At 38.4% G+C, this 288,358-nt stretch overlaps 3 protein-coding genes, 1 long non-coding RNA gene, 1 other non-coding gene and 2 pseudogenes across 8 annotated transcripts; 3 read left to right on the forward strand and 4 right to left on the reverse strand.

The window, feature by feature from the left end:
• Window positions 1-2,633: 2,633 nt before the first annotated feature.
• Window positions 2,634-79,644, reverse strand: POLK (DNA polymerase kappa). The gene is made up of 15 exons (XM_043920021.1): window positions 79,527-79,644; window positions 41,104-41,267; window positions 34,435-34,554; window positions 27,621-27,773; window positions 23,638-23,769; window positions 20,756-20,909; window positions 16,777-17,016; window positions 15,477-15,601; window positions 14,734-14,900; window positions 12,543-12,575; window positions 8,989-9,085; window positions 7,735-7,906; window positions 5,063-6,022; window positions 4,471-4,513; window positions 2,634-4,240 (listed from the first exon to the last, which is right to left on the reverse strand). The coding sequence occupies exons 2-15, from the start codon at window positions 41,257-41,259 to the stop codon at window positions 4,156-4,158; spliced, it is 2,637 nt and encodes an 878-aa protein (XP_043775956.1). The 5' UTR covers window positions 41,260-41,267; window positions 79,527-79,644; the 3' UTR covers window positions 2,634-4,155.
• Window positions 70,038-70,135, forward strand: LOC122706049 (annotated as a pseudogene).
• CERT1 (ceramide transporter 1) lies at window positions 79,582-202,651 on the forward strand. Of its 3 annotated transcripts, XM_043920025.1 has the most exons (19): window positions 79,582-79,682; window positions 79,928-80,330; window positions 85,348-85,482; window positions 121,516-121,632; window positions 142,332-142,439; window positions 143,106-143,244; window positions 149,983-150,066; window positions 155,696-155,853; window positions 160,418-160,510; window positions 176,793-176,879; window positions 181,881-181,973; window positions 182,488-182,565; window positions 188,837-188,932; window positions 191,192-191,324; window positions 191,820-191,890; window positions 194,709-194,837; window positions 195,820-195,949; window positions 197,143-197,279; window positions 199,556-202,651. In XM_043920025.1, the coding sequence occupies exons 1-18, from the start codon at window positions 79,597-79,599 to the stop codon at window positions 197,268-197,270; spliced, it is 2,268 nt and encodes a 755-aa protein (XP_043775960.1). In that variant the 5' UTR covers window positions 79,582-79,596; the 3' UTR covers window positions 197,271-197,279; window positions 199,556-202,651. The 3 variants fall into 3 exon arrangements, with proteins under 3 accessions (XP_043775960.1, XP_043775957.1, XP_043775959.1); XM_043920022.1 differs by lacking the exons at window positions 79,582-79,682; window positions 182,488-182,565 and having other exon boundaries at window positions 79,802-80,330; XM_043920024.1 differs by lacking the exons at window positions 79,582-79,682; window positions 182,488-182,565; window positions 199,556-202,651 and having other exon boundaries at window positions 79,802-80,330; window positions 197,143-197,281.
• Window positions 154,294-154,400, reverse strand: LOC122705936. Its single transcript, XR_006344207.1, has one exon. It is a non-coding gene; the product is annotated as a U6 spliceosomal RNA (small nuclear RNA).
• A 9,548-nt stretch (window positions 202,652-212,199) lies between the features above and the next one.
• LOC122704920 lies at window positions 212,200-212,811 on the forward strand. Its single transcript, XR_006343982.1, has 3 exons — window positions 212,200-212,348; window positions 212,407-212,571; window positions 212,714-212,811. It is a non-coding gene; the product is annotated as an uncharacterized LOC122704920 (long non-coding RNA).
• Window positions 212,812-213,149: 338 nt separating this feature from the next.
• On the reverse strand, window positions 213,150-233,898 carry HMGCR (3-hydroxy-3-methylglutaryl-CoA reductase). Of its 2 annotated transcripts, none has more exons than XM_043920027.1 (20): window positions 233,777-233,898; window positions 228,946-229,133; window positions 228,426-228,537; window positions 228,058-228,145; window positions 226,483-226,567; window positions 225,466-225,571; window positions 222,711-222,817; window positions 222,504-222,620; window positions 221,909-222,069; window positions 221,549-221,796; window positions 221,257-221,435; window positions 220,076-220,270; window positions 219,566-219,724; window positions 219,267-219,424; window positions 218,408-218,513; window positions 216,444-216,614; window positions 216,014-216,154; window positions 215,767-215,925; window positions 215,135-215,289; window positions 213,150-214,997 (listed from the first exon to the last, which is right to left on the reverse strand). In XM_043920027.1, the coding sequence occupies exons 2-20, from the start codon at window positions 229,108-229,110 to the stop codon at window positions 214,943-214,945; spliced, it is 2,667 nt and encodes an 888-aa protein (XP_043775962.1). In that variant the 5' UTR covers window positions 229,111-229,133; window positions 233,777-233,898; the 3' UTR covers window positions 213,150-214,942. The 2 variants fall into 2 exon arrangements, with proteins under 2 accessions (XP_043775962.1, XP_043775961.1); XM_043920026.1 differs by lacking the exon at window positions 233,777-233,898 and adding an exon at window positions 231,514-231,708.
• Window positions 233,899-259,809: 25,911 nt separating this feature from the next.
• LOC122705864 lies at window positions 259,810-262,844 on the reverse strand (annotated as a pseudogene).
• Window positions 262,845-288,358: the final 25,514 nt, after the last annotated feature.

Below are 288,358 nucleotides of genomic sequence, written 5' to 3' on the forward strand. Positions count from 1 at the left end.
GGAATATGGACACAAATCATAGGCTGGAAAGATGGTGACTTGTTTGGAGATGATAAAATACTTGGTCAACTTTGACAGTTTGATACTGGAGAGTAGACCAAATGCTGCTATAGCTATAGCATTAGGGGAAATGTTAGGAGAAAAACTGAAAATGTTGACAAGGGATGGCTCTTTCTTGCTGTGTTCAGCAAAGTCCTAGCAGAGAGAAATGTACTTTTTATCTATTGAGGCAAATACCTGCGGAGACGGAGGAAAATATCACCTCAATAAAGAAAGAAGTTTCTGACATTTAAAAAAAAAATTGTCAAAAAAAAAAATAAATAAAAAATAAAAAAAAATTGTGATATATGTCATTTATGAACAAGAGTGTATAAAATATATATGTACAATGTAAACAATATTTTAAAAGTAAACATCCACAGAGTCACCACCCAAGACAATAGAACACTGACAGCATTTCGGCAGCTCCATGTGCATTCCTCAGTCACATTCCCTTTTCTCCCCACAGAAGGTCATTATTCTATCTTGGGGGCAATAATGTACATACTTCTCTGTATAATTTGATTTATATGACATTCTTAAAGCGATATACACTGTTTTGAACTACATGCATGGACTCTTGCTGATGGCATCCTTCTATGATTTGCTTCTGTTGCTCCACATTACGTTTGTGATCTTCATCCACCTTCTGATTACCTATTCCTTCATTTTCACTAATGTGTAGAATTATACTGTTTGAAGATACATGAAAATACAATGGTAAGATTTAGCCTTTCTGCCAATGTTGACTATTTGGCTTATTTCCATGTTTTTTGGTTATTACAGTGCTGCTATATGTAACCTTGCAAATGCTTCCTAAAAACATGTTCAATAGTTATCCCAAGCCATTATATCAGTTATGGTCCTGGCAGGAAAAAAAAAAACCCTTGTATTTTGAGATGAGTTTTAAGAAAAGTGTGGGCCGGCTGTGTGTGCTGTGTAAGTCGCCTCAGTCGTGTCTGACTCTTTGTGACCCTAGGGACTAGAGGCATCCAGGCTCCTCTGTCCACGGGATTCTCCAGGCAAGAGTACTGCAGTGGATTGCCATGCCCTCCTCCAGGGGGTCTTCCCAACCCAGGGATCCAACTGCATCTCTTATTTCTCTGCCTTGGCAGGCGTGTTCCTTACCACTAGCACCCCCTGGGCAGGGTGTGGGGAAAGCACAAAAGATAGGGCAGCACCTGAGGGCTAACAAGACTCTGTTGCCACCTTTCACCTGTAGGGTGAAAGGCTAAGGGTAAAGAAAGCATTGTCAGAGCCTGGAGAGAGAGCGAGCAGAGAATGACATATGAAGAAGTTGTGACCTTTGTTCAAGAGACTTAACCAGCTTCAGAAAGGTATATGAGAGAATAAACACCCAACTTCGTCTTCTATCCTTGAAACCTTCTGCAGTGGCTTCTTGCTGCCATGATGCCTCATTGGACATAACACAGAAAGAAGGGCACAGAATAAATCAGGAGGGCAAATGGAAGATAACCAGCACATATACAGGAGTGCAGTTACACATCGAGTATACACATCTTCAGAATTACTAAAGGGACTGTTTTCCAAAGAGGTTGTTTTCAAAGTAAGAGTTCATAGGGACTTCCCTGGTGGTCCAGTGGCAAAGACTCTGAGCTCCTAACACAGTGGGCCTGGGTTCCCTCTCTGGTCAGGATCCTACACACCGCTTGCAGCAGCTAAAGATTCCACATGCTGCAATGAAGACTGAGATCCTGAGTGCTGCAACTAAGACCCGACACAGCCATATAAAGAATTGTGAATGTGAAGCTGCTCAGTCGTGTCCGACTCTTCACGACCCCATGGACTGCAGCCTCCCAGGCTCCTCTGTCCATGGGATTTTCCAGGCAATAGTACTGGGGTGGGTTGCCATTGCCTTCTCCAGGGGACCTTCCCCACGCAGGGATTGAACCTGGGTCTCCCACATTGCAGGTAGACACTTTACCCTCTAAGCCACCAGGGAAGCCTGTAATGAATTAATTAATAATTATAAATAAAATAAAATAGTTAATTAATTAATATAAAGAGTTAAATAATTTTTTTAAGGAGTTCATATTGCTCCACATCATCACCAAAACCTTTCATTCTTATGAATCTGGGAGAGATGTTATAATCTCTTTGAGGTTTTTTTTCCCATTTCCCTATTACTAAAATGGCTGAGGATGTTTTCATGTTTCTTGGACATCTGGATTCCCATGTAAAGTGCCATTTAGGGACTTTTGACCAAATTTGTATTGGTTGCCTTTTTCTTACTGATTCATAGGACTCATTTGTGTATTCTGGATTATATACGTTCTGGATACTAGTATTCTGTAAATTATATGTGTTACAAATGTGTCCTCCCAAGTGGCTCCCTATATTGTCACCCTCTACATAGGTAAGATTATAGGTGCTTAATCTTTGTGGTTTTGCTGTGTTTTTTTAATGTCCCCCAAACAAAAGTATAATAAAATGAGTTGGATTATTAGATAAAACAGAAAAGGATGTGGAGAAAATTCTGGGCAAAGAAAATAAGACTGAAAATAACATAGGTAGGAAAAGAGTGGAAAAGTAAGGAAACCACTTCTATTGGCTAAAAAATTAAACATTTAAACTTTCATTTTAAATGTTTATTAAATATTACTAAATGATAACATTTCATTAAATGAATAATCTAAATGAAAATAATTTAGTATTTACTCTAATGTTGAAAAATCAATAAAAATAAACCTAAAACAAAATAGAAAAGAATATGGTATTATTTATTTTTCAATACATTAAATCAGTGCTTCATTGAACTTAATTTTCAGAGAATTAATGTAAGTAAATCATATGATCAAGAATCGCAGTTCTATAACAAGATACTTATCATAGCATATAATAATATTAGGCATGAAATTGGTATTCTCATAAACACTAAGCCTAATTTTAAACTAGCTAGTTATTTAAAGTCAAATTACCACTTTGGTGAAAGGTTGTGTGAGGTCCTAATTTACACTATTCTCAAAACATTATGTCTTTATACAATTAGGTAATGAGCTATAAAATATGAAAAGAAGAAACAAAAATATGAGAATAAAAGATTCGGTTCCTTAAAGCAGTAACAGACAATGGGTCCCATTTTCATGTTTCAATTAAATAATTGTTTTGTTTTGTTTTTCATAAAAACTCTTGATACCATGAAAGCATCTGGAACAACTACTTAAGCTAACAATTGTTAAGCTGTCTTCTTTCATGAATATTAATAAAAACATGATAGAAATAGAACTAAGATAAATGAGGTGTTTTAAAACACATTAATCTTTTGAACTGCACATTTTTCTCTAGAAGATCATGATAAAAATAGAGTGTACAATTTATTCTTTATTTAAAAGATCTGTGTAAAGTACAAATACAACTGACAAGAAATGAAATATTGCCATCTAAAAGTCCTAGATAAGAAAATAATGACCTTGAATCTCAAATATTTTTTAAAGTGAATAAGTGCTTATTCATTAGATAAAGAAATTTTAAATAAAAAAAATAAAATGAATAATCATATTTTAAACAAAAGTTCTTTTAACACAGAAAATAATACTGTGATATTATTTTCCTGAAGGTAACAAAAGCACGCAGGCTAATTCTGCTAAGCTAATACTCTTCATAGAACTTATGATAAATATTAGTAATGAATTCTCATGAGGTATCTGAAGATACTAGGACCTAAAATATAATTATTCAAAGTTGTAGAAGATACTAAGATCAAGCAGAGCATCCAGTGCCAACAAAGTGGCTAAGTGCTAAAAAATTCTTATGCTATGATAGTTTTATCTGAACCTATGAAAGCCCTTATAAATATATATTTTTATATTCACTATAAAACATAATAAAGAAATCACTTCCTGATCTCATTCCCAACTTTTCATTTTAAAATTATCTCTAACAGCATTATCTAACTGAAGTATAACTGAAAGTGAAATTCTCATTGTTATCAAAAGACGTATACAGAAGTAAATTAGTATATATCCCAAATTTATACAAAGGCATTATTGTACTGGCCTTTCACTAGATGAACCTGTAAGCTTGAAACAGGGAAGAATACATTCAGTTATTATAAAATAACAAGTTTCAATAAAAAATTGATAAAATGTTCAACATTCATTTAAAAAATACATCAAGAGTGTGTCTGGGATTGTTTGGTCTTGTTTTCTTTGATGCTGAGTACTTTGTCATCAATCCTGGCCTGGAATGAAACAGAACATCGTAATTAAAATGCACGAAGAAGAATAATAACAACAGAAAAGCACAAAATTAAATGCATGAAGAGATTTTAAATACTGTTTATGCAACTAATTGATTTTAAAATTTTTACTTAATGATTTATAAAAGCACATTTTTAACATTTCCTAAAAATCAGACCTCAAAATATAACAGTTTCATAGCCGGCTTTATTAAAACTCAAATTAGCCATACCTTTTTGCTTTGTTCCCAGTCTTCTGCACTTTGCCTGAGTTATCTTTAGAGGGAAGATAATGCACAATGAATAACACGAAATAGTAAAAACAGTTTCTAAAGATTTAAAAAGTTAAAGTTAACAGATTAAAGATAAAAATCTCTTTAGGACTACATATTTCAAATTTATAAATAATTTCTTTGTAATTTACTTATTTCATTAGTATTGCAGCTAACTTGGAAGCTGGGTTAGAGTCAGAACTACCAAAAAACAAGTTAAAGAGGCTTTCTGGCTATATAATTATAGCTAATTTACCACTGTGCCTTGGCAAATGTTCTCTGAAGGAATATCTTTTTTGGATTAGATCACTCAGTTCCCTAAACCTTTGAGTTCACTCTGTGCTAAGTCAAGCCTAAACCAAAGACTTCCCAATATTTCAAATCTAATGGCTTCAGCTAATTCTAACCCATGGTAAGGTAACTAACATTTTCCTAAGTGGCAGCATATACAAACCATCCCTTTAAAGGTATATGTTTTAGATTTAATAGCAATCTGAATTTTAATAAAACATTCCTAGAAAATCAAACTCTTTAAAAAAACCCATAAACTCACCAGTACTTTTGGTGCTTTCTTTGGGTTGGTTACATGGATTAATCTTATCCTTTCTCAGTTCCTGGATAATGCCTTTATTTAAGCAAACATCTACATGCACATTGAATAGGGTAAGATCTGAAGTCTTTTGTTCTAGGTTACAAACAGGACAAACTAGAACTTGGTCACTGATTACTTCATATAAGTTAGGTTGGGGGGATTCTTGCCTTCTTAATGACCCAACATCTTCATTTTCCAGTGAAACAGTACAAGAATTCTGAGGACAGTGTTCCATATTAAATGATTTGCTTGAAGGACCAGAACATTCCTCTTCGCTCGGCTTATTACTTAAAGCCCCTACATCGTCTGTATTTGATGGTTTACCAGTAGTCTCTACCAGCTCTACAGGATCTACTGACGTGATCTCTGTATTCTCCTGGTGGGTTTCATAACCCCGCTTCTCACAGAGAGAAACAGAACCATATACATTTTCTTTCTCGTTCACTTCTGCAGAGGAAGCATGTGAACATGAGGACATTTTGGGGTTTCCACTGATGGAAGGTCCATCAAGACATGCATCTACATGTTTATTAAAGGCTTCTAGACTGATGCTTCCTTGCTCCCTAAAGCAAACTGGACAGGTAAATGTCTGACAGTTATGTGATTTCTCCACCATTTCTAAATTCTCACTCATCTTCTTGTTTAAAACTTGGGATGATTGTGATGTTTGCAAACTTTGTTTATTTACGGTTTCACATGTAAATGTGTCTTGGGGGCTCGCTTTCCTTTCAGATCGTTTTTTATCAAAGAAACTCTTCTTATGAGACATTTGTGCAGGTTTTAGAAACTGATCTTTATCAGTTTTCTCTAGTATACAACTGGTGGTTGAAAGGGCTTGGTTTCCAGGCTGTAAGAAGCCAATAATGCTCCTTTGCTGGTGTTTCTTCTCCTCTTCATTGGGAAAACCAGAGAGCCGCACCCCTAAATTAAACCAACCATAATTAATCCATTTCCAATTCAACAAAACCAACTCAACTGTAAAGCATAAAGTCATTTTGTGTAACAGTATTGTGACACTGATAAAAAAGCCTGTTTAGCCAAAAATAATAAGCAACACCGCATATTCTCTGAATTAAAGGATACTTTTCTAAAGGTGGTATTATGAATAGAAATTTACTCTCTTTATAATGCTGGGTATACTAAATAATAAGTATCTATTGCAGTTAGCATGATTATATAGGTCTTTCAATTAATATCTGACTCATGATACCATTAGATACCGAGTAACTAATTTGAGTCAATTGCACTGATTCTTTAGCTCCTTTTTTGCAATAGGCTCTATTTTTTAGAATAATTTTAGGTTCTCAGCAAAGTTGAGTAGAAAGTACAGAGAGTTCTCATATATACCCTGCGTCCACACATGCACAAACTCCTCCATGATCAACATCCTCCACCAGAGTGGAATAGCTGTTACAACCAATGAACCTACACTGACATGACTATTATTCATAGTCCATAGTTTATATCACAGTTCACTCTTGGTGTTGTACAGTCTATGGATTTTAACAAAGGTATAATGACATGTATCCACCATTATAGCATCATACAGAATAGTTTCTCTGCCCTAGAAATCTTTTGTGCTCTGCCTATTCCTCCAACCACTGATCTTTTCAGATCTCTACCATTTTGCTTTATCCAGAATGTCCTATATTGGAATCATATAGTATTGTAACCTTTTCACATTGGTTCTTTAAGTTAAAAATATACATTTAAGTTTCCTCCATGTCTTTTCATCATTTGACAGCTCATTACCTTTCTTTTCTTCTCCCCCATCCTCTATCCCAATAGATCATTTCTTTTATGTGCTGAATAATATTTTGTTGTCTGGATGTACCACAATTTCCATTCACCTACTATTGGAAGACATCTTGGTTGCTTCCAAGTTTTGGTAATTATAAATAAAGTTGCTATTAACATCTACTCTTTAGCTCTTTTAGCTAATATACTATATTCAAATTGACTTCCATGTGTGCTATCTTTCATATGTGAAAGTACGGCTGATGACACCTATTCTTAGCAGTAAAGTTGGCATCTGGAGTGCTTATCCCTAAACATTCTCTCACTTGTTCACTTTGGAAACAGGGTTTGTTTGTCTTTTTCACCCCATGATGGCTAGAAATGTGGTTTTATACTGCCACAATCCTTTATCTGTCATTCTGAAATCTAAAAGCTCTGAAAATTGTAAGCAACAAATGGTAACTGATGACAAGATTGATGTGAAGCTATTTTGAGTCTTTATAACTCAGTGTGAATATTTTTTGTTTTGCTACAGAAATAATAAAATGTTTGATTATAAAGTGCTGCCTCAGATCCCAAAAGAGTATTACACAATATACTCAACATGTACTGAATTTGTTTTCTAAAATTTGAAGTTTAAAATTTTGAAAAATACCTAACCCCAAGGATTTCAGTAAGTATTGAAGGAAAAGAATGACTTTAACTGATTCTTACTAGAATTAAACTAGTGATCATGGCTTCACATGCATCAGGTTCTAAGTATCAAGAAAAATGAAAGTAGAAGAAATACAACTCCCTGAATGGGTCTAAGAAATAAAATGGAGGTGAGACTATTTTTCAAATTGACTCTTTGTAAATGTCTTGCAGATTTTAAGGAAAAACAGTAAAAGTTATACCCATAAGTCTTAATCTCAAAGGATGGGGAAAATCAGCATCAATTTCTGTTCTTAGCAGTTCTTTAGCAATAACAAATATTTCTTCTGCAGTTGAAACAACAGTTGAAACTGTAGAGGCACGAGTTTTTACTTCAAAGTTCACATTCTTTAGCTTAATGGTAACAGTTCTACCCTGCAACAAACAGAATACATTATTTTATATAGCTCTTTAACGTCTAGAAAAAAATCTTTTACATGTTAGAAAAATCCAGGAAAGTCTCTTATGTACAGAAAGTATGGAAGTATAATCAATTATTTACAAAACATGGTAATGAATAGTGTCATAAAGAATAAGTAAAATCTGTAAGCAATCTAAAAATTCGATTTTAGTCAGTAATTATTACTTTCCCCTCCAGCTGGTTTTTTACAAAAGACTTTTATATAAAGGGCAAAGTTAACTGGTCATTTCTGTTAACTTTATTCTGTACTGTAGAAATGTACACTATGATAATAAAAGATGTTAATAATGAGGGAAACGGTATACTGGAAGTCTCTATATTTTCTTTGTAACTATTTTATAAATCCAAAATAATTCTAAAATTAAAAGTTTATTTAAAGTTTTTTTTAAAAAGAACTCTCTTTATATTTAAGGTATAATAGAGAAGGATTATAAGAAAATATACATCAGATGGCCTTTTCTTTGTAACAACTTTTTAATGCTTTTGTATTACACTTTGTAATAACTCCACGTCTGTTTTGAGAGTGTTGGAAAAATACTAAACATAGGTTGTTGTGAGTGAAGATTATAAAACACAAAGTTCAAAGACTTCCAGGTTTTGTTCTCAATGTATTAAGCAACCTGGATTAAGGCCTTGAAACAAAATGCCTATTCCACAAGCTGTCTACCTGACCATGACATTAAAGGATAACTGGAAAGGCATTTAAAAGAGTACAGTTCTAGAGAAATCCTTTTCTTTGCCTTATTGTTTATTGCCAATATAACCCTGATTTTGAACTTATTCAAATGTACTCCCAATGTAATATAAACTCTGGAAATATATTGGAGTCACTCCAGCCTCGTAAGTTGCTCCTCATAAAATGACCTCATCACAGGCTTCAGATAAGGGTCAGAATTCAATCTGTCTCTACTGAAGATATGAACTCTTTTGATACATCCCAATTTGTTTTTAAATGCAAAATCTAACTCTCAGTTTAAGGTTGCTTTTTATTATTAAAAATTTAGAAAACTAAGAATACTACATAAAAATAAAGTACCTTAAGTCCTTCTTTCTGCAGATCTTGAGCAAGTTCACTGCAAAGTTCTTGGCACAAGCTGTACTGTTCTTCTGCTTTACTTATCTCACTGAATGTCCTACGAAGACAAGAACGACTTGGGTGCACAAAGTCAACTATACTTCAGGATAATTTAGAAATGATACAGTCCATGCAAATGGCCTAGCGTTAAGGTATATTTCCTATAGTACTGAATAAAGTTTCCAGATGTACTAAGATATAATTAAGTAACAACATTCAAGATCTTCCTAAATAATGGGAGGTTATTTACAGCTAAACTGATTAGCAAAGGTACATTTGTTCTCTATAATATTTTTTAAAAGATGATTAAACTCACCAACATATAAGGATAATGCCCCAAGAACTCACAAAACATTAGGATATATAGGTATACAGACTCTGTTACAGAGCACTGTCTTAAGAAAGTACAGATGAGAACATCATTCCAATTATTGCATGAATATTGTCTGGAAGAGAATTATCTTCAAGTAGGTTTACGGGGTTGGTTCACGGCCCCTATATAAAGTTGTTTAATAGACAACTGGAAATGGGCTGGTAAGATTAAATGCAGAACTTGTGAGTTCATTTGCACAAGGGTGTTGAAGGTCATATTAACAAAAAAGAGGAAGACACTAAAGAGAGAGCAGGGTAACCAGTAAAAAAACCTTGAGCAAACCCTGAAGAGTCATTCAGTGAAAAGCGCCCCTTCTAACCCAGTTGTCCACAGCAACCCAGTTCTCCTCCCTAGCGGCAACCAACACGGCCAGCTTCCTATTTATTATTTATTCCTCTAGAATACTGTATGCATATAAAAAGTATGTTATACTTTTATAAATGAGCAAACACTTCCCCTATATAAACAGTAAAATATCAGACATCGTTTACCACTTTACTTTTCTCATTCATCCTGGTGAGTTCCCTGTAAGTAAATGATTTCCTCATTTTTATATGGCAGCTGTGCTGTGCTGGGCTTAGTCGCACAGTCGTGTCCGACTCTTTGTGACTCCATGGACTGCAGCCAACCAGGCTCCTCTGTCCTGGAGTGGGTTGCCATGCCCTCCTCCAGGGGATCTTCCTGACCCTGGGATCGAGCCCAGGTTTCATGCATTGCAGGCGATTCTTTACCAGCTGAACCACCAGGGAAGCCCAAGAATACTGAAGAGGGTATCCTATCCCTTTTCCAGGGGATCTTCCCGACCCAGGAATTGAACTGGGGTCTCCTGCATTGCAGGTGGATTCTTTACCAGCTGAGCTACCAGGGAAGCCCTTTATATGGCAGCATGATATCCTAATTTAAATACGTAAGATCATTTAACCAATCCTCTATTTGTAGATACTTAGGTTATTTCCAACCTTTTGCTATTATAAAAAAATGCAATTCACAACTTTGTATACATGTAAAATGACATGTGATGACACCTGTGGAATAAAGAGAATAGTGGGATAAAAAGAATAGTGGGATCAAAGTACATGTGTATCTGTATCTTTGTGTGTGTGTGTGTGTGTGTGTGTGTGTGTGTGTGTGTATCTGTATCTTGATAGACAAAATCGCTTGCTCCCTGTGGTAGGCCAAATAATGGTCCCCAAAGATGTCTAAATCCTAATCTCTTAGAATCTAGTACATTACATGGTGAAAGGAATTTTACACATGTGGCTAAATTAAAATGGGGGTGATGATCCTGGACTATCTAGGTAGGTTCAGTGTAATCCCTAGGTTCCTTATGAGGCAGGAGGGTAAGAGTCAAAGAAAGACAAAATGTGGGATCTGAAGATGGAGAACGGTGTGTGAGCCAAAGAATGCAAGTGATCTCTAGGAGTTTTTAGTAAGGAAATGGACTCTGCTCTGGAGCCTCTAGAGGGAATGTAACCCTGCTGACACTTTAACTTGAGGACTTCTGACCTTCAGAACCACTAATTAGAAACTAGCACACTCTCCTTTAGAGTTTAATACCTTTTTCACTCACATAGTTTTGCCAATGGTGTGTGTATCTTTGCCAACTTGATTAATGAAAAATGCTATCTCAGAGAATTTTTAATCTGTATTTCTTAAATAAGAGACTGGGATTATTTTCACATGTTTGTAGAGCCATTTGTACCTTCTCTTCCGTTAACTAATTGGATCTCTGTTCATTTTTTCCTATTGGTTTGCTGGCCCTTTCTTAAGAAATAGTAATATTAGTTAATATTCTTGTACAGCAAGCAATGTTCTCAATAACAAAAGAGAAGACAAAATAGGAGGGAAAAAACCATTAAATAGGAAACAGGACAATGCTATCTCACATTTGAATGCTTTTTCCCCTCTTTTCCTTTGGTTGCATGTGTGCGTGTGTACGTGCGTGCTAAGTAGCTTCAGGCATGTCTGTCCCTTAGTGACCCAATGGACTGGAGCCTGCCAGCTCCTTTGTCCGTAGGATTCTCCAGGCAAGAATACCGGAGTGGGTTGCCATGCCTTCTTTCAGGGCATCCTCCCGATTCAGGGACTGAACTTGTATCTCTTACGTCCTGCATTGCAGGGTGATTCTTTACTGCTGAGCCACCAGGGAAGCCCTTTCCTTTGATTGCTCTCATGTAAATCACAGCCTAAAACAGCAATTTTTATTAAGTCATTTACTGAGTGTGTTGTTTTAGAAAAGCTATTCAGTTTTTCTGATCACCAATGACATATGTGCAAAATGAACACAACCTCACAGTAGGTCCAAGGTTCTTCTTTTGTTGTTGTGCCGTTGCTGTGTGCAGGCTTTCTCTAGTTGCAGCGAGTGGGGCTGCTCCCTAGCTGTGGTGTGGGCTTCTCCCTGCGGGGGCTTCTCTGGCTGCGGAGCGCAGGCTTCAGCAGCCGCAGCGCACGTTCCGCAGTTGCAGTGCGTGGGCTTAGGTGCATGTGGGGGATACTAGCTCCCCCGACGAGGGACTGAAGCCATGTCCCTGCTCTGGAGGCAGACCCTTAACCACTGGACCACCAGACAAGTCTCGGCCCGAGTCTTAAATGTCTCAGTGGAACTGCGGTTCCTTGCGGAGACAAGTGAGAGGCTTCTCAGACAATGATATATATCTGAAGACAATAAGGCTCCGGCGAGATTTCAGCCAACTTCCAACCAGGATTGGAAGCCACTGAATGAGATCGCCTCTAAGGTCTCGTTCATCGGGATCTTACTATTTGGTCCCTTCAGTCATTTACCAGTATTTGAAGAACTTCAGGGAAAACTTCCATTATCGTATCTTAAATTAACTACTCAGTATTATTCTTCTTATAAACAAACCTAGAAATTAAGATTTGGAATCCTAAAATTCTTGGTTTTCATTGAATAGGAACAAAACTAACATTAAAAAAAAATAACTGCAGTTAATTTTTTTTTTTCCCATTGAGAGCATAGCAAGCAAAGATAATAAAGCTTTGCACTAGAATATTTACTTTAGGGGTGTCAACTGCTGAAAATTGTTATCTGGTCTACAAATAGATTTTTTAAGTTTCAGTGAAATTTTATTAAAAATTAGTTAAAAATTGTACAAATTATGAATAATTAGTAATAAAACATTACCTCTCAACACTCCTGCTTTTCCTCTCTCCATCCCTTGAAATGAAAAAAATAAAAATTAAAAAAAAAAAAGATTTTTATTTGCTTTCCAAACAACACTGAGTTCCTTTTAGTCAACCAAAATGATTTAACATCAGCTACCCTTTAGAGATCTCAATACTACTTTGGATTAAAAGTTATACATCATTAATTACAGTGAGTTTTTTTAATCTAAAAACTACCACCAAAGAATGTAGATAGATAGCTAAGTCTATATCTATCAAAGAACACATCTGAAAATAGGATATTATAAATCGTTTCTATTAAAAACCTGAATATCAAAACTCACAATTGATAAAATCAACAGAATGTGGTAGCATAATGGCTTTCAGTTATAAGATATAATTGAATTTTGAACAGTTTGATTATCTAGTTTTTGGCCTTGGACATATCAGTACTAGCCTATTTATTACCTATACCACTCTACAGAAGCTCAGTCAAAATGTGGTCTATGGCAACAGGATGATGACTGCGGATCTGAACCATCTAGTTAGGCTGGATTTTAGCTGCTCTGACAGGAGTAGTTAAAACCAAAAATCTGAAATGACACATAGATTATTCATTTTCCAAATATTTCATGAACCAATTATGAATCAAGCATTGTTCTAGGCCTTGGAGATACAACAGTGAACAAAACAGACCAAGTGCCTGCCTTTAAGAAACTTCTATCCTGGTGGAGGCAGACAAACACAGAAATAGAGAACAGATTAGAAAGTAAAAAGCACAAGAGATTAAAAAAATAAAGCTAATTAGGGAAATAGAGAATATAGAAAGGAAAGTAGGTTTGCTATTTTATAATTTTAAAAATTACCTATGAGTTTCACTTAAAAGCATTACCTGCATCTCTACCACTGGTTAATATCTGCTATGTTATACTAAAAACTATATTGACTATATTGTTTTCAAGCACTATGGAAATAAAAAGAGGGTAATTTTTGGAATAAAGAAGAAAGTTTTATTTTCCATCATCTTCAAATACTGGATTATTTATAGTACTGTGATGTCCTTCTCTTATCTTTCAATACATCCACTCAGGATCAAAGTCAGCTACCTGGATTCGAAAGAATGAGGAGCACAGAAAGATGAGAAAAGCAACAGCATAGGCCTTGCAATCTCTGTAAGATTTAACAGATTTAACTGATTAAGCAAACATTTTATACGCCTCCTCAGTAATCTTTTAGTTTCAGTTCAGTTAGTCGTGTCTGACTCTTTGTGACCCCATGGACTGCAGCACGCCAGGCCTCCCTGTCCATCACCAACTCCCAGAGACTAGTCAAGCTCATGTCCATTGAGTCGGTGATGCCATCCAACAGTCTCATCCTCTGTCGTCCCCTTCTCCTCCCGCCTTCAGGGTCTTTTAGTTTAGTTTAGTGTTAATTCTCATTCTTGTGTAGTGCCTTCTTTTCACCCACCCTAAACAGCGTACCCTTCTAGCTCTGGATTCTTTTTAAGACCAGGATGAAAGAGCAGCCGGGAGAGAACACAGGGCTTCTCTAGTTGTTTCCTCTTCTCCTAGGTCTTTGCCTGGCTGGCCCCTTCAGGTCTCCACCACTGGAGGACTATAGCCGACACCACCTCTTAGCCTCTCAGGTCAATCTCTAGGCCCCTACTCTGCCTTACTTTCTTCACTTGGTGACTTTCTTTTCCCCACACTACTCTGCAAACTTTATGAAGGCAGCATTTCATCTTGTTTATTGCTATTATCCCCAGTGCCTAGAATGGTGCCTAACACAATGTACTCAGTAGAAGAGGAGAAATGCAGGTAGTCCATGAAGGATTTCAAAGAATCACTACATCTGTTTGCTTAACGAGTGAGTTCTGGAGCATAAGCCATCTTTCTTTCCTCGACAATCCGACCACCAGTATTCTTATGTTCTGAACAAAGAACAAGGCAGGTTCAGAAAAGAAAGCACCCATCGTTCCTCTTACCCATCTATCCAGTTGCAGGAGCCAACAACCTAGGAGGGATTCTTTATTTATCACTTCCTTTTCTCTCATATCCAATCTTTTGACTCTAACTCAAAAATTATATTCTGAGCTGAGCTAGCCTAAAAGAATTTAAAACATGTTATCCTTCTAGCCTCCATCTCAATGGTGAAAACTGTTATTTCAGCAGATGATAAAGAAAAAGCAGAATGATTATAGATACAGATACCTTGCCAGGTGTGTTGAACCTAGACCCAGGGAAATATGAAGGAAATGATGCCAAGATGTTTCAGAGAAAAGGAGAGAAAGTAATGCCCTCTGTTGGTACAGTTCTGTACAAGTAATAATTCCAAGGGCCTTTAACATTTTCTCTGTAACTTTTCCTATTCCAGAAACCTAGAAGAGAATCAACATTTATCATTAATACATTTTAAAATTAAGGTAAGAACTGATATTATAATCTCATCATACCTTTTATAACTCATAAAAGGTATAAATAATGTCCTAGTTTTAAAAGCCATGCAAGAAAATAACTTTAAATAATTTTTGACTGTATTTCCTAAACTAGTGTTGCATGGGAATTTAAAACTTTAAATTCCATGGAGTTTTTAAAAAGCATTTATAAAAGAGTTCTGTGGTCATATAAACTCAGGGAATGGTAGAATAAATGACTTCTTATTCTCTTTTCATTTTTTAAAATCAAAGTTATAGTTGACATACACCATTAGTTTCAGGTGTACAACACAGTGATTTGACATTTATATGCATTACAAATCAATCACCACAGTAAGTCTAGTAACCATCTGTCTCCATAGAAAGTTATAATATTATTGACTATAGACTCTAGGGTATTCATTACATGGCTTTTTTTTTTTTTTAATAACTCCAAGTTTGTACTTCTTAATCCCCTTTAACTATTTCTTCAGAAATCAGAGGGTATATATAGAGGATAAATTTCATATAAAATCTCACCTTTCGAATGGGTAAGTCCTTGATGAAGTCCATTACAGCTTGCCTGTTAGGTAGAATTTGGTATTGTCCATTTGGTTTATTCTTATCACTGCATACTTTTGCTAACATCGTATTGGGTGCAATGCCTTTAAAGAAGAACACTCTGATGACTCAAAGAACATGATGTATATAATTTTAAAACATGTGATAACAATACATAAAAAAATTAAATACAAAATCTGAAATTATGTGGAAAGCCACTTTAAAAATAATATTTGATATTTGATTACTCTCTATCTCCCCAAGGCTTGCTATGGTTTCAGGAAAAGAAACTGTGTTAGTTACTGTGGCAGCAGAAATGAGGAATATTTAAATCTCCATGGTATTTTAAAGTTTAATTTTTGAGTTTAAGTGATAATATTAGTTTCCTACTATATTTAGTAGGAATACAGTCTGTCTTATAGAAAAGATTGAGAATATAATTTAGGATGAAAGCTTTCTCTTTGAAAAGATCTTTTGTATAGATTACCCACATAAAGGAAAAAAAAAAATCAAAGATTCTGGTTTCTAGTATATTTAAAACAATGATAATGAAATGTGCGCATACTTTATATGCACACAAAGCAAGTTACCACCACTTTTCAGAGAGGTGTTTTATAATTTCTAGGTGTCTTAATGATTGAGATAATTGGAAATAGGTATATTCAAATATAATTAATAGTTTATTTCAATTTTTATACATATCATTCTAAAATTTATTACTTATTCTCACGCTTTGCCAAAGGAAGAAAAGACTAACCCAATTATAATATGGCTTTGTCAAAATAACCTAGGGTCCTCATGAATATCAGTTTCCGCACTAAGGCACAGAGATATCCTCCTGAGTGAGTGACATATGGAGCTCTCTTCCCCTTTACCAGATGATCCTAGATTGCTATGCAGCTTGCTGGTGTTTTTTCTGTCTTGTCCATACCTTGTACAGTCACCTGGGCCCTTTTTTTGTACTGTAAGTCTTCAAAGGGAAAACTGATTAAGTATTATGTCCAAAACCAAATTAAAATATATTTTGTGTTTTGAAAAAGATAGCTACATGAGCTTTATGGTAAGTTTTTGCTTTGGACACATAGACGTTTCTGCTTAATTCCCATTTATCTATAGGTTCACAGCATTCTAAATAGGTACACTGTCAGAAATTAATAAAAAAACGGCCACGTAAAATTTGTTAACCGTACACTTTATAATGAGAAACTACTAATATTACATTTGAATTAGCTAGTCTGAAAGTTGTAACTATCAGAACCACCAACATCCTTTTAAGTACCGGCACTGGCTGTGAGGGTTGTTTTCTGCTCGATCCTGAAACGAATTTCCTTCACCACTTCCTCAGCTGACGTTCCAAAAACAACTGAGTTTTGGTGTATTTGAGGATTATTCGGTTCTTCAGAGTTCACTTGGAAAGGATTTCCTGGGGACTGCAAATCAGGAGGACTATCTTCAAAAAGGAGCGGAGAGATGGATCTTCCCAGCTCACTCAGTTTGTTAACTTCCTTTCCTGGATTATCTAAATTGTAAACAGGAACAGTAATTCATCTTCATTCTAAGAAGTACATACTTCATAAATTATGTTTCCGTCAATCTCTTTAAAGACAAAACAAATCTCATTTAGTTTTGTTTCTAAGAACCAAGGTCAGAAACATTATCATTTATATTTTTAACTGTTTAACAAAGAAAACACTGATTCTAAGCTTTTCTTAAAAAGAATATCACCCATTTCCACTGTATACAGTTTAAAAAGAAATACCTTAGGTAAAATTCACTAATACTTGAACAAAATTAGTTGAAAACAAGAGTTAGAATTAGATTCACAGTACTTTTTTCTTAAAAAAATAAAAGAAAGTTTTTTCCCATTTACTCATCTCTAGGAGAAAAAAGAACCTTAAGTTAGAATTTAAGAATAAGGAAAAGGCATTAAGCAATCTAGAGTAATTATGAGTGAAAGATAGATTTTATTTTTAGAGGGGGAAAAAAACCTTAATGTTTTCTTCATTCATGGTAGAACTTTCCAAGTGTTAAAAGAATAAGAATTTTATTCTTTCAAATGCTGATTTTAATTTTGACTTCTTTTTTCTTTTTATAAAGTATCACTCTTACTAACAGCACATTTGAAATAAACAGAAATTATTTTTGGAAGTTATACTTCATTAAATATATAAATTCTTAAGGTCTAATCAGATTAACAATGATCCAAGTTTAAGGGTGAGAAGCCTTTATTATCAAAGGGCTGTTAACTGATATTATTAAAAAGTAAAGCAAAAATACTAATCTGGTTATTACCTTTTTTTTTTTTTTTTTTGCGGTTTTCATGAATTTAAGCTGTGAAATACATTTAAATCTATACCAATACTAAAAATGTCCTCATGAACAAATCCATGAACTTTACTTTCTGCTTAATGGAGAAGAAATCGGTTTAAGTGTAAAATTTATAAAAATAAGATGAACAACAGAGCTTTCTGATCCATTCCACAATTCTTTTTTATTTTTGACAGCCCCACGTGGCTGGTGGGACCTCAGTTCCCAGATCAGGGATTGAACCTGGGGCACAGCGGCCAACGCACTGAATCCTAACCATGAGACCACCCAGGAACTCCCTCCAGCTCATAATCTCACTACACATGAACGTTTTCCAAATTAAGGTACATACAGAAGCAAAGATTAAATTCTTAGTTTCAAGACACATACAAATGCATTATACTTAAAAAATGAAGTTGGCGTTTTAGAAAGAGTTTACAGATAACACAAATAATATGACAGACACCTGATTAGTATCAAATTTTTAAATATGTAATATCAAGTAAGTCACAGATATTTTCCAAATCTGAATTCCCAGGCCACTACAAAATAAGCCTTATTTTCAAATTATATATTAGCTGTTATTTATGTACTTCAGTTCATTTTCCATTATTTGGTTTTAAAATACAGAGCAATTCAGAGGGGATTAGGACTGTGGCACAGTTGAAATGGCATCTACCTGGACCCTTTTCCCCACCTAGATGTGTGGAAGTCAACGTAAAGAGCTATGGAAAACCTGCAGGTCTAGAGAGAAACCTTCACAGCCCCCTTCTGCGGTTCCTGGGCCATGTTTTACACCACAAGCTTTTGTCACCACATCCTCAGGTGAGGCACTGACTATGGAACACTATGACAGAGAGCAAAGCCTGCCCTTCTCAGCTTCACTGTTCAGAGTCACTGCTGAATGGTGTAGTGACCTGGTCAATCTGTCTACTTCTCTGCGAGGCCTGGCTCTGCAACCAACCACTCAAATGGTTTCTTATTTGCTTTCTGAAAGGAATATCTTTATAAGCCCCATAACTGAGGTGATCAAAGTGCAAAATTAAGGTTTCTGATAATCTGAAATACTAAAGATCCCATCTGGATGGCAAGTGCTAAAAAGTATACGGTACAGTATTTTAGTTTTTTATATTGGCTAGCACCATCCAGATTTATAAGAAAGAATAAACATAAAATTATTATTATTATTTTATTTCTATATAGACACGGTAGTTAACAATACTTTTCCAAAACTGCACCTTTTAGAAAAGGGGCAAACAACAGAAAAATGCCTTGGACTTTAGAGGAAGATATGTCAGCCACCTGCCGTGACTCCAAAGGCAGGATCGGAGAATTCACTGTTGAAAGCTTCTCTTGGCATAATGTGAAATCAGACATGCGTGAAAGGCCAGTCCACAGGGACTTAGATACGAAAAAAAAAAAAAGCTAAGCTATTTAAATTGCTTAAGAATATTAAATACATGAAGAGGAAAGTACATAGATAAATGTTAAGAACGACAGGTACTAAAAATTCACAGCCTCATGATGAGTTTGGATGTACAGTAAATGAAAAGAACATTAGTAGGGAATGAAAACATTTATCTCAGCCCCAATATAATTTTTTATAACTTATTGTGAAAGTAATTGTTATAAGGGCTTCTCAGGTGGCGCAGTGGTAAAGAATCAGCCTGCCAATGCCCGAGAGGCAAGAGACGCAGGTTTGATCCTTGGGTCGGGAAGGTCCCCTGGAGTAGGAAATAGCAACTCAGCCCAGTATTCCTGCCTGGAAAACGCCATGGACAGAGCCTGGCCGGCTACAGCCCATGGGGTTGCAGAGTCGGACATGACTGAGCACACCAGCCAAGAATATAGGAGACCCTCAGGGAGTGATTCAATGTAACTATTGACATTTAACGGTTCCCCTCCTTTCTCTTGTGAAAGTTAAGGAATAGAGTAAGATTTTAAGCAATCTCAGGCGTTGTGTGTCACTTCCCCAAACAAGTTCTACTAAGAGCAAAACACCTTTTGCTTCAAGACTCTACGTCCAGAACTGTTTACTGCTTATATTGTTTAATGATTCCCTTAGAGAGAGAGACCTTAGCGCTGTAAGCAAGGTAATAAAATTATGATTTGATGTCCATATTAAATTTGTTCCTAAGATGTGAGCCCTGAACCATGGTAGCCTGTCCCCTCTGAAGCAGTCAATGAGTTGTGCACATGAAACGTGGCTGTCGGTTTAAGCAAACCCTCTATTTCTACCTTTTCATCCAGGTGAACTTTGCTCAGGGGTCCAGGGCAGAGCTGGCATTTGAAGTAATCACACCTCGGACAGAGAGCTGACAGAGTACACGCACTATCTGCATGTTTTTTGGCATTGTTTTGGGTAGATGATAAGGGTCCCATTTGAAAAAACCCTTAGGGTCATAAAGGGTTTCATTACATAGAAAAAGAGTCAAAATAAGGTCTAAGGCAAAGAAGGGAATTGGAGAATCATTAATTTTGGCAAGGTTAAAAACAGTAATCACAGTAACTAGATTATGGAAAATCTATGAAATAAAGGGGGAAAAAAAATCCCATCCAATGTTTTAGTATGTTTGAGACTAATTTTTTTTTTAAGTCTATTTTCTATTATTAACAGCTACAACCAAAGGCTACCTTAAACAGAGAACCTCCTCAGATTCAATGCAATCCAACCCTCAGTTAGGTTAGATTTTAAGAAAAAAACTTCTATGAAATTACTTTGGGCAGGGACTCTGCACACTCAAACTCTAAAGATTTAAGAATTTCATTTGGGTTAAAAGTGACATTCCACACATTTATCTCAGAAATCCTACTGGTATATTTAAGTTTCTGATTTTCATTTTTAATACTTTTTCATAATAAAGCTATACCTAGTCCTACATCTATGCCTGCTAACTGGTTAATCCAAAGGGGTGTTTTTTGAAGTCTGATCATTCTAATAAATTGCTTACCGTTTTCTAGAGAGGTCCCTGCTGTGATGAAATACTTCCTTTTGTCCTCAGGCCAATTTTTTCTTTCCTCTAAATGCTTTGTTATATTCAGGTAGGCTTCATCAAGACTCAAGGCCATAAAATTGGGATCATAGTCAGTAAGGATTTCCTTAACCTTCAAAAGGAACATATTTAACATCATTCTGATAGGCAGAGAAAAAGTTAAGCAACATAATTTTAGGTAGTAGGTCAAAAGCAGAAGTGGGAACAACAGGATCTTGATCTCCTTTTAGGACCTTTTTTTGTTCATTTTAAAAAGGAATAATCTTACATGAAGGTACTATGTTGCTTTAGAAAGTAGTTCTACTTCAATTAATTATGTCTATAAAACTCCACTCAATAATGCATGTATCCATTCAGAAAACAAAACAGCTACCAGGATTTAGAATGGAAAAGATGACAAAAACTGTAGTGTTAAGCCTGTGACTATATTAAATGATGGGGAAAAGTCTGGAGTTGCATCTTGGAATAAAATAAATATGTAAAGACATCAGAATCTCTGTATGATTCCAGAAATGCCTTTTACAGAAGATAATTTTATTATATGAAGCTAAGAAGTTTTTTTTTTTTTTGCTATGAAGTTTTTTTTTTTTTTTTTTAGTTCTACCGCTTTATTGCTACCAACCCATTTCCCTCCACCCTTGTGCACACATGCTCAGTCATGTAATCCCATGGACTTCAGCCCGCCAGACTCCTCTGTCCATGGACTTTTCCAGGCAAGAATACTGGAGTGGGTTGCCATTTCCTTCTCCATGCTATGAAGTTTTTAACCACTGAAGTATTAGCTGAAATTAAAGGAAATGGTTGCCAAAATAATATGTATATTAGAAAAACATATTTGCTGAAATATGTAATGTTTCATCTAGTGTTATAAAGCTGTCTGCGGTATCATGAGAAAAATCTTTCTAGACGTTTTATAAAAAGAAAGCTTTTTCGTTTAACATAACTATGAACAGCTGAATCAAAGGTAATTTTAGGAAATGTCACAAAAAACTTGGCCAAGCTTTACTCAGAAAGTACCTTAATTAGCTTTGTTCTTATAGAAGAAATCATTTTCACAATGTGCTTAAATGGAATCTTTTTCGTGAAGATGAAACTGGAAAGTCAGTAGTTGGCAGCCAGCTAAGATGATTCTGAATGAGAAGTGCTCTCTGGAGACAAGGAGTGCTCACTAACTTCCTTTACATGAGATACTTCTTCAAGAACAAAAATAGACAGGCTCCAGTGAAAACAAAGTACTGAGGCTTGGAGAACAGTTAAAGCAACTCCACTCTTTTGGATAAAACAAAAATGGCTTTTTCTTAAACTTTTAAACAAGCCATAAATATTGATGCATTTGTTGTCAGTACATCTGCACTACAGTTCATTTACAGATAAGAACCCACTTGTCATCTGCAAATAAACTAGTTAGATCCTGATCAAATTTGAAGACAGATTTCTCTAACTTATGTAAATGACTAAAGGGAACTAAAACAATTTGGTTCTCATTGTTATGCTGTCAGAAGTTTTACTGACTTAAAGCAGAACTTAAAAAAATTCTTACAAAGTCTTTGAAGGATTTTCAAACTTATGAGTATTAAAAGCCTAGGTGGCTCAGTGGTAAAGAATCCTCCTGCTAATGCAGGAGACATAGGTTCGAGCCCTGGGTCAGGAAGATTTCCTGGAGAAAGAAATGGTAACCCACTCCAGTATTCTTGCCTGGGACATCCTATGGGCAGATAAGCCTGGTGGGCTACAGTCTATGGGGTTGCAAAAGTGTCAGACAGGACTCAACAACAACAGATAACGGGGTGACCCGTGTGAATGGGCCTCCCCTTCCCTACCACCTTTGCAGATGCAGGCACCAAAGCACCTGCTTCCACAGACTGCTTTTTGAAAGAACTGTTAAAAACTTTAAAAAAATTTGGGGTGGAATATCATTTTAATTTGGGGGAGCTCTCATTTCCAGGGGAAATGAGGTGGAACACAAATAAGAAGCGTGAATCTAAAGATAGTTTACATGACTAAATGGTAATAAGTGTGAGACCGGAGTTTTTAAGTGTTTCGATTCAGACAGCAGTCTTTAACAGTGCGTTTTGCTGCAGTAGTCTAAACACATTTTGACACTGTACACTAAAATTTCAATTTCTGACTTCAGTTTTAGCACTGGCATGATGGTCCAGTTATTACTGAAACTAGAGGAAAGGACAGTTTTTCATACATCACACTTTAGGCAATTTTTGTGAATAATCAAATCTCTATTTTCCAGAAATCCTCTTCAAAGCAGTATATTATTCCCCTTTTTCTTTGATTATGGTTTTTGGGATAGTAAATGCTCATAAGCACCTTCACTAGATTCTGGGGCCAGGAGAGCAGCTAATCAAAATAAGTTAATGTTGTTACTGTTAAAAAACATTGATAAAAAATTTACTCAGAAAAGAGCTTGGAATTAATGATATGGAATTAAGTCTGCAGATTATAAATATAAGGTGATTCTAGAAGAAAATGTAAAAAAAAAAAAAAAAAGAAAATGTACATTGCACATTAACAGAAAAAGAGCTAAAGTTAATTTAGGTTATAATTAAGGTAATGCAGGGTTTTCTGGGGAGATAAGAATTTTCTATGCAGATGAGAAAACACATGGAAAAGCAAAAAAAACCCCCAAAAAACTGGGAAATAGAAGGGCATAGTCTGGACATAGCTGCAGCTCAATGCTCGATCCATAAGCTGAGGAAGTGGTAGAAGGGACACTTTCAGGGATAAGCTAAGGATAGATTCTGATGTGCTATGGTATTTGGACCTGTCTCTCTATATGACGCGAAATCAACAGGAGGCTATAAGCAGGAGTGAGAGAGCAGACTTACCTCTCTACTCACAGCTTGGTATTTGTCAAAGTTTGGGGGCACTATAATGAGCTGTGGGCAGAGTCTTTTAGCAATAAATCCTGGCATGGCTGCACGAACACCAAATCTCCTTGCGTGGTAATTTGAAGTAGACTGAAAGAAAGTGGGCCACACGGGGAAAAACATTCAAACCAAAACTGACATATTGATCAATGCTTTCAAGAGAACCACATGACTGATGTGCATTTTCAATTCAAAGACATTTCTTTTACAGGCCACTGTCTCAAACCAAGCTTTTGACTTCGTCGTATCATGGTATAGTACCATGACCCTCTCCCACCGCTGTCTCATATTTATAATGTGACATGAGGTAAAAAGCAAGACTGTGCTATTAAAAAGGTTCTCTTACATTTCAAGGAACTAAACTTCACTGGCTTTAATGAATATCTGTAATACAGTACATATAAAAGTTTAGATGATAGAAGGAGATTTACCTGAAAGTTATAGTAGTATAAAGCTATACAGTACAAACAATATAGAAGTTACAGAAAGTAAAAGTATATAAAGTAATAGTATAGTATAATACTATGCATTTGGAATTTGCACTATTTGGGATTTGGGAAATTTTTCATCTAGAAAAAAAAGAAATATATGGTCTAATATATGGTCAGTTAAATTAAGTCTCAAACATGAAATGATTAAAGCACAAAAGAACTTTTAAAATTAAGCTTTATTTCTTAAGGCTGAAATTTTTTTGGTGAAAACATTTTAACTAGGAGATGGAACTTAATAATTATGAGAGTAAACAGGAAAACATTACTTATTAAACCCTGTTGATGAAAATACCTGGCAATAATCTAGGCTAATGTGGTAGGCCACAGTACCATTTAGAAAAAATTAATCACAAATGGAATCCTTGGAATCTCAAGCGAAAATTCAAAGAATGTAAAACAAAATCTACCAAATGAAAGGGTATTTCAGAAATGATAATATAAATTTTCCATTTATAGTTTTCAAGTGGCATTTAAAAATCTTGATAGTAATCAAAACTATGCTAATCCTTGGTCAACATTCTGGAATAGAAAATGCAGACAGCACTTGGAAGACAAACCAATGCTTTAAATATTAATATGAAGAAATCTATTGGGATTGATATTAAAAAAGCTAGATCTGCAGTAGAGTAGAAAAACAATTTTATATATGACGTCCTTTAACCTTTAGATTTGTGGGGGACTGTAGATCATAGTCACAATCTTTCACAGTTCCTCCTGTCAAAAGGTGGGCTCTAGTTCCTCTTACCAAGAGACTGGTGTTGACTTGCTTTGACCAAAGGAATGTGAGGGAGTGAATTATATGAGTCCTGAAACCTAGGCATGAAGAAGTCTGCAGCTTCTGCCTTTGCTTTTGTGGGGTCCAGCAACTATGTGAAGATCTCGTGTTAGATTACAGAGATCTTATAACAGGATTTAATAAGACCATGTGGAGGAGCAAGCGCCACGTGGAGGGGAAAGCTCATAGCTGGAGGGATGTGAGTGAAGCCATTTGGGACCCCTCAGCTCCAGGCAAAGTCCTAGCCAACCCCAAGTGTGATGAACAAACCCTCCCCATTGTACTCGGCTCAAATTACAGAATCATGGGCCCAAACGAACGTTCACTAAGTACTAAGGGGCTCATGTGCATAATTTCACATAAATACATGGTGATACATATTCTTAATAACACTGAATACTTTTTTTAAGTATTAGTTGATGATTTGTAGGAAAGGGGAGTGTACTTTCCTATAAAGTTATTTTAGAACCAGGACTGTCAGTTGCCTACATACTTGTGGGAGCAGAGAGAATGAACAAACAGACTGTAGTTTCATAATAAAATAACAACTCAGGAATCATGTTAATAGCTATCGAAGGCATTGAAAAGAGTTAGAACAAAGAAGAACCTTCCTTATTTCTCGTCTATTTTTTTTTTTTAAACCAAACTCATCTATTTCAGTTGCTGTTTCTAACTCCCAACCCATTTTTGGCTACACACAGCTGTCGTGGTCACTTACCTGCTATGGTGAGGGTGGTAATAAGGAAAAGCCACACAGTAACAGAAATGCAAAGGTTTCAAGTCATGGAAAGAACTACTTAGTTACAGGACTCATATTAATAAAACACCTTACTCCAAAATTTGTGTTGGTAAACTTTTGCTGTAAGTGCTCAAATACCTTAGGCTTTGCAGATCATGTGGTCTCTGCGGCAATTCCTAACTCTGCTCTTTTAATGAAACAACAATAAGTGAGTGGGTGTGACACTGCTCCAACAAGATTTTTTAAATTTTTATTGGAGTAGGTGCCACGGTGGTAAAGAATCCGCCTGCCAATGCAGGAGGCAGAAGAGATGTGGGGTCAGTCCCTGATTGGGGAGATCCCCTGGAGTAGGAAATGGCAACCCACTACAGTTCTCTAACTTGGAAAATTCCATTGACAGAGGAGCCTGGCTGGCTGCACAGTCCACGGGGTCATGGAATCCGACACGACTGGGCCACTAGGCACACACACATAGTTGACTGACAATGCTGAATTCAATAAAACTTTATTTACAAAATAAGGCAGCAGGCGGGATTTGGCCTGTAGGCCACTGTTTGCAAATTTCTGCTTTAGAATCACATTTCCTTTTCTTTCTTTTTCAATTCTCTTTAACTAGAACAATTACTTAAGAAAAATTAATTTGCAACAGAAAGATAAAATGCCACTCTATCATTTACCAGGTTTATTACATTTTCTTGAGAAATCTGTATGCAGGTCAGGAAACAACAGTTAGAACTGGACATGGAACAACAGACTGGTTCCAAATAGGAAAAGGAGTACGTCAAGGCTGTATATTGTCACCCTGCTTATTTAACTTATATGCAGAGTACATCATGAGAAACGCTGGGCTGGATGAAGCACAAGCTGAAATCAAGATTGCCAGGAGAAACATCAATAACCTCAGATATGCAGATGACACCACCCTTACGGCAGAAAGTGAAGAACTAAAGAGCCTCTTGATGAAAGTGAAAGAGGAGAGTGAAAAAGTTGGCTTAAAACTCAACATTCAGAAAACGAAGATCATGGCATCCGGTCCCATCACTTCACAGGAAATAGATGGGGAAACAGTGGAAACAGTGACAGACTTTATTTGGGGGGGCTCCAAAATCACTGCAGACGGTGACTGCAGCCATGAAATTACATATGGTTACTCCTTGGAAGAAAAGTTATGACCAACTTAAGACAGCATATTAAAAAGCAGAGACATTACTTTGCCAACAAAGGTCTGTCTAGTCAAGGCTGTGGTTTTTCCAGTAGTCATGTATGGATGTGAGAGTTGGACCATAAAGAAAGCTGAGCACCAAAAAATTGATGCTTTTGACCTGTGGTGTTGGAGAAGACTCTTGAGAGTCCTTTGGACTGCAAGGAGATCCAACCAGTCTATCCTAAAGGAGATCAGTCCTGAATATTCATTGGAAGGACTGATGCTGAAGCTGAAACTCCAATACTTCAGCCACATGATGGGAAGAACTGACTCACTGGAAAAGCCCCTGATGCTGGGAAAGATTGAGAGCAGGAGGAAAAGGGGATGACAGAGCATGAGGTGTTTGGATGGCATCACCAACTTGATGGACATAAGTTTGAGTAAACTCCAGGAGTTGGTGATGGGCAGGAAGGCCTGGCATGCTGCAGTCCATCGGGTTGCAAAGAGTTGGACACGACTGAGCAACTGACCTGAACTGAACTGATAACACTGGGGACATTATAAAACACTTCTTTGAATTTGTCTTCTTATCTGTCAAATGGAAATAAAAATTTGTACCTCAAGTGATGTTGAAAGGATTCAGTAAGTGAATACCTGTAAAACACCTAGAAAAATATTCTGATAGAACTGGTAGAGCTTAATAAGGTCTTTTCCCTTCATGAACCAGTAAGGATTACTTGAATATGAATATGTCACGAAACTTCTTTTTTGTCTCCAATCTTACCTACTTACCAGCATATTCATTGATCCTACAGCAATGGGTTTATCCTTCAATTCTGGATTGTCCCTCATTTCTACAGCTGCATAGAAAGCATCCATGTCAATGTGCACTATGGTACTGTTCAGATCCCGGCTCTGTTCCAACTCCATTGCAAATCTGTCAACCTTAATTTTTGAAAAGTTAACACATTTTAGGACTATAATATTGAAATAACAGTAATCATAACACTACTCTTTTTTTCCCCCACTCCACTTGTGGGATCTTAGTTCCCTGCCCAGGGATTGAACCCAGGCCCATGGCAGTGAAAGCACCAAATGCTAACTGCTGGACTGCCAGGGAAGTCCCAAACACCAATCTTATTTTCAGTAGGTGTCTGTTTGTCTCTGTCCATCCATCTGGCCATCACTCATCCACCCATTCCCATACTATCTATATATATTTGATTATTGTTTATTAAGGCTGGTAATGGCTTTTATTTCCAAGAACATGGGCAGTCTGTTCTCAAATATCATTCCCTACCAACTCTTTCATTTTTCAGTACCCACAAGTACATAATAGGTACTTAATAAATATTTACTGAATGAATAAAGCATTCCAACTGCTTATATATCAAATGATTCTACTGCTTTATAAATTTGGAAAACTTACTGTAACTAAAAGCTTCTGTTTAGGTAAAATAAACAACTTCCATCTGACTCATAATATTAATGTCTTAAAATACTAAGAAAGGAAATGTACAATAAATGATTATACTTTGGCATATGATGTTTATATTGAATAGTACTGTACAACTGATTGTCTTAAGGCATGATGTAAACATTTCCTCTGTAGAATTGCTATTTTAAGGCTAAAATTTGATAATTGGTAGTCTATTTGAATCATAATTGAAAATTTAATCTATAATTTATTACTTCATGAAATTTCAACAATAATAGTGAGAAATCTTGATTTTTAAGGAATTTTGTTTCTTTAGAGAAAAACAGTTGGACTGATAAGAAAGAAGACAGAGAAATGAAAGAAATAACCAAAGTAGGGCAGTGAGAAACAGCTTACATAGCAAACACACCCATTCCCAAGTGTTCCGTTCTTGTGGCCTCTACCGTGCAGGCTGCAAAAGCTAAATATACGGTATTCTAGCTTCCTCTGCAGCTGACGGTGGCTATGTGACCATTTTAATCTAGCAACGTATAAGGAAGTCAGTAAGACCCTCAAGTAAAATCATGAAGAGAAGAGAGAAGCAAGCTACTGAATGAAACAGAATACATGAAGAGCGTGGAAGTGTGTCTGGCACATGGTCCAAGTTTAACAAATGCAACTTTAACTCATAAAAGGATCCCTGGAAAACTTCACAACAAAGCAATAAAAAATTAAGAGAAAAACAGCCAGAAATAAGCAAGTGGGGTGAGCTCTGAATGAAATGTGACAATCCCTAGAGAAGGTTTTCTAAAAGGTGGGAGACTTTCATGGGGGTATAATGGAGCCTTTCCCCCTTGTTTGACTTCAACCTTGTTTTCATTCTGCAGAAATTTTCTTTTCAAGGTCTTCTTTCTTAATGTTATAGTGACACTAGTTAACTCCTAGGTACAAGTCAAAACTGTAACTCATTTAATCCTCCAATTAAAAATCATTTTAGAAAAAGTAAAACCAAAAACAAATAAGCAAACAAACAAACAAAAAAAACCCTGAGAAAACAAACAGAGAACTGCAATCCCTCTTTTATAAACAATCACTCTGATTCACATTTGTCTCCAATAGCCACAGTGAGGCTTCCGAGAGGATCCAACCTTGTTTAGCCGGAAACTCGCTGAGTGACCTAGCTGCTCTGTGCCTTCAGGCTGCTGCTCTGCGTACAATGCCCTTCCCAGTTCTGACACCAGCCCTCAAGGAGCTCAGAGGCCCCTCAGTCACACCAGGCCTCTGTCCCCTGTGCCGCAGAATTCAGTGTTCCCTTACTTGCTCTTAGGATGGCACTTACCGTACTAGCTTCTAAATTGTGAGTTCCATCAGAAGAAAGACTATCTGCTTTGAAATTTTTTCCTCATTGGAAGATTAAAAGGTACAAACTTAAAAAAAAAAACTTAAACAAATAAAAGGTACCAACTTCCAGTTACAGAATAAATGAGTCATGAGAATGAAATGTACAACATGAGGAATAATATTATAGTGACTTTGTATGATGACAGATGGTAACTATAGACCTACCATGGTGATCATTTTGTAACATAGAGAAATATCAAAACACTATGTTGTACACCTGAAACTAACACAGTGTTACAGGTCAACTGATCTAATTCAGTTAAAAAAAAAAAGATGAATAAGATTTGGGGTCTAAGGTACAGTATGATGACTATAGCTAACAATACTCTACTGATATGTGAAAGTTACTTAGAATGTAAATCTTAAAGTTTAGCAACATGAAAATAAATAACGGCAACTATACAAATAAATTCCTCATAAAAGAGAAAGGGAAGAGAGACTTATACACCCACTTATATTTATCAGTATAAATTTTATTCTTTTATATATGGACATGATTTAGCATTGAACAACATATATATACTTATTACATACGTATAGTATATATATCTCATTTAAAAAGAGAAAATAGTATTTGTAGAAAAAGTTTGGAGAAGGCTGATTTCACAGTGAGACACTACATCTAATAAATAGAATTTTTTTAACATTATTCCAATTTATCATCCAGATTTAAAATAACTATTTCTTCCAGTACTTCAATTTTATTTTATTTTTTTTAAACATTTATTTTTATTTATTTGGCTGCATAGAGTCTTGGTTGTGGCATGTGAGATCTAGTTCCCTAACCAGGGATCGAACCCAGCCCCCCTGCATCAGGAGCACAGAGTCTTAGCCACTGGACCACAGGGGAATTCCCAGTACTTCAATTTTAAAATAGAGAATGACATCCTGACATTAAAAAGATGTAAACAAATCATGGGGACTAATAAAAACAAGGGTAGATTAACCCAGAAAATGTGCCTAAGAATTGAGTCGACTGAGCATAAGGGAGAAGCATCTGAAGTATCTTAACCCAGAAACACTGAAAAGGAAGAAGACAATAAATAGAAAGCAAGCCAAATGGGGGAATAATAAAAAACCTCTCCTTAGACTCATAAGTTAATGCTCTGACAGTTTCTTCAACCATCTGTTGTCTTTCTGTGCTCACAGCAAGTGTACCGTTGCCAAAAGGAAACCTCGCCACCGAATGAGTCACACATTCCACTTTCCTTTACTATCTCTTATTAGTCACCCTTGTCTGAACTCTTCTTCTACATCTACCAAATGCACACCACCACTGCTTTTTTCCAGTTTCATCTGCTGAAATCTTCATTCATGGTTTCCTTCCCTCCATTTTTCCTTCCAAGTGACTTCCAAGTCATATATATATATCTTGTATATACCCAAGTATATAACATGTACCTAGTCCCTCTCGCTACAGTTCAGAGCCAGGGTCTGTCACAGTGTGTAAGGGCTTTGTTTGGGTCTCAGGCCTGCCACTTACTAGTTAAATGATAGTGGACAACTCAACCCCTCTCATTTTTACTTTATTTGTAAAGAGGGACTGCCATGCTGCAGTCCATGGGGTCACAAAGAGTCAGACACGACTGAGTGACTGAACTGAACTGAAGGAGAGACTAAACCAATTTGAAAAGGTGGAAAGAATTAAAAGAGATACCCATGTAACACACTTATCTAGGGATGTGGTAAGGGCTTAGTGATATTACCTATAGTTTTTAAAGTAGAAATGACATTTGTTGATTATATTATATGTAATATGCAAAATGCTTATGTTAACTAACCCGCTGGTCAAATTAATTCAGAGATACTTATTATCCCCATTTTATATATGAAGCTAAAGCTGAGGAAGATTATGTAATTTGCTCTTAAGTCATAGAACTGGTCAAAATGTTAGAACTAAACCTGGAAATCAGGTTTCTCTAAAGCCTGTACTCTTTCCATTATATCATGATACTTCCCTAAAACAAAAATTTTTTAAAGTATTTAACACTGAAATAAGCTCAAATAGAGATCTAGAGGCATATTTTATATCCATATTATGTCTTATTTACATTTTAAAAATTATTTTTAAAAGATTATACTTAGGAGATTACTTCAGAAATACTGTTTTTCATTTTCTTAACTTAGTATTAACCTAAAAATTGTGGAATAAATCTGAGTTCTCCAAGTCAACTGTTAAAGTGGTCAAAGCGCACTGATTTACTGACTAGTTGCCATTTAATATGACATGGATGCTTATCTATTCATGAGCCCAAGCTACACTAAGATGCTCTGACAGCTACAAAAATGATTATGCTTTTAAGTTTAATGAGGATGGGATCGGGTAGGGATACTTAGGGAGGTTCTGAAGAAACATCGGGGGAATTCATGCCTTCAGAGCTTACTTATTACATATAATAAAATCTGTTTGGAAATTTCATTACTCTAAAACAGAAACACATTTCCCATGAAAACCTCTCTGTTCTTTCAGACCTTCTAGCCTCCTTAGGATTTCCTCAATCCCCTCCCACTTATATAACTTCTTTTAAAGGAAGCTCAAAAACTGAAACAATTTTATAATCAACAAAAAACACACTTCCTGCCATTTCCCTTGCAAAAGATGCCACAGAGCCTCCCATGGAAGAGTCAGCTAAAACCGTAACAAAACGTGAAGTTCTGCTACACAATGTAAGGGATTCTCTATTTCTTCAGATTATTAGCATATTTAAGGATATGAGTTTTTAAAGTAGTATAAACAGCAAGACGTTGCTATGCCACTCCTATGTATTACATCTTTAAAACTTTATTAAAGATATTTGTAGGCTATAAAGCAAAAAGAGTTCCAGAAACTAAACTGCCTAAGGAGTAATATCAATTTAAAAACAATGTTACTTTGGACTGAATGGAATTTCTTTTTAACTTGATGAAATAATGCTTAATCTTGTATGAAAAAAACAATGGATGAAGAGAAAATGTTTTTCTAAAGAAGAGTGGTGAGGAGGAATATTAAACTATATTATTATCATTTAATAAATAAAATTGTGTGGTACATATTAGAAAAATCTTTACGAGTGACAGACAAAAAATATTTATTATACGATAAGATCTATAAATGAGGAGAAATAAACTCTAGAAATGTGAGCAAAGAATATTGCCTTGGACTGCTAGTTGAACCCTGAAGTCTACTCTCTTCCTTCCATAGTAATAGATTTTTAGTTGAGCATATGGCCACCCACTTAGAAAATATATTTTATAGCTTCTCTTGCACTTAGGTGTGGCCATGAAACTCAAATGTGAGCTAAGGTAACATGCGTAACTTCTCTTTCACTAGCTTAATAGCAAATTACTTTCCTTCAATGAAGTTCTCTCCTTTTTCTTTCTTTCAATGTATAACAGAACCTGAGTCTCTAAATTACTACGGTGATCAGAACCACCAGAGCAGCTGGGACTACTTAACCTATAATATGGGAAAGAAATAAACTTATCTGAACCATTATATTTTAGGGTCTCTTGTGCCAGTTACTTAGCCTATATCCTAACAGAATAAAGGAGGCTACTCACATAAGAGGGAAATACTGATGGCTAACTTACATATGAAAAGACATTCTTTCTCTGTTGTAATCAAACGAGGGCAAAGTAAAACAACAATATTTTGGACATTGTATCAGCAAAAACTAAAAGACTGATAAAGTTGATAAAATGGAGTTTTACACAAGTATGTGAGGAAACCATCATTTTTATGTTGAAAATGTAAAATGGTACAATCTTTGGTGAAAATAACAGGACAAGAGTGCAAAGATACATGAATACAAATGATCATCACAATATTATGTACCTCCACGGACTGACCTGCCATGAAACATTAAAAACGATGATTTGACAAATTATCTTTAGTCATGATAGCAGACTACTCAACATAGAAGATAAAAAACTAGCTTGTGCTCTAGGAAAGCATATGTCCAAAAAAGACGACATACTAGTTTGGTAAAGAAAACTAAATTTATAATATCTGAACTCCCATCATGAGAAGAATTTTATAGCACACTCGATTAATGTTATAAATTTATTGCTATGTTATAGCTTAAAGTACTTTGTAAAACTGAATCAGATTTTGATAGAGGGTAAAACTCTCTAAATGTAAACTTTAGTTTTACTGCCTTGAGTTCTCATTCTACCACCTAATGCCTTATAGACTGGCTCTTCTCAAACTTTTCTATTGAAATAACTTGTAATACCACAGGAAATTGAGCATTTATTCCCCAAAGATGCCAAAGAAGCCAAATGACCCCAAACTTTTAGAAGTCTCGTGTTTTATCTTAAAAATTCATGTACATTTGGCATTTTACTATTTACATGACTTTTTGTTTTACTATAACACAATTACGTTTCAAAGTACTTCTAAATTTAATTAGTTAACATGTTCCCCCAAATATTTTTTGAAAAATTAGTTTTTCAAAAAACATGTCACATTTATCTTGGGGCCTTTTCCAACTGCAACATATGATTTGGATTAAATCCTAGCTCTGACAACTACCCGTCATATGAAGCTGGGCAAGTCACTTAACCTAACTAAGGCTCCATCTACTCTCCTGTATAATGGAGGTGACAATGTTTAGGTGTGCGTCTTTATGTAAAAACATAGAGCAATTTTTTACAAAGGTGTATGCACATTTGTTAAATTTTTATGCTTTACAATGTAACAAACATTTACATTTCACCTTGTTTTCAGTTATAATTTGGCCATGATGCATTTTAACTACCAATTATTATTCTATCAGGGCCTACTATATTTAGCAATTGAATTAATACCTGTAATTGTGCCTTCCTCAGCTGCTGGCTGGTAATTTGAGCTTTTTGTTGCAACATATTTTCAATTCGTTGGTTGACTTGCTTTTCTTTCTTGAGCTCATTTCCATAAAATCTGGACCCCTAATGTAGGAAAACAATGCAAAGCATAAGAGAAAGGGCTGAAGGAAAGCATCACTATGAACCTGATGGCTAAGAGTACAGGCTCTAGAAAGAGAATGGCTTGAATTCAAAACTTACCTCCATTACTTACTAGCTCGGTGATCCTAAAGTTCATCTTACTATGCCTCAGGCTCCCTAATCTGTAAAATGAACTTATAGCTACCTAAATCACAAGATTGTTGTGAGGCAGTAAGCACAGTACAAACTCTTCAAGATGAGTACAGATCTGCATTTGGGAAATAAAAGCATATCCTAGGTGGGATCCTCCGGGCACATCCAAGGATTTAGTCAGCTGGGTCATCAATTATCTCCTTTACTTTCATTGTAAATTTATGGTAAAAAATTAACTAACAGAAACCTCAATTAAATACTCAGAGATCAGAAGAGGGAGCTCTGGCCCCCTTTGATGATAGCAGAAAGCATCAAAAAAACCTTTCCTGGCAACGACTCAGGCAATGAAAAGTCATGGCCTCTGTTTACTATATACCCTTGCCAACTTCCTTTTCTCCTCTTGGAAAGAGTTCTTCCCTTCATTTTTGCTAAGCACTTGCACGTGGCTTACCATGGCTGCAGTCCTTGAACTGCAATTCTCTGCTAATCTCAAACAAAGCCATCATTTTTTTTAATGGAGAAATAATTAGCAGTCTGTTTTAGGTAAACAGTACTTTTGAATATTTAATATTAGCCATTAAATAAAATGTAGAAAGTAACTTTTAGAAAATAATCTATCATTCCATCAGTGAACATACTATCTACCCATTTATAAGACTGATGGACATTGAGATCATTTTTACATTTTGGCTATCATGAAAACGGCTGCAATGAACAATTGTGTACATTTTATGTGGTCACATGTTTTCACCTTCCTTGGATATGTACCTGGGAGTAGAATCTCTGTGTTACATGGCAACTCCCCACTTAACCTTTTGAGGAACTGCAAAAACCATTTTCCAAAATGGCAGAAGCATTTCACAAGACTACCGGCAATGTATAAGGATACCAATTTCTCCATATCCTTGCAAAATCTGTTACTGTTTGTCTTTATTACAGCCATTCTAGGCTATAATACTCTGTATCTCATTGTGGTTTTGGGTTTTTTGGGTTTTTTTTAGCTACACTGGGTCTTCATTGTGGCATGTGGGGGGCATCGTTAGTTGTGGTCCATGGGCTTCTATAGTTGGGCTTAGTTCCCCAACCAGGGATTGAACTCACATCCCCTGCATTAGAAGGTGGATTCTTTTTTTTTTTAATTTATTTATTTTAATTGGAGGCTAATTACTTTACAATATTGTGGTGGGTTTTGCCATACATTGACATGAATCAGCCACAGGAGTACACGTGTCCCCGACCCCAAACCCCCTCCCACTTCCCTCCCCACCCCATCCCTCTGGGTTGTCCCAGTGGACCAGCTTTGAGTGCCCTGTTTCATGTATCAAACTTGGACTGGTCATCTATTTCACATATGGTAATATACATGTTTCAATGCCATTCTCCCAAATCATCCCACCCTCACCTTCTCCCAGAGTCCAAAAGTCTGTTCTATACATCTGTGTCTCTTTTGCTGTCTTGCATATAGGGTTGTCATTACCATCTTTCTAAATTCCATATATATGTGCTAATTGGTGTTTTTCTTTCTGACTTACTTTACTCTGTATAATAGGCTCCAATTTCATCCACCTCCTTAGAACTGACTCAAATGTGTTCTTTTTAATAGCCATTATGTATATGTACTACAACCTTCTTATCCATTCATCTGCTGATGGACATCTAGGTTGCTTCCATGTCCTAGCTATTGCAGGCAGTGCTGTGATGAACATTAGGGTACATGTGTCTCTTTCAATTCTGGTTTCCTCGGTGTGTATGCCCAGCAGTGGGATTGCTGGGTCGTATGGCAGTTTTATTTCCAGTTTTTTAAGGAATCTCCACACCGTTCTCCATAGTGGCTGTACTAGTTTACATTCCCACCAACAGTGTAAGAGTTCTGTTTTCTCCACACCCTCTTCAGCATTTATTGTTTGTAGACTTTTTGATGGCAGCCATTCTGACCAGTGTGAGATGGTACCTCATTGTGGTTTTGATTTGCATTTCTCTGAAAATGAGTGATGTTGAGCATCTTCTCATGTGTTTGTTAGCCATCTGTATGTCTTCTTTAGCCATCTGTATGTCTAGTTCTTTGGCCCATTTTTTGATTGAGTCGTTTATTTTTCTGGTATTGAGCTGCATGAGCTGCTTGTATATTTTTGAGATTAATTCTTTGTCAGTTGCTTCATTTGCTATTATTTTCTCCCATTCTGAAGGTTGTCTTTTCACCTTGCTTATAGTTTTCTTCACTGTGCAAAAGCTTTTAAGTTTAGTTAGGTCCCATTTGTTTATTTTTGCTTTTATTTCCATTAATCTAGGAGGTGGGTCATAGAGGATCTTGCTGTGATTTATGTCAGAGAGTGCTTTGCCTATGTTTTCCTCTAGGAGTTTTATAGTTTCTGGTCTTACATTTAGCTCTTTAATCCATTTTGAGTTTATTTTTGTGTAAGGTGTTAGAAAGTGTTCTAGTTTCATTTTTTTACAGGTGGTTAACCAGTTTTCCCAGCACCACTTGTTAAAGAGATTGTCTTTTCTCCATTGTATATTTTCCACTCATTTATCAAAGTAAGGTGTCCATAGGTACGTGGATTTGTCTCTGGGCTTTCTATTTTGTTCCATTGATCTATATTTCTGTCTTTGTGCCAGTACCATACTGTCTTGATGACTGTGGCTTTGTGGTAGAGCGTGAAGTCAGGCAGGTTGATTCCTCCAGTTCCATTCTTCTTTCTCAAGATTGCTTTGTCTACTCGAGGTTTTTCTGTATTTCCATACAAATTGTGAAATTATTTGTTCTAGTTCTATGAAAAATACCGTTGGTAGCGTGATAGGGATTGCATTGAATCTATAGATTGCTTTAGGTAGTATACTCATTTTCACTATATTGATCCTTCCAAGCCATGAACATGGTATATTTCTCCATCTATTTGTGTCCTTTTTGATTTCTTTCATCAGTGTTTTATAGTTTTCTATATATAGGTCTTTTGTTTCTTTAGGTAGATCTACTCCTAAGTATTGTATTCTTTTCACTGCAATGGTGAGTGGGATTGTTTCCTTAATTTCTCTTTCTGTTTTCTCATTGTTAGTGTATAGGAATGCAAGGGATTTGGTGTATTAATTTTATATCCTGAAACTTTACTATATTCACTGATTAGCTCTAGTAATTTTCTGGTGGTGTCTTCAGGGTTTTCTATGTAGAGGATTATGTCATCTGCAAACAAGAGTTTTACTTCTTTTCTAATCTGGATTCCTTTTATTTCTTTTTCTTCTCTGATTGCTGTGGCTAAAACTTCCAAAACAATGTTGAATGGTAGTGGTGAGAGTGGGCACCCTTGTCTTATTCCTGACTTTAGGGGAAATGCTTTCAATTTTTCGCCTTTGAGGATAATGCTTGCTGTGGGTTTATCATACATGGCTTTTACTATGTTGAAGTATTCGTCGCTCAGTGGATAAAGAGTCTGCCTGCAATGCAGGAGACATGGGTTCGATTCCTGGGTCAGGAAGATCCCCAGGAGAAGGAAATGGCAACCCACTCCAGTATTCTTGCCCGGAGAATCCCATGGAGCCTGGCAGGCTAAAGCCTATGGGGTTGCAAGAGTCAGACATGACTGAGCAACTACGCACACAGCACTCGTGTTCCTTCTATTCCTGCTTTCTGGAGAGTTTTTATCATAAATGGATGTTGAATTTTTTCAAAGGCTTTCTCTGTATCTATTGAGATAATCATATGGTTTTCATCTTTCAATATGTTAATGTGGTGTATCACAATGATTGATTTGTGAATACTGAAGAATCCTTGAATCCCTGGGATAAAGCCCACTTGGTCATGATGGATGATATTTTTTAATATGTTGTTGGATTCTGTTTGCTAGAATTTTTTTAAAGGATTTTTGCATCTATGTTCATCAGGGATATTGACCTGTAGTTTTCTTTTTTTGTGGCATCTTTGTCTGGTTTTGGTATTAGGGTGATGGTGGCCTCACAGAATGAGTCTGGCAGTTTACCTTCCTCTGCAATTTTCTGGAAGAGTTTGAGTAGGATAGGTGTTAGCTCTTCTCTAAATTTTTGGTAGAATTTACCTGTGAAGCCATCTGGTCCTGGGCTTTTGTTTGCTGGAAGATTTCTGATTACAGTTTCAACTGTGCTTGTGATGGGTCTCTTAAGATTTTCTATTTCTTCCTGATTCAGTTTTGGAAGGTTACACTTTTCTAAGAATTTGTCCATTTCTTCCAGGTTGTCCATTTTATTGGCATATAGTTGCTGATAATAGTGTCTTATGATCCTTTGTATTTCTGTGTTGTCTGTTGTGATTTCTCCATTTTCATTTCTAATTTTGTTGATTTGATTCTTCTTTTTTTCTTGAGTCTGGCTAATGGTTTGTCTATTTTATTTATCTTCTCAAAGAACCAGCTTTTAGTTTTGTTGATTTTTGCTATAGTCTCCTTTGTTTCTTTTTCATTTATTTCCGCTCTAATTTTTATGATTTCTTTCCTTCTACTAAGGAACCTGGGGTTCTTCATTTCTTCTTTTTCTAGTTGCTTTAGATGTAAAGTTAGATTACTTATTTGATTTTTCTTGTTTCTTGAGGTATGCTTGTATTGCTATGAATCTTCCACTTAGCACTGCTTTTACTGAATTGCATAGGTTTTGGGTTGTAGTGTTCTCATTTTCATTTGTTTCTATGCATATTTTGATTTCTTATTTTTTCAGTGATTTGTTGGTTATTCAGAAGCATGTTGTTTAGCCTCCATATGTTTGTATTTTTAATAGTTTTTTTTCCTGTAATTAACATCTAATCCTACTGCACTGTGATCAGAAAGGATGCCTGAAATGATTTCAATTTTTTTGAATTTTCCAAGGCTAGATTTATGGCCCTGGATATGATCTAATCTGCAGAATTTTCCGTGTGCACTTGAGAAAAAGGTGAAATTCATTATTTTGGGGTAAATATCCTACAGATATCAATTAGGTCTAACCAGTTCATTGTATCATTTAAAGTTTGTGTTTCCTTGCTAATTTTCTGCTTGGTTGATCTATCCATAGGTGTGAGTGGGGTATTAAAGTCTCCCGCTATTACTGTGCTACTGTTAATTTCCCCTTTCATACTTGTTAGCAAATGTGGAAGGAGGATTCTTAACCAGTGAACGACAAGGGAAGTCCCTCACTGTGGTTTTAATTTGCTTTTTCCTAATGACTGATGAACATCTCATGAGCCATTCTTATATCTTCCTTAGTAAAGTGTCTATTTATATGTTTTGCACATTTTTTGATTGGGTTGTCTTCTCATTAATGAGCTGTAAGAATAATCCATATTTTCTGGATGTAAGTCCTTTAAGAGATGTGTGTTTTGAAAATAGGTATTTTACTCTAGTATGTTGCTTATCTTTGTATTTTTAATGGTATCTTACAAACTTTTTGAAATTTTATGAGAAATATAAATTAATGCTACACTGCATTACCGAAGACTGGCAAATCCAAAAGTATGGTAACATACTGTGTTGGTATGGTTTCAATATACTCTTATATACTGGCAGTGGAAATGTAAATTGATACACATACTATGGAGGGCAATTGAGCAATTCATTGAAAACTATACATGTATATATCCTTTCAAGCTATCTGTATTTGGTTCAGGAAATCTCTCCTATAGTTATATTTGCCCATATGTAAAGTTATGAAATTGGAAAAGGAAATGGCAGCCCATTCCAGTATTCTTGCCTGGAGAATCCCATGGACGGAGGAGCCTGGTGGGCTGCTGTCCATGGGGTCGCACAGAGTCGGACATGACTGAAGCAACTTAGCATGCATGAATGCACTGGAGAAGGAAATGGTAACCCACTCCAGTATTCTTGCCTGGAGAATCCCAGGGATGGAGGAGCCTCGTTGGCTGCCATCTGTGGGGTCGCACAGAGTCGGACACGACTGAAACGACTTAGCAACAGCAGCAGCAGCAAAGTTATGAAATACAAGGTTATTCACCATAGTATTATGTGTAAAGATGAAAGACCAGAAATGACTTACATGTTCATTAACAAAGATTCTGGCTAGTTCAATAAATAATAGTATATCCACCTATGTAGGCATAAAAAAGAGGGAAGATCTTTACTTTCTATACAGAAAGACTTCCAAGATATAACTGAAACAAAAACAAAAACATCCATAATTGTAGTATTCTCCTCTTGGGGTGGGAAAAAAGGGCTGAAAAAGAAGGTATATGTTACTTTGCTTTAACAAGCATACTATATGCATGTTAAGTACCAAGCAGAATGCAAAAGCATTAGCAGAGAAGGGAGATTATTCTACATGCATTGGAGCTTAACAATTTTATATATTAAAATACTTAAAATGTTATCTAAAACTCACTAATTTTCTATTTAAAAAAAGTAAAAAGGTTACTAAGTTAAAGATATTGAAAGAAAAAAAGAAACATACCTTTGTGGCTTCCATTATAATTTTGTTAATTTTCTCTTTATCTAATCCTTCCATTCCAGCTTTATTATCATTAAGTCCCATCCTGAGCAGAAGATCATCTCTGTAATTGTCACTCTTCTCCTTTGCGCTGTCACTGTTCTCCTTTGTGCTATCCATGGTGTAAACTTGAAGAAAAGAAAAAAAGTTAATGGTAAAATGGCTCTTTTCAGTATCTGAAAAAGCATACCAAACAAACATGTTTTTCAAAGCATTCATGGAGGACAAGGGTTTGGGAGAGGGGTGTCATTTTAATAACTGACATAGAAATCAGCAAAACAAAAATGCCAGTTAAGATTTTTTTGGTTAGTGAGAAATAATTAGTACTCAGATTTAAAAATTATTATCCCAAGATTCATACTCTTGGAGGGAAGAAAGGGATTAACATTTCCTGCCAACTCTGTGCCAGTCACTACACATGGCACTTTACACTTGAATTTCACACATCAGCCCTGGAAGGTAGATATTATTATCCCCAATATATAAGAGAAAAGAAACCTGAGTTATGGAACATGCCTACTGACAGAGATTTGATAAGTGACAACACTTGTGTTTTTTCCCCTATTTAATGCAATGTATGGGCTTCCCTGGGGGCTCAGACAGTAAAGAATCCACCTGCAATGTGAGAGAACTGGGTTCGATCCCTGGGTTGGGAAGACCCCCTGGAGGAGAGCATGGCAACCCACTCCAGTATTTCTGCCTGGAGAATCCCCATGGACAGAGAAGCCTGGTGGGCTACAGTCCATGGGGTCGAAAAGAGTCAGACACAACTGAGCAAATATAATCACTGCACAGCACAATGCACTGTTTAAGAAATAAATACAAAGTAACACTTTCCCTGCCAAATGTAAGTTCAATAGCATTTATTACCTACTGATTGCAGAGTTCCATTCTTAAATCAGTGAAAAAATACAGGAAAAAAAAATTATCCCCTTGCAGAAAATCATTACACTTTGCAATGTCACGTCACTTCTGAGGTTAATTTCAAATAATAATTCTTTCGGATTTTAATATAACTCTTTATAATTTACCTTCACATACATTAGCTTTTAAAAACAATTAAAACAACCAGAGAAAATAGCTTTGCACATTCTCATGGGAGAAAGAAGGGAGAAAGGAAGAAAGAAATTTGAATTTCAGGAAGGTTAAATGAATTGCCCACCACGGCTCTGATAACAAGCACAAGATCTAGGATCTCACTCCAAGTCTTCTCACTCCAGATCTAAAGCAGCTACCAGGACATCACAGCTGTCTCCAGTTTGGGGCTCTTCCACGCTGGTGGCTCAGACTGTAAAGAATCTGCCTGCAATGCAGGAGACTCGGGTTTGATCCCTGGGTTGGGACTCCAGTCCCTGGGGTCGCAAAGAGTTGGACACGACTGAGCAGCTAACACTTTCACTTTTTCACATACTACAAATAAATGGCCAGGTGAATAGCTGCCAAGAATCTACAACAAATTATGACCATAATTTCTCATTTGGATGATTTACAGCAGGCTCATTTATTCTACTCTGCCTTGAGGCCCTTCTCTCCCCATTGACCCCCTCCTCTCCCCTTCCCTTTTTTCTATTTTAACATCACCATACATAGTTACAAATGTTTTTCTTCTGATGAGAACTTTTAAGATCCATTCTCTTAGCAATTTTCAACAATACAGTATCGTATGAACTATATTCACCATGGTGTGCATTACATTTGCATGATTTATTTTATAATTGAAAGCTTATACCTTTTGAATCCTTTTACCTATTTCCCCCACTCCCTACCTCTCACCCCTTCACTCCTCTCCCCGTCACTGCCACTGGCAGCCACCAATCTGTTCTCTGTGAGTTTTCTGTTTGCAGTTTTAGATTCCACATGTAAGTGAGATTATACAGTATTTTTCTTTGACTTATTACCCTTAGCATAATGCCCTTAAGAGGACCTCTTCTTGAGAGCTGCTTTCATTTTTAGTACCAGCAAAGAAAAAAGTAAATTATAAAATGAAATTTGAATACTGTGATTATTAGTGATGGTTCCATTAGGAAGAAAACAAAATAAACCTGTATATCACAATAATTATCAAACTTTGGTACACATTACATCCACTGTAGAGATCTTAAAACCCTTGATGCCCAGCTTGTATGCCATACCAAGTAGGTCAGAAAGTCTAGGAGTAGAAGTCAGATATAAATATTTTTAAGAGATGCCCAGATAATTCCAGGGTGCCATGAAGTATAGGAACCACTGGTAACTAAGGGAATACAGGTTGATTTTCTATTATCCTTTGCATATTCTTCTCTTCAGCTTTCACATTAAGCCTAATATTACCCTGTATTTTGCCTTATGCTTTAGTAATCCAATAGTCTCATTTTCTAGTAAAACAGGTGAATGTAATTCATTCACAATTTTCCCAAACCAACACTACTGAAGAATGAAGAGGCTAAATGCAGACAGCCTACTTTTAAGCTGCCTTTTCCTTTAAATGGTGAAATGTATGAAAGGAACAGAAACAATTATTGAATGCCTACTACTTTACATATAGTATATTACTTAGTCCCCAAACTCTTGAGAATTGATTTTAGTCCTTAATTGGTGAGAAGAACTGGGCTATAAGCAATACTGGCCCCAGGCACAGTTGTGAGATGTGTAGTTTTCAGTTACCTTGCTGCCTTGTTGATGCCCCATTGCCAGGCAACATATATCCAGTTTCATGGGCACAGATTTACTTTCATCTACATGCTAATGACTTCCAAGCTTACAGCTCTAGTCCAAATGCCTGCCTGACATCTCAAATTTAACAAGTCCGAAATGGACCTTCTCTTCTGCCTCCATCCCCCAAACCAGCTCAATTTTCAGCCTTCCTCATCTCAGCTGAGGGCAACTCTAATCCCTTCCAATCGATCACGCAAAACACGTTGCAGTCATTCTTGACTCTCCTCTTTCTCATACACCCCGCATCCAAACTGTCAGGAAATCTTGAGGGCTCTACTTTCAAAGTGTACAAGGAAAGTAACCTTCTCTCACTATTTTCATACTAGTCTGAACCACCATTATTTTTTTCTGGATTATTGCAATAGCCTCTTAAATTGTCTCTGTTGCTGCCCTTGCCCTCCTATAGTCAATTATCAACACAGTAGCCAAACTGATTCTCCTAACCATGAGTTAGGTCACATCACTCCTCTGCTAAAAACTGTATAAGGGCACCTCGTCTCACTCTAGAATAACCCCCAAATCTTTACAGAATCTGTATCACTCTTACCTGTTACCTGTCTACCTCCATACCTAGTGTTCTCCCCTGCTTGCTCACTGCTGTCCAACTCTGCTGTCCTCAAATCTGCGAGGCACTCTGACCTTGAGGCCTTTTGCACCACCTGTTCCTTTCTCCTGGAGGGCTCTTTGGCCAGTTCTTTGACTAGATTCCCTTATCTCCTTTAAGTCTTGGCTTAAATGTCACCTTCTTAATGAGGGCATACCCCGACTCCCTATTTAAAATTGTAGCCTGGTTATCCCTCCCACACCCTCTTTCCACTGCCCTACTGCTTTGCATAGTTTACTTACTATGTTTATCATTCCCTAACATACTTACTATGTTTGCTGTCTGCCTCCCCTATGAAAACGTTAAGTTCCATGAGGGCAGTGAACATTGTCCTCCCACTGATGCATACCAAATGCCTCACACAGTGCTTGGCACAGAGTAGGTGGTCAATAAATATTTATTAAATGGTTGAACTCGGTTTATATAATTTTCTTATTCTTTTATTCACATAGCAAGGTCACTTAATCACATTAAAAGATTGGGAGAAAAACTGCTTTTCTGAAGTTAATCATTTAAAAATATTATTAATTTTCCCTTACTTTAATATTATATACATAAGGACAATTCTATGAGCTTAACAACTTTTGATTTTATAAGCCTTATTTTCCTATGATATTTAATGGTTAGATTGGTTTATTAAAGCTTTTGAGACTTATAATGTAAGAATATTTCCAATTTATATATTAGAATGCTTGCCAGGCTCCATTAATATTAAAAAATTGTAGCTTGTATTTCTACCTTGGGAAATTAAGTTACTTTGTTAAATCTAATTTCTTTGATTAAATATTCTTCAATTCTATCTAAATCTAAGAAAAATCATTGAAGAAATATAAACAACATACTAAGTTTCAGTATACTTGGATCTCTATGTGTTACTTTTGGTACTATCATTTATGTTATTATGGTGAGTCTTCTTTTGTTTTTAGTATTTCTCTTATTTTCAAATTTCTAAAATTTCTCATTAGTATTGGTTATCTGCATTTTCCCCATTAGTTCTCACTGAGTTTCTTTACCTAAAAATCCAAAATTGAAAGGGGGAGCTCCAAACAGATGTGATCACATACTATAACAAAGTATGATAATTTTCCATATTTTTCTGGGAAGTGAGATTTAGTATTATTTCAAACAGCATTGTGAGGGCAGCATATAATGGGAAGTGCCTAGTATGGTGTGTGGTACATGATAAAAACTCAATCAATACTTATTATTACTAAAATTAAGACAAATATCCAAAGCTGTGAAAATCACCTGTCTTACTTTACTCTCTTTAAGATAAAGAGGCCCTAAAAGGGAAGAGGGTACACTGTGAGCATCCTTGAAAAAAGCTGATGTTTACAGATCATACAGAATTTTGTTTGTTCTGCTTCCAAAGAAGTATTTGTCCTATGGATACTATGTATTCACATATAGTCACATATATAGTCCCAAGGCCTATGAATGGATATAACTGTGCCTTATAAACAAAAAGTTTCTTTGAGAAAGAAAACAGTCAAACATTTTTATTGTTTGATATTATAGAATACAGTCTGTTTCACTTCAGCTCAGAAGCACAAACAGTAAATGCACAGCTCAAAGGAAAGAACTCCGGGTCCTTGTGGTTTAGCATATTGCTTTAAAAGTACATTTTCTCTAAAAATACTAAAATTTTTCCAGTCTAATTCTACCACTGACTATTCAGGTTACCACTTAAAAAATGCAAGGCCAACCTCTATTTTTGGTGATAGTAAGACTGGAAAATTAGAAGTTTTCAGAAGGAATTCTAAGGAAGTTTTATGTGGTAAAGTTCCTACTCCTTATAAGAAAGCACACAAAACTATATAAACAATATCACCAATGCTTGGCATATTGACTAAAGTCACCTGGGACTAATCTATCAGGAAACAGGCAAAATATACAAAGGGTAATAAGAGAGAGAAAGAGAGGACTAAACAGGAGAAGAAGGAAGAGGGGAAAGAAGAGAAAGAGGGAAAACTAAACTATAGTAGGTTTCAAGGTGGAACTTGCTTCTTATTTCTAACATGTGATAACCACACTCAATAACCCCCTCACCTCCCCCAAAAAACATTATGTATCTTAAGAACAAATATTTTTAAATTCCTCAACTATTCAAATATTTAATATGTTTGTTTGAACAGATTAAGTACCCAATAAAAACTCTGGACTGTGATTAAATGTTCTTTTTACCATCTACAAGAGTGAATTAAATGTAATAAATTAAGAACACTACTCAAATTTTAACATAGTAATTTTCAAATTAATGTCTGACTTACTTTTCCTTTTTCATTTTTATTTATTATAAAAAAAGTACCTTTTAAAATTTCAGGAAAATGAAAAAGTCAGATCCCAAGACCTTAACAGACTGTGTTAATTTGTTAACATGTTCCTCTCCAATTATTTTACAAATGCATATGTGAACACTTACACGCAAACCACATGACTACAATTCTTATATGCTGGGAATGAAAGCACAGAGGAACCTCTGTATTTTCAACTTTAGCTTTTTTTATGTCCTGACAAAATAAGATGGACAAAAATTTCAAAATTATTTGAGATAGGATTATTTGCAATATCTAAAAATTTATATGCATCACTAAGAGAAATACAGAACTAATGTAACCTCACAGATCATAAATCAAGGGGATGTATGCTAAAAGAAAACTCAAGTTCAAAGTTCCCTGGTGGTCCAGTGGTTAGAACTCAGGCACTTTCAACTGCTGTGGTCAGGGATCAATTCCTGTTCTGGGAACTAAGACACTGCAAGCCACACAGTGTGGCTTAAAAAAAAAAAAAACAAAACACCAAACTCAAGTTCTCACTAAGGACTTAAGGTCTACTCTTTTTTTTTTTTTTCCTTTATTTATTTATTTTTTTTTCAGTGGGTTTTGTCATACATTGATATGAATCAGCCATAGAGTTACACGTATTCCCCATCCCGATCCCCCCTCCCACCTCCCTCTCCACCCGATTCCTCTGGGTCTTCCCAGTGCACCAGGCCCGAGCACTTGTCTCACGCATCCCACCTGGGCTGGTGATCTGTTTTAAGAGAGAAACATGCATGTATTTTCTTCCATTGCCTTTTTACTTCCTGAGTTGCTTATTTAATTTATTCCAAATAGAGTTGGATATAACTATGAGCCATGCTGGGTAGGGCCACCCAAGACAGACAGGTCACAGTGGAGAGTTCTGACAAAAAGTGGTCCACTGGAGAAGGGAATGGTAAACAACTTCAGTATTCTTGCCTTGAGAACTCCATGAACAGTATGAAACGGCAAAAAGATAGGACACTGAAAGAGGAACTCCCCAGGTTGGTAGGTACCCAATATACTACTGGAGATCAGTGGAGAAATAACTCCAGAAAGAATGAAGGGATGGAGCCAAAGCAAAAACAACACCCAGTTGTGGATGTGACTGGTGATAGAAGCAAAATCCGATGCTGTAAAGAGCAATATTGCATAGGAACCTGGAATGTTAGGTCCATGAATCAATGCAAATTGCAAGTGGTCAAACAGGAGATGGCAAAAAGTGAACACCGACATTTTAGGAATCAGTGAATTAAAATGCACTAGAATGGGTGAATTTAACTCAGATGACCATTATATCTACTATTGTGGGCAAGAATCCCTTAGAAGAAATGGAACAGCCATCATAGTCAACAAAACAGTCCAAATGCAGTACTTGGATGCAATCTCAAAAACGACAGAATGATCTCTGTTCGTTTCCAAGGCAAACCATTCAATATCAAGGGTAATCCAAGCCCCAACCAGTAAAGCTGAAGAAGCTGAAGTTGAATGGTTCTATGAAGACCTACAAGACCTTCTAGAACTAACACCCAAAAAAGATGTCCTCTTCATTAAAGGGGACTGAAATGCAAAAGTAGGAAGTCAAGAGATACCTGGAGTAACACGCAAATTTGGCCCTGGAGTACAGAATGAAGCAGGGCAAAGGCTAATAGAGTTCTGCCAAGAAAACACACTGGTCATAGCAAACAACCTCTTCCAACAACACAGAGGACAACTGTACAGATGGACCTCACCAGATGGTCAATACAGAAATAAGACTGATTATATTCTTTGCAGCCAAAGATGGAGAAGCTCTCTACAGTCAGCAAAAACAAGACCAGGAGCTGATTGTGGCTCACTCAGATCATGAAATTCAGATTTATATTGAAGAAAGTAGGGAAAACCACTAGGCCATTCAGGTATGATCTAAATCAAATCCCTTATGATTATACAGTAGAAGTGACAAATAGATTCAAGGGATTATATCTGAAAGAGTGCCTGAAGAACTATGGATGGAGGTTCCTGACACTGTACAGGAGGCAGTGATCAAGACCATCCCCAAGATAAAGAAATGCAAAAAGGCAAAATGGCTGTCTGAGGAGGCCTTACAAATAGCTGTGAAAGGAAGAGAAGTGAAAGGCAAAGGAGATAAGGAAAGATATACCTATTTTAATGCAGAGTTTCAAAGAATAGCAAGGAGAGACAGAAAGCCTTCCTCAGTGATCAATGCAAAGAAATAGAGGAAAACAATGGAATGGGAAAGACTAGAGATCTCTTCAAGAAAATTAGAAATACCAAGGGAACATTTCATGTAAAGATGGGCACAATAAAGGACAGAAATCATATGGACCTAACAGAAGCAAAAGATATTAAGAAGACGTGGCAAGAATACACAGAAGAACTACACAAAAAAGAGCTTCATGACCCAGATAACCAAGATGGTGTGATCAGATATCCTGGAATGCGAAGCCAAGTGGGTCTTAGGAAGCATCACTGCGAACAAAGCTAGTGGAGGTGATGGAATTCCAGTTGAGCTATTTCAAATTCTAAAAGATGATGCTGTGAAAGTGCTACACTCAATGTGCCAGCAAATTTGCAAAATTCAGCAGCGGCCACAGGACTAGAAAAGGTCAGTGTTCATTCCAATCCCAAAGAAAGGCAATGCCAGAGAATGCTCAAACTACTGCACAACTGCACGCTCCTCACATGCTAGCAAAGTAATGTTCAAAATTCTGCAAGCCAGGCTTCAACAGTATGTAAACCGTGAACTTCCAGATGGTTAAGCTGGATTTAGAAAAAGCAGAGGAACCAGAGATCAAATTGCCAACATCCAGTGGATCATTGAAAAAGCAAGACAGTTCCAGAAGAACATTTACCTCTGCTTTATTGCAGAGAAGGTAACGGCAACCCACTCCAGTACTCTTGCCTGGGAAATCCCATGGACGGAGGAGCCTGGTAGGCTACAGTCCATGGGGTTACGAAGAGTAGGAGACAACTGAGCAACTTCACTTCCACTTTTCACTTTCATGTACTGGAGAAGGAAATGGCAACCCACTCCAGTATTCTTGTCTGGAGAATCCCAGAGACAGAAGCCTGGTGGGCTGCCATCTATGGTGTCGCACAGAGTCGGACATGACTATCGTGACTTAGCAGCAGCAGCTGCTTTATTGACTATGCCAAAGCCTTTGACTGTGTGGATCACAACAAACTGTGGAAAATTCTGAAAGAGATGGGAATACCAGACCTCCTGACCTGCCTCTTGAGAAATCTATATGCAGGTCAGAAAGCAACAGTTAGAACTGGGCATGCAACAACAGACTGGTTCCAAATAAGGAAAGGAGTACATCAAGGCTGTATTTTTGTCACCCTGCTTATTTAACTTATATGCAGAGTACATCATGAGAAATGCTGGGCTGGAAGAAGCACAAGCTGGAATCAAGATAGCCGGGAGAAATATCAATAACCTCAGATATGCAGATGACACCACAGTATGGCAGAAAGTGAACAATAATAAAAGACCGTCTTGATGAAAGTGAAAGAGGAGAGTGAAAAAGTTGGTTTAAAACTCAACATTCAGAAAAGTACCATCATGGCATCTGGTCCCAATAGTTCAAGGCAAATGGATGGGGAAACAATGGAAACAGTGACAGACTTTAGTTTTGGGGGCTCTAAAATCACAGCAGGTGGTGACTGCAGCCATGAAATTAAAAGAGCCTTGCTCCTTGGAAGAAAAGCTATGACCAACCTAGACAGCATATTAAAAAGCAGAGACATTACGTTGCCAACAAAGGTCTGTCTAGTAAAAGTAATGGTTTTTCCAGTAGTCACGTATGGATGTGAGAGTTGGACTATAAAGAAAGATGAGCACCCAAAAACTGATGCTTTTGAACTGTGGTGTTGGAGAAGACTCTTGAAAGTCCCTTGGACTGCAAGGAGATCCAACCATTCCATCTTAAAGAAAATCAGCCCTGAATATTCAGTGGAAGGACTGATACTGAAGCTCCGATACTTTGGTCACCTGATGCAAAGAGCTGACTCATTTGAAAAGACCCTGATGGTGGGAAAGAATGAGAGTGGGAGGACAAGGGGACGACAGAGGATGAGATGGTTGGATGGCATTACCAACTCAATGGACGTGAGTTTGAGTAAGCTCCGAGAGTTCATTATGGACAAGGAACCTGGCATTCTGCAGTCCAGGGGGTCGGAGACGACTAAGTGACTGAACTGAACTGAACTGAAAGTTGAATGAGACAGAAGGCATTCAAAAACCTATACTCCACATAATCCTACAGGCATATAAAAATCACAGATAGAGAATAATTTACTGAAACTATCTGCTTCTCAGTACAGAATGAACTATATCCTGATACAAAAAACATTTACTAGTCAATTCAAAGGTAAAGTCCCAAAGTTCAGCTTATACACTCCTATTTTGATGATAAGTTGCATATTTTGTAAAAGTCTTCTAGGTTACAATGAAATTTTGCTTACAATCACATGAAGGTGTAGGCTAAGAGATTCTTTCTTTGGATATTATAGGCCAAGTCAGCAAAAATATTTACTTTACCTAGTTCAGTTCAGTTGCTCAGTCGTGTTTGACTCTGTGACCCCATGAACTGCAGCACGCCAGGCCTCCCTGTCCATTACCAACTCCCGGAGTCTACCCAAACTCATGTCCATTGAGTCAGTGATGCCATCCAACCATCTCATCCTCTGTCATCCCCTTCTCCTCATGCCTTCAATCTTTCCCAGCATCAGTCTTTTCAAATGAGTTAGCTCTCTGAATTAGGTGGCCAAAGTATTGGCGTTTCAACTTCAGCATCAGTCCTTCCAATGAACACCCAGGACTGATGCCTTTAGGATGGACTGGTTGGATCTCCTTGCAGTCCAAGGGGCTCTCAAGTCTTTTCTAACACCACCGTTCAAAAGCATCAATTCTTCGGTGCTCAGCTTTCTTCAAAGTCCAACTCTCACATCCATACATGACCACTGGAAAAACCATAGCCTTGACCAGACGGACCTTTGTTGGCAAAGTAATGTCTCTGCTTTTTAATATGCTGTCTAGGTTGGTCATAACTTTCCTTCCAAGGAGCAAGCGTGTTTTCATTTCCTTTACCTAGACGTGATACCAAACAGACTAACTTTGTTTTTAGCTGAGGTATACCGTAAAGCACATGAATCTTAAGGAATATTTGAATATACATGTTCTTAGAAGAGAGGAAAAGGCACTGTTTCTGGTATTGTAATCATTTTTTAAGTTCTACAATCTCAAATGGTACCATTTTAATATAGAATTGCATAAGAAGCCAGAATAATAAGGGAGTATTACACTACTAGTAGGAAATCTCAACTATTATATTATCATTATACTATGCCCTATATTACTGGAAGGAAAATATTTAATAATGTCAGAAAGAGTTATATAGGATATTATTTTATTTTCCTATCCTGGAAAAAACAACCCTTTCAATTACCTCCTCTGCCAAATTGCTCCCATTTTTTCTGAGCCCTAACCTTGATACTATTTCTTGATCCACTGTTGCTGATTACTAGGTTTCTTATAGCTCTGACAGTCTATGGCAAGAGTTTGAAATACTTTTCGCAATGTAACCCTTTCACATGAAATCTTAAGTAAAATCTCAAACTTTTTCTCAAATCTTTGTTCTACAAATGCTGCACAGCTGTCGTAATTTCTTCATATATATTCCATCACTAAAGTAGACGAATAAATAGGTAGTCTACAAAAAAGGGAAAGTTAATAATAACCTTCGTTTCTTTGGTTCTCCTGATTCCTTAGAAATACCAAAATGAACACTGATATATACTGAAATGTTACCAACTCCAAGACTGTATACTAACAGTTTTCAGAAAACAATGGTTTACCTCGATGAACTTTAAAAGATGGTTTCCATAAGAAGTTAGGCTCTAAAAATCATTATTACTATGTCTTTGTCCTGGCTTTATACATGCCTGGAAACCAGAAATAAAAAATTAAACATCCAGAAAATTTGCCAATCACAGGAAAAAAGAAAATGAGCAAGAATTATGATTTTTGGAGTTGTTAACCCAAAATGATTTAAAATATATCCACACATCTCCCTTGTGCCCTAATAAACGAAAACTATCTGACTTTTGTTCATATCATACCATGTTAAAAAAGAACTTAGGACTTAAAAATTAATACTCTGTTTCTAAATTATTACTAACACAGTTATAAAAATACATTTAGATAGATACAACATAGAGGACTTCCCCGTAGCTCAGCTGCTGAAGAATCTGCCTGCAATGCAGGAGACCCTGGTTTGATTCCTGGGTCAGGAAGATCCCCTGGAGAAAGGATAGGCTACCCACTCCAGTATTCTTGGGCTGCCCTGGTGGCTTCAGCTGGTAAAGAAATCACCTACAATGCGAGAAACCTGGGTTTGATCCTTGGGTTGGGAAGAGCCCCTGGAGAAGTGAAAGGCTACCCACTCCAGTATCCTGGCCTGGATAATTCCATGAACTGTATAGTCCATGGGGTCGCAAAGAGTATATTTAGATAAATATGACATAGAAGAGCAGTTGATAACATAGAATCTGGAATTGATATTAAATTAGCAAAAATAATTATTCTTGATGAGATGATCTCTTTCCAGGGTTATATCTTATCAATGGTGGGAGGGGGATAATGACTTGGTTTTAGTGATACTGAATTTGTTTTGAAGTTTCAAATAACTTTAAAGGAAGGTTTGTGAAAGGGAGCATGAATTAAAAATAAAAATATGTGCAAAAGTACTTAGCTAGAATAATTTATTAAACTATCATCTGTTACACAAGTGATTTATGCTAACTAATGAGAGTTATTGGCTTCCCAGATGGCTCAGTGGTAAAGAATCTGTCTCTCAATGCAGGAGACACAGAAGATGCAGATTCAATCCCTGGGTTAGGAAGATCCCTTGGAGGAGGAAATGGCAGCCCATTCCAGTATCCTTATCTGGAGAATCCCATGGACAGAGGAACCTGGCAGGCTACACGTCCATGGGTCACAAAAGACTCAGACATGACTGAGCACAAGACAGGGCAAGGCAATGAGAGTTATTAACAAATGAAAGCAAAAGCAGTCCAGACTTACTAAAACCTATTTTTTCATAACCAGATTTAAATATGCTAACTGCTTATTTTAACATACAGAAGACTTAAGAAAGAATTCAATTCTAAAAGGAATTTTGACATGGTGCAAATAGTATGTGCTTTGAAGCCTGAAAGACATGGACTGAAGTTTAAATTCTGAAATATAACCAAGTTGTGTCATCAAGGGCAATTTAAGGTCTATAAATTTTGGTATTTTGCTCTGTAAAACTTATTTTTCAGGGTTTCTGAAGATTAAATGTGTGATACGTAAGAGCCCATAGCACAGTAAACACACACCAAGTACGCCACAAATGTGGAATCTCTTCTTTCACTTTCATTATTGCTTATTTCTCTAAAATGTGATGAAGCCTACAGGCCTGGCTGCAAATACAAGCCTGGAATTGATTGAGAAATCATACAAAACTAATAAAAATCTTCATTACTAAATACATGGCAAGTAAAAAAAAAATCACACACAAACTCTCCCCTGTCTCCATACACACAATACGCCACCTAACTTTAGGAAATTTGGAAAGAACCAACAGTACCCACCCCTTGGCATACCATGGAACATAGCAGACCAAAAGGAAGTATTCTTCATGGCTTTTAAGGCTACACCACTGATATGGTCCTAAAATTCAAATCAAGATACCAAGGAGTTATATTTTAGTTTACCTTACGTGTATGAATATAATATTAAGGTAATCACGTCTAGACATGTATGAAATTTCAGTATTAATACCTAATGTGGAATTTGATCTCATAATAATAAATTGTATAAATGCAGTCATGTTCAGCATGACTGATTTAAAAATAACATATATTAATGTGTAGAATATGTACAGAAATACTTTGTATAAATGAAGTTTGACACATAAATGCATCTTAAATATTAAAAAAAAATCACATTAAATATACTTCTAAGAGTAAATCAAGTTTTTTCAGAGTAAGGTTTTGAATCAAATCCCAGAATATCCTCAAGTCAATCTCTGGAACTTTAGTTCAGAACATGTATATTTAAAAAATGTATATATCTGCTATTTACAATGCTCACATTAGCAGATAATTTTAATCCCTTAATCTAAAAATGTACATGTATTATATAACTTTCACAAGTAAGCAAGATGTATCTCTCCCTCTGTAGGACACCATGATTTTCTTAAAAAAAGGAAAATGAATCCTATGCTCTGGTTTCCTTATGGAATTTTTCTTTTTGATTGCCAATCTAGTAATCATTGGAAATGTTTCTATCTTCCTTACCAGCCAACTCTGAAAACTGCATCCATTTATTTTAACAGACATTAGAACCATATAGCTTGTTACCGCCTTTACTCTAAGCTAAGACTAATAGCAACTCTGTCTTGGGACTTAAAATCTGACTTCTTGCTATGTAAATATAATTATAAAAGGTTAAAATAAAGTATAGGTCTTTATTAAGGGGACAGCTAAAATTTATCAAGATTCAAGAATTTTAAACCATAATGGCATTAGCATATTTGCAAAACCTACGAAGATAATATTTTTGCCAAAAACCTTGCCCAATGACAGTAAGCTATTATGGTTAACTCAGTTCAGTTCAGTTCAGTTCAGTCATTCAGTCGTGTCCGACTCTTTGCGACCCCATGAATTGCAGCACGCCAGGCCTCCCTGTATATCACCAACTCCCAGAGTTTACCCAAACTCATGTCCAATGAGTTGGTGATGCCATCCAATCATGTCATCCTCTGTTGTCCCCTTCTCCTCCTGCCCCCAATCCCTCCCAGCATCAGGGTCTTTTCCAATGAGTCAACTCTTTGCATGAGGTGGCCAAAGTATTGGAGTTTCAGCTTCAGCATCAGTCCTTCCAGTGAACACCGAGGACTGATCTCCTTTAGGATGGACTGGTTGGATCTCTTTGCAGTCCAAGGGACTCTCAAGAGTCTTCTCCAACACCACAGTCCAACTCTCACATCCATACATGATTACTAGAACTAACCCTGTTATTAATCTGTACATGGTACTGAATTATGAAAACTGATCAAATTTGGCAGTAGTTTCCAGCATGTGAAGCACTCATTTTTATACTGCCAAGTACAATAAGAAACAAAATTTCATTTACAAATGAAATATGCATTTCCTAATACTACTAAAATAAACTTTAATAATACATCCTAGATATTGGGAAAACTAAGAAAAAGGAAAAACAAACAAATACCATAATGTATAATAAAGTGACTCTCTTCTTACAAAAAATATATAGCAGAAGCAGAAGTGAGAAAATGTTATATCCAAAAATGGGTTATAAAAGAATGTGACTTCCATCTCTAATACTCTCATTATCACTTGGATTACTCTCTCTCTGGGGAAGCCAGCTGCCATGTGAGGCAGTCCTGAGAGGACTCCACGTGCGTGAATGTAGAGCTAGATCCTCCTCCATCAAGTCTTTAGACTGCAGCCCTGGACAATAGTTTGACTGCCACCTCACAAGCCAAAGGTGCTCAGTTAAGCCCAGCCAAGATTCTTGATGCACAGAAACTTTGAGATATTTAATATATATAGCTTTTAAATATGTAGATCTTCCCTGATAACTCAGTTTTGGTAAGGGATCCGCCTGCAATGCAGAAGACCCCGGTCTGATTCCTGGGTCGGTAAGATCCACTGGAGGAGAGATAGGCTACCCACTCCGGTATTCTTGGGCTTTCTTTGTGGTTCAGCTGGTAAAGAACCTGCCCACAATGCAGGAGATGTAGGTTCGATCCCTGGGTTGGGAAGATCCCCTAGAAAAGGGAATGGCAACCCACTCCAGTATTCAGGCCTGGAGAATTCCACGGACTGTATAATCCATGGGGTCGCAAAGAGTCGGACACAACTGAGTGACCTTCACTGCACTTTAATACATACATATATATATATGACTGGTGATGTGTATACATATAAATATATGTGTGTGTGTGTGTGTATATATATATATACATAGAGAGAGAGAGAGAGAGAGAAAGAGAGGAAAGAGCTTACTCTCAAATTCAGTAATTATCTTGTTACTGATTAGTATTGGTCCACAGGCCACATTTTGAGCAGTAGAGCTTTAAAACAGCTGTATAATAAAGATTATTACTGTTTTGGGTTTTTTTTTGACCACCCTATGCACCTTATGGAGCCAAAGGAAAAACAATGTCCAGTTGTGGATGTGACTGGTGATGGAAGTTAGGAACACTGATGCATAGGAAACTGAATGTTAGGTCTGTGAATCAGGGTAAAGTAGAAGTGGTCTCACAGGAGATGGGAAGAGAAACATCAACATTTTAGGAATCAGTGAACTAAAATGGACTGGAAAGGATGATTTTAACTCAGATGCCCATTATATTTACTACTGTGGGCAACAGTCCCATAGAAGAAATGGAGTAGCCATCACAGTCAACAGAGAGTCTGAAGTGCAGTACTTGGATGCAATTTCAAAAACAACAGAATGACCTCTGCTCATTTCCAAGGCAAACCATTCAATATCACGGTAATCCAAGTCTATGCCCCAACCAGTAATGCTGAAGAAGCTGAAGTTGAACACATCTATGAAGACGTACAAGACCTTCTAGAACTAACACCCAAAAAAGATGTCTTCTCCATTATAGAGGACTGAAACGCAGAAGTAGGAAATCAAGAAATACCTGGAGGAACAGGCAAATTTGGCCTTGGAGTACAGAATGATGCAGGGCAAAGGCTAATAGAGTTCTGCCAAGAGAATGCACTGGTCATAGAAAACACCCTCTTCCAACAACACAAGAGATGACTCTACACAAGGATATCACCAGATGGTCAATGCAGAAATAAGACTGATTATATTCTTTGCAGCCAAAGATGGAGAAGCTCTATACAGTCAGCAAAAACAAGACCAGGAGCTGACTGTGGCTCACTCGGATCATGAAATCCTTATTGCCAAATTCAGACTTACATTGAAGAGAGTAGGGAAAACCACTAGGCCATTCAGGTATGATCTAAATCAAATCCCTTATGATTATACAGTGGAAGCCACAAATAGATTCGAAGGTTTAGATTACTTAGAGTGCTTAAAGAACTATGGATGGATGTTCGTGACACTGTACAGGAGGCAGTGACCAAGACCATCCCCAAGAAAAAGAAACGTAAAATGACAAAATGGTTGTCTGAGGAGGCCTTACAAATAGCTGTGAAAAGAAGAGAAGTCAAAGGCAAAGGTGATAAAGAAACATATACTTATTTGAATGCAGAGTTCCAAAGAACTCTTTTTGGATCACAATAAGCTGTGGAAAATTCTGAAAGAGATGGGAATACCAGACCACCTGACCTGCCTCTTGAGAAATCTGTATGCAGGTCAGGAAACAACAGTTAGAACTGGACATGGAAAAACAGACTGGTTCCAAATAGGAGAAGGAGTAGGTCAAGGCTGTATATTGTCACCCTGCTTATTTAACTTATATGCTGAGTACATGATGAGAAACGCTGGGCTGGAAGAAGCACAAGCTGGAATCCAGATTTCTGGGAGAAATATCAATAACCTCAGATATGCAGACGACACCACTCTTATGGCAGAAAGTGAAGAACTAAAGAGCCTCTTAATGAAAGTGAAAGAGGAGAGTGAAAACGTTGGCTTAAAGGTCAACATTCAGAAAACTAAGATCATGGCTTCTGACCCAATAACTTCATGGCAAATAGATGGGGAAACAATGGCAGACTTTATTTTGGGGGGCTCCAAAATCACTGCAGATGGTGAATGCAGCCATGAAATTAAAAGACGCTTACTCCTTGGCAGAAAAGTTATGACCAACCTAGACAGTATATTAAAAAGCAGAGACAATACTTTGCCAACAAAGGTCTGTCTAGTCAAGGCTATGGTTTTCCCAGTGGTCATGTATGGATGTGAGAGTTGGACTATAAAGAAAGCTGAGCACTGAAGACTTGATGCTTTTGAACTGGGATGTTGGAGAAGTCTCTTGAGAGTCCCTTGGACTACAAGGAGATCCAACTAGTTCATCCTAAAGGTGATCAGTCCTGAGTGTTCACTGGAAGGACTGATGTTGAAGCTGAAACTCCAATACTTTGGCTACCTGATGAGAAGAGCTGACTCATTTGAAAAGACACTGATGGTGGGAAAGATTGAAGGCAGGAGTAGAAGGGGACGAGAGAAGATGAGATGGTTGGACAGCATCACCAACTCAATGGACATGAGTTTGAATAACCTCTGGGATGGACAGGGAGGCCTGAAGTGCTGCAGTCCATGGGGTCGCAAAGAGTTGGACAGGACTGAGCAAGTGAACTGAACTGAACTCAACTGAAAGAATAGCAGGGAGAGATAGGAAAGCTTTCATCAGTGACTAATGCAAAGAAATAGAGGAAAACAATAGAGTGGGAAAGACTAGAGATCTCTTCAAGAAAATTAGAGATACTAAGGGAACATTTCATGCAAAGATGGGCACAAAAAAAGACAGAAATGGTATAGACCTAAAAGAAGCAAAAGATATTAAGAAGAGGTGGCAAGAATACAGAAGAACTATACAAAAAAGATCCTCATGACCCAGATAATCACAATGGTGTGATCACTCACCTAGAACCAGATGACCTGGAATGCGAAGTTAAGTGGGCCTTAGGAAGCATCACTACAAACAAAGCTAGTGGAGGTGATGGAATTTCAGTTGAGCTGTTTCCAATCCTAAAAGATGATGCTGTGAAACTGCTGCATGGACTATGCCAGCAAATTTGGAAAACTCAGCAGTGGCCACAGGACTGGAAAAGGTCAGTTTTCATTCCAACTCCAAAGAAAGGCAATGCCAAAGAATGCTCAAGCTACCACACAATTGCACTCGTCTCACACGTTGGTAAAGTAATGGTCAAAATTCTCCAAGCCAGGCTTTAACAGTATGTGAACCTTGAACTTGCAGATGTTCAAGCTGGATTTAGAAAAGGCAGAGGAACCAGAGATCAAATTGCCAACATCCTCTGCATCATCAAAAAAGCAAGAGAGTTCCAGAAAAACATCTACTTCTGCTTTATTGACTATGCCAATGCCTTTGACTGTATGTATCACAAAAAACTGTGGAAAATTCTTAAAGAGATGGGAATACCAGACCACCTGATCTGCCTCCTGAGAAGTCTGTATGCAAGTCAGGAAGCAACAGTTAGAACCAGACATGGAACAACAGACTGGTTCCAAATAGGGAAAAGAGTAAGTGAAGATTGTATATTGTCACCCTGCTTATTTAACTTATATGCAGAGTACATCATGTGAAATGTGGGGATGGATGAAGCACAAGCTGGAATCAAGATTGCCAGGAGAAATATCAATAACCTCAGATATGCAGATTACACCACCCTTATGGCAGAAAGTGAAGAAGAACTAAAGAGTCTCTTGATGAAAGAGGAGAGTCAAAAAGCTGGCTTAAAACAACATTCAAAAAACGAAGTTCAAAGCAATGAGTATCATCACTTCATGGCAAATAGATGGGGAAACAATGGAAACAGTGACAGACTTTATTTGTTGAGCTCCAAAATCACTGTAGATGGTGACTGCAGCCATGAAATTAAAAGACGCTTGCTCCTTGGAAGAAAAGCTATAACCAACCTAGATAGCATATTAAAAAGCAGAGACATTACTTTGCCAGCAAAGGTCCATCTAGTCACAGCTATGGTTTTTCCAGCAGTCATGTACGGATGTGAGAGTTGGACTATAAAGAAAGCTGAGCGCTGAAGAATCAATGCTTTTGAACTGTGGTGTTGGGGAAGACTCCTGAGGAGTCCCTTGGACTGCAAAGAGATGCAACCAGCCCATCCTAAAGGAAATCAGTCCTGAATATTTATTGGAAGGACTGATGCTGAAGATGAAACTCCAATACTTTGGCCACCTGATGCGAAGAACTGACTCATTGGAGAAGACCCTGATGCTGGGAAAGACTGAAGGTGGAGGAGAAAGGAACGACAGAGGATGAGATGGTTGCACGGCATCACTGATTTGATGGACATGAGTTTGAGCAAGCTCAGGGAGTTGGTGATGGATGGGAAAACCTGGCGTGCTGCGGTCCACAGAGCTGCGAATAGTTGGACACAACTGAGCAACTGAACTAAATGATGCAGCTCATGGGATATTAGGTCTCCAAGTCCTAAAAGCCTGGGAATTCCCCAACTGTTTTCATCTGAATAAAGGTGAAAATTGTAAACATACTAATAACCTGATCAACTAAATAACCAATATAAAATTCAAGAGGGCAAAATCTGGGTACAGTGATAGGTCATTGAGCCTGTTATTTAATAAGTGCATGTTGAATGAATGAATGATGGGCAGATTAATAAACAGGAATAAAATTAATGGTAACAGCTTGCTAAATCTTTTTAAATGCAATAACTGTAAAAGTGTTTTGATCTTACAGTGTTTAACATGCATTACCCTATTTAATTTTCAAAAGAGATGAGGAAACCAAGGCACAGATTTAGTAAGTACCTTAAAGTTATAGAGATTGATACTATTCAGATTTGGCTTCAAAGGTGTCACACTTAACACTATAAACACAAAAAAGGTGAAATAGAAAATTGAAATATTTAAAAAAGAAGAGTAGTTGTTTTGTAGACTAATATGGAAGTAACATCAAAATGGTATGATTGATAATGTTAATAGTTATAATACATAAAATATGATACATTTGCTGTAATATTTTAAATGATATTGCAGTCTTGAAAATGCTTTTAAAAGCCTAGGAAGTCTTCAAATGAAGAATATGAAATAATGACAAAGAAACTAAAGTAAAACTATGAAAATATGATGTTCATTCAGACTTTTCTAAAAACTAGGAAATTTTAAAGAGTATCTTAGAATGTTAGAAACACTATACAAATAAAACTACATTTGGGGGATTAACTGTAGATCTTCCTAGTGATCTGAAGGGCAGTTTCTTCAATAATCATAGTAAAATCAATTATCAAAATAAAAGCCCTATATTTCTCCCTAAAGCAATGCAGAAAATAAAGGGAAAGCATTATTCATAAAAAGATTTTTTTTTAATGACAATGAGAGTTCCTAATTATGGTCTTTGTACAGGTCAAAGTAGCAGCAAAAATGACTTCTCTTTCACAACACTGTCAGTGGTTTCTTCCGTTTTCAAGGATAGCCAAATTCAGTAAAGTTGAGGGAAAAAATAGAACAGATGAAAATAGAAAATATTAAATTCCATAAGGTTAGCTACATTTTCTAAAAACACGTATGAATAAATGATAACTAACATGTTCTAACAACTTACCATATACTAGGCACCTGCATAAGAAGCATTCTCTAATTTATTCTTCATGTTTATTCACTAACTTATATATTATCCCAACAGAGTATATGGCAGTAAGATATATAAAGAGAAGGTGTCCAAGCCTGAATTCAATTCCAGATTCTGTCTCCAGCCCCCACATTTTAAATTTGTATGCTAAATATGTAAATACTGCCTAAGATGCCAGTAGGTTTGTTTCACTTCTATGCTTGAAAGATATTTTCATCAGATATAGAACTGAGTTCATTTTCTTTCAGGGAATTACAGATGTTGCTTCACTGTTTTCTAGTCTCCATTGTATCTGTTAAGACCATAATCACTCAAGTTGTTGTTCCTCATATGATATGTTATTTCTTTCTGACTTTCCCGTTACTGCTCCTAATCTTGGTTTCACCAGTTTGGTCATGCTGTGCCTAGACACATACCTTCCTTTAAAGGACAGATCTAGACCCAGTTCCTATATTCTCCATGAACACTTCCCTCTCTACTCCCGCTTCCTCTTTCATCTGCTCTTTTAAAGAACTAACTGAAGGTTTCCTCTGTTTCTGATATGCAGCACAGCTATCCTCCTTATCCCCTCCCACCCTTCCACTGCATTTACTTTTTTCTCTTTTTCCAAAATATCCCCTTTTGAGAAAGAGAAAAAATGCTTCCAAGGCTTCAAAAATTCCCAACTTTCCCCCCCAAGAATATGACTTACAAATGGATTTGAATTATGTACCTGTTTTGCTGGGTTTCCCAGGTGGTGCAGTGGTAAAGAATCTGCCTGTCAATGCAGGAGACATGAGATGCGGGTTCGATCCCTAGGTCAGGAAGATGCCCTGGAGAAGAAAATGGCAACCCACTCCAGTATTCTTGCCTGGAAAATTTCATGGACAGTGGAGGCTGGCAGGCCACAGTCCATGGGGTCACAGAGTTGGATACGACTGGGTGACTGAGCACACACATACATCTGTTTACTACCTGAAATATCAAGTATTACACTCATCTTACTCACAAAATAGTCTGGGTTCTTATTCCATAAAAAAGCACCACCAACAACAAAACAAAACAAACTATCGATAATCCACAGAAAGAAGCAAAGAGAAGGGCTTTGCCTCTGAAATTCACCAGTATTTACTTCATACATCTTTTAACATGTCTGATTGAGGCAAAAGTAAGTATTATCACATGTTGTTTATTGATTCCCTTGAATTCTTGCTGGTTTTTGATCATTTTCTCAGATCATGATACATGAAGTACGGTTCTACTGTGAAATGCTTGCTACAATGGTATATACATGACAGCCATGCTTCTCGTATGTGAAAAACTGAAACATTTTTAGTATTTTAGTTATTTCTAACAAAGATGAACTATTGTGATGTCCCTAAGGTCAAATCTTTATCATATACTTTATATTTGATTCCAGAAAATTACTATAACTTCATTTTTTACTTCTTTAGTTAATGCTGCGTGGCTTATAGGCTCCTAGTTCAAACCTGCACCCACTGCAGTGGAATTGCAGAGTCTTAACTACTGGACTGCTAGGGAAGCCCCTACATGATTTTTTAAAAATACATCTATTCTTACATTTTCTCCATCTAGTTTTTAAAAGTGCAAAAATTTCGCTGGATTGGGCAAAGAGAAATGAACCTGTAATATATTAAGATGCACTTTGATATTTAAGGTGTGTCTGCCATTTGGCCATTATCTTGGAATGAATTATAATGGCTAACCTTCTGCCTGAAATTGGAGAAGAAAATACAAACATGTTTTAAACTTTTCACCTGAGACAGGAAAGGAAATAGAAACTAGTTCAGGTTTGGTTATGAAATAAAATTAAGGAATGTGGTTATATTAACCCTCGGTATACCACAAAGGGCTATTGGATTCAATTTTAGTTTTTGAGTTTTTTTCTTTGAGCAACTTTATTATAGGAATTGACATTTAAAATCTTATTCCTTCTTAGGAATCTTCCAAGGAACAAAACAGATTTACATTTTAAAAAATAATTTCTTTGTCTGCACAGGGTCTTAGTAGCAGCATGCAGGCTCTAGTTCCCTGACTGGGGATCAAACCCAGGCCCCCTGCATTGGGAGCGCAGTCTTAGCCACTGGACCACCAGGGAAGTCTCAAACTTACTTTTTAAAATCAGAATTAATTATTGTGATTCTTATTTAGAATCAGATAATATAATATTCTGATTCTTATTTTACAATTTCTATATGGATCTATCTGAATCTTTCACAACTTGAAGATACATTATGGTGATCTCTATAAATTGAAGACATTTTATGGTATTTTATTTTTCCTATATTTTGTTATTTTATCATTCTATGAATTATTTAATCATTGCTAATCAATTATTTTAAAAATTGGGATGGAATCATCTAGAAAGGTGCTCTAGTAGTGAAATAAATTACCACTATTACATCATTCCTCAGTTTTCTTACTGTGTTGCCCATAGTATTAAGTCTTCTCATATACTTACTTTCAAAGACTTAATACTAAAATATAGATCCCAGATTTCATATGCATCTTTAATAGTAGCTTCTAGCATATCATTACTTCTGGCTTTTATCTTGCACTTGTATCATCCAAATGCAATGACATTACATATATTAACATACATAATCTAGTTTTAAAAAAAGCAACCATTCTCTTTCCTTCATAATTGTCAAATATCTTCATTTTTATGTTTATAAATACCAGTTAGAATGAAGGCCAATAAATTTTTAATTTCTTCATCATCATTTCCTGTTTCCTTTGTATATATATCTGCATTAAGCATTTGTACACTTACAAAGTATATTAAGTAACTTTTAGTGCACAAACATCATAAAGGATGAAAGAACACTGTCATACATCCTGTTAGCAAAATGGGATGTTCCAAATTCTTGCAAAATACCCTATGATGAAGTCCTCCATGTTGAACAACAAACTGGGTGGGAATGCCACATTTGTTTTTTATTCTTAAAAGTGCATTGTTCACTCTTCCATTTTGTTTTGAAAATGGATAGTTCCAGGACCACACATAAAAGTCAATGAGCAAATAGCTACTTTCAAAGGACATGACCTATTTCAGGAAAATATGAAATAAAAACTTGAGTTTACTATGTGTTATTATAATTTCTAGTAAGGTTGTTGTTCTCTATTTTTTTTTTCTTTATTAGTTGGAGGCTAATTACTTCACAACATTTCAGTGGGTTTTGTCATACATTGATATGAATCAGCCATAGATTTACACGCATTCCCCATCCCGATCCCCCCTCCCACCTCCCTCTCCACCCGATTCCTCTGGGTCTTCCCAGTGCACCAGGCCTGAGCACTTGTCTCATGCATCCAGCCTGGGCTGCTGATCTGTTTCACCATAGATAGTATACATGCTGTTCTTTTGAAACATCCCACCCTCACCTTCTCCCACAGAGTTCAAAAGTCTGTTCTGTATTTCTGTGTCTCTTTTTCTGTTTTGCATATAGGGTTATCGTTACCATCTTTCTTAATTCCATATATATGTGTTAGTATGCTGTAATGTTCTTTATCTTTCTGGCTTACTTCACTCTGTATAATGGGCTCCAGTTTCATCCATCTCATTAGGACTGGTTCAAATGAATTCTTTTTAACAGCTGAGTAATATTCCATGGTGTATATGTACCACAGCTTCCTTATCCATTCATCTGCTGATGGGTATCTAGGTTGCTTCCATGTCCTGGCTATTATAAACAGTGCTGCTATGAACACTGGGGTACACGTGTCTCTTTCAGATCTGGTTTCCTCAGTGTGTATGCCCAGAAGTGGGATTGCTGGGTCATATGGCAGTTCTATTTCCAGTTTTTTAAGGAATCTCCACACTGTTCTCCATAGCGGCTGTACTAGTTTGCATTCCCACCAACAGTGTAAGAGGGTTCCCTTTTCTCCACACCCTCTCCAGCATTTATTGCTTGTAGACTTTTGGATAGCAGCCATCCTGACTGGCGTGTAATGGTACCTCATTGTGGTTTTGATTTGCATTTCTCTAATAATGAGTGATGTTGAGCATCTTTTCATGTGTTTGTTAGCCATCTGTATGTCTTCTTTGGAGAAATGTCTGTTTAGTTCTTTGGCCCATTTTTTGATTGGGTCATTTATTTTTCTGGAATTGAGCTGCAGGAGCTGCTTGTATATTTTTGAGATTAATCCTTTGTCTGTTTCTTCATTTGCTATTATTTTCTCCCAATCTGAGGGCTGTCTTTTCACCTTGCTTATACTCTATCTCTCTATTGTCACTTCTCAAGATTACTCCTAAATTACTTCAAATATATATATATATATAAAATAACATGATGATAAATGCCAATGACTACTTTTCATGTCATAAAAGTTAGATCAATATATAACTCCTTTATCAACATTAGACAAAAGGATGATTGCAACAGGCTCTAGAGATCACTTAAATTATTTATGGGTAAGTAGAACACAGCCTGGCTAGCAAATACACTCCCTTAGTTATCAGTCAGAAAAAAAATTGTAAACTGGCTTTATTATATGTTGTTGCACCCTAAAAACATATGTGGATGAATTTTCTTTTAAGAAAATTGTCAAACTAAAGAAAAACCATGCAACATACCTAGAAAGTAATCTGGCTCTAACAGATGCTTAAATGTTTAATAATATTATTAATAATACTGATCACAGCTATTGTTTGTCTAAATAAAGTTGGCCCTCCGTATCTGAAGTTTCCACATCTGGGGATTCAACCAACCAATAGACCCAGGTTGGCTGACTACGCAGATGTGGAATGCAGACAGGGCAGGCCAACTCTGTTATTGTTCAGTTGCTCAGTCAGGTCTGACTCTTTGCAACCCCATGGACTGCAGCACGCCAGGCTTCCCTGTCCTTCACCATCTTCTGGAGCTTGCTCAAACTCATGTCCATCAAGTTCGTGATGCCATCCAATCATCTCATCCTCTGTCATCCCCTTCTCCTCCTGCCTTCAATCTTTCCCAGCATCAGGGTTTTTTCCAATGAGTCAGCTCTTCACATCAGGTGGCCAAAGTATTGGAGCTTCAGCTTCAACAGCAGTCCTTCCAATGAATATCCAGGAGTGATTTCCTTTAGGACTGAGTGGTTTGATCTCCTTGCAGTTCAGGGGACTCTCAAGAGTCTTCCCCAACACCACAGTTCAAAAGCATCAATTCTCCGGTGCTCAGCCTTCCTTATGGTCCAACTCTCACATCCATACATGACTACTGGAAAAACCATAGCTTTGACTAGATGGACCTTTGTTGGGAAAGTAATGTCTCTGCTTTTTAACATGCTATCTAAGCTGGTCATAGCTTTTCTTCCAAGGAGCAAGCGTCTTTTAATTTCATGGCTGCAGTCACCATCTGCAGTGATTTTGGAGCCCAAGAAACAAAATCTGTCACTGTTTCCATTGTTTCCCCATCTATTTGCCATGAAGTGATGAGGCTGGATGCCATGAACTTCATTTTTTTTTTCCATTTATTTTTATTAGTTGGAGGCTAACTACTTTACAATATTGTAGTGGTTTTTGTCATACATTGACATGAATCAGCCATGGATTTACATGTATTCCCCATCCTGATCCCCTCTCCCACCTCCCTCTCTACCTGATCCCTCTGGGTCTTCCCAGTGCACCAGGCCCGAGCACTTGTCTCATGCATCCAGCCTGGGCTGCTGATCTGTTTCACCCTAGGTAATATACATGTTTCGATGCTATTCTCTCAAAACATCCCACCCTCGCCTTCTCCCACAGAGTCCAAAAGTCTGTTCTGTACATCTGTGTCTCTTTTTCCATTTTGCATATAGGGTTATCGTTACCAACTTTCTAAATTTCATATATATGTGTTAGTATACTGTAATGGTCTTTATCTTTCTGGCTTACTTCACTCTGTATAATGGGCTTCAGTTTCATCCATCTCATTAGAACTGATTCAAATGAATTCTTTTTGAACTTCGTTTTTTAAATGTTGTTTTAAGCCAGCTTTTTGACTCTCCTCTTTCACTTTCATCAAGAGGCTCTTAGTTCCTCTTTGCTTTCTGTCATAAGGGTGGTGTCATCTGCATATCTCAGATTATTGATATTTCTCCTGACAATCTTAATTCCAGCTGTGTTTCATCCAGCCTGGCATTTCACGTGATGTACTCTGCCAACTATACCATGTCATTATTATACAAGGGACTTTAGCATACATAGATTTTGGCATCTTCGGGATCCTGGAAACAAATCCAACACCCAAAGGATATAGAGAGACAACTGTATATGTATAAAAAGTACATAGTATAAGCCTATGAGGTTCAAAAATCTGGGTTAGACTACTCACTAGCTAGGATCTTGGGCAACTTATTTATTTGAACTTTAATTTCTTCATATGTAAAATAAGGATAATGTGTATGTTGCAGGGTTTTTGTGAAAAATGAATACTAAATATGATAAACCTAAAACAATGTCTACACTGAGTAGGTCCTTAACAAATGATACTTCTTCCTTACAAAAAACTATGATGGAATTTGGTTCTTTAGTCCCTCATTAATTTTTACTGTGCTTAGTGATTTTTCTCCTGGGCTTTGTTAATTGCAATCCCTACAATTTCCCCTCAATCATCAACCAACTAAACTTATTCCATTTATCCATATATACTGACCACTTACTATGTGACAGGCAATTTTAAAGCTCTACTTGCTCTTTAATAATAATGTAACTGTTAAAACCATAACAACAGTTTTATTACTTATTTTTGTCTGCATTTCTAAATAGTCTTAGCATTAGTGTCTGTATTCTTAGACACACATTTCTGTATGCTAGATAACGGGCCTATGAAAGATGTGGTATGGATCTCATTTTTACAGCACCCTAATTAGGGTCATCATAGAGCAGATTCTTAATAAATACTTTAAATGAAGATGAAGGTAAACTGTATCATCATAACAACATGTGTATTTCATAATGATAATTTTCAGTTTATGTGACTAAGGAGAAAAGGATCTGAAATTACAGTAAAAGTGAAATAATGAAAAGGCTGGGAAGAAAAACAGCAAACACACTGACAAAATAGCTATCATGCAGATTCTACCAATCCTGAAGAATATCACAAAGCTTTACGTAGTATGGCTTTAATATATTACCAAAAGAATTTCTCAATGTAATGAAAAGAGGCTAAAAGTTAAAGACTCAAAAGCTTGGGGAGAAAAACAGAAGGCAAATGTATATATGCAGAGACTAGACAGTAATATTCCTGTTCATCTATTATAGATGTATACTACATACTTTTTTTTCACTTTCAAAAATTTTTTTTTAATTGAAGGATAATTGCTTTACAATGTTGTGCTGGTTTCCACCATACATCAGTATGAATCAGCCATAGGTATACATGTGTTCCTCTGCTATTAACCCTCCAACCCCACCCCACTCCACTAGGTTATCACAGAGCACCAGGTTAAGCTCCCTGCACTAAAGAGCAAATTCCAACTGGCTACCTATTTTACATAAGGTAATATCTATGTTTCAATGCTGCTCTCTCAGTTCATCTCACCCTGTCCTTCCCCCGCTGCGTCCACAAGTCTCTTCTCTATATCTGTGTCTCCACCGCTGCCCTGCAAGCAGGTTCTTTGGTACCATTTTTCTAAATTCCACATATATGTCTTAATATAGGATATTTGTTTTTCTCTTTCGAACTTATTCACTCTGTATAAGAGACTCTAGGATAATCTACTTCACTAGAACTGACTCAAATTCATTCTCTCATTCCTTTTTATGGCTAAGTAATTTTCACTGTATATATGTAACACAACTTCTTTATCCATTTATCTGTCGATGGGCATCTAGGTTGCTTCCATCTCCCAGCTAGTATAAATAGAGCTGCAGTGAATACTGGAGTATATGTGTATTTTAGAATTGTGGCTTTCTCAGGGCATATGCTACAAACACTATTTTTAAGACTAAAGGATTTTTTAGTGTTATAGTGAGACCTATTAAATACCAATTACCAGTGCCTTAAGAGGCTAACACAGAAGTCTCCATAAAACCCAGAGAAGAGATTTTTAAAACTCCTCTCTGGATCCTGTCTGGAGTCACAACTGAACCGGAAGATTTTAAGTCTTAGCACTTACTAGTATGTGTATAGTTAATACCAAAGTCATTAAATTTAAACTTGACCTTCAAAAAATAAATAAATAAATAAATACCAACTACCTCTGATACATTTTCAGTCCTACAAAACCAAACATATAAGCAAAAGACAATGACATACAATTTTAATTTTATTCAACAGTAAGAAAGAGTATTTCTGCTTGGAACATGCCTGGCATGGCTCTCCTCTACACAATAGGAAGCAGGATAAAAGGGTGGCCTACATGTTCTTTGAAATTCTGTTTCTGAAATCAATCTTATTGATGAATGTTAGAACTTTCCATGGGATATGACATATTCCTAAGTAGCTGTATGCAATATATTACCAACAGGTACCTTTCCCTTACTCAAATAAAGTTGTCCTTGGAGAGTTAAATGATAAAATATCAACACATAAGTGAGTCTAAGATATATATGCAAGCCACCTTAAGAATCAAGAGTAACAGGTGAGTCCTAGCAGTATGAGCATAATAATAATATTTGATGTCAATAAAACAAAAGTCTTTCAATCCAAATGGAGTATGGGTAGTTAGAAAGAGAACAGAGAAAAAGTAAGTAAGGTAAATATTGACAATGCCTAGTTAAATATCCATCATATCATCATAACAGGGAAAACCCAAGTAAGTGCTCCTAATCATTTAGAATCATAAATGAGGAAAATAAAAATATGCAACTGGGATATAGTAAAAGGACATCAAGCCTATATTTGAAACCAAGAAATGAAGACCAGTTGCAGGGCCTGGAAAAATGGTGAGATTATTAGGGACTCTTGAGAAAAAGAATCAAAGTAAGTGGGAAAAAGAATCAAACTAAGTAAGTAATTAAGAATAGGTAGGGCATAATCCCTATGCCCATGATCAATTAAAATAGGATGGAAGGCATGTTATGAAGGTTCTATTATAGCTTATTTTTCTCCTAGCTTCTCACTATTTCTCACTTACTCCCTCCTCTGCTTTTCCCATAACTTCTGCCAATGACTGTTACAGTAGAGGAGGAACAGAAGAGGAAAAATAATAGCAGACAATAGCAATGCGCAACACACATAAACAACAGTGATAGAAAGGAAGGGGAGGAATGAAGAGAAAGAAAACAGTACCAGCACAGGCAGGAAGGAGAGAAATTCTGCAGCTGTCTGGCTGTGAGGACCATTCACATACAAAGAATGCACATAAATTCATCAGATTAATTACAAGGCTCCTTTTTTTCTCCAGGTTGTTTTCAACTTACTATTTTTAAATTACTTTCTATTGGAGTGTGGTTGCTCTACGGTGCCGTGTTAGTCTCTGCGGTACAGCAGAGTGAAGCAGCCGTCCTCACACATACATCCTTCACAAGGCCTTAAATAGAGTTCCCCGGGCTACACCGGAGGTTCTCACTGGTTACCCATTTTACACATAGGATCAGTACTGCGTATGTGTCAATTCCAATTTCCCACTTGCTCTGACCCCCCTACAAGGCTCCATTTATTCAACTAGATTTTATGATCAGCTTTTGGTATTTTTCTCAGTAACTGGAAAATTTGTTTTACCATTTACGCTAATTCGTAGACTAGTACACTTGGGTTACTTACACTGGATGTGACTATATCTGTAAAGATCTAAGACTAACAGAAAATTACTAATATGGAAGATATGCATGCCAGATGCTGACTACAGACAGGTAAAACACAACCATTTTTTGGTACCAACTCAAAAGCTTAAGATACGCAGGGGAGCAACGCCATGAATAGTCTTACATTCACTTTACACACGTTTGTACACTACTCCCTTTTTTGAATACAGTCACAAAGATATTACAAAAGAATTCTGTACAAGGTCACAAAAGATGAACACATGCAAGTTTCTTGCAGCCCCTAATATTTCTGAAACTAGTGTTTACATTGTCAGGAATGGATATAGATGCATTCACCACATTTCACATAAATGAGTATCTACTTTGATATACTTAGGAAAATAGCATTTCACAAGTGCATATAACACCACAACAACTGGGATATACATAGCAATAAAAAGAGATTGGTTATACTGATGCCATTTATTAAGTTAGCATTTATTTAATACACACCAAAGTCAAAATGGTTATTAAGGATGAAGTCCTAGGACTCACACTCAGGGACTGTCTGCTTGCTCACTCTGAACTCAGGGAGAACCACCATAATGGCAGAAACTATATGATTCTTTAACAGGCCTGACAGGAACACTAAGCCTAACAGGCTAATATAATTTATTAGTAGTCAAAACAGGAAAAGGGGGAAACAAAAGTATCCAAAAGGGCAAGTAATACAGGTTAAACTGGAAAAGGTTTGCAGAAGAGCTGTTAAATCTTTTAAATTTCTGAACTTCATTTAGGGCACATGCTGAATGTCACACACACCGTTATAAGTTAAAAGGAGATCTATCAGTTTATAATATTTCTAATGTGACAAGACTCATTAAACAATTAACACGATAACTTGATGGAAAGAGATCAGCAAACAAAGACAGTCCTTTTTTTTTTTAATTCCAAACAACCATTGTTTTAACTAAAAAGACCTGGGGCAAGTGGCCTAAGGATTAGAAAATACTTTAGAGAACAGGATTTATCACTGTCAGGTCCTAGAAGTAAAAGGTACCTTCTTTCAACTTACAAAATACTAGGTCAACTCACACGTATATCTTTCTTACCTTGGTTTCTGTTATAAACTCCTTGAATGGAGACCTACACAATCCCCTTCCTTTTTAAAAAAATCTATAACTATTTTAAAATTATTCATAGTAGTCAGCATAATATCTTACATAGCGGATGCTTGCTGAATTAAACTATTAATTGAAAAGATAAGGTAAAATACATCAATTAATTATATTGACTGCCTTCTAAGCACTATTTTGGGGACTAAAATTTGAAAAAAGTGGATAAAAAAATTTTACACTCATGTTTTTAGTAGAAGAAAAAATAACATATACAGTCTAATACAGTCATTTAATCATTGATCATGTTATTCCTTTTAAAAGAATATTTGTGATTTGGCAATTAGATTTTCATATACGTTACATAATTCTTTCCCCTCAGAATGCCCCCTTTCCCACCCCTACAGTTATAAACAGATTATAATGCAAATTATATATACTAGACAGGCCTATTGTTTCTAGGTGGCCTCCAACTCCCAACAAACCTCAGAAGGGGCAGACATATTCCATACTTTTGGGAAGAGCTAATTACAGCGCTGGCTGGCTAACTACCTGTCTAAGAATTTAAACTTACAGACATTGAGTGAAAGTGAAAGCCGCTCAGTCTTGTCCAACTCTTTGGGACCCCATGCACTATACAGTCCATGGAATTCTCCAGGCCAGAATACTGGAATGGGTAGCCTTTCCCTTCTCCAGGGGATCTTCCCAACCCAGGGATCAAACTCAGATCTCCCACATTGTGGGCAGATTCTTTACCAGCTGAGTCACAAGGGAAGCCCAAGAATACTGGAGTGGGTAGCCTATCCCTTTTCCAGGGGATCTTCCCGACCCAGGAATCAAACCGGGGTCTCCTGCATTGCAGGTGGATTCTTTATTGACATTGAGAGGGCGCGGAAACTGACAGGTAATTAAAACAAGTTGGACAACATGCAAGATGAGATATGAAGAGACAAATAAACTGAGATTGAGAAGACAAGAACACAGAGATGAAAGATACCATGAGGCCCCACAGATGAACAGAAAAACACCAAGACCTCGTTTTCCAAGGATTGAAATATGTACACAAGGCCCAGCTGAGGATTCAGAGATCTCTACAATAACATCTCTTATTTGAGCTACCCAAAATACATTTCTGATCCCTTCAGTTGAAGAGCCTTGGTAAAATCATGTAATTTACTCAGTATAGTACTGAAAGTGAAGAGCAGAACAGGTTTATGGTGACAGAATTGTGTGGTTTACCCTCATGATCACATGGCTGACTAGGACCTGTGACTCACTGACACTGCCCAGCAGCACAAGAGAGTGTCATGTTGCATGCTGCTAGCCTGGGAAAAGATAAAAAACAAAGGCGAAAAATCCTAAGTTCAGTCATTCTAAGTAGGGGACTGTATGTATGTTTTTAGATTCTAAAAATGACAAACAGTGCTCCTAGAGAGGAAAAAAGAAGGGGAAATGCTTAAAAAAGCAAGTACAGACCTCCCTCAGTATCCGCAAGGGATTGGTACAGGACTCCTTGCAGACACCAAAATCCATGAGTATTCAGGCCCTTTATGTTAAATTGTAGAGTATCTGCATATAACCTATGCACAGCCTCCCATATACTTTAAATAATCTCTAGGCTACTTATAACACCCAATATGATATACAAATAGTTCATGTAAATGATATATAAATATCATGTAAATGATATATAAATAGCTGCTGGTGGGCAGCAAATTCAACCTTTGCTTTTTGGAACTTTCTGGCATTTTTTTCCTAAATATTTGTGATCTAAGGTTGGTTGACTCCAAGAATGTGGAATTGATAGACAGGGAAGGCCGATTGCACCATATCTCACTGCTTCAAGAACTCACCTTTTTTTTAATATTTTAACTTTTCAAAACTTGGGATGTTTCATATAATCCTTGTCAGTGAGACAGCAGTTATGACATAACTGTCATTACCTGTGCATCAAAATGTGAATAGGGGTCAGCAGCGTGGGGAAAATAACTCTGAAGACATGATGGGGCATTCTTAAGAAATGCTGTAATCAATTCTCTTTATGTTAAAGAGGGAAATGTATGGAAAAACAAGGACATTAACAACTCTAAGTTGAAAATTAACTTAGAACACTGTATGTAGAGATTAATCTTTAATTTATATTGTTTATAATTAAACGATTTCTTCTATTACAAAAGTGATACATATGGACACACGTACTCACGTGACACACTTTTTTTATACCAAAGGGTACAAACAGGAAATTCAAGTGGTCCATAATTTCATTACCCAGATTATCATTCAACACATTAAAAAGCGGAAAAAAATATCAGTTGCATTGCTTACATGCTGTATTTTGTTCATTTGTACTTCAGTTTTTAGACTGTTGCTACTCATATATCACTACCTCTACTTCATGGATTAGTAACTCTTAAGCTTTAAAAATCAGGTTTTATATGTAAATCCCCAGTTTTTAACTGATTATGTTTCACTTGGCAACAGTATTATAAAGATTACAATGAACAGTTAAATTCCCAGGTTAGCTAAAAAGGACTATTTAACTCAAAATGTATCTTTACCATAATAAACGCTGTGGGAATACAGAACCTATAAGCCCTGTCATGGACTAAACTGTGTTCCCCTCAGATTCATATTCTGAGGACCTAACTCTCAATGTGACTGTATTTGGAGTCAGGGCCTATTAGAAGATAATTTTGTTTGTTGTTGTTTAGTCACACAAACAATTAGGTTTGTTGTTGTTTAGTCACTAAGTTATGCCTGACTTTTCTGCAACCCCATGGACTGTAGCCCACCAGGGTCCTCTGTCCATGGGATCTTCCAGGCAAGAATACTGGAGTGGGTTGCCATTTCCTTCTCCAGGGGATCCTCCTGGATCAGGGATGGAACCTGAGTCTCCTGCATTGGCAGGCAGACTCTTTAGTGCTAAGCCATGAGGGAAGCCCTATAATTAAGGTTACATGTGGCCATAAGGATGGGGCCCTAATCCAATACGACTGGTATTCTTAATTAGAAGAGATAACGAGACCAGAGCCAGCTAGCATGTTGTGTTTCGTTATGGCAGGCTAAGTGGACTTATGAAGGCTCTTTATAACACCATGTTTAAATATTAGACAATGACCTCAGTTTCAACTTGGGACATTCTCTCCTACTATAATTCCAGCGTCAAGAAGAAACATTCCCTTCCAAACCCCTACCTGGTGATTAGTAAAACTGCAAAATTCTCATTTCCAAAATTGCTGGGTTTTTGGTTTCTGTGTCATTGCAATGGGAGAGGGAGGCAGGGATGAAGGCTTTGGGATTGGGATTTTGTTTAGAGAAAAAGGTGGGAGAATGAAGCAAGGTGAAGATAGGGAGAAAGAAGAGGAATTGAAGAATTCTAGTGGGATGAGAGGGCTTCTCAAGTGGGTCAGTGCTAAAGAATCACCTACCAATGCAGGAGAAGCCAGAGATGCTGGTTTGAACAACTATTCTCTTTAATGCTGTATGACCTTTGGACAGTTATTTACCATCTCTGGGTTTACTGTCTTCATGTGAAGACATACTAGAAATAGAAAATAATTATATTAGAAATAGAAATAATAATTATTTCTACATTAGAAATAGAAATAATTATATTAGAAAGAGAAATAATACATTATTTCTATATTAGAAAGAGAAATAATATAGTGTTTCTATATTAGAAACAATAATGGAAATAGAACAGCATTAATAAATTCTACATTAGGGTTAAGTAAGACAGCATAGATGTACGGGCTGTGTAAGTGAAAAGATATTCAAAACCATTAACTGAATTAAGAGCACAGTTGCTCCGATATACTCATCTACAGAATATATTATTTACACAATTCTTCCCACTTTTAGGGGTCTCCTGAATCAAAGAAAATGGTATGACCTTTAAAATCAGATCTGTTTTCAAATCCTAACTCCAATACTTAGTAGCTATTTGGCACTGGTTAAGTTACTTGGCAGCACTGAGCTTCAGTTTCATTATCCTTAAGATGAAGCCAACAATGCTCACATTATGTGGTTTGTAAGGAGTAAGTTAGATCAGGTATGTAAAGTATCTGACCAAGGCTAAGAACTAATATTGTAAAGATGTCATTTGCTTCACAAATTTAGTGCATTCTTAATCCAAATTCCAATAGAGTGTTTCATGTAATTTGACAAAATGTTCTAAAATTCACCTGGAAGAGAAGATATACAAAAACATCCAAATGAGAAAGAACATTAGGCATTTTGTTATTATATATATGAAAATAGGATAAAGTTAAATAATTAAAACAGTATGGTATTAGCACAGCTATAGACAACTAGATCAATAAGAATGAATGAAGTCCAGAAATAGACCTAGATACAATATATGGAGATTTTGCATATCATGTAAATATAAGGGTAATAAAAACTATTAAATAAAACAGTGGACCAACAGGTAAATTCAAGTTTAAAAGTAAAAAAAAAAACCTACTCTAAGAGACAATATAGAATATTGATAAGGTTGAGGACGGTTCTAAGTAAGAGAGAAAACTCAGAAGCTATTATTCCCACAACAGAATAAAGAGAAGGCTTGTGTATTTTAGTCTTGTATTGCAGTTTCTCACCATTAACAGAAGAGAATCCCAACCTCTAAAGTGGTATTCTGCTCAGCGTACAAAAATCCTTCTGTACTTAGAAGCATTTAAAAAATAGTCTTGTAAGTACAGAGACACACACAACAAAGTTTTTTAAAAAGGCAATTTCTCTCATTAATTCTAAATACAATTAAACAATTCCCTACTGATTAAGTGTGCAACTTAGTGATGTAAGCGTTGGTGCTTACAACCACACAACTTAGAAATTCATAAAATACAACAGAAAGTTCAATTTAAAAATAAATATATATGGTGCTCTCATGATTCTATTGATAAATTGCATTATGAAGTGGATTTTTCCACATTTCATAATCATTTCCTTGAGGCTTATGACATTTTAAAACCTAGAGTTAAAACAATCAGTGATAGGAAGTCAACTATATTAGGTAATTGAAAAACAAAGCAAAATTTGCTACAACATTTGACACTAAAGGTGAAGTGAAAGTCGCTCAGTGGTGTACAACTCTGTAACCCAGGAATTCTCCAGGCCAGAATACTGGAGTGGGTAGCCTTTCCCTTCTCCAATGGATCTTCCCAACCCAGGGATAGAAGCCAGGTCTCCCACACTGCAGGCAGATTCTTCAACAGCTGAGCCGCCAGGGAAGCCCAAGAACCCTGGAGTGGGTAGCCTATCCATTCTGCAGGGGATCTTCCCTACCCAGGAATCGAACTGGGGTCTCCTGCATTGCAGGTGGATTCTTTACCAGCTGAGCTACCGGCGATATAATTTAGTAATTCAGTAAAGAGGAAAAATGTGCTAAGTGAATTTTTTCTATTTTTCTGTTTTGAATGACAAAACTGGGATTACCTCTTAATTAACATGTTGAAAAAGTATTTTCTAAAGCTTATCTCAAGGTTTTATTCATCTGAATGGCTTTCAATTATGCATTTTCACTTGATTTCACAACAGAAAAATAATTTGTAACTGATTTACAAGATTCAGCATTTCGCGTCAATCTAGGAAAACAAATCTTTCTATCATTCCGTTTTTTCCTGAAGATTCCAGTTAAGTTGACCTCTATGGCGACTAGAGAGCCTTCTGGCCACTGTGCCTTTTCCCAGATTCAAAATTTGACTTCTATCCTCCTGTCACCTGAAATGAGCAGGTATTCTTTCTAAGGTCTAATAAGGAATTGTACTGTTGGCAATTACTAGGAAGTTGACAAGATGGAAAAGAAGCAAAGATGAAAGAATTGATGCTACAAAGTTAACGATCTCCCCATAAAAATTATCTTAATAACATATGCTAAAAAGCAAAACGAAATCTGTTAGATCTTCTGTCGGTCTTTCCACCAATTCAATTCTAGTCTTCAGGCAAAGCCAGCCTCCTACTGTCTAACCCGTTATTACTCAATAAGATTATTGCACTTTGATCTCTGTCATGCAAGGAAGTGGCCACGAAGCATGTGGAATCCTAGCTCCCCGACCAAGAATCGAAACTGCACCCCAGCGTTGGAAGGCGAAGTCCCAACCACTGGACAATTAGGGAAGTCTCATCTCATCTCTCTCACCTCACATTCTTATTTTCCTTTAAAAACTCTTCAATGTCACTTATTCTCCGACATCTCCAAAATTACTTTCCACAATTAAAAACTCTGTAAATCTAACAAAGAAAAGTTCTTGCTCTGGTGAGAAGGGCCTAAAAATTCTCCCTTCTAGACTGGGAAACCTCATGTGAAGTCTAACTTCTAAAGAGCGAGACGGAAGATCTTCGAAATTTGCAGAGGTGGTGGAAAGAAATGCCCTTGTCATTAGAGAGGTCGCAATCCCCCGGCCCGTGGTAAAGACAGAAAAGCCGGGTATACTTCCGCCCAGGCAAGCGGCAAGATGCTATCCGGCTTTTGGGAAAACGGCCATGGAGGGCAGGCCCGGGCATCTTCCGCAGTTATCTCACGTCCCGGTCCACCGGTCCGGGGGGTTCGTCATAAACACGCCAGGCACAGATAGGAGCGTGGCACAGGGGACGGGTCACGCAACTCTCAAACGAAGCCCACCCTCCCTTTGACGGTCCCCAAGGCGACCAGCCTTCCCGGCGCGCATCACTCACCAGTTGCCTCGGGACCACGACTACAACTCCCAGGAGGCTGCGCGGCGCACGGAGCAGCGTCCTTCCCAGAATGCAGCACAGCGGTGTCCCCCTCCCGCCTTCTCCTTTCTCCGCTCCTCCTACTTTCCTACCCGGCGTCACCCGGGAGGGCCGGAGGTAGGTTGCGGGAGGGAACTCCGAGCCTCGGCGTGACGCGTCAGACGTTGGGAGGGGGACGGGGCGGGGAGCAGGGGGAGAATGGGAGGACGAAAGGGAGGGAAGAGGGGAGGGGAGGGTAAATAGTGGGCTAGGCAGGAAGATGGCGGCTTAGCGGAGGTGTGAGTGGACCTGGGTCTCTGCAGCTGGGTTTTCCCTCTTCCCGTCTTCCTCCTCTTTTCCTCTCCCCCGAGGTTGGCATTGAGGGGGCCGAATTCGGGCGGCGGCGCCGGGCGCAGCGCAGGGGTCACGGCGACGGCGACGGCTGACGGCTGGAAGGGCAGGCTTCCTTCGCCCCTCGACCTCCTTCCCCGGCCCGCTCGGTGTCAGGCGCGGCGGCGGCGGCGGCGGCGGCGCGGCGGGCGGACTCCAGCCCTCCTCCCGCTCCCTCCTGCACCGGAGCGGGCACTCCTTCCTTCGCCATCCCCCGACCCTTCACCCCGGGGACTGGGCGCCTCCACCGGCGCAGCTCAGGGAGCGGGGGCAGGTCTCCTGCTCGGCTGTCGCGCCTCCATGTCGGATAACCAGAGCTGGAACTCGTCGGGCTCGGAGGAGGATCCGGAGACGGAGTCCGGGCCGCCGGTGGAGCGCTGCGGAGTCCTCAGCAAGGTGAGCAGCCCGCGAGGCTGAGGGGCCCCCGGCCCGGACTCACCTGCCGCGAGGCGAGCGGCTGAGGGCACGGGGTGGGGCTGGCAGCGAGAACACGGACTGTCTCGGGGCGGGGGCTGCGGAATGGGCCCGGGGTGTGGGGCCGAGTCCTGTCGCAGAAGTGCCCGGGCCGGGGCCGCTGTGGGGGTGGGGCAGAGGGGGACGGTCTTCGCCTGCCCTGGGGCTCGGCGGCCTAGGACCGGGGGAAGCGCGTCCCAACCCGGGGATCCATCCAGTTTGGGAATGGGATGCGCACCGCGACTCGGGACCTCGGGGGGCAGCCGTCCTGGGTATAGGAATTCGGGATGAGCAACAGCAGTATCCGAAGGAACGAGTACGGTAAAGCTGCAGATCAGACCTCTCCGAAGAGGTTCGTCCAGAGATGCCGAGCAGAGCAGGGGTGGGGGATTTTTGTAGACGCAGCTTTTGAGAAAGAAGCCGGAGCAACTCTGGTGCTGAAATCTGAGGTGGGAAACTATGCCAGGCTAGATGTAGTGAGAGGTCATTTGAGGAGCACTTTTTGTACTTGCTTTTCACCCTTTCCCCCAGTTCAGAGAAGAGCTATTGAATCGGCAGGTGATAGGTACAAGAAATATTCGTAGTAACTTGAAACATGTCAGAATGGAAACCGACATTTATTTAGTCCAAGAAGAGTGTTATTTAGTGAAGTATTCTTGCAGACAGGGGGCAGAGTTAGGAAAAGACATTTTACTTTTCCTGTATTTTTTTAAAAACATTTTTCCAAAATTTTTACGAAGCAGATAGTCACGTGTAGAATTTGAAAGCTACTTAACCAAAATGGATGAGAGGCCCCTTTTAAGAGGGAAGGTGGGTAATCTTTACCGTTGGTAGTACGTGGTTTGGGGTTTGCTGTTAAGGTTTTGTTTTCTTTCCTTCTTTTCTTTCTTTTTCTTTTAGGTTTTTGCTGTGATAAGATCCACATTGCCTTTTTTACTTCGTTTTCTCTGCCTGTTAAAGTTTTAGAAATGGCTGGAGCTGGCAGTTAACTTGGAGAAGGGGAGCAGGGTCCAGTCTTTCAACAGGCTGGTCATAAGATACTAGATCATGTGCAACCACTGCCTATTAAGAAATCACCATGCTTCCAGTATGCCTACTTTGGCTTAACTTTTGGACGTCCTTTGTGTAATCGTTTCATATTAGGCTTTTATATTGTCTTAAGAAGGCTGAGAAAGGACCTAGGAGAGGCATGAGTATGTCAAAACTAAGGCTTGCACGTGTTAACTGTTGTGTATGGAAAAATTACAGTGTGTGTGGATACTGTGATCATTATTGGAATTTCAGTGAAAAGTTTTCAGTAAGGTGAAACTCCCCAGGGTTTCTTTAGATTAAATGTATGTTGTAATTTAGGTATCTAGATTGTAGTGGGTGTACATTTTCCTTTGGAACTGTTATGAATCTTTTTTGCTTCTCAGTGATTCCGATAATTTCATCAAATTAGTGTTGTGGTGTGTTAAGTATTTTACAAAAACAAGCTGTACTTTTGAACTATTGATTATCCCTTTTTGTGGGGTAGGAGGATTGTAGTGAGGGGTGGAGTCACCGGTGCTCTGAGTATGCGCGCTGTGTATGAGTATCTGAGTATCACTTATGCAGAGTGGTGTAGTAAGTATGTACTTTACGACCCAAAAAAAAAAAAGGAAGACTTACCTCCGTGATATTTAAGTGCATAGAGAGGTAGTATTTGTAGTATTTGACCACTTCTTTAGTAGGCATGGAGAAGGAAATGGCAACCCACTCCAGTATTCTTGCCTGGAAAATCCCATGGACTGAGGATCCTGGTAGGTTACAGTCCATGGGGTCGCAAAAAGTCGGACACAACTGAGCGACTTCACTTCACTTCACTTTAGCAGGCAAGTAACCTACATGTTGCTATGTACCAGGAATCAACAGGGATGTAGGTTTTGGTATTCTTGGAAAAAGCTAAGAAGGAAATTTCCCTGAAATTTAGCCATTTATGGATACATATGTTTTCTTGGAAGCTTTTTCATCAAGAATCTTTTATATTGAATGTATGTTTTTAAGTTTCAAGTACATATATATTTTGAATCTTTGTATTCACTTGGTAATTTTAAACAAGGGTTAGAACTCAGTGTCTGTTCTTTTCCTTCTGTTTAGTAATGTAGTTAAATCCTAATGCTAACTCGTTTTGTTCCCCCACAAATGGAGTGAGTTTGGAATGGTGGTGGTAGAGCAAACCTGTATTAGAAACACAGCAGCCCAGAGTTTTTTTTAATATGAACATATTTTCTACAGGCTTGTTTCTTAGACACGTAGTTCCAAAAATACTGGGTTGACAATAATTCTAGGTGGTTATAACAAATGTCAAGATGGGTTATGGATGGGAAAAGATTCAGGCCTTAGATGGACTTGAGAGCAACTAAGCCTGGGTAAATCTCACTCAATTTCTTCTGAATTCTCTCCAACTTTATTACCTTATCTTTACTAATGTTTTCTTCACACACCGAACTATTGGCTGAAATTCTGTCCATCTCTGGAGTCCATCTCAACTCTTCTTTCTATGAAGACTTTTATTTTGCCAGCCATCCCAGCACTCCTTTCCTCAAGGGTATTATCTCCTATGAATATAGTGCTGTATTCATTCCTATAGCATTTTACTTGTGACTTGCTTCTGATCCTTATTATAAATGTGTTTTTTTTTTTCCTCCTGAATTTATGCTTGCTGGACTGTTGGAAGCAGGATTATTTAATTCTCCTGCAGTGCCTACATATCGCTTTGTCTCTGTTGAATGGGGAAGAGTGAGGAAACGTTATGAGGGTAGGAGAAAAGGCAAAAGTCTGCCTTCTAGTTGTGAATAGGAGTTAACACTTTCTGGGTAAAGGGCCTGAAGTTTATGTAATTATTGGGTCTTCTATAAGAAAATAATATAAAAATATGGGCACAAAATTGTTAGTGTCTTGTCTGTCACTTCGAAAGGGATCTGTTCTTGTGAGGTTCCCTGATGGCTCAGCCAGTAGAGAATCTGCCTGTAATGCAGGAGACCTGGGTTCAATTCCTGCGTCAGGAAGATACCCTGGAGAAGGAGATGGCAACCCAGTTCAGTATTCTTGCTTGGGAAATCCCTTGCATAGAGCTTCATTAGCTATGCATAATTCTGCTTCCAACTGAGAAAATACTGTGTGCTTGGCAGTGTTCTCAGTCTGTCCTTGCTTAATCTTAAAAAACTTTAAGAGGTAAAATGTGACAAACAAACAGAAGATAAGTAACATGACCGCAGTCACACAGTTACTAGTTTTCTGAGAGGCAGTAATTGGACAAAAGGTAGGGTTAAGGTATACCAGTCTAAACAGTTTCTATTATAGGCAATCAGTTGTTCATGAAAGTTTTGTAACTGGACACTAAATGAGGTTAATATGTAAGATAAGTAAGCAAAATATGCCTAATAAGACTATGTAAGTTATGAAATTAAAAGCAGAAGATATCAGAAGTAAGGTTATTAAGCTTTCTCAGGAACCTAGAAAGTATTATTTGGTCAGTCGTGTCTGACTCTTTGCGACCCCATGGCCTGTAGCTTGCCAGGCTCCTCCGACCATGGAACTCTCCAGGCAAGAATACTGGGGTGGATAGCCGTTCCCTTCTCCAGGGGATCTTCCTGACCTAGGGATTGAACCCAGACACTTTACCGGCTGAGCCACCAGGGAAGCCCGTGATAATGTGATTGGATTACTTGAAAAAAGGTAAGAGTCAGATTTAGGGGTTTAATAGGAAGGAAAGATGAAGTTAAATAGTTTGTCAGAACTTTTCACACAGCTAGGAGAGTACTTGAGCCTCTCTGATGTTGTATCCACTGCTCTGTCCATGCAGTACCGGAATCCTGAGCTGGCTTTGAGTCTGAATGACTGGAAGTAGCAGTATAGCCAAAGAAATAGGAACATAGTGGGGTAGTGCACTTTATGGTAGAGGTAAATTTATTTTTGTGTATATTTGTCATTATTTTAAGTCGCTGTCTTAAGTGATGGTAAATCTCAGGGAGATTATCCTGCGTGGATAAGTTCTCAGGGAGGGCTTGTAATGGTGACGTTTAGAAGATGTTAAGAGCCAAACAATCTCAAACCTGTTGAATTAGGAAACAGTAAAGAAAAGATTTCTCTGAGCCAATGCAGTATATTTTTAACGATCCATTTAGAGTTAGTTTTTGGCAGATAGTTTTTGAATTGTCTACTTAAAACCCCAGGGCATAAAAATATACAATATCAACAATTCCCATAGAGGTTACATTTCTGCCTTTTCAGGTTTATTGATTTTGATCTTCACTGTGCAGCAGCAAAACTTTACCAGCACAAACCATTTGTAGGTACTGGAAAACAGATAAGCCAAGTATGTTTTTGGAAACCAATTTTATGTTTGTATTTTATCCTTGAGTTTGAAAAATAGATCCTCAAAGAGTGCTATGGAGGTAAAAGTAAAGTTGATATAGACTTACTAAAGAGATGATCTGTATTTTTACTTTAATGTAGTCATCATACATTTTCATATAGGAATAACTTAAACAACAAAAATAGAGGTTTGGTCATGATTGGCTTCTGTTTTAGAATGCTTCATGCAGAAGGAGAGTGACAGACTGTGTAGCCAAACTAAAGTTCTTTGCTATTGAATATGTCAAATATGACAGGGCCAGAAACAATTTAAGTCTTGAAGGTGGTGAGTAGGGGAGGATGAAAGCACACCAAAAAAAAGGAGAATTTTTAACTGAAATGTGCTTCAGTTTTTATTCTTCAAATGTTATGTTTTATTTATTATCTGTTTGATCTATAATTTTGAAGAAATTATGGAAAATCGTATATAATCTGGAAAATCTTAGCTTTTTTTTTTTTTTAACTGCTTATAGTTAAGTTAGAACTTTTCACATTTTGGTCTTAAACTTAGATTGACTGTTGTTTAAGATTGTTTGGATTTCTAAAATACTGACTTAATTTTTTGTTTCTTTTTTTCCTCCAGTGGACAAACTATATTCATGGGTGGCAGGATCGTTGGGTAGTTTTGAAAAATAATACTCTGAGTTACTACAAGTCTGAAGATGAGACAGAGTATGGCTGCCGAGGTTCCATCTGTCTTAGCAAGGCTGTCATCACGGTGAGTTCCTGTCTCCTTCATTCAGCAACTATTGATGGAGCATCAGCTCACACTAGGAGCTGTATTCTTGGACTTATGTCTGTGAAAGAATAGGTTAAGATGCTTGCCCTTGTGAAGCATAGACTAATACTTTTTTCCATAGAATTGTTTTAGAGTATATCACTACATACTATTATTTTATATGTGTGCATGCATGCTCAGTTATGTCCGACTCTTTGTAACCCTGTGGACAGTATCCTGTCAGTTTCCTTTGTCCATGGAATTCTGTGGGTTGCTATTTCCTCCTCCAGTTATTTTATTTAGACATGTAGGATTTATCTAGTTGGTTACAACAAGCCCTTAAACAAGGGCTTCAGAAGAACATGTTAGATGGCTTCATCTCTGATAGGTTGGGATAGTTACTTAGTTATTGAAAAAGTTAAAGGAGGAAAGTAAAAAGATACATATTGTAACATTTTGAAATTTTGACTTAAAATGTAATAGACCATAAATCTAAATTCACTTAATCAACTTTCTGATATAGTGCTAACAGTATCTCTTTGAAGATCACCGTTGAGAGAAGTTTTTGTGTAAAGTAGTACATCCATAATGCATGATTTGCAATTTCTAGTTTTGATTCTCTAAAGTGGAATAAAACCTTAAAGATACTTTTGAAAAACCCTAAACATAGGTTCCTCTTTTTGACTTTTAATGTTTTTCCCTAATATTTTACAGATGTCTCACCTTTATCTAATTTAATACCTTTTAAAAGAATGACTCACCTTTATTGAGTCATTCTACTCAGCTTGCATTCAACTTCATTTACATAGAAATAACTCTTTGCTTTTGTGTCCCATAGACTTACATAATGTTTAAGTTATGTAAGGACTACAGCAAGTAAACTGGTATAAACAGGTTTAGGAACAACCAACTGAATTGTTAGACATGTAACTCAACTAGTAGGTCAGAAGTACCTGAATGTACTAAAAATACCATACTAGTTGAGAGTGGTTACCATTTATGGCATGTTTAATAAAGGTTAAAAACGTGTTATCTAAGGAAGGTTGGGAAAGTTTCCCTAGTAGCTCAGAGTAAAGAATCTACCTGCAGTGCTGGAGATGTGAGTTTAATCGCTGGGTCGGGAAGATCCCCTGGAGAAGGAAAAGGCAACCCACTTCAGTATTCTTGCCTGGGAAATCCCTTGGATAGAGGAGCCTGGTGGCCTACAGTCCACAGGGTCGCAAAAAAGTCAGACACGGACTTAACCAAAACAGTAACAACAAGGCAGAATAGTTAAGTGGAAGTCAGTTAAGGAAGCTGTTGTAGTTAAAATCTAAAAATGAGTATCTTAAAACAGTCTTAGATTTCACTGATACATCCAAAGAGAATTCACTTAATGAGAGAATTTATATTGTTTATAAAAAGCAAATGGTATGCTTTGGATATGTGTTCATATCTAAATGACTTAACATACGTTTATGTTACACATTTAAGGAAAATCATATAGTATTTTTCCATCATTTTTCATACATTCTGCCCTTACGTGTTCACAATTTGAAAACAAATACTTAGTTGAATATTGCGTTGGAAAAATTTATGGAGGAGTTATTTCGAAATGTTCAGAATGAAACTACTACTCTCCATTCTTAAAGACAATTTTACAGAAATAGGTTGAATGTAGAAACTCAGTGTTTGTTTTGACTGGTATGTGGTTCATTACAAGAACTTTTGAAATTGTGTCTAGTTTAGCATTTTAGAGTTTTCTTTTGAGATGGATCACTGCTCATGCTCGAGGAAAGAATGAATCAGGGATAGAGATATACTTTGTAATCTTGAAATGTCTTCCCTTGTTCCTTCTTTTGCATATTGTTAGATGCTTGTTAGTTACAGTGCTTGTTTGACTCTTTGAAAATAGTTTATTGATCGGTGATGTGGAAACAGACAATAGAGATTTTGTCTTCCTAAGAAATACTATTCCTAGAGTACCATGCTAATTTCTGTGGAGTTAAATTTAGTTATGTTGTCTTGAATTATGGATTGTGGTAATAGTGCATGGCTTATTTGGGAAAAAGAAAAAAACATTTTTTTGAGAAAAAATTTTAATAAATATTTATATTGCATCTTCTCAGGAAAAAGCAATGTGTTAGTTCTTTGTAGATTTCTGTTGTTGTTAGATCTGTAGTTGCTTACAGAACTTTGATTGCAGTTCATAATCAAAGAAATGAGTAGAAAACCAAAATGATTTGAAAACTTTGAAAGAACTTAGTGAAAGTATTCCATGGGCTAGGTGATAGTACAGAAGGTTAAAAAAAAAATCAATAAAGCAGCAGAATCTGAGCGGTAGTTAATCTTCACTATAGTTAAGCAGGGCTTCCCAGGTGGCACTAGTGGTAAAGAACCCTCCTGCCAATGCAGGAGACTTAAGAGACACCTCTTAGATCCATGGGTTGGGAAGATCCCCTGGAGGAGGCATGGCAACCCACTCCAATATTCTTGCTTGGAGAATCCCATGGACAGAGGAGCCTGGTGGGCTGCAGTCTTTGGGGTTGCTAAGAGTTGGACACGACTGAAGTGACTGAGCACCCACGCATAGCTAAACGGTGGCAGGGAGAAACAGAAGTATTTATATTCCTGAACTCCTTCGACTTTGTTCCTACTCTGTGGGTTCCCAGGTTCACTGTTACATAATATTTCAAGAAAATTCCAGAATATAACTGAATTCAGTGAGCTTCTCAGAATGAAGTTGACGAATGGAGTATGTATTTGAGTTAAATTTTTAAAATACAATACTAACTTCTGTTAAATAGGTATGTTTGCTTTCCTTAAATGTGGGCTATTACCTGTATCAATTCATCTTTGAAGGCAAATAATGTTTGAATTCACACACATGACATCCTTAGGAAATCATAATGTTCATATATGAGGAAGTCTGTACTTGAAGAGTTGTGACTCTACTGTAATTCCTTAACGTATTTATTATTTGTTAGTGAACATAACATTTGAGCCCACATTTTCCCATAGAACCTAATTCATTGTTTTCTTATTTTAGCTTAACAATGAAGTCATTCTTTATTTGAAGCATGTTCTTTAACTCTATGATAATACATTGAGTGAAATACTTTCAAGGAACTATGTATTTCTTAGGAGAATTTGTTACCTGGAAATAATTCTTAATGTGAGGGACTGGGAGTAAGTTAATAAGAAGAAAAATGGTACTGTGTCACTTTGTGGGAAATGATGTATTGTATCTTGAATAAATGTGTGTGGTAAGTTAAATTTTTCAATTATTGTAGTTTAGTAGTTATTTACTTAAGACTCAGTCCCTGCTACAAAACTTGCCATATAGTAGATGTTCAGTGGATGTTAGTTGTATTATTAATTGTATTTCATCAATCAAAAGCAATGTTTACGGAGTATTTAAACTTACTAATTTTTAAGTTCTGTTTTTAAATATCTATGGTGAAAATAAATATAAACCATAGCATGAAAAGGTTTGCAAAGTAAATGCTTCTCTTTACTCTTAGTCCTGTGCTCAAGAAAGAAGCAAAGTTAAACTTTTGGTCTGTTCTTCCAGATAATATCATTTCTGTATAAGCATCTATTTGCTTCTGTCCTTCATTCTTCATTTACACAGATGACATCACACCAAACCTGCTGTTCTGTACCTTGCTCTCTTGTACTGTGTCTTAGACACTTACTACACTTGGTTGAATTATGTGGATGTAACATATTTATTTGCCACGTCCCTATTCTTGGACATTTAGGTCATGTTTAAGTTTGTTTTACTGTAAGCACTCTTGAAACAAACATATGTAGTATTTTTAAATTTGTTTATAGTTACTGTCAAATGCCCTTTCAAAAGTACCTCTTTTCATTCCTACTGATGGTGTATGAGTGTCTGTATTTCCCCATACCTTCAAGTATTGAGAAAGGCAGGTTTTGGCAAATGTTAAATATTTGTCAAACTGCTCGATAAAAATAGTGTCTCATATTACACTTCTTTATTCAAGAGGGTGAGTAACTTCTTATGTTTAGAACTCTTAGCTTTTCCTCTTATCGCTTGTTCATATCTTTTTCAATTATTGATTTGTAAAAGCTCTTTACATCATATTTGGCAGTTTGTCATATTTATTGTACATGTTTCCCCCTCAGGTTGTCATTTGTTGCTTTCTTCCTGTTTTATAGTCTTTTTTTAAGCCTAACAGAAATTAAACATTCTGTGTCCTTTTTTTGACTTTTTCCTTTATGGCTACTGTATTGTGTTTAGATAGGTGTTTCCCCCTCAAAAACTATTTGTTGTTGTTGTTGTTGAGCTGGTCAGTCATGTCTGACTGTTTGTGACCCGTGGACTGCAGCCTGCCAGGTTCTTCTGTCCATGGGATTTCCCAGGCAAGAATACTGGAGTGGGTTGCTATTTTCTTCTTGAGGGAATCTTTCCTACTCAGGGATCGAACCTGCATCTCCTGCATTGGTAGGTGGATTCTTTGTTACTGAGCCACCTGGGAAGCCCTCAAAGACTATAACTCATGTAGTTATATTTTCAATTATAGTTTCATGTTTGATTTCTGTGGGAGTTACTTTAGTAAAAGGAGTGATATGGGGACTTTTAACTTTTTTTCAAGTGGCTAACATACAGTCAAATACCATTAATTGAAAAATTCACCTTTTCCCCACTGACTTGAAATGTCATCTTTATTATATATTACATTACCATGTGTATTTGAGGTCATTTCTGGTACCATGTGTATTTGAGGTTGTTTCTGGACTCCTTTTTGTTCAATTGGTTTGCCTATTCCTTCTTTTTGTATCATACTTAAAAATTACATTGCTAGCATTTCTTTAATCAGTTCTTTGAACTGCTAATGGTCCTTTTGTGAAAATAAGAGAAATGGTTTGTTTGCAGTTACTGAGATGAGACAATGTTTCAGGAATTACATACTACAGATTTTTGGTATAATGGAAATGTCTTCAGAATTGGTTTGAGGATTTCTTGGTGGTCCAGTCGCTAAGACTCTGCACTCCTAATGCAGGGGGTCAGGTTCCATCCTTGGTTAGGTAACTGGATCCCACATGCCACAACTAAGAGTTTGCACATCACAACTAAAGATCTGGCAGGCCACAACTAAGATCCGGCACAGCCAAATAAATATTAAAAAAAAAAAGAAGAATTGGTTTGTCTAAGCTCTGTCTGTAGCCCCAATCTCATCTTAAGTATCTGACTTTGTATACCTACTATCTAAAACTTCTTTAAGTAAATGGGTTTTCTATTATTATTATAGGTTGGATATAGTGAAATTTGGGGCTTCCCAATTGGGTGGTAAAGGATCCCTCTGCCAGTGTAGGAGATGAAGGAAACACAGGTTCAACCCCTGGGTCAGGAAGATCCCCTGGAGTAGGAAATGGCAACCCACTCCAGTATTCTTGGCTGGAAAACCCCATGGACAGAGGAGCCTGATGGACTGTAGTCCGTCCATGGGGTCACCAAGAGTTGAACATGACTGAGCACACGACAGTGAAATTTATACACTAATTTAGTGTTCTAATATTTTCAGACAGAAAACAAAGGTAATGAAAATGTTTATTGCTATATTGCTACAAAAAAAGTAAGCTAAATAGCTCTTAGGTAAATAAAGGTTTTAAGGGAGGAAATGAAAGATCCTGGCAAAATCAAAGAAGCCAACAGGAAGGGGAGGAAGTATTCAAAACTGAAGATGATCATTAAACAAAAAATTTTAAAAGTGCCAAATAAAGAGTAGTCGGATCTAAACAGTTTTTGAGTTAACTATCTCTCCATAAAACTGGAAGAAAAAAAATTTTTTTTTTTAATTTTTAAAAATTTTATGTGGGGTTTTAAAGTAAAAAATAATAATTTAAGTTGATATTCAGCAAATTGGATATCACCAGCCACGAAGAGGGCCATAACTGATCATCATATGAGGAACTACAGATTAGTAAGAAATCCAAGAAGTTGGTCTTTTATCAAACGTGCAATTTTGCTCTATTGAACTGTGTTAATAAGAACTCAAGAGAAGAAGGGAAGGTGTATCAACCAGAAAAAGCACTAGATAGATAATAGTTGATGATTCTCCTCATTTGAGGAGCATTTGCCGGTGAATATCTAAACAAATTGGAACCTTATACTGCTAAGATTTTTGTCTTTAGACACTAATAGTATCTGTTCAGCTGTTCATTTGGAAATATTATCTTCATCTTAATTTTGAGTATAACTCAAATAATGTAACTCTAATATTTAGATACAGTGAGAAATATTTAAAATAATGGTGAGAGGCTTCAGAAGAAAACAAATATTTAAAAAGATACCATTTGAAATGTAGAGCCCAGAATTTTGAAATAGCATATCCAAAATGATATAATTACAAAATGCATTAGTTTGTTAGGATTGCCATAATAAAGAACCACAAACTGGGTATCTCTTTAAAAAAAAATTTTTTTTTTAAATATATAATTTAGATTCTTTTCCATTATAGGTTATTACAAGATATCTAGTTCCGTGGGTCCTTGTTGTTTATCTCTTATATATATAGTAGTTTGTACCTGCTATTCCCAACTCCTAATTTTTTTTTAAATTTACTTATTTATAGTTGAAGGATAATTGCTTTACAGTACTGTGCTGGTTTCTGCCATAGAGCAATGTGAATCAGCCGTAGGTAGACATACACATGTCTCCTTCCTCTTGCAGCTCCTCATTTACCCTCCCTCACGCCCTTTCCCTTTTGGTAAGTAAGTTTGTTTTCTATAGCTGTGAGTCTGTGTCTGTTTTGTAAATTCATTTGTATCATTTTTTAAGATTCCACATATAAGTGATATATATATATATATATATATATTTGTGTTTCCCTGTCTGATTTACTTCAGTTAATAGATAATCTCTGGTTCCACCCATGTTGCTGTAAATGGAAATATTTCATTCCTCTCTATAATGGCTGAGTAATATTCCATTTGTGTATGTGTGTGTGTATACATCCACATCTTTATCAGTTCATCTGTCGGCAGATGTTTAGGTTGCTTCCATGTCTAGGCTATTGTAAATAGCGTTGTTGTGAACATTGGAGTGCATGTCTTTTTTCAAATTATCATTTTCTCTGGATATATATATATGCAGTAATGGAATTGTTTGATCATATGGCAACTCTTTTTAATTTTTTAAAGAACCTCTGTACTGTTTTCCATAGTGGTTGCACCAGTGTTCCCATCAACAGTGTAGGACGTTTCCCTTTTTTCCACACCATCTCTGCCATTTGTTATTTGTAGACTTTTTAATAATGGCCATTCTGACTGGTATGAGGAGATATCTTATTGTAGTTTTGATTTGCATTTCTCTAGTAATTAGCAATGTTGAACATCTTTTCATATGCCTCTTGCCATCCTGTATGTCTTCTTTGGAAAAATGTCTGTTCAGGTCTTATGCCCGTTTTTTTTAATTGCTTTGGCTTTTGTTTTTTTTACATTGACCTGTATATGCTGTTTGTATATTTTGGAAATTAAACTCTATTGATCACATCATTTGCAGATATTTTTCTCTCATTCCATAGATTATCTTTTTGTTTTGTTTATGATTTCCTTTGCTGAGCAAAAGCTTTTAAGTTTACTTAGGGCCCATTTGTTTATTTTTGCTTTTGTTTCCATTATTCTTGAAGGTAGATCCAAGAAGATGATGCTGTGATTTATGTCAAAGAGTATTCTGCCTACATTTTCCTCTAGGAGTTTTATAGTATTCAGTCTTATATTTAGGCATTTGATCCATTTTCAGTTTATATTTGTACATGCTGTAGAAAATATTCCAATGTTATTGTTTTATATGTAGCTGTCCAGTTTTCCCAGCACCACTTATTGAGGAGATTTTTTTCTCTAGTGTGTAGCCCCGGCTGCTTTGTCGTCGGTTGATTGACCGTAAGTGCATGGGTTTGCTTCTGGCCTCTGTCCCACTCCATCGATCTGTCTGGTTTTGTGTCCATGCCGTGCTGTTTTTATGACTGTAACTTTGTAGTGTAATCTGAAGTCAGGGAGTGCCATTCCTCCACATCTGCTCTTCTTTTTCAAAATTGTTTTGACTATGCAGGGTCTTTCTATCTTCATACAAATTTTAAGAATTTTTTTGTTCCAGTTCTGTGAAAAATGCCATTGGTAATATGATAAGAATTGCATTGAATCTGTAGATTGCCTTGGGTAGTATGGCCACTTCAACAATATTGATTCCTCTAATCTAAGAACTTGGTATAACTTTCCATCAGTTTGTGTCATCTTTGATTTCTTTCATCAGCATCTTATGCTTGTCTGAGTACAGGTCTTTTGCCTCCTTTCAGTTCAGTTCAGTCCAATCGCTCAGTCATTTGCCTCCTCAGGTAGGTTTATTCCTATATGTTATATTCTTTTTCATACAACAGTAGATTGGATTATTTCCTTGATTTCTCTTTCTGATATTTTTTTTAGTATGTAGAAATGCATCTGATTTCTGTATGTTACTTTTGTATCCTCCAACTTTACCGAATTAAATAACATTTATCGTCTCATAGTTCTAGAGGCTAGATGTCCAGATGAAGATGTTGTCAGGGTTGGTTCCTTCTGTTGCTTTTGATGGTATGCTGACAGTCTTTGGCATTTCTTGGCTGATAATGCATCATCCCCATCTCTGCATTCATGTTTACATGGCATTCTCCCTGTGCCTGTAACTGTGTCCAGATTTCCCCCTTTTATGAGGACCCTAGTTATATTACAGGCTTATTTTACTCTAGTGTGACCTCATCCTAACTAATTACATCTCCAGTTACCCTATTTTCAAATAAATTCACGTTCTGGCATGTTTCAGGCTAAGGCTTTAGCATATAAATGTGGGGGTACACAATGTAACCTGTAACACAAAGTATCAAGAGTTAAAATTAGAACTCAAGTCTCCTGATTCCCACCTGGTGTTATTTTATCACTTACTGAGTTTAGGAAAAATGCATATACAATGCACTATATTTTATATAAGATTTATAGGAACATGACTGTTAAATGTTTATAAAAACAACTGTTTAAAGCATCTTATTATGATGAAAAGGTTTTTTTTTTTTTTAAATCCGTTTTAATTCTAAGAAAGTCTGTTTGAGATATAGGCTTATTATATATAAATTTTAGTAATTTTTTTTCTAAATAAAATGAAAAGGACAAAAATGTGTGATTTGCTATTACTGTCTTGTTAAATCTCTAATAAATATAATTTGTATTTTAGCATTCAAGTTTCCTTAAAACAAGGAATACACAAAATTTCCTAGATTGAAATAATTAGCAACAAGCTTCTTTTTTAGTTTCTCTCAAGATCTTCTCTCAAGATCTTATACAAGTTTTTGCTTAGTATGTTTTCTTTTTTTAATTACAAAGCGCAGTTGATTTACAATATAATACTTGCAGGCAAAATGCTACTCATAATTTGATAGAGATTACATTGACTCTATTGATTGCCTTGGGTAGTATAGTCATTTTGACAATACTGATTCTTCCAGTCCCCAAGCATGGTGTATCTTTCCATCGGTTTATGTCATCTTCAGTTTCTTTCATCAGCATCTTACAGTTTTTGGAGTACAGGTGTTTTGTCTCTTTAAGTAGGTTTACTCCTAAGTATTTTTTTCTTTTTGAAGCTCAAAATGGATTAAGACCTAAATGTGAGACCCGACACTACTAAACTCCTAGAAGAAAACATAGGCAAAAACTCTCTGACATAAATCTCAGCAATATCTTTTTCCATCCATTTCCCAGAATAATGGAAATAAAAACAAGAATAAACAAATGGGACCTACTTAAACTCAAAAGCTTTTGCACAGCAAAGGAAGCAGTAAACAAAATGAAAGGACAACACACAGATTGGGAGAAAATATTTGCAAATGATTTGACTGATAAGGGATTAGTCTCCAAAATTTACAAAAGTGATGCTTAACAGAAACTACACACTCAAGAAATGGGCAGAATGCTAATTAGACATTGTTCCAAAGAAGACATATAGATGGCCAGTAGGCACATGAAGAGATGTTCAGCATAACTAATTATTCAGTTCAGTTCAGTTCAGTCGCTCAGTCATGTCCAACTCTTTGCAACCCCATGAATCACAGCACACCAGGCCTCCCTGTCCATCACAAACTCCCGGAGTTTACTCACACTCATGCCCATCGAGTCGGTGATGCCATCCAGCCATCTCATCCTCTGTCGTCCCCGTCTCCTCCTGGCCCCCAACCCCTCCAAGCATCAGGGTCTTTTCCAATGAGTCAACTCTTCACATGAGGTGGCCAAAGTATTGGAGTTTCAGCTTCAGCATCAGTTCTTCCAATGAACACCCAAGACTTATCTCCTTCAGGATGGACTGGTTGGATCTCCTTGCAGTCCAAGGGACTCTCAAGAGTCTTCTCCAACACCACAGTTCAAAAGCATCAATTTTTCGGCGCTCAGCTTTCTTCACAGTCCAACCCTCACATCTATACATGACCACTGGAAAAACCACTATTAGATAAATGCAAATCAAAGCTACAATGAGGTATCACCTCACACCAGCCAGAAAAAATTCCACAGACAGTAAGTGCTGGAGACTGAGTGGAGAAAAGGAAACCCTCCTACATTTTTGGTTAGGAGTGTGAATTGGTATAGCCACTATGGAGAACAGTATGAGTGTTCCTTTAAAAACTAAAAATAGACCTGCCATATGACCCTGTAGTCCCACTCCTGGACATATATCTGGAGAAGACATGATCCAAAAGGATACAGTGTTCATTGCAGCACTATTTACAATACTCAAGACACGAAAGCAACCTAAATCTCCATGAACAGAGGAATAGATAAAGAAGATGTGGTACATATAGATATGGTGGAATATTACTTAGCCATTAAAAAAGAATGAAATAGTTCTGTTTGCAGCAATATGAATGGACCTAGAGAGCATTATACTGAGTGAAGTAAGTCAGAGAATGAGGAATATCATATGACATTCCTTATATGCAGAATCTAAAAAGAAATGATTACAAATGAGCTTACTTACAAAACAGAAGCAAACTCACAGATTTCACAGATTTAGAGAAGGAACTTATGGAGTTTATGATTGCCAAGGGCAGGGTGAGGGGAGGATAGAGGAAAGAGATAGTTAGGGGGTTTAGGATGAACATGTACACACTGCTTTATTTAAAATGGATAACCAACAAGGACCTATTGTAGAGCATAAGGGATTCTCCTCAATGTTATGTGGCAGCCTGGATGGGAAGGGGGTTTGGGGGAGAATGGATACACATATATGTGTGCTGAGTCCCTTTGCTGTTCACCTCAAACTATCACAACATTGTTAATCAGCTATATCCCAATACAAAATAAAAACTTTAAAAAAATATATCATTCATGGGCTTTCAGGTCAAACCCAGATTTAGATCTTGGCTCTGTTTCTTATGCTACAGGGACCTTCAAATGATTACTAACTTTCTCTGAGCTTCATCTTTCTTAAGTGGTTAAAGGATGGAATGATTATGTGTATTAAACAAAATAACATAAAATACTTGTACTTTTGTTCTTGGCAACATAAGAGGCAGTCAGATTTCTTTAAGTTTATTTTGTGATATGCTTGTATTAGAAATAAAACCTGCAGTTTTGAAAGAAAAGAGAAGCTGGCAAAGCCTTTTGTTAAAGGGAGAGAGAGACGAAGATGCAAGTTGACTTATTAAAGCTGAAATATGTGACATGCCATATTTGAACAGTTCTCATGCTTTTCCTGAAAGCAACTTCCTTGCATCAAGTAGTTCTATTTCACAACTTAAAAGAAATTATATGTGTGTGTATAAAATCTGTACTATACTAAACAGCTAGCTCTTTTTATGCTTTCTGCATGTTCTGACTACCTTTTTTCTTCTACTGCTTATTGTGTGTGTGTATGTGTGTTAAGGCATATTTTACCTTTTTAGAAACCATATTTATTTAGGTATAATTTATGCTCAGTAAAAATCACCTTTTTAAGTGTACAGTTACAGTTTTCACAAATGTATGTAGTCATGTGACCATTACGACAGAGTATAGAGAATTTCATCACCCCATAAAGTTCTTACCTGCCCTCCTTGTGATTAGTTATCTCCCCATCCCCAATCTCTGGCCACCGCTGTTCTTACAGTTTTACCTTTTTCAGATTGTTATATAAAATGAAATCATACGATATGCAACTCTGTGTTTGACTTTCCATTTAGTGCAATGCTTTTGGAAAGTCATCCATGTTCTGTGCATCCCTGATTTACTCCTTTTTATTACTGAGTACTATTCCACAGTGTACATATACTATGGTTTATTTATCCATTCCCCACTTGATAGATCTATGCTTCCAATTTGGGGCTACCATAAGTAAACTGCTAATAATTCAAGTACAGGTCTTTGTGTAAATATAATGTTTTATTTCTTTGGGTTTGGAATGGCAATTGCTGGGTCCTAGGAATGAGATTGCTGGGTCCTATGATAAGAGTATGTTTAACTATATAAGAAGCTGCCAAGCTGTGTTCCAAAGTGGCAGTACCATTTTATATTTCTGCCAACAGTGTATTAGAATTCCAGTTGCTCAACATTTTTTTCATTGCTTGTTTTTTTTTGGATTTTTTATTTGGTTGATTTTTTATCATAACTATTCTAGTAGGTGTATAGTGATATCTCATGTGGCTTCAGTTTGCATTTTCCTAATGACTAATCATGTTGTACATCTTTTCATCTGCTTGTTATTTGTATCTCTTTGGTAATACATCTTTTCAAATCTCAATTCTGTTTGCCTTCTTGCTGTTGAGTTATGGAAGTTCTTTATATATTCCATATATCATAATTTCAGGTATGTTTTTGGTAATATTTTCTGCCAAACTAACAGACTGATTTTGTCACTGTCATTAGAAAGTAACTTATGTTTAGAACCTATTTGTATGTATATTTTGCTTACTTTTTGCTGTGAATTCTTGGGAGCATTTGAAGCTTACTTATTTCCCAAAGTACTTTGGAAAGATACCAACACTATTATTAGTTTTTTTTCTAGATTTTCGTTACAGAGGTAACATTTCTCATAGTTTTTTAATTTCAAGATTATTAGTTTGGTCTTCAGTGGCACACAGCCAGTTAATTAAAATTACAAAGCTTTAGATTGAAAATTACAAGGTAACAACTCATCATGTGATTTCACCAGGGAAATTGGTATTACTCTTGAACTTCTTCCTTGGAGTGATTGCTGTGTAGACTTAATCTCTGTCCTTTCTTCATTTAAGGAAGGAAACATAGCTGATAAAAAGAATGAGATATGTTCTTAGTCTCCAAGTTAGAGAATATCTATTACCCAAAAATTACTTGTAAAAATATGCTTTCCTGTATTTTCATCTGTTAAAAAATGAGGATTTGTCACTTAAGAAAGAAAAAGATCAATATAAATTGATTATGAGGGAGTGAGAAACTAAGACATCATGACCAGTTGACGCTCATCCAGAAATTCAGGTGATCTCTACAAGGATGGTGTCTTGAGGGAAGGAGACTGGATTGAGTAATAATTCTTGAAAAGTTATATACAAACCCAATTTCATAAAGTGAGGTTTTTTCCTGTTTTGAAAGAGGTTTCATTTGGCTTTTAAAAAATTAGGAGGTTTTTCCAGGTAAAGATTGATGTACTCTGTCTCTTTGCCCATGAAAAGAATAGTTGTTGTCCAGTCTCTCAGTCGTGTCCGACTTTACAACCCCATGGACTGCAGCACCAGGCTTCCCTGTCCTTCACCATCTCCCAGAGCTTGCTCAAACTATGTCCGTTGAGTCGGTGATGAAATCCAACCATCTCGTCCTCTGTTGTCATCTTCTCCTCCTGCCTTCAATCTTTCCCGGCATCAGAGTCTTTTCTAATGAGGCAGCTCTTCGCATCAATTTGCCAAAGTATTGGAGTTTCAGCTTCAGTATCAGTCCTTCCAATGAACATTCAGGGTTGATTTCCTTTAGGATTGACTGGTTTGATCTCCTTGCTGTCCAAGGGACTCTCAAGAGTCTTCTCTAACACCACAGTTCAAAAGCATCAGTTCTTTGGCACTCAGCTTTCTTTTTGGTCCAACTCTCACATCCAAAAATGACTACTGGAAAAACTATGGCTTTGACTGGACGGACCTTTGTCAGCAAAGTGATGTCTTTGCTTTTTAATATGCTGTCTAGGTTTGTCATAGCTTTTCTTCCAAGGAGCAGATGTCTTTTAATTTCATGGCTGCAGTCACCATCTGCAGTAATTTTGGAGCCCCCCAAAAATAGAGTCTGTCACTGTTTCCATTGTTTCCCCATCTATTTGCCAGGGAGTGATGGGACCTCATGCCATGATCTTAGTTTTCTGAATATTGAGTTTTAAGCCAGCTTTTTCACTCTCCTCTTTGACCTTCATCAAGAGGCTCTTTAGTTTAGTAATAGAGTTAAAAAAAAGATTTTTAATCCCGAAAGGGAGGAAGAAAAGGAGATAATGTATGTGTTAGTCACTCAGTCGTGTCTGACCTTTTGCAGTCCCATGGACTGTCCTCTGTCCATGGAATTCTTCAGGCAAGAACACTGGAGTGGGTCGCCATTCCCTTCTCCAGGGCATCTTTCCAACTCAGGGATCCAACCCAGGTCTCGCTTTGTTAGCGGGTTCTTTACCATCTGAGCCATTAGGGAAGCCCCAAGGAGACAATAGAAGACAGAGTTTTAGAAGTTGGAAAAACATGGACAAGTGCTAAGTGAGTTTGCAGATCTGAGAAATCCAACTCCTAAGCTATGAGTTGGGAATGCTGTGAACTTGATTTATGTCACAATCATGTAATAGTTTAGTAGTACCAGGTACCTCTTGAAATGAGAATTGAGAGTGGAAGTTGTAAATAAGCAAGATGAGTCAAATATGAGCTTAAACAATCACATCCTCAGATTTTTCTCACACAACTTTGGGCAGTTGGATAATTGACCCACCCCTCACCTGACAAAAGATGGTGAATTGTTCTTTTAGAGTGGATAAAATAGTGTTTTCTGAGCTGGAAAGTGGGGGAATGTGCACTAGAAAAAAATGAAAGCAAGTAATCACTGAATAAAGGGAGATTAAAGGAAGTATGCTGATAAAATTTTGAGACCTCCCTCTAACCCATCCCATTCCTATTCCCAACTTGATTCCCAATACATTAGCTAATAAACTTTCATACTCAGAGAAGGAGGTTGCTAGGGTCTTCTCTAGAGAATCTGAGCAACCTTAAGAGGAAATACCTAACAATAGCACTGGAACTTCTCCAACAAAGTCACCCAACTACCTAGATTATCCCACAGTGAATCCCATCTTTGATTACCCGTAGCCTTGCAGCTTCCAGGCAGCTTTTACATCCCTCACTTTTAGAAATGAACAGTCAACACTACCAGGCCGTGAGGAAAGTTTTCAGTATAAATGAAATCAAGAGAGTAAATGTAATACTAGGCAACAGATTACTCAAATATTCCACAAAATAAGACAATGTGTTTCTTTTCTCAAAGAGCTAAGATGAGTATTTGGAATCATTAATCCAAAAAAGTATACTATAAGAAAGGAAGAAGGTAAAAAAGAGCTCTTAGAAATTATTAATATGGTCAGTGATATAAAAAATCAAATGAATTGGAAGGTAGAATTATACACATTTCCCAAAAAGTAGCAAAAAACAAAAAGGACAGGAAATAGGAGAAAAGGTAAACTTAAGAAAGAGATTTGATATGTGAACTGTGGGAGCTTCAGAAAGAGAGAAAAGAAAATAATACTCAGTGCAAGAGTATGAGAAACATTTACAGAAGTTGAGAGCATGAATTCTCACACTGAAAGGGCCAATGAAGATCCAACATAATAGGTGAAAAACAAACAAAAAAATCATGAAAAACATATTTTGAGGTGAGTCAGACCACTTCAGAGAAAAAAATATCCTGAATGGTTCAGAGGGGGAAAAGAAAAGATCACAACAAAGGACAAGGATTCAAAATAACTGTGGGCTTTTCGAGAACAACCCTGGTAGGTAAAATGGAAAAGGTCATGCTTGCCTTCTGAAGAAATATTTTCAACATTGAGTTCTGTATCTAACTGAACCACTAAGGAAGTATAAGGGCAGATAAAAGCATTTTAAAATACAAAGGTCTTAAAAAATTTACTTCTTGTGGTTTTTGAAAAATGTTTTATTTTAGAGATAACGTAATTAAATATCTATGGATGAAATGATATGTTTTGAATTTGCTTCAGAATAATCCATTTATTCAGGCATGATTTGGTGGAGGGTGTTGATGAAATGAAAATGACTATGAGTTAGTTGTTGAAGCTGAATAGTGGCATGGGGGTTCATGATTTTTGCATATGTTTGAGAATTCTCATAATAATAAGGAAAAAAGAAACATTCCACAGACCTTTCTTCTGGAAAATGTGCCACTTCAAAACAAGGAAATATTAAATAAGAGGAACATAAGCAGAGGACATTGACATTATACCTAAAATATGATATCCAGTATCATCTGTGGACTTGTTGGAAATACAGATCCTCAAGCCCTACCTCAGACCTAATGAGTAAGAAGCTCTGGTTTATGAAGTCCAGCATTATGCTTCATTGACAACGCAAAAGCCTTAAGACTGTGTGGATACCACAGTCACTGTGGAATATTCTTCAAATGATAGGAATACCAGACCACCTTACCTGCCTCCTGAGAAATCTATATGCAAGTCAAGAAGCAACAGTTAGAACCAGACATGAAACAGTGGATTGGTTCCAAATTGGTAAAGGAGTATGTCAAGGCTGTATATTATCACCCTGGTTATTTAACTTGTATGTAGAGTATATCATGTGAAATGCTGGGCTGGATGAAGCTCAAGTTGGAATCAAGATTACCAGGAGAAATATTGCTAACCTCAGATAAACAAATGGCAGAAAGTGAAGAGGAACTAAAGAGCCTCTTGATGGAGCTGAAAGAGGAGAGTGAAAAAACTGACTTAAAACTCAACATTCAGAAAACTAAGATCATGGCATCCTGTCCCATCACTTCATGGTAAATAGAGAGGGAAAAAATGGGAAAATGACACATTTTATTTTCTTGTACTCCAAAATCACTGCAGGCAGTCACTACAGCCATCAAATTAAAAAGACTCTTGCTCCTTGGAAGAAAAGCTGTGACAAACCTAGACAGTATATTAAAAAGCAGAGACATTACTTTGCTGACAAAGGTCCGTCTAGTCAAAGTTGTGGTTTTTCCAGTAGTCATGTATGGATGTGAGAGTTGTACTATTAAAGAAGGCTGAGCGCCAAAGTATTGATGCTTTTGAACTGTGGCATTGGGAGAAGACTCTTGAGAGTCCCTTGGACTGCAAGGAGATGAAACCAGTGAATCCTAAAGGAAATCAACCTGAATATTTGTTGAAAAGAATGATGCTGAAGCTCCAATACTTTGGCCACCTGATGTAAAGAGTTGATGCTGTGAAAGATTGAGGGCAAGAGAGGAAGGGGATGGCAGAGGATGAGATGGTTGAATGGCATCACTGACTCGCTGGACATGATTTTGAACAAACTCCAGGAAATAGTGAAGGACAGGGAAGCCTGGTGTGTTGCAGTTCATGGGGTCGCAAAGAGTCAGACATGACTTAGTGACTTAACAACAGCAATTCTGTCTTAGCAAACCCTTTAAATCATTCTGATGTGTGCTAGTTTTAGAACCACTCTCCTAAAGCAAGAGGAGTAGCTGTGCTCAGGTAAGAGAATGGACATGAACTGGTGGTTTATTCCATCTAATTTTCTTAACTGCTTCTTCTCTAGACTTTGATAGTTGATCTGATGTTGAGATCAAGTGGTAATGTATTAATATAAAAGAAGAGAAATTACTGTTAGTTGTGCTGTTATTGCTGGCAATTTAAATGGATAATGTGTGTCAGGGTTGCAGACTTTGGGAAATTATTGAGGCGGTTGTCTCAGAAATGAACTAGTAATAGTTACAAGGAGAAGAAGTGAACATCCTCTACACCAACCTGACTGTTGTCTAACTTATATCTTGGCATTCTCTGCTAAAATTGCCCATTGAATTCTCCATTACCTATAATAGAAGGTCTTTTTCTTCATCCATTATCAGACACCTGTCTTTCCTCTGGGCTCAACCTAAACCACAGGTTTTCAAAGAACCACTCCTTGTCCTTGTATCTGAACTATAAGATTTTTAGAAAAGGAAAATGGACAGACTGACAATTATGTAGTAAGAATTGTGCTAGGTATTCTGCATGCCAGCTCCTTTAGTTGCCATAATAATCTCCTTATGCATAAGCAAATAAAGATTACCTTATATTGTATGTTTACCGTTTTTATATATGTGCTTTTATCTTGTTTTGTGCCTTTGATTCTTGTTATGGGAGAAACAGTAATTGTCCACTCCTATTGCAAGGTGGAAGGATTTCCGTTAGCCCAGTTATTTCCAAACATGTGTTCATCTAGAATCATCTAGAAGACTTGTTAAAAACAGATTCCTGTTTTATTTGCAGGTTCTATGTGAAAGTAAATCTGTTTTGGCAAAGACATGAATATTTTCAAGTTATTAAGTTGTTTTTACTATTTAGAAGACTTGAAAGGAATCAGTTTTTTCTGAGCTAAGGTCATTAAAATGTACTTTGATCTTAAAGCAGTTACAGTCAAATTGTGGTAAAATTTGGGAACATACTAGTAGTGTTTTCGTTACAAATATAGTGTATTTGGGACTCTACAATCAGTTATTTTGAATTAAAGTTGCTTTACTGAATTATGATTTCTAGTGCCTAGCATAATGCCTTTATAAAAGGCTGTCAGTTGAATAATAGCAATTTTTTTTATTTCTGATGTGGATTTGATTTTCGTAAGTTGTTAGATGTTTTTCAGAGTTATCGAAGAAGATGCATGCATGCTAAGTTGCTTCAGTTGTGTCTGACTCTTTGTGACCCCATGGACTGTAGCCCACCAGGCTACTCTGTCCATGCGATTCTCCAGGCAAGAATACTGGAGTGAATTGCCATTTCCTTCTCCAGGGGATCCTCCCAACTCAGGGATTGAACCTGGGTGTCTCATGTCTCCTGCATTGGCAGGAGGGTTCTTTACCGTTAGTGCCACTTGGGAAGCCCCCCGGGAAGATGACTGGAGCTAAATAAAGTTATGTCTGGCCAAGATATGTTTTAGGTAGAGTGCAGCATATCAAAAGATGTTGATTTATATTAATTTACTTACTGTGACATAGTATAACTTTATCGTAATAGGAAATGTGCATGGATTCAAAAGTTTGCTTTTTGTGATTCTTGTGACAGGTAGGTTATCCTCTATTTAGTTGTAGACAGTTACCAATAAAATTCCATTACAAGTCCACAAGGGGTTTGCAAAGATGGTGAGAAAAGATTACAATTTTATGTTCACTAACTTTTAACTGATATTTGTCATTTTCTTTAATTTTAGTGCAGACAGAAATCACAGTAATATTGTATCTGTGACTTTTTCACCAACAGAAATAGATAGCATCACATGGCATGATATATATTGCAGATATCTCAAAATACCAGTACCTGCCTCTTGCTGTTAATTTGTTAGTATAAGCTAATAGGACTTCACTATAGCTCAGATGGTAAAGAATCTGCCTGCAATGCAGGAGATCTGGGTTCAATCCCTGCGTCAGGATGGTCCCTTGGAGAAAGAAATTGCAACCCACTCCAGTAGTCTTGCCTGGAGAATCCCATGGGCAGAGGAGCCTGGCGGGTTACAGTCCGTGTGGTCGCAAAGAGTCAGACACGACTAAGGGACTAATACACATAAGCTAATACATATATTATTATATATTAATTTTAAACTTTCATTATGAGTTTTGTATAATTTATTTCCTTCATAATCTAGGTATTTTGTTTTATACTTTTGAAAATACTGATCTGAGGAGTTTGAAAGTTTCATCGGATTTGCACAGGGGTACATGAACTGCATTACACAGGACTGCACAGAACACTTTTGTAGCATTGGAATTTTGTTTTGAATCTGTTATTAATGTCTCCTCAAGTAATTTAAGATGAGAGAATATATCTAAATTTCTAAGTGAAATGAGGTATTTCAGGCCCAGTGAGGAAAGAAAGTACCTTATACTGTCCTTTCTCTTCCAGCCTTTCCCGGGTGATAAGGTTTTGCATTGTTGCCTCCGTAAACCTCGTCTCTCACCAGATTCCCCCTCGTGGTGTCACCTCCAGCCATGCTGCCTTCTTTCACTGCCTTATCTAGGCTTGTTCTCTCCTGCCACAGATCTTTACATGCTCTTCTCTTGCTCTCTGGAATGTTCTCACTTTATTCCATTTTATCCTTCATCTAAGTAGTACCAATAGAGGTACTACTACTGTGGAAGGCTTCTTTGGTTTCCTTGACTAGGTTACTTCTTTATTATAGGCTTTCTTGACATAGTGTACCTTTCTTATTTGTAGTTGCAGTTGAGGTTTTAAAGTTCTTTCTTTTTTTTTTTTTTTCATTTATTTTTATTAGTTGGAGGCTAATTACTTTACATTATTGTAGTGGTTTTTGTCATACATTGACATGAATCAGCCATGGATTTACATGTATTCCCCATCCCGATCCCCCCTCCCAGTTTTACAGTTCTTATGATTGGGTTAATGTGAGCTCTGCAGTTACGGACTGTGCCTGTTCTTCCTCATCACTGTATCCTGCGTGCCTTGACTAGTACTTGGTAAATCAGAGGTACTTATAACCATTTTATCTGTCAGTTGGTTACATGGATGGATAGATAAGTGAATGCTTTAGATCGTGTTTGTCTAATAGAAATACAATGTGAGTCCCAAGTGCAAGCCACACATGCTATGTGCTAAGTCACTCAGTTGTGTCGGACTCTTTGAGACCCCATGGACTGTAGCCCATCAGGCTCCTCTGTCCATGGGGATTTTCCAGGCGAGAATACTGGAGTGGGTTGCCATGCCCTCCTCCAGGGGGTCTTCCCGACGCGAGGATCGAACCATGTGTCTCATGTCTCCCGCGTTGGCAGGCAGGTCCTTTACCACTACTGCCGCCTGGCAAGTCACATATATGGAACTAAAAGTTTTCTAGGTACAAAGGATTAATTTATTATATTTTATTTAACTTTATATATCCAAAATATTATCCTGATTTATAGGCATGAAATAGTATTACTAAGATGTTTTATGCCAAGTCTTCAGAGTGTATTGATATTTTATACTTGTAGCACATCTCGGTTCAAATCAGTCACACCTGGCTAGTGACTACTGTATTGGACAGCACTCACGTCAAAGCATATTAAAAATGAAAAAATTGAGGCTGCCTGGATCATGATCAGCCCTTTATTTGAGGATAGAAATTGAAACCATTTTGTTTATTCAGAAATTCTCAGAATTCAGGTAAAAATAAGAGACAAACTACCCAGAGGGTATATCAAGTCAATATGTTAAAAGAAAAAAGTTGAATAATGAATACTTATAATTTTCTTTTCCTGTATATTTTTCTGAAGATTTGCAAATTAGGTTTACAAATAAAACAAAAAATTGGGGGGAAGATAATTTGTAGCTAGGGGCCTTGAAGTTAATCAAAGTGACCTTGTCTGGGAATCTGTTCTCACATCTGCTCTCTTAAATTTAAAACACGTATTTGTTAAGAAAGTTTTGTTTTTTAAGCATTGTTTATTATAGGGTGATCTGGGAAGGTTTCCCTGGCAAAGAATTACTGGTATTTTAATGAGTTTGATGCCACTAAATTTACAATAAGCCATTATTTTATATGCCACATTGCCAGTTTTAGTTGATATCAAATTGTAAGATTTGTCCTTATTTTAGAGATAAAGGGGGTAGTTTTTATAATAAGTGAAATGGGGTATTTGAAAAGAAATTTCAAAGAGGGAAAGTAGTAAGGGGAAAGGTGACCAGGAAAGGAGCAGCAGTTGTAAAGACCCTCCTGGACCACTTGAAGCAATTGTAAGGAGGCCTGTATGGCTGGAGTGGGGTAGACAAAGAAGGCAGGAGGTTGTGGGACCTGACCATGTGGAGTCTGACTGTGAGTCGTTCTAAAAGAACTTTGGCTTTCATGCCAAGTGAGCTGGGAAGTTATTGGAGGCTTGGGCAGAGGAGTGATTTGATCCTTGTAACAGGATCACTTTGGCTGCTGTGTTAAGAATAAATTGTCGGAGGCGGTTACAGGAGCAGGAAAATAAAATCAGGCAGCTGTAGGAGGCTTTTTGCAAGTAATGCAGATGGGAAACAATGGTGGCTTGGACCAGAGTTGTGTTGGTGAAGATTATGAGAAATGATTGGATTCCAGATTATTCTGAAGGTAGAGCTGATAAAATTTGCAGATTTGTTGATGGATTCCTTGTGAGGTGTGAGGAACATGAGGAGTCAGATGATTTCAGGTCTAAACAACCCATAGTTACCATTTACAGAAATGTGGAAGGAAGCCTGCAAGAGAAGTTTGGGAGGTAAATCAGCTAATCGGTTCTGGATATGTTGAGATGCCTCTTAAGTGTTCAAGAGAAGATGGAGGAGGCAATTAACTCAAAGTCAACATGTCAAGGAAGAGGCTGTTTGGAGTTACAAGTTGTGCATGTTTGTGTGTGCATGAATCACATTGTGTGTATGTGTATAAACTTATCTTTTGGTCCTCACGTCATTGATTCCTTCAGAATTCTCCCCACTCACCACCCCCCACCCCGCCCCTGGTGTGTTTAGTCTGATATTTTTTTTTTTTTACTTTTATTTGCATTTATTTTCTGCGGCATTTATTCCTGGGCCATAAGTTTTTGTTTCTTCAGTTTCTTCTGGGATATCTTTTTCTCCTGTGCAACCTCCTCCTCTGGTTTAGGAACAGTCTGTTCTTTTTCAGTAAGGATCATCTCAGTGTGGCAGGGAGAGCTCATGTAGGGGTTGATCCGACCGTGAGCTCTGTAAGTCCTGCACTGCATCTTGGGGGCTTTGTTCACTTGGATGTGCTCAGTGACCAGAGAATCTACATCTAAGCCCTTAAGCTCAGCATTACTCTCTGCATTTTTGAGCATGTGTAGTAAAAATTCAGCACTCGTTTTGGACCACCGACCCTGCGTCCAGCCCCACTGTTTGGCCTGTGCACACCTGCCAACTCCACCGCTGTAATGACGGAATGGCCCACTTTGCTTCTTTAAAGTGACATCCTTCAGGTACTTGGTGGCTTTTCAGATATGCATACCCTTTATGGCCTGCGCAGTTTCATGAGTGTTTTTAAAGTGAACACGAAGATTTGAACCTCTTGATTTGCATGATTTTGTGGGGTTTTCTGGGTTGAGTGAATAGCGCACCATTTTTAGGGGTCAGCTCAGGCCTCTTACCGGAAAAGCTGGTCTTTGATTTTAATGTTAGAAGTTTTCTCAAATGTGTGATGACATTGGCTCCCCTTGACAATGAGATACAAGGACAGATTGAGCAACCGACTCTCACAGGGAACTGTTGACAGTAAAGAAAGCATAGAGTTGATTACTGATATCTTTTAATGTATCATTTTTAACTTTTTATTTTAAAATAACTTCATCCAGAAAAGCTGTCAGAGTAATGCAGATAACTCCCAAGAACACCTGGATTCACCAGCATTTTTACTCTTGGTCTTAGCCAAAAGGCCAGTAAGCGATCAGCAGCATTTAACATTATCTCTTCTCACCACTCTTCCCCTCTACACACACACACACTTTTTCCTCGGTCATTTGAGAACACAGCATGCACCATGCACACTTCAGTGTGTGATTTCTAAAGGTACTCTCTTACCAAGTGTGTAACTTGGCTGTCAAAAATACAAGAGGTTTCATGTAATTCCTTTTTCTAATCTACAGTCTGCATTTATCACTTATTCCAGCCGTTTCCTTTATAGTGTATTTTTTCCTTCCAGTCAGAATCCAGTTTTAGAGTATATATTGCATTTAATTTTCATCTCTCTTGGTTTCTTTTAATCTAGAGCAGTTCCTTAGCCATTCTTTGCCTGGCATAACATTCATGTTTTTAAAAAATATAATGGACTAGTTATTTCAGAGGATGTTATTCTTTCAGAGTTTGTTTTACAGTTTTTCATGATTAGATTCAGGTTGTTCATCCTTGGTAAAATAACTACTAAAATGATATGATATCCTTTTCAGGATACCACATCAGAGGCACATGTTTCTATCTGCATCTCATATGATGTTAATTTCAATCATCCAGTCAAGGAATTGTCCAGTTTTCCTGCTTGTAGTGACTGTTCTTTTCCTTGAAATTAAAATGTTAGCTCTCTGGGAAGACATATAAGACCATGTATAAAAATCCCATTCTTCATCAGACTTTTTCCCCTTTTTGATTTAGTAACCTTCTGTGATGCCTGCCTCACCCAGTGATTTCTGTAATGATTGCAAAATGGAGATTTTCCAGTTCTGTAAACCCTTTTCACACTTATGTCAGCATTCTTCTTTTTTGTTCTTTAAAAATCCTCTATTTTTGTTCCATTTGTTAACAGAATGGACTCATATATTCCTGAATTATTCGGTGAACTATAATCTACTACTGTACTTACCTATTTTGATGATCTAATTGCACTTGATTTGATTAACTGAAGTCCTTTAGAGCTGTTTCTTTGGTCCTTTTGACATTCTTCCCTCAGGACCACCTCTCTCCACCTCTAAAAAGTACCCCCTTACTTTTAGGCTTAAGATTTTCCAAGTTCGTTGTGTACCTCACCTCTTCTAGCCCGGGAATTACCCATATCCGTAGCAGCCTTGGTTGCTTTCATTTCAGGTCAGCCGCTCAGTCGTGTCCGACTCTTTGCGACCCCATGGACTGCAGCATGCCAGGCCTGTCCATCACCAACTCCAGGAGTTTACTCAGACTCATGTCCATTGAGTCAGTGATGCCATCCAACCATCTCATCCTCTGTCATCCCCTTCTCCTCCCGCCTTCAATCTTTCCCAGCATCAGGGTTGTTTCAAATGAGTCAATTCTTCACATGAGGTGGCCAAAGTATTGGAGTTTTATCATCAGTCCTTCCAGTGAATATTCAGGACTGAGTTTCTTTAGGATGGACTGATTGGATCTCCTTGCAGTCCAGGAGTCTTCTCCAACACCACAGTTCAAAAGCATCAATTCTTTGGCACTCACCTTTCTTTAATCCAACACTCACATCCATACATGACTACTGGAAAAACCATAGCTTTGACTAGATGAACCTTTATTGGCAAAGTAATGTCTCTGCTTTTTTAATAAGCTGCCTAGATTGATCATAACTTTTCTTCCAAGGAGCAAGCGTCTTTTAATTCCATGGCTGCATTCACCATCTGCAGTGATTTTGGAGACCCCCAAAATAAAGTCTGTCACTGTTTCCACTGTTTCTCCATCTATTTGCCATGAAGTGATGGGACCAGATGCCATGATCTTAGTTTTCTGAATGCTGAGTTTTAAGCCAACTTTTTCACTGTCCTTTTTCACCTTCATCAAGAGGCTCTTTAGTTCTTCGCTTTCTGCCATAAGGATGGTGTCAGCTGCATATCTGAGGGGATTGATATTTCTCTTGGCAATCTTGAAGCTTGTGCTTCTTCCAGCCCAGCGTTTCTCATGATGTACTCTGCATAGAAGTTACAGGGTGACAATATACAGCCTTGACGTACTCCTTACTTGCTTTGGGTAGGTGGAATCTTGTGGTAGGAGTAGAATATTACTACTCACTATAGACTTTGTCTTCCTCTTTTAAATATCTCACCCTTTCTTCAGCCTTGCTTGATAGCCATTAGTTTAGGGGTTCCTTTAGTTCAAGATACCCAAATAGAAAACCTCTAATCTTCTGCTGGAGTGGTAGTTTGGCTATTTTTAGAGATGTTGTCTAGGCAGACTAATTGTTTCTTTTAATCAACGTGTTTGTAGGTTCAAATTACTGATTCTCATTCTTTTATTCTTTCTGTGGTTCTGTGGCACAAATAAGCATGCTGCTTAGCCTGTCCCCCACCCCCCACCCCTTATCAGTCAGTGAGTCTGGCTCGGGGAATTCTGAATGAATATGAAAACTGGAGCTGACCGCCCTTGCCAGGGTTGACAGTCTCTGCTGGACAGATTCTAATGGGAGCAGCAGGCAGGCAAAAGCACGAGGTTCTCTACCTTCTTCCTTGCTATCCAGGGCTGCTGGAGAATGAGGGAATCCCACAAAAGAGAAGCCAAAGAAGGGGAGCTCAAAATTGTGTCTATAAACTCTCCCCAAATCTCTGGCTGACTGACTCCTAAGCCATGCATGCATGAGGCAGATGGGAGGTAGTCTGGGGTGTTACCTGAGTCACTGCTGCTGTGGCAGAAACTTGGGGATGGTAAAACTCCTTTAAGAAAACGGCCATCTTTTTAGCTATAAGAACCTTCTAGAAGGGACCCAGTTAATGAAGAATCCAGGGAGAAAAAGAGCCAGAGAAGAAGAACCCCAAATTCTGAGTTTAACCCTCTGCGCAGATTTGTACCTGATCTTCAGCAGTGTATGTGCAGGCCAGACCAGAACCTTCTGAGCTAAGGTCCTAGATGCTGCCCATTAAACACACAAAAGAATTGGCCTGCAAAAATTTTTGCCCATTGAAACAAGAATAGTATTTTTCAGAATAATACAATAGAATCCAGGGTTCACAACCTAACATTCGCAATGTCCAAGATAAACTCACTCAACATACAAAGAGCCAGGAAATTGAAACACATTCTCAAGGGCAAAGACATGAATAAGTGCGAAGTTAAAGACATCGGAATTATGTGACAGAGGTTTTAAAGTAAAATTATTTTTATAATAATTTGAGGTAAATTATAATTTTTGATTTTTTGAGGTAAAAGAAAATACGATTATAATGAATAAATGGTAGTTTTCAGAAGAGACAAAGAATACATATAAAAGAACCAGTAGGACTGAAAGGAATGACATCTGAAATGAAAACCATTCACTTCATAGGATTTGTAGCAGATGAAGATGACAGAAAATCAAGATTTTGAATTTAGAGCAAAAGAAGTTATTCTTAATAACAGATTTTTTAGGATTTTGTGTTTGTTTTTATTTTATTTATTTATTTTTTTTTGTGTTTGTTTTTAAATGAACAGAATGTCAGGGATCTCTGAGGCAATTTCTAATTAAATGACCTTTAGAAGTCTCAGGAGAGGGAGGAGGATTAAGAAAATGAAGAAATTATAGTAAAATCTTAGCAAATTTGGTGAAAAATATAAATTTACAGAGTCACAAAACTTAACAGACACGTAATAGGATAATCATAGTAATCATAGTCAAACTGTAAAAACCAAAGGTAAAAAAATGCTGCAAGTAGCCATGGAAAAATACCATACATATTGGGGGACAGTGATTCAAGTTACCATACACTTCTCATTAGAAACCATAGAGGGTCAAAGATATACTGTAGTGAAAGAAAAAACTTTCCATTCAGAACTCTGTATTCAATGAAAATTATCCTTCAAAAATGAAATGAAATAAAGATGTTTTCAGACGAAGGAAAATTAAGAGAAATTGTTGTGGGTGGGCCTGCCGTAGCAAGAAATGCTAAAGGAAGTTTTTCTTGCTGAAGGGAAATATACCAGAGGCAAAGTCAGACCTTCAGGAGCTAATGAAGAGCATAGGGGAAATAAATACATGGGTAAATAGTAAGGTTACATTTCCTGGAGGAGGGCGTGGCAGCCCACTCCGGTACTCTTGCCTGGAGCGTCCCCACGGGCAGGGGAGCCTAGTGGGTTGCAGTCCCTGGGGGTGCAGAGTCGGGCACGGCTGAGCGATTAAGCTCAGCACAGGGTTATGTTTTCCCTTCTCTCTGCTTTTAGGATACTAAAAATGTAAATAAACCAATGTCCTAAACACTGAGTCTTTAAATTCCTCCCAAACCAAGAAAGCACACCCGTATGATTTCACCACCATATTCTTGCATACATTCAATGAAATAATCCCAGTCTTACACAGACTCTTTACAACACACATTATGTGGGCAGTATAATCATGACACCTAGGCCTGTCAGACAAATTGCAAGAATATAAAATTACAGGTTGGTATCTCTGGTAGACATAAACACTGTATTCCTTTGCAAAATATTAGCAAATCAAGTCCAATAGTATATAAAAAGGACTAAGTGTTGTTTATCCCAGAAATGCAAGGTTAATATAATTTTACTAAACCAGTCATTTTAATTCACTGTATTTACAAATGAAAGAGAAAAATTTGTAACAATTTCAGTAAAGGCAGACAAGTAAAAAAGAGAGAAGTGTTTGACAAAATTCAATACTCTTTAGTATTGAAAATAAAAATTCTTAGAGAACTAGAAATAACATCAACCTAATGAAAGACATCCACAAAAACACACAGCTGACACCATGCTTAATGGTGAAATACTATGCCTTTCCCCTAAGATTAGGTATAGGGCAAAGATATCTGCCCTTACCACTTCTGTTTAACATTGTTCTGGACATCCTGGTCGTTTCAGTGAGGCAAGAAAAAAATATATAAAAAGATATTAATATCAGAGAGGCTGAAGGAAAGCTGTTTGCAGATGACATTGTCTTCTGAAAGTGAAAGTGAATGTCGCTCAGTCGTGTCTGACTCTTTGCTACCCCATGAACTATATAGTCTTTGGAATTCTCCAGGTCAGAGTACTAAAGTGGGTAGCCTTTCCCTTCTCCAGGGGATCATCTCAACCCGGGGATCAAATCTAGGTTTCCCTCATTGCAGGCAGATTCTTTACCAGCTGAGCCACAAGGGAAGCCCAAGAATACTGGAATGGGTAGCCTATCCCTTCTCCAGGGCATCTTCCTGACCTGGGAGTCGAACCGGAGTCTCCTGCATTGCAGGTGGATTCTTTACCAACTGAGCTATCAAGGAAGTCCGACGTTGTTCTTTAAATTCCTTCAAATTATTAGGAAACAGTTTTGAGAACTACTAAGTGAATTTTGCAAGATTGTAGAATATAAGCGAAACTCACTTAGTCATGTCCGACTCATTGTGACCCTGTGGACTATACAGTCCATGGAATTCTCCAGGCCAGAATACTGGAGTGGGTAGCCTTTCCCTTCTCCAGGAGATCTTCCCAACCCAGGGATCGAACCCAGGTCTCCTGCATTGCAGGCAGGTTCTTTACCAGCTGAGCCACAAGGGAACCCCGTAGATAAGGTTAATATACAATTACAAAATGTATTATCATATTCACTAAGCAAACTGACTTTTTAAAAATATTTATTTGGCTGTGCTGCATCTTGGTTATGGCATGTAGGATCTTTGATTTTCATTGTGGCAGGCAAGATCTTTCATTGGTGGTGTGCAAACTCTTGATAAGCACTAACTGAATTCTTAAAACAATTCCATACACAGTAACATAAAAAAATTACTTCAGGAATCAGTCTAACATTGTATACCGTACTTTGGACACTGTTACCAGCAAACTGTGTGAGATTGTCAAAATAAAGAAGACCTAAATGGAGAGATATTATGTCCATAGATTGGAAGACTCAGCATTGTTAAAGTATCATATCTTACCATATTAATCTATAGAAAATCTAAGCTTTTAATGCCCTTTGTACTATAATTTATCTGGAAGCATAAATTATTTGTAATGCAAACTACCTAGACTAACCAAAGCAGGTTTTTAAAAGAAGAGTTTAGTTTGAGGACGTAACACTACATGATTTCCAGATTTACTGTTAAGCAACAATAATTAAAATACTGTTATTGGAGTAAGAATAGACACTCAGATCAGTGGAACAGAGCAGAGAGCCTATAAGCAAATCAAGCAAGGATGTGGAGTGACTAGATTTGATAGACTGCGGGTAAGAACGTAAAATGACTGCAGCTATTTTTGTCAGTTCTTTAAAGTTAACTGTTGACCTATTTTATGAGTCAGTCAGCCCATTCCTAAGTCAAAAGAAGTAAAAATTTGTATCCTTACAAGACATCAACTTTTGTCCAACCGCAGGTATGAATAAGTAAAATATGTTATATCCATCATTATTAAACTCTTCTCAGCAATAAGAAGAATAAGTTATCAATAAGACACAGCAGTATTTGTAAATCTCAAGATACTTATACTAAGTAAAAACAGTATTTACTATCTGATTACTTTTATATAAATTTAGAAAAAGTGAACACTAATATACAGTGAAAGGAAGAAGATCCTTGGTTTCTGGAAGCTGGTGACAGAGGAATAGATGTTCTGCAGACAGGATAAGTCCTTTGGGGGTTACAGAAATGAAAACATTTCTGTCTTGATATGGTATTGATTTCATGGGTTATATGCAAGTGAAAATGCCATTGAATTGTACACTTTAGGAAGGGGGGATTGGGTGGGGAACACATGTAAATCCATGGCTGATTCATGTCAATGTATGGCAAAAACCACTACAATATTGTAAAGTAATTAACCTCCAACTAATACAAATAAATGGAAAAAAAAAAGAAAAAAAGAAAGTTGGGTCAGTTTGCACCCCTAAAAAAAAAAAGAATTGTACACTTTGAATGGATAAATAGTCTATTATATATTAATTATATGTCAATAAACTTTATTAAAATTTGGTTGGCTTTCTTTGAATTTCTAGGGAAATCTTCCTATACTTTCTCCACTGAGTTTAACTTTTTTAGTTTATCTTTTCATTCTACTTTTCCTTGCACTAGAGAAATTCCTTCTAAATCATCCTGTCATACTGTTCTGATCTAGACTTTTGCATCTTCTGCATAACTGCTGTGGGCATTTTCCTTAATGTCTTGCTGGGAAGGCCCTTTGCTGCTGCTTTTCTTGGATCTCCATTGCTTCTTACTTCTCTTGGTTACTTCTTCATTTTGGTGAAGTGTATCTTCTGGTTCTGAAAGGTAATTTTTCTATATCTTTGTGGTTTAGAACTTTCATACTGATTAAGTGCCCAGTTATGAAACCCTTAAGTATTATTATTATCTGCCTTTTCTCTCGGATTACTTAGTTTTCCTGTAGATGAATCTTCCTTACAGGAAGAAGGAGATAGAAGGAACAAGTATGGGTACAAGCCTTTTGGGAATCAAGTAAGGGAAAGAATCTTTTAATATGAACACTTTCCCTTATCTGTTTTTTTTACCTTTCTTCCTTTATAGGAATGTCCCTTCTTCCTACCCCTGTCTGGTACCAGCTCTCTGAGAGGTGGGGCCTCTAATGTTACTGCACAGTGGGATAGGAAAATGAGGTTCCAGGGGTCTAGTTCCACTTTTTAGTGACTCTTGATTAGTTTTGTTTTCCGCATTTCCCACGCCTTCACCTGTAGTGTCACTTGATGCCTCCAAAACAAATTGGCTCTTTTTGTCCTTTCCCGTGTATGTGTTTGCTTTTCGGCATATTCAGGCCTATTAGTGTCAGTTGTCACATTCCAGCTTTAAATTTTGTTAGCAACTGTTTTCGTTCTTTTTGTTTGTGGATTTATGCCTCTTCCTATAAGGGTATTTTGATAGATAATGGATCTGTGGTGTGTGTTAAAGCCTTAATTCTCACTGTGATGGCAGTTTGGAAGTGGGGCCTTTGGGAGGAATTCGGGTTTCTTTGAGGCCATGTAAGTAGAGGCCCCATGGTGACACAGCCTTAGGAGGGGACGAGGAAACCCGAGGGCTCTCGTCCTCCACATGAGCACATACCTAGACGGCAGCCATCTGCAAACCAGGAGGAGGGCCCTCGCTGAGCGGCCTCCCGCGCTCACACCCTGATCTTGGACTCCCAGCCTCCAGAACTGTGAGAAATTTCTGTTGTTAAAGCTACCTCGGGGGCTCCCAGGGCTCAGAGGTAAAGAATCTGCCTGCCAGTGCAGGAGACATGGGTTCCATCCCTGGGTTGGGAAGATGCCCTGGAGGAGGAAATGGCAACCCTGTCCAGTGTTCTTGCCTGAAGAATCCCATGGACAGAGGAACTTGGCGGGCTGCAGTCCATCAGGTCGCAGAGCCGAACACGACTCGGTGACTGAGCGTGCATCACACCCCACGTAGGTAGATTGTGAAACTTCACTAATAAAACAATCAAAAAGCTACCCAGGGTATGCTGGTTTTTTTGTTACCACAGCCCTAAGGACAATTGACAGACCAAGAGTAGACATAAATGCCGTTTCGCCTTTTGATGTATCTGTTGTTGTTGACAGTGAATGTTGACGTGACAAAGGATGAGGCCCATCTACCTTTTCCTTCAGGCTGTGGGCTTTCTTCCCTAGCACGTGTATTCTCATTCTCAGTGGGCCCCTATACTTGGTCCTTGGGAAAGCGAAATAATCTTAGGTACTTACAGTATGTAACGTGGCCTCCAAGGAAAGTCAACTGGACAGACTCTTAGTTCTTACTATTTGATTTCTCTCACTAAGGAGAATTTTTTTTTTCTTGGAGTAGGGGCGATAATGCAAAAAGCTTGAGAAATATTGTTTCTTTTTTCTTAAATTAATTTCACAGAATAAGCCTTCAGATTGAGTTTATTTCCTGTGACCATTTTTCCCGGGTAAAATATGTCTTTCGGATCTGTAAGTTTTATTTAAATATAGCATCGGGACTTCCCTGGCAGTTCAGGAGTTAAGACTCTGTGCTGCCAATGCAGGGGATGCAGGTTTGGTCCCTGGTCAGAAAACTAAGATCCCTAGGGCCAGAGATCCCACATGCCTGCCTGCTATGGGGCCAAAAGATTAAAAAAAGGAAAAGATAGTATCTTTGAATTTTTTGTTACATTTGTTGCATTTTCCTCTTTCAAAACACCAGTTAAATCATTTGCTTGACCTCCTTTGTTCACTCATTATATTTCTTTCACTTTGTATTTTTCTCAAGTCTGTTTGGGAAAACAGACTTATTGGCTTTTTATTGCTGCTTCTGATGTGGTTTCAACTCATTTCTTTTTTCTCAGCCCTGTTAGCTTACTTTTCATTGCTTGCTGCTTTATCTCTTCTTTAGATTTTTTAGTCATTTTTCTCTAAAGATAGCTCATGTCATCTCTTACATCTACCATCTCTTGTATTTTTTCATGTAATTTTGTTCTTTATCCCTTATTGGTTTTCTTCTAATCACCTGTCAGGGCTACGACCAGGATAAGACCAATGAGGGACTAACTTCAGTCATAAAATTTAAGATAGCATCGAAAAACTCAGTAATTGAGATAAATAGTATTTTGATTTTTTTTTTTTTTAGAATAATCCATGATGAATAAAATATCCACAGTGAAATTCAAAGTAAAGATTAGTTCTCTTTGAATTAAAGTCTAACTATCTACAGTGGTTCCCCCCACCGCATCAGCAGTTTTGATTTCTGCAATTTTAGTTACCTTTAAGATCTGAAAGTATTAAATGGAAAGTTCCAGAAATAAACAGTTGATAAATTTTAAATGGCACATTGTTTTGAGCAGCATAATGAGATCTCATGCAGGCTGCTCTGTCCCTGGTGGGTCACGGCTTCTTCCTTGGTCCATATCCACGCTGTGTATACTGCCTGCTCCTTAATGCCTGTATAGGAGAAAACATAGGGCGGTTGACCCTTGAACAACACAGGCTTGACCCCACACGGCCACTTATACCCAGAATGTTTCAGTAGTGTATAATACCTACAGTACCACCCAGTCCAGGAGTGGTTGAGTTCGAGGATGGTGAGCCCCAGATGCAGAGGAATGACTGAGACACTCAGGCTTTCTACATCCCCAGACCCCTAATCCTGCTGTCATTCACAGGTCAGTTCTCTCTGTAGGATTTGGTACTGTCTACAGTTGCAGGCATCCACTGGGGTCTTGGGATATATTTCTCTTAGATAAAGGGAGACTGTTGTTACTATGTGTTTGGGTGTGTGTGTGTTGAGACATGGTGTGAACTTTTTGTCTAGACTTTGATTTACCCTCCTGAACACACCTCTTAACAAATCTGTCGTTTCTTTAGCCTTGTAGATTTGGCTTCCCGCACATCTTGACTTTTTAGGGATTGAAAACTTGTGTGTCATTTACATCCTACCACCTGGAAATCAGCAGCTCCCCCTTCTGTGCCACCTGTCCCTCAGACTGTTGATGGTAGAAACGGCTACTCTGTGTACACTTTCTGTCAGCTCCATCTCTTTGAACAGATACTGAGATACTGCATCTCATGTAAATGTGACATTCAAGTGAAGTTTTCAAATTCTTTAATTCTAGATTTGCAGACTATCATTTTATTCCATTCCTGTGTATAACGTTTTTATCTATTAAAAGCTTAAAGTTCTCCATATATTGAAACTTTGAAACATAGGGAGAAGAAAGCATAATTGATATATTTAACAGATTTAGTAATTTGGCAAAGTTTACTTACGTTGATTTTAGTCACTCACACCCAGAGAAAGCTTAATGGCAAGTTTCTGTTTCTAGGAATATTTAAAATGTGGCATAGGACTCAGGAAGATTATAAGGAAATTTTGAAGATATGAAAGTGGAAAAAGAATTTGCTGGGGAAACTAGTAAATTTTGAACAATAGGTGACCCTCCATATCCACTAGCTCAGCGTCTTCAGATAAGGAGATCTGGTTGTTCTGAGCAGTTTTATGTGTGGGGCTTAGGCATCTGAAATTTTGGTGTCCAAAGGGAGTCCTTGAAACAATTCCCAGCAAAAAATAAGCAATGACTGTATATATATATATTACCTTTTTATTTTCTAAAGCTTTAATGAAAATATTGAACACAATATAAAATATAAGTCCTTTTTAAGAATAGTCACTAGAAATATAATAATGATTATATCTCAAAGTAAAAGTTTAAAAACCTCTGGGCCATTTAGAACAGTAGACTGACCTGATAAATTATTTACTTAGTTCTTCAGATAGTACATATGTTTTCCTTCCTCCAAGAAGCTTTTCTTAATGACTGGACTTCACTGTTAAGATTTATGAGTACTTAGCTTTCAGTTCAATTCATAGTCATATTTTTGGGTATTAAATGTTGTCTTCTGTGTATTTCTATATTCATAGTTACTGAAGCAAGGCATGCATTGTCTTGTTCCTTCCCGCTGCTTCTCTCCATCATGTGCTGCCTCCCACTGTAGTCCTCACTATGATGCCCAGCACATAGTGATTCAGAGTGTTAACTTTTATCTTTTAGCCAATCAGAACCATGAATTAGTTGTCTTAATATTAAAAGAGAAATTGCTTCATAGGCCAAAGAACATTGTGGAATTGGCTTATATTGTTTTTGTTGAATAAACTGATGAGATAAATATTGATACCATTAAAGCTGGGAGATAATAAACACAATATGTAGATTACATTCAGCTAGTAAGTTTATTACTATATAGACCAGAGAGGATTCTCTTTCCTCTAAGGCTAAGCTAGTTCAAAGAAGAGGACATTGTACTTTATCCAGTAGAAGAAGAGGTTGTATTTGTGATGTGATCCTGTCATATTTGAACTCATTCATTGAGAGAAAACCAAGTAAATAAAATTTTTATTTTATATATTGTTTTGAAGAATGTGAAACACTGAACCAGATATTTTACATTTGCACTACTTGCTTACATTTTGGTGAAGGTGGTTTCCTCTGTCTAACATAAGTCTGATGTAATCATTTTACTTTTGCTTTTCATTAGAGACTCTCCTGGCTATTAAAAGATGTAAAAAAGCCTAGACGTTAATTTGAGATATTTAGAAGGATGTTAATGTTATTTTTTTTATAGAATATAAAAGTATCTTGCTTATCAAATTTAATAATACTATTGATGATGAGAATTTACTTTTGAATAATGAAAGCAGAAAAATATCAGTAAATGTCTTTTGTAAAACTTACTTTTACCCTTATTAAAATTGTGCTTTCAGTGATATTCCCACTAGTTTACACTGACTCAAAGCGTTTGATGGAAAATATTTTATCTCTTTTTTAAAAACATGTCTGTAGTTCTTGTGTCAGTTCATTTGTAGGAATAGTGAATGAGCATAGTTTTTGGTAATTATACCCATGTTGTGCTCTTTATCTGAAATATCTTCAAAAAGTTATTTGAGTACAGAAAGAATTAACAAGTCTCTCACCGGCCAGAATGGGTATGTTCATGTTTTTGCTGTAGGGTATAACACTTCTAAGAATATAATTAGCTTTGCTTTTCCTTTTCTCCCTTTTTCCCCCCGCAGCCTCATGATTTTGATGAATGCCGATTTGACATTAGTGTAAATGATAGCGTTTGGTATCTTCGTGCTCAAGACCCAGATCACAGACAGCAGTGGGTAGATGCCATTGAACAGCACAAGGTGGGTCTCGAGCGTGTGTCTATCTGAAGAGACTCGTGGTGACACCTTTACAAGAATGGTGATCTGTGCGTGTGCAGTGAATAGCTGAACATAACCTTTTGGGTTGTGAAAATCAAAGCAATACGGGTGTAAATTTTTGAAATGATTTTGTTTCTAACATTTGAATTATAGTAAGGGGTTGACATGATAAATATTTTTAATTGATGATTAAAGCAAAATAGGCCCTTTTATATAAATTTGTTTTTATTTAGGGTTTGCTTCATAATGAATGCCTTTTATATGATCTGGGTAAAAGGATTCTTGAAATACCATCAGATTGTAAAATCCTAATGTTTGAAAGCTTCACTGTTATTTTTTGTAGTCATTTGTAACCATTTGGGTAAATCCTTAGTATAAACATTTGTAAATTGTTAAATTTTTTAAATATAAAGTTTTCTAATAAACTTTGAGAAAGTCTCTCTTAAATAAGTGTATAAGCCATAGTCTTGAAATTTAAAGCTAGTTTTTGACTTATGCTATGAATAATTGGTATATAGACTAAAGAAATATATTAATGAAAAAATCTCTATTATTGGCTAATTCAGTATCTCATGGTAAAACAAGGAATAAGGAAAGTTACATATTCACCATGCCATTCCTGATTGTGTCTTAAGAAAACTGAATTTGTTCATATACTTGTCTGTGCTTGTTCATTTGGATTTCACAGAGTTGTAGTTGAAACACCTGTTTTGGTTATTTAACAGACACAAAACAGGTACACACATACACACAACAAGAAAAACTAGTCAGGCCTGGGATACTGCAGGCACTTTCTTCTTGATATTGATCGCGCATTAGGCTTACTTCTTAATTATAAATTTTCCCAGCCTAAGGAAATCTGGCTCTCATGCTTTCCTTTTGTCCTTGCTTTAACTTTAGAATTATATTAGCTTAAAGCATTTTGTGAATCTTAGTTTCCTTGATATTATTACCTCAGGAAACAGTGTAAAAATGGTAAACAGTTTCCTATTATTTAAAGGAAAGATGAGCCAGTAGACATGGAAGCAACCTAAATGTCTATCAATAGATGAATGGATAAAGATGTGGTACATACATACAGTGGAATGTTACACAACCAAAAAGGAATGAAATATTGCCATTTCCAGCAACATGAATGGACCTAGAGATTATCACACTAAGTGAAGAAAATCAGATAGAGGAAGACAAGTATTATGTGATATCACTTATATGTGAAATCTAAAAAGAAGATACAAATGAACTTAATTAGTAATACAAGAACAGAAACTCAGATTCACAGATGCAGGAAACAACTTGTGGCTCCTAAAGGGGAAACAGGAGGGGGAAGGATAAATCAGAGTATGGGATTAACAGATACACACCACTATATATATGATAAGCAACAAGGATTTATTGTATAGTACAGGGAGCTATATTCAGTAATTTCTAATAGCCTGTAATGGAAAAGAATGTGAAGCTGTATGCCTGAACTGACACAGTATTATAAACCAACTGTAGTTAAGTAACAATTAGAGCAAATAAATAACAGTGAGATGAGCTAGAATTCTAAAATCTCAGTGCTTTGGAGCTAGGCTAATCTGAATTCTGACACTGCAGACTGCCGTGTATGACGTATGTGACCTTGCCTTCATCTCTTCTTAATGTGTTTAAGGGACACATGAAATAATATATAAGGTTACTTACCAGAGTGGCTGATGTTTTTTCCCATTTATGACATAAAGAAAGAGTTTTGAAGTCACAAATTCACTGAAATTATACCATGTTTTTTATGGATAAAGAGTTCTACATTCAATGACAGTTGCTAAATGTGCATTTAAAGATAATGGGCAGTTTTGTGTAGTTAATCAGGGCCAGCCCTCTTAATAATGATTAAAGGCATTATTAAAACTAATTTTGGTATAAAGGCAATATTAAAACTAATTTTGGTATTTTTAACTGAGATGACGTTTGTTGGCTTAATTAGTTGATTTAGGTCACAGCACTAGTTTTTTTCTGTTTTAAAAAGCATATTTGATTTTGTTCATTCTTCATAGTGAAGTTGATTGAGGAATCTTTGCAGGTTTTCATTTTGTTTCTTCTCTTTGTATGAGGAATGATGCATAAAGCATATATTTCTTCTGTATCATTGATTTCTTTGCACCTTTGAATAATGGATAGATAGGATCTTTGAGTCTCCATCAGAGCATTGTGACTTACTGGGTAACACAGTTTTGGTAAATTTAAGTTCTTAGAAATAGATTCAGCAGCAAGGTTCTAGATACAGTGTATAAACTTTACTTTCTTATTTCTAAATATAGTTTATTCATAAACAAGGAAGGAAAAATCATTAATTGTTATTCTCATTAATACTTGTTAAATTTTAATGTAAAATATGATATGTACCAATTAAACAGCATATCGGTGAAGATTTAAACTGAATTTGAATTCTAAAAATAAATTGTTATTAAACTGACATGGGAAGGAGAAAATTCAAATGCTATCATCAAACATAATGAGAAAAGTTTTCTCTCTCTCTTTTTCTTCTGATAGACCAGGAGCAGGAAGGTAGTGAGATGTTTTCAATTTCATTCTTTAGAATCACTAAAAAAATATTAATGTGGAACCTAAATTTGGTTATTTTACTATTTGAGCAAGCATTCTTAGATTGATATTCAGAATCAAATCAGATTGTTAAGGTATGATGATGATAGGGGGTATTGTTTATTTTGAGGGTCACCAAGTACTAATCATTGTATTATTATACTTCATGCACTTTACTTTCTGTCTGCTGCCCTGAGAGATGAGGGAAATACTATTTCACAGACATGGTAACTGAGATTTAGGTTAAACTTGAGTGATTTGCTGGAGACTATACTGCGTTTTCGTAAGCAGACTCTCAGGATACAGTTTGATGTTGACTGTGCTTTCTGTCGGGTACCGTTGGCGGAATGTTTGAAAATAGTCCTACAGGGTCACTTCCTGCAGGTGAGAATGTGTTGTCTGAGTTCTGCTACCATATATATACAGGATAAATGTGAACTCATCTTTCTGCCCGTGGATTGCCATAACAGTGTTATATTGTAGTGTTTGAGCACTGGAGACTGGGGTCTGACATATATGGGATTAAATCCTAACACTATTATATAACAACTGTGTGACCTTGGTAAATCACCTAAAGAAGGAAAGATGACATAATACATTGTTTACCTCCCCGACTCCTCTCAAAAGAAAAAAATCCACAAAAGACAAGCAAGCAAAATAACCGAATCATGATAAACCAAGTACTTCAGAGATGACCTGAGTTCTTGTCATTTCAGTTCACTCAGTTCAATTCAGAGTTCCTTCCATGGCACCAGCTGTCCTTACGATGGCTGGACAGTATACTTGGAACAGTGGCCCTGTCCTTTTCTCTTCTGATGTTGTCAGATGGCCCTGCCGCCCCACTGTCTTTTCTTGCTGTGAGGCCTTTTTTAGAGCTTGCCCAATAGGTTTGGCAAGGGAAATGGGAGGTTTCTGTTCTTTTCTTTCCAGAAAGCTATTACGCTCATTATGATAACCTTTATATATCAATTTCACACACACATCCATACATAAATCCTTACATACATATCAGGAGTTCTATTTTACAGAACCCCTTCACCAAGAACAATACGGTAGAGGCAATGGTGATGATAGCAAACATTTCTGAGGACTACGGTGTGCTAGATAGAGTAACAAACACTTCATATGCTTTTTCACATTTTGCTCTCACATCCTTGTGAGATTAACATTATTGTCCTGTTTTTACACATTAGGAAATTGAGGCATAGAGAGGTTAAGTAACTTGTCCAAGGTTAAACTGCTAATTAGTGAAGGGGCCAGCATTCAGACCCAGGTCTGTATGACCTGAGAACCGGAACTTCTGTCCAGCAAACACTTCTGCCATCCTCTAAGTATTCATGGCAGATGTATTTTGTTGACTGAAATCTTGAGTTTCTTGAATCGCAGTGTTCTCATATTTTTTTTGTCCTTCATATCTCTAGTGTGTGTTTTGAACTGTAAACTTCTTAAAGGCTCAGGGATACAACTTTTTTGTAGGAATCAGAAAAGCATTAGACACATATGTTTTCCAGTTGAAATAATTTACAGTATTGTAAAACATTATATGGGGGAAATTTGTAATTTGAGGAGTTGTTTTTTCCCTTTAATCTTTACAGTTAGTGTTAGAATGATTACTGACAAAAATACACTAGGGTTCTGTGTTCTTTGTCTAGCTCTTGTTTTATCCTCCTTGGTATTCATTCCGTAATAACTTAATCAGCACAAGAAAAGTTAATATGATTTCATGATTTAAGTTTTTGCAATACATTAGAAATTGCATAATTCAGTGTAACATTAAACAAATAGTCCCTGTGGAAAGAAGGTATTTCTGAGGTCTTTCTTAAATTCAGGGATTCTACTTTAATATAAAATACAGAAAGGAGCATATGTATACCAAACCAGTAATTTTATTTAAAATAGTGTGCTGGCTTTATATATGTAGAATCCATTCATACTTTGCATTTCTCCTTAGGAATTGAAACAACACTAAATAAATCTTTAAAGACGGGGCTTGCTTGTTTTTTTAATCTCTTAGCCATCTGCCATGCTGTCTTTGAGGTCTAATGAGTTGTTTGTGAAAATTATTTTAAAACTAAAAACTACAAATGTGATGGTAAGTTGGTTATTTTTTATTTGGGTAAGTTAATATTATTTTTAGTAAAGATGTGTCTAGTATTATCTAAAGGCTTCTGTGAGCATTTTCTGTGTAATCAGTTAATAAAGAAATTGTGATAAGCCATCTGTTGATTCTGTGATTTAAAAGAATTATAGTATTACTCCTAGAATCTTCTACAGTTGCAGTGCATGTGATTTTGAATAAACCAGGTTTCTTACCATGAAAGAAGTAGACTCCCCTGCATCACCACCCCATCAAAACAAAAAAACTAGCAGGAATGCTCTCCCTACACTAGCAGATATAAGAATCACGTTCATAAAGTTAAGTTTTTTGGCTCTGGTAAGAGTTTTTAGTCATCATGACATTGCTTTATTTCCATAAGGGAGCAACCTTAGTAGACCCTGAAATTTTGGTGGTCATGGACCACCCGTATTCCCTATATTTTGTGAATTATCTAAGACCTAAGGAGTCATAGGAAAGTATACAATTTAGGGAGGAAGAATCCAGATAATTTTTACAGATACTGATTTTCTGTGGTGAGAATCTACAGGCAGTTGTTTTACAATTTAATGTTTGTGTCTTTGTTTCTTTGTGAAGGCTCACTAATTTATTTGTGAAGCTCCATTTGATTACTTTCAGAAGAAAGGTGTGTTCTTGGCCTGAGAAGTTAAAGGATTTCTGTCTGAGGAAATTAAGTGCAATTGTTTTTTAAGGAATTGATATATTTTACTTGAAATGGGTTATGAAAAAAGTTTCCCACCAGAAGATTCTCATGGTTGAGCAAACCTAAATGATGCCCAAGACTCACTTTAAAGATCTTTTAAAAATGCTTTTGCTCTTTGCCGTAATGAGTTTTCTTTTTCCTGTGGTATGTCAGGGTCAGTTTGATCTTAGTGCTTTTTCTCTACTTCTAAAAGAAGCAGTTTCTGCTTACTTGACATCTTAATTGCTTTTATCTTAAATTTGACATAAATTTATTAGAAAACTATTTCTAACTAGGTGGCAGAATATACCTGTTTTCTTTTTACCAAATTTTAAACATCAAAGTCATATAAAGTCATCCCATTTCTGTTTGCTGCGGGATCTTAGTTCCCCAACCAGGAATCGAACCTATGCCCGTGGCAATGGAAGCTCGGAGTCTTTACCACTGGACTGCCAGGGAAGTCCTCTGCCTTTCTTAACCAACTATAATATTGGAAAAATTTCTTAACAAATACCAGAAGTTCATTCTATACTTGTCTGCTTTATAAATGATTATCATGTAAACTTAGGTGTGCATTTTGAATCTGATTAAATTGATGAAGGTTTAAGAATGCAAATAAAACTTTTACAACAACTGTTTCTTAGTGTATACTTTATATAAGTAATTTATGGGCTCAGTGGGTTAGAACCAGTTTTTCTTTTACCTTATTTGCATCATACCACAGTGATGAAAGGAAGAGGATGGAATCAAATTTTACTTTTCCTTTATATTCAAGAGTTCTAATTGTGCTCAGTTGCTTCAGTCATGTCCAACTCTACAATCACATGGACTACAGCCCACCAGGTTCCTCTGTCCTTGGGATTTTCCAAGCAAAGATACAGGAGTGGGATGCCATTTCCTTCTCCAGGAGATCATCCCGACCCAGGGATTGAACCTGCATCTCTTTTGTCTTCTGCACTGGCAGGCAGGTTCTTTAGCACTAGCACAATCTGGGAAGCCCTTTAATGGTTGAGGGACGTACAGACCTAGTGCCAGCTGCTGGAATAGTCAGGGCTTTGCCATTTTCTCAGATAAATTGTAGAAAAACCCAAGTAGGTGGTAAAACAACTGAACTTTATTAACCAGCATTTATTAAGTCTCTGGATGTTTCTCTCCTTAAAATGAGGAATTTGGTTGATTCTAACAGTGGGAGTTACTTGCTAGATTTCTTGCAATAACCCATAGTTCAGTTCCGTCACTCAGTCATGTCTGACTCATCGCAACCCCATGGACTGCAGCATGCCAGGCCTCTCTGTCCATCACCAATTCCCAAAGCTTGCTCACACTCATGTCTCTTGAGTCGGTGATGCCATCCAACCATCTCATCCTCTGTCATCTCCTCCTCCTGTTATGGACTATTGCCTTTTACCATGGACAGTATGAAAAGGCAATAATGCATAATGGTTAGTAGAATATTTTAATACTTAAATATAGATAATGTCTAATTACCATGATTTTTAAGGTTAGTGAAATCAAGGAAGAAAGCAAGATACAAACTCTCTTTAATATTCTTAGTGTTTTAGAATAAATATACTTGTATCAAAGGCTTTTTTTTTTAATCAAAGGCTTTTAAAGTAACTTTTTTAGTTTCTGTTGCCTACGATTTTGTTGCAGTCAAAAGCTGAATTCACCTGAGCTCATCTGCACTTTGTGCTTCCATATGTTGCCTAAATACTTAATGAAGTTTATAATCTTAAAAAGAGGGAATAAATGTCATTAATTTGTAGTTTTCAGCCAGGTTCTTCTATCTAGGAAGGTGTTATCTTTTACCAGTTATTAAAGGAGGAATCAGGATTTTACAAGAACAGTGAACCAAGAGGATATTTAGGTAGCTAATCTTATTAACCATGTAGCCAGTTGAAGAGAAATAACTTGACAACATTTAATGTCAGAAAGCCAGGAAGGGTCTTACAAATTAATGAGAAAAGTTGACACAGTGCAATTTTTAAAAAAAAAAGGCCAAGAGACTTGATCTGGTACTTCATAAAGAGCATATCCAAATGGGTAATGAGCATATGAAAAGGTAGTCAATAGTCAATGCCATTAGATGTCAGGGAGCACAGTGATACTACCATATGCCTGAGTAACTTAAAAAATAAAAGATTTATTACAAAATGCTGATGAGGATGGCGTGCAACAGATATAAACTGGTAAAACAATTTTGTACTATCTTCTAAAACTGAGCATGGTGGTTTAGTCACTTAAGTCGTGTCTGACTCTTTGTGACCCCATGAACTGTTATAGCTCGGCAGGCTCCTCTGTCCATGGGATTTCCCAGGCAAGAAGACTGGAGTGGGTTGTCATGATCAGGTGAATATTGAAAATTTGAAAAGGTCTTACAAGTATTGATGTCATCAGTTCAGTTCAGTTCAGTTGTTCAGTCGTGTCTGACTCTTTGCGACCCCATGGACTGCAGCATGCCAGGTTTCCCTGTCCATCACCAACTCCTGGAGCTGACTCAAATTCATGTCCATCATGTCTGTGATGCCTTCCAAACATCTCATCCTCTGTCGTCCCCTTCTCCCGCCTTCAATCTTTCCCAGCATCAGGGTCTTCTCCAATGAGTTGGTTCTTTGCATCGGGGGCCAAAGTAATGGAGTTTCAACTTTAGCATTGGTCATTCCAGTGAACATTCAGGATGATTTCCTTTAGGATTGGCTGGATTGATCTCCTTGCAGTCCGAGGGATGCTCAACAATCTTCTCCAACACCACAGTTCAAAAGCATCAGTTCTTCGGCTCTCAGCTTTCTTTATAGACCAGCTCACATCCATACATAGCTACTGGAAAAACCATAGCTTTGACTAGATGGACCTTTGTTGGCAAAGTAATGTCTTTGCTTTTTAGCATGCTGTCTAGGTTGGTCATAGCTTTTCTTCCAAGGACAAATCGTCTTTTAATTTCATGGCTGCAGTCACCATCTGCAGTGATTTTGGAGCCCCCAAAAATAAAATCTGTGACTGTTTCCATTGTTTCCCCATCTATTTGCCATGAAGTGATGGGATTCGATGCCATGATCTTAGTTTTCTGAATATTGAGTTTTAAGCCAGCCTTTTCATTGTCCTCTCTCTCTCTCACTTTCATCAAGAGGCTCTGTAGTTCTTCTTCACTTTCTGTCATAAGGGTGGTGTCATCTGCATATCTGAGATTAGTGATATTTCTCCCAACAATCTTGATTCCAGCTTGTGCTTCATCCAGCCTGGCATTTCACATGATGCACCCTGCATGAAAGTTAAATAAGCCGGATGACAGTATACAGCCTTGACGTACTCCTTTCCCCGTTTGGAACCAGTCTGTTGTTCCATGTCCGGTTCTGTTGCTGCTTGACCTGCATACAAGGTTTCTCAGGAGGTCAGGTATTCCCATCTCTTGAAGAATTTTCCACAGTTTATTATGATCCACACAGTCGAAGGCTTTGGTGTAGTCAATAAAGCAGAAGTAGATGTTTTTCTGGAACTCTCTTGCTTTTTCGGTGATCCAGTGGATGTTGGCAATTTGATCTCTGGTTCCTCTGCCTTTTCTAAATCAACTTCAACGTCTGGAAGTTCACAATTCACGTACTGTTGAAGCCTGGCTTGGAGAATTTTGAGCTTTACTTTGCTAGTGTGTGAGATGAGTGCAATTGTGTGGTAGTTTGAACATTCTTTGGCATTGTATTTCTTTGGGATTGGAATGAAAACTGACCTTTTCCAGTTCTGTGGCCACTGTTGAGTTTTCCAAATTTGCTGGCATGTTGAGTGCAGCACTTTCACAGCATCATCTTTTAGGATTTGACATAGCTGAACTGGAATTTTATCAGCTCTGTTCATAGTGATGCTTCCTAATGCCCACTTGTCTTTGCCTTCCAGGATGTCTGGCTCTAGGTGAGTGATCATACCATCGTGGTTATCTGGGTAATGAAGATCCTTTTTGTATAGTTCTTCTCTGTTTTCTTGCCACCTCTTCTTAATATCTTCTTCTTCTGTTAGGTCCATACCATTTCTGTCCTTTATTGAGCTCATCTTTGCATGAAATGTTCCCTTGGTATCTCTGATTTTCTTGAAGATGTATAGAGTTTACCAAACTTGCACGTTGTTTTAATTCTTGCCACATATTTGCTACTAACAATTTAGGTAAATATTACTAGATTTTTAGCTGATTCTTTGTGTCTTTTTTAGTCTGTAAATTGCTTGCAAAATGTTTCTTTAGATAAGAAAGAGGAGGGGGAAAAAGTTAATCTGGAGTTGAAGAACGATTCCATGTTGCTAGTTTTAGAAAATATTAAAGAGAAACGAAGCTTTGTACTATTAAAGTCCTTGGTTGTTGTTTTTTTTTTAAACAGTGTTCAGTATTGTATTTGAATTTTTATTTAATCAGGAGGGAAGATTTCTGACAGTCATCCGGACAGATGTGATTCTGCTTTTGCTATATCTGATATGGAAACGTAGTGGTGGGTGGCATGACTTATGCATATTCACAGCAGTGGAAACTGTTTTCTCATTTTATTTGCTGAGTATATTGAACACTCCCTGGAAGAAAATGTTTCTTAAAAAATCAAGGTACATAAAACTATTCTTTTTCATCAAACATGCCTTTTTACCAAATACCTTAAAAACAGTTTTGCTTCCGTTGTCTTAATTGCATGATAGATATCCTGGGCTTGTGTGGTGTTGAGGTATGAAAGACAGCTTTGTGTTAAGAATCATAAGAATACGTAGCAAAGTAGATGAATGTTCTTTAAGCTAAAATGTTATCCTCAAAAAAAGAATTCTGTCATTTTTCAGTCATATAGCAAATTCATGTTCTTGACAGATAAGACGTGATCATTGCCAGGAATATGTATATATCAATGCCTATTTCCTAGCCCCTTGTTCTCTTCAGTAGGCACCCCCTTGATCTGTAGGATAGACTGTAACTAGCCAGTGTTATCATTTAATCCTGTTGGAAGTCTTTCACTGTAGGTATTATTCCCATTTTGCATAAAAGTGAGATTGAACGGATTATGAGAACATTGATTAGTGAGTGGTAACATTATTCCAAGAACCATAACCTCAATTTTTTGTAATACACCCCCCTTTGTAGTTAATTCCAGTTATTTTCTCATGGGTGCATAGTTGAATACTAAGAAATAAATCATCAGTCAGTCTCCTTAAAAAATGAATCTTTTCCATACAGTTAGATCCAAAAATTCTTAAGTCTTTTGAAACCATTCCTGTAAATAGTTGTATTGATCAGATTTCATTGGCTTCCCTTGCCCTGGATTTTTAAAAGTAACTTTTATTAATTATAAGGAAAAAGTTACAAAATTACCATCAGTCTTATAACCAAGGCAGCTCTTCATTTTGGTGTACTTCCTTCTTATTCTCTGTACATTTTGTGTCCCTATAACTCTATGGAAATGACAAAGTTTATATCGTGTTGTTGTTTTTTTAACTCAACATCATTTTCTCCCTATAACACAACTTCCTTACTGTTTCATTGTACTTTTGGTACTCATTTGCTTATTCCTAGGCCTTTAGATTGTTTCAGTTATTTTTTGCATTTAGTATTTACTCCCTTCCTACATAAAGTATTTTTCTATAGTTTGTGTCCTCATAATGGATTCTCAGAAGTAGGACTACTCTATTCAAGGATACTAGCACTTTTGTTGTATGTTGTCAGGTTATTTTTCAGAAAGATTGTGCTGATGTTCATTCCATCTATAAAACATGTAGATCTTCCTTTCTCTGCTCTGCGTCTCTGCCAGCTTCATTAATTTTTAACCTTTTCTAAGTCAGATAGATTAAACAAGTGTTCTATGACTTCATTTTTTGTTTTTATTTTTGTAGAAGTGATACATGGTTACTGTAAATAATTCAAACAATATAGCCAATACTGAAAACTATATAAAAGAAATTGAAAATTCAGGCCACATAGAAATGACCACTCTTCATCTTTGGTAAAGATTTCTTGCAGATAATTTCTTTGCATGTACACCTTAGAGTTTTACGTAAATGATTCCATACTACTTTGTAGCTTTTCCTTCACTCAGCAGTAAGTTACAAGGATCTTCTCCTGTTTGAAACAGATTCCGTTCCTCCCTTACTCCTGGAGAAAAGAATGCATGTCTTTTTTAGAAAAGTTTGGTTTGGGGTCAAAGCCCCAGAATAATCAAGAATGTTCATTTGCTGACCATTGTTTTATGTGCATGTATTTCTTTCAGGATCTTTGCAGGAAAGAATTAATAGTTCAGGTTCCCCTGGCCAATACCATCTTAACGTTTCAACAGTTTTGCGAATACTACTTAGACATATTAAACCTGTTTTTTCTCTTTTTGGGACATTTAAAGGAGTCTCAAAAAGTAGCATTAATTATTTTGCCACTCTCATCTGTTTGCAGTTAGATAAAAAGAATGTAATTATGACCTTTTTACTTTATGCCTATGAAACTTCCTTACAAAAGCAAATATACGTTTGCCCCCTTTTCTAGGGCAAATCATAAATTAAGAAAGTTAATGAGCATTGCTTCTAGCTACTTTTTAAATTTATTTTCCTCTGTACAAGTATTTTTGGAGTAGAGATATAAAGAAATTTCCTGACTTTGTGGAAAGGTGAAGAAAGAATGGTAGCTAATACTTATTAAGCACTTACGATGTAATATAAATATTACAAAGTACTGTTAAAGATTTCTTCACTATAAAGCACACTTCTTATATCCTTGTCTACTTCTTCAAGTTCCACTATTTCAAAACAGGTGTCTCCCTACAAAAAACAGAGGCTAGAACAAAAGACTTTATTACGCAATACTGACTAAACACATTTCAAATAGTAGATGAGAAGTGAGCAGGGAGGCTGGCAGTAGGTTAGTTGAATTGCACTTCTACCTCCAACAGGGACTTAGAAGCCGTGTGTGAGCTTGATCCAAGGAGAAACATGAGCAAACGGGATTTAAAACAGGGAGTGAAGTGTCAGATGTCTGTTTTTAAAGTACCCCCCTGGCCACATTAGAAGAGATTTCAAGAGGAACTAGACTAAGAGCAGTTAGAAATCTGGAGGATTTATCCAAATGGGATACTAGGTGACCACAGCTGGAAAACAGCAGTGGGAAATGGCAGTGGGAAAATAGTGAAATGGACAGATGTGGAAGAAGTAGAAGCAAAATCTCTGGATGTTGAGGCAGTTCAGTGTTGATGAACATCATGGGCTCTTGGATCTGGAATTAAATCCTGGCTCCCTTACTTACCAGTTGTACAGCTCATCACATAAAATCACCTACAAAATGGGTTAATATTAGTGCCCATTTTACTTAGGCTTTTAAAAGGATTAAATGAGATAATTCACTTAAAGCTCTAGCATCAGGCCTGGCACAAAGTAAGTATCCTAAGTATTAGCTTTTATTCTTGGTATCGGTGTTATAATTTATCCAGCTTCGCTGTGTGGGATTTATATATAAAATATCCATGTAAAATTGCTCAACTCTTTTCATCAGCCCTCCTCTCAAGACCAAACAAGAAAGAACACTCTTATCCTTTAGTATTTGTTTGCTAAAACTAGAGTGGAAATATTGTTAAACAGCTTGCCTTTGTTAACAGCCTCATTTGATTTATCTTATTTCTTATCTCCAGTTTTAATGTCATTAAGAAAAAACAGCTGGGCTTCTAGACTCCCTACAAGGGGAAGGATTTCAAAAAAAGTTAATGACTGCATTTCAGAGTGTCTCAGTTAGATTGTTTGGAATCATCTTTTGTGACACAGATTGGGTTCTTAAAAAGCTTTTGGTGGACTTCACTGGTGGCGCAGTGGGTTGGAATCGACCTGGCCACTTGCAGGGGACACGGGTTTGATCCCCGGTCCGGGAAGACTCCACATGCCACAAAGCAGCTAAGCCTGTGCGCCGTAACACTGAGCCTTCCTGCTGCAACTCCTGAAGCCCGTGTGCCCCAGAGCCTGTTCTCCACCACAAGAAACGCCCGTGCACTGCAGTGAAGAGTGGCCCCCATGCTCTGTAACTTGACAAGGCCCATGCACAGCAACGAAGACCTAGTGCAACCAAAAATCAATCAATTAATAAATGTTTTAAAATTCCCATTAAAGAAAGCTTTTGGTGCAGAGGATATACTTGGTAGCTTTCTGAGAAGTCTAATTTCCCCTACAGATTAAACAATATATGTATTATGGAATCCAAAGTCTTAAACTAAGTACAAGAGAGGAATGTCTGAAAGCAAGGAGAGTGGGCACTGCTGTTGTTACTCTCTACTTCTGTAGTATCCTATTGTATTTGGGCGCTGTTGTAGTTCTTTGCATTGTGATAGGCAGTGTCTAATTTTCTTTTACCCCTCTAGCCTTCTTTTAATACTTAAGTAGGATGTGCAGTAAGGCCTTAGTTAACCCTTCCAGCCTTATCTCACTACAACACTACTTATTTAGATACTTCTGTAAATGAAGGCCTGTCTCATACTTATTAGAAGAAAATGAAAAATGAATAACCAAGTTCCATAAACAACCTTCAAATGAGGTATTTTATTTGATAATTGGTTTTTTATTTCTTTACTTATTCTTTAACTGAAGGATAATTGCTTTACAGAATTGTGTTGTCTTCTGTCAAACCTCAACATGAATGAGCCATAGGTACACGTATGTCCCCGCCCTTGAACCTCCCTCCCGTCTCCCTCCCATCCCACTGCTCTAGGTGGTTGCAGAGCCCCTGTTTGCATTTCCTGAGCCTCACAGCAAATTCCCGTTGGCTCTCTTTTTACGTATGGTGATGTAAGTTTCCATGGTACTCTCTCCCTGCATCTCCCGCTCTCCCCATGTCCATAAGTCTGTTCTCTATGTCTCTTTCTCAGTTGCTGCCCTGCAAATAAATTCTTCAGTACCATTTTTCTAGATTCTGTATATTTGTGTTAGTATACGATATTTATCTTTCTCTTTCTGACTGACTTCATTCTGTATAATAGGCTCTAGGTTCATTCACCTCATTAGAACTGACTCAAATGCGTTGCTTTTTATGGCTGAGTACTGTTCCATTGTATATATGTATCACAACTTCTTTATCCATTCATCGGTCGAGATAGTGGTTTGTCACTTACGATAGAAGAATGACTAGGAAGCGTCCCAGTGTGGTTTGAGAAAAGTGTCTTGAGAGGAAGCAGATATTCTGTTCATTTAACCATCTTGCTGCTGGGCTCTAGGCAGTCAGAAATGGATGAAATGGTCTTTAATACAAGTTTTTAGAATATATTTTAAATTTTCTTTGATTTATGAGATAATGCAATTTCTGGAAATCATTGTAGGTTCAACCCTTCCTCATCTGATACATCGTTAGTGTCAGTTTTCTGAATAAATTGTGGTATGTTTTATCTTTCCAGCTGGTTCAACACCTTTGATGAACATTCGGGCCTCCACTGGATATATACATTTTTAGCCTAAGTTTTGGTGTTTTAGGCTTGATATAGAGAATTGTAGTTCTGGACTAGCCATATCATTTTAAAGATAAAGAGAAATAAGCTCAAGAAAGTAATGACTGACTGGTCTAGCTGTCTGGTGGTGACTGACAGTCATGCCTGCGTCCTCCCTATTGCTGTCTGTGTTCTTTGTACTTCAGAGGCTAGTGCTTCTCAAGGGGGGTCCATATGTATTTGAAAGGCGAACAGATTCTTAATGTAAGTGTGACACTGTACCAGATTTTATTACAGCAAATAATAGTTTGTTTACCTAGAATCATAAACAAAATTATCACCTTTGCAGCTTAACTGTAAGCCATAATCCTGTTGGTTACATTGTTCTCTTGGCTGTGGTATCTTGCTTCTCTTGTGGTTTGCTTTAAAATGATACTCAAAGTAGATGTGTGGATGCTGGCAACACGGCAGGCGTATTTGGTTTCATGAAGGGTTTTAGAGTTTCAGTTTCTGGAAAGTGCTCCATTGTTCTTATGTTAACTTTTAGTCTGTCTTCTCTTTTCTCTTTTCCCATAATTAAAATGGAAAGGGACAATGTCAGGGGTAGACCTATGCCACTAAACGGAGAATTGTTGACACCATGAGGAAGTTCATTTCTTTCTCAGTTTCTTTGCTATGCTTCTTCCTGGAGAGTATTATTAGGAAAAGGAGTAAGCTTTTCAGAAGGCAAGTGCTATGAAAAAATAAACCAACTTTTTTCTTGTATTTTACACCACTGTTTTCAGAGTGTAGATGGGCTGATGAACAGACTGTGCAAATGAGAATAGATGTTTATCTCCTGTGTGAATGAGCCAAACTAATGTGACATGTGGCATGTGGTGTGGCGTGTGGGATATCTTAGTTCCCCAACCAGGGATCGAACCTGTGCTCCCTGCATATCTTAACCAGTGGACCACCAGGGAAGTCCCTAGAGTTCTCTTTTCAAACTAGTTCTTAGGCATTTCTGGTCCTTTTTAAAACTTGTAACTTTGAACTATGTGATTTAATTTATTGTGATCTTCAGTGTTCTCAAAAAATCAAGATACAGAAGGTAAAGGTACAAGTAAGGGATTTAGTATGAAGGTTACTGTCGTACTTTGACCAATAGTAACCTTTGTATCAACTTTCAAAGTATACTGCTTGGAAAGTGCTACTGACCCCCTCTGGTGGCCAAAAGATTATGCTTTTTCCTCCCCCTAAAATGAGGAGGAGTATTATAATAAAGGTGTGGTCTCATTACTGTAATATTTAAAAGAACCCCACCTTGTACTATATAGGACATGTTCAGTAAGTACGTCATTGAACCAAAATAGCATTTTATGTTTATATAAAACACATTAATGAATACTGCTTACAAACACAGATATCCCATCATGGTTTTTTTGGTAAAGCAATTTGTGTGAGGGAATCTTAAAGCATATATGTTAAAAGGGGGAAATATCCTATAGTGACTGCATTTGAATTCCACATTATTAATTTTAGATGGAAATCGATGTTTTAAAAAATACTATTTTGGTGATTAGAGGTTGTAAATAAGTTCCACTTTTTTCCTGTGGAAAAGCGGGATTAAGAAAAAAGCTATATACCTTTAATGTATTACCCCTAAAATTGTACCAATGAGATTTTGAAACCATGTTACAATTTTTAAGAACATTTAATAGTGTATATCCATTGTGACCATAAAGAAATTTATTCCCATTTTCCTCACCCCACCTTCAAAACACAGATTATAAATTCAGGATGAGTAGTGTTGCCTTTAAGGTGAACATCTTAGAAAGCCCAAGTAGATGTCAACAACATTGCAGCTTTTCAGAATAGTTTTATATCTTTTAGAATAATTTTTAGCCCCTATGACAAAATGTTTTTAAAGTATTGATATCCCTGGGTGACCTCCCTGGTGATCCAGTGACTAAGACATTGTGCTCCCAGTGCAGGGGTCCCAGCGTCAATTGATCCCTGGTCAGGGAACTAGATCTCACACGCAACTAAGAGTTTGCACGCCACAACCAAAAAAGAAAAAGGTCCTCCATGCAACAAATAAAACTCAGCATAGCCGACTAAATAAATAATAACATTTTTAATTATTAAAAATAAAAGAAAAATATTGATATCTTTGATTTTTGAGAGAAATCCAGTACCAAATCAAGCCATGTCATGTGAATAGGAAAGGTAGTCAAGCTTAATTATACAGTTTGTAGCTATTCCTTTAATGTAGTAAGACAGTTTTAAAATTTTTATTCTGCCACTCCCCAAAATGATTTTAGATAGCTCCATTTTGTGTCTGTATCATAAAATTACTCTCAATATTATAATAGTACCTAGGAATCTTTGATGCAGTGACAGCATTGTTGGCAGAATGATAGGCGTTTCCAGAATGACTAGTTTTTAAATAGGGGGAATTCATTTGTATGTGCATGTATATATTTGTTAAGCAGTTAGATTATTTTTAAAGTTGTCCCAGTGCAGTTACTGACATAGAGTGACAAATGAACCCCCATTATCTAAACTGAAGAAAATGAAATTGATATTCATGAGTATACTCTATTTTTTCCCTTAGAATGATATATATAATTTACGATACAATTTATTTAAGTGAAACTTTGTTAGAAATAGAAACACAATTATTATAAATGCTCAGACTCAACATTCACTTACTATCCATTACTTAAAATGTACAGTAACGTTACTGCTATAGTAGAGTCTTTTGTTCTGTCATGCCTTTGTTGTAAGGAGATATTACTGTTTTGAAATAGTGGAACCTGAAGAAACAGACAAGAATATAAGAAGTATCTTTTAGAGTCAAAAAATGTTTAGTAAAGCTTTGTAGTGTTTGTATTTTGTTTCAGGATCTTAAAGTTTTGACTTACTCTGTTTAGGACTCATTGATATAAAGCATGTAAATGGAGAGGGTAGATTGATTTGGATTTGAATTTCAAATTGTTTGGTTCTAAATATTTTTAAATAAATATCTAAAATTGTTTTTAAATAAAATTTTGATTGAAAATTATGAGTTTTATATTTAAATGGACAGTTTGAATTAATTACTGGTTAGAAATGAATGCCATGCAAGTATCTGAGATAAGTGACTTCTGAAGTGCTTTATATTTTTAGTTCATTGCATTTAATAGTCCATTAAATCTATTTAGTCCAGTAGATTTTTCTTATTTTTAATTCCAGTCTTCTATATTTAAATCTACGAAAAAGTTTACCAAAACAGCACAACAGTTAAAATGTAGAAACCCTGTTCTCAGAAAGTTAGTATTCCTGTCAGATGAGAGACAGAGACGAGAGCCGCAGGAGACCTAGGTCAGTGCCTTTGTTCCAGGACATTGTTTGATTAAAACAGTCTTACTTTTTAAATGAGTTATATGATTTCTGTAATTAGAGTTCTCTTATTGGGATTCTGTTATACTGAAACAAGCTTACCTTTTTTTCTTTAGCTTTTATTGAGGTACAATTTGTAAAATGTATCATTTTAACTGGGCACTTTGAGTTTTGACAACTGTAATGTATTCCCACCAAAATACATCTCTGTAGGTAGCGTCCCCACTGTACCCTGGCCTGCTTTTCTCATGAACTAACTTTGTCTTTTTTTAAAAATCAGTTTTCTTGAGATGCAGTTTATATACAATGCATATACTTAACCCTTTCATTAATAGTTTCCCTGGCACCAGAATACTTACTTGGTAATTTCTACCTCGTTACTAAAATATTGCTTTGCTTTGAGATAGGGAGTGGTGTAGGGTGACACAAGTCTTGGAGAAGAGCTTTGATTCCATCTAGTCATAAGTTTATGGAGTGCAGGAGTAGAAGAGGGTGACAGAGGATGAGATGGCTGAATGGGATCATCAACTCAATGGACATGAATTTAAGCAAACTCTGGGAGATAGTGAAGGACAGGGTAGCCTGGTGTGCTGCAGTCCATGGGGTCATAAAGAGTTGGACACGACTGAGTAGCTGAACAACATAAGTATATGTGTAATTTGTTATGAAATTTACAATTGAGAACATATTGCAGTACCTTTTATAGCTAGACTGTTTTATGAACAATTATTATTAAAGTATGACAATTTTATTTTGAATCTTTAACAATCAGTATGTGCTAGAAGCTTGGACTTTGGGAATATATGCTAGGTATGATACTAAAAATGATTAGGTATTATTTTACTTCTTAAGTTTATGACTAGGATTAAAATTGTGTACAGTACTTTTAAAATCTACAGTAGAAAGTAATCAGAGACCCTAAATACTTGAACAGGTTTTAGGTGCTTGGAACTTACTTTTTCCAAATGTTCGATTCCTTTGTCTGTATTTTTGAAAAGTGAAAATTAGTAGCTCAGCTATGTCCAACTCTCTGTGATCCCATGGACTGCATGTAGCCCACCAGGCTCCTCTGTCCAGGGAATTCTCCAGGCTAAAGAGTACTGGAGTGTGTTGCCATTTCCTTCTCCAGGGGATCTTCCTGACCCAGGGATCGAACCCAGGTCTCCTGCATTGCAGGTAGATTCTTCACCATTTGAGCCAGGAGAGAAGTACTGCATTTTCCTAGGGAGGATGAGATACAAAACTGATACGCTAAAGCAGGGGTCTCCAACCTTTTTGGCACCAGGGGCCTGTTTGATTGAAGGTAATTTTTCCACAGATGGGATCAAGGGATGGTTTCAGGATGATTCAACTGCAGCAATGGGGAGCAGCTGTAAATACAGATGAGGTTTCACCCACTTACCTGCCACTCACCTGCTCTGCAGCCTAGCTCCTAACAGGCCACAATACTGGTACCAGTCTATGGCCCCGGGGGTTGGGGACCCCTAAAGAGTAGCAGCTCTTCAAGATTAGATCACAGTGCTGAGTCTAAATAAAGGCTTCCATTGGGTGATGACAAAATAGGTTGGGAAAATTGGGGATTTTCTTTGTGTCATGAACTGTTAAGGTCACTCCAAAAATGGAAAAAATTGCAACTGTCTTACAGAAGATCCAGGTCCAGGAGTAGTAATGAAATATTAGCTATTAAAATTGAGTAGTAGATGCCATAATCATAATAGGTTAAGAATGGTTGAGAATACAAACTACCTGAAATAATAGGAAAGGCTTCATTGAGACAGAGATATTTGAGCTATGTCAGGATAAGTAATTTGTCTATAAAGAAACAGTACTTGGTTTCCTTTTTTTTTTTTTTTCTTTTGGTCTTTGTTCTACCAAAATTTTTTACCATGGTAAAATATGAATGACGATCTATCATTTTAGCTTTTTAACTGTATAATTCTATGATATTAAATTTATCCACATTGCTATTCAACCATCATCACATCTATCTCCAGAACTTCTTCATCTTATCCAGCTCTGTACCTAGTAGATTCTAACACCTCATTCTCCTATCTTCCTAGCTCCCTGATAACCACGACTCCACTTTCTGTCTCTATGAATTTACCTACTATAGGTAGTTTTCCTTTTATAATCGGTTAGCCCACTAGCCCAGCATGTAGTTGGTATTCAGTACATTTCTAAATTAATGGCAGTTAGCAATTGAAACACATTGCTTATGCCAGTGGATTGCCTGTATTTCTTGAGTGAACTCTTATTTCTAATTATTGTTCTAATAACCTTATTTTTAAATTTTTTACAATAACCTTATTAGTTTATATGGAAGCTTTTGTTTTCTCAACTATTTTTTCCAGTTTTATTGAGATAAATTGATCATGTAATATTGTATTAAAGTTTACAGCATAAAGATTTGATATATGTATATATTGTGAAATGCTTGCTACAATGAGTTTACTTAACATCCATCACCTGACATGGTTAAAAAGTTTTTTCTTGTGATGATTAAGTATTTTTTATTTAATTTTTTCATGTAGTTTACTTTCCTTTTTAGACTGAATCTGGATATGGATCTGAATCCAGCTTGCGTCGACATGGCTCAATGGTGTCATTGGTATCCGGAGCAAGCGGCTATTCTGCAACATCCACCTCCTCATTCAAGGTTTGTAATTATGAATGCTTTAAGTTAAGGCAGCATAAATTGAGTTTAGTACTGAATGTTGTGAGCAGAACTTATTTAATAGTTTCTTGAAAGAAAATCTTTCATAATTTTTCATCACAATGTTAATTTGAAAATATTAAATATTAGAGTAGCAAAGTTGTCAGGCTTATTTCTCTCATTTCCTTCAGGCTTCTCACTGTCAAATAATTAGTTTCAAGTGTTTCCCTGGAAACACTACATTGAACTTGACAACTCTTCCTACCCCATGCCCTCGGTAGTAAAATACAGACCTTAAATTAAAAGATAATGAAATTCCATCCTTTGTGATACTTAAGTGAAGTCGCTCAGAGTAAAATACAGACCTTAAATTAAAAGATAATGAAATCCCATCCTTTGTGATACTTAAATGAAGTGAAGTCGCTCAGTCGTGTCCAACTCTTTGCGACCCCCATGGACTGTAGCCTACCAGGCTTCTCCCTCCATGGGATTCTCCAGGCAAGAATACTGGAGTGGGTTGCCATTTCCTTCTCCAGGGGATCTTCGTGACTCAGGGATCGAACCCAGGTCTCCTGCACTGCGGGCAGACGCTTTAACCTCTGAGCCACCAGGAAAGCCCAGTTTTGATTTTATTAACTTGGATTGCACACCCCATCTTCTGTGTTACAGAAGGGCCACAGTTTGCGTGAGAAGCTGGCTGAAATGGAAACCTTCAGAGATATACTGTGTAGACAAGTCGATACTCTGCAGAAGTTCTTTGACGCCTGTGCTGATGCTGTCTCCAAGGATGAGCTTCAAAGGGATAAAGGTTAATTAGGCTATTACCACTATTTTTACTTGGAGAATGAATGGATTTAAAGCCTCTTGATCTTAAAGGGTAATGTCTTTAAGTGATCAAGGTAATTACAGTCACTTTTGCTGCACATCGCGAATGTCACAGATTTCAGTGTCCACGTAACTTGTGTACTTTAATAGCGCCTTAATTAATCTGATCACCCATACCAGATGTCATTGAAGATTTTAAAATGATTTTTGAACTCTTTATTTTATTAAAAAATGTAATATCTTGATAATACAGAGCATTTCACATGATTATGTCTAATAAATTGTACCCTATGACAAGTCTTAAGAGACAAGCATATGTTTTTGTTAAATCCTCCACATCGGGAATCAGTTGGTCTTTTTTCCCCTCCCTCTTCCTATTCTTCCTCTCCCTCTTTCCTCTCTTTCTCTTCCTCTGTCTTCCTTTCCTCTGCCCTTTTTCTCATAGAGGAAGAAGTCTGGGTAATGGAATAGAATAATAATGGAATGACATGTACATATATATAAGTAATTTCTAGTGAGGTTCTTTCCTTTAAGAGTTAAGAGAGAGAGAGAGATGATATTTAGTTAACCTGTAATATGAATTCTAAAGATACTTTTCATTTGTTACTGCTGAATATTACTGGTGTAGTATCTGTTCTTCTGTTTTAATCTGCTATGTAGGCAAAATGAACTACTCATAACAGCATTACTAAATAGTGCTAAGTTTATTCCCAGTATGACTAGGTTGCCTGACATGATTTTGTGTTTTGGTCTTATTAAATGTGTTTAATGTGGGTTTATATTCTTTCTGTTAACAAAATGGCTGAGTAGAAGAACATGAGCTCGTCCCTTCTTACATATTCTTTTTCTGTTCTCTGTTCTTTTTTCCCTTTCTCTACCTTCTTTTGGATTGAATAGTTTTTATAATTCTATTTTTTATTTCCTTTGTTGACTTTTTGTTAAATTTGTTATTATAGTGGCTATACATTTAAGTTATTACAGTCTACCTTCAAGTAATATGCCACTTCTTTTATTGTGTAAAAACCTAGAATAATGTATTTCGATCTCTCCCCACTACTGAGGCAAAGCAGCTCCGCATTCCCTAGCCAGTTCCCTGTGTATTGTCCCAGGTCTGTGTTGTTGGGACAGACACTTTCCCTGCTCCACACAGACTTCGGGTCCTCTTCGCTGGAATCCTTGCAGACGGTTCTTTCTACGACCTCTGTGGTTCCTCAGCTCACATGTGCTATCAGCGCTCTACACAAGACTCCCAGTGGGACCTTCTGCCCCTCCACAGAGTTCTCTCTGTACAGCGCTCTTCTCCCAAGCACTCAGCCTTCTGAACTCTAGTGACCTTTGTCCATCTGGATTTTCAGCTCCATTTTCTCACGTCAGAGAGTACCAGGCTCCTCCTGAGTTCCTACTCCACAGCTCAGAAACCCTCACCGCAGTAGACTGGACCAGTCACAGGGCTCGCATCATTTGTTTCCCAGCCCTTAAGGATCACTGTCCTTTGTTGCCTGATAGCCAGTGTCTTGAAAACCATTGTTTCATATATTTTGTCTAATTTTTTAATTTCATGCCAGAGGGTAAATTCTCTCCTTGTTGCTTCATCTTTGTCTGAAGCAGAAGCCCATATTCCTCTTAAAACACTTAATTTTATCTAAAGTAGACTTGAAATTCTTTATATTTGATACACTTTAATTTTTTGGCTCTTTAATGTTTATTTCTCTAAAAAATAAAGATGGTTGAACTTCTATTTCTCATTAATCAAAAAAGTATATATACTTTTTTTTCTATCAAATTAGACCTTACATATCAGCTTTCATTTGCTTGCAGACAGCCCTTTAAACTAAAACAAGGTAGACACAGATTTGAATTCTTCTTAATTTTTAAATGGTCTGTGTCTCCATGTCAATAATACATAGCATTTTAAGGATGAAAGTGATGGTGGAAGGAGCGGAAATTGGCATGCATTCACAACCAAGCTGTGTAGAGGATTTGAAAAATACCTTTAAACACTATTCATGTTTGACTGTATAGCAGCAGTGATGTGTGTGTGCACGCTCTGTCATGTCTGACTCTTAGTGACCCCATGGACTGTGTCCTCTGTCCATGGGGTTTCCTAGGCAAGACTGCTGGAGTGGGTTGCCATTTCCTTCTCCAGGGGATCTTCCTGACCCAGGGATCAAACCCACATCTCTTGCATTTCCTGCATTGCCGGTGAATTCTGTACCACTAGTGCCACCTGGAAAGTGCAACAGTGACAGACTAATATATTAGTTTGCTAAGGCTGCCGTCACCAAAGTACTCCATCACCTGTGGCTTAAACAGCAGAAATTTATTTCTCCACAGTCTGGAAGCTAAAAATGTGAGACCACGGTTTTGGCGAGTTTGGTTTTTTCTCAAACCATGAGGGTCATGAGGGAAGGATCTGTTCTAGGCGTCTTTCCTTGCCTTGTGGATGAGCATCTGCTCCACAAGTCTTCACATTATCTTCCTTTATAAGTGTCCGTGTCCAAACTTCCTTCTCCTATAAGGACACTGGTCATCTTGACATATTGACTGGGCCCATCGTCATGACCTCATTTTAACTTGATTACCTCTGTGAAGACCGTGTCTCCAAATACAGTCATAGTTTGGAGTATAGGAAGGTTAGGACGTCAACATATGAATTTTGTTGTGATACAATTCAGCCATAACAACTAATTTCCCTATAAATGGCTATTTTGCAAAATTTTATTTTTAAGAGTACGTGCTGGGTAAAGCTGAAATAAGAACATGGAATAAGAACACTAAGGGCCATAGTTTCTTGCTTCGACTATACATCAGAATTGCCAACCGAGGATCTCTGTAGGTGTAGTAATACTTTCACTAAATTACCAAGACTAAATTATCTGTGACTTTAATTTTTAGAATCACATGCTTCTTTCATTGTGTGTCATTGAAATGATAATAGAAAGCTCTCATTTTAAGTGTTCAGTGTTTTTATTTAAAACATTTTATTATAATTGCTAGTAAGACTGAACGCCTCCCGCCCCCCACCACCACACACAGACACACACACTCTTCAGTTAGATTTCATTAACCATTTAGGTCCAGATAGATGGCACGGGTGGTAAAGAACCTGCCTGTCGATGCAGGAGATGTGGGTTTGATCCCTGGGTCAGGAAGATCCCCTGGAGGAGAAAATGGCAACCTACTCCAGTGTTCTTGACTTGAGAGCCCCATAAAAGAGGAGTTTGGCGGGCTACAGTCCATAGGGTCGCAGAGTCAGACAGGACCAAAGCAACTTAACACACACACAAAAACAAGATATATATACATATTGAAAGTAAAGGTTCTGATCTTGTTTTTCTAGTCATCATTAGTTTGATGACTTGAAATACTTAGCAATTTCTGCACATCTCTTTCCTCTGTAACATGGATGTTGTTACACAAGCACATGATTGTGAGATTTAAATTAGAATATGTATGTTAGCACTGTGCTTAGTAGCAAAAAAATCAATAATAGCTGCTGTTATTAATATGGTTAATTTGGATAATCACAGGGATAATGAAAGCAGGAATGTATAAGATCCAAAAATGGAATTTAGCATAATAGTTTTCAGTGTTGGTGAGGGAGAGACTGGTCTGATTGGGATGGGAGATTTGTACTGGGACAATGTTTCAAACCATGCCAGATATCCCTTAAAGGGGCTTCAGTATGGACAAGGAGTACTTGGTTGGGAAGGGAAGGGGAAAGGCCACTTTTTTACCAAGAGGAGCTTTTGTTTTCATCAGTTTTATATGTTGATTATTTGCTTTAAAAAAAAAAAAGGTTGAAAATTCCTGTTTGATAGTACTAGGCTAGTGAATGGTTAGGGAGATGAAAGCAAATCTTTAGTAACCCAAGGTAGATGCTGAGGAGATGAAAGAAGTGCAAAAATTTCAATATTGAAGACCAGTTAATCATAGTAGTATTGAGCCAAGGTCAGGATCCTATCTAAGGACTATTGATGACTTAAAGTCAGAGCAGCTTTATGGTAGTTAATTTCTTAAAGTGAAAGTGAAGTTGCTCAGTCGTGTCCGACTCTTTTCGACCCCATGCACGGTAGCCTACCAGGCTTTTCCGTCCATGGGATTTTCCAGGCAAGAGTACTGGAGTGGGTTGCCATTTCCTTCTCCAGGGGATCTTCCCGACCCAGGAATCTAACCCGGGTCTCCTGCATTGCAGGCAGACGCTTTACCCTCTGAGCCACCAGGGAAGCCTGTTTCTTAGAATTGACCTTATTTGCAAATTATTGATGAGAAGCCAGAGATCCACAGAATCTGGAAATTTGATTAATCTTGAAACTAAAGTATTTGCAGAAGCTAAAATATGGATATTGAAGTCTGTAGGAATGATGGGTGTGGAAAAGAAAAATGTCAGTTGGATACTGATAGCAGTTAGCTGCTGATAAAATAGTAGGTGTTAGTATTAATAGATAATGGCAGCTTGTGGTTTGAAAATTATTATAAATAAGAACAAATTTTTCAGGTAATAAAAAAATGAAATAGCCCACTAATTAGAAAATGGTAATACTGAATAAAGGTATTTTCCATTTAGTCAGGGAAGGAATAAGAAATAGGAATAGGCTTTGCTTCCATTAGAGAGAGAGTTAAAATAGATGAAATGTTCCTTGTAGAGCCAAATGGCTCCTGACGTAAGGAGATACAGACAAGAAGTAAGACATTAGTTTAATGTGAAGATTTCTCTTATAGAAAGGGAGTTCAGCAAAAGATAATATTAGGTTGATACAAACGCAATTATGATTTCAGACCATGAATTTTAAATCATTATTGTTGTTCAGTTGCCAAGTCGTGTCCGACTCTTTGCAGCCCCATGGACTGCAGCACGACTAGACTCAAGCACATCTTTATTAATCAAAATAAGAGTCATTACAATTAACACATTTTTGCCAATGAGAAATAAATTTGTTAATTCCTGCAGCATAAAAATCCATGCTTTGGGATTCAGTGAACTGTTGGAAAGCATTTTCTGCATCTTGTTAGTTGTGGAAGTATTTTCCCTGCAAAAAGTTGTCTAGATGCTTGAAGAAGTGATAGTTGGTGAGAGCTCAGTAAATATGGTGGTTGAGGCAAAACTTTGCAGCCCAATTTGTTCAACTTTGGAAGCGTGGGCTGTGCAAGGTACAGTCGGGCGTTGTCCTGGAGAATTGGGCCCTTACTATTGACCAGTGCCAGCTGCCAGCACTGCAGTTTTCAGTGCATCCGATCAATCTGTTGAGCATACTTCTCAGATACAATGGTTTTGCCAGGATTCAGAAAGCTGTAGTGGATCAGACCGGCTACAGACCACGGAAGAGTGACCATGGCCTGTTTTTGGTGCATGTTTGGCTTTGGGAAGTGCTTTGGAGCTTCTTGGTCCAACACTGAGCTGGTCGTCATCGGTTGTCCTGTACAATGCACTGTTCATCACATGTCACAATCTGATCAAGAGATAATTGTTGCTACATAGATTAAGAGAAGACAACACTAAAATGATGATTTTTTAAAATTTCCAGTCAGCTCATGAGGCACCACTTACCAAGCTTTTTCACCTTTCTAATTTGCTTCGAATGCTGAATGACCACAGAATGGTTGATGCTGAATTCTTCAGCAACTTCTCGTGTAGTTGTAAGAGGATCATTTTCAATGATGGCTGTCACCTGTCATTGTCACCAGCCAGCCACTAGGCTGCTCATCCTCAAGGCTCTTGTCTCCTTTACAGAACTTCTTGAGCCCCCCATAGCACTGTATGTTTGTTAGCAGTTCTGGGCCAAATTCATTGTTGATGTTGTGAGTTGTCTGCACTGCTTCACGAACCGTTTTGAACTCAAATGAGAAAATCACTCAAATTTGCTTTTTGTCTTGTATCATTTCCATAGTTTAAAATAAACAAGTAATAAATCATTAGCCAAAAAAAGCAAGAAATGTGCATTAAAATGATATATAACATAACCATATTTATTTAGAATGTACTCTAATATCAAATGGCAAATTTCAACAATGCAAAAGCTGCAGTTACTTTTGCTCCAACCTAACAAACCAAAGAAGCCATTCAAAAATATAGAATAAGGTTGGTGGCTGAGGTTTAGAAATTGATGAAGCAGAATTTTAGAAATTTTAGAAATTTAGAAGCAGAATATATAGTGCAGAGGATTCATATGTTAGGCAGTATAAAAGGAGAGTATTGTATAGAAGAAAGAGGTATGTTGAAGAACACAGGGGATTCTGTATTTCCTGGAATTGGATAAGTTAAAAGGAATATCCAGGCACAGACATATTGGGATGAATTAAAATCAGTATCACAACTGTAAGTCATTATATTTTCCCTGCGTATCCTGGAGGCAAGATAAAGTATCTTCTTTATCTATTGATACCATTACCATCCTCTTCAGTCTTTGTAGGCCTCTGGCAGAATTACAAAATCTCCCCAAGGTAAGGAGGAAGAGATATGAAGACTCAAAGGACAGAATAATTTATATCTCAGTACTATCCCTTACAAAAATGAGAATGGATACGGTTTTTATAATAATGTATTTAAAGACATTTCACAGCATACTTATTGGACATCTATTGATGAGCACTGAGAATACAAAGATGAATAAGATCGTGTATTCAGGGAATCCAGAGAATATTTAATCAGTTGAACATAAGAATAAACCTGGTTGATTTCTGTGTGCTTTCATCCTGATATTCTTATATATATTTTACTTAGTGGTAGAAGATGATGAAGATGACTTTCCTACGACACGTTCTGATGGAGACTTCTTGCATAATACCAATGGCAATAAGGAAAAGGGTAAGTAGTAAAGTTTTCTCTCTCAGGGTATGTGGAAAAAATATACTTTCTAAAGTTACATAGTAACTAACTATTTAACAGGAATAATTATTTAATGGAGTAATTGGAAAAAGTATTTTTTTAAGTTGGAACATGAAAGTTTCTTCTAGGAAAAGACATGGAGGTAAAATACAGTCTGACATTAAGTAATATGAGAGCTTATCTGACAAATATTTCGTTCTAAATTTTAGACATTGGCCATTTATTTCAGTAGTGTTTGGTAGAATCAGTTTCTAGTACTGAAAAAATATTTGTTAGGAAAGATTGTAGTGGAACTTGAATGTTTCTTTAATGTTATTTCTGTCTTTAATGTTCTTTTCTCTTTCCACTTGATAAACTGTTGTTGCAATGTATTTAATCAGTGTTACTAAAGGAAAATTATTGAAATAGCTGCTTTCATAGCACAGTTGTTCATAAACTCAGGAACAAGGTGGTTTATTTCATATATCAGTTAATAATGAGTTACTTTTTGGATGGAATTCCTAATTGTTCATTAGATATCTGTGTTTTTAACAACACAGATGAACATGGAGGGCATTATGCTAAGAAATAAACCAAAGACAAATAACACGTGGTATCACATATATGTGGTATCTTCTGGGAGAAGTTAGGTTGCAACAGAAACCTGTGACTCGTAGTCAGTGCTTTCTTTTAATATATTCTGAGAAAAAGCTGACATGGATTCTTAAAACTTTAAGTTGCAAATAACCCTTTGTGAGAAAAATAAGTTAATCTAATTATGCTTATTTTTGCTGACGTTAAGAAAGAATATGAAGTAAAATCTGATTGTTTTTCAGTTGCTAAGCCCTGTCTGACTCTTTGCGACCCCATATATTGCAACATGTCAGGCTTTCCTGTCCTTCACTGTCTCTTGGAGTTTGCTCAGATTCATGTCCATTGAGTCAAGGATGCTATCTAACCATTTCGTCCTCTGTTGCCCTCGTCTCCTTTTGCCTTCAGTCTTTCCCAGCATCAGCTCTTTTCCAGTGAGTCAGCTCTTTGCATCAGGTGGACAAAGTATTGGAGCTTCAGCTTCAGTATCAGTCCTTCCAGTGAATATTCAGGATTGACTTCCTCTAGGATTGACTAGTTTGATCTCCTTTCAGTCCAAAGGACGCTCAAGAGTCTTCTCTAGCACCATAGTTCAAAAGCATCAATTCTGTGCTCAGCCTTCTTTATGGTCTAACTCTCACGTCTATACATGATGACTGTTGGAAAAACCATAGCTTTGACTATATGGACCTTTGTCAGTAAAATAACGTCTCTGCTTTTTAATACGCTGTCTAGGTTTGTCATTGCTTTTCTTCCAAGGAGCAAGCATCTTTTAATTTCATGGCTGCAGTTACCATCTGCAATGATTTTGGAGCCCAAGAAAATAAAGTCTGTCACTGTTTTCATTGTTTGCCCATCTATTTGCCATGAAGTGATGGGACCAGATGCCATGATGTTAGTTTTCTGAATGTTGAATTTTAAGCCAGCCTTTTCACTCTCCTCTTTCATCTTTAGCAAGAGGCTCTTTATTTAGTTCCTCTTCACTTTCTGCCATAAGGGTGGTGTCATCTGCAATCTGAGGTTATTGATATTTCTCCCGGCAATCTTGATTCCAGCTTGTGCTTCATCCAGCCCAGCATTTTGCATGATGTACTCTGCATGTAAGTTAAATAAGCAGGGTGACAATATATAGCCTTAATGTACTCTTTCCCCAATTTGGAACCAGTCCGTTGTTCCATGTCCGGTCCTAAGTGTTGCTTCTTGACCTGCATGAAGATTTCTCAGGAGACAGGTAAGGTGGTCTGGTATTTCCATCACTTGAAGAATTTTCCACACTTTGTTGTGATCCACACAGTCAAAGGCTTTAGAGTAGTCAATGAAACAAAAGTAAATGTTCTTCTGGAATTCAAGGAAAGATATATAGAACAGTGGAATAGAATTGAGAGTCCAGAAGTAAACCTTATTTCATAGTAAAATAAATATGATCTTTTGTAAGAGTGAACACAAGAAAAAGAAAATAGGTTTTCAAACAGCTTTATTGAGATGTAATTAACATACTATACACTGTATATATATTTACAGTCTACAGTTTGGTCAGTTTTAATATTATCATGATGCTATCACCACCATCAAGACTGTCCTTCAAAAGTTCCCTGCCTCCATCCCTTTTGTCTTCCCTTTCTCTCCACTGCTCAACCAACCACAGCCCCTTCTGTCACTGTAGATTAGTCTGTATTTTCTAGAATCTAATGAATTCAGTTTTTCTTGCCTGATCTCTTTCTTCATTTGAAATTTCTCATTGTTATGCATATCATTATTCAGTGTCTTTTCATTGCTGAATAGTATTCCCTCGTACAGATGACTTGACAGGTTTCTTCAGTCCATTTGTCTGTTGGTGCAAATTTGGGTTGTTTACAGTTTGGAGCTGTTATAAATAATGTTCCTGTGAACATTCAAACACAGTTTTTTTATGGACATATATTTCATTTCTTTGGAGAGATGGCATGGTTGAATCATGTGGTAGGTATATATTTAACTTTTTAAAAACCTTCCAGGCTACTTTTCACCAGTCATATTTGAGAGCTGAAGCTCCTCCATATCCCCACTGACCCTTGATGTGGTCAGTCTTTTAAAAGTTTAGTCTTCTAATAGGTGTATAGTGGTATCTCACTGTAGTTTTAATTTGCCTTTTTCTAGTATCTGTAAGTGTTGAGCATCTTTTTATCTGCTTATTTGCTGTTCATATTTCTTCTTTGGTGAAATGTGTATTCAGATCTTTTGCTCAATTTTCAATTAGATTATATTTTCCTGTTGAGATTACTGTGTATTGTATTGATATATTAATATACTGAGATATCTATATTAATATGTAATATATATATGTGGATAGATAGATAAAGAATATGTCCTTTATCATATGTATTCTGTGCAAAGATTTTTTTTTTTTCCAGTCTGTGGCTTGTTTCATCATTCTTTTTTTTTTTTTTTTCCTTTTTTTTTTTTTTTCCTTTTTTTTTTTTTCCTTTTTTTTTTTTTTATTATTTTTTTTTTTTCCAGTGGGTTTTGTCATACATTGATATGAATCAGCCATGGATTTACACGTATTCCCCATCCCGATCCCCCCTCCCACCTCCCTCTCCACCCGATTCCTCTGGGTCTTCCCAGTGCACCAGGCCGGAGCACTTGTCTCATGCATCCCACCTGGGCTGGTGATCTGTTTCACCATAGATAGTATACATACTGTTCTTTTGAAATATCCCACCCTCACATTCTCCCACAAAGTTCAAAAGTCTGTTCTGTATTTCTGTGTCTCTTTTTCTGTTTTGCATATAGGGTTATCGTTATCACCTTTCTAAATTCCATATATATGTGTTAGTATGCTGTAATGTTCTTTATCTTTCTGGCTTACTTCACTCTGTATAAGGGGCTCCAGTTTCATCCATCTCATTAGGACTGGTTCAAATGAATTCTTTTTAATGGCTGAGTAATATTCCATGGTGTATATGTACCACAGCTTCCTTATCCATTCATCTGCTGATGGGCATCTAGGTTGCTTCCATGTCCTGGCTATTATAAACAGTGCTGCGATGAACATTGGGGTGCACGTGTCTCTTTCAGATCTGGTTTCCTCAGTGTGTATGCCCAGAAGTGGGATTGCTGGGTCATATGGCAGTTCTATTTCCAGTTTTTTAAGGAATCTCCACACTGTTTTCCATAGCGGCTGTACTAGTTTGCATTCCCACCAACAGTGTAAGAGGGTTCCCTTTTCTCCACACCCTCTCCAGCATTTATTGCTTGTAGACTTTTGGATAGCAGCCATCCTGACTGGCGTGTAATGGTACCTCATTGTGGTTTTGATTTGCATTTCTCTAATAATGAGTGATGTTGAGCATCTTTTCATGTGTTTGTTAGCCATCTGTATGTCTTCTTTGGAGAAATGTCTGTTTAGTTCTTTGGCCCATTTTTTGATTGGGTCATTTATTTTTCTGGAATTGAGCTGCAGGAGTTGCTTGTATATTTTTGAGATTAATCCTTTGTCCGTTTCTTCATTTGCTATTATTTTCTCCCAATCTGACGGCTGTCTTTTCACCTTACTTATAGTTTCCTTTGTAGTGCAAAAGCTTTTAAGTTTCATTAGGTCCCATTTGTTTAGTTTTGCTTTTATTTCCAATATTCTGGGAGGTGGGTCATAGAGGATAAAATATGGAACGCTTCACGAATTTGCATGTCATCCTTGCGCAGGGGCCATGCTAATCTTCTCTGTATCGTTCCAATTTTAGTATATGTGCTGCCGAAGCGAGCACTCATCATTCTTTTAAAAAAATTTTATGTGGATATTATATATATTTGAGGTGAGACTTCCCAGGTGGCTCATTGGTAAAGAATCCACCTGCCAACAGGAGATGTGAGTTCAGTCTCTAGGTCAGGAAGATCCCCTGGAAAAGGAAATGGCAACCCACTTCAGTATTCTGGCTTGGGAAATCCCATGGACAGTGGAGCCTGGTGGGCTACAGTCCTTGGGATCGAAGCGAGTCAGACACAACTGAACAACTAAACAACAACAGAAAAATATTTAAGGTGTTCAGTATAGTGATTTGGGGTATATGATTATGGTGAAATGATTACTGTAGTCAAGTTCATTAACATATTTTTCTCAGTTACCATTATTTTGTTATTAACTTAGATTAGCTCTCTAGACTTACTTATCCCACAACTGCAACTCTCATTCTTTTAACAGTGCCTTCAAAAGTAGAAATTTTAAAGTTTGATGAAGTTTAGTTTGTCAGTTTAATTTTTGGATTGTCGCTTTGCTGTCATATCTACATGATGAATTTTTAAAGTTGGAAGTATTATTTCATTTATAAGAGTTCTATTGAAATGATTTCTTATAACTATAGTGCTCTGGGACTTCCCTGACTGTCCAGTGATTAAGACTCCATGCTTCCAATGCAGGGGGTTGTGGGTTCGAACCCTAGTCAGGGAACTCAGATTGTACATACTGCACGTGGTGGCCCAAAAATAAATGAATAAAGCTTAAAGATATTATTCTGTCTTGTTTGCATCTTATGAGTTTTTTTTTTTAAGATTGTTCATTTAATTCAAAGACTAACTTTAAATTAAAATTATAATATATGAACATAACCATTTTTATGTATGCATTGGTCCCAGAATTATATTCAGACATTTACCTAAGTTTCTTATATTACCTTATTCATTTCAGCAGTTTCTCCTCAGATATTTTTTTTAAATTCAGGTTTTCTCAAAATATAAGGTAGTTCTTGCCATAATTAGGTCTCACTCTAGGCTATCTGTTATTATTAAATTATTACTTCTTTTACCAATTATTTACTGGGTACAGCTTGGCAAACAGGTTTCAGGAAGCAGAATCAGAGAAAAGGACTTGAGAGTGCATATGTTGTCCCAAGCTTCTTTGCTTTATAGAGATGGATGGAAATTTTTAAGTGTTGGCCAACAGGAAGGCAACTCCATTTTGAAAGTTCTGCTCTTCTAGTTCTCTAAAAAATATCTAATTTTAAGTTGTAATGAGGAATGATTTCTTTGTTACAAAGATTTATAGTGAATAATTTTTTTTCCCCAGTATTTCCACATGTAACACCGAAAGGAATTAATGGTATAGACTTTAAAGGTGAGGCGATAACTTTTAAAGCAACTACTGCCGGAATCCTTGCTACACTTTCTCATTGTATTGAGTTAATGGTAAAACGTGAGGATAGCTGGCAAAAGAGAATGGACAAGGTAAGATTATCTTTTCTTCTTTTAAAAAAATAATCAGATTTTCTTTATATACCAATCAAACATTTAAACCTAACTAACTTCTTAGGGAAAGATCTTTTGGATTGTTAGAAGTAGCAGGTGGTACTAATTCTCTAAAACTTGAGAACATCTTAAATTCATTTTTTTAATGAGATTCATTGGTTATGTATTTGGTTATTGTATGGTATGCGTTCTTCATTGGATTTTAACATAAAAGTTTTTCTAATGATAATAGTAATGCTTGGAATAGAAGTATGAACCATTTAACATTTCCTAGCTTTATTGTCTGGAGAAGGAAATGGTAACCCACTCCAGTGTTCTTGCCTGGAGAATCCCAGGGACGGGGGAGCCTGCTGGGCTGCTGTCTATGGGGTCGCACAGAGTCGGACACGACTGAAGCGACTTAGCAGCAGCAGCAGCTCTATTGTCTAAGACATGAATGTATACTTAAGTTATATGAGCTACTTGGTGTATATAAAAAATACCGATTTATAAAGTTAAATATTAACTTACTGCATTCATGGCTGTGTATGTTTTCCAACATCACTGGTGTCGCATAACACACATTTTGTTGTTCATTGAACATTTGCTTTCTGTTCCCCTTCCCTACCTTTGTTTAAACTGCAGCACTGATAATAATGTTATAATATGAATCTTTAGTTGTAAGTGTGAAGTAGAATTTGGCTCAGTGAATTTGTTTAGTAGGAAAACTTTTGTTTATAATTTAATATCAGAAAAATGTTAGAACCAAAGCGTATCTTAGAGAATTAGTCGTAGTTCAGTGCCATCATTTTACAGAAGCAGCAGCTGAGGCTAGAGGCTCGTCTAGAGGTACTAAGGAGCAGAATTAGAAGAATTTTACTCTTCCATATTTTAACTCAGAATCGATCACCCATCAGTGAGTCATACTGCTTGCAGTATTTGGAGGTCTTAGCAATTTGAGCAGAACACTAAGGAAGGCAGTGTCATCACTGATGTAACAGCAGAATGGCTATAGTTTAGTAGCGCTTGATGTTTGAAAAAGGTTCGCATATTCTCGGGTGCAGGTGAAAGTAAGCCAGGTTGATTGACTATATGTTTTCTTTTAAAACCAAGCAGTAAAAATATTCATTTAAGATACATACAGGTACTTCATTATTATTCTGGAGTCAAACTGTTATACCATCAATGATTTCAGTTGTGGATCATAGTGAATTTTTACTAATTCACAAAAATAAAGTGTGAGAAAACAGGACACCCCCTTGAATTCAGTAGACTACCGGTTCAAGAGAACCTTTCAACTTGTCTGGATTAGCTTATTCAAACCTTTTTGGTAGCTTTCTCTTAAGCACCCCCCATCCCGCCCCCCACCCCCAGTCTACTAATCCTTCCCTAGAGAGTCACCATCTCCAGTCATGTGCTCTAACGACACTGCCTAAAAAAAAATCCATTAATAACACATGTCTTCCCCATCTTTTTGGCAGTCAAATTTCTTATTTGAAAAGGGACATGGATTTGTAGTTGTCTTCAATATTGGTAATCTTATCCATTCTCTTTCTTTACTGGGTAGCACCAGGTAGACTGTATCAAAGAATCTGTGAAAAAAAACACTTTTTTGGTACCATATTTAGCCAAATAACAGCACAAAAGATGGTAGTATTAATCGAAATCTGCAAACAACTGTAATTTATAGTGCTCTTACAAGTCTCATTCACCTTTTCCACCATCACGTTTTTTCTCAAGGTTGATATAGAGTCCCAGTTACATTTTGCAGGAAATGTAAATGCATGTGTGCATATACAGTATATGCACATATATTTAGTATGTATGTACATATATATTCTTATATATATGCACACACTGTAAAGATTAGGAAATTCTTGAATAGAGAGAGTTGTTTATCAACAAACATGTCCTTGGCTCAGCTGGTAAAGAATCTGCCTGCAATGTAGGAGACCTGGGTTCGATCCCTGGGTTGGGAAGATCCCCTGGAGAAGGGAAAGGCTACCCACTCCAGTATTCTGACCTGGAGAATTCCATAGACTGTATGGTCCATGGGGTCGCAAAGAGTTGGACACGACTGAGCTACTTTCACTTCACTTAGATAATTGATATAATTGGGAAGGAAAGTACAATGATAACAATATGGTTTAACTGAAAATTGTGTTTTTTTCAAGAAGTATTTGTATGCTTGTTGTGTGCTAAACTGTAAGCTGGAAATGAGGAAACAGTAATGAACAGGAAGTCATTCTTGAAGGATGTTAAAATCTAATGAGAGCAATTAAATACGTGATAGTTGATAAAATAATAGCTATTTAATAGCTGTATACCTTTTATGTATATTTCTAATATATATTTATCTAGTATATAGTAGATATACATATATAGTAGATATGTATAATATATATGTAAATCTCTATAGTCTCCAATTTTATGTTTAATAGCTCTTATGTAGATTTCTAACATTATATCCATTGTTCTTATAGTTAAATAATTTAATATTCTTCAGTGGTGATGATTTTTCCCAGTTACCTGTATAAATAATTCCTTCTTTTATAGAAGTATACTTAATTTTTAGCCAGTTATGTCCAAGAATTCTAAGATTAAGCAATTTTCGTTGTTAATAAGAGAAAGCCTACTCATCAAAGATGTTTGCTTATATTAATAGATTCACAGGTGTATAATTTCACATGTTTATTCACTTTCCTCAAGGTCTTTCTAGTGTTATTGCTGTTCCGGGGGGTTTTGTTTTGTTGATTTTTAAAATTAAGGTTTAATGTATGTACAGTGAAGGATACCACTCTTAAATGTACTGCCAGATGAGTCTTATACATATGTATACTCCCCTGTAGCTACTGCTGAAATCAAAACATGGAAGTTTTATAACCCGCCCCCCCCCCCGCCCCCCCCAGGTTTTCATGCCTCTTCCTACTCCATACCATGCCACGGCCTCAAGAAGTAACCACAGTTTTAACTTATTAATATATCCTTATAGATTAGTTTTGCCTGTTCTTGGACAGCATGTAAATGGAATCATACAAAATATACTCTTCTGTCTGGCTACCCCCTCCCCAACACTGATTGTGAAGTTCCTTCATCTTGTACCCTGTAGTGATAATTTGTTGTTTTTTATTGTTATAGAGTATTATTCCTGTATACTGTTCATTATATGATGCATTTTCATTCTGTGACTTTACTGTGATTTTTCCTTCTTCCTGCTGATGGGCATTTTTTTATTTTGGCTCTTGTGAATAAAGCTGCTGTGAGCATTGTTATGTGTATTTTTGGTGGATATATGCACTGTTTTCATTTGGGCATATACCAAGCAATAGAATTATCAGTTCATGAGGTGTATACGTAGCTTTAGGTGTATAGAGGTAGACAGTTTTCCAAAGTAGTTATATCAGTTTATAGTCCCACCAGCAAGTAAGTGAGAATTCTAATTGCTTTTCACCCTTGACTGCACTTGGTATTGTCATTTTTTTGTGAGTGATTTTTTATATTTTAATTTTAGCCATTCTGATGGTTCTGTAGTCCTGTCTTCATTTCAGTACACAACAGTTTGTAGGCCCACTATACTAATTCATTGATTTGCACTAACTTAATTCAGATGGGTTTTTAGAAGTGGTTAAGCTCTGTGTGAGTTCTGTTTGTACTTTAACCCTTAAATATTTGAGGTGAAGGAATAAAGGTGTTAGGTTCTTTATATTAATAGTAATTCTGTTGGGCTTTAATACCAGATTTGATCCATTGCAGTCCATTGTTCTAAAAAAGAAAGTTTGAGGTTGGTGCCAAGGCCAGCCTTTTAAAATTTTGTCCTTGGATCTTTTAGCAGTTTCTGAGAGCTATAGACCTTCCTTATCTATAAAAGCAGAAGGTTAAAGTAGAAATCTAAGCTCTTTTTCAGCTCTAAAATAATTTAATCCAGCAGTTGGAAAGTATAAGAAACATCTCCTAGAATATCTTTTTTGCAGTTACTGGTTTTACCAATTATTGAGTTATTTTTTTCCTGGCATCCATTACTTGCTTTTTTTCTCTATAACAAAATAAATTTAGCTCCTACTGGGGGAAACAGACACATGAATATATATTATAGACGTTTCTCTGATGCTAATTTATCTCTCTCTTTTTTTTTTTTTGACATGTAGACACTTTGGTAGTTACTTAGTCCATTTAAATATATAACCTACCTAGTGTGTGTGTGTTAGGTGCTCAGTCATGTCCAACTCTTTGCGACCCCATGGACTGCAGCCTGTCAGGCTCCTCTGTCCATGGAATTCTCCAGGCAAGTATACGGGAGTGGGTTGCCACTTCTTCTCCAGACCTACCTAGTAGGTGATCTTAACGGTAGCTTGTATGTGATATATGGCCCAGAAAAAAGGTGTTTTCTTGGGCAGAAGAATACTCATGTTTTTCTTTTCTTTCTTTTTTTTTTTTTTTCTTAGCAGAAGAAAATTCTTACAGGAGTAAAAGTTATTTTTTTGGCCAAATTATAAAATTTTGGTGAAATGTAAAAAAAAATCCCATGTCACAGGATAAATTCTTCATCTGGTTTTATTTTTTAAAGGAAAGTGAGAAGAGAAGAAGGGTGGAGGAAGCATACAAAAATGCCATGACAGAACTTAAGAAAAAATCCCACTTTGGAGGACCAGATTATGAGGTATGAAATTACAGTTTTGGTCTTAGAAAAAGAAACACCTAGAAAAAACATAATATATATTTATGTCACAAAAGTGATTTTTATATTATGCTTTTGTAACCTTTAAATATTTTGAATATTTTATAATATATATGCTAGGCTTACCCTGAAAAGATTTTTTTTTCCTACAAAACTTTAAAAGGCTCATTACTGGCCCTGTCTACTTTATAGGACAAGTTTCTGTCTAGCCTGTGAGGGTTATACTTATTGATATTACCTTGTAACTCTTTCTTTTTTTTAAATTTTATTATTTGAAATCAATAGATGCATTATTTTTTTGCCTACACTGTGAAGCATGTGGGCTCTTAGTTCCCTGACGAGGGATTGAACCTGTGCTCTCTGCATTGGGACTGCAGAGTCTTAACCACGGACCTCCAAGGAGGTCCCTAATTCTGTTCTTTTTGTGTTTTTAAATAAAAGCAACCTACAGAGGAAAACTCCCGAGAACTTGACTGGTGAAGCATTTTAGTCTGTGCTGTATACTGTGAGGTCTTATCCATAGCAGAGCATGAACTGTTCTAATTGCCTCACCTTTATGTTTGAAAAATGTCTGAAATCAGCTTCTTTACCCATTTTGTTATTTGTTAAGCAGTTAGTAGAATCTGTGTCTCCATATACACACACATGTAGGAGTGCAAGGAGTATCATTGACATGGAAGTAAAATGTTTTAAAAAAAGACATTAGATTGTATTTAAGAAAGTAGAAGAAAAATTCCTTGCCGTTCTTATTCTAGAAAGGAAAAAAAGACCCGCTATTGACAATATTTTTTATGTTGGGATTGATTTCCAGCTGTGAAAATCCATAGTGTGAAGTCTCAAGCGATAATATTTTTAAATTAATAAGCTGTCATTTCATTCCTTCTAGAATGTATAAAAATTACATAATCAGCTATTGTCTTGGATTTTAAAGTCTAGATTACTGAAATATTAGCTGTTAAAACAAAAATTTTAATTTTTATTCTGAAGCTGAGCAGGTTGATTTGCTGTTTTAGGTTTGTTTGGGGGTAACTGTGGGCCTTTACAGTTTGCCCTATTTTTTCTCACTGCAAAGATGCACCGGCATGTCCGTCACGTCAGCTGGCTCAGATGTGTGATGCACGCTGCCCTGTGTGCGTGCGCCCTCCACAAGCGGCTGTGCCTTTGTGACCTCTAGTGTTACATTATCTGTGTGACAGGTGGCGTAACTCACCACAGCGCAGCACTGCCTAGGCGCTGTGTTCGTTAGGCACCTGAGCTGACTGTGCTGGGCTTTCGAACAAATTAGACTTACGAATGCACTCTCCAGATGGAACTTGTTTGTTCGTAGGGGACTTACTATATGATTTCATATTTGTCTCCCCTTTTGTCATTTCAGAGGAAAGAAAAGGAGGGTCCTTGTGATAGGTTTATATGTTTACTAGTTTAATGAAATTGCTTTATTGATGTAATTTAGGCTTTCTTTTTAAAATGTTTGTTAGTTATTTGCATTTCTTCTTTAGTGGCTTTCTTGTACACATCCCTTGACATTTTTATTGTTAGAATTTGGGTGTTTTTCCTCTCTTGATTTAGAAGATGGACAGGACTGACTTCATTTCTCAATTATTTTCTTCTTTTTTTTTTTTTTTTATTTTCTTCTTTTTAACAGTTAAAAAAAATCTTATTAGATTTGCCATGTAAAATTTTATACTTTCTTGTATTTAACTCACAGTCTTGATACAGTTATCTTTATGTTTTTTTCATGTTTTAAAAAGTGTTCTTTTTTTAGCCTAAAGGTATAAACTGAGGCAGTCTCAAATTACCAGAAATTGAGTTTATTTGGGAATAGCAGAGATTATGATTTGGGAAATGCATGCCAAGTAGCAAGTTACAGGCAGTTTTGTAGAGGCTGCGGGGCCAGCTGTTCTTATGGGCAAGGAGTACAGACAAGGGAAGTCCAGCCAGAGCCTAAGCAGTGAGTTCATTGGCCTGACGATGGGGAGAGAGACTTGGCGGATGGTCGTCGGTCTGAAGATAAGGCTCTGTCTTCTGCTGATCTGGGTTTACGGGAAATCATTCTCTCAGTTAAGTTCCGTTCTTCAGGTACAGGCATGAGATTCCCATTTCATATCGTCAGATTCCATTTTAGATTGAAATCCTTTCACACTGTACTTCAAATAATTATCTATATTTTCTGTTCTTTTTTTTAATGATCTCTTCTAGGTATATTAACACATCTGATTTTTTTTTTTTAATTATGATGTAATGGAGGAGTCTGTAATTTTATAATCCAGTTGGAATTGTTGACTAAACCATCTTTTTCCCACCTAGTTGAAATGCACCTCCCTCTTTCTCTTTTAATAGTTAAGGGAACTTCAGTTTTTTTCTCATCAATTCTCTGTTGATGAAAAATTAAGAAAGAAATGGACATTTTTGTTGGAGCCAAACTGAGGATTATAAACCAGGAACAGCATCTCAGAAAGCTCTGAGAACTGTTCATCCATTAGAAGTGTTTTTGAGACAGAAGTCTCTACATCAAGTTAAATGATGTAATACTGACAGTTTACACAGTTCTCTTCTGCAAGTGTAAACTGGTAGGTAACATGACTCACTCCAAGATCAAGAAGGAAGGTTATCTTTTAAGGAGTTGGTGCTAGGAGAACGTTGTGCTTTAGGATCGGGCAGGTGTTTTTGTTGATGGGGAATATTTGGTCATGATGCAAGATGCAGATAATACAGTATATAGTAGCAGGGAAAGGGGAGGCCAAAGGGCAGAAAAAAAGGTTTTTTAAAAAACACTTAAAAAAAAGACACTTAAATTTTTCTTGTCTTGCCATAAAATACTAATTTTATTTCACAGTTTCCCTCTTTTGATTGTTAACCTTTTGATAGAGAGCATTAGGCAATCAAATATTTGGTCCCTTGACGCCAGGGTTGTTGCTCACCTGCCCTTGATAAATCCATCATGTCTCTCTAAGCTGGGTCCCAATAGCTCAGTTCTCTTTTGGCGGGGGGAGTTACACCAGCAGAATGTTCAACAAGTACTGAGAGCCGATTCCAGGTTGTCCAATGTGATTTAACCCAAATTTCCTCACATGTGCATTATGTATGCCCATTAATTTATAGAGTACTATATAGATGTGATCTACAAATTCAAGTTGTTTAGACATCATTATTTTACTATTAGCAAGTGACACACAGTATGGAAGGCAAGAAACTATCATTTTGTAATTCCACAAACTGTAATTTAAATTGTCAGGAGGACCAACAACATCATTAATAGAGATTTAAGCCAAGATCCTCCTAAACTGAACTCTTTTCCTAGTGTTTCCCCTAAACTGGGAGGAAGATTGCTCAAAGTGGAAATCTAGATCTTCATGTGTCATCAGATATTGTGGCCAAACGGTCATACCATTGGAAACCTGATAGGAACCAGTGTACTCACATTACAGATTGACAGAAGCTACCCATAAGGGACCTTAAGCCCAAGGGAAATGAATTATGTGTTTTCCTAACCAACCTGGGAAAAACCAAGGTCATGAATTTGTTCTGTAAATCCATTGTGTCCTTGTGGGAGCTACCCAATATTCACCATCTAATGAAATGGGCTATTTATGGCTAGATTGAGAATAGGCATCTTTACTTGGCCAGGTAAGAGCATGTCACTTAGGGATATTGGCAGTGATATTAGCTTGCATGGTGCTAGAGTTTCTTTAAAATAAAATGTCCAAGGGCCATCCAGTTAGAGCCTTGGAGAGGAGAAATTCAGCAGGGCAACCTGGGACATGGGTAATTGGCCCCAAACCCAGTGATTAGATTAATTTTAAACTTGCAAATATTGAGTCCAAGAAAGAAACTGAAACCAAAAAAGTGACTCATTAGAAAATACCCTGATGCTGGGAAAGATTGAAGGTGGGAGGAGAAGGGGACAACAAAGGGTGAGATGGTTGGATGGCATCACCAACTCGATGGACATGAGTTTGAGCAAGCTCCCAGCGTTGGTGATGGAGAGGGAAACCTGGCGTTCTGCAGTTCATGGGGTTGCAAAGAGTTGGACACCACTGCGTGACTGAACTAAAGAAAGAAATACATTTGATTCATAAGCAAAGGTATGAGTTCCCCCCCACCCCACCAAAAAATGAGTGTAAGCAGTTATCAAAGTTACCAGTATACAGAGCTGGTCCAGCATCTTGGATTAGCTGTCTCCTTCAGATGTCTTCTTGTGCTGGTCTGGTAATACTGTTTTAAGTTGAAGTCAGGTGTCAGAAATAGGAGTTGCAGTTTATTTAGGAGAGGAGGCCTAATACAGTCCGTTCTAATGTGACTGAGTCCTTTATCTGAGACCTTTTCCAGTAGGAATAATCTCCTGGTTGTAGGTCATGGCACATCCGATCTTCATCCAAAGTTAAATTACTGTGATAAGCTTCAGAAACATACTTCAAGTGCCCTTTTAATAACTAAACTTTACAATAATATGACAACAAGGAAACTATCTCAGAAAAGAATCTTAGGCAGTAGTGAAGACCTCATTTAATAAAACTAGAATTTAATATCCACTTAAACATTATCTTTCTCTCTCTAAAATTACCCTAATTTCTACCAAATACAGCCACATTAAGACTAATTTGTTCACAAAATGTCTGATTAATTGACCACATAGACTCTTTAAATTGGCTGTGATGGAACTTTCCATAATCTCAGATTGAACTTAAACTCTCAAGGCCAGGAAAGCCACACCAAAGCGTGTCATGGATTCTGCCTGTGATAAATGTAGAGTTGGGTGCTGGGTTTAGGTGAGTTTCTGAATTCCTTGAGATTCCTGCACCTGTTAGTAGGTGGCCTTCCTTGTATGCCTGGTTAAGTTGCTGGGAACCTAAGAGTTTACAGATTCTGAAGGGATCAGGTAGGGAGAAAAAATAAATGTTTTAGTTCTATATACAGAGGTGTAATTTAAGGGTTCCTTTATATCTGGAAAGCAGATTAAAAATGAATAGTATTTCAGACCAAAAAAAAAATTATAACCATACTCATAAGTTCATTCAGTCCTGTGAGACTAATCCTACATCTCAATATTCAGTTAGCAGTTTTATGAAACCATCCAGTTTTCCATCAGAAGTCTTTAATTTCTTAGCCAGTTCAGTGGTATGATCTGAAAGTTATCAGAAACCTGTACTTGTAAGGTTTCTGTACTGTTCTTTTTATGACTCTTCTTGAAGATGAAATATTTTTGCCCGGATATTGGAGTAAAATAATAACTTTCCATAAATTACAAAAGATTTGAAAAGTTAAGGTAAAGACCTGATTCCACTCCAGTTGACAAACTTGGTTACTGCTGTAACATAAAACAATTTAAGATAATTTTTAGAATTATAACTGATAACATGTTACCAGGACATTTTAGGAGTTCCACATAATTTCTAGAATTTCTATAAAAGTGTTAGTTGCTCAGTCATAAACAACTGTTTGCAACCCCATAGACTGTAGCCCACCAGGCTCCTCTGTCCATGGAACTTTCCAGGCAAGAATACTGGAATGGATTGCGATTTCCTCCTCCAGGGATGGAACCTGTGTCTCCTGCATGGTAGGCATATTCTTTACTGTTTGAGCCCCCAGTGAAGCTAGACTTTCTAGTAATAACATTTACCCATTTAATAGGACGTCAGAAGTGTTATCACCACTCAAATTTGACAATGCTTCCCATGCAATTTAACATACCAAATAAGCCCAGTTTTTAATTACTCTTCTCTCTGAGATGGAGAGAAAACAAATAATTTGAGATATACCAGGGACCCTTTGAAAAACCTCAAAGTTAACTAAAGGTCCGGTGAACTTCACTTAGAAGTTGATCTTTGGAAAGTTTGTCAAAAATACCAAAAACTTTCAAAAACCTGGTTAAATAGGATCACAGGTCAGTGTCATTTAACCAGCATGACAGTAAAAAAGCTCAAAGGTTGTTGTAAATCACCAAAAGGCAAAGAAACTCACACTATCTCTTACTAAAAGCAGCTCAGTGTTTTAAGAAAACTTTGTCTTCTTAGAAAACTAAATTCAAAGTTCGTATACTTTACCTTTAAAAATAATTTTCTTAATTCAGTCTTTAGCCATTCCCAACCATGTACAAAACTCTTTTCTCAGTGTTCCTTTTCCTTAACCCTTTAACAACTTTCTGTATCCATGTTATTTTTTCCATTTTTTTCATTTCCATTCAGAAACAACCGTCTAGCTCTAAGACAAAACTACCCCATCTTCCCCTTTTAAAAAAAGCCTTTCCATTCCTCATGCTTTTTATCCATGTATTTAAATTTTTTTATTTGTGTATTTATTTGGCTGCACCAGGTCTTAGTTGGGGCACACAGAATCTTTAGTTGCGGCATGTGAACTCTTAGTTGCAGCATCTGGGATCCAGTTCCCTGACCAGGGATTGCACCTGGGTCCCCTGCATTGGGAGTGTGGATTCTTAGGCGCTGGACCACCCCGGAAGTCCCTCTCGTACTCTTTCAGGGAAAACATGCTTCCCATCTTCCTTGCATACTAAAATGTTTCCCTTACTCTTTTAGTAGCTTTAGTTGTAATATTATAATTCTTAACCTTAAAACCTAGTTTCTAGTAAAAAGTAAGCACTTATAAACTGTCTTTTACATTATTCTTTAGATTAGCCGGTTTATAAATACTATTTGTTTCTAGAAAACATTCACTTTCTTACAGAAAATGTCTTAATGTGGCGTCATATTAATAATCCTCTTAAGTACCTTTTAGGAGTTTCTCTGCAAAAGGAAACCTGTGTTCTGTAAATAATGTCCCAATATCTTACTTGGAAACGATTTGAGTATTCAGTGGATTCCCATTATTTAATTTAATTAAGCACAACTCTAAAGTTCAAGTTACCAAAATCCAGAAGGAGTATTTTATATAGACATTCCCAAAGCATAAATTGTTCCTGAAGGGTTAAAAGTTTCATCATGTTGTTATTTTTCCTTGCTGAACAATTTTCTAACAGGAATACTAAGATTTTATTTGATTTCTAGTAAATTTAAGTATAATGAAAGTATTATGCTCTAAAGACATGTCTGTATTAATTAAGGCAACAAGCTTAAGCTAACTTAATAACAGATATTCTAAGTCAGTACTAAATATATCATGGACCATATAAACTTGAAATTCATTCTGACCAGGTTCTTATATATTTCTGAGCACTTACATAAGAGCTTAATTGCCTTTAAACCAATTAAATAGAGCTATTTTACCAAATAATTCTGACAGTACCACACATCTACAGCACTCATATATAGATATGAGAAAACACACAGGCAGAGACCTCATAGTACCTGTTACTAAATTTCAGCCAGAAATCAGGTGTAGTGATATAAAATCCATAAGTTATAAAAGAGGTTGAATTCTAATTGGGTTTCTGCCAAATGCAACAAATCAAGATCACCTATTTAGATTGCTGAACCCTTTTTACTAGTATTTATGAGAGACACTTAACATTTCTATTTGAGAAGTCAAGTAACAAGTTGTCTACCCCGCCTCAAGGCCAGAATTTTTTTTTTCCCCTCTATTTACAAACCTCTTAAGATAAATAGGGGAGATCTTGGGAGTGGTAAAAGGATTGGTGGGCTTTGGATTATTTCTGGAGCCACACTTCTGGTGCTGTAAAGGCTAGATTTGTAAAATAAGTTTTTTGGTTTGGCGCTTTTTTTCCCCCTTTCTCAAAGAATTGGGTGGCCATCTCAGTGACACCAAAGGACTGACATACCCATTCACTTACGTTGGAATCTTTCTTTCCTTCATTTAGCTTACAGGGGGCGGGGCGGGGGGAGAGCCTCTTCCCAGCCAGCCCTCTCAAATTCCTATCAGGCTTCAAGTATCACCTATGGTCAGTTTAGTCAGACCATTGGCTTCCCACCTCCCAACTTGGTAATCCATTTGTAAACAATTTTGAGGATTCTCCCTGGGTTTAAGAAATTCTAACTGTGGCCCTTGATCTGAAGAGGCTTGCCTACAAGCCTCATGTGTTCCCTTTCCTAAAAGTAACCATTTGATAGTGTTTTCTGAGTAGAAAGGCAATTAGGACGGAAGATTATTAATAGAGGGGGAATAGCAGTTAAAGTTTAGGTACCTTTTATATCATCAATCTTTTTTTAGCCTTCTACAACAAGTCTTTCAATTAGATTTTTGAAATTTTGAAGTCTTTGGGGGCTTATGTATACCAATTAAAATAGGTACGATATTTAAGATGAGAACTCTGTAAAATTTTAACAATTTAGTAGACTTTCCCACTCAATGGGTCTAAGAAGCTAGCCTGATGAATATTTTTCCCTGCTAATATAATTTTAGAAAAGAAAACTGATTTTTAAAATCAGTTTGGAAGTGCTAAAAGAACCTATTGTGACTATTTTAGGGGTGAAATCCTCTAGTTGCTTTTAAGAACTTGCAAGCATACATAAACCCAGCTGGTATTCTCATTGGTGACTGTCCATCCAAAGGGTTTGGCTGTAAGGCACAATTTCTCATTATTTTGTAGCCTAATTCAGATATGGGATATGAGATGTGATCTGAACAAGATTCTGAGGACAGTGTGGCAGATCAGATGTGTGCTTGTTCTGAGTCTAGCCCCAAGGAGTTCACCTCACAGGGCGTGGTTCTCCCTGTGGCCGTCTGCAACTAGCATTTGTGCTTGGAGCTCTAGGTTATCGGCCTCAGTTGTGCTTCCCCCTCAGTTCCCCCCGTGAGTAGTATTTGCTTAATAATTTATTTAATGACTGTAGTGGAGCTCCCTTATTCTCAGAGCTGAGTAATTCATTCTCTCATTTCACTAACAAAAGCTTTGTTCAGACCATGTATCAGCCCTCTTTTTTTTTTTCCCCCAATTTGAGCCAAATTTAACAAATACCCAGCCATCTGTGTTTCCCTGGGCCCCTTGTCCAGAATCCCTAGGTCCTGCCTAAGAAATGCACAAGTGCCCCTTGAGACTCCAAATCTTGAGTGAAATAGCATGAATAAAATTTTCAGGATCGTCATTCAAACAATGAGATTTGGATACTAGGAGAACTCACCAGAACCCCTGAGGAGTCCTGATAAGATGGTGGGCTCTATGGGCCCATGCTTGGTACTGAGCATTGGTTCTATGTGGGCTCCCAAGTGTCATTTAGTGGGTATCTGATATTCCTGCCAGCTAAACCATGCATGTTGATGAAAATTAATCAGTCTGTCTGAGAAAGAAATGGAAAATTGTATTCAAGCCAAATTGAGGAGAGCTGTTCTGCGCATTAGAAGTCAAAGCACAGTAGTGTAAGTTTTTTGAGATGGGGCAGTACATCAAATGATGTAATATTGACAGTTGGCACAGCCCAGTTCTACAGGAACAAAGTGATGCCTTACGGGATCAAGAAGTTTATCTTTTTAGGAGTTGTCTTGTTGATACTAGGAAACTGTTGCACTTTAGGATTGAGAAGTGAAAGTTGCTCAGTCATGTCCTACTCTTTGCGACCCCATGGACTATACAGTCCATGGAATTCTCCAGGCCAGAATACTGGAGTGGGTAGCCATTCCCTTCTCCAGGGCATCTTTCCAATCCAGGGATCAAACCCATGTCTCCCGCATTGCAGGCGGATTCTTTACCAGCTGAGCCATCAAGGAAGCCCTTAGGCAGGTATTCTTCCTGATGGGGAAGATTTGGTCATGATGCATAAAGCAGATATACAATAAATAGTGGAGGGGAAAGGGGAGGGCCAAAGGGCAGAAAAGAGTTTTTTTCTACGTTAAAATTTGTATCTTGTCATTTTATTTCAAATCCCTGTAGTTTCAAGTTATGTAATCCTTAAACTGGTGCCTGTTCTTACACCTTTTTCTCCTTTTCAAGTTTTGAACCATTGGATTTTAGATACTAATTCAAAATATGATTTTGTTTTATTCTTATCAAACATTCACAGTGTTCTAGTTATTGAACAAAGATTTACCTGTTTCTGTCATCTGTAGCCTCAGAAATTACAATCTTAAATCCATTCCTTAAGATTTAACTAATGCAAGACACCTCTAGGCATAAAAGTGAACAAGCAACCATTTTAAAATCATGAATGAAATTTTAAAAGCCCATTATCGTCATCATCATTTATTTTGGTTTTATAAACACTGACAGTGAAAGTCATTCAGTTGTGTCTGACTCTTTGCAACCTCATGGACTATACAGTCCGTGGAATTCTCCAGGCCAAAATACTGGAGTGGGTAGCCTTTCCCTTCTCCAGGAGATTTTCCCATCCCAGGGATTGAACCCAGCTCTCCTGCATTGCAGGTGGATTCTTTACCAGCTGAGCCATCAGGGAAGCCCTGCTGGGCATGGGTGATATTTTAAGAATGAGACAAACAAGGATCCTGCCCAGGGACCTTGTTGTTGTTGTTTAGTCAGTAAGTCATGTCTGACTCTTTGCAACCTGGTGGACTATAGCCTGCCAGGTTCCTCTGTCTGTGGGATTTCATAAGCAAGAGTACTGGAGTAGGTTGCTATTTCCTTCTCCAGGGGATCTTCCCGACCCAGGGATGGAACCCGGGTCTCCTGAATTTGGCAGGTGGGTTCTTTACCACCAAGCTGCCAGGGAACCCAACTAAGTACATAGAGTAGAAACACAGAGTAGTTAATGGGTATTAGAATGTTTGTTATGGAACACTTAACACTGGGAGGATATTAAGTCAGGGAAGGCTTCCAGGTGTAGTAACATCTGAGCCGAAACCTTAAGAGTGACTAAGCTTAGTATTTGTTAACCAAGTGGATAGCCTGGAAAGTGTTTGCTTGTAGGCGCTGAAGAAAAAGCATTTGAAGACCAGAAGGAAAAGAGAGCATTTTGCCACAGGGTAACACAAAGCACTTATATGTGGAGGGTGGGGCCTAGCCGAAGTGGGGAGTGGCGAGACTGGCTGGAAAAATCTGCCTCAGGCAGTGGGTTTGAGGCACAGGAACTTTCCAGATTTGCAGTTTAGAAAAGTCATTCTTACTTCCTGCAGTGAGGAGAGTGGACTGAAGATGACAGTTCTGACTAAGGCCTTGGAGACTTTTTTCGGTATTACAGGTGAGAATTGAAGATAGCTTGAATTCGGATAGAACAGTAGGAATGTACATGGACAAATCAGATATTTGCAAAGTAGTATGTGGTGACTGAATGAGGGAAAAAAGGAGGAGTTCAAGAACAGGCCCAGGTTTCTGCCTTACACAGATTGATGTGGAGAGGGAAGAAGAACAGGTTTTAGACATGGTGCGTATAAGCTGAAACATTCACATGAGGAGTCTGTCTTACGTATTACTAGATGTAAAGATCTACACTTGGGAGTGAGATGGCAGGCTGTGAACTTGGGAATCTTCAGATGATGACTGAAGTCATAGAAATAGTAAGAATGCTGTGGGGAGAGCAAAGGTGGAACCCTGAGGAGCACTCACATTTAAGGAGTAGACAGAGGAGGAACCCGCTCGGGAACCCGAAAAAGTGCTTGCTTTTCCCAGTGCATAGTGCGTGGTTAGTTGTATCCAACTCTTTGCAACCCCATGGACTATAGCCCACCAGGCTCCTCTGTCCATGGAATTTTCTAGGCAAGGAATACTAGAGTGGGTTGCCATTCCCCTACTCCAAGGGCTCTTCCTGACCCAAGGATGAACCCATGTCTTCTGCATTGGCTGGTGCATTCCCAGAGGGTGTCACCTGGGAAGCCCAAGTGCATGCTAAGTTGCTTCAGTCATGTCTGATCCTTTGTGACTCTACAGACCGTAACCCACCAGGCTCCTCTGTCCGTGGACCATAGCCCACCAGGCTTCTCTGTCCATGGGATTCTCCAAGTATGAATATTGGAGTGGTTTGCTGTGCCCTCCTCCTGGGGATCTGCCCAGCCCAGGGATTGAACCCTGTTCTCTTATGTCTCCTGCATTGGCAGGCAAATTCTTTACCCAAGAGGATGGGAAATTACAGATCCCAGGGGGAAGCTATGACAAACATTAGACTGCATATTAAAAAGCAGAGACATTACTTCGTCAACAAAGGTCCATCTCGTCAAAGCTATGGTTTTTCCAGTAGTCATGTATGGATGTGAGAGTTGTACTATAAAGAAAGCTGAGTGCTGGAGAATTGGTGCTTTTGAACTGTGGTGTTGGAGAAGACTTCTGAGAGTCCCTTGGACTGCAAGGAGATCCAACCAGTCCCTCCTAAAGGAAATCAGTCCTGAATATTCATTGGAAGCATTGATGCTGAAGCTGAAGCTCCAATACTTTGGCCACCTGATGCGAAGAACTGACTCATTGGAGAAGACCCTGATGCTGGGAAAGATTGAAGGTGGGAGGAGAAGGGGACGACAGAGGATGAGATGGTTGGATGGCATCACCGATTTGATGGACATGAGTTTGAGCAAGCTCCAGGAGTTGGTGATAGACAGGGAAGCCTTGCGTGCTGCGGTCCATGGAGTCACAAAGTCGGACACGACTGAGCAGCTGAACGGACTGAACTGAGGGGATGATGGCACCAATGAAGATCATTAACATAAACTCTGCTAATAAGTAAGATAAAGACTCGAAGTGTCCCATAGACTTAGCAATAAATAGCTCTTTTCCTTGGTAAGCTTAATGAGATAGAAAAGTTAAGTTTTTTGTTTTTATTTCAGAGGACATTTATTTATTTACAACTTTGTTGAAATATAATTAACATATAACATTGTGTAAGTTTACGGTGTACAATGTAATGCTTAGGTACACACACACACACACACACACACACACAGACAGAGGCTTCCCTGGTGGCTCAGTTGGTCACACACACACACACACAGGCTTCCCTGGCTCAGTTGGTCACACACACACACACACAGAGGCTTCCCTGGTGGCTCAGTTGGTAAAGAATACACACACACACACATGGGCTTCCCTGGCTCAGTTGGTCACACACACACACACACACACACACACACACACACACAGGCTTCCCTGGTGGCTCAGTTGGTAAAGAATACACACACACACACATGGGCTTCCCTGGCTCAGTTGGTCACACACACACACACACACACACACACACAGAGGCTTCCCTGGTGGCTCAGTTGGTAAAGAATACACACACACACACACACGGGCTTCCCTTGTGGCTCAGCTGGTAAAGAATCTGCCTGCAATATGGCAGAGCTGGGTCCGATCCCTGGAGAAGGAAAGGCTACCCGTGCCAGTATTCTGGTCTGGAGAATTACGTGGACTGTATCGTCCATGGGGTTGCAGAGAGTCAGACGTGAGTGAGCAACTTTCAGTACACATACATGCTGTAACGTGATCACAACGTCTATCTCCTTACATTTTTACAATTTTTTTTTTTTGCAGTGAGAACTTAAGTTTTTTAATAAAGGAAATTTTATTCCAGTTCTTCCTCAGATTTTTAACACTGCAGTTCCCAATTGGTAGACTCCTGAGACCCTGACTCTTGAATAGATTGAATGAGCATTACAACTTCTTATAGATGTGGTTATGATCAGTAGAATTTAAAAATCATTAGAAAACATTTGATTTTGGATATTTTATGGTTTTGTAACATCAACAGAGACCAAAGTGATTCTGCTGACATTTGAGTGTCTGAAATGTTTTGGCTTTATAAAGGGAGCCCTGCAGGACTCTTTTTCATGATATAGCTGGTCATTAGATGGTTATGTTAGGGAGGAATAAATCTTCCTCTACTTTTCTTTGTTTTTTCTGGCTCGTCTAAAAAATTAAATTGACAAATTGACACAGGACAGATTAACAGGAGAAGATCAAGGTTTAATGATACGTCTGTGTGGGAGAAATTCAGGGAAACTGAGTAACTCCCCAAAATGGCCAAAGCCCTCACCTTAAATACCATCTTAAGCTAAAGACAAAAGATGGGGACATGCTGGTTTGGAACTTAAAAGACGGCGGTGAGGTAATTCACCTGAAGACGGAAAAGCAGGTGTTTGGTAAACCAGTGTTTGCTGGGCCACGCAGAAAGAATGGCACACTGCAGGCTCTGGTCTCTAAATCCTGCTGAGTTTCCCTCATAACATCTAGCCCACATTCCTTGCAGATCTCTCTAGTGATTGCTCTGTTCTGGGCACAGAGACTCTATCTAAAACATTTTTAGGTCATGAGAGGGGAAGATCAAAGTTTCTTCCTGACTCTTTCAGGCCTTTGTTTGTTTTTAGCTAGCTCAGAATAATCCACGTGCCAAAGGGATATTTTGGTAATTCATTGAGATGTGCACTTCTATGTGTGCTGTATTAAATTAAAAAGTTTAGGGGGTTTTTGAAGTGACTTTCGCAGGATCCTCTAGAACTGTTGCACTGAATCAGGATTTCTGATATTCCTGTGCCAAATAACAGAAGCGCCACAGCACAGTTCGTCCCGCTCTTCTTGTGGGGCCCCAGTCTGTGGCAGGGTAGGGATGAGTTACTACAGACTTTTTGATGGAGTCGTGGTGACTTGGAATTTTCAGTCTTAATTGGGAAGATTCCAGACGGACCCACAATAGTTCATTTGTCTTATTTTGTATATTTAAAAATGTAGGAAATTTAAACCCAAGCCTGCCTTTTCAGCCTTCAGTTTAACCATAATATGAAGCTGCTGGGGGGAGGAATATTCCCTCCTCTACCCTCCTTGAGTTCTTGTGGCTGGACTAATAAACTTGACATGAGACAGATTAACACGAGAAAAACAAATTTTAATTCATCTGCATGGTGGGGTCTCACAGAAATGGGACCTCACAGAAAGACCTCTCACAGAAAGAGGCCAAAGCAGTCAGCTTTTATGTTCATTCAACAAAGAAACAATAAATTTTTGAGGAATTGATGGGATGATGGGGCCTCCTACGGAAGCTCAGTAGTAAAGAATCCACCAGGGCTTGATCCCTGGATCACAAAGGTCCCCTGGAGAAGGAGATGGCAACCCACTCCAATATCCTTGCCTGGAAAATTCCATGGACAGAGGAGCCTGGTAGGCTATAATCCATGGGATTGAAAGTCAGACACGACTTAGCAGCTCAACAGCAACAACAAAGCAACCTCTGGATGCAGGGAATGCACATTTCACGTGAGATTTGCTTCCTGTTTTCAGGGAGACTGGAGTGTCAGAGTGTCCCTCTTGCATTGGACATTTCTTAAGTAACTTTAATTCAAAATACTCAATATGCCATTGAGAACCATGGGGTAGCCTACTCTGGACCCCAACAGTGCTCCTGTTCCGTGTATAGTCTACTTGTTGTTCAGTCCACTTAAATGTGTTTTATCACTGCAAGATATGCACATACCTTGCTTGTTTCCATTTTGCTGTTGTTCTTTGTATTTTTATCTTGTGATGCAGCTGAGGTTCTACTTGCATTAGAACTACTTGGAGGACTTATTAACATGCATATTCCTGGCTCTACCCAAGACCTACTAAAAAGTAATTTCTTTGAATTGGGGCCTGGGATTTTTCATTTTAATAAGTTCCCCAGGCAGTTCCTCAAGTGATTGAGAGCCACTGCTCTACCGTTCTAAGCAGGCTTTCAAGCATCAGTTCAGCTTTTCTTTCTCTATGATGTGATTGTCTTTGCTTAGGAAGATCCCCTTCAGAAACCCTGTCGTTACTTTTCATTGGCTATAGATCTTCTGCAACTTTGTACTTAAAGCCTTCCTGCAGTTTTATATGGTTTCTGACAAGTACTCAAGTTACAGGTACTCAACTCTGCCACTGTAGCATGGAAGCAGACATGGACAGTCCATAAATGAATGAGTGTGATTATGTCCCAATAAAGCTCTGATTTCATACAATTCCCATGTCGTGATTTGGGGGTTGGGGGCACACCGCTCAACTTGTGGGGTCTTGGTTTTCCAACCAGAGATTGAACTTGGACCCTCATTAGGGAGAGTGCAGAGTCCTAACCACTGGACCACCAGGGGATTCTTTGAAATGTTACTCTTTTCTTGTTTCTCAACCACTTAAAAATGAAACGCTGAGCTTAAAGGCCATTCTGAAAGTAGACAGTGGACTGGAATTGGCCATATAGTTCACCAGCTCCCTGTTCAACTGTATCTGCCCTAACACAGTGTTGGTGAATATATAGTAAGTATTTGAGTCCCGAGTGAGTGAATTAATTGTAACACTAGTGACTTTGCATAGAACATATGTTGTTCATCTTTGTGTATTATCTGGTGTAATAACTGGTTCCAAAATGTTTGACAGCTCACTTTTTAATTTTCTCTGAGAGTTAATGCCAAGACTATCAGTGTTTTCTATTTTCTTGAATCAACCACTTCCCCCCCACCCCACTGTGTGTCTGAATAGGAAGGCCCAAACAGTTTGATTAATGAAGAGGAGTTCTTTGATGCTGTTGAAGCTGCTCTTGACAGACAAGATAAAATAGAAGAACAGGTATGTAAATTTTTAAAATTTTTAAAAATCCTTGGTATATATTTCATATAATTAGAATTTGAAATCATGATCCTAATAACCTAAGAAATGAACTGTGTCTACATTGAGTCACAAATAAAGAAGAACCTTTATAAGTCACTTTCTTCATTGATCAATTTTCAAACAATAGAAAGGAAGATTAATAATTGTTTAAATGAAGCATGCATAAATAACATGAAATTGAATGGAAATATTCTGCCTGTTCTCTTTGAAGTATCCAATTTTCAGTTCAGTCCAACCATTTAGTCATGTCATTCTCTGCAACCCCATCGACTGCAGCACATCGGGCTTCCCTGTCCATCACCATCTCCCGGAGCTTACTCAAACTCATGTCCATTGAATCAGTGATGCCATCCAACCATCTCATCCTCTGTCATCCCCTTCTCCTCCTGCCTTCAGTCTTTCCCAGCATCAGGGTCTTTTCCATTGAGTCAGTTCTTCACATCAGGTGGCCAAAGATTGGAGTTTCAGCTTCAGCATCAGTCCTTCCAATGAATATTCAGGACTGATTTCCTTTAGGAGGGACTGGTTGGATCTCCTTGCAGTCCAAGGGACTCGCAAGAGTCTTTTCCAACACCACAGTTCTAAAGCATCAATTCTTTGGTAGTCAGCCTTCTTTATAGTCCAACTCTCACATCCACACATGACAACTGGAAAAACCACAGCTTTAACTAGACGGACTTTTTTTGGCAAAGTAATATCTCTGCTTTTAAGTATCCTGTCTAGGTTGATCATAGCTTTTCCTCCAAGGAGCAGCCGTCCTTTAATTTCATGGCTACAGTCACCAGCTGTAGTGATTTTGGAGCCCCCCAAAAATAAAGTCTGTCACTGTTTCCATTGTTTCACCATCTGTTTGCCATGAAGTGATGGGACTGGATACCATGATCTTAGTTTTCTGAATGTTGAATTTAAAGCCAGCTATTTCACTCTTGTCTTTCACTTTCATCAAGGGGCTCTTTAGTTCTTCTTCAAACTTTCTGCCATAAGGGTGGTGTCATCTGCGGTTATTGATATTTCTCTCAGCCAATTTTATTATCATTCTATTATCATTATCCAATTTTATTATCATTCTATTAATACAAAGCGTATATTTGCTCTGAGTAAAACAGTCTCTTTGAATTCCTCTTCATCACCAAATACTATATGAATTCGAAAGGAAGATGATCAAGAGTTTATTTTTGTTCTACGTTAGTACCATTCAGTTTTTATTAACTCATTTATTGCTTTCACTACCTTCACCTTAATTACTTTCTCACTTTTAACTTTGCTTAGTGTTTTATCATCATTAAATTCACAGCAGTTATACTAAGCCCCTTCTGTGGAAATTGAAGGGAAGTATTTCTTAAATCCTTGAACTCAGTTTCAAGATTAATTTGGGTCTTCACCTTCTTTAGAGGCTTCCCTGTGACTCAGATGGTAAAGAATCTGCCTGCAGTGCAGGAGACCCAGGTTCAATCCCTAGGTTGGAAAGAAGATCCCCTGGAGAATGGAATGGCTACCCATTCCAGTATTCTTATCTAGAGAATTCCATGGATGGAGGAGACTGGTGAGCTACAGTACATGGGTCCCTAAGAGTCAGACACAATTGAGCAACTAGCACTTTCACTTTCTTTCACTTTCTCACTTTAATTCTGCAACAGTGCAGTTACTATGTATTACCACTAGATGGTACCGTATATTACCACTAGGTTCCTAACATTGTACAGGAGGCTGTGATGGAAAACATCACCAAGAAAAAGAAATGCAATAAGGAAAAATGGTTGTCTGAGGAGGCCTTACAAATAGCTGAGTAAAGAAGAGACAAAAAAGGCAAAGAGAAAAGGAAAGATATATCCATCTGAATGCAGAGTTCCAAAGAATAGCAAGGTGAGATAAGAAAGCCTTCCTAAATGATCAGTGCAACCAAATAGAGGAAAACAATAGAATGGGAATGACTAGAGATCTCTTCAAGAAAGTTAGAGATAACCAAGGAAAGATTTCATGGAAGGATGGGCACAATAAAGGACAGAAATGGTATGGACCTAACAGAAGCAGAAGGTATAAAGAAGAGGTGGCAAAAATGCACAGAACTATACAAAAAAGATCTCTGTGACCCAGATAACCATGGTGGTGTGATCATTCACCTAGAACCAGACATCCTGGAATGCTAAGTCAAGTGGGTTTTAGGAAGCATCACTACAAACAAAGCTAGTGGAGGTGATGGAATTCCAGTTGAGCTATTTCAGATCCTAAAAGATGATGCTGTGAAAGTGCTGCACTCAATATGCCAGCAAATTTGGAAAACTCAGCAGTGGCCACAGGACTGGAAAAGGTCAGTTTTCATTCCAATCTTAAAGAGAGGCAATGCCAAAGAATGCTCAAACTATTGCACAGTTGCTCTCATCTCACACGGTAGCAAAGTAATGGTCAAAATTCTCCAAGCCAGGCTATATGAGCTGAGTATGTGAACTGAGAACTTCCAGATGTTGAAGCTGAATTTAGAAAAGGCAGAGGAATAAGAGATCAAATTGCCAGCATTCGTTTGATCATAGAAAAAGCAAGAGAGTTCCAAAAGAACATCTACTTCTGCTTCATTGACTACGCTAAAACCTTTGTGTGGATGACAGCAAACTGGAAAATTCTTCAACGGATGGGTTTACTAGACCACCTTACCTGCCTCCTAAAAAATCTGTATGCAGGTCAAGAAGCAACACTTAGGACTAGACGTGGAACAACGGGCTGATTCCAAATCGGGAAAGGAATACGTCAAGGCTGTATGTTGTCACCCTTCTTATTTAACTTATATGCAGAGTACATCATGAGAAACACTCGGCTGGTTGAAGCACAAGCTGGAATCAAGATTGCCGGGAGAAATATCAGTAACCTCAGATATGCAGATGACACCACCCTTATGGCAGAAAGTGAAGAAGAACTAAAGAGCCTCTTGAAAGTGAAAGAGGAGAGTGAAAAAGCTGGCTTAAAACTCAACATTGAAAAAACTAAGATCATGACATCTGGTCACATCACTTCATGGCAAATAGATGGGGAGACAATGGAAACAGTGACATACTTTTCTTTTCTTGGGCTCCAAAATGACTGCAGATGGTGACTGCAGCCATGAAATTAAAAGATGCTTGCTCTTTGGAGGAAAAGCTATGACCAACATAGACAGCATATTAAAAAGCAGAGATATTACTTTGCCAACAGAGGTTCGTCTAGTCAAAGCTATGGTTTTTTCAGTAGTCATGTATGGGTGTGAGAGTTGAACCATAAAGAAAGCTGAGTGCTGAAGAACTGATGCTTTTGAACTGTGGTGTTGAAGAAGACTTGTGAGTCACTTGGACGGCAAGGAGATCAAATCAGTCAATCCTAAAAGAAATCAACCCTGAGTATTCATCAGAAGGACTGATGCTGAAGCTGAAACTCCAATACTTTGGCTACCTGAAGGCAGGAGGAGAAGGGGATGACAGAGGACAGGATGGTTGGATGGCATCACTGACTCAATGGACATGAGTTTGAGCCAGCTCTGGTAGTTGGTGATGGACTGGGAGGCCTGGTGTGCTGCAGTCCATGGGGTTGCAAAGAGTCAGATATGACTGACTGACTGAACTGAACTGAACTTAATCACTAGATGGTACTTATGCTTGGATTTTAGTTATTCTTCTCAAGACTATAAGCATCTTAGAAATAAGTCATGTGTGTCAGTTATATACCCTAAATTAACTTGCATAGAAAAATTGGCTTGTTATTCCTTTTGATGTTAAGGCAGTGAGGGCTCTTGTGCTGTCAGCTATAGATGGGCACTTGCCACCTGCCTCTTCACAGATTAAATCACAGGTGCTGCTGCAACTGCTGTCCTTCAGCACTGCCTGAGCAGAGTACAGGTTGGAGAGGAGGAATGAGGCACTCCATGCTCTGGGAAAATTGGCAGAATAGGCCTTCAGATAGATATTTTTAGGAGGTGATTTTATGGGTCCAGTTCTTGCATCTCATATCTAGAAAAGATACTGAATTCCTTCATGGTGATGTCTGCTACTCCACTAGCTGAAATATGCAAAAATGCACTTGATTGCATGTACTCCCCCTTCACCAGAATCACAAAGATGCGACCTCCCCTCACTGCCTGTGGAGCAGTGTCTCGGAGCCATCCCCTGGCTGTGGTCCTCCTTTTGCCCCAGGTGAAACTCGGCTCCCAGCTCGCAGGTTGTGTATTGTTTTTAAGTTGGTAGTGCCCATGTACTGATCTGTCTGCCCAGGTAAGGCGTCTGCAACAGTGGCTGTTTGCTCTTCATGTTCATTTTATAGATCTCATTTCCCGTTTTTTAACATGCAGAACTCTAAAACTTTCAGTTCCTAAGTGAGTTCTCATTTTGGGTGCCAAAAATATAGCATCTGAAATAGCATCCTTGTATTTGGTTTTTTACGGTGTTTAGGGTTTTTTTGGTTAGTTTTTTTCCCCTTCACTGTGTTTTTCCTTTTGTTTTAATCTGGGTTATTTGTGGAAGAGTTTTGAACTGTGCAATCAAGACAAGTTAGTCTTGAGTTTTGCCACTAACTGTGTAGCTCAACACTTATTACTTAAATCCTCTGGGCCTTGGTTTTCTAGTCTTTGAATCAAGGGCTTGGACAGGATGATTTAGATCATCCCTTCTGGCTTAAAAATGCTCCTCTACTGAATATCAGCATGGTGGTTGAGTTGGAATTGAAGAGAATCAATGAAAACTTCTTTAGACTTTGGAAAAAAGAAATATTCAAGGGGCTATCAATATCCTTGGTCTAAGGTTAGTACCTTTGGAATCTGAAAGAAGAAAATCAGGATACATCAAGTGTCAAGATTTGGCAAGGCTTGTGTCTTTAGAGTAGATTCATAATTCAAATATTTATAAATACTAAACTGTTAAGTAGTTAAATGTTACATTATTCACTCTTAAGCTGCAAAATACACTTTGTAACCTTCCTGTTTAAAATTATGTGCTTTCTTAGTCGCAGAGTGAAAAGGTCAGGTTACATTGGTCTACTTCAATGCCATCTGGAGATGCCTTTTCTTCTGTGGGGACTCACAGATTTGTCCAAAAGGTAAGCTAATGCCAGAGTTTACTGAAAGTATATGCTATATTCTTCACTGTTGATGAAACTATCCTGTTACATAAGTTTTCTTCATTTTCCTGAATTTAAGTAATGAGATTTTTTTCGTTTGGTATTACATGTTTTCTTCCATAGACATCCTTGAAAAACTGTTAGAAATCTTCTGAATATAATGTTCTTCCATTTTTATTAAAGGGAAAAGAAGGGTGGGGAATAGGGAATGGCTTGTCCAAAACAGTTAACCAGAAACTTAACCAGTGATATTAAATCTTTTTTCTCTGGGGTTAAGTGGTACCATTTTGTATTATTGGCAGCCTGCATTCTTTATAGAAAGATTTTGGAGCATTACACATAATAGGTGCATGAAGTCAGCGCTCGCTGCTGAGCCTGTTCCATATAGTGCTTTGTTCTCTCTTTCTTTATCTCGTGTTTGGAAGTTGGTACTGAATGCTCTGTTGTGCCTTTGTTCTGATGACTTGGTTTTTTCTTTGTCTGTCTCTGGTAGCCCTATAGTCGCTCTTCCTCCATGTCTTCCATTGATCTAGTCAGTGCCTCTGACGATGTTCACAGATTCAGCTCCCAGGTACTGTATGAATGTATAGAGTGGACTTGAGTCTTTCTGTGCTATATTTCAGCCTGCTTTCCCAGTTCCTAGAAGTCTTTTGATTAGGCCACTTGTTTTGGTTTGAATTTTAAATAGTAACATCAAACATTAAACAAGCCTTCCTTATCTGCTAAATAGTTTCTCTGTCAGGCATGCATGTGCCCTTTGTATCCTCTGTTGTGAATAGCTTGGAATTTCACCACATAGGAGGCACTCCTGAAAGATTTCAAATTGAACTGAAGCTAGTAGAAGGTATCTGGTTTTTAACTATCCTGTGATATCTGTTTCTTCAGACAGGATACAGCAACTTTTGTGGACATGGTCTATAGGATATGTTATAGCATCAAAGCGGGTTTCAAGTCTCACTTCCAATGTAATTTAAAATATCTCATGATATATTCAACAGGGAAGTAACTTTTTAAATAAAATTTGTCTCATTACCATTAAAAGTTTTGTTGAACTGGTTGTATTTTCCTTAGGTAGATTACCCTTGGAAATGAGTATTCCTGTCCATATGATAAATCTGTGGAAATTGATTTTAAATTATTTAGTATCAGCATCATTTAGGAATTTAGGATAGGGATTTGGATGTGCGCAGTCTCTGCCCTCATAATAAAATCGAGCATCAGCATTAGGTTAAAAAATTTTTTTTAATCTTCACATATTTGCCATTCAACCTTGTATTTTTATGGTGATTGCATTTCGATTGTGATATGTCATCATATGTTAAGAACCTGAACTCTCTAGTCAAAATGACCAAGTTTAAATCCGGTTTCCTGCAGGATATTTGACAACTTTTCTAACTCCTCTGTGCTTTGCTTCTGTCATCTAGCTAGGACTGTGTTAGAACTAGAACCTAGCATGTAGTAAGTGCTCAATAAATGAGCTTTTATCATTGCAATATTATTTCTTTGAGCTAATCAGAATTATCTGCATTAATTTTTTCTCTCAGAGTTTTATAGTAAATGATTTTTAAAAATCAGTTTAAACCAGGTGTATGAATAAAATTTACATTAGTTTTCAACAATGTAATAAAGAAGAAAATTGTTTACGACTCAGGTTTTTTTCTGACTTTTGTAGCTTTTTTCTCCTTGAACATTTTTGGGAAGGAGATATGTCAGTTCCTCATCAGAAATTACCCTTAGCCAGATTTATTACAATATTTCTCACCTCCTGCTAATTCATTTATGCATGCTTTTAAAATAGTGACTTTTATTTTACAATAAATCAGTGACCAAACTGAATACTACTGGGAGACTGGTTTATTTGCTAAGCTCCGCCTTGCATTGAAATAATAAAATAACAGACTCTTAAAAAGACATCATTACTGGTCACTATTTTCTCTTAAAATCTAGAAATATACAGGCCATAAGTTAAAGAAAATGTAATGAGAGAAAGAAAAGAATTTGAACTGTTTATAGGTGCCTAAGAATTAGGGCTTCAGAATCGAGACCTGGACCTTAGTTATAGAATATATAAAACAGCTGAAAGCCTTCAGATACAAGTGAAATGTCGAGGAGCAGGTGCCCAGATTTTTATAAGACTTCCAAATGTAGCTTAATTCTCCACCTAATTTCTTGTGTAACTCAGTTGAGAAAAATCTTTCTAGTATTTTTTTTCCTAATGTACAATGCTCATGATTGATCTGGTTTTGTTTTTAAAAGCTTCTGGTTATTCTGCTCTTTTATATGCCCAAAGGGGAAATTAAGAGCAATAGCATTGAGGTCTCCAGGTATTTACTGTCTTGCTAAACTATTTGTTATCATTAGCATACTTGGGCTCTGGCAGTTAACTGTTGATTAATTTGGCTATGCCATCTACATACAAATCCTGGCTCATGATCACTTTGTTCTTGTTGGTATGTAATGGTCATAGTCCTGCTTAAAGAGGATAATTAAAAGTAAAACTGAGATTGCCCCTGAAAATAACTTCAGATAAAATGTGTGACTCTGTCAGGAAATTGGGCTTCCCTGGTAGCTCGGCTGGTAAAGAAGCTGCCTGCAGGAGCGCATGGCAGCCTGCCGCAGCACTCTTGCTTGGAGCATCCCCACGGACAGAGGAGCCTGGCCGGCCGCAGTCCCTGGGGTCACAAAGAGCTGGGCACGACTGAGCGACTAAGCGCAGCACTAGGAGATCAGTAGTAACACATGAATCTTTTGGACAGGTGTTGAAAATGAAGTACCCCTAAAGGAAAGGGTATAGAAAGTAGGAAGGAATTAGATTCATAAATGGATCTTTTTGGCCACATTTATTTCCATAACACAGTTACCATGTAAAGGTGTCAACTCACAGACCAAAGGAAAATAAAAAGCATCCTTAGTTGGAAAAAAAAGAGAGAAAATCAAAGGGTGGGTAGTACATCTACAGGTTAATGTGTGATGAGAATCACTGTTGCAAAAAAAAGTCTGTGTAAAGCTTTTGCCTACTTTTGTCCTTAGTAACTTTACTGTTGTGGTAATTCTCTATTTCACCCCTCCCTTTTTTATTATGTAAAATAAAATCGCTAATTACTTTTATGCTGATAAATGCTAATTTAGCTGAACTAGAACATAGACTAAAATAATAGATCACTATTAATATACATATCCTTTTTTCATATATATGTATATTGAGTATAATTACATACCTTAGTAATAGTTTCTTCCTACCAGTGTAGATAATTCTATATATACTGTTTTGTATAAAAACTAGCATTTTTTTTGTTTTGTTTTTTAAACACCTGTAATTGGACCCATCTTCCCATCAGTAAATATAGGTCTAGATCTCCTTGTCTGTTGTATGACTATGCATGCTAGATTTACCTGCCTAATATTGAACATTTATTTTCAGTTAGTCTCTATTATTTAATAAATAGTGCTACCTAGGCATCCCTGTATATACACTTTCTCTGTATATACATCTTGGTACATTTATCTGATTATTTTCTTAGAATATATTTCTAGAAAAAGTTTTAGGGACAGAGGTCATGCACCCACCTAAGTTTTTTTATTCTTATTGCCAGACTGTCCATTAGAGAAGTTGAACCAGCTACACTCCCGGGTCAGTTTTCTTTTGCTATACTGACACTGAATATTATAATTTAGTTAATATTTGCCACTGTGATAGACTAAAAGTGTTATTTTTGCTCCTTGACTGTGTGCGTTTTTCAGTGAATTGACTGTTCATATCCTTGACCATTTTTCTCTTGGGTTAGCAGTATACTATTAATTTGTTATTAATAAATTATTGTGTCCAGCAGATCCCTTTATGACCCTGTAACAATAAGCGTAGTTGTATTCCTTCTACATGGATAAGAAAAAGAGGTTCAAACTCTGTTTGAGCCCTCCTGAGACTTTGGTTCATTACACTTTTGTTGTGCCATCAAAGGACAATTTTCTTTAGATCTACCCTGCTAAAATGGCATACTGAGTGATTGAAATGTGAAGTGAAAGAAAAGGTCAGAATTGGAGTGCCATCACCTCCAAATGTGCTTTATCTCCAGTCTTTTCATAGTTCATTTGCTATGAAGATGCTGTTTATGTCAGCTTACCATTTTCAACTCAAGGTGCAAAAAACCAAGGACACGATTCCTGAAATTATGCTTAGGCTAAAATTCACCCTTTTTGTTTTTAAGTGATAGGTACTTCTAGTAACATTGTTTTCTAGTATATCACATTTTGAACCTGATAAGGCAGAAATTTGGGCAAATATTTATTCATGTCATCCAATTAATGGTCCCTAGCATTACACTTATTTTTGATACAGAGTCATAACTGAAAACAGTAAATGGAGCATCTTTATATCTGAAATATGAGTGTGGTCACAAAGGCCCAAGCCATTGCCCCTGTAGTAACGTTGGTACTGCATTATTTTAAGATAAAATTCATTACAGTGAGATTTTACTGGTATCATCTTTGTTTGTAACCTTAATATTTTGAAGGAATATACCATAATGGATAAAGATTCCTTGGTGAAGGCTTTGAAGACATGGCTAATAAAGTAATTGGGTACTTCATTAGTTTTGTTAATTTCCTAGGAGCACAGTAGTGAATACATCTTGTTTGTTTCTCTGTTGGGTGTTTTCAAGCCCTCTTAAGGAAGTAAATGAGGACAAAAGACTGAAAACTTTTCCATAGATGTAGTGGTAGCTGTAATAGGAATTCTGTTGCTTCATCTGTTTAGCAAGACAGTGTTAAATGCATTTACCGTACATTGTTTCAAACTTAAGTTACCTCCTGTCAGTTTGTATTTGTGGAATCTGGTTTCTTTTGGAGCAGAACTCAAATCAAAAGCAGCTTCTCATTTTTCAGACATCTGAAATCACTCATTTAGGAACACTCTCCCAAACAGAAGCACAGTTACCTGCATATTTTTTCAACAAAAGAGCTAAATGGCACTAAAGTTCTTTTAAACAGAACTCTCTTTGTTTTTTTAGCAGAATAAACTCCTTAACATTCTTTTTTCACAAATAATCCATTTAAAGTAGGGCCTCTTTGGGAGAAATATTTCTTTCTACCTCTAACCTCATAATAAATATAGGTGTTCTTAACTCCTAGTATCCTACCGAAAAAGTATGTACATATCTAGAGATTTCTAAGATCTTGAAATCTAAAAGTGATTAAAAATAACCTCCCACTCGTGGTGTGACGCAGACTGATGCCTTAGGCCAGTGCTGCTGTGGAGGCTCTGTTAGTGCACGCTACCTGGGACTGCTTTGTTCTTCCTCTAATAAGACACCTGTGGTGTGTGGTATTTGTAACTTGGAACTCTACATTAGTCATCCATCCTGAACCTCGCAAAGCAAGATTTCAGAATTTTAAAGACAGAAAGGTTTTATTCCCAGTCAGCCTTTGAAGTTATGTTTTCTAATTAAGGCTTTATAAAATTATAGATGTACTAGTAGTCATGTTTTAAAATTTCTTCCAGTTCTCTAACTCAACACCCTTCACATTAAAGATTATGGATAAAGAAATAAGTTACTATGTAACATTTATTTAGTACAAGCGTAGATTGTAGAATTTCAGCCTACACACTATTATCAAAAACTTTTCGGATGATCATTGCCAATTAAAGAGACACTTTTAGTCATAACTACTTTCAGTAACCAAAAATGCCTTCTGAAATCCAGGAAACTTGGTGTACACATCACAATAACATATTGATAATATCCTTATATGCAGAAAAATGATATCTTCAAAGTGACTAATTTTAAGAGCTCTGCCCCCAAATCATTAACGTATTTAATTCAAAATACATGTAAACCTGGTTCTTACGTTTCCCTAATGAATGTAATAGACTTTATGTAAAATAAGTTGTTAAACTTAGGAATAAATCTTAAAATTGAAGCATAATATACATATTTTTCAATTCTTTTCTGCCTTCTTTTAATGTTCTATAAAACAAAATTATGAGTAAAAGTTAAGAAAATAGGACTTAGAAACTGTGTAGATGGAAAAGGTGCCAGTTTCTTTCAGAGACAATCTGTTTATCACTTCATTTCTGTTTATAAACATGTTTCATACTGGGAGGGTTTCCAGAGAACACATTTAAATGAGATCTTACCGATGAATCAGGTTTCTTGGAGTATGAACTATTTGACTCTTATTTGTTTATAAAAGATGTGTCAAGATAATTTGATAGTTAAAAGCAGAGGTTGCAATTTAAATTTAGTAAAAGAAATTTAGTTAGAAATTTAGAAAGAATGTAGAATAATGAAATGGAATCAGATATATGGAGAGGTTGGTTATTTTTTAAGTTGGCTTATATTCATGATAAAAGAGTTGAGTAAAATAACAAAAATTTTCTTTTTGTAGAGAAATCTTGACACACAACAAGCTTTCTAATATCTCTGTGTAGTATTTAACTACAGAAACACTGGACTAGATGGTTTCTTTGTGCCCCTTCTACGCTTAATGCTCCATGATATTATGCTTTAAGACATTATCTCTGTGAGAATGCATATTGTAGGAAAGGAAGGAGTAATTCTTTTTTTCCAGAAAGCACATATTTTGGTCTCTTGATGCACATTAGGCCAGTGTTAAGTAGAGTGAAGCACCTTCTTTCCCCACATTTCTCCTTCCTGTCATTAACCTGGATATGATATCTGGAATGTGGACTAAAACTCTTCAACACTGTATAAAACCTACTAACCTTTGTGCATTTGGTTGCTAAGCTTTCTAAAAACATCATTTCTGAACTGAAATGACTGAATACCGTTCTGTTTTAGAGATTGTTGGATGCGGATTCTTACGGTTCTGTTTTTCTTTTTAAGGTTGAAGAGATGGTGCAGAACCACATGACCTATTCACTGCAGGATGTAGGTGGAGATGCCAACTGGCAGCTGGTTGTAGAAGAAGGAGAGATGAAGGTAATTCCCTGCAGGCTCATTGCAGCCCGTTGCAGTCATAGTGTATTATTATTATTGATCTAAGTAAGGTAGCACTTACAATTTTCTTTTAAGTAAATTATTACAGATGATTGAAGAAGCTCTAAATACTGAGAAATAAAATGTCTCTCTGCTTCCCTGGTTTAGCTTTTACATAATTTTTTTTATGATTATAGTATAAATCTATACCCAGATTTTTCTGTTTTACCTTGGCCATGGAGAAAATGGGTTTTGATGTGAACAGGTCACAATTCGCTAATGACTGGATATTTCTCTCTCTTTAAATAGACTGAATGTTGTACCCAGGTGTTAACTTTTTCTTGTTCTTTCTCTCACTGCTTCCTTTTTTGGACATTGATTAGCTAATCTTGCTCATATCCCTAAACACAAGACAGTAAGAGCAAGGGACAAGAGATTGAGCATTCAGGTGAAAACCAACAGCAGTATCGTTGAATTTTGGATTACTTCATGCCCAAGGCACAATGCTAACGATAAAGAGATATTTAATAAGACTCCCTCCAAACTGAAACTTTGGTTGGAAGGAGGATATTGACATTTAAAAGATACAATTATTTAGCTCTACCAGATAATATTGAATGAAAAGTACAAGTGAATACTGGAGAAAAATTGAAAGAGATCTCAGATTTGAGACAGATTGTTTCACATCAAGGACTATGACTAGAAATGGAAACAAAGTTATCACAAAGGTGAGGCGAGGGCATTTATATTCAGGAGTTTTATACAGACTTTTAACCAGAATTATTCTAGCAAGTGAGATACAGTATTAGATGTTGGAATTTACTCTCCTCCTGAATAGGGAACAAATTAAGAAATCAGAGGAGATAAGCAAATGAGAGACCAGTATGTTAGTTATAATTCTGACAGTCTGATTAGAGAACATAAAGACCAGCTGTCATGAGGTCTTACTAATATGTTTCCCCAGAATGACACATAATATTTCTGACATAACTAGGTAATCACAGGCCTTCCCCCACAAGAACATGCCCCCAAAGCAGCCCAGCACACATCCTGCCCACAGGAGAAGGGGTTCAGCCAAGCCTGCCTGACCCTCCTTCTGTGTTCACCATTCAGATGTCCCTGTTGCTCCGCAAAGAGGGGGAAGTGAAAGGGTGAAGAGAAGCCAGGAGTCACAGTCTAGGTGGAGGTCCTTCACCTAAAGTGAGTGGCAGAGAAAAAGTGCTCCCCCAACTTTAGAGAGAGTCATTGGGGCTGGTTTATGGGGTGTATAAAATAACCCACTAAACAGAATGTGTTATTGTCTGTAGCAGTGAGCTAGCCATTGTACACAGAGTGACATTTTAGAAGGACTAGGCTCATAGGGATATGAAACTAGAGACCAAGAAAACCCCTTAGGAGATTCAGGTATGAGGTGATGAAAACATACCTAAAAAAGATATACAGTAGTAGAAAAGTCAAGTTTTGGATGTCTTACAGTAAGATTACTAATAAGCTTAAAAGCTATGTGAAGTGTAAGGGACGAAATCAAAAGTCTAGAGTTTCCCATTTTGGTTACTGGAAAAAATATCAGTCCCAATAACATAAATAAATATGTAAGGAAAGGTACTTTGGAGAGAGAGGTTGTAAAAGAGAAGAAATTGGGAGAAATGCCTAACGGTGTCCGGCCCATAGGCACTTCATAAATTGAGTGCTGGTTTCCTCTGTGATAGCCTGTTTGTTTTTCAAAAGAACTTACTGCAGAGCTGTCTAAAGTACCAAATCCTCTATAATTTTGAAGTAATTAATTTTGTTTAGGAGTTTATGTATACAGTCTCAGTATTTAAAGCAAGATAGATCTTAAGGCATGCAACCTCATTATTTAAAAGCAAGATATCATTGATCTTTATGCGATTTTAGCGTTCCATCATTGGTGCAACAAATAATCGCGTGCCTTCTGTGTTTCAGATACGGTTCTAGATGCTGGGGATACAGCAGTGAACAGAGCTGCCGTATTATCCCTAAGGAGATAATGCTGTAACCAGCTGTATTGGCCTTTTTAGCCATGATGAATAGTCTTTGAGAATGTTCAGTAAATAATGTCTAATTTAAGTTGATGTATTTGTAGCTCTCACTCATTACATATGCGCACTTTGGAATTGTAGTTTTAAATATTTTTATGTATTGTCTTTTTTAATAATTTGAAATTTTAATTTTTCTTTTGGCAGAATATTTATTTATGTTCCATAAGTGTTTTTCAAACATGCTTTACAATATATCCTCTAGGTATATAGAAGAGAAGTGGAAGAAAATGGGATTGTTCTGGATCCTTTGAAAGCTACCCATGCAGTTAAAGGCGTTACAGGACACGAAGTCTGCAATTACTTCTGGAATGTTGATGTGCGCAATGATTGGGAAAGTAAGCTGCCTGATAATACCTGAGCTTGTCATTGTACAAAATGCTCTGTGATAAATTGTAGATTAAGGGGGGGCTGTCGGGGGAGTGGTGTCGGTGGGGGGTGGGGTGTTCTCAGGCTTAAAACATAGTCACCTAAACCTAGGTGAACAGTTTATTCAGCTTCAGTAAATTAAGGATGATAGAGAGGGAAGGGGTCATGGTGTTAGGGAATAATTTGTGCCCTAGTAATGAAGCCATGATTGGAATTGCTTCCTTGCAGTGGGAGCTGGATACTGGGTCAAAGAAAATGAGGTCTCCTGGTGATTAGATCTCACTGCCACCATCTATAACCCTTAATACTAAATAAATATAAACTCGCTTTCATGTGGATGTAGCCTCAGTAGAGCAAGATCCTGTCATTTTACCGTAATGTCCATTCGTAATGTAAGTGAATTAGTCACATACTAGGAAACAGTAATACATTTTTTGACTACTGACATTTTCTCTTCATTGCAGCAACTATAGAAAACTTTCATGTGGTGGAAACATTAGCTGATAATGCAATCATCATTTATCAAACTCACAAGGTAAGTATCTTTTAATCCCAGAAGGATTCCAGCGTAGTTTGAACAGAGACATATAAAATATTCTCTAAAGTAACATTTGGCAGGAAATTAAGTTGCACAAAAAGATGCAAAGACTTTATTAATCACAAACTTCATGTATTCGAAAAGTAAATCAGATTGTTTAAACGTTTCTGCTTTAAAGCAGAAATGGGTACAAATACAAACCTGAAAAATATCTAAAACATTATGTTAGATGAAGATATATAGTAAGTCTGGAGAAGAAAGTACTGAAATCTATTTAAATGTTTTTCTAGTATCTAGTTTCTAGAGGAAATAAATGAATGACTAAATATGAATTGATTTCCTGGGACAGTAATAGGAGAATGGAAAGTATGTTATTAGTCTGTGTTAAGACTCAAAAGTGAACATGATCTAAATCTGATATCAAGGATAAATTGCTAAGCATCAGCTATTGAGAGGTTGTTCGTCTTGCCCCAGAACACAAAGAAACATTGTCATTTAAGTTGGTTTCCTTTCACTTCATTTCTTCCTCTGTTAATCTAAATGTGTAAATTAGAGAATATTTGTCTTACCTCACTCTGCTCTATGTCCGTTCTTAACATTGCCAAATGTTATGTTGAATAAACAATAATAAATTAAAATTTTGGAGAGATCCACCAAAAGCAGTTTTGTATGTTATATAAGAAACATGATGATTCAGTAAGTACTTCATTTTTCTTTTCAAAATAATTTTTAATTGAGTTGAATATTTGATCATATTTCCAGTTTTGTTATGTGTTTCTTGAGCTAGTCTTGTTACCTGAGGCATGTAATATTTAATGACTCTGACTTAGGCTTCACTTACATGACAGCTACTCAAGAAAGGCCTAACAGTGAAGATTCTGTTTTAACTTACTGATTTAGGGGGTTAAAGTAGAGTCTGAAATTTAATAGACTTTAAAATATTGGTCGCTCTTTAATTTGCAGTGAAAATAAATGACCAGTCGTTTAGAATCAGAAGGCTCTTATTTTCTAAATATAATTGGTCCTGGAAAATGGCCTGCAGAAATTATTTTGCTTGTTAAATAGTAGATGGAGGGGAGGAATGTATAGGTCATATTAGGATTATTTCTGGAAAACTAAAAGATTATTTAAGTAATGTATCTTATATATAACAGAATTTAAGTTACAGTTGTAGTTAGTTGAATAAATGAATTGTCCTGGCATAATTTTTTCAACAAAATCCAGTAATAATAGGGCTTCCCTGGTAGCTTAGCTGGTAAAGAATCTGCCTGCAATGTAGGAGAGACCCTGGCTCGATTCCTGGGTCAGGAAGATCCACTGGAGAAGAGATAAGCTACCCACTCCAGTATTCTTGGGCTTCCCCGTGTGGCTCCCCTGGTAAAGAATCCACCTGCAATGCGGGAGACCTGGGTTCGATCCCTGGGTTGGGAAGATCCCCTGGAGAAAGGAAAAGCCATCCACTCCAGTATTCTGGCCTGGAAAATTCCATGAACTGTATAGTCCATGGGGTCGCAAAAAGTCGGACACGACTGAGCGACTTTCACTTACCTTATCACTTTTCCAGTAATAATAGAATTCTTTCTTTTTAGATTTGGCTTCTTTCATAATACAGTCTTAAAGAGTGCTACTCATCTCTTGATACTGAAGTCATTCTCTTCAAATTTCTGTCTCATCATCATCCTTATTTGCCTTCATTAGTTCTAATATGGCCACATTTTCATTTGTTTAATGGCATCACATAGATTTGCCTAGCACTACTATCATAAACTTCATGACATTTTGTGTCTTTAAAAGATGAACCATTTCACTTTGCAAATGATTTGGGTTGTATTAACACCGAGTTGTTGACTATTTATTAAATTTAGCAACCAGGAAAGACTCTGTGCATATTTTCTCTCATTTAAAAGTATGTAGTCCAGTTTGCAGAGACCTAGATTCCGTGTCATTTCAACAGTATGTTTTTCCTTGCATACCATGAAGCTGGAAGATTCAATCAAATTCTTCAGATATGATTTTTATATCAGTGGAACATCTTCTTTGCTCTGAACAGTTAAAACAGAGGCATAGTACTGTACTTAAAAATGGTTTCATGGCTGTGGGAGGGGCTGATGGGGAATGATTGCTTAATGGGTACAGCCTTTCTGTTGGGAGTGATGACACATTTAGAACAAGTGGTGGCGTTTATGTAACATTATAAAAATAATTAAGGCCAGTCAATTGTACACTTAGAATTATAGCATTTTATGTTACGTATATGTTACCAAATTTAAAGAGAACTATAAATAACAATGTTATTCTTTTGGTGTATTCTGCAGAGCCATTAACTCAATTTTCATAATCAGATCCTTTGGTAGGTGCTTTCCATTTAAAATCTGACAGATATTACCTTATACTAAAACATTTTATTAGTCTTGCATTTGTTTCTTTGTTAGTTCCTTATTAAATGTAAATAAAAAGTAGTTCAAATTTTCAGGACTTCCCTTGACAGTCCAGTGGTTAAAACTCGATCCCTCGTTGAGGAGCTAAGATGCTGCATGCTGTGTGAAAGTCACTCAGTCGTGGCCAACTCTTTGTGACCCCATGGACAATACAGTCCATGGAATTCTCCAGGCCAGAATACTGGAGTGGGAAGCCTTTCCCTTCTTCAGGGGATCTTCCCAACCCAGGAATCAAACCCAGGTTTCCCACATTGCAGGCAGAGTCTTTACCAACTGAGCTATCAGGGAAGCCCAAGAAAACTGGAGTGGGTGGCGCAGCCAAAAAGAAAACCAAAAACGGAGTTCAGACTTTGAAAAGATGTGTACTTCTTCCATAGAGAGTGTGGCCAGCTTCTCAGCGGGACGTCTTATATCTTTCTGCCATTCGCAAGATACCAGCTTTGAATGAAAATGACCCAGAGACTTGGATAGTTTGTAATTTCTCTGTAGATCACAGCAGTGCTCCTGTAAGTATGGTGTATAAACGTGTTATAATTGTGCAATATAAAGTTAAATACACAACACAGCACAGGGCAGAAGCAATCCACACACCACACATAAAGATTTGATAATGCTTCTCAAATTTTTGTTTATTAAAGTTGGCTTCTTGGAAGAGTGCAGCCGGTAGTGTTATCTGAGAGCAGCAGTCACGCCATGAACATCCCAGCAGGACTGTTTTCCTTTCCTCTTGAGGTTCTGTGACACAGCTGATGGGTCACTGGGTAGGCTGCTTGTCACAGTTGCCTCAAGCCATGATCAACTGCAGGCAAAACTTCTGTGGTTTCTACCTCGTTTTAGCTACTTTTACTACCTAGGAGGAGGGAAAACCTTTCTGATGTCAAATCAGCTTGGCATCTATTCTTCTTTTTGTTTTTTCAAGAGATAAAGTTTAATGTATGCACACAGTTTTATGTGTAGTACAGCATCAAACCATGTAGGGCATTTACTCTTATTTTATACATCCAGAAATGTTTGAAACACTTCTTAAGGCTATAAAACAGAACATAGAGAAATGAACAAGAGTATATTCAATACTTACAAAAAGTGATGTGATAAAGAATATAGAGTACTTTTTTCCTTTCCAATACTTCAAAAGATGTATTACTATATATACTTTTTTCTTAGTAACATCACAAATGATCACATCTTCACATGCTTGGAGTATTATTTATATTCAATGCAAGACTATTATCATTTTTCATACACAAATTTTTTTTCTAGCTTTGTGACATGCACCCTTTAATCCATTCAAGTAACTTCAACCCCACACCCCACAGTTGCTGCCTCCCAGCATTCAGACATTGGCATGTATTCCTCATTGGTGCTTACAAGATTTTGTTGGAGATGATGAGTTATAGTTTTGGTTAACTTAATGTAGGATTAGACCAGAAGATATTACAGAATACTGGATATCTGCTACAGTGGTATTGTTATTTTTTCTTTTGGCAGCTAAACAATCGATGTGTCCGTGCCAAAATAAATGTTGCTTTGATTTGTCAGACCTTGGTGAGTCCCCCAGAGGGAAACCAGGAGATTAGCAGGGACAACATTCTATGCAAGATTACATACGTGGCCAATGGTATGTATTTTGTTTTTGGTGTTTGGTCATATGGATGTTTTTATTATGATCTACATGATAACTGACAGTTTGGACAAATACTTACATATTTACAAATGTCATTTTAGTTTTTATCCATTAGATTTAATAATTTTTAATTTGGAGAAATATATAAAAATTACTGGGGCTCTTTCAAAATATACATGTCTGAATAACTACTGTATCAGAATTTCTGAAGCTGGGGCTGGAAAGGCAAATTTGTGAACTTCGTCTTTAGATCACTATTACATGTACAGTTTTAAGAACCATTTTATTAGATATATGTCTCATAGAATATTTGTATAATTAGGAATATAAGCAACAGTGAGAAAGGAAATAAATACTTCTTTTTTTCCAAAATTTTCAAAGACCATTTAGTGACTTAGAAAAATGTTTATAACTTAAGTGGGGTGAGAGAAAGCATATAAAATACCATTTCAGTAAATTTAAAAAAAATAAAATATGTACATATGAAAAGTTAAAAAGAAATGCTAATACTGACTTGTTGCTTGGTTGTTGGATTACTGGAAATTGTTTTCTTCTTTTTTACTTTATAATTTTGGGTTTTTTGTAAAATAATAGTTGATGTAAAATATTGTGCTAGTTTCAGGTGAATAGTTCTTTTTCTTATTGTCAGACTTTTTAGTTTTCTAAATCTTTGTTCCCTTGTCCTTTAGTAGCTGCTAGTGATACATTTATTTCACACTAGCCTAGTTCTGGACAGTCCTGTTCATCACTTTTAATGGTTCCTCTCTCCACCCATCTCCTACCTGCAGTAAACTAGAGTCCCTCTAATCAAATGTTCAAACCTTCTTTATACAGACCCGTCATTGCTGGTGTGTTTACAGAGACAGTTAGCCTGAGCAGGTTACTATTTGATTATAATGGAGTTTAATGAGTAAATCGGCCTTTAGTAAGCTGACGTGCTGCTGCACCAGGATTTGCATATAGTTCGGGGAACCAGGAACATTTTTAGAACAGTAATAAATGCTTTCTAACTTGTTACCTGTTCTCATCTGGTGGTTGGTACAGTACTAAGGACTGAGTAGTCAAGACTTTTTAAGAGGTGCTGTTTCAGTGTGAGGAATTTTTTTTTAAAGCAGAGGAACAAAATGAGTGCTTTACACGTGTTTGGGAAATTACCTTAACAGCTTTCATTTTCCTTTGTCTCACAGTAAACCCTGGAGGATGGGCACCAGCCTCGGTGTTAAGGGCAGTGGCAAAGCGAGAGTATCCAAAGTTTCTAAAGCGTTTCACTTCTTACGTACAAGAAAAAACTGCAGGAAAACCTATTTTGTTCTAGTATTAACAGGTACTGGAAAATGTATTTTATCCTTTTTTTAAACTTTATTTGATTAACATGGCTCTTGCAGACATAATAACTAAGCACAAATTCCCTTATTTCTCTCTTCCCAGAAAATACTTTCAGGTTTTTCGTATATTCTTCCAGACTTGTATTATGTACTGACATATGTCTTTGATTTTCTTTTTTTCCAAAGTATTGTCTTGCAGCTTGCTTTTTCTGTTTAATATATCTTGACTATTAGTACACAGAAAGATATGAGACATATAAAACTATATCTTTCTTTTAACATCTGTTGTATAAATGTTGTAGAATTTATTAAGCACTGGCCCATGTTAATGTCTGGCTGGTTCCATATTTTTATTGTCAAATAATGCTGCACTGATTATCTTTGCGTTAGGCACTGAAGTCGTGTGTTTTTGTGTTTTTTTATTTTAAATAAGTGGTATCTTAACATGGCTCAGAAGTCAAAGGTTTGAAAAGATACACAGTAAAATTTATCCCCTGTCTCCTAATCACCCAGTTTTGCACCATCACCACATACCCCCACATACCAAAGTGTATAGGTGCTACTAGTAGTTTCTTGTGTTTTTCCAGAAGTGTTTTATTTTCACTTGAATAAGCAGATACAAGTGTATTCCTGCCACACACCCCTTTGTTGTTGTTGGTAAAAGGCTGCATACTGTAGGTGGGGTTCTGCGTCTTGCTTTTTTACGCTTTATCTTGAAGGTCTTTCCTCATCGGTGCAGAGCTGCTCTATTCTTTTTTATGGCTGTGTTGTATGGATGCACATACATTTATCTAACCAGTTCTCCACTTGCAGATGTTAAAGTTGCTTCTGGCTTTTGCAGGAGCAGACAGTATTGCAGTCATATTCATATGTTGTTTAGTTTGTGAGTAAAGTACACTGCTGGCACTTCAGAGGTCTTGCGCATTTGTAATTCAGAGAGTGCCCTCTGTAGAGGTTGTATTAATTTACCATCTCACCAGCAGTAACATGTCGGAAGTACTATTTCTCTGACACTCACACAATGTAGGAAGTAAACCTTTCTGATTTTTTCCAACTCGATAGGCGAGAAATATTCTCCCAGTGCAATTTAAATTATAGTCCTCTTGGGAGTTCCCCGCTGGCCTAGTGCTCTCACCGCCCTGGCCCAGGTTCGGTCCCTGGTCGGGGAACTGAGATTCCACAAGCCACATGGGCAGGGCCAAAAAAACGTATTGTCCTCTTGTTACACATGAGTTACAGCATCTTTTCATCCAGTTGAGAACTGCTTGTATAATTAAGTCTGGTTTCTGATTCTGTTTATACTGTGTTACTTCTTTTAAAAAAAAAAACAAAAAAAACTTAATTTACTTTCAGACACCAACACAGGGATTATTGCATTGAAGTCCCAGATATGTAGCTTTTCCCAGGAAAATAGGTTACATGAAAATGTTAAACAGGTTCTGGTCTTACTTCTCTGAATGGTTAGTGTTTGAGACAAAGTCTGCCCTTTGAAGGATTCTCTTAAAGCATAAGTGTAGTACCTAAATGCACTATTTTTAGAATATCTTATACTGTGTATGTGTGTGTGTAAAGACAGAACTGGTCTCTTTGAGTCCAGATTGAGCTTCTTTCTGACAGAAAATCATATTTTCCTTTACCTACATTGAATCTTCATTTACCTAAAGTAACAGTTTGTTTCATAATAATTTTGGGAGATGTATGTATGAACTGGATCCTAGCATCGAAACCTTAGGAAAGCTAACATTATTAGTTTGATGATGGAGAAATAGTAACTTTCAATAGTGTGTATCATCTCTAGAGAAATTCCATGAAGAGTTAGTGAGGCCCAAAGATACTTAGAACTCTTAAACTCGTTTGACAAGGTATTTCTTAAGATAAGGCAGACCTCTTTCTCATAGCCTAGGTAAATTCTTGATACTGTATAGCACAGTTTATATTGAACACTAAGACAAAGGAAGTCAGTTTGTGGGGTACAGATCCAGAGACCTCTGCTTGATTCCCTTTTTGCCTCCTGTAGCACATTGTCTTTTTAATTTTTTCTAGCCTTCACAAGATTTCTTATGCCTTCTTTTCTGATGATATGTTTCAAATATGTAAAGTTACTAATTTTATATTCCTTAAGGTGGAAAATCCTTAAAATATAAAACTTCACTAAAGATTCTGTGCATGCCATGGATTCAGAAGGAAGGAGAAGTCTCTTCTGGTAGTCCCGCAGCTGTTAGCGGTCATATAGTACTGAATGTTTTTGTTTTACTTGTTATTTTCTTTCCTACAGTGACTGAAGCAAGGCTGTGTGACATTCCATGTTGGAGGAAAAAAGTTAAAAAACAAAATTGAATGCTCTAAGCTGGAACATAGGATCTATAGCCTTGTATGTGGCCCAACACCTTGGCCTTGTGTTCAAAAATGAAGAAATACCGCAATAGCAAAGCTGAACATCTTAACACTAGCTGTCTTCTGCTAGATCTCCTTGCTCAGCATTTAACTATAAATACATGTAAAATTACATGTATATGGCTATATTTTTATTTGCTTGCTCCTAAAAGAGAAAAAAATCAACTTTGAATCACAACTAGGAATTGATGCTTTAATTTTCGGAAACTTTTTCAGAATTTTTAATTTACTGTGGTCTGGCCTGAGACCCTCAGTCGCATCAGGTTCCGTGCGCAGAAGAAAAGCACACAAGTTGGACGCACGTGGGCACGCGCTTTCTGTGTGCAGGAGGCCTGGATGGGGTTCTTACTTAGGCCCACAGTCAAGTCTGTGTCTGGAATTTTTTTACTTTTTTGCTTTGTATAATCATAGAATTCGTTGCTGCTGATTTCTATAATAATTCATGTTGTTATGTACAGTGTCTCTTAATAACTGAGGGCTGTCAATAACGTGTGATTTCGCCTTTTCTATAGTCTTACTCCCATGAAGAACCTTGGTTCTGATGGAGAAAGAGTGAAAAGCTTTATTTTTTTCTCCAGATACCTTTATATTTCTATTGTATTTTTAGTTGTGTACTGTGTGCTACAGATTTTTTTCAGTTTGTTACAAACACAATTTGGTAATTCCTGAATTGGTTCTGCCTGCCTCCAAACAGAAACACCTGTACAACCTGTACAACCTTACTAGGTATAAACTACTTTCTGGTAAAACGGTCAGAATAAAATGAGCTCATGTTTTCCTGACACATGTGAGAGGACATACGGTATTACTTGTTCCAGCAAATCTCGCTGTTTGACATTTGATTCAATATTTCTAGTATTCAGTAACATATGTTTGTTTGTTCTTCTAATTTGGGTCAGTTTAAAAGCTGTGTTACAAGATAGGCATAGAAAATGTGGGTATCACTCCTGTTTGCCTCTTGATCAGAAACTTTAGCAGGGCAGAAAAGAAGTCCGTGTGATTCAAACTGAAATTCTATCTTTAGTTGCTGTAAGAAGTTAAATGTAAAATACCTTTTTTAGTTTTAGGCCTCTTTGAAAACCTTGACACATGGAGTTGAGGCAGGGAATGGAACTCATTGAAGTAGAAATGACTGCCCACTTCAGAATCTTCATTTTGTTTATACACAAGTGTGCTTACATAAATCAGAGGCATTTTGTAGATGCTTTGCTGACTTGTTCATCTCTGTAGAAACACAGAAACCAGACCCATTTTGTAAAGCAGAAAGTCATGTCATGTGGAACATGTCCTGTATATATTTCATACATGGTAGTGGAGTCTTAATGATAAATGCAAGGTGATAACTTAATGATGGGATTAGTCTGATCACTTAATATACACAATCCTGGAAGTTAATTACTTGCATCAGATATAGTGGTATTTATTATTCTGTACAGAGAGAAAAATACATATAAAGCATATGCTCACATTACATGCACACAGATTTCATGCTCCATAAATCTTTTCTATTTTTTAATTTACCTTTCTCTAAATGATGTGCATGGAATATGCCTTATTACAGAAAAATGCCGTTCATAATTTGACTACGTGGAGAAGTGCCTATGTGGTGGTAATGCTAGTTAAGGCAAATAAAACAAATTATCTTATCAGTTTATTACATCACCGCTAACGTTTTATATCATGATGTTTAAAAAAGAAAAATTTATACCTCAAATGTGTATTTTATTTTACAATCAGTTCTGCAATTGGGATGGGAGGGTTGGGGAGGGAAGGTTTATTCACCATAGCGACTGATGGGAATCTTCAAAAATATTCTATATGCCCACTATAAATGTTTCTCTGTTCACCATTTCTGGTAACTATCAAGACTAAATTGGATAGCTTTATTTTACAAAGGTATGGACAGTTTACAGAGCAGTGTATAAATCTTCATTAGTTGCATTTGCACTAAATGTTAATGATATACTTCTGCAATTTATTCTGTAAATAAAATGATTACACTAAAAATATTTGTATTAAAAAAAGAAAAGAAAAATGTATGTTTTATCCTCAGATAATTGCACTGGAACTTCACTAGGGTTAATCCTGCCCAACCAGATTTAGAAAATGAGTTAGGGAATACGAAAGAAGTTTAAAAGAAATCAAAATTTGGAGCGGTACTAGCCCTTTAGTACTGCTAAAGGTACTAGACCCTCTCTAGAATTATTTCCATATGGCTAATTCCAACATGCTGAATATACATGATGTTTTCTTATCTAGATACAGTTATTTCCTACTTTTCTTCCCCAAGCCAAAAAAAAAAAAAAAAAAAGATTTTACTCTTGTCTACTCAGTTGCTCTTTTGTACTGTGATAGAAACATGAGAAGTACTGGCAATGAGGGGTTTGTCCCTGAGTTCCCACTGCACAGTTCAGGAGAGCATGGTGTTTCACTTGGAATTCAGGAGTCCTGGTTGTGAGGTAGAGGTTATATCATAGCAGCTCTTGATTTGGGTTCGCCACAGGGGGAGCCAGACCAAGGAGGGTGGTGACTGGGAGGGCTGTAAGAATACAAAAGAAGTAAAAGGAGGAATGAGGTTCCCATTTGTTCAGTTTCATCAGCTAATTTGTACTCCTCTGCAACATCAGTGTCCATTGCTATTGAGAAAATTTTAGTTGGGCTGAGCTGGTTCTCTTGTGAAATTGTGCTGGTTATCTTTAAACTTATTAGTTGTTGTCCAGTTAAACACTTTTCACCAGTATTTCATCCAGAAGTTGTACAGACAGTATATTTGGATTATTGTCATTGTTCATCTACAACTCAAAACATAATCATTTTACGTACCTTGGGAGTGTGTAGAGTGTAACTATTCTAAATAGCTTTATGATCCTGATGATGTTTTTAAAAAATAATAAAGTTGGATCTTCCATGTTACAATCACAAAATTAAAACCAGTATTTAAAAGTGGAAAAGTATTAAAATATTATGGACAAATGTGCTTGCTTGGTTGTTTTTCTTAACCCCCAGGTACAGACCTACATAATCCTACATAATTCTCAGTTAGTTAAGAGCTTGAAATACTCTAGTTGAATGCTCTTCAGACTATAGGTTGTAACCCCAGCTGGGCATCAAGGAAACTGCTGAGTTGTTACCTAAAAAAAATTTAACAGAATGGAATAGACCCAAATACATAGGATGTAATAAAGGTAAATATTTTTTTAATCTTTTCACATATATATGTGTATGTATGTATCTGTATGTACTGTGTATACACACATATACATGTGTGTATGTATGTATGTTTGGTCACTTAGTCGTGTCCGACTTTGTGACCCCATGGACCGCAGCACGCCAGGCCTCCCTGTGCATCACCACCTCCCAGAGTTTACCCAAACTCATGTCCATTGAGTCAGTGATGCCATCCAATCATCTCATCCTCTGTCCTCCCCTTCTCCTCCACCTTCAATCTTTCCCAGCATCAGGGTCTTTCAAATGAGTCAGTTCTTCGCATGAGGTGGCCAAAGTATTGGAGTTTCAGCTTCAGCATCAGTCCTTCCAATGAACACCCAGAACTGTTGCCTTTAGGATGGATTGGTTGGATTTCCTTGCAGTCCAAGGGACTCTCAAGAGTCTTCTCCAATACCACAGTTCAAAAGTATCAATTCTTCGGCACTCAGCTTTCTTTATAGTCCAACTCTCACATCCGTACATGACTATTGGAAAAACCATAGTTTTGACTAGACAGACATTTGTTGGGAAAGTAATGTCTCTGCTTTTTAATATGCTGTCTAGGTTGGTCATAGCTTTTCTTCCAAGGAGCAAGCATCTTCTAATTTCACTGTAGTCACCATCTGCAGTGATTTTGGAGCCCAAGAAAAGAAAGTCTCTCACTGTTTCCATTGTTTCCCCATCTATTTGCCATGAAGTGATGGGACCAGATGCCATGATCTTCGTTTTCTGAATGTTGAGTTTTAAGCCAACTTTTTCCACTCTCCTCTTTCATCAAGAGGCTCTTTAGTTCTTCTTCACTTTCTGCCCTAAGGGTGGTGTCATCTGCATATCTGAGGTTATTGATGTTTCATCCAGCCATCTTGATTCCAGCTTGTGCTTCATCCAGCCTGGCATTTCACATGATGTACTCTGCATATAAGTTAAATAAGCAGGGCGACAGTATACAGCCTTGACGTACTCCTTTCCCGATTTGGAACTAGTCTGTTGTTCCATGTCCAGTTCTAACTGTTGCTTCTTGACCTGCATGCAGATATCTCAGGAGGCAGATAAGGTGGTCTGGTATTCCCATCTCTTGAAGAATTTTCCACAGTTTTTATGATCCACACAGTCAAAGGCTTTGGCGCAGTCAATGAAGCTGAAGTAGATGTTATTCTGGAACTCCCTTTCTTTTTCTATGATCCAACAGATGTTGGCAACTTAATTTCTGGTTCCTCTGCTTTTTCTAAATTCAGCTTGAACATCTGGAAGTTCATGATTCATGTACTATAGAAGCCTGATTTGGAGAATTTTGACCATTACTTTGCTAGCATGTGCAATTATGCAACAGTTTGAGCATTCTTTGGCATTGCCTTTCTTTGGGATTGGAATGAAAACTGACCTTTTCCAGTCATGTGGCCACTGCTGAGTTTTCCAAATTGGCTGACATATTGAGTGCAGCACTTTCCCAGCATCATCTTTTAGGATTTGAAACAGCTCAACTGGAATTCCATCACCTCCACTAGCTTTGTTCATAGTGATGCTTCCTAAGGCCTACTTGACTTTGCATTCCAGGATGTCTGGCTCTAGGTGAGTGATCACACCACCATGGTTATCTGGGTCATGAAGATCTTTTTTGTATGCTTCTGTGAATTCTTGCCACCTCTTAATAGCTTCTGCTTCTGTTAGGTCCATACCATTTCTGTCCTTTATTGAGCCCATCTTTGCATGAAATGTTCCCTTGGTATCTCTAATTTTCTTGAGATCACTAGACTTTCCCATTCTATTGTTTTCCTCTATTTCTTTGCATTGATCACTGAGGAAGGCTTTCTATCTCTCCTTGCTATTCTTTGGAACTCTGCATTCAGATGGGTATATCCTTCCTTTTCTCCTTTGCCTTTCTCTTCTCTTCTTTTCTCAGCTATTTGTAAGGCCTACTCAGCCATTGTGCCTGTTTACATTTTTTTTCTTGGGGATGTTCTTGATCCCTGCCTCCTGTACAATGTCATGAACCTCTGTCCATAGTTCATCAGGCACTCTATCAAATCTAATCCCTTGAATCTTATTTGTCGCTTCCACTGTATAATTGTAAGGGATTTGATTTAGGTCATACCTGAATGCTCTAGTGGTTTTCCCTACTTCAATTTAAGTCTGAATTTGGCAATAAGGAGTTCATGATCTGAGCCACAGTCAGCTCCCAGTCTTGTTTTTGCTGACTGTATAGAGCTTCTCCATCTCTGGCTGCAAAGAATATAATCAATCTGATTTTGGTGTTGACCATCTGGTGATGTCCATATGTAGAGTCTTTTCTTGTGTTATTGGAAGAGGGTGTTGGCTATGACCAGTGCATTCTCTTGGCAAAACTCTTATTAGCCTTTGCCCTGTTTCATTCTGTACTCCAAGGCTAAATTTGCCTGTTACTCCAAGTATTTCTTGACTTCCTACTTTTGTTTATATGTAGTAGGTTACAATTCTAAATGAGATTTTTCAGTTACAGACCCTGGTTCAGAAGTTTGGTGTTTGTGATTTTTTTTTTCCAGTTGCTGAAAAATGGAGCCATATGCAAGTGGTCATTTATAAAATAAAAACAGTGCCATTCATACACACATAAAACTTAGCTATGTGCACTTAACCATAAATAAATCGTTACTCATTTATTTAAATAACACAACCAGCTCCACTTGTTATACTCAAGAAATTTACACCCTCAAACCACCATGAGATGAGAATTGTGCATTTGCAATTCACCTGGTGATTGATTTCCTCCATACTGAAAGACACTGAGCATATTTCTTTCCTGGTGTTCAAAGAGACATACCATCCAAACATTATGACCACAGATACAACCAACTACATAATCTGGGTTGCCAGAGAGAAAATCTGGCTGTTGTGTTGCTTTATTGACAAATAGTATTGTCTTCATGGCACGTTTTTCAAGAGCAATTCTAACTTTTTTTGGTTTTTGCCTTAGGCTTGACTTCTGAATATAACCTGGACATGTGGTATAGTCTAGCTAGCCATTTCCAATTGTTTTTATAGCATCGCCCAGATTTTCTTGTCATTGTTTTGATCTACACCACAGGACTCTCAGATTATTAGCATTTGCATTGTCTTCCCATAAAAATTTTATGAACCTTATATGTCTGTACACTGAATAGCCTTAAACAATATCATACACTATTTTGTGTTGGCCTGCTTGTTCTCCTCCAATGAATTCTATGAGTTTAGTGCTAGAGCAAATTTTCAAGATGTTTTATTTTAAAGTACTTAAGATTCCCAACCAAGATTTTATTGCCCAGACTTTAGGATCGTTGAGATGCCAAGTGAGGATGTCTAGAACAAAGACATTTGAAATTACTCAAGATTCCCAACCAAGATTTTATTGCCCAGACTGTATGATCATTGAGGTGCCAAATGATGCCTCCATCACGTGTGCCACACATCTTGCCCTCATTTTATCCAACTTCTCCCCTTACAACCCACTGGGTGGCAGCGGGTGGTGGTGATGGGAGGTGGTGGTAGCACTCGTAAAGATAAGAAAGTGGGCCAGGGTTCCAGGCCCACTGAGTAACTCAAGTCTTCTCTCCATTAGACTCTCTCTGCTTTTTAGTGTCTTATGTGCTAATATTTAATATCTATCATACAGTGTTTGACAGAAGAGCCGACAGGCTTGAAGACTAGAACTTTGGAGTAAAGGTCTTAACATCACACTTCAGTGTCGGCTTTACAAAGCTACAATATCTGTGTTACAAAACCCCGCTAGATATATAAATTTTGTCTTAAAAGTTTAAATTTGACCATCATTTAGCACCTCAACTTCCTTCCTGTCTTCTACTTTGGAAGGGTGAAACATCACCACAAACAAGCCCAAGGAGAATATTTTAATCTTGGATTTTTCAACCCAATGATGAGATCCAACATAGCTGTCACTTTTGTGGACAGCCTACTGCAAAATGACCACTGAGGAAGTGACTAAAACATGCTTTGGATCCACACTTAGTCAGTTGACTGTGATTCTTTAATGTCTCTACTCCTTGTGATTGGGAGACCTAAGTGGTACTTGGGCCTGGCAGCAGGGAATCCTTGTGTGGTAGCTGAATCAAGATGTAATCAACATCCAACCATTTCAGCAATGTGGATAGATAGCAGTAATCACACAGCCTTGGAAACAAGTTGCAGAGTATTTATTGAGCACCTACTACATATGCAGTGTTCTAGGATTGGGAATATATACAAACCACATGTAGCCTTCATTGTGTTTGTCATAACCAAGCTTTTTAGAAATGTATCTACACTAAAAGGAAATAGGCTTTGCAATCAAGAGCATTTTAATAAAGTGCACTAACGGTAGACTTCCCCACATTTGAGGTGTGTGAAAGTCTTTGATTCTCGGTTTTCAGTTGTGTCCTCGAAAGGTAAATAGGCCCTGGATTGTTGCTGTGTTTCAACAAGTTCTTCCATGCGTGGCAGTAGCAGGAAATTAGTAAGTCAGCTGTTCTGCTTTGCCAATTATTTGAATTTAAAACTATAATTTGTGGCTTGTGATTTTGTCTTTTCATTCCTAACATCCAGTAGATTTTTCTGTTCCTTCTAAGTGAATTTCTCCCCATGTTTCTGGATACCATGTTTTCAACATACGAAAGGGAATGAAATTTAGAGGCCAGAAGACCAGGGTTTTTCTTGGTCTCTCGCTTGGAATGACTTGATCTTGCCAAGTCATTTCAATGTCTCTACATCTATTTTTCTCTTCTATAAAATAATACGAAATCACCTACACTGCAGAGTTGTTTGGAGAAGAATGAGATAATGTATGAACAATGCTTTGGACTCTACAGCACTGTGCAAATGTAAGGAACAATTTGGTCAACCACAGATACGTGCCCACAAACTGTCTTTTGAGTGCTGAAGGTATGAGGCTGAGTAAGACACATCACGACAAACAACACACATTTCGGGGCTATGAGTCAAACGGTAAGTCACTCGGTTTATCTGAGCTTTAGCCTACAGGATATGTCTGGTAAGGGAGGAAACTAGAGAGAGGCAGAGGCAGTTCATGGAAAACTTTGCTCTGCGAAGTAGTTTGATCTCTTTCCCAGCAGGGGGGGAGAGCCTTCTTGAGCATTATTGTTTTACATATCTAAGAAAAATCAGTGGGACTTGGTTCCTGATTTGGATATAGAATAAGCCAACTATTATTGATGTTTTTACTTGTATATGATTCTCAAGCTAATGTCAGAAATAGTGAGACAGTTATGTCAGAAATATGGAAGTGATGGTGCCTTGAGCTGCCCAGCAGTCTCTGCCGTGTTTGTAAATGAATGGGGAAGCATTCAGAGCTGCAGAATCAGAGTAGCGGTGAGTCTCCTACGGTGGTCTCTTTTCTGCTGATCAAGTATTCCATTCATACCTAACGCCTTGAATGTGCATGCTAAGTCACTTCAGTCGTGTCCGACTCTTTGCGACCCTGTGGACTGTAGCCACAGGGCTCCTCTGTCCGTGGGATTCTCCAGGCAAGAATACTGTTGAGTGGGTTGCCATGCCCTCCTCCAGGGGATCTTCCCGACCCAGGGTCGAACCCAGGTCTCCTGCGTCTCCTGCATTGCAGGTGCGTTCTTTACCACTAGTGCCACCTAGGAAACAGTGCCTTGCCTATCTAAAGCTAAGTGTTTCAACAGTACCTGTATCTCTAGGACTGAGTCCACATTCCTGGACTTAACTCTGGTAGTTGGATTATGTAACTACTATGACATTGCTGTTGTATTGTTCTAGCAACTCTACTAATAAGCTAGACTAGCTTATCAGCCCAACTGACTCATATATATGAGTCATGTATATACATAAGGAGAGAGTAAATAAAAGCATTTTCTGGAATATGTAGGCCTTGAAAAGTGAAAAAAAAGTGAAAGTGTTAGTCACTCAATCGTGTCCAACTCTTTGTGACCCATGGGGTATAGCCAGCCAGGCTCCTCTGTCCACAGAATTCTCCAGGCAGGAATACTGGAGTAGTTTGCCATTCCCTTTTCCAGGAGATCTTCCTGACCCAGGGACCGAATCAGGTCTTGTGCATTGTAGGCAGATTCTTTACCATCTGATCCACCAGGGAAGCCCAGATAAGGCCTTAGAAGCCAGCAAATCCAAGCTTTTTCCAGTAGTCATGTATGGATGTGAGAGTTGGACTATAAAGAAGGCTGAGTGCCGAAGAATTGATGCTTTCAAACTGGTGCTGGAGAAGACAATCTTGAGAGTCCCTTGGACAACAAGGAGATCAAGCCAGTCAACCCTAAAGGAAATCAACCCTGAATATTCATTGGAAGGACTGATGCTGAAGCTGAAGTTCCATACTTTGGCCACCTGATGCAAAGAGCCAGCTCACTGGAAAAGATCCTGATGCAGTGAAAGATTGAGGGCAGGAGAAGGGGACTAGAGGATGAGAGGGTTGGCATCACCACCTCAATGGACATGAGTTTGGGCAAACTCCAGGAGATGAAGGACAGGGAAGGCTGGCATGCAGATGGGAAGTCTATGGGGTTGCAGAGTTGGCAGTGTTGACTTAGTGACTGAACAACAAAGCTGAGGCAAACACGAAGCCAAGGAACCAAGGGTTCACAGCTAGTTAGTGGCAGAGCCACGGGTGGAATTGCCAGCCCCCTCAACACTGCTGTCCTCTTCCTACTGAAGCTTGTATTTTCCCCTTTGGAATAAGTCCTAATTACAACAGTTTATTGTGTCAGTCATTGGACAATAATAGAGGACCTTAAAACTTAAGGTACTGTACTAAGTTACAAGAAAAGACATGGTCCCTGTCTTCAAGAGACCTTGGTCTGGGGGGAAATGTGGGCAAGATTTACCACTGAAATACGGAAAACAAAAAATCTCAACTTTTATTTGCACATATTTTTATCATTTTAGTTTTGTTTTCTCTAATGGAGTAGAGTGCTCAAGTTTGTTCAAGGTTCAGTGTTCTACTGGCCTGGGTAGGCACTGTCCTGAAAGCAACTTAAAGATGGACCTTTCCTCAATAGCTTTCCATTTAAAATTGTAATTATCCAGGCTGTACCAGCAATCAGCTTCAAGCTTTGGCTACTTACCAGGGGTTGTGCAGTATTGGTGAGAGAATCCAGATTTGCTGACGGAGCCATGGCCAGAGGTGAGTGGGCTGCTCATACAGACCTGACTTGACTTTCCTACTAAGAGCAATCAAGGTTTCAGAATGAGGTAGGTAGTTCACAGGTCATACCCTAGATCAGAAGAGCCTGAGGCTACAGCCCCTGTCCCCGTGGTGAAATGGGCGGGGAGGTGGGGCGCCGGTGTGGATCTCCTTTGTGAACCCCCAGGCTAGGAGACAGCTGGGGAGAGTGGTCCTGCCATCACGCATCATTTAGGGCTAACAGTCCTCCGGATTTGCTTTACAGTGCCCGTTTCTCACACACAATCCCAGCTGATTTTACAGTGGTGACTGAGACAGACTTGCTCCCTTCCCTGTCCCTCCCACCTCATCCACTAAGCCCTGTTTTCCGTTTCAAGTGAAGTGAAAGTCGCTCAGTCCTGTCCGACGCTTTGCGACCCCATGGACTATACAATCCATGGAATTCTCCAGGCCAGAATACTGGCGTGGGGAGCCTTTCCCTTCTCCAGGGTACCTTCCCAACCCAGGGATTGAACCCAGGTCTTGCGCACTGCAGGCAGATTCTTTACCAACGTGAGCTATCAGGGAAGCCCAAGTGACAGGAAAGCAAGGGAGGCAACACAGCTGGTGCCTGTAGCCTCTTCTTGGACTCCCGTCCTGATGCTTGCCCGTCCTGATGCTTTCCCGTTCTGATGCTTGCCCTCCAAGTGTCCGCGACAACACACACAGGTGCCTGTGTGCTTTATGTCCGCAGTTAGGCGCATGGCCCTCTGGCTTCAGAATTAACCAGTTGAATGGTTGGTGGGACGATCATCTCCTTGCCTCTGAGTAATCTTACTCCAGACCCACCATCCTGGGAAGTTCAAGTGCTAGGCAGTCAGAGCTAGAGTGCGGGAGGGGAAAGAGGGAGTGAGGAGTGCTATCCGCGCAAACCTCTTGAGAGGTGGACCTTTTTTCCCCTTTGGCCCTCTACTGTCTTATTTGGCCCTTTGGGAGAGAGCAGAGACCAAGGGGAAGGAAAGTGAGGGGGATGGGGGGCTAAAAATGTCTTTTTCTGGGACAGTCATACCATCCTTTGAAAATGTGGAGAACTCAGGTGATTTGGGGGGCGGGGAGGGATCACAGGTGGGAGACCCAAACCCAAATACCATACTAGTTTCTAGTTGGTTGTATCTTCAAGATTAATTTTTTTTAACTGTCTTTAATATTAAGCAGCACTTGGCCTCTCCGTGGGAGTCTGCTGACTGTGCGCTTCTGGATAGACACACGTTTCTCATGCAACATGTTCACAATCATCCCGTGCCCCTCAGACTGAAATCCAGGACTGTTAGAGCAGCAGCCGCACCAGTAGAAAGATCTGCCAGAGTCCTGGCCCCATGCCAGACCAGGGGTCGGTCAGCTTGGAGGCACCTACCGTGTAACCACCTGATCCCACCCCAACCCCAGCTGGAGGCGCCGGGCTTCCCCCGGCCTTAGAGAACAACCATCTGAAAGGGCCGCACAGCCTGAGGGCCCACACCTGCCTCAGCAGCTTCCCAACTTGCTCAGGAGGAAAAGGACAAAAAGCATGTATGTGTGTGATGAGGCAGGGCTCCACACACATCGTAATGAGAAGGGACTCTGCTGAAATAGAAACTAAATCACTTGCTATCTTCTGGCTTACAGTATAGAAGTTTTTTTATTATTTTTTTGCTAACTGGGCAAAGTTCTTTCTTAACAAATGCAAGTCATGTCCGAATAGAGAGGACAGCTTGAGAAACTTGGGTCTTAAGAATTCCTGTAAGTGAATTTACTGCTTTCACTTCAGTCTTCTGTACCCAGCGGATTTGTATTGAGGTTTTGCTGTTCTTTGACCTCTCGTTTTAGCTCAGACCCTTCAATGTGAGAGATTCTCTTTGGATTTAATTTGCCAGCCTCTGAGATGAGGAAAACCTGTGCTGCCCTGTGCATCCTCCTGCTCATCCAATCAGCCAGGCAGTTAAGGAGATGAAATTCCTTCCCTGTCTCCTGCCCAGCCTGCTCCTCTCTCGAGGGGGCCAACTGGACAAGTGATCACCTGTCACCTTGGGAGAAAAATCCAAAATGATTTTCAAATATCTGGGCTTGGTTCTTAGGGGTTCATACACATCTGTGTAACTGGCAGTTAGGTCAGAGATTGTGAGTGAACGGGATCAGCGTCTGAGGAGGCCCGCCTCAGCTGCGTTACGCTGACTCAGCGGGGCAGCTTTGTGTGTGTGTGTGTGTGTGTGTGTGTGAAGTCAGAGATCGTGAGTGAACAGGATCAGCGTCTGAGGAGGCCCGCCTCAGCTGCGTTATGCTGACTCAGCGGGGCAGGTGTGTGTGTGTGTGTGTGTGTGTGTGTGTGAAGTCAGAGATCGTGAGTGAACAGGATCAGCGTCTGAGGAGGCCCGCCTCAGCAGGTGTGTGTGTGTGTGTGTGTGTGTGTGTGTGTGTGTGTGTGTGAAGTCAGAGATCGTGAGTGAACAGGATCAGCGTCTGAGGAGGCCCGCCTCAGCTGCGTTACGCTGACTCAGCGGGGCAGCTTGTGTGTGTGTGTGTGTGTGTGTGTGTGTGTGTGTGTGTGTGTGAAGTCAGAGATCGTGAGTGAACAGGATCAGCGTCTGAGGAGGCCCGCCTCAGCAGGTGTGTGTGTGTGTGTGTGTGTGTGTGTGAAGTCAGAGATCGTGAGTGAACAGGATCAGCGTCTGAGGAGGCCCGCCTCAGCAGGTGTGTGTGTGTGTGTGTGTGTGTGTGTGTGTGAAGTCAGAGATCGTGAGTGAACAGGATCAGCGTCTGAGGAGGCCCGCCTCAGCTGCGTTACGCTGACTCAGCGGGGCAGCTTGTGTGCGCTCATGTGATGGCCGTTTGGTTTCGGCTGTCCAGTCTTCATGGCTTCTCCCTCTCAGCTAACCGTCACACCCCTCATATCCAAAAGTAGTCCAGCTGAGAGGATAAATCTGAACAATTCAAAGTATAAGGAAGATAGGCTTAATGCACGTATTAAACTGGCTTGCCGCTCCTGTGAAGTTGGAGAAGATTATGGAGAATGATGAATGGTCTTGGGACACCAATTCACATTAGAGGTACCACACTGACCAGAAGTCTTCTAAATCCCAGACAGGCCTATAGTTAATCCAAACAAAAAAATAGTTACTGCTTACACTTATCAGTATTAACTTCCTTTTCATAATTTACTGGAACTGGGGGGGGAAAAGTATAACAAAATGTATACAATTTAGTAATTGTACAAAACATCAGTTTAGCAAGATGATATGGGTTACAATCACCAAAATGAGGACCCAAAATATTTTTCATTGCCACTTCCATAAAAAATTCAGATAAAGAAGTCACTGGCTGAAAAGTCACAACAGAAACAATTTAAACTTTTACGTACAACAGAAAATGTCAGTCTTCCCAACAATAAAGCAGACACCACCACTCCGGCTCCCCATGCTGCCATGGCATGACGGGAATGGTTCTCAAAGTCCATTTTCTGCATGAGCCTCCAGGTTTCCAAGACCAACACTTGAAGCATTTGATGTAATACAAAATAAGGAATTCTTTATTATTTATACAAAAGTTATACATTAAAAAAAAAGATTCGACAACTCTGCTGACCCCCTGAGGAAGCTTTGGTAGGTCCATCAAAGAGCCCCATGTGAACCTTTCAGCCACCAACCTCCTGGCCACAGGACGAGGGACACTCCCTCCAAGGCCACTCACGCGGTGCCTTCACTGGCTCTGAAAGAGGACTGTCCCCTTCATTAGGCTCAACAAGCAAGCCAGGGTTTCCTGGACAACATTAAAGAATACTGTCTGCTCTGGCCCAAGCTTAGAGTATTTTACCAGAATATCAGTTGATTTTTATTTATTTCTTGAACACTTTCAATAAACTCCTAGCACAAGAAACTTTATTACAACATATACAGATTTGGTACAGTTCTTTACAAAAAACTACCTAGATTTTTCAGCTAAATAAATTTGTGTCTCTTTAAGAAATTTTTAAGTTGGCTTCAAGAAATGGTAAATTTTCTTCCAAACCTGTCCTTTTCCACCCTCTGAGTTCTGAGAGAGGTCACAGACTTGTATGTCATTGATAAATAGTCACCTTTGTCTAAGCAATATTAAGAGCTCTTGTATCTTTAATAAAGAGCACAAAACTCTGCTTCTTATAGCCTTATATACTGAAAGATGTTATAATCAATCTAGACAAACATTTATATTTAGGCAAGAGTCCTCTCTGAACAAATAGCCTGCAGAAATAAATGCAGTAATTTGTTTTCTTGAAAGAGAACTGTTTAGCACTGCTTAGCACATTATTCTGTAATCTGGGAATAAGAGTAATTCTTCCTTTGAAGAAAGCAGGTCCCCTTCTGAAGAATTATGTTGGCTATCCCCCAAAATCAAAACAGACCAGCACCAAATGAAGTATTAGTTTACAAAAAATAAACTTAGCTCTTATTTCTTAAAGGTCTACAACCCGGACTTAATAAATTAACTATGAAATCAGGAGTTTTGTCAGCTACAATATAATTTAAAAATCCATTTTCAACCCAGGGTTGGGGCTGGGCAGGTGTGGACAAGAGGAGGGTTCAATCTCACACTGTTCTCCATGAGTTCCATGAAGAGAAAACAGTTGTTTTTTTTTTTCCAGCTGTATTCTCCTTCAGAAGTGTGCTGTAGATTACCATCTGTGATGCTATAAAGGCATAATATCCATGTCGAGATCTTGGCAGAGGACACAGCATGTAAAGCATGTAAACTGTTTTCAGATCTGAGAACTCTGCATGGAAAGAACCTCAATCATTCTGAAAGAGCCAAAAACCAAGCAGTCGTCTCACTGATCATGTCTATTCATTCTCAACACGACACTGCACTGAGTTTTTTAATTCACAGATTTTATGTTAGTCCTTTAGAACCCAACACCCGTTTTTTAGTTCTGAACGGTCAGGCTGTTCAAGCTGCCTTCTTACTGCAAGTTCCTTGGAGGTCTTGCAAATTTATCTTTGACCTATGGCAGAAAAGGAGATATGCAAAATATCAGGAATGCAAAATGATAAGCTGGGACTTGTTATCTGACAGGTAGGTTTTTTATACTGCATATTTTAAGCACAGGGAAAATATATCAAACGAATCTGTAAGTCTTACCTGTTGTGAATCATGTGACTTCTGACCAGATGACCTGCTGCCAGTGCTGCCATCAGAGACAGCTCCCCAGCCATCACCGTGCCGCACACGATTCGGGCAAGCTGCCGGGCATTTTCCCCGGGGTTGTCTCTGCACGCTCCTTGGACGCCTAGCATCTGCAGCCAGGGACAGACACAGCAGGACTCAACCTCCCAGTCATGGCAACAACTTCCTACTCAACCAACTAAAACGAGGGCAACTAGGTCACCAACTCAGTGGACACGAGTTTGAGCAAGCTCTGGGAGATAGAGGAGGACAGGGAAGCCTGGCGTGCTGCAGTCCGTGGGGCCGCAGAGTCAGACACGCCCGAGCAACCCAGCAACAACTGCAGCGTTAGAACAGAACCAGGCTCCACAGGGTGTGCTACGTTTTCAAAATCTGACAGCCAGTATACGGTGGCTACACTACAGCGACCCTAACACCCGTGGCCTGGCTAGCGGCGCACTTATCCACACTGCATTAGACTGGTGGGAAACGAATGAAAACACCGCTGAAATGAGAGGGGAGTGACATGTGGGATCAGGCAGCAACACAGAGGACCTGAACGGGTCAGAACGGGGCTCGGGGCGACTGTAGGCGGTGCCCCGTCTCACCTGCAGGCAGGCCTGCTGAGGGAGCAAGTTGGTCCCCCCACCCACGGTTCCTATTTCTATAGATGGCATGGTGCAGCTGATGTACAGGTCTTCATTCGTGGGACCGCTTGCTTCCATTAGAGTAATACAGTTCGAACTACCAACATTCTGTGCTGCATCCTGAAAAAGAAAAAAGAAAGTAAAAATATAAAATTTCTCTTTCTTTAGAATGACAAAAGACAAGAAAGGTGGAGGCTGGAGCCCTCACCTGTCCACAGGCAATGTAGATGGCAGTTACGATGTTTGCTGCGTGGGCATTGTAGCCGCCGATGCTCCCAGCCATGGCAGAGCCCACCAGGTTTTTATTAATGTTGACCTCAATCATAGCCTCTGTTGTAGTCTTTAATACCTAGGACACAGAGTTGTGCACATTTTACGTCTTCCCCCGAAGATGAGGAATGGGTTACCAGATCTACTTACTTTCAGTGCCTCCAGAAAACAAGGGAGTGTAGATGCGGCCCCATGTAAGCCCTGAACTCAAGAGAAAGTAGCAGTAACGTTTGGTCTGTGAATGAAGCAGTCATCTTGAACATAAAACATACACCTATATGTTCAAGTTTACTTAGAATGTGACTATTTCTCTTCCCAATTCTGTAATCCAGTGAAAGATTAACAAAATAAACTCGTCATCCACTCACTTCTCTGACAACCTTGGCTGGAATAACAGCTTCACAGACCACAGACTTTCCTCGCCCCTCTATCCAGTTGATAGCCGCAGGTTTCTTGTCCGTACAGTAGTTACCGCTAACTGCCAGGATCTGCATTTCGGGGAAATACTCCTGAAGTTTGCAAAGTGCTTTCTCTGTACCCTATTAGCCAAAGAAAGAAAACAAAAGAAAAACTACATTAAAACACACAAAATTATTTATGAATTGGAGGCTTTCTTTGTATCTAATAATACTAACACTTCTAAATACAATAACTATAATAATAATCTTTTCCTAATTTTTTTGATATGAAAATGAAGTTCTTTGTAGTCACTGATGAATTGTATGATGAGGATACAATGAGAATATAATACTATATTCGTGTCACTGGGGGTGAGGACCCCGATCCATGACCAATGTGTCATAAATCCCCTTTTCTAGTTATTTAATTGTTACCTACAAGCCCAAGTTACCAAAGCCAGCAAAGAGAACTCAAACATTAAACTAAGTCTTGTAAATAGAATGTGGATTTACATAGAATATAACAAGCCTTCCAAGGACTTCTAATCAACTTAATTCAATTAACTCATACTTTAAAAACCCAATTAAAAAAAATTTTTTTACCTGTGGTAAAATACACAGTACAGAATTTGCCGTCTTGACTATTTTCTAGTGTATAGTTCAGTTTTGGTAAGAACCTTCGCATTGCTGTGTCAGCAATCTCCACAAACTATGCGCGTTAAACATCTCCTCACTCCCCGCACCCACTGGCAACCAGCCTTCTTTCTGTTCCTATGGATTTAACTAGCCGAGCTAACTCTTCAGGCGGAATCATGTAGTACTTCTCTTTATGTGACCACTCTTTCGCTTAGTACGTGACCCTCCAGGCTCATGCACATTTAGCATGTGGCATGCTTTCTTTTTGGGGATTCCCTGGTGGCTCAGACAGTAAAGCATCTGCCTGCAATGTGGGAGACCCAGGTTAGATCCCTGGGTCGGGATGATCCACCAGAGAAGGAAATGGCAACCCATTCCAGTATTCTCGCCTGGAGAATCCCACAGATGAAGGAGCCAGGCAGGCTACAGTCCACGGGGTCGCAAAGAGTCAAACACGACTGAGCGACTTCTCTTTCTTTTCTTTCTTTCTGCTTTCTTTTTAGGGCTGAATAACATTCCACTGTATGTGCCTCCCACACTTTATCTGTGGGTGGACATCTGGGCTTCTTTAGCGACAGTGAATGCTGCTATGAACGTGGCTATACCAACATCTTTTTGAGACTCTGCTTTCAATTCTTTTGGGTGTCTACCCAGAAGTGGAACTGCTGGGTCAAAGTAATTCTATTTGTAATTTTTTCTTCAGGAACTGCTATTTACTGGAAATTTTTAAAGCATATGTATTTAGTCACTATATTCTCTTTCTGAATAGTGTTTATAACTGGGAAAGCACAATTAGCCTGACTACTTGACTTTAAAATTTTACATTTCTATCTGATAAATAACAAATATTAGTAGAAAAAAGATGAGTTATACACAGTCTTCTTATAAGGAGATAATTAAAGGAACTACACACACATGAACTTGGCTTTTTAAACGTATGTTTTGAAGTCTCTAGAATAAGTCCTCTTTCAGTTTACAGGACAAAGTTTTGAAGCACTAATCCCCAGATTCCTCCTGGCCCTTCAGTGTAGACCCAGAACATGCACAATGCTAAGTCCAGATTAAATATCTCAAATATGAATAATACCAACCAACAAATGCCTGATTTATATAACATGACCTACATGTATCAATACTGACCTTTCAATACAAATCTTTCAATCAATTAACTCCTTGAGTAAGTAGTATGTGCACAGGGTATAAAATTCAAAAATACAGTAGGGGATAAAGAGTGAGTCTGCTCCCCTCTTCAGGGATAATCACTCCAGCAAAGTCTGTTACAGTGCATCCGTGCTCACCTTTGAAATCATGTTCATCCCCATGGCGTCACCTGACCTGGACTGGAAACGGATGTACAGGTTGCGGCCGGCCACACTCATGTGTAGTTTCTGCAGACGTGCAAACCTTTAAACAAAAGCAGCAAAGACTTTCTTTTACTTTTTGAAGAAAATGGATGTTATCCTAAAGTCTAGCTTAGTTGGTTCATTTTATACTTAAGAGAAAACTCATGGAGACTACATATTAGAAGTCTTTTCTTCTTTAATTAAACATTCTATTAGAATACTGCTTCAGCTGTATCTCATTCTTACATGTTACAAGAAGGAAGGGGTGCAGAAAGTCATTTCATGACAAATAAACTTTAAAAGTTCATAATAAAAACAAGCATAAAAGCTTGAACTATACTTGGGGTTATCATTTATATTGACTGTCCTTATCAATTTAAGGATAGTCAAAGTAAATCTACTACACTAATTTATTTACCTCTATCCTGCTTGGAAAATCTTTTTCTCAGGCAATCCTGCCCTAGGGCAATTTTAGATCAAAACTCTTCTAGGGCAATAGCCTAATCAAAATGAGCCTTGTAAATCCAACATACAAACTTACTAGCTCCCACTATTTTTTCTAACTAACCTCTATGTAGATATTCACTGAAATCAATATTCTGCTCTGCCCATCCCACCCCACCCCACCCACTCCATCCCAACCAAGAATTAATATCACTATTCTGAAAGCATGGATTTAAAATTGATGTTTCGTTGCATCATCTTAAGAAGGCAATATGTTCACAGTTATATTTAGCCATCCTGAGTATGGCACTGGTTCTGAAATAAATGTGAATGCACATAGAAGCCCCCTCGCCCCCCAACCCCCACACACCTGCTGGTGCTGTCGAATGCTTCCTTCATCACTGTGAACCCTTCTGCTGTCTCAAGCCAGCCCTTCACTTCTGCAGAGTCACAGGCACGTGGAAAACGCACCACTGGGCCACGAGTCATCCCGTCTGCAAGGACTCGGCTGCTGGCACCTCCACCAAGCTATCAAGAGGGTGTGACAAGAGCAGACATTAATCCTGAAAACAATTCTGCTTGTCCCAAAAGGTCTCCTTGACTGTCCCCAAATCTCATCTCACTGTCTAGAGAGTATCTTGAGAGGCAGATACATAACTGCCTACTTACGCCTATTGCTCTGCAGCCTCTGTTAGTGCTGGCCACAAGACAGCCTTCTGTCGTTGCCATTGGAACCTGAAATTCTTTTCCATCCAAGCACAGAGGTCCTGCCACTCCAACAGGGATGGGCATGTATCCAATAACATTCTCACAGCAAGCTCCCATCACCTAAAAGGTAAAGTCAGGCACCAAGTAAAAATCTATATTCCAAATACCCAGCCCCTGTCATTAGTAACTTCCTTCAAACTTAATCCTTTAGTGTATTTTTCAATTAGTTTTTTTATTTACTCTTTAAAAAGTTTTGAAAACACTAAACTCTTGAGTAATGACTGTAAATAACAGGGAAAGTATTTTTGAATTTTTATGATCCATACCATAAGTAGAATACAAAATTACAGTAAAATGAATTCAAAAGGAAAATGTTTTATAAAACTATGAAAGTTTAAAAGACGAATCAAGAAGAAGACTGAAAGACTAAAGCTATAAAATAAAGCTGCTCAAATAAAGAAAATAACATACCAAGGAGTAATTATAGTCCCTGTAAGGGAGATACTGGAGAGAAGAAGGCTCTGGAAGTTTTTTGGAAAGTAGCTGTCGGCGAATAGATACACCTCGTTCATGGGTCTCCATCAGAGTTTCCAGTTTGTAAGCTGGGATATGCTTTGCATTGACCAACTGGATGATCTCAGCATCACTAAGGAATTTTGCACCTTTCTAAAGAAATGGAAAAAAAAAAAATGGAAGGGGGTTGATAGAGGGAAATGAAAATAGACTTGAAGAATCATACTTCATACTATTCATAATAAATAGACTATTTTATACAAACAGTACTTTGAGAACCCAAAGGAATTTGAAGTTCTAAAGGAGATGATTTGAGTAGAAATGAGAACATCAAAATAAAAATTCTCTATAAAAATGCGAAAGCTAAACAAAATGTTAAGCCAAAACACTAAATTTTGCAAGTGACATACATAGGGGGAAAAAATTTCATAATTAAGATTCTGACACCCACCCTGTAAGTTTTGTATGTAGCATGGCAGTTGAGATACTGGTACACATATTAAAAAGAATGAGGGAAAGTGAGAAAGAAACAAAATCTACTCTCACTCACATGCACATAAATTCGGAATGAATCAGAGTAAGCAGATAGGAATGGAACGTAACAGTCATGCTAAACCCCTAAGTCAAACAGGGATTGTCAGCAGGACATCCTCTTCAAACATTAGAAAGAAAACAAGCATCCTCAGGAGCATCAAGCTTACTTTAAAAACACAAAAACAAACAAAAAGCCCCTCAAACCTCTCTTCTTTCTCTGAAATTCATTTCTGTGTTGAAGCTTTCCTAGGCCTTAACACACATATAGAATACAGCAGTTGCTCCTCTCTTTATTAAATGATAGTAGAAAGAGCACTGCGTCTTCAGTCAGTAAATCTTGGACTCTTGATCCCAGCTTTACCGTTTTCGGTTTTACTTTGGGACATACTTAATTAACCCTCCTAGAGTCAACATTTTCTCATCTAAAAAATGGAGAAAACTATACTTATCTTACAAGGTTGCAGGGAATAAATAATGAGACCAGGACCTGTAAACCATGTAACACTGTGCTGAGAACTTACAGGTACTCAGAGGCTCTAACGTCCTTCCTTCCTTTAATAAAAAACTCCTTTTCTTAAGAAACAAGCTTGAGTCTATTTTCTCACCTCTGCATTCTCAAGAATCTGTAGACATTCTTCATTAGGCCGAGGCTCTGTGGGAAGTTCAACTTCAGGTTCCTGTGTCTCTAGTTCCAGTGGAGCATCGAGTAAGGAGGAGTTACCCACCACAAATGTAGCTCTGTTTGAGGTGTCATTTTCTGCCACTAAGGGTTTTATAACCTCAACTGTTCAAGAGATCAAAAGAAATCTCAGACGCTGAAATTGTGCTTTAAAAAAGACTCAACTTCTTGACAAATCAACACTGGAAGAATGGAAAATGAAGAGAATAAGAAATCACCTTTTCTTTCTCTGTTTTTCCTGGCCTCCTCCTCCATTGCATGGAATTTCTGGTCATTTCTGACCAATACAGGGTCACGTCTACAACAATCGTCTGTGACTTTTTTTGGGGTTACTACAGGAGATGTGATAGGATTTTTTAACGAGAGTGTAGATTCTGTCTCTGCTTGTTCAAAGAAGATATACTTGACAGCCAGAAGGAGAGCTAAACTTAGGGTAATAACTTGTTCAATATCCATGCTGATCATTCTAAATAAAAGAAAGCAAATTAAAATGTTATTACTCAGAAATAAAAAAGGCATAACCTAAACTGTCAGAAGCATAGAGTGCTGTGATTCAAAGTAGGGCTCAGGGAACTTACTTAGAGAGATAAAACTGCCAGAGGGAAACACTTGGTTCGATTCTCTTGGACACATTTTCATCCAATCCTAAAGAAACCTTAGAATTGTCCACTGTGCTGTTTTGAGGAGAAGGATCAGCTATCCAGCGACTGTGAGCGTGAACAAGAACCAAGCCTAGAGACTGAAATAAAAATTTAAAAACCATGTACCCTCTACATGTCAATGGAGCCTAAACTCACATTCTGCAAGTGGATAACCAAACACCGTCTTCCTCCTGTGCCCTCCCTCACCAGGTAAAGAAAGCCCCAGGTTTGCTACGTGACTGAGCAAAGGGGTGACCCAGGGACAGGCCGAGAACATTCCCCCAAAAGAACAGAGTTTAATGAAAGAGAAAGTGGAAGGATTTGAAAAATCCATTTAAAGCAGAGAGAAGACCAGAGATCTCATAAGGAATGAGGAAAAAGATAAGAGGGGAAAAAAAAAAAAAAAGGAAGAGGAATATCAGTGAAAGAGCCAAAAACTGTAGAAAGACAAGAAGGGCAAAAAAAACCCTGAAAAGCAGAATATGATATTGGAACCAAAGATTATGAGAGGAGAGGAAATCTATGTAATTACCATAATCATCTTAACCCTCTGAGTAACAGGATTTGGCTTATTTTCTTCTTCTTCTAAGACTCGGGCAAAATGGCTGAGCTGCCAGATTGGACGGCCCTCGCGGCTTTCCCGAGAAAGCTACGAAGGAAGTCAGTGTCATGTTAGAAGTTGCCGACTGTGTAATGAGAAATCCTCTTTTATAGTGCCGTAAAGAAGAACAGTTCTTACCTCTAGAACCAAGGACACACAAGCTGGGAAGAAAGTCATGAACACAAAGTAGTTGGCGAGAACCGACATGCAGCCGAAGCAGCACATGATTTCGAGCTGACGCACCCCTGGTTAGAGAAAAAGGAAAGCATGAATGAGGGAGTAGGTAGGATTGTATTTCTGGGGCTGCCGGCATCACAAGGCTCCTCCTACAGGTAGACGAATGCGTGAGATACTGGTGTAGGACGCTCCTTGCCACCTACTGGAAAAGGCAGTCAGGAGCTCGGACGTGCTGGGAAGCCCCAGGGCACAGGGGCGGCCGCCCTGAGGGCAGGGACCCCGTGCCCTCCCACGCCCCCGAAGGCACAGCGCCGGGCACGGCAGTGCTTAATGCCACCCGGTCACCCGTTTTACCAGATGGCCATACTGTTTTGAGATAGGATGGATATCAGGGACAGAACTCTAATGGGGCAAACACCTTCCACCCCGTTATCCTGCTAGTCCAATCCCATTCATCACCACAGAACCAATTCACCTGAGGACCAAGGACTTCTTGTAAAACACACTGCCTGTTATATCATTCTTGATGCAGTATCATAATCAATATTTTATGTGCACTACGCAACTGTCATTTCAATACAACCTCTGTGGTATCTACTGACAGTCTTAAAATTTCAGTTCATTTCATTGATCTCTTTGAAAAATGATGTAACACAGAAAGGCAATCCAACATCCAAAATTAACAAATGTTTCAGGTGTCATTTGGTAATCTTCTCAAATAGAAGGGAACAGAGCTAGGAAAAGATTAGATTATCAAATCATACTCCCTCGCTTTACAAATAAACTTGAATATAAAACATAAAACCTATTTCTGATGCTATTCATATTAAAAATAAAATGGTTTTGAAAACATAAAAATTGATCCCCTTCTCCCATAAAAACTGCTAACTAGAGTAATACAAAACTTAAAAAAATTCAACATTGGGTTTTATTTTCTGAATTGTATTAGATCATTGGACTAAATGAAAGAAAAAAGCATATACTGTATTTCCTAAAAATTCTATAGCTATTACTCTCAAGGCAGAAATTCAAGAGAATGCTAAATTACAATGACAAAAGCATTATGAACAACCTACATTTAAGTAGTAGCCAAACAGAACTTTCTTTGCAAACTTGAGACTATCAAAACCATACTTGCCCAGTGCTCTAAGCCCCGGCTGTCCACTCTTTCCCTCTATACAGCAGTAGCCACGGGTGTCGCCAGGTTCTGCAGGCATCCTTCCTCACTCTGGCCCAGGGCCATGTGCCACTGTGTTACGCGTGGACAGCACTATATTCTTCCAAGAAGTAGACTTGTTTCTTTTTCACTGACTTTCCCAAGGGTTACTTCCTTGTTAATAGGTATTAAATCTGTCCTTTTATTCTACTCTGAGCCAAATCACTTATTTCCCATCTCTGTATGGCTGTAAAGGCCTCCTTGCTGGCTTTTCCCACATCAAATTGAATCACTTCCTTCATCCATATGCCTTATCCTGACCAAAGTCATCGCCCTACTTCCCATATCAGTTTCCACTGCTTTCCATGTCGCTTTCAAATGAATTCCCTGGTTTCACAGCCCACTACCAGTTCCTCTCATCTTCTTATATACTGTTCTGCCTGAATAAAATCACATAGTTATATTTTCACCTGGTCAAAAATGTTTTCTTGACTGTGGTGGCAGTTACATGACTACATTTGTCAAAACTTAAAACTATACCCCAAAAAAGTAAATTTTAAGAAATATACATTTTAAAACTTTTTAAAAACATATTGCTGAGTAAGTTTTGTTTTGAATGATAGATTAAATAAATGAATAAATAATAAATTTACCCTCCGAAAGTTAGAAGAAACATTATACATACTTATACACAATCTAGTGAACAGATCTCAGCTAATAATGACAACTAATTACTCTCTTAAAAGTTGATTTACTTCTGAAAAAAAAAGAAAAGAAAAAAAGTTGATTTACTTCTGAAAGAATAAAGTCCCTTATTGAGGACACCAAGGCACTGGGAAATACAGTAGAAGAGCAGTTAGCCAAGTGTGGCCCTCATGAGAAAGCCATAAAGTATAGTCTCAATGATTAGGAAACCATGACAACAGCATGATATATTCTTTCTGGCAAATTTCCACGAGGCCATAATTTCTGTCCTATATAATGGAGTCCTATGTTTGATGTTTAACATCTAGTTCTCTACTATCCAATTAAGGATGAATAAACATATATTTTAGGGTCAGTGCTGGCTCAGTGCTAAGATGTACTGCATATTGCTTAAATCTTCCTAACCACTCTGTTAGGTGGACCCAACTTAGATCTGTCCAACTCCCAACTTTTGCATTGTCTCCTACATGACAGTTAAAACAAAAGGAACCGAGTCATTAAGTCAGTCCAGATGACATCAGGGGCTGGAAGATGGCTTTCTAAATGAGCCTAGAACACAATCTTGGTTAAAAACCAAACAAAAACATCTTAAAGTCATCAAAAAAGTGGAGCACCAGAAAAGATGCTGAGATAGTAAGAGCGAAAATAAATCAGTAACTGCTCAGTTTTCACTAAAACAGACACACAAAAGGTCAGATCAGATATACCTACATATTCATACAATTAAATAGTTTTTAATTTTTGTAATGTCAGACTTTTAAAAGTCAGACTTTAAGAATAACTAACACAATATAATGTGTTCCTCTCTCTCTTCTACAAATTAATTTTAAAGTATATTAAAAATTGTTTACAAACCTGACATGGTACCAACTCCAATCACAAGACATTCTACAAGAGCATCCAGGGTGAAGGTGGGACCTAAAACTGCCATCCCACGAGCAATGTTCTCCCTCACTTCATCCTAAAACAGACAAACACAGCAAATGAGGAGAAGGTAGGAGATAACTTTAAAAACTTTTAGAGCATCCCCGGGCTTTTACTAAATCGAATTTACTATATTAAGAAAAAAATACACAATATGATAAGACTAACAGGCATTCCAGATATAAAGGATAATAATAATATAAAGGTCTAAAAAAAGAATATGTACACCGCTCTGCATCCCCCACCCACTGAATTAGTTATTTCTTAGGAAGATTCCTTTGAGGTAGTATATTAGTCCTGCCATTTATATCCCACATAAATTCCTACATCATTTTATATTTTGGCTACCACTCACTGACACATGTTCTTGGTTTAAAATTTTTTGAGATCATGTAAGTATTATGAAACTTAAATATCCGTGTCAAAATGCTCGAATGATCATAAATATTCATAAAATACATACTCAGGGCAGAAGTACATGATCTTTTATACTCAGTATTACTAAAAATGTTAACATTCTTTAAAGTGACTAATGAACACCAAGGTGAAACTTTCGATGAAATAATGCTAGTGTTAACTCAAGGGGTTCAGAAATCAATCTACCCTGAGATTCTTCCCTTAGATCCTGTCTGTTCTCTAATACGTTTCAATAGGTAGATACTCTAATTTATCCAACAGACATAATACCTTACGTTCTGACACCTTCAAAAAGGAAAATGGAGAAAATTCCAAATTTTAGAAGCTGTGGAATTACAATTGAGTTGGCAAATAAATGGGACAGTTCCTAGGGTACCTAAGAAGACCCGTCTTAAGACTGGACAAAATTATATGCAACTCCTGAATCATGGACTGCGAAAAAGTCCAAGATTTTTCTATTAATCTTTCCTATTAATGTAAACAGCCTGAGAGAAAAGAATACCGCCTGCATTCATGTCTCATGAACAATACCTGTGAGTTAGAACTGAGAGCAAACTTGGCCAGCGCACTTGCTCTGGAAAGGTCGATCAGCAGCAGGAAAAAGGGCAAAGCTTCACTGGGGGGAAAAAAAACAATGTGATCAGGTATATTTAACAGAAGAAAAAATATCACTAAAAATCCCTTCCTAAAAGAAAACTTTCTCCTGGTGTACCTTTTGCAGACCAAGAGGTATACCCTATACTCCTCTGACAACCTCAAAGCTAAATTTATGAGTCAAACTATTTAAGAAGATTTTTAATGTTAAAAATGTAAATACGCTTACACAGAAACACCTTTTGATAATTTTATAGCAAAACAGCATCATCAGTAAAAGAAAAGAAATGCATTCTTATGAATTAGTATGGGGGAAAACAGTGGAATACAGGTACCCCCCCCCCCCCACTGGTCAAAAGTTCACTTTACTCCACTTCCCTTTTATGAAAGACCTACATAGTACTCATTTTTGCTAACCAAAAGAAATCCAAAGAGGGTTTTCACTCTTACAAAAACAAGGTGAGAAGTGAAAACAGCATGCAGTGTCTGCTTTGCAGGGAGCCGCACAGAGGCCGTGGCACCGGAGCAGAGTGGCACTGCCCAGGATCTGTGCTCGGCATCGCAGCGCCAAGCTCACAGCCCTGAAGCGCATCCGTGCTGCATCACGACTTGTTGCGTGCATCCAGAGCTTCCCCATGGCTCAGAAGGAAGAATGCACCTGCCTCGCAAGAGACCTGCATTCAGTCCCTTGGTGGGGAAGATCCCCTGGAGGAAGAAATGGAAACCCACTCCAGTATTCTTGCCTGGGAATTCCTATGCACAGAGGAGCCTGGAGGGCTACAGTCCACAGGGTCACAAAGAGTCGAACATGACTGAGTTCAAAGATACACACTGTGTGCGTCCATTAGGAAGATGTGTTCTAAGGTAATTGCTTCTTCACTTACAAAAGGTTTCATAGGAGAGCTGTATTTTCAGGTAGTAGGGAAAACCAGTATACTGTATATAATTCTTTTCTCATTAATTATAATACTGCCTATGGAAGGATAAACTAAACAACTTTTCTGGAGAGTTAAGTTGGCAATAATGACCCTTAAAAGCCCTAAAGACCTACACAGCCACTGTTTCACTCCTACGGATGTATCCTAGGAAAATAAGAACAAAAATTTGCTACAAAGACATTTATCACAGTATTGTTATTAATGGGAGAAATTAAATAACCTAAAAATCCAACTCAGAGGATTAAGTAAATAAACTACAATACATTCATATAGGAAAATACTCAACAGCTAGCTGTTAAGGACATGCAAAGATGTTTATAACTTTCCATAAGCATAAAAGTTATAAAGCAGTATATAGAGTATGATCTCAGAAGTTTCCTTCAAGCATAAAAAAATGGGAAACGAAACACAGCAAAACATTATCAGGTATTAGCTAACTGATTTAATGAAAAAATTTCCCCTATTTTCCATAAACTTTCAGAAATTTAAATATTGCAATGCTTTATAACATGGAGAAGAAAAGTTCTTAACAATATATTTTGGAAGAAAGTATATTTATGCTTTAAATACTTACTTCAAACCTGTCAATTCTTTATCTAAGAAATGAATGACAACTGTACTGAATACGAAACTGGAGAAAATTGTGAAGAGTCCAGCAATACCTATAATGACAAAATTCAACAAGCTGAAAAAATTTCACCCTTATTACACACAAATAACATACAGTCCTACAACATTCTGCAGGAAATATTATTTTCTCCAGATTATTAAGGTCTCAAATAGCAGAATGTCTAATTTGAATGAAAAGAAATGAAACTACTGAATACATGCAGCACACGTTAAGCAACACACACATTTCCACCCATGTGATCTAAGCAGGTAAATTTCCACAGGGAATAAAACATTTGATAGCACACAAAAAGGTCATATATAAATTATTACCCAAAATATATTTTGATCCAAGTTGGCGTAAATTCTGGAACTGGAAGTAAATATACAATATTGCTATGCATCGTGTAATTGTAAGAATTATGATGTCGCTGCTCAAAACATCCTATTGGGAGAAATAGAAAAGTCCAAATCAAAAATAATAATTTTTATTTTGTATGGCATCATTAGTTTATGTATCATCATGATAATGCAGGCACAAGTAAAATAAAATATTAAAATGCAAATAAAATATTAACTCCCAATTTTTAAACATCCAATGTTTAAGTCAATCATTTTTTACTGTTAAGTTACTTAGGAAAGCTAGATTTCTTAGGTAAAGTCAATTACACTCATTTCTATATCAAAAGCAAAAGGAAAGTATCTTTAGAAGTAAATATAGGTAAATGAAAATTTGAGATAAATTATGAATACTGAAATAAAAATTTTACTCATAAGTTTTTTTGATTATATGGTCTCTAAAAGGAGAAATTTAAAATGTAATTGAGTCAACAATCAGATTAATCTCACAAACCTCTTCAAACTTCGGACATTCATAATTCCAGCCACAGATCTTACTGTTGCCAGTGAACATGTTCATGGACATCATGCAGATGGTCAGCGTCACTGTCCCCACTATAACTTCCCAGGGATGGGAGGCCACAAAGAGGCCATGCATTCGGAAAAGTCTTGACAACATAGTAGCTACAGAATCCTTGGATCCTGGAAGGAGTACCAAGTATGAACACTTAATATACAGCTCACTGTATTTTCAGGAAAACCTTTAAAACCCTGCTTTTGTATGCGGTGTCTTGTACCTTAAGGATAATACTATTTGACAGTGATTCTCGTAATTCCGGGAAATAATTACAAAATTCAAATGAGAGGACTCATTACTCCTTTATTCACAATACTTAAATCCTCTATTATTCACTAGCAAACAGCTTAAAAGCAGCTATTTCTTACCACTTGTATGAATTTGAGCATTTAAGATCAAACCAAATCAATATCTCAGCTCCTGATTATTATCTAAGCCAAGCAGGAGAGCAGTAAAGCAGAAAACGGAAGTGGGAAACAACCACGCACATTTACTTTCTGATTACCCTGCCACAAAATGGGTGTGAGCACCCCCCTCACTCTCTACATTCTAGTTATGCAAAGGGTAAATACCAAACCATGATCTCGTCAGTGTCCTCCTATCAATCACTATCTTAGTTTATAAAGCTCCTTGAGGGCAGGAGTCCACTAGACCTGTCCATTCCACACAACACGTGCCATACTGTCACTAGAAAATGATGTTAAAAAAAAAAGAAAATGATGTTTAATAAACCTTCCTAATGCTGCTGTCACTAGAGGTCTTTCCCCAGACTTTAAGTTAATAAAAGTGCTGGACCAGTACAAGAATAGGGCTGGCTGGCCAAAGCAGACATATATGGCATTCAGACATTTCCAACAGAACTTGGGTTATTTTGATCTAGTGACTACCATAACTAAGCTTCTCCATGTTTGTTGACTAAATAATAATAATTTTGATACTCTGATTTTTTAAAAATCTAATATAGTTATTGATCTCTAATATCGGAACTTGCAAGCCTTCTTACACTAAAATTAATGCTTATGATATAGCATATTAACCACCCATTAAAATCAATTAAAATTAAGATTAAATTTTAAGCCCACTGACTGACAATCAAGAATTCAAATGAATCTTTCATTTAGGGTAATTAAGCAAGCGATCTGTTTATGGAAGAAGAAAATAAAAAAAGCATCAAACTAAGGAAAATAAAGGATTAATCTATTTAAAGGATTAGGGAAAAGAAAATCAGAGACACTTAGGAACCAGAACAATTACCAAGTGTCACCTCTCACACCTCAGCCACACCAGACCACCATATAGATACCTGGTTTCCAAACTGCAGGTCATAATCCCTTCATTGCATCAATGAGATCATGAAAACAAGTTTCTGAGTCAGAACAAACATTTTAAAAGAAAAAAATAGCTGTGGGTTAGACATATGGTATGGGTAGGTATTATTTCCTGAAACACTATGTTTCATGAAATTATAGATATGAGTGTATGTCCTGGCTTCTGACATAACATGTATTTCTTAATGTGGGTCTCAATTTTAAAAGGCTGGCAGGCACTGAGATAGGTAAATGTGGCATGCATCTGCCTGTGTCTCTTCAGGTTTTTTCAACCGTCCTCCGTGAGTTCTATTCCTCGTTTCATCCTCCAGTGCCTTGCACTCATATATCTTAAAAGCACTTGCTCAAGAAATACTTGCTACTTAGAAATAAATTCTTAAGCTACAGTAGCATGCATGTTATTGACACGTCTTGAACCTGACCCAAAAAGATGACTTTTTTAAAGGGCCCTAGGGTATGGATACAATTCCCCCCTCTTCAAGGGCCCCAGTTCTCTGCATTCAGAGAACATATTAAGGAGGAGGAGGGGGTGGGGAAGAAAAGTTATATTTTCTATACTATCCTGGAAAATGAACAATAACAAAAATATCTTTTGTTAAATTAGCAAGCACTTGAAATACTGGAGAATATGAATCGCATCTTAGGTTTGAACTCTACTTCATTTCAACTAAAAACTTCATGAGAGCCGAGATTTTCATGCTGGCCTTCTATCACGTAACTTCTTCATATTTAAAAACAAAGACCAAAAAAAAAAAAAAAAAAAACAAAGACCAAAACCCTGTAAACTAGTCTAATAGCATCAATGTTCCAGAAGACGAATTAACTGAAAATACATTTCAAAACTAGGTCAAAATTTTTAATACTCCTTTCTCCCCAAGCCGTCTCAACTTAAAGAGTATTCTATTCTCTTATCAAGTCAATATATTTTTCACTATCAGAAAGTGAACTCAGCAGAATTAAAATCTGAGCTGCTAGCAAGAAGGCACCCCAATTTGATCACAAATAGGTTGAGCATTATTAAATATTATTAGGAACATTATGTTTTCCCTCAAAAGCTTCATGGTAACATTGTCAATTCTGGGACATTTCTTTCCTAGGTGTAAAGTCATCTTTGCAACATTCAGGTAAAGATTGACACAGAATCCCATGAACCATTCCCAAACACAGAGAAGCTCACCTATTTGGAAACACAAAATGAGTAACCAAATGTACAAAGGTGTGTCAAAAGTCACCATAATTGCACACACATCTCATTTCCCACTAGCAACTTCCCTATATCCCTGTGATTATGCAAAGCATTTAAATGGCATGGAATCCAATCCTCCAACTTCATCAGCAGTTGCAAATGGCACTAGCAGGCAATAGGGATGGCTCACGCAAATTCAAAGTGTTTAGGCCATGCTGCAATAAAAATAAATTTTAGTTAAAAAAAAAAATCAAGTTAAAAAAATAATAATAAAAAATTAAAAAATCAAGTTAGGCAATGTGTGCCTTGTCCATACAGACAGAAGTATGCTGCAAACATTTCATAGATTACTCAAAAGAATGTATAATTTAAATTAAATTGAATCCCCAAACTCTAATCCAATGTGCTACAAAAACCACCTACTGTGGCAAACTGCAGAGAAAAGGATGCTTTGGCCTCCTACCCTAATTCTTTCCTCCCACTCAGTGCTCTTCCTATGCTATATATTCCAGTATTTGGTTATATACTATCTTACACTGTTCTTAAATTAATTACTGTGTATGTTTTGTCTCTTTGAGGGCAGGAACCATGTCTTGTACTGAGTCATTTTTAATTCCAAAAGGATTAGCATTCTGCTGCTCAACCCAGTATCTTAGTGGGGGGCGGGGGGTAGTTCTTGCACTGGAATCGGGAAACCTGGACTCTACACTCAATTCTATGGCATGACGCCTCTTTGTAAATCACATATCTTTTTATTCACTTATAAAGCTAGAGCTCCAAAGTTCTTTAACAAAGGCAAGTATTAAGTGAACTGTATGAAACTGCTATTTTTTGTATGGGGAAAAATGGCCAAATTTCAAATATCAACAATTTCATATGGTCAACCTAAACAGCTACTGATACAGATGTGGTTACCTATTCATAGTCTAGAAACTAGATCATACAAGAATAAAAAGAGAACATGAAATATTAGCGCACACACTTCATCTTGAAATGTTCATGCCACATACACGAAGTTTTCACATGTTAATGTTTCACATGTTAATGTTAATCTTTGCATATTTTTTAGCCTTGATATTACTCTCAGTGTCTTTACTGCCAAGTTTTATCACAAATTGGAAAGACACAACCACCAAGAAGGCCCTCAAAATCCAGTCCATCCCCAAAGCACACTTTGAGTCTTTGCTACATTACCTCTAAATCATAAACTGTTTCTCACTGCATGAAGAGAAAAATCAATCCACAAGCAAACAACAACAACAAAAATACATTCTTCACATTGTGTGATGCTGAGAAGGCAAGTCTTCAATCCCTGAACAATTTCAAACGACCATTTAAGACGGAGTACAAAAAAAAAAAAAAAAAAAAAAAAGACGGAGTACATCAACTTCCTCCTACCGCAAAAATTGACTGTTCTATTTGTGAATCTCCAAGGTACGTTTCTCCTAGCCAAAATACCAAAACCAAATAATTCCGAAAAACCTACAGGATTTAGACTAAAGGACATCAGGAATCAACACCAAGGAGAAGACGCCTCTCCAAAGAAGAATCGTTCAAGTCTTTGGGCAAGTCTCTACCTTGGGCTCTCGCATCCTCTCAACTCGTTTCTCCAGGAAATAACCGGAGGCATCTATGCAGATCCACAGCTCTGAACTAGTCAGCAGCATTTATGGAGATCTCATCCGTCACTTTACAGAAAGGTGCTGACGAACAGCAGCGCCAGGGCGTAAACCCAGTAAGAACAGCAAGCATGGGCGTGAACCACGGCACCATACAGACTTTCTCGCGTCCTCTCCTCGAGCTGCGGGCCGGGCTGCCCCACAGTCTCCCCAGAATTTATCGAATCAAGGGGACTCCGAGGTCACCCCGCCTGGCACCCTTGTCGCCCCAACGATCATGACTGCGCAGCCAGCACCGCCGGCTTCGGACGGGGCCAGGGAACGCGGCGATGCCCCGCCGGCCCATCGACAGCGACCGCAGCCCCGAAGAGGCGGGCCCCCCGTCCGACCCGTAGGCCTAGCCTGTCCCGCGGCTCCCCGGCATGGATGCGGGCCGCCGCTCGGCCAGCTGCGCCTCAAGGACGTCTCTTCGCAGTCCCCGCCGGACCGAGGCGCCACCCGGGGCAAAACCTCCCGCTCAGCTCCCCTCCGGATCAGCCGGGGGTGCCGGTTGCCCCTTCCCGGCAGGGTCGGGCGGAGCTGGAGAACCTCCACCTACACGACCCCAACCCGCTCCCACTCACCGCCCTCCTCACCTCCGGATCTCACTAGAGGCCACAGTTCCCGGGAGCCGGCGCTCCGCCCGTCTCCAGTCAACGGAGACGCGGAGCGGAAGGAACCTTCGCTCTACGCACGCTCGGCACCGGACGACCCCGCGGCCAATAAGGAAGGATCGTCCGATCGTCTAGCCAATCATCTGGGGCTCGCTCGGCCTGACGGCCCTACGTCACGAACGGTCGCCTTAGCAACCGCCCACAGCTCTCGCTGGTGCTGAGAACCTGCACCGCACCATCTCTCACCATGGCTCCGCCAACCAATAGCGAGTCGAATCCCAGCACTGGGGCCTGCCTATTGGTCATAGAGCCGTGGAGGCGCACGCATGGAAGCTGCCTAGGCGAAGACGATAGGGGATCTGGCGGGTGGAGTGTCCTCCAGTCCAGGATCTGACCTGGGGTCATTCTGGCTGGGAGAGCACTATGGGGAACAGAATAATTGGAACCTGAAGATCAGCGCAGGGTCCGGTCGAGAAGAGAAAGCACAATGTCTTAGTGCATAGAGGAGGAGGGAAGTGGAGGTGGCCCTGAAAACCTGGATATAAAAAAGGGAAGGTGGCAGAAAGGAGAAACTCAGACCTCAAGCTGACCCATTTCCGAAACCTAAACCCACACTTCCCTGCGACTTACCCCTTTCTGTAAATAGTGTCAATGGCTTCAGTCACGGGGTCTCTCTCCCCAAACCACTCGCCCCGTCTCGTCTCCCACTCCCCTTCTCTCCCTCCAGCGCATGGCACTAGTCACAGACCCTCCATTCTCTGAAATGTGCCTGCTTTGTTCTGTCCAGTTGCCTCTGACCACTCCCTGCTGCAGGCCTTTATTAGCTCTTTGCTGAAATAATGCAATAACCTCTCCTAACCTGTCTCTCCACTTAGGTGTTTCCACCTTCAAATCCTATAATTCCATTGGTCTGCCCCCAAACATCAAGAGTTGCTCCCTGTCTACTGGATTAAAGAAACTGGCAACCTCAGCATGGCCCTACTCCACATTTCTTGCTTGTTTCTCACTTCTTACCTCAGCCTTATGTTCAGTCAAAAGAATAACTGACATCTCAGTACTATTTCACCTTCCCGTTTATGAGCTCTGTGTTCCATCTGGATATGCCTGCCCATTTTAACTGGTGAAATCCTAACTCTCCTTCAAGGACCATTTCATATATCACCTTGTTTCCTAATTCCCTTAAATATATGTCATCTCTTCCTACTTTGAACACCCAAACAGGTCCATATTATATGACCTGTGTTACTATTTTATTATGTGGAAATGTCTTAAGAACACAAATTGCAACCCACTCAATTTTTAAAGCCCTGTATTTTGAAATGCAGTCCCTGATACATACTATACACTCAGAAGAAGTTTTAGTAAACTGTTCTCTTGCTAAATTCTCATAACCCTTATGAAATAGATATTATTTACATTTACAAGGAAAATGAGTTTGTTAAACAACTTACTTTAGATCAAACAGGTAAGAATTAGGAAAACTGGGATTTGAACCTAGAGCTAAAACTTAGACTGCTTCTTCAGTGTAGGATCTTTATTTGTATTTCTTTACCAAATACTTTTTGAACACCTATTATATGCAATGCACCTTGGTTGGCACTGGGGTTATAGTGGCAACATGACAGACATTCATAAAACTGCCTTTTATGAATCTTATACCTCTTTGTAGAATTAGATGATTGTTAATTATTTGTTGAATTAATTATAATGGAAGGAAAGAGTTTTCACAGTGAAGAAGACCAAAGGGAACTAACCAAAAATTGAAGTATCCTATTATGAGTTTTATCAAAAGGAAGAAGAAAGATTTGTATAAGAGGTAGAAACTTTGTCATACTTTTAGTGTCCCTATAAGTCAAAAGGACCAGATATCTCAGAATTATTAGTTACAGTTTATACAAATGCTTACTAATGTAAATTCAAATAAGGATTATGAAGGTTTTTCCAAAAAAGGCTTTAGACCGAGATCTGGAAACTGTATTCCCAAATTCTGCTTAATTATGTACTCCAATAAAATTATGAGTTCGAAAGCAATAGTTTTATGTTCTTAAAACGACTTATATATGACTCCCAAAATTTATGTGAAAGAATCTTTACTGCTCTTAAAAATTTGTACTTGATGAGAGATCACAAAATTTGGCAAAGACACAGCGTTGAAGGGGAAAATGGGATGTAGGGTGGTCAGGAAATCTAGGTGTCTTCTTCTTGTGTGGGTTTACCCTCACAGCAAAGTACACTTACAAAAGTAGTTTTTGTTTTTTATATTTACTTGTTTTTGGCCGTACTGGGACCTCACTGCCCTGTGCGGGCTTTCTCTCCTTGAGGGGAGCGGGGTCTCCTCGTCATCTCAGTGCAGGGGCTTCTCACTGCGGGGCGCAGAGCTCCAGGGTGCGGGGCCTTCAGCAGTTTCTGCGCGTGCGTCAGTCCCTGCGGCTCGCGGGCTCCAGAGCGCAGGCTCAGGGACTTAGTTGCCCCACAGCATGGGATCCTCCCTGACCAGGGACCGAACCGGTGTCCTATGCAGTGCAAGATGGACTCCCAATCACTGGACCACCAGGGAACCCTATAAAAGCACAGTTTTAAGAGACACTTTCAAAGTAGCAAGTGGCCCGCATTGCCATCTTTAACATAGCTCTTAGTATTAATATTTATTTACATAAGTATGTTAGCCCTCCAACCACCACTTTCCCTTCTTCTTGTTGTCATGGGCCGTGTTTAGGATGAGGAATTATAACAGGAACATTAGTAATAATAGTGAAATCTTATATAGCTCTTTCTATGCGCTAGCCACTTAAAGTGTTTTATATATATTAACTCCTTTAATTCTCATAACATTAGGAAAGCATTAGTAGAATCTGCATTTGACAAATGATGAATCTACAGAAACAAAGAAGTTAAGTAATTGGCTTAGGTTTACACATTTGAAATATGAACTTTGAAATCCATTTGCTCAGCACATGCTTTAAATCCCTCCACTGCTCTATCTTTGGTATTAGCACATATCATGACTGTTGAAGTTTCTGATGATCCATTGTGAAAGACCTTTCATGAGATCTAATTTTACTTACCTGTTTATTTCTCATTCACAATTCCCAGATGTATTCAAATTTAAATCTTCTCACTTTGGGTAATTTTCTCTCTCTCTTTGTCTTGCATACACACACACACACACACACTTTTTTTTTTTTTTTTTATTCTATTCATTTATTCATTCAATTTCTATGAAGTAAACTGTATTAGACTCAGTGATATAATGGTAGGCAAAGGTAGATTCCAATGAGGAAAAATCTGAAAGATGGCAGATATTTAGCAAATAATCACACAACATGTGTAATTGTAAACTGAAGTAAATATGGGAAAAATGTTTAAAATGCTCTAAAGATATATAACATAGGGATCATATCTTCTCTGGGAAGTTAGACAAGGCTTCCCTGAGGGAATGAAATATGATCTGAAGAAGAAAGAATAATTAAGAGTTAAGACATAATTAGACCCTTAGTAGAAAACATAGGGAAAAAGGTAGGCAATAATTCTTAGATAAAAGACAAAAATGGTAATTGATTAAAAAAAATGATAAAGTGGATATCATCAACATTTAAAATATTTGCTTTTTTGAAATCCTGTTGAGAAAAAAGTAAACCACAGACTAAGAAAAATATTTGAAATATATATCAGAATATTGTACACACATACATGTATATATGTACATACATATATCAACATATTGTACACGCTCAGTCATGTCTGACTCTTTGTGACTCCATGAACTGTAGCCTGCCAGGCTCCTCTGTCTGTGGAATCTTCCAGGCAAGAATACCGGAATGGGTTGTTCTCTTCTCCAAGGGATCCTCCCGACCAAGGGACCGAACCCACATATCCCGCATTGGCAGGCAGATTCTCTACCATTCAGCCACCTGGGAAGCCCAGAATATGTTAACAATTCTCAAATGTGGAAAATGAGAAAATAACTTAATTTTTAAAGTAGGCAAAGTATTTGAAGAGTCACTTCACCACAAAGGGTCTTTAAGTGGCAAATGAGCATATTATAGGCACACACACTTAATTTCAAGGATTTTTTTTTTTTTTTAACTAGTTAATTGCAAGCGATAACTGGTCACTTAGTTTTTCACAGGTACTGTGATTATCACTCCTACTTAAGGTCAGGAAATAGTCTAGGAGGAGCTACTCCGCTAAGCCAGGGGCCAACACTCAAGTTTCAGTTTGTTTTTGTTTTTTAACATATTAGCCACACTTTGCTGCATGTGGGATTTTAGCTCTCCAACCAGGAATAGAACCTGTGCTGCCTGCCATGGAAGTGCAGAGTCTTAACTGCTGGACCACCAGGGGAAGTCCCTCAAGGTCAAATTTAAGTAAGAAAACATACACAAACGGGTCCTTCCAGATAACATGGTAAGGGTTTAGTGTGAGGTACACAAAGGGTTCCCTGAGAAAACAGATAGGGCCCAGAGTTGGGGTGCAGGGTGTTTTGAGTAAAGGGAGGCAGTGGTTTGAAGGAAGACTGTTGGAGGCACTAGACTCCAGACCGTGAGCATGAGAACGGAGGGGCGTAGATGCAGGAGCAGGACATTTAACTGGGCAACAATCGTGAAGCACTGCAGGATATGAGACATGTCAAAGGTGAGGAAGTCAGAAACAGATTGGTGGATCTCAGATTTCTACTGGGGGCATCTCATGTAAGCTAAAGTTCTCGATGTTCCTCTTTTTTTGTTGTTGTTGTTGCTATTTTACTTCAGTAGCAAAACTTAGAATTCTGCTTCTTGTTTCTAACACTTTGTAGACAGAAATCAATAGCTGGAGCCTCTCTTGAAGTGGAGCAAAGGTCTCTGCAGGAGAAGGTGCCACAGTTAAAGACTTCTATCCACCAAACCTGCTTGCACTGTTTAATGGTGATTTTGTTGTTTTATTGACGGTTTCCCCATTCTTCTCTTTAGGCCTTTCCCGAGCTTTGTAGAATCAGTTGAGGAGTAAGTATGCATGGAACATGCTAAGTCACTTCAGTTGTGGCCAACTCTTTGTGACCCTATGGACTGCAACCTGCCAGGCTCCTCTGTCATGGGATTCTCCAGGCAAGAATACTAGAGTGGGTTGCCATGCCCTCCTCCAGGGGTTCTTCCCAACCCGGGATCGAACCTGGGTCTTCTGCTTGGCAGGCGGATTCTTTACCACTAGCGCCACCTGGGAAGCCCAGATAAGTATGAGATATATTCAAATACGTATTTTTTTCTTTTAAAGGAATTTACGTGTATCTCAGGGGGAAAAGATTGCTCAGACAACAGAGAAACAGCTTATCTATAATGAGGAGTAAGCATACATTCCTGAGATTCTTGGCTAGGGTGACTGGTTCCCAAAAAGTCAATTAAAGACCAAAAAAAGAAAAAATAAATAAATAAATAAAACAAGGAGGAAAGAAAAAGAGCACATTTTGACCCAAGTAGGAGCACTACTTTTTCTCCTTCAATAACAAAACTAGGCCTGGTCTTAGGTGATAAGAGCAGAGGGAGCCATTTACTATGAAAGTTGTATCCAGCTGAGTTGTCAAGCCTCCAATATCTTCCTTCTGTTCAACTTCACTCTCCCAGTCCCAGCCTGTCCCTTCAGCTTTGTATTTCCTCCCAGTTGAGGGAGGAAATAGTAATGGTGGGGGAAAAAACAAGGCAAATGCAAAAGACAGTAAAGAAGGAGAGTAACCCAGGAGAGCTCTGCTCAGCTTTCCTGGGCAACTCCACTGAAAGAGAAGCCAAAGGACAATTGCCCAGACCTGCGAATATAGGCAACCTTTTAACACAAAATTGCTGTGGCTTGTAGGTAACAGTGGCCCCCAAAATGTATACCACCCTTACTATAGCTGCTACAAATTGCAATGAATTTGTAACAAGTAACAAAGCCTAAACTAGGAGTAGCTTCAACAAGATGAACATTTCTTTTTTTTTAACCCCTTGGGTAAAGGAAACTGGAAATAGGTTGTCTAGGATTAACAGGGAAGCACAGGATACTTTCAGGGACCCTTCTGTCTCTCTGCTTCACCATCCTCAGCATGTTTTCCATCCTCAGGGTCACCTTCGGGGCCAAGATGGCAACTGGATCTCCACTCTTCATATCTGTGTTTCAGTCCTTCTAGGAGAAGCAGAATAAAAATAAAAGGGCAAAAAAAGGACCCATCCCAGCTTAGTCAACTCCTTTTCACTGCTTATGTCTTAATGGCCAAAAGTGCAAGGCCATGTCTAGGAACAAGTGAATTGGGGAATGTAATCTTTATTTGCAGCATTAATGTGCCCAATTCAAGACTGAAGAAAGGCCCCTGCCTCTGAATCTTCCGTATTGTTCCCATTCTGGGTGAGTACCCAATCCAGTTGCTAATCACTTAACACAAAAACAGGGGACAATTTTACTATCAAGATTTTAAGGGCATAAGAAGAGACACAAACCTAAAATCAAAGATCTGTTGTTTTTAAACATTACCTTGAAACGTCCATGGAATTCTCATTAACACCTAGACTTAACTTTCAGCTAAATCTACCAAAAATATATAATGTTATGAAAGGTTGAACATAAAAAAGCAATCTGGGAAACTAGCAAAGAGGGCTCTCTTTTCAGAATAAAGGATCTCAAGAATTCCCTGGTGGTCCAGTGGTTAGGAATCTGTGCTTTCACTGCCAAGAGTGCAGGTTCAGTCCCTGGTTGGGGAACTGAGATCCCACAAGCCAAGCAGCGTGGCAAAACATAAGTGAAAAATAAAAAAAGAATAAAGGGCCTCCCTAACTTTGTTCATTGCTCTGTTCCCAACACCTGTAACAATGAATGAATAGTTAACAGCAACTTTCAGTCTGTTATTTTGATTTCCCTGCTTTTTCTTCTGCATTGTTTAATACCTAATAATCCTAACAGTGATCTCCAGGCTTTTTTTTACCACAGTGGCTGCATCTTACTCTGAAATTATTTAGGCCTGTGAGTCCTGCCTCCCTTAGAAAATTTCCAGTTCTTTCCACATTTGTTTCAGCTGGACTGAACTGAAGGTATAGTTGCTGATGCTCGGTGCAGGGGCAGGGGGCAGGGATCAATGAGCACCAACAGGTCCTCTAACCTTGTCTCATTCCCCTTTCTTGTCTCATTCCATCTTACTGCTTTCCTTCAAACTTGCGTTTTTCCAGGCTTTGAATAATTTGTGCTTCTTGAATGACAGTATGTTATGAGATGTTCTTGATAAAACCTCCCCAGGTGGGTCCAAACATCCCTAAAGCTAATTTTTTCCTTCTCCTGGAGAATGAGTGGAGTTAGCAAATTAACCTCTGTTCTTAAGAAAGGTATTGCCAAGTTCTCTCTGCTTCTTCTAGAAAGCTGGGCAGTTCATCTTCCCCAAGGGAGAACAAAAAACGTAAAACAGGTGGGATCACTCTGCTCAGTGACTCTATTCACAACTCCCACTTGCCTGTTCTTTGAAATACATGTTTAGGAAGAAATTTGACCCGTGTATACCAAGGAAGGGGCTTCCCTGGTGGTTCAGAGGGTAAAGCATCTGTCTGCAATGCAGGAGATCCGGGTTCCATCCCTGGGTTGGGAAGATCCCCTGGAGGAGGAAATGGCAACCCACTCTGGTACTCTTGCCTGGAAAATCCCATGATGGAGAAGCCTGGTAGACTACAGTCCATGCAGTCGCAAAGAGTCGAACACGACTGAGCTACTTCACTTTTTCACACCAAGGAAAATTAAGATCATTACAGTCGATGTCACCAATGGGCTAATAATTTTTGCCCTTGAGAAGGTAATGAAAGCAGTTGGAATGGACCCTTGCCCAATCCTTGATTGAAATAGAAACAGTTGCCCTGGAAGTCCTTCAGGAGCTTGGTTACAGGTTGTGGACAAAGCCTTATGTCTCTATTTTATTCCTCAAATGGGGAGACATCTTTATTTTGTAATCTAGGACGGGTTGGACCTCCAGATAATCTCAAATTTGGTAAAAAGCTCAAAGCCCAACTTGTAATTATCTGGCCATTGCATGATATTGGATTTAACAGAGAATCAAGTAACAGTGAAACTGTTTGGTCTCTGTCTTTAGGTACCCTTCTCATTTCATTTCAGTAAAAAGAAAAAGTGTAGTCAGGTACAGAGAAGGGAGGCCTTAGATATAACAGAAGCATATCTTTCCACTCTCCTCTGCATCAGCATGAGACGGCCACTGCTCTCTGATATCCTGTTCTTTTCAAGCAGGTCTGACTGAGTGTAAAAACTTCAACCTGCTTTTTTCAGTTGATCCTATTCTTCCTTCATGTAGAGTAGGACCATCTTGATTTGGGTTCCCCCAAAGGCAAAGACTGGGTCAAAAACTTTAGAGCAATACCTTATTGGGGGATGACTCTAGGAGGTCAGAATAAGTATGCAAAGAATAACAGGGAAGAGGGAAAGGCCAGTATCCAGCTAGCCACCACGGTGGGCAGTGGGACTCAGTGCTGTGGGGGACCCCCTGGAGAAGGCGCCTTCAAAGGATGGCGGATCAGGGGAGGTGGGGAGGGGGGATCACTTATCCCTCCCTGTTTGGTTGAAAAATGCCCTCTGGGGCACACCAGCTGCATGTATGCAAGACACATCCTGAGGCTTTGGACAAAGCCTTGAGGCAAACAAGTTGAAAGACTGGATAGTACATGTTTAAAGGAGGAAGCCTTCAGTCTGCCAGGAGCTGCCGCTGATGATGACACAGGAGCAGGAGATGTGGCAAGAGGTGTGTGTGCTGTGAGCTCAGTCATGTCCGACCCACCAGGCTCCTCTGTCCACGGGGTTCTCCAGGCAAGAATGGGTTGTAAGAGGTATCTTCGTCTGCTTCGAGGACTGCATCATGGGTGGCCATTCCAGCCTTTTCATTCCTTTTATATTCCTACTGAGCCTCTTTTGACTACAGGTCCTGAATTCTTTCAGAAGCTAGTCCTGTTCCCCCGAAACTGTTATAATTCCTTCCCAATGCCTGGCCCATGGTATTCCATTCACAAACCACATTCTGAAGGCCTTTTATTGCCTCTCTTGGCTTGTCCTTGGCCTCTGAGTAGACCTGCTCCCTGCAACTGGTGGATGTCCACATTTTGAAACTTGCAAGTACTCTAGTGGAAAAGTGATCAATACGTATTTATTGACAATTCTAAAAAATAGTGAAACTCTGACTTTGGTAATAAGTACTGCTAAGCAGGAACTTACCCTGTCAAGTGAAATCAGCAGACATTTCCTGCCCTTGGTATTTCATAGAAAGGACAAGAGGGCTGATGGACAGTTAAGGAGGAATTCAAGAAGCTTCTACATCCCACTGGATGTACATCCAATATGTAAAATCTTGTCTTTGCTGGAGAGAAGAAGCATATTATTTGTGGGAGTTATTTTCTGAAATCAGTGCAAAACCAGAACTCCTGCAGAATCTTAAGGCTTTTTCATTTTTTAAAAACCGCGTGAGGTGGAGGAAATGTCAGAGTCAAAAATATCTGAAATCTCCTTGTATTTCTTAAAACATAGGGTGCATATTTTGTTTTTACAGATTTGACAGAAATTCTTCTGCACACTAGATTGGAAATAGTCTGTTGAAATTGTCTGTCTGTAAACAGGTAAGCATTTCAAACTTTCACCAGTAAAATTTAACTATGAAGTCCTAAAATGCATGGGATCTAGTGAGTGAATGGTGATCTACTCCTGTTTGTTTAGAGAGGCTGTACTCCATGTCTGCGTTACCCTTCTGGTTGCCGTTAGATTTGAGATGTGCAGCTTGTAATGAGCATTAGATCATTATTTGTGATATATTTTGCAAATGTTTTCTTCCAGTTTGTCTTTTGACTTTGCTTATAGTCATTTTTGCCATGCAGAAGTTTTGGGTTTTGTTTTTGTTCATATTAATGTAGTCTTTTATTGTATCTAGATTTTGAATTATAATTCAAAAACTTTCACCTACACCCAGGTCATAAGGAATCCATCTGTGTTTTCTGTTAGTGCTTGTTGGGTTTTGCTCTTTACATTAAGATCTCTGATCCCTTTGGAGTCTATTCTTGTATGTGGTGTGAGGTGTAGATCCAGTTTTGTCTTTGACCAAGCGGCTGTATATTGGTTTTCTTATCACCGAACACTGTATTCTCTGCCATCACATCTATAACTCCCTCTTAGGCTGAGTCACTTCTGCCTCCATTGAATCACTCTGGGGTTTTTTGTTTGGTTCCAAAGGGTACTGTTTTCTGAAATTGTTTGCAGATTCTGGAGTGTACCTTCTCTGGAACCCTAGTTGCTTCATGAAAAGAATATTGTGTTTACAAAGCACTTTTCTGATGGCCCAGCCCTGCTCAGGGATTGTGAAAATTTTAAATAAAGTAGATGACATGGTTCCCATGATTAAGGAGTACATGTGGAGTGATTAGAAAACAATTAAAGGCTTCCTAGAACTAGTAAAATTACATTTTGGCTTACTGCCTCAATACTAGGAAGTACTTTCTCTGCACCAGGGTGAGTTAAAAAAAACATTGAGATGTAGCTGATTTATAACCTTCTATTAGTTTCAACATAGTGATTCACAATTTATAAAGATGATACTTCATTTATAGTTATTATGAAATATTGGCTATATTCCCTGTGCTGTACAGAACACTCTTCTACCTTATTTACTTTTAACATGGTAGTTTTTCCCTCTTAATCCCCAACCCCTTTCTTGTCCCTCCCAACTTCCCTCTCCCCACCGGTAACCACTAGTTTGTTTTCTACATCTGTGAGTCTGTTTCTTTTTTGTTATATTCATTAGTTTTATCTTTCTAGACTCCACATGTAAGTGATAACATACAGAATTGGTCTTTCTCTGACTTATTTCACTAAGCATGATACCCTCCATGCTGTTGTTTCAGCTCCATCCATGTTCTTGCAAGTGGCAAAATTTCATTCTTCTTACAGCTGAGTAATGTCCCATTGTGTATATATATACACATGTATATATATGTCACATCTTTATCCATTCATCTGTTGATGGACACTTCGGTTGCTTGTGGCTTGGTTATTGTAAATAATACTGCTTTGAACTTCGGGGTGCGTGTATCTTTTCAAATTAGTGTTTTTATTTTCTGTGGAGATATATATATATATATATATATATATATATATATATATATATGGTGATTAGTCTTTTTGGATGAGTTGCTTTTGAATTATGCATTTCACCTGCAGGTAATGGGGAACCTAACTCACAGAGGTTTAAACATTTCCCCCCACCCTCACATCAAGAAATGTGAAGGTAGGTGGTTACTAGCATTGGTCCCGTAGCTTAACACTGCCAGGGACAGCACCTCTACAATTCTGTTGGTCTTTGACACGTCTTTCAGCTCTTTGCTGAAATAATGCAATAACCTCTCCTAACCTGTCTCTCCACTTAGGTGTTTCCACCTTCAAATCCTATAATTCCATTGGTCTGCCCCCAAACATCAAGAGTTGCTCCCTGTCTACTGGATTAAAGAAACTGGCAACCTCAGCATGGCCCTACTCCACATTTCTTGCTTGTTTCTCACTTCTTACCTCAGCCTTATGTTCAGTCAAAAGAATAACTGACATCTCAGTACTATTTCACCTTCCCGTTTATGAGCTCTGTGTTCCATCTGGATATGCCTGCCCATTTTAACTGGTGAAATCCTAACTCTCGGGCTGCAGGCCCGTCCCTGCGGAGCCGCTGGTCCGGCGGGCGGGGATGTGACCGCAGTCCCAAAAAAAAAAAAAAAAAAATCCTAACTCTCCTTCAAGGACCATTTCATATATCACCTTGTTTCCTAATTCCCTTAAATATATGTCATCTCTTCCTACTTTGAACACCCAAACAGGTCCATATTATATGACCTGTGTTACTATTTTATTATGTGGAAATGTCTTAAGAACACAAATTGCAACCCACTCAATTTTTAAAGCCCTGTATTTTGAAATGCAGTCCCTGATACATACTATACACTCAGAAGAAGTTTTAGTAAACTGTTCTCTTGCTAAATTCTCATAACCCTTATGAAATAGATATTATTTACATTTACAAGGAAAATGAGTTTGTTAAACAACTTACTTTAGATCAAACAGGTAAGAATTAGGAAAACTGGGATTTGAACCTAGAGCTAAAACTTAGACTGCTTCTTCAGTGTAGGATCTTTATTTGTATTTCTTTACCAAATACTTTTTGAACACCTATTATATGCAATGCACCTTGGTTGGCACTGGGGTTATAGTGGCAACATGACAGACATTCATAAAACTGCCTTTTATGAATCTTATACCTCTTCGTAGAATTAGATGATTGTTAATTATTTGTTGAATTAATTATAATGGAAGGAAAGAGTTTTCACAGTGAAGAAGACCAAAGGGAACTAACCAAAAATTGAAGTATCCTATTATGAGTTTTATCAAAAGGAAGAAGAAAGATTTGTATAAGAGGTAGAAACTTTGTCATACTTTTAGTGTCCCTATAAGTCAAAAGGACCAGATATCTCAGAATTATTAGTTACAGTTTATACAAATGCTTACTAATGTAAATTCAAATAAGGATTATGAAGGTTTTTCCAAAAAAGGCTTTAGACCAAGATCTGGAAACTGTATTCCCAAATTCTGCTTAATTATGTACTCCAATAAAATTATGAGTTCGAAAGCAATAGTTTTATGTTCTTAAAACGACTTATATATGACTCCCAAAATTTATGTGAAAGAATCTTTACTGCTCTTAAAAATTTGTACTTGATGAGAGATCACAAAATTTGGCAAAGACACAGCGTTGAAGGGGAAAATGGGATGTAGGGTGGTCAGGAAATCTAGGTGTCTTCTTCTTGTGTGGGTTTACCCTCACAGCAAAGTACACTTACAAAAGTAGTTTTTGTTTTTGTTTTTTATATTTACTTGTGTTTGGCCGTACTGGGACCTCACTGCCCTGTGCGGGCTTTCTCTCCTTGAGGGGAGCGGGGTCTCCTCGTCATCTCAGTGCAGGGGCTTCTCACTGCGGGGCGCAGAGCTCCAGGGTGCGGGGCCTTCAGCAGTTTCTGCGCGTGCGTCAGTCCCTGCGGCTCGCGGGCTCCAGAGCGCAGGCTCAGGGACTTAGTTGCCCCACAGCATGGGATCCTCCCTGACCAGGGACCGAACCGGTGTCCTATGCAGTGCAAGATGGACTCCCAATCACTGGACCACCAGGGAACCCTATAAAAGCACAGTTTTAAGAGACACTTTCAAAGTAGCAAGTGGCCCGCATTGCCATCTTTAACATAGCTCTTAGTATTAATATTTATTTACATAAGTATGTTAGCCCTCCAACCACCACTTTCCCTTCTTCTTGTTGTCATGGGCCGTGCTTAGGATGAGGAATTATAACAGGAACATTAGTAATAATAGTGAAATCTTATATAGCTCTTTCTACGCGCTAGCCACTTAAAGTGTTTCATATATATTAACTCCTTTAATTCTCATAACATTAGGAAAGCATTAGTAGAATCTGCATTTGACAAATGATGAATCTACAGAAACAAAGAAGTTAAGTAATTGGCTTAGGTTTACACATTTGAAATATGAACTTTGAAATCCATTTGCTCAGCACATGCTTTAAATCCCTCCACTGCTCTATCTTTGGTATTAGCACATATCATGACTGTTGAAGTTTCTGATGATCCATTGTGAAAGACCTTTCATGAGATCTAATTTTACTTACCTGTTTATTTCTCATTCACAATTCCCAGATGTATTCAAATTTAAATCTTCTCACTTTGGGTAATTTTCTCTCTCTCTTTGTCTTGCATACACACACACACACACACACACTTTTTTTTTTTTTTTTTTTTTATTCTATTCATTTATTCATTCAATTTCTATGAAGTAAACTGTATTAGACTCAGTGATATAATGGTAGGCAAAGGTAGATTCCAATGAGGAAAAATCTGAAAGATGGCAGATATTTAGCAAATAATCACACAACATGTGTAATTGTAAACTGAAGTAAATATGGGAAAAATGTTTAAAATGCTCTAAAGATATATAACATAGGGATCATATCTTCTCTGGGAAGTTAGACAAGGCTTCCCTGAGGGAATGAAATATGATCTGAAGAAGAAAGAATAATTAAGAGTTAAGACATAATTAGACCCTTAGTAGAAAACATAGGGAAAAAGGTAGGCAATAATTCTTAGATAAAAGACAAAAATGGTAATTGATTAAAAAAAATGATAAAGTGGATATCATCAACATTTAAAATATTTGCTTTTTTGAAATCCTGTTGAGAAAAAAGTAAACCACAGACTAAGAAAAATATTTGAAATATATATCAGAATATTGTACACACATACATGTATATATGTACATACATATATCAACATATTGTACACGCTCAGTCATGTCTGACTCTTTGTGACTCCATGAACTGTAGCCTGCCAGGCTCCTCTGTCTGTGGAATCTTCCAGGCAAGAATACCGGAATGGGTTGTTCTCTTCTCCAAGGGATCCTCCCGACCAAGGGACCGAACCCACATATCCCGCATTGGCAGGCAGATTCTCTACCATTCAGCCACCTGGGAAGCCCAGAATATGTTAACAATTCTCAAATGTGGAAAATGAGAAAATAACTTAATTTTTAAAGTAGGCAAAGTATTTGAAGAGTCACTTCACCACAAAGGGTCTTTAAGTGGCAAATGAGCATATTATAGGCACACACACTTAATTTCAAGGATTTTTTTTTTTTTTTAACTAGTTAATTGCAAGCGATAACTGGTCACTTAGTTTTTCACAGGTACTGTGATTATCACTCCTACTTAAGGTCAGGAAATAGTCTAGGAGGAGCTACTCTGCTAAGCCAGGGGCCAACACTCAAGTTTCAGTTTGTTTTTGTTTTTTAACATATTAGCCACACTTTGCTGCATGTGGGATTTTAGCTCTCCAACCAGGAATAGAACCTGTGCTGCCTGCCATGGAAGTGCAGAGTCTTAACTGCTGGACCACCAGGGGAAGTCCCTCAAGGTCAAACTTAAGTAAGAAAACATACACAAACGGGTCCTTCCAGATAACATGGTAAGGGTTTAGTGTGAGGTACACAAAGGGTTCCCTGAGAAAACAGATAGGGCCCAGAGTTGGGGTGCAGGGTGTTTTGAGTAAAGGGAGGCAGTGGTTTGAAGGAAGACTGTTGGAGGCACTAGACTCCAGACCGTGAGCATGAGAACGGAGGGGCGTAGATGCAGGAGCAGGACATTTAACTGGGCAACAATCGTGAAGCACTGCAGGATATGAGACATGTCAAAGGTGAGGAAGTCAGAAACAGATTGGTGGATCTCAGATTTCTACTGGGGGCATCTCATGTAAGCTAAAGTTCTCGATGTTCCTCTTTTTTTGTTGTTGTTGTTGCTATTTTACTTCAGTAGCAAAACTTAGAATTCTGCTTCTTGTTTCTAACACTTTGTAGACAGAAATCAATAGCTGGAGCCTCTCTTGAAGTGGAGCAAAGGTCTCTGCAGGAGAAGGTGCCACAGTTAAAGACTTCTATCCACCAAACCTGCTTGCACTGTTTAATGGTGATTTTGTTGTTTTATTGACGGTTTCCCCATTCTTCTCTTTAGGCCTTTCCCGAGCTTTGTAGAATCAGTTGAGGAGTAAGTATGCATGGAACATGCTAAGTCACTTCAGTTGTGGCCAACTCTTTGTGACCCTATGGACTGCAACCTGCCAGGCTCCTCTGTCATGGGATTCTCCAGGCAAGAATACTAGAGTGGGTTGCCATGCCCTCCTCCAGGGGTTCTTCCCAACCCGGGATCGAACCTGGGTCTTCTGCTTGGCAGGCGGATTCTTTACCACTAGCGCCACCTGGGAAGCCCAGATAAGTATGAGATATATTCAAATACGTATTTTTTTCTTTTAAAGGAATTTACGTGTATCTCAGGGGGAAAAGATTGCTCAGACAACAGAGAAACAGCTTATCTATAATGAGGAGTAAGCATACATTCCTGAGATTCTTGGCTAGGGTGACTGGTTCCCAAAAAGTCAATTAAAGACCAAAAAAAAGAAAAAATAAATAAATAAATAAAACAAGGAGGAAAGAAAAAGAACACATTTTGACCCAAGTAGGAGCACTACTTTTTCTCCTTCAATAACAAAACTAGGCCTGGTCTTAGGTGATAAGAGCAGAGGGAGCCATTTACTATGAAAGTTGTATCCAGCTGAGTTGTCAAGCCTCCAATATCTTCCTTCTGTTCAACTTCACTCTCCCAGTCCCAGCCTGTCCCTTCAGCTTTGTATTTCCTCCCAGTTGAGGGAGGAAATAGTAATGGTGGGGGAAAAAACAAGGCAAATGCAAAAGACAGTAAAGAAGGAGAGTAACCCAGGAGAGCTCTGCTCAGCTTTCCTGAGCAACTCCACTGAAAGAGAAGCCAAAGGACAATTGCCCAGACCTGCGAATATAGGCAACCTTTTAACACAAAATTGCTGTGGCTTGTAGGTAACAGTGGCCCCCAAAATGTATACCACCCTTACTATAGCTGCTACAAATTGCAATGAATTTGTAACAAGTAACAAAGCCTAAACTAGGAGTAGCTTCAACAAGATGAACATTTCTTTTTTTTTAACCCCTTGGGTAAAGGAAACTGGAAATAGGTTGTCTAGGATTAACAGGGAAGCACAGGATACTTTCAGGGACCCTTCTGTCTCTCTGCTTCACCATCCTCAGCATGTTTTCCATCCTCAGGGTCACCTTCGGGGCCAAGATGGCAACTGGAGCTCCACTCTTCATATCTGTATTTCAGTCCTTCTGGGAGAAGCAGAATAAAAATAAAAGGGCAAAAAAAGGACCCATCCCAGCTTAGTCAACTCCTTTTCACTGCTTATGTCTTAATGGCCAAAAGTGCAAGGCCATGTCTAGGAACAAGTGAATTGGGGAATGTAATCTTTATTTGCAGCATTAATGTGCCCAATTCAAGACTGAAGAAAGGCCCCTGCCTCTGAATCTTCCGTATTGTTCCCATTCTGGGTGAGTACCCAATCCAGTTGCTAATCACTTAACACAAAAACAGGGGACAATTTTACTATCAAGATTTTAAGGGCATAAGAAGAGACACAAACCTAAAATCAAAGATCTGTTGTTTTTAAACATTACCTTGAAACGTCCATGGAATTCTCATTAACACCTAGACTTAACTTTCAGCTAAATCTACCAAAAATATATAATGTTATGAAAGGTTGAACATAAAAAAGCAATCTGGGAAACTAGCAAAGAGGGCTCTCTTTTCAGAATAAAGGATCTCAAGAATTCCCTGGTGGTCCAGTGGTTAGGAATCTGTGCTTTCACTGCCAAGAGTGCAGGTTCAGTCCCTGGTTGGGGAACTGAGATCCCACAAGCCAAGCAGCGTGGCAAAACATAAGTGAAAAATAAAAAAAGAATAAAGGGCCTCCCTAACTTTGTTCATTGCTCTGTTCCCAACACCTGTAACAATGAATGAATAGTTAACAGCAACTTTCAGTCTGTTATTTTGATTTCCCTGCTTTTTCTTCTGCATTGTTTAATACCTAATAATCCTAACAGTGATCTCCAGGCTTTTTTTTACCACAGTGGCTGCATCTTACTCTGAAATTATTTAGGCCTGTGAGTCCTGCCTCCCTTAGAAAATTTCCAGTTCTTTCCACATTTGTTTCAGCTGGACTGAACTGAAGGTATAGTTGCTGATGCTCGGTGCAGGGGCAGGGGGCAGGGATCAATGAGCACCAACAGGTCCTCTAACCTTGTCTCATTCCCCTTTCTTGTCTCATTCCATCTTACTGCTTTCCTTCAAACTTGCGTTTTTCCAGGCTTTGAATAATTTGTGCTTCTTGAATGACAGTATGTTATGAGATGTTCTTGATAAAACCTCCCCAGGTGGGTCCAAACATCCCTAAAGCTAATTTTTTCCTTCTCCTGGAGAATGAGTGGAGTTAGCAAATTAACCTCTGTTCTTAAGAAAGGTATTGCCAAGTTCTCTCTGCTTCTTCTAGAAAGCTGGGCAGTTCATCTTCCCCAAGGGAGAACAAAAAACGTAAAACAGGTGGGATCACTCTGCTCAGTGACTCTATTCACAACTCCCACTTGCCTGTTCTTTGAAATACATGTTTAGGAAGAAATTTGACCCGTGTATACCAAGGAAGGGGCTTCCCTGGTGGTTCAGAGGGTAAAGCATCTGTCTGCAATGCAGGAGATCCGGGTTCCATCCCTGGGTTGGGAAGATCCCCTGGAGGAGGAAATGGCAACCCACTCTGGTACTCTTGCCTGGAAAATCCCATGATGGAGAAGCCTGGTAGACTACAGTCCATGCAGTCGCAAAGAGTCGAACACGACTGAGCTACTTCACTTTTTCACACCAAGGAAAATTAAGATCATTACAGTCGATGTCACCAATGGGCTAATAATTTTTGCCCTTGAGAAGGTAATGAAAGCAGTTGGAATGGACCCTTGCCCAATCCTTGATTGAAATAGAAACAGTTGCCCTGGAAGTCCTTCAGGAGCTTGGTTACAGGTTGTGGACAAAGCCTTATGTCTCTATTTTATTCCTCAAATGGGGAGACATCTTTATTTTGTAATCTAGGACGGGTTGGACCTCCAGATAATCTCAAATTTTGTAAAAAGCTCAAAGCTCAACTTGTAATTATCTGGCCATTGCATGATATTGGATTTAACAGAGAATCAAGTAACAGTGAAACTGTTTGGTCTCTGTCTTTAGGTACCCTTCTCATTTCATTTCAGTAAAAAGAAAAAGTGTAGTCAGGTACAGAGAAGGGAGGCCTTAGATATAACAGAAGCATATCTTTCCACTCTCCTCTGCATCAGCATGAGACGGCCACTGCTCTCTGATATCCTGTTCTTTTCAAGCAGGTCTGACTGAGTGTAAAAACTTCAACCTGCTTTTTCCAGTTGATCCTATTCTTCCTTCATGTAGAGTAGGACCATCTTGATTTGGGTTCCCCCAAAGGCAAAGACTGGGTCAAAAACTTTAGAGCAATACCTTATTGGGGGATGACTCTAGGAGGTCAGAATAAGTATGCAAAGAATAACAGGGAAGAGGGAAAGGCCAGTATCCAGCTAGCCACCACGGTGGGCAGTGGGACTCAGTGCTGTGGGGGACCCCCTGGAGAAGGCGCCTTCAAAGGATGGCGGATCAGGGGAGGTGGGGAGGGGGGATCACTTATCCCTCCCTGTTTGGTTGAAAAATGCCCTCTGGGGCACACCAGCTGCATGTATGCAAGACACATCCTGAGGCTTTGGACAAAGCCTTGAGGCAAACAAGTTGAAAGACTGGATAGTACATGTTTAAAGGAGGAAGCCTTCAGTCTGCCAGGAGCTGCCGCTGATGATGACACAGGAGCAGGAGATGTGGCAAGAGGTGTGTGTGCTGTGAGCTCAGTCATGTCCGACCCACCAGGCTCCTCTGTCCACGGGGTTCTCCAGGCAAGAATGGGTTGTAAGAGGTATCTTCGTCTGCTTCGAGGACTGCATCATGGGTGGCCATTCCAGCCTTTTCATTCCTTTTATATTCCTACTGAGCCTCTTTTGACTACAGGTCCTGAATTCTTTCAGAAGCTAGTCCTGTTCCCCCGAAACTGTTATAATTCCTTCCCAATGCCTGGCCCATGGTATTCCATTCACAAACCACATTCTGAAGGCCTTTTATTGCCTCTCTTGGCTTGTCCTTGGCCTCTGAGTAGACCTGCTCCCTGCAACTGGTGGATGTCCACATTTTGAAACTTGCAAGTACTCTAGTGGAAAAGTGATCAATACATATTTATTGACAATTCTAAAAAATAGTGAAACTCTGACTTTGGTAATAAGTACTGCTAAGCAGGAACTTACCCTGTCAAGTGAAATCAGCAGACATTTCCTGCCCTTGGTATTTCATAGAAAGGACAAGAGGGCTGATGGACAGTTAAGGAGGAATTCAAGAAGCTTCTACATCCCACTGGATGTACATCCAATATGTAAAATCTTGTCTTTGCTGGAGAGAAGAAGCATATTATTTGTGGGAGTTATTTTCTGAAATCAGTGCAAAACCAGAACTCCTGCAGAATCTTAAGGCTTTTTCATTTTTTAAAAACCGCGTGAGGTGGAGGAAATGTCAGAGTCAAAAATATCTTTGAAATCTCCTTGTATTTCTTAAAACATAGGGTGCATATTTTGTTTTTACAGATTTGACAGAAATTCTTCTGCACACTAGATTGGAAATAGTCTGTTGAAATTGTCTGTCTGTAAACAGGTAAGCATTTCAAACTTTCACCAGTAAAATTTAACTATGAAGTCCTAAAATGCATGGGATCTAGTGAGTGAATGGTGATCTACTCCTGTTTGTTTAGAGAGGCTGTACTCCATGTCTGCGTTACCCTTCTGGTTGCCGTTAGATTTGAGATGTGCAGCTTGTAATGAGCATTAGATCATTATTTGTGATATATTTTGCAAATGTTTTCTTCCAGTTTGTCTTTTGACTTTGCTTATAGTCATTTTTGCCATGCAGAAGTTTTGGGTTTTGTTTTTGTTCATATTAATGTAGTCTTTTATTGTATCTAGATTTTGAATTATAATTCAAAAACTTTCACCTACACCCAGGTCATAAGGAATCCATCTGTGTTTTCTGTTAGTGCTTGTTGGGTTTTGCTCTTTACATTAAGATCTCTGATCCCTTTGGAGTCTATTCTTGTATGTGGTGTGAGGTGTAGATCCAGTTTTGTCTTTGACCAAGCGGCTGTATATTGGTTTTCTTATCACCGAACACTGTATTCTCTGCCATCACATCTATAACTCCCTCTTAGGCTGAGTCACTTCTGCCTCCATTGAATCACTCTGGGGTTTTTTGTTTGGTTCCAAAGGGTACTGTTTTCTGAAATTGTTTGCAGATTCTGGAGTGTACCTTCTCTGGAACCCTAGTTGCTTCATGAAAAGAATATTGTGTTTACAAAGCACTTTTCTGATGGCCCGGCCCTGCTCAGGGATTGTGAAAATTTTAAATAAAGTAGATGACATGGTTCCCATGATTAAGGAGTACATGTGGAGTGATTAGAAAACAATTAAAGGCTTCCTAGAACTAGTAAAATTACATTTTGGCTTACTGCCTCAATACTAGGAAGTACTTTCTCTGCACCAGGGTGAGTTAAAAAAAACATTGAGATGTAGCTGATTTATAACCTTCTATTAGTTTCAACATAGTGATTCACAATTTATAAAGATGATACTTCATTTATAGTTATTATGAAATATTGGCTATATTCCCTGTGCTGTACAGAACACTCTTCTACCTTATTTACTTTTAACATGGTAGTTTTTCCCTCTTAATCCCCAACCCCTTTCTTGTCCCTCCCAACTTCCCTCTCCCCACCGGTAACCACTAGTTTGTTTTCTACATCTGTGAGTCTGTTTCTTTTTTGTTATATTCATTAGTTTTATCTTTCTAGACTCCACATGTAAGTGATAACATACAGAACTGGTCTTTCTCTGACTTATTTCACTAAGCATGATACCCTCCATGCTGTTGTTTCAGCTCCATCCATGTTCTTGCAAGTGGCAAAATTTCATTCTTCTTACAGCTGAGTAATGTCCCATTGTGTATATATATACACATGTATATATATGTCACATCTTTATCCATTCATCTGTTGATGGACACTTCGGTTGCTTGTGGCTTGGTTATTGTAAATAATACTGCTTTGAACTTCGGGGTGCGTGTATCTTTTCAAATTAGTGTTTTTATTTTCTGTGGAGATATATATATATATATATATATATATATATATAGGGTAATTAGTCTTTTTGGATGAGTTGCTTTTGAATTATGCATTTCACCTGCAGGTAATGGGGAACCTAACTCACAGAGGTTTAAACATTTCCCCCCACCCTCACATCAAGAAATGTGAAGGTAGGTGGTTACTAGCATTGGTCCCGTAGCTTAACACTGCCACGGACAGCACCTCTACAATTCTGTTGGTCTTTGACACGTGGTTTGAAGATGACTGCTGAAGCTCCAGGTATTACGTCTGGGTTCTGAAGAGTAGTAGAAAGTGTCATCCCCGAAGATGCCACTTTGGCATAAGGATAATTTTGAGCTAGAGGTACTTGAAAATAGCAGATGCAGGAAAGGTGCTGTGACCTCCCTTTTTCTTCCTGAAAGTACATTTTCTTTCATGTGGAAGATGGCCTCTCTACACCAGGAAGAAAACATTCTTATCACCAGAGATCGGGAGCTGACTCTAAGGGAAACCTGTACAAACAGGTCTTATTAAATTAACTCTTATTTTCCTTTAACCTTCCTGTATATTTTAGTTAATTTTCCACAATTAGTACTCTCTGTTCAACCTGGTATATAAGCGCTTGGGTGTAACTGCTTTGGGGGTCTTCATTTTTATGTGAAGTCCCCCACGTAGGGATAAAAAATAAAATTTGTACACTTTTCTCTTGTTAACCTGTCTTATGTCAACTTAATTCTCAGGTCCAGCCAGAGACTCTGACAGAGCCGAGGAAAAGTTTTGCCTCCCAGAATTCAAAGCAGAAGTAAGGTGAAGGGGCATACTGAAGCTGTCTTTTTCATCAGAAAAACAATTTCCCCAAAGTTTTTCAGAAGACTTCTGCTTGTATTTCTTTGGCTAGAACTCTATCACATGGACACCCTTAAATGCAAGAGATGTGAGGAAACAGAATATTTGAGTCTTGTAATCTCTTTGGTGGCGGCAGTGGATGGGGGGAGTAGGGGGACAGCAAGGGAAAGGAGACTGGGAATGACTACTCAAACAACCAATGGATTGACCACATTGAAATAGCTCATTTCTGCTTGCTGAAAGAGTGCCTGGTGTGATATAGGTCTGATACTGAACATGCAATATCAGATCTTACACAAGCTAAGAAAAATTTAAACAAGCAGACAGTAGGAAATTCAGGAGCGTGAACCGAGGTATCTTCTGCTCAGAGCTCTGCCCTTGATGCCGTGCAGCTCCCAGCTCTGGGTGTCTATGACCCACAGTTCAAGTTCAGATGGAAGAGGCTGGCTGGGCCAGGTTGGGTTGGCAGCTCACTCCTACTGAGATCACCAGCGGGTCACCTTCGGAATGTGCAGAATAATAAGAGTGTCTTTTGTATGCTGATTAGATGGCTGGTGGTTGGGGTCCCTGGATAGGGTCAGGGTGAGGGCTGGTCACCAGAAAGACCCAGGCAAGATGAGAGGGTTGGAATTTTCACCTCAACACCTTTCCCCAGGCCCCGTCCTCCTTGCCTCAGGGGAAGAAGAGGGGCGAGACAGTGAGTTAATCACCAAGGACCAGTGATTTAATTAAGCATATCTATGTAATGAAACCTCCATAAAAAAAAAAAAATCCCTCAATGATGGGGCTCAGAGAGCTTCTGGGCTGCTGAACACATCAAGGTGCTGGGAGGATGGTACACCCAGGGAGGGCCTGGAAGTTCCATGCCTTCACCTACCCCCAAGCCCTGCCCTATGCATCGCCTCCATGTGGCTCTTTCCTGAATTAAATCCTTTATAATAAACCAATAAATTTGTTTTCCTGCATTCTGTGAGTCTTTCTGGCAAATTTTCGAAACTGAGGGAGAGTCTATGGGACCCCCTCCCCCGAATTTATAACCAGTTGATCAGAAGCATCTGTGACACCCTGGGGCTGAAGACTGGCGTTTGAAGTGGGGCAGTGGTGTGGGATTGAGTCCTTAACTCATGGGCTCTGATTCGAATTCCACATGGTGGTTGTTGTTTAGTTGCCAAGTCACGTCCAGCTCTTTGCGACCCCACGGACTGCAGCATGCCAGGCCTCCCTGTCCCTCACCATCTCCCAGAGTTTGCCCAAGTTCATGTCCATTGAATTGGTGATGCCATCCAACCGTCTCATCCTCTGTCGCCCTCTTCTCCTTCTGCCTTCAATCTTGCCCAGCATCAGGATCTTTTCCAATAAGTTAGATATTCACATCAAGTGGCCAAAGTATTGGAGCTTCAGCTTCAATTCCAGGTAGGTAGTGTCAGAATTCAATTCAATTTCAGGGCAGCCAGCTGGCGTAGCAGAGTTAGAGAAGGGGTGTTGGAAAACACCCAACACCTTTGTTGTCAGAAGTGTTGGGAGTAAAAGTAGCTCAGAGACACCAATAGAGCAAAAAATGGAGAGGATGAGTTAGAATGATTCTGAAGGCTTTCCACTGTGACCAAGGAGGGCCAGCTTACTCCACCAGAGGGTGGCAGCCTAGACCTGGAAGGGTAAGTCCACAGGACTTACAGTTAAAAACAACAAAGAACTTTGAGAAAGACAGAGACAATGATTCTGAGAGATCAAGGATGATAACTACAGATGAAAAGGAGTTTAGAAGGCCTAAGGTCAGTCAGGCAAGTTGATTGATGGCCCTGCGTTGGCTGGTTTTGACCAGGTTTGAGCTGAGATCAGAGACCTGGGGAGCAGACTAGGATAAGGAACAGTTTGTCAATGCCAGAGCCTGGAATGGGCGACTTGCTCAGGGCCAGAGTGGGTGGTAAGGGACCAGTGTTTGGGAGGAAACTGGGCTCTAGGTCGTGTCCCTGAAAATTATTTCATCAAAAGCCAATTTGCCAACTAATAATTTGCTGAAAGCTGCCAAACAGCTTAGGATTCCCAGGTGGTTCATTGGTAAAGAATCCACCAGTCAATGCAGGAGACACAAGAGACATGGATTTGATCCCTGGGTCAGAAAAATTTCCTAGAGCAGGACATGGCAACATACTCCAGTTTTTTTGCCTAGAGAATCCCATGGACAGAGGAGCCTGGCAGGCTACAGTCCACAGGGTTGCAAAGAGTCAGATACGACTGAGCATGCATGCAAGCCAAACACTTGACTCGAGTCTGCAACAGAGTCAGGTTTCAAACTTTTAGAAACCAAAGGAAACTCCAGGGATGATGAGGGAGTGACTATCTGATTTGGTCACGTCTCCTCAGCCTATCCTGAGTGGGTTAGCCACTGGTTGAATTCCAAGAAACAAATAACTGAAAAATTATTTTCGTACCAATTTTACGGTGGCTGATATAGCTATGGAATTAATCAGTTGAAAGAATTCACAGAATTTCTTGAAGTTTTCAGGGTCTTCCTGGAGCGTCAGTGTTTGGGAGGCCAGCCACTTGGGGAAAAAAAGGGCTGACCATTTCCTGCCTCCTTATCTGCTGCTTTCTTGGCCCACAGTCAGAAATGGCTCCCACCTGCTTTTGGCCAGCTTTGTGATCTCTCATGAACTGTAACTGTGGAAGCTAAACCAGCAAGCCAAGGGCAGATATAGACAGCACTTGTGGAGTCAACCCTCTCCTGGCTGTGAAAAATGGGTATTTATGTCCAGCTGCTAGCTCTTTATTGACTACTACTGCTAAGTCACTTCAGTTGTGTCCAACTCTGTGTGACCCCATAGACGGCAGCCCACCAGGCTCCCCCGTCCCTGGGATTCTCCAGGCAAGAACACTGGAGTGGGTTGCCATTTCCTTCTCCAATGCATGAAAGTGAAAAATGAAAGTGAAGTCACTCAGTCATGTCCGACTCTTAGCGATCCCGTGGACTGCAGCCTACCAGGCTCCTCCGTCCATGGGATTTTCCAGGCAAGAGTACTGGAGTGGGGTGCCATTGCCTTCTCCAATTACTATGCCTTATTGACTTACATGCCTTATTTTTTTAAGGTTAAAAATTCCTTAATTTTTTATTCCTGGTACCACTACCACAATTTACAGGGCAATATACCTGATGTAATGAAAAGAAAAAGAAAAAGACAAAGCTACAACAGATAAAAGACCTCAGGAATGTACATCTAATTGACACTACATTGCATTAATCAATAGCTGCACTTTTTGCAAACTGAGGCTATGACAGTCCTGAACAAGAAGGGTTTCCTGTTTAAGCTGCAGTAACTTTTCTGACTATGGATCATCGTTCCCTCTGTGGCAGATTTTTACAGTTCCTCTAACGCATTTGGGACGACTGTCTCAAAGTAACCTGCAGCTTTCCTGACAACTCCTCGGTCTCTCTCCTGCTAAGAACTGTAGCCCTTTTCTTCTGAGTTTTTAGAACCTTCTGCTACCATATCCACCACTTCCACCACCAGATCCATAACCACTACCATAGGGACTGCCCGAGCTTCTTCCACCAAAACTACCCCCTTTCATGGGTGCATAATTTGATTGCTGTTGTCCACTATAATTTCCAAAATCATTACAGTTTCCACCACCACCATAGTTACCTCCAAAATTTCCTCCCTCATTGTAACCATCATATCCTCCACCACCGCCACCATATCCACCGCCTTGGTTTCCATATCCTGGCCCACCACCACCGTAACCTCCTCTACTACTACTACCAGGACCGCCGCCATAGTTGCCACCATCACTTCCAAATCCATTGTATCCACCATCACCTCCTCCATAACTCCCTCGGCTGCCACCACCTCCACCACCATAGCCTCCTCTTCCACCAAAGTTTCCACCACGGCCAAAGTTACCTCCACCATCTCCAAAGTTTCCTCCACGACCCATAAAGTTGCCAGATCCACCTCCACGACCTCTTTGTGATCCAGCAGATTGCATCTCTTGTTTAGAAAGGGCCTTTTTCACTTCACAATTATGCCCATTAATAGTGTGGTGTTTCTGAACAACAATTTAATCAACTGTATCATGATCATCAAAAGTTACAAAAGCAAATCCTCTCTGCCTGTCTTCCATAACTTCTATGGTTTCAATCTTGCCATACTTTTCAAAGTAGTCTCTCAAATTATATTCTTCTGTATCTTCTTTAATACCACCAACAAAAATTTTCTTCACTGTTAGATGGGCACCAGGCTTTACAGAATCCTCTCTAGAAACAGCTCTCTTTGGTTCCACTACACGCCCATCAACCTTGTGTGGTAGAGTACATATCACTGCATCCACTTCTTCAACACAAGAGTAAGTCAGAAAACCAAAGCCCCTGGAACGTTTAGCTTGGGGGTCTCTCATCACCACGCAATCTGTAAGTGTGCCCCATTTCTCAAAATGTTCTCTTAAGCTATCATCTGTAGTTTCAAAGCTCAGACCACCAATAAATAGCTTTCTCAACTGCTCTGGTTCCTTGGGATCATGACCCTCCTCCCCCCCAGCAGCAGTGGCGACGGCCAGAGTCGGGCTGGGGGCGACCGGGCGGCGGTTTTACCTCCACTTTGAGACCGGACTCGCCTCTTCCAACTCGAGTTCAATATGGGACCAAGAGCAACTTATATGCCTTATTGACTAGAATCTAGCATATCGGAAGACATTCCAAACGCAGCACATACAGGGAGTGTAGTGTTTTTGTGGCCAAAAATCCTGCCAGGGTGTTGACTGGGCTGTCTGTGGAGATGCCTCTTTGCTCAGCTTTTCCCCTGGGCATTGCACAGATGGGAAGACTGTGTCTGTTGGCAGATGGTGCCCTACATGCCACCTTTCTCAGGGAATAGCTGTTAGTGAAGGTAAACGTTGGAAGGGACAGAGCTCTCGCCCGTGGTCAGAACACAGTCAACACAGCTGTGTGCCAGGCCTGTCTGAGAGCAGAAAGACTGGACTCAGGTTCAGAGGTTTGTGGATTCGCCCATTTGAGTGCTAATCAGACCCGACCCTACTGAGCTTCCAAGGTCGGATGAGATTGGGCATGTTCTGGGCGGTATGGCCATAGACTGTCAATTCTTCCATGTGTTTTGAAAACTATATTTGACAAGTGAGTATATTGATTTGTGGCTTCCTGGGTGGCCTGGTTTCATAGCCACCCAAGATCAATAATAAAGTAATATTAGCATAATAAAATATTGAGTCAGGGGGTATCTTAATACCTATTGGTATAGTAGGAAAATTGGAGGGAAAGAAAACAGACTGAACACAAAAATCTCCTGTTCTTACTACCTGATAAAATCTTCATAAGACAGAAAGAGAGAGAGAGAAGTTTTCACCAATAGCAATATAGCAAGGAAAGGAGTACAACTTTAGGTCAAAACTTTGAAAAGTAAGTAGTAGCCAAGCAATAGAGAGATTTTTACCATTGACCCTCTCTTCATCTTATCCCAGCCCAATTGAGCAAGGCAAAAGAATTAGGTTATTTGATCCAATCTTAATAAGTTCCAATGGTTTCCCAGGTGGCACTAGTGGTAAAGAACCCACCTGACGATGTGGGAGACCTAAGAGACACAGATTTGATCCCTGGGCTGGGAAGATCCCCTGGAGAAGGAAGTGGCAACCCACTCCAGTATTTTTGCCTAGAAAATTCCCTAGACAGAGGAGCCTGGTGGACTGTAGTCCATGGGGTCACAAAAAGTTGGGCACGACTGAGCTCACCCAAACACATGCAGGAGAGAAATGGACTGAGATGGTCAGCAGATAGAGCAGGGAAAAGTCACAGATCCCTAAATAGAAGCCTCTGTCACCACAGGATGGCAACAGAGGCAGGAAGGGGACTTCTCTGGAGCCAGGGGCCCAGTGGTTAAGAACCTGCCCTTCCACTGTAGGGGGCACAGGTCTGATCCTTGCTCTGGGATCCTGCATACCATGCAGTGCAGCCAAAAGAAACCCCACAAAAAACAGGCGTTGGAAGTACTGCGCGATCTCACCATTTTCTTGGTTTCATGCTGAGTTAGGATCATGATCGGAAGCCATAGAAACAGATACTCCTCCACCCAGGGAGAGGCTTTCTGATGATAAGAAATCTCAGAAAATAGAGCAAAGCCCAGGTACCGTAATAACAGGTGCACACAGCTCCCGAAGGACTCTTCCCTTCTCTCCTCCAGTTATACAGAGAAACGAGGAGAGACCAGTATTGAGCTTGTAAGTTCTTCTTTTTAAAGGAAGAGAAATATGGAAGAATAACAAGGACAGCAGCTTCATGTCATAGATCAGACATCAGATGATCAGAAGGCCTTAGAGCAGGGTTTCTCAACTTGAGCACTTAACGTTTTCGGCCAGATAATTCTTGGTTGTGGGGGAGTGGAGTACCTTGTGCATTATAGAATGTTTAGCAGTATCCCTGACCTCTACCTGTTAAAGGTCAGTAGCAAACACCCCTCTACTCTTACTCCAATTGTGACAACCAAAACTAGCCCCATGACTTCTGGGTTACAAAATCATCCTGAGTTGAAAACCACTGCCCTAGAGTCTAGACATGGCAGCCCATTTCAGACATGAGCAAGAAGAAAACAAATGGCATGGTAATTAGAGAAACATGCCATAATTCATTTAAACCATAAATGAATTAAATTAAGGAAGTGAGCAAGTGAAGAGAGACAATGAATCTACTCTAGAAGAAAATATAACTCAAGGAAAAGAAGAAATGTCTCTCACTCTTTCTCATTTCAGAACAATGAATGATTTAGAGAAATTAATAATAGTATTAACAATGTAAATTCACTAAAGTGAAAGTTCAAAGACTATGTGGTAAAATAACAGAGAAAGGAGATTTCAATGCTATGGAAATGAATTGAGTCTTAATATCATTACAGAACTAACAAGTTACAACTATCAGGGAGCTGATTAGCGAGGATTTCAAATAGAATTGGTGACAAAGAGAAAAGCTTGAGATATCAAAGAAAATTCAGTGAGAAAACAAATCAGCTAAAGCAACTAGAAAACAGAATAGAAATATGTAGGCCATAAAAAGATCAGCTAACATGATAAGTTTCTATCCTTAAAGTAAAGAACTCTGCAAATGAAAGAAAGCAAATATTCAGAAAGAAGATGGTGGGATATTAATAAATGATGGTTTGAGGCTCAAGTTCCAAGAGTCTCTAAGAATCAGTGATTATTGTGAAAGTGAATTTATAACGCATACACCTGCTGGGACTCTTTGGACTGTAGTGATAGGAAAATTAGTACAGACTGGCTTGCCCCCCAAAGGGAATTAATTGGCTCAATTACTAAAAAGTCCAGGAGTTAGATCTGACTTCTATTACTTTAGATTCAGGCCTCCAAAGATATTCCCAGGGTTTGTTTTCCCCTAGTTCTCTGTTCTGCCTTCTGCCAAGCTGGCTTCTTTTTCTGGCTCCAAGCGCAGCCCTGGTGTCTCCAGGCTGTTCCTCATTCATGGCATCAAGATACCTATGGGTACTCTTGCTTCAGAAGCTCTCAAGTTCAAGTATAGTGAGAAGAGAGGAGTAACGCCCAATAGCTTCTATCCAAGTCTTGAGAGTCATGCTAGTCAGCCAAGCTCAAGTCATACTTCCATGAAGGATGCAGGGCTTTGTTCACCAGGCCTGATTTGGAAGGTAATATGGGATGCTGTCTAGAAAAATAATCTTATGGACAGTAAGTATCAGAGAGATGGAGTCAGGACTTGAGTGGGGAGTATAAGTGAAAGGTAATGGATTGTGCTGATTCTGAGATGCGGAATGAATTTAAAGGATGGCCTTAAAATAGGGTCTGACTTCAAAAGGTGAAGCTCATTTTAAAAGAAAAAGAAGGGACTGCTCTAAACTAAAAGAGATTAAAGAGACAATTAACTGCAATGTGTGATTCTTTGATTGAATCCTTATTCAAAAGAAAAAAGCAACAAAGCATATTCTTGGAACAACTAGAAACATCTCAATATACAGTGGATACTAGATGGTGGTGTGAAACTACTGTTACTAGTTTAAGTAATGACCTGCATGCAGTTATCTAGGAGAATGTCTTCTTCATAGGAGATGCATGCTGAAGTCTCTGGGGGTAAAGTGCCTTGATGTCTGCTTCTTACTTTCGAACGGTTCAAAAGAAAAGATGTATATGTAGATGATTGATGGAAATAAAGCAAAATTTTAGGATGTTAACAATTATTCAGTCTAGGTAGTAGGCATTCAGGTTTTCATTTCATTACTCTTTCAACTTTTTCATAGTTGAAACTTTTTTGTTGAACTTTTTCCTATTTTTCATAGTGTTTGAAAATGTTCATAATGTTTAGAAAGATTTATTTACTTATTTTTGTCTGTGCCACGTCTTCCTTTCTGTGTGTGGGCTTTCTCTAGTTGTGGTTACAGGGGGCTACTCTTCGTTGCTGTGCGCGGGCTTACGGCGGTAGCTTCTCTTCTTGCGGAGCACAGGTTCTAGGGTCATGGGCTTCAGGAGTTATAGCTCAAGGCTTTACACCACGCAGGCTCAGAGGCTTAGTTGCTTCGTGGCATGTGGGGTCTTTCCTGATCAGAGTTCAGACTTGTGTTCCCTGCATTGGCAGGTGGACTCTTAACCACTAGACCTCCAGGGAAGCCCTCATAATTTTTTTTTTTTTTTAGTTGAGGAGAAAACATGGTCTGAAAAAGAGGAAATTATTCTGCCTATTCTAGAACTTAATTTCCTTTTCAAGTTCTAAAAGTTTTCATCCTCCAATCTGGTTGTTTGGGTAAGTTGAGAGTTCTCAGACCCCGAAGGTATACAGGAAGGACAAGTGGGAGGAAAAAGTGGAAAGTCACTATAGAGACTCAAAATAGGCTAAGAGGAAACTGTCAAACTGTGGTCAGTGGCTGTCTTGGGTAGTTAGTTCATCACTGTTTCTTCTTCCTCTTTTTTTTAAAATCTGCTTCCTTTGTATTTGTATAGTGATTTGTGATTTGTATAGTGATTGGTGACTATTTTTTGATGAGACAAAAGAAAAGAAGTCTAATTAAATGGAACAGAGGTAAAAGTGAAACTGACTTTGCTTACACAAAATATTTTAAATTGATTGGCGTTTGGACAAACCTACACTTTGGGACAAAGGTGGTAGCTGACATTTGCTTACTTTCTTAGAAGTAGAAAATGCATTTAGAGTGAAAAGTATTTTGCCTAGAAGAGGGAAAGGTTATAGTCTCAGAAAAACTGAAGAGTGTAGAACTTTAGACACAATAGGGTAGAAGAGAATTTAGAGGCTAGATGAGAAAGGAGGGTTTCCTTTTTAAGATGTCTCTTTGACTTTGAAGAGTTTAGAGCTTCAGAGGGCAGGTTCTAGGTGCAAGGGAAATGGTGAAGGAGATTTTCAGGTTTCCTTCCAAACTACCTGATCCAAGTTAGAAAGAAGACAGGAGTCTAGAATACCCTTTGAAAGTAAATATGAATGTTGAGTGGTATCTAAACTGTGAATGGTGAAGGGCAGTTTTGAAGTGAGAATTGTTCGTAGAGATTTTCTACCTCAATTCTCCTATGAGAGATTAAGTGACTCACCCAAAGTCAGTCAGATTAATGACAGAAGAAGCCAGTTTGAAAAAAAATCTCATGTAAGGATCCAGCTGTGAAATAATTAGTGTGCATGTATGCACTACATGGGACTTCCCTATACCTCAGATGGTAAAGAATCTGCCTGCAATGCAGGAGACCTGGGTTTGACCCTTGGATGGGGAAGACCCCCCCAGAGGAGGGCATGGCTACCCGCTCCAGGATTCTTGCCTGGAGGATCCCATGGACAGAGGAGCCTGGCAGGCTACAGTCCATAGGGTTGCAAAGAGTCGGATGCGTCTGAAGCAACTGAGCATGCATGCACACACTCTATAGAAAATGAATATTTTAGGCCTCCAAAAATGTATAGTAAAGTAACATATGTGAATCTGTAAGTTCATCTATATAGTGTAACTGATTGGTAGCAATCTAGAATGATTAGTGACTATAATTAAAGTCGAACATAATTATGTAACTTTAACCTGTTCTAGTTTAATGTCATTCAAATTAGGTCACTAAATTGAGATTATGAAGATTAATAGACTTGAAAATAAAAATAAACACGAATAAAGCCTCCAAATGACTCAGTTTGTCATAGTCCAACCTTGAACTTTCCCAACACAACTTTTAACCAATGAAAACTTTATCTAGCCTTCAACATCACCACATAGACCATTATTAGGAAAACTTGAATGTCCTTGGAAAAATAGAGAGAGAAGATGTGTGTTTTTACAGTTCTAGGCTACAAGATCCTGTGGTTTGGCCTCAGCCCTGCCATAACAAGTTGTGTGTGTCTTAAACAAATCACTTAAACACCAAAGACCTCAGATTCTTGTCACTTACTTTTGACAGGGAATATTTCAAGCTGCCTACTGAGAACTGACATAAGCCAATTTGTTCAACAGTTATCAGGTACAAATAAATACTCTGGTGATTAAATAGGTGGAGGGTGCCTCTGTTTCACAACCTTGCTTCCAAGTTATAAGCTACAATGAAAGCAAACGTTCAAACAAATTCTGCCTAATCACATTTGTAAGCAAACAAACACAAAAGTCATCTTATAACCAACACTCAGAGCAGATCTCAATCTCTGGCTTCAGGCACTCTGACTTGTATCTGAGGTTGGTGGTTCACTCTTAGTGGATTCGGCAGCAATTCACCCTGTAGTTATCAGGAATCTTTTCTGAAGTGACAGCTTCTGGGTAAAGCAAAGCTCTCGACCTCAGATGCTCCACCAAGGGTAATAACTTGTGGGACTTCTTGGATTCTAACACCCTATTCATGAATTGAACACCACTCATTTCATCAATAAAGTGCAGTGAAAGTGTTAGTCGCTAAGTTGTATCCTATTCTTTGCGACCCCATGGACTGTAACGTGCCAGGCTCCTCTGTCCATGGAATTCTTCAAGCAAGAATACTGGAGTGGGGTTCATTTTCTTCTCCAGGGGATCTTCCTGACCCAGGGATTAAACACAGATATCCTGCGTGGCAGGCGAATTCTTTACCATCTGAGCCACCAAGGAGGCCCAGTGTTTGAATCTTGAACACCACTCATTTCACCAATAAAAGTTATACCTAATGTCCCTCGCTAATTAGCAAACCCTTGGGTAGGTTTCAATAAGTTATTTGGAATGCTTGTGTATCTATCTCAGGAGTACAGATTCTTGGTTGGAGTATTTTAAATATAAACTAAATACCTCTATGGTATGGAGATGAAAATTAACTTATTCATGTACACAAGTCTTTATGCTGTTGGACACCATAACATCTCTCAACATCCAATAATTGGGACATGGTTAAGTAGACAATGATTTAAGACCGTGGAATTTCATCAAAATATCTACTATGTGGCTACATCAATATTTGGAAGTCTGTGTATAAAAGAATGTTAAATGGAAAAAAGCAAAATATGTAAAGAAATGTATATTAAGGTGTTTTTTAAAATTCAGATTATGTACATTATCAATATGTATTGAAAGATCTCAAAAGATGTAATGTCTTTCCTGCTAATATTTTTCAAGTACAAAATAGGAAGAAAATACCATGATACTATGATCTTTCAACTTATTCTGAAACATTCTTAATATTCAGATTCCAAGCCACAACCATTCATTCAAATCAATAGTTATTAAGCATTTACTCTGTGTTAGCCAGGGCTTCCCAGGTGGCTCAGTGGTAAAGAATCCACCTACCAATGCAGGAGCTGCAGGAGACTTGGGTTTGATCCTTGGGTCAGGAAGATCCCCTGGAGGAGGAAATGGTAACCCACTCCAGTATTCTCGCCAAGATGATCCATGGACAGAGAAGCCTGGCGGGCTACAGTCCAAGGGGTCGCCAAGAGTGGGACTTGACTGAGCAGCTGCTCATCATCCATGTCAGGCTCTCAGGGCACAAAGATAAATAAGACCAATACTGGGCTTCATGGAGCTAGCAATCTGGTGTTTTGAAACAAGTACATTGATAATTCTAATGAGGTAAGTATTATAGAAGAGACACGAAAAATGCTGCCCAAACTTCCAAAACTCTAGGGCCCAGAGCTTCCCTCAGCCTGTAGGACATGTGGGTGGGAATAGACTACGGGCAGCTAATGAAACAAAAGCCACGTTGTCACTCCCCACCCACCCCACTTTCTCAGGCTCTTCCTTCCACGTCGAGGTACCAGACAAGCCCATGTGGCTATGTCCACAGGCCCCTTCCACGTCTGGTATCGAACTTTCTGCCCCAAAGATCTTGCTCACTGTGGAAGTCCTAGGTGTTTCCGTAATCCATAGACGTAGCCCTATGATTATTAAATCTCCTGATAGGAAAACTCTATTTTAACGGGGACAATGTTTGGTGAAGCTGATTCTCTTCCTAGGAAATTTGAACTGTAGGTCTGAAGAAGGAGTTAAGGAGTTGGTGGCAGGAACAATTTCCAAAAGACTCAGAGTAGGGCACACGGAAGCTATGAGTAAGCAGAAACTATGAGTAAGTAGGAGACATGAGATGGAGGGTCAGGTGGTTGGTTGGTAGTAAGAAGGCGGTGACAGAGAGAAGCTGTCAGCATAAACACAAGGGCCCATCAAACTGCTACAAGAACAAGGATGACTTGTTTGAGTTTTGGAGTCTTAGGCAACCTACTGCCTTCATTAGACTTCTCCTTAATCCTTTTCTTCCCAACTATCAGCTCTTCTTCTCCTTCAGCTTCTCTCTATAGGCTGCCTGTGTTACCTGCTCATGAACACTGCCTTCAGTTTGAAAAGGGGCACCATATTGAGAAGAATAGCCAGCCACAATCATCCAGCTTCCTTCAGTTCCGGATTATACACGGAAAAGAAAAGCAGGTTTGGCAGTGTGGATTTTCTTTCTGAATTTCCTTCGGGTGCCTGATAGTTAACAAAGAAACCAGTTTCTTCTGTGTAACAGTAAAGCCATCAAACAGTCCACTTGTCACCTTCCAAAAAAAAAAAAAAAAAAAAGATCTTACCAAAACAGACAAATATTAAAACAAAATAAAACCCCCTACCACAGTATCTACTGCTACTGGGCATTCCCAGTGGCTCACAGGTAAAGAATCTGCCAATCAATGCAGGAGACGTGGGTTTGATCCCCGGGTTGGGAAGATCCCCTGGAAAAGGAAATGGCAACCCACTCCAGTATTCTTGCCTGGGAAAATCCCATGGACAAGGGAGCCTGGTGGGCTACAGTCCATGGGGTCACAGAGTTGGAAGCAACTGAGTGACTTAACAGCCACCACCGTCATACCTACAGACCTTACTGTTGCTGCTGTGAAGCTGTTTGGAAATCTAGTAGAAGTAGTGTCCGCTCCCCTCTACTCGTATACAACTAGACATGGTTGCCCCATTGTACCATTATCAGTAACATAGTTTTTTGCAATGCTGTGTAGCTGTTCCCTCTAACATAGCAGGAAAAATAATTACCTTGATGAATGTTTATAAAATGCTCAAAAACAACAACTTTACACTTTTAACCCACAGAAAATAGCAAAATTCTGTAAAGCCACTATGCTTCAATAAAAACAAATAAATTAAAAAAAAAATAAAAAAGGGGGAAAAAAAGCCCTGCCAAAGAATCTTATATTTTCCTTTAAATGTTGGCAGATGAGGAAATACACTTGGGAGGAATTAGAGTTATGTAAGACGATTGGTATTCCTATGCAGGAGACTCTGGTTTGATTCCTGGGTGGGAAAGATCTCCTGGAGAAGGACCAGGTACCCACTCCAGTATTCTTGGGCTTCCCTGGTGGTTCAGATGGTAAAGAATCAGCCTGCAATGCAAGAGACCTGAGTTTGATCCCTGGGTTGGGAAGATCCCCTGGAGGAGGGCATGACAACCCACTCCAGTATTCTTGCCTGGAGAATCCCCATGGACAGAGGAGCCTGGCGGGCTACAGTCTGTGGGATCGCAAAGAGTCGGACACAACTGAGCAACTAAACCCACAGCACACAAGAAGATATGGTATCATTCCATGTAGAATAAAAGATAGATGTCATGTAGCTTAAAGTTCTCTGTTCTTTGGGGGTATTGTTTATCTTCATTTTACTACTGTATCTTTTAAAATCCCCATTAATCTGCACTTAATTAACATACTGGTTTTGAAATTGCTATTGTTTAAACTTGTACAGCTAAAAGGAAATCTTGAGTTGCCCAACCATCACTTATTAGTTGAGTAATAAAAGCTATTGAATGGAGTCTTGCTGACAAGCCTGGGCACATGGTGTTCCCTCTCTTCTGTTATGAACTCTATACATAATTGATATTTAATATAAAATAAACAGTTTCCTCAGTTGCTCAACAGTAAAGAATCTGCCTGCCTGCAGGAGATGAAAGAGATGGAAGTTCAACCCCTGGGTCCGGAAGATCCACTGGAGGAGGAAAAGGCAACCCACATGTAGCAGTATTGCCAGGAAAGTCCCAAGGGCAGAGGAGCCTCACTGGCTGAAGTCCATGGGGTTGCAAAGAGTCAAACACAGCTGAGTGAGCACTCACTCAAACGAAGATGGGGCACATAGCAGCTTTCCTCTTGGTCTGAGTTCCCAGTTTTTTGTCCCTGTCTGAGTTGGACAAGCAACAGACAAGTAACACAATGATTGCAATGCAGTGTGTTCAGTGGGAGGCATTTAACTCAGACTGCTGTCTGGGGCATGAGGTGGAAACTATTAAGAAATACTTTCATATTTATGGTTTGGAATAGGTTAGATAAATAAATGACATCAAAGTCTTAAACAACTAATATTTTTTCTCAATATCTAACCCTTGCTCCCCAATTGTTTCTCGGATAATCCATTTCTTCCCAATTAAATTATAATATATAAAATAGCTATTATATTATGATGTTTATGAAATATATGGGAATTTCCTTTTCTGTTTCATTCATTTTTGTCTTCTTTTGCTGTATCTAAACCTTTACTTATCGTGGCTTTATAATGTTTTGAAAGCTGGGGAGCCTAGTCCCCCTAAATGTTCTTCTCTGTAAAATTTTCCTTGCCATTCTTACAAGTTCTTTCACATGAATTTTAGGATTATTTCATCAAGCACTCTTCTCCCCCAATAACTCCTGGTGGTGATTTGATAAATCCACATATTAATATGGGCTGAACGGACATGTTTATACTCTTTAATCTTCTCTACCAAGGACATCAATAGGATGTGTCTACAAGGAACAAAAATTTATACATATTTTCTTACAAAATTAGCAGTTTATCATGAGAAAAAGTAATGAAGACATTTATTTGTATTTTTATATTTCTGAAGTTTGCTATTTTTCTCTTCATGTCACATTTCTTTTTTTTTTTTTTTTTTAACTTGCCTATGATGGTTTAGGTATTTTCTTTGCCATCATGAACAGATTACTTTTCCCTTCTATTTCCTTATAAAGGAAAGCTATTTTTAAAAATGTTTTATTATATCCAGCCACTTTACCAAGTCCTGCTCTTTTTAACAGATTTTCTGTGGATTGTCTTAGGACTTCTATGTAAAAAATCATTTTCAAACAATGAGTATTTAGTCTCCTTTCATAAACTTGCTTATTAAACCAATCACTTGGAGGCAGAATGAAAAATGAGAAAGTGGGACTGAAGGTCTGGAAATTGGATGAGAAATTATGGTGTTTTAAGAACCAAAGCAGAGTAATAAGGGTTGAATGAAAAGGATGTATTAAGAGAAATTCAAAAGCTAGAAGAATGTGAAGGACTCAGTGATTTGGGAAAAGGGATTAGGAGAAATAAAGGATGATTTATTTTTAATTAATTAGTTTTTTATTGAAGTATAGTTGATTTACAATGTTGTGTTAGGGGTAGATTCTGGTGTACAGCAAAGGATATTTATATATTAATATACATATACATTCTTTTTCCATTATAGTTTATTACAAGATACTGAATATCTTGTGCTATACAGTAGGACCTTATCTCTTTTATATAGAGTAGTTTGTGTCTGCTAATCTTAATCTCCTAATTTATCCCCTCTGCCACAGCCTGTTCCCTTTGTGAGTCTGTTTCTGCTTTCTAAATGAGTTCATTTGTATAGGATGACATTTTTAAATAATTTTACTCATTTACTTTTGGCTGTGCTGGATCTTCCCGCCGCGTGGGCTCTCCTCTGGCTGCGGTGAGCGGGGCCTCCTTTCTAGTGGCCTGTCTTGGTGCAGACCACAGGCTCTGCAGCGGCGGGTTTTGGTAGATGTGGCTTGTGGTTGCAGCAGCTGCAGCTCCCCGGCTCTAGAGCGCAAGCTCAATACTTGTGGCTCAGGGTCTTAGCTGTTCCTCGGCATGTGGGCAGACAGATTCTTCACCACTGAGCAACCAGGGACGTGCAGGATAACTTTTAGGCTTTAGTTTTGGGTGACTTTGTAGAAAGAGAATTCAGTAGACAATATTTCTGGTAAAGAATAGAGTTATTCAGTTTACAGTCAGGAGATACACAGTTTGTGTGTTCATGAGTAAAAATAAAGTTTTTTTTTTTATACTGATTCTTTGGGATTGGCAATGGCACCCCCCTCCAGCACTCTTGCCTGGAGAATCCCATGGACGGAGGAGCCTGGTAGGCTGCAGTCCATGGGGTCGTGAAGAGTCGGACATGACTGAGCGACTTCACTTTCACTTTTCACTTCTATGCATTGGAGAAGGAAATGGCAACCCACTCCAGTGTTCTTGCCTGGAGAATCCCAGGGATGGGGTCGCTCAGAGTCGGACACGACTGAAGTGACTTAGCAGCAGCAGCAGTATAAGATCATATTATCAGCAAGCAAAGACAATTTTGTTTCTTCCTTTCTGTTTTGGATGCCTTTTATTTCTTTATCTTGCCTAATTGTTCCAGCTAGGACTTCCAGCACAACAGTGAATAAGAGTGGTGAGAGTGGGTATCCTTTCCTTGTGTCTGATCTTAGAGCAGACACTTAAAATTTCTCTCCATTGAGTGTCATGTTGGCTATGAGTTTGTCCTACACACCTTTTATGACATTGAGGTATATTCCTACTATACCCACTCTGTTAAGTATTTCTACCATGAAAAGAATTTTGTCAAATACTCTTTCTGCGTCTATTGAAATGATCATGTGATTTTTATTGTTCATTTCATTGATATGATGGTGGTGGTGGTGGTGGTTTAGTTGCTTCAGTTATGTCTGACTCTTTGCAACACTACGGACTGTAGCCCGCCAGGCTCCTCCATCCATGGGATTCTCCAGGCGAGAATACTGGTGTAGGTTGCCTTGCCCTCCTCCAAGGGATCTTCCCAATCCAGGGGTTGAATCTGAGTCTCTTATATCTCCTGCATTAGCAGGCGAATTCTTTACCACTAGTGCCACTTGGAAAGCCCATTGTTGTGATATGTTACATTTATTGATTTGCATATATTGAATCATCCTTATGTCATCCCAGGGATAAATTCCACTTGGTCATGGTATATAATCTTCATGTGTTCTTAAATTAAGGTTGCTAGTATTTTGTTGAGAATTTTGGCATCCATATTAATCAAGGATATTGGTCTATGGTTTTCGTTTCTTGTGATGCCCTTATCTGATTTGGGTATCAAAGTAATGCTAACGTTGTACAGGATGAATTTCTAAGAGTTCCCTCCCCCTCAATATTTTGGAAGAGTTTGAGGAAGATTGGTGTTAATCCTTTAAATGTTCGATAGGATTCTCTGGTGAAGTCATCTAGCTTTGGAGATTTCTGTGTTGAGGGTGTTTTGATTGCTGTTTCAATCTCTGCTTTTATTGTTTATGTTCAGATTTTCTGTTTCTTCCTTATTCTGTCTTGGTGGATTGTGTGTTTCTACAAATATATCCATTCCTTTTACATAATTTGTTGCCATATGACTGTTCATAGTAGTCTCTTATGATTCAATGTATTTCTGTAATATCATTTCTATTTCTATTTAGTTGAATCTTCTCTCCTTTTGTCTTAGTTTAGCTGAAAGTTTGTCAATTTTTTTTTTTATCTTTTTGAAGAACCAGCTTTTAGTTTTATTGACCTTTTGTTTTTCTGGTCTCCATTTCAATTAATTTTGTTCTGGTTCTTATTATTTCCTTTCTTTTGCTAACTTGAGGCTGAGTGTGTTCTTTTTCTAGTTCCTTGTGTAAAGTAAGGTTGTTTATTTGAGACCTTTCTGATTTCTTAACATGAGCATTTATTATTAGGTTGGTGCAAAAGTAATTATGATTTTGGACCCTGAATTTTAAATCATAACTAGGCTCAGGCACAGCTTTATTAATCAAAATAGGAACCATTACAATCAATACATTTTTGCCAATGATAAATAATTTTGTTTATTCCTGTAGCATAAATATTCATGCTTTGGGATTGGATGAACTCTTAGAAAGCATTTTCTGCCTCCTGCTGGTTGTGGAAGCATTTTCCCTGCAAAAAATTGTCAAAATGCTTGACAGTTGGCGAGAGGTCAGGTGAATATGGCAGATGAGGTAAAACGTTGTAGCCCAATTAGTTCAACTTTTGAAGCTTTGGTTGTGCACCGTGCAGGCAGGTATTGCCTCGGAGAAGAATTAGGCCCTTTCTGTTGACCAATGCTGGCAGCAGGCGTTGCAGTTTTCGGTGCATCTCATCGATCTCCTGAGCATACTTGATGTAGTGGTTTCACCTGGATTCAGAAAGCTGTGGTGGATCAGACAGCCTGCAGACCATCACACAGTGACCATGACCCTTTTCAGGTGCAAGTTTGGCTTTGGGAAGTGCTTTGGAGCCTCTTCTCGGTCCAGCCACTGAGCTGGTCTTTGCCTGTTGTCTTATCCACTTTTCGCCTCATGTTGCAATCCAGTTGAGCAATGGCTCGTTGTTGCTGTGTAGAATAACAGAAGACAACACTTCAAAGTGACGATTTTTTTTTGGTTTGCGGTCAGCTCATGAGGCAGCCACTTATTGAGCTTTTTCATCTTGCCAGTTTGCTTCAAATGCCAAATGACTGTAGAATGGCTGACACTGAGTTCTCGGGCAGCTTCTTGTTAGAGGATAGGCTTCAGTGATGCTCTCAATTGGTCATTGTCATCTTCCAATGGCTGGCCACTGTGCTCCTCATCTTCAAGGTTCTAGTACTGAAGTTTCAAACAATTATTGTATTGTTGTCTATTTGTCCCTTAATATCTGTTATCAATTGCTTAATATATTTCACTGCTTTACATACACAGCTGTTATATCTGCTGAGAAATCTGCTGATAGCCTAATGGGGGTAACTCGTTAGGCTACTGTCTTTTTCCCTGGCTGCCTTTAAAATCCTTTCTTTATGGTTGTCTCTTGACAGTTTTGATACAATAAGTCTTGGAGAAGTTCTTTTTGGTTGAGATAATAAGATGTCCTATTAGCATTGTGGACTCAAATATCCAGTTCCTTCTCCAGGTCTGAGACGTTCTCAACTATCATTTCTTTAAATACACTCTGCTCCCTTCTCACTCTCTGCAGCTGCTGGGACAGTCATTACACTCATTATTCTTATATTGACCTTTTTTTTTTTTTTTTGGCCATACCACTTGGCTTGTAGGATCTTAGTTCCCTGACCAGGGATCGAACCTTAGTCCCAGGAGTGAACGCATGGAGTCCTAACCACTGGACCACCAGGGAGTTTCTTTCTGTTGGCTCTGCTAATGGAGTCAGGTTTTCTTCACTTTCTACAAACCTGAGTGCTCTCTCCTTTTCCACCCCAATCACTTCTATATTCCTGCCTTCAAGCTCGCTCACTCTCTCTTCCACATGACCCGTTCTATTTCCATTGCATTCTCATTCACTCTTCATCTTATCTATTGAGTTCTTCACCTGCAGAATTTTTATTTGCTTTTTTTTTTTAGAATTTCCATCTCTTTGGTAAAGTACTCCTTCTGTTCATTAATTTTATTTTGGGATTCATTGAATTGCCTTTCTGAGCTTTCTTGTAGCTCATGGATTTTCCTCATAACTGTTTAAATTCTTTATGGATTACATCTCTATATTCCAAGTCTGCGGGTTTGGCTGTTGAAGAACTGTCATTTTACTCTTGTGATACTGTATCGCTGTGCCTTTTTATGATGTTTGATGAAAACTGCCTCTGCTGCTGCATTTGAAATAATGCACACCCTTCTTTTCAGGCAAGGCTTTGTTTACCTAACAGGTTGGTAGTTAGGAACTTTCCTTTTGTTTCCAGAAGGTGGTGCTACAGCATAAGTTTTAGGTTTCTTGCTCTGGAACTGACCCCTGGTGCATTAAAAAAAAAAAAAAGTAAATGTGGTGTCAGCATAAGTGCCTATTTCAGGGTTCAGGAAGTGGGGAATGTGTGTACTTAGCACTTGAATATGCCTATGGCCCAGTAGAGGGGCTTCCCTAGTGGCTCAAAGAATCTGCCTGCAATGGAAGAGACCTGGGTTCAGTCCCTGAGTTGGGAAGATCCCCTGGAGAAGGGAATGGCTACCCACTCCAGTATTCTTGCCTGGAGAATTCCATAGACCATGGGGTCACAAAAAGTCAGACACAACTGAGTGACTAACACACAGCCGAGTAGTGGGTGGTGTCAGAGGTCCATGAGCCACCTCCTTGCCTCCCAAGGCAGGCAGCAAGAGACGTGAAAGCGTCTCTTTCCTTTCTGTCTCTGCTAGTCACTGTGGTCTCTCCTTCAGATGGTCCCTCCAGCTGCAGCATGCGTGGCCAGGCACACTCCCGTTTACCACCTTCACCCTCCACCTCCTCTGCCGGAAAAGTTGTGCTGGCTTGCTGCTGGACCAGCCACAGCCTTTGCTGCCATGGGCTCTGCCATCTTCTCTGTGGTCCAGTCCACCCAGTTTCCGATGCATAGATGGATAGATCTTCCAGGTGTCCTGGAGGGCTCTGCAGGGGCTTCTTTGTTTTTTTTTTTTTTAATTATGGGTGTTCACTTAACTGATATCAAAGGGGAGAGAAAAGTAATGACTCACACCACCGTAATGCAGACATCCAGCATTCTGTCTGTAGATTTACCTTTACCAGATTGTTCCTTTAAGATGGATGCTTTTCACTATATTTACATTTTGTCTCAATAACAAACATTTTGTTTTTGAAAACACGCTTTGCTTTCAAAAGTTTGGTAAAGCTGAGTTCTTTTTAATGGAAATGAGGACATATTAAATCCTTCCTCAAGGCTTTGAAAAAATATAGACTAAATACTAAGAAGGAAGAAAATGCAGTCTAAAAAAGGAAGCCAGAAGACAGAGTTATAACAATAAAAGCAAAGCTTACAATTTCTGCCTTTGTATCAATTTTGGAGTAATATACCAATTTTTATCAGAGAATCCTTTTAAGATATAGGTGATATATATATATAGATATATATGTGGCGAGAAAGACTAAAATGTATTAAACTATAAAAATAAGACACGATCTCTTCCCTCAAAGCATTTACATAGTAATATGTGTACCTGTCTTTGAAGTTTGTGCTTCAAAACATGTTTACATGTATGCTCTCATATATTGGCTTCCCTTGTGGCTCAGACAGTAAAGAATCTGCCTGCAATGCAGGAGACCTGGGTTAGGTCCCTGAGCTGGGAAAATCCCCTGGAGAAGGGAATGGCTACCCACTCTTCTTTGGAGAACCCCATGGACAGAGGAGCCTGGTGGGGTCCTAAAGGGGTCATAAAGAGTTGGACATGACTGATTGACTAACACTTCTCACATATTGAGACCATTATTTTAGCTAAGAAAGTATTTTCATTTTCACATTTTACTCAAGAAATACTAAGGCAAAATCTAAAATATGATGCTACTTCATAAATGAAACACTATGACATGGGATGCTCTATCATATCACCTTAGCCTCTGACTTGATGTGACCTTCAGCTGATAATGTGACCCTTTGAAATAATGGACCTTGACATTTGTCAAAAAGAAAAACACCAACAACCCAGAAAAAATGGGCAAAAGATGTGAATAAAGAGATCATGGGAAAGGAAATGCAAAGGGTTCTTAACTATCCTAAAACAGTCTCAGTGTCACTCACAGCAAGATAATGCATATTAAAACTATCATTAGACACCATTTTGCCCATCAGTCTGGCAAAGGTAAACACATTTTGATAATATTCTGTCTTGTGGCTGGCACATGAAGACATAGGCCTGACATCTTGCTGCCACTTGGAGTACAAATTGGTACCACCAGTGTGAAAATAATTTGGGGAGTATTTATCAAAATTAGAAATGCGTATACAGGGACTTCCTTGGTGTCCCAGTAGTTAAGAATTCACCTTGCAATGCAGACGACGTGGGCTCAATCCCTGGTTGGGAAACTAAGGTCCCACATGCCACGAGCAACGAAGCCCTTGAGCCACAATTAGAGAGTCCACGCACCGCAAGGAAAGATCCCACCTGACGCAATGAAGATCCGAACCAGCCAAATAATTTTTTTTTTTCATGTGTATATAGAGATTCCCTTTTTTGGCCAAAAAGGAGTCACCGATACCAAATTTACCTTCATATTAATATTTAAAAACTGTAAATTCAGACCAAATATATGAAATCATGACTTTCAAAATATTGGCCACCAGACAGCCAAGAAGAGTGATCTGAGAGAGTGGGGACACAAGCAAGGTGAATGCTTTCAGTGTCCAAGATCACTGCCTGCAGAGAGGTTCCAATCCTGACAACGCTAGGGAGGCTCAGGGGGTCTCCAGTGTGGGGAATAGAGTTTAGACCATGGGGAAGCCAGGGCTTGTGATGGAAGTAAAGTCTGATGCTGAAAAGGGCAATATTGCATAGGAATCTGGAATGTCAGGTCCATGAATCAAGGTGAATTGGAAGTGGTCAAACAGGAGATGGCAAGAGCAAACATTGACATTCTAGGAATCAGCAAACTAAAATGGACTGGAATGGGTGAATTTAACTCAGATGACCATTATATCTACTACTGTGGGCAGGAATCACTCAGAAGAAATGGAGTAGCCATCATGGTCAACAAAAGAGGCTGAAATGTAGTACTTGGGTGCAATCTCAAAAATGACAGAATGATCTCTGTTCATTTCCAAGGCAAACCATTCAGTATCACGGTAATCCAAGTCTATGCTCCAACCAGTAACACTGAAGAAGCTGAAGTTGAACGGTTCTATGAAGACCTATAAGACCTTTTAGAACTAACACCCCAAAAAGATGCCCTTTTCATAATAAGGGACTGGAATGCAAGGAAGTCAAGAAGATACCTGGAGTAACAGGAAAATTTGGCCTTGGAGTACAAAATGAAGCAGGGCAAAGGCTAACAGTTTTGCCAAGAGAACGCACTGGTCATAGCAAATACCCTATTCCAACAACACAAGAGAAGACTCTATGCATGGACATCACCAGATGGCCAACACCAAAATCAGATTGATTATATTCTTTGCAACCAAAGATGGAGAAGCTCTATACAGTCAGCAAAAACAAGCCCAGGAGCTGACTGTGGCTCAGATCATGAACTCCAAGTTCAAGTTCAGACTTAAATTTAAGAAAGTAGGGAAAACCACTAGAGCATTCAGGTATGACCTAAATCAAATCCCTTATAATTATACAGTGGAAGTGACAAATAGATTCAAGGGATTAGATTTGATAGAGTGCCTGAAAAACTATGGATGGAGGTTCGTGACAGTGATCAAGACCATCTCCAAGAAAAGAAATACAAAAAGGCACAATGGTTGTCTGAGGAGGCCTTACAAATAGCTGAGAAAAGAAGAGAAACTAAAGGCAAAGGAGAAAAGGAAGGATATACCCATCTGAATGCAGAGTTCCAAAGAATAGCAAGGAGAGGTAAGAAAGTCTTCCTCAGTGATCAGAGCAAAGAAATAGAGTAAAACAATAGAATGGGAAAGTCTAGCAATCTCTTCAAGAAAATTAGAGATACCAAGGGAACATTTCATGCAAAGATGGGCACAATAAAGGACAGAAATGGTATGGGCCTAACAGAAGCAGAAGGTATTAAGAAGAGGTGGCAAAAATACACAGAAGCATTCAAAAAAGATCTTGATGACCCAGATAACCATGATGGTGTGATCACTCACCTAGAGCCAGACATCCTGGAATGCAAAGTCAAGTAGGCCTTAAGAAGCATCATTATGAACAAAGCTAGTGGAGGTGATGGAATTCCAGTTGAGCTGTTTCAAATCCTAAAAGATGATGCTGGCAAAGTGCTGCACTCAATATGCCAGCAAATTTGGAAAACTCAGCGGTGGCCACATGACTGAGAAAGGTCAGTTTTCATTCCAATCCCAAAGAAAGGCAATGCCAAAGAATGTTCAAACTACCGCACAACTGTACTCATCTCACACGCTAACAAAGTAATGGTCAAAATTCTCCAAATCAGGCTTCAATAGTACATGAATCGTGAACTTCCAGATGTTCAAGCTGAATTTAGAAAAGGCAGAGGAACCAGAGATCAAGTTGCCAACATCTGTTGGATCATAGAAAAAGAAAGGGAGTTCCAGAATAACATCTACTTCAGCTTCATTGACTACACCAAAGCCTTTGACTGTGTGGATCATAAAAACTGTGGAAAATTCTTCAAGAGATGGGAATACCAGACCACCTTACTTGCCTCCTGAGATATCTGTATGCAGGTCAAGAAGCAACAGTCAGAAGTGGACATGGAACAACAGACTGGTTCCAAATTGGGAAAGGAGTACGTCAGGGCTGTATATTGTCACCCTGCTTATTTAACTTATATGCAGAATACATCGTGCAAAATGCCAGGCTGGATAAAGCACAAGGTGGAATCAAGATTGCTGGATGAAATATCAATAACCTCAGATACGTAGATGACACCATCCTTATGGCAGAAAGCAAAGAAGAACTAAAGAGCCTCTTGATTAAAGTGAAAGAGGAGAGTGGAAAAAGTTGGCTTAAAACTCAACATTCAGAAAACAAAGATCATGGCATCTGGTCCCATCACTTCATGGCAAATAGAAGGGGGAATAATGGAAACAGTGAGAGACTTTCTTTTCTTGGGCTCCAAAATCACAGTGAAATTAAAAGATGCTTGCTCTTTGGAAGAAAAGTTATGACCAACCTAGACAGCATATTAAAAAGCAGAGACATTACTTTGCCACCAAAGGTCCATTCTAGTCATGGCTGTGGTTTTTCCAGTAGTCATGTATGGATATGAGAGTTGGACTATGAAGAAAGCTGAGCACTGAAGAATTGATGCTTTTGAGCTGTGGTGTTGGAGAAAACTCTTGAGAATCCCTTGGCCTGCAAGAAGATCCAACCAATCCATCCTAAAGGAAATCAGTCCTGAATATTCATTGGAAGAACTGATGCTGAAGCAGAAACTTCAATACTTTGTCCAGCTAAGGGAAGAACTGATTCATTAGAAAAGACCCTGATGCTGGGAAAGATTGAAGGCGGGAGGAGAAGGGGATGACAGAGGGTGAGATAGTTGGATGACATCACTGACTTGATGGACATGAGCTGGCTTCAGGAGTTGGTGATGGACCGGGAAGCTTCGTGTGCTGCTGTCCATGGGGTTGCAAAGAGTCCGACACAAGTGAGCGACTGAACTGAACTGAGGCCAGGGCAGATGGCATTTATGAATAGAGCTCCAGAGAGGAGGACACACAGGGAGAGTTCCCAGACATCTTTAGACATGTAAGGAATCCACGGAGCTGGGGAAAGAACCTCTGGATCCCTCTGGGCCACTTTGAGAAAACTACTCTCCTGATACAGACTTACCGGGGCATGCAATATGGTCCTACAAGTTGTTCACTGCTTGAATGCCTTTGGTCAAGGGGCTGAAATTCAGTCTATTTTCTTTTCTAGTTGTGCACTCTGGCCCTGGAGCAGGGATGAGAAAAGCCTAGAGAAGGAAGTCTTTTTCACATTAACACAGAGATGCTATCTACTCACCAAGCAAGGAGAATGCAGAATTGGCTCTGCTTAGAGAGAGTGTCTTTTTTTTCTGAATTTCACAAAGGCAAATATAACTGATGTTTCTATAATCCCGCCACATACCTCAGCCGGCTTGCTGTGGACAGTTTTATGGTTTCTCAGACTCATCTCAGCTGACAGTAACCTTTAGTGAGCTTTTTGTAGGGGAAATTCAGCTTGGCACTGAGGGAGACCTAATGCAAACTTTGTCTAGTGGGGCATGGGAGGCGGTGGATAAATGCTCCAGCCTTTTGTCTCCATGTAAACAATTCTGGGGGTGCTCTGCACATATCTCAGGGGTCCTGGCAACTTCTGAGACACACTTTAATATTGGCATTTCCTCCCCCTCAACTTCCTCTCCCTACGCCCTTTCTGCTGTTTCCTGGAATTACTTTTCAATAAACTAATTGCACCCAAGCCCTTTTCTCAGCCTCTGTGGAGTGGAGAGTGAGGTGGGGATTAACTGAGAAAGTGGTCATGGACAGCAGGGGCTGTGCTCTCATGGGCAGCATCATTCATGGTAGTGAAAGATGTTTATCACATTCTAATTAAATAAATTTGGTGCATATGTACAATGGAATGCCATGCAACTTGAAAAAAAATGAGTAAGTCATCTATGTGTTAGTAGAAAAAAAAAATTCCAAGATATACATGAAAAAAGAAAATTGTAGAAAACTCTGTATAGTACACTATATTTTGTGTAAAAAGAACCCAACAGGCACCTGATACCCTTTGGCAGCACTGGATCTCATTGACTGTCTCCATCTTCAGCCACATCTTTCACCATTTGAAAACTGCCAACATTGTGGCCCAGTCCCACTATTTTCTTCCTTCTTCCACTCTTCCTTATCTTCAAATATTCTATTATTTCCACCTAAAACAGTGTTCCCACACCTCCCAGCCCCACCATCTCTTTATCATATGGCAAAATCTAACATACTTCAGTTCAGATCAGTTCAGTCGCTCAGTTGTGTGCAACTCTTTGCAACCCCATGAACCACAGGACGCCAGGCCTCCCTGTCCATCACCAACTCCCAGAGTTTACCCAAACTCATGTCCATTGAGTTGGTGATGCCATCCAACCATCTCATTCTCTATCATCCCCTTCTCCTCCTGCCCTCAATCTTTCCTAGCATCAGGGTCTTTTCCAAGGAGTCAGCTCTTTGCATCAGGTGGCCAAAGTATTGGAGTTTCAGCTTCAGCAGCAGTCCTTCCAATGAACACCCAGGACTGATCTCCTTTAAGATGGACTGGTTGGATCTCCTGCAGTCCAAGGGACTCTCAAGAGTCTTCTCCAACACCACAGTTCAAAAGCATCAATTCTTCGGCGCTCAGCTTTCTTTATAGTCCATCTCTCACATCCATACATGACTACTGGAAAAACCACAGCCTTGACTAGACGGACCTTTGTTGACAAAGTAATGTCTCTGCTTTTTAATATTCTGTCTAGGTTGGTCATAACTTTCCTTCCAAGGAGTAAGCATCTTTTAATTTCATGACTTCAATCACCATCTGCAGTGATTTTGGAGCCCAGAAAAATAAAGTCAGCCACTGTTTCCACTGTTCCCCCATCTATTTGCCATGAAGTGATGGGACCGGATGCTATGATCTTTGTTTTCTGAATGTTGAGCTTTAAGCCAACTTTTTCACTCTCCTCTTTCACTTTCATGAAGAGGCTCTTTAGTTCCTCTTCACTTTCTGGCATAAGGGTGGTGTCATCTGCATATCTGGGGTTATTGATATTTCTTCCGGCAATCTTGATTCCAGCTTGTGCTTCTTCCAGCCCAGCGTTTCTCATGATGTACTCTGCATATAAGTTAAATAAGCGGGGTGACAATATGCAGCCTTAATGTACTCCTTTTCCTATTTGGAACCAGTCTGTTGTTCCATGTCCAGTTCTAACTGTTGCTTCCTGACCTGCAAACATCCTTCAGATGTCTGGTTTTTTAATAGACATTTTTAAAAATCAGCCATTTTATTTGTTTATTTATTTATTTTTGACTGCTCCACATGGCTTCTGGGATCTTAGTTCCCTGACCAGGGATTGAACCTGGGCCTTTGGCAATGAGAGTGTGGAGTCCTCACCACTGAACCACCAGGGAATTCCCCCGGTGTCCATTTAGATATCACCTCCATGGGGTTTCCTCCTCTTCCCCTGAATTAACCCCTGTATCCTTGGACCTCCTTTATTATAGCTTTTCACACAGTAGTGCGATTGTAGTAGTCTGATTTCCTGCCTCTGCTACTAAAGTTCACATTCCTTGAGGAAAGAGAACTCATCTGCTTTGTCTACCATTCACATTCCTCTTCACTCCAGAAGACTTGGTAGTTTTCCTCACAGTCTAAGATTTCCAAAACTGTGTGTTGGATGCATGAATGAGCCAAGCATATCTCACTCTAGAATTTCCGAAAGATCTTGGTAAAGTCAGATAGGTGGTGCAGAATACTGAATAACTCATGAAGTGGCACCTACACAGAGGCCCACAGAGAATCTTATGGTATTGAGACACGTCCTCTCATTCTTATGGTTTCTCATGTAAGAAGAATTTCACTAGACATAAAGTCCCATGGTGTAGTTGACAAATGTGATGGAAGACCCCATGATGTCTAAGACCTCCTGATGTCGATTTGTCCTTTTACTGTCTCCTGAGGAGCAAATGAATCAACATTGTCTGTTGTTCTTTAGCAAAACGTGTCAAAATCTATGTTGATTTTCACAAGTTATAATGCCCACAAATCCCCTGCTATAACCCCCTTTGTTGAAAAGTCATACCTTGTCCTTTCTTTATTGCTGCAAAGATTAGGCAGGACGTTGACTCTTAGTGCCCTGAATCACGTAAAAGAGGATGTTTGGGTGCCACCTGGGCCCACAGTTTATGCCTGGAGTGAACTTTGTAATTGAGTATTTATTACTTTTGCATGGGGTTACGCAACATCGTACTTTTTGCCTCCCCACCATACTGCCTCAATAATTCCTTGTAATGCTTCTATTTCCCTTTCCAATAAGCTAAATTAGAAAAAAAAAAAAACAATGGTCCCAGTTTGCAGAACGAGATTTCCTAACTCATGTGGAACTCGGCCCAGCCCCACATGTTGACAGCCAGGAGTAGGTATTTGCTTCCTAGTTGTGTACAGGAATGCTAACATTACCATCTAAACTTCATGGATTTTCCCTAAGAGTAAAAGCCTTTTCAAAAATAATAGTTGAGGATCATGGAGAAATGTCTATGAAAAGAAACAGGGACCAAATTAATCCCTAATTTGCAGCTAGAGAAGTTAAGGCACAGAGAGATTAAAGAGTTTCTAAGGTAACTTTTCCCCCTTGACTTATCAGTTACCGCCTATCACCCACCTAGGTCCTCCACTTTTAGTGAAAGGGTGATGGGAGAGGTAATGCGTCAAGTCAAAGGGAAACATGGCAAGGATCTTCAGGGGACTGGGTACCTCACACAGGCTCAGGGCTTAAGAGTCACTGACCTTTTGGTTGAGAACAGTGACTGGACTGCAGTTATGCTAGGATAAATGTGAGTTCTGTAAACTTACCAGTTCCCATGATTCTGCTTCACTTTTCTCTTCTTCCTTGGCTTCCTCCCTATCCCCTCCCTCCCGCTCTCCTCTCTGTTAATCCGTGCTTATATTCCTGGACACTTCTATTCCTTATACGTGCATTCTATACAGGCGCTTCCTTTTCGCTTTTGAAGGATTTTACATTGCTCTGGTATTCTTGCTTAGGAACCTCTCATATGGTTCTACATGATAATGCCCGTTATATAATATAGTAACAAATGCTTAAATTCCAGCAGGTTAGAGGAGGAAATGTCAGCTACATTTTATCTTAAATGTTTACCTACACACCCATACATGTAAAATTATTTAATCACAAGAGAGATCCCATTTGTCTTGAGGATTTAAGACTCTTTTTTTTTTTTTTTGCTAAGTCACATTTGCTATCAAAACAGTTGCTCTTTATGTAGGAAACTGGCTGCCTTGTCCTGTTTTTAAATACCCATTAGATGTCGCTAAAGGGCTGTGGGAAAATGAGTCTTTAGGTTTATCCAAAGCTTCTGAATTACTGAACTCGAGCTTGAAGGAAACTTAGAGCTATGGGAAATAGGAAGGATAAAAGCCTAAACACAGAACCAGGAAGCATATCTTCAAAAGACAGGAAGAAAGTAAAACTAAGGGCTGAATATTTAAAGACAGTGTTGGCGTAGCTGAAACGTGTTCATTAGCATTTTGACATCTGTCAGCTAAACACAATGTTAAATCTTTAGAGATTATCCCTCCTAGGGCATGTGAAAAGAAATTTGACTGAAGTTTCTAATCCGGTTTCAAAAAACAGTACAAATGTTCTGGACATTCTAAAAATTACTTAATATTGTAAAAATTGCCATTTTCTGATTATAAAAGTATTACACTGCCATTTAAGCAATTGGGAAAATAATAGGAAATTATAGTGGAGAAAATAATTACCCAGAACTCAGAGATATTCACTCAGGGTGATAATCACTTTAGCACATTTCTTCCCTTCCAGGTTTTTTCCTGTACTTTTTTAACTATAAAATATTGTATAGACATTATATATGTGTATACATATACTTTTTGTTTAATTATATGTGTTGTGTATTTAGACATACATATATACTTTTTTGTTTGATGATAAAGTACATATATGGTACATGATGTGTGTACATGTACATACAATATACACACATACACGCATCCTGTAGAAGCTATGAAACATAATAACAAAACAGATTCTGTGATGAAATGCATGTGTGAAGACATAGGACGTTGCCAGTGGTTTTTAGTTATGAGGTCTTTCCCGTACTGCCCATCTCCCTCTCCCAGAGAGGTAATCTCTATCCTGAATTATTTTTTGGACCTATCCCTTTATTTTGAGTCTCACCACATATGAATGGACCCTAATATACTGTTTAGTTTTGTTTCTAAACTTTGTGAGAGCGGTGTCTGAAAGTCATCTGTGCTGCTAAACTCATTCCTTTTCTGAGCCGTAAGATAGCCCTTCTTACTGTACACCGTGATTCATCCATTCTCCTCCTCCTGAACATTTAGTTCTGTTCTCCTGAGAAGGGAAAGTGGGCTGGTTATATTTTGAGGCTGTTATGAGTAAATGTGCATGTGTCCTGGTCCTGATGGGCAAAGATTTCTCCAGGAATAGGATTCCTGGATTAAGGGATGCTTGTCCCGTGGTTTACCTCACATTATTTCCCGTGTATGCATTGAGACAAAGGACAAGGTTTATTTTTTTCCATATGGTTTTCCAGTTGTCCTGGCAGCACCTTGTGTTAATGATTAACCTTTCTTCATTTCATGACTTGGCACCTCCACTTACTTTGATGACAACCATGATATGTTCCCTGATATACGATGCCTGCCAAAGTTAAATATTGATAAAATATGTATGCTTAGTTGCTCAGTCGTGTCCAATTCTTTGTGACTCCATGGACTATGGCCTGCCAGGGTCCTCTGTCCATGGAATTTTCCAGGCCAGAATACTGGAGTGGGTTGACATTTCCTACTCCAGGGGATTTTGCTGACCCAAGGATCAAACACATGTCTCCTGTGTCTCCTGCATTGCAGACCGATTCTTTACCCACTGAGCCATCAGGAAAGCCCTGATAAAGTATAATGAGACAATAAGGTAGGTGTTGCTCTCTTCTCCCATCATACATAGTATGAAAAAAAGTGAATATGTTTGCTTTAGTTTAAAATATCACACTGGGGACTTCCCTGGAAGTCCACTGGTTGACTCCATGCTTCCAGTGTAGGGAGTGCAGGTTCAGTCCGCTGTTAGGGAAATGAAATCCTATATATTATGTGGTGCAGCCAAAAATAATAAAATAAAACAAAATGTCACACTGTGGACAATGATTATGAAAGAGGAGGCTCAGCAGAGGGAAGCATTTAATGAGATGAGGAAGGGTTGAAAGAAGAATAGTTCTCTAGAGAAAGACTGGCATCTGATTCACACCCGAGGAAACTAATGAGTAAGAAACTCTTCGGCTCTGATGGTAGAGCAAAGGGGATAATCAACGTGCACAACCAGAGTTTGTTTCTCATGAGCTAGAAAGGGGAGATGCTCATTATATCCTGCCCAAAGAGTAGTCT

Source organism: Cervus elaphus, chromosome 12 (genome assembly GCF_910594005.1).
Source record: "Cervus elaphus chromosome 12, mCerEla1.1, whole genome shotgun sequence".
Classification (NCBI taxonomy): domain Eukaryota; kingdom Metazoa; phylum Chordata; class Mammalia; order Artiodactyla; family Cervidae; genus Cervus; species Cervus elaphus.

What these genes read in the sequence shown, in the direction of transcription:
- POLK (XM_043920021.1), bottom strand. Translation starts at nt 41,259, where the DNA reads ATGGATAGCACAAAGGAGAACAGTGACAGCGCAAAGGAGAAGAGTGAC. An exon ending in TGAGGAAGGCACAATTACAG is followed by an intron (nt 27,774 to 34,434) that starts GTATTAATTCAA and finishes TCAAAAATTAAG; the next exon opens with GTTGACAGATTTGCAATGGA. An exon ending in AGAAAGCACCAAAAGTACTG is followed by an intron (nt 4,514 to 5,062) that starts GTGAGTTTATGG and finishes TTCCCTCTAAAG; the next exon opens with ATAACTCAGGCAAAGTGCAG.
- CERT1 (XM_043920025.1), top strand. Translation starts at nt 79,597, where the DNA reads ATGCAGCACAGCGGTGTCCCCCTCCCGCCTTCTCCTTTCTCCGCTCCT. An exon ending in GGCAAAAGAGAATGGACAAG is followed by an intron (nt 155,854 to 160,417) that starts GTAAGATTATCT and finishes TATTTTTTAAAG; the next exon opens with GAAAGTGAGAAGAGAAGAAG. An exon ending in TAGAAGAAGGAGAGATGAAG is followed by an intron (nt 188,933 to 191,191) that starts GTAATTCCCTGC and finishes TATATCCTCTAG; the next exon opens with GTATATAGAAGAGAAGTGGA.
- HMGCR (XM_043920026.1), bottom strand. Translation starts at nt 231,571, where the DNA reads ATGGTGACTTTTGACACACCTTTGTACATTTGGTTACTCATTTTGTGT. An exon ending in AGAGGGTTAAGATGATTATG is followed by an intron (nt 222,070 to 222,503) that starts GTAATTACATAG and finishes TTTTTATTTCAG; the next exon opens with TCTCTAGGCTTGGTTCTTGT. An exon ending in AGTCACATGATTCACAACAG is followed by an intron (nt 214,998 to 215,134) that starts GTAAGACTTACA and finishes TTTCTGCCATAG; the next exon opens with GTCAAAGATAAATTTGCAAG.